The 288,358-nt window shown below is 41.6% G+C and overlaps 7 protein-coding genes across 16 annotated transcripts; 3 read left to right on the top strand and 4 right to left on the bottom strand.

Annotated features, from left to right (window-relative positions):
• Nucleotides 1-69,219: 69,219 nt before the first annotated feature.
• On the top strand, nucleotides 69,220-91,780 carry KRAS (KRAS proto-oncogene, GTPase). 3 transcript variants are annotated; one of them, XM_048934383.1, is made up of 7 exons: nucleotides 69,220-69,377; nucleotides 70,142-70,264; nucleotides 76,781-76,959; nucleotides 79,200-79,359; nucleotides 85,060-85,175; nucleotide 87,916; nucleotides 90,981-91,780. In XM_048934383.1, the coding sequence occupies exons 2-7, from the start codon at nucleotides 70,154-70,156 to the stop codon at nucleotides 91,095-91,097; spliced, it is 684 nt and encodes a 227-aa protein (XP_048790340.1). In that variant the 5' UTR covers nucleotides 69,220-69,377; nucleotides 70,142-70,153; the 3' UTR covers nucleotides 91,098-91,780. The 3 variants fall into 3 exon arrangements, with proteins under 3 accessions (XP_048790340.1, XP_048790338.1, XP_048790339.1); XM_048934381.1 differs by lacking the exon at nucleotide 87,916 and having other exon boundaries at nucleotides 69,222-69,377; nucleotides 85,060-85,183; nucleotides 90,981-91,094; XM_048934382.1 differs by lacking the exons at nucleotides 85,060-85,175; nucleotide 87,916 and having other exon boundaries at nucleotides 69,234-69,377.
• ETFRF1 (electron transfer flavoprotein regulatory factor 1) lies at nucleotides 91,192-97,622 on the bottom strand. Of its 3 annotated transcripts, none has more exons than XM_048934387.1 (4): nucleotides 97,344-97,555; nucleotides 97,033-97,128; nucleotides 96,559-96,935; nucleotides 91,192-91,303 (listed from the first exon to the last, which is right to left on the bottom strand). In XM_048934387.1, exons 2-3 carry the CDS (start codon nucleotides 97,075-97,077, stop codon nucleotides 96,720-96,722), a joined length of 261 nt encoding a protein of 86 aa, XP_048790344.1. In that variant the 5' UTR covers nucleotides 97,078-97,128; nucleotides 97,344-97,555; the 3' UTR covers nucleotides 91,192-91,303; nucleotides 96,559-96,719. The 3 variants fall into 3 exon arrangements, with proteins under 3 accessions (XP_048790344.1, XP_048790343.1, XP_048790342.1); XM_048934386.1 differs by lacking the exons at nucleotides 91,192-91,303; nucleotides 97,344-97,555 and adding exons at nucleotides 92,465-95,558; nucleotides 97,562-97,622; XM_048934385.1 differs by lacking the exon at nucleotides 91,192-91,303 and adding an exon at nucleotides 92,465-95,558.
• Nucleotides 97,623-97,646: 24 nt separating this feature from the next.
• DNAI7 (dynein axonemal intermediate chain 7) lies at nucleotides 97,647-115,914 on the top strand. 2 transcript variants are annotated; one of them, XM_048934379.1, is made up of 16 exons: nucleotides 97,647-97,686; nucleotides 97,831-97,851; nucleotides 100,710-100,791; nucleotides 101,759-101,850; nucleotides 102,830-102,931; nucleotides 103,409-103,546; nucleotides 106,230-106,376; nucleotides 107,142-107,245; nucleotides 108,188-108,464; nucleotides 110,107-110,212; nucleotides 111,377-111,543; nucleotides 112,583-112,727; nucleotides 113,405-113,619; nucleotides 114,280-114,447; nucleotides 114,653-114,766; nucleotides 115,639-115,914. In XM_048934379.1, the coding sequence occupies exons 1-16, from the start codon at nucleotides 97,684-97,686 to the stop codon at nucleotides 115,912-115,914; spliced, it is 2,157 nt and encodes a 718-aa protein (XP_048790336.1). In that variant the 5' UTR covers nucleotides 97,647-97,683. The 2 variants fall into 2 exon arrangements, with proteins under 2 accessions (XP_048790336.1, XP_048790337.1); XM_048934380.1 differs by having other exon boundaries at nucleotides 114,653-114,743; nucleotides 115,639-115,693.
• Nucleotides 115,915-115,925: 11 nt separating this feature from the next.
• Nucleotides 115,926-154,705, bottom strand: IRAG2 (inositol 1,4,5-triphosphate receptor associated 2). 3 transcript variants are annotated; one of them, XM_048934375.1, is made up of 40 exons: nucleotides 154,598-154,705; nucleotides 152,480-153,101; nucleotides 151,679-151,789; nucleotides 150,761-150,941; nucleotides 150,472-150,548; nucleotides 150,315-150,393; nucleotides 149,118-149,276; nucleotides 147,815-147,932; nucleotides 146,354-146,404; nucleotides 144,735-144,812; nucleotides 144,231-144,287; nucleotides 142,316-142,375; nucleotides 142,142-142,206; nucleotides 141,955-142,054; nucleotides 140,334-140,447; nucleotides 139,975-140,076; nucleotides 137,528-137,691; nucleotides 135,883-135,997; nucleotides 135,280-135,442; nucleotides 133,113-133,174; nucleotides 132,195-132,260; nucleotides 131,131-131,245; nucleotides 129,900-130,047; nucleotides 129,040-129,121; nucleotides 126,184-126,230; nucleotides 126,038-126,102; nucleotides 125,792-125,908; nucleotides 123,769-123,842; nucleotides 123,580-123,646; nucleotides 122,747-122,801; nucleotides 122,634-122,661; nucleotides 121,879-122,019; nucleotides 121,331-121,465; nucleotides 120,376-120,523; nucleotides 119,447-119,490; nucleotides 118,685-118,762; nucleotides 118,515-118,579; nucleotides 117,993-118,094; nucleotides 117,797-117,901; nucleotides 115,926-116,610 (listed from the first exon to the last, which is right to left on the bottom strand). In XM_048934375.1, the coding sequence occupies exons 2-40, from the start codon at nucleotides 153,072-153,074 to the stop codon at nucleotides 116,367-116,369; spliced, it is 4,377 nt and encodes a 1,458-aa protein (XP_048790332.1). In that variant the 5' UTR covers nucleotides 153,075-153,101; nucleotides 154,598-154,705; the 3' UTR covers nucleotides 115,926-116,366. The 3 variants fall into 3 exon arrangements, with proteins under 3 accessions (XP_048790332.1, XP_048790333.1, XP_048790334.1); XM_048934376.1 differs by having other exon boundaries at nucleotides 154,564-154,677; XM_048934377.1 differs by lacking the exon at nucleotides 154,598-154,705 and adding an exon at nucleotides 154,570-154,590.
• Nucleotides 154,706-161,639: 6,934 nt separating this feature from the next.
• SPX (spexin hormone) lies at nucleotides 161,640-165,816 on the top strand. Its single transcript, XM_048949051.1, has 6 exons — nucleotides 161,640-161,732; nucleotides 162,595-162,675; nucleotides 162,801-162,858; nucleotides 164,155-164,217; nucleotides 164,883-164,966; nucleotides 165,758-165,816. Exons 1-6 carry the CDS (start codon nucleotides 161,727-161,729, stop codon nucleotides 165,814-165,816), a joined length of 351 nt encoding a protein of 116 aa, XP_048805008.1. The 5' UTR covers nucleotides 161,640-161,726.
• Nucleotides 165,817-177,480: 11,664 nt separating this feature from the next.
• GYS2 (glycogen synthase 2) lies at nucleotides 177,481-219,107 on the bottom strand. Of its 3 annotated transcripts, XM_048927340.1 has the most exons (17): nucleotides 218,926-219,106; nucleotides 218,551-218,780; nucleotides 208,506-208,687; nucleotides 206,075-206,266; nucleotides 205,122-205,307; nucleotides 194,675-194,819; nucleotides 191,837-191,954; nucleotides 191,315-191,435; nucleotides 189,570-189,676; nucleotides 186,659-186,718; nucleotides 185,894-185,972; nucleotides 185,143-185,256; nucleotides 183,693-183,819; nucleotides 181,724-181,819; nucleotides 180,659-180,822; nucleotides 179,449-179,529; nucleotides 177,481-178,390 (listed from the first exon to the last, which is right to left on the bottom strand). In XM_048927340.1, exons 2-17 carry the CDS (start codon nucleotides 218,669-218,671, stop codon nucleotides 178,169-178,171), a joined length of 2,115 nt encoding a protein of 704 aa, XP_048783297.1. In that variant the 5' UTR covers nucleotides 218,672-218,780; nucleotides 218,926-219,106; the 3' UTR covers nucleotides 177,481-178,168. The 3 variants fall into 3 exon arrangements, 2 of the variants coding, with proteins under 2 accessions (XP_048783297.1, XP_048783288.1); XM_048927331.1 differs by having other exon boundaries at nucleotides 218,551-219,106; XR_007373335.1 differs by having other exon boundaries at nucleotides 178,279-178,390; nucleotides 180,637-180,822; nucleotides 218,551-219,107.
• An 8,967-nt stretch (nucleotides 219,108-228,074) lies between these two features.
• LDHB (lactate dehydrogenase B) lies at nucleotides 228,075-237,917 on the bottom strand. Its single transcript, XM_048966517.1, has 8 exons — nucleotides 237,783-237,917; nucleotides 237,392-237,523; nucleotides 234,409-234,526; nucleotides 233,755-233,928; nucleotides 231,249-231,422; nucleotides 229,804-229,921; nucleotides 229,209-229,332; nucleotides 228,075-228,421 (listed from the first exon to the last, which is right to left on the bottom strand). The coding sequence occupies exons 2-8, from the start codon at nucleotides 237,515-237,517 to the stop codon at nucleotides 228,254-228,256; spliced, it is 1,002 nt and encodes a 333-aa protein (XP_048822474.1). The 5' UTR covers nucleotides 237,518-237,523; nucleotides 237,783-237,917; the 3' UTR covers nucleotides 228,075-228,253.
• Nucleotides 237,918-288,358: the final 50,441 nt, after the last annotated feature.

Here is a 288,358-nt window from a genome sequence, read left to right as displayed (position 1 = left end):
GCCTTTTGCATCATGTGTTCATAATCCTGAGTTATTTGCTCTGAGTGAATTATCCAGTGAATTACAGCCTTGACTAATTCGAGAACGGGTCCTAATTTCCACAGATACGTCACGCACATAGATGAATTGCAGGGTACACTATCAAGAGGATATTATGTGTGTGGTAAAAATGCACTGGTGCATTGCCACCTACAATTTATAGATGGTCTGTGAGCTTTTGCCTTTTATTCTTATGCTCCAGGGAGTCTGTTCATGAGAGTTTCAAACTGTGATCAAACTTTTAATTGAAAGTGATGGGCCAGAATGTTACTTGCCATGCTTTGGGGAGTCCTGGCAATATTGCCATCCACAGGGCAGCCACTCAAACTCAAGGTGATTTCAGCAAGCTCCCTGATCCCATCTTGTCCTGTTCACTCATGGTGAGTCTTGCTCTATAACTGCAGTGTGGAGTTGCCAAAACAGGATAAAGAGAAACCCAAAGCGAAGTTAATACATCCCTCGCTGTAGCAGAAACAAGACACAGATCATCTCCCCTCTTCTTTCCTGAAGGAAGCAAAAACCCAAGGCTGTGATTCTTGGCTGAAAATGGACTGCCTTCAGTGTATGCTGTGTGCCAGCTGGGAGCCTGGCTCTGAATTTGACAGTTCCAGCTCTTTCTCTGAAAAAAGCTGCTGCTTCTGTCTTGTATGAATTCTGCATTATATTCAGTGTATGTAAAAACAACCATGAAGTAACCAGTGACCTTGACCATAGCATCAGCTAAAGGAGAAGCAAAGAACTCCCCATGGTATGCAGTATCATTTATCAAGGCATATTTCTATTGACCATACTCCCTCTAAGGAAAATATCTGTCCTTAAAGAAAAAGATCTCAGACTATATTACTGAAACTTTGGGAAAAGTTTGGGTATGTCTTAGCAGTGGAGGATCAGAAGTTTTAAATCAGCTAAAAAAGTCTTCTACTATCTATCTCCCCTCTAATCTCAAAGCAATTGTCCCGGTGGTGACATAGATACATGGCATACTCTCTTCCCTTCCCAAATGCTGCAGTCCCTCCCCACTTCATCCAGGAGTGTGCTAATGCTGTGCTCTGCAGCACCCCTGAATTCTGCAAAGTGGCAGTCGTGCATCTAACATCATGGGATCTTGTTCTCATGTAAGCCTGTGATGTTTGTCTGGTTTCGTTCGCTGTTTTGCCTCAGTGGATGAATAGGCAAATTGTGAAACTCTTCTTTATAATTCCTAATGGCATAAAAGTATGTATATTTTATGTTAGGTAGATAAAGTTTTACATATACTTACAGAGAAGTTGGCAGGGAGAGAGAGGTTAATTATCCATGAATATTGTTAGATTTCTTGTCTTTTATGGACACTGCCTTTTCAGGTATGGAGCACACTTCATTTCCCAGTTACCACTTTCCCATTTTTCTCTGTCTTCTTTTAAAAGAGAAAGTGGCAATTAATGATCTTCTGTCATTTCCTTGCTCTGTTTTTGCAGCTACCATTTCCCTTTGCTGCCCTTATCCTTTCATTTAAGCTCTGCACAGATGATTTGTCACTTCCTAAACTCAAGAAATATCTGCACAATATAGCAGATTAGGTCCTGAGCCAAGCTTAATTTAATCCAATGGGAAATTTTGGTGGAGTTTAGAACAGCTCCTAAACATCCCTTGTATAAAGGTTCTCCCCAGTCACAGAGCCTTCATGCTCTTCAAGTATTGGTTTTCGTTTCTTCAGAGCACCTTCATAAAACTGAAGTCTCTGGACAACGTGCCTGTGTCAACAGCAGACTGTATTTTCTTACAGCATATTACGAGGATGGCATTATGATGATGGCTTTATACTCCAGAAAAATGGAGGATGCTTAAGGATCTGCAATGTACTTGTTAACAGAATGGAAGTTCTGAAGCTCTGGATTTCTGCATTCAGCTCAGCATCTCAAGGAAATTGCTCAGATTCCTATTTACCTCAGTTTACCCATTTGAATCCAGGGCACAGTGTCTTTGTGAAGTTTAAATGATGCATGTTTTTGGAATGCTTGAAACAAAAGATTATGTAATGTGGGGAAAAAAAAAACAAAAAACACAAGCTGTTGAGGAAGAAAAGAAAAAATCTACAGCATTCTCATAGGCCTGGTGAACAAAAACAAAAAAGGATTTGCTAAATACAGGCTTAAAGCAAAACTTGAAAATGTGCTTTTACTCTTGGTTTGGGACTTCATAACAAACATACCAGGGTCATCATTTCAAAGAAAGTAGGTAATGAATGAGAATCTTATCCATACTCTAATCATGCCTCATGTACATAAATTAGACTTATGTCTCTCCCAAAGAGCAAATGCAATCTCACTTGAAATGTACTGCGAAGAAATGTCCTTAGGGGCCAAAGCACTGTGTCCTCAGCGAAGTCTGGGCCCATAAAAAATACTGCAGATGAAAACTACTGTGTAGCTGGGGTGCACCTAGTCCTGTTCATCCTGTAAGGATGTTGTGTTAGGAACCTGTGGGTGCAGAGTTCATTGATCCAACAAGCAGGGTGCTGGGCTGCAGAGAAACCTCAGCACACAGAAAACCATGATATTATTTCAACCATTGCTACTGCATGACAAATATATTCACCTTACAACTATGCCACATTCCACTAAATTACATGCTCTGTGGTTTGCTGTGATTGTATGATGGCATCACTCACTATAACCACAAACCACAGTGAACTGACGTTGTTTCCGTGATTTCACTGGTTTTGTCTTAACCATATCCTTTGGCCCTCCTGCCACTTTCACCATAGGAAATGCTAAGCTGGAACCCCGTAGAGCACTTCTACAAACTCATATTTTCCAGCTCCTTTAAATGCACAGGCCTATAGCACTTCTGTTTAGTGTAAACCTCCTTCTCGTGGTGAATGCAGCTTAAACATCTTCATCCTGTCCCATTGGATGCCAGGTCGTGATGGGGAGGATGTTGGGCAGATGGCCAAGTTGTGAGCAGGGAACCAGCCTGGGTTGTCTTAGAGCGATGCTGGGCATTGACACATGAACTCTGCTGATCTCAGGAGTGCTTTTCCCTGAGCCATCCCAGTACCTGCTGCCTGTCCTCTTCATTAGGCACATGGTGCACAGCCACTAATATTGGCACTGACTGAAACCAGCTTAGGTTTGTGGGGATTTAGCAGATCAGCTCTTGGCAGAGCTGATTTTCCTAGAGGAAGCAGAACAGCCTCAATCAGTGTGGTTCATTCTTGAGGGCTGTGCTCTGCAGTGAAGCTGAAATTGCCTGGATTCCCTTCATGGCACAGCCTGTCTGGAGGAAAGGGAAATTTGAATGTTGCTTCTGTTGGCAGGAATAACACAAAGTCTCATTGCAGGGTTGGAAATACATTGACACGTCTTAGTTAGATCTATTCCATGGAAGAACAGTGAACTTCAGTTTCAAGTGCCATTTCCTATTACATTTAGATAGCACTGAGGTGGTTTCTAAATGGTGGAGGAATGGGCTAAATGGAGATATGGTGAATCAGGGGGGTGATTTGTTCCAGGAAGCAGTGGGATCACTCGCTTCATTAGTTTTCATGCTACCCAACTGCTCTATTTCAATGTATTAGAGCACTCTCATGGCCGAGCTGAGCACGGTGGTGCATAGTGCACTCATGCTGTACAGATAGTTCCACATATATCTCCTGCCAGGGAGGCAGTAAACAAAGGCTGTGAATATCTGCACTCAGCTGCAGTAGCTCTGCGCCTCCATTATAATTTGTGACCAACATAACAAGATATGCTGTATACTAATGCTGGGTCATATATTTGGCTGTTCTGAATGGGCATCCTCCAAGATACTGCATACACACAGGTGCACATGCGCACACTCTTGATTTGCTCCTTCTCTGTGAGGCTGCACAAAGAGATGTGAGGCACATAAATCTTCTTATTCCAAGAATCTCCTAACATAAGGAAATTCTTACCTAGAAACAAACTTGTATAGAGTGGTTTTCAAGGCAACAGACTTTGTGTTCCAAGTAGATAAATAATGCACAGGCCAGATGCTTATTTGACCTTCCTCTGTTTGCAAGTTTAATTAAAAAGAAGCAGAAAAATCACGGTGTGGTCTTCTCCAGTTTTTCCCCAGAACTTAGCAGACTACTCAAGAAGAAATGTGGACTTTATTTCAGCTGGTCCAAATTTCAGAGTTTCTTTAATTTCAAAGAAAAATAATCTCTCTTCAGCCCTGTTGATTCTCATGAAAGACATTACTAAATACTGAATGGTTACCGTCAGCACTTACCTTCCAGGAATTTACCAATACCTGTTTTTGTGTAATTATTACCAAATAAACAAGATCTACCCATTTTTTGTTTTAAATTTAATGATTCCCCAGCTGTAGAAAATCCAATGAATGCCATCTCTGCACCATCAGTGGGACAGGACTCTGTTGGGAAAGGAAGAAGTTGAAGTTGACATCCCTTCTGCCTCTCTACCAGCAAAAGCAGGCTGCAGCTGCATGGCCTCTTAACCTCATAACTTTTGGAAGTTCAGCAGTCATTTGGTAAACAAAGGCAGGAGGAAACCTTGAGCTGCTATAAACCAGTGCACCTCTGCTGTCAGAAATGAACCTTGCCAGACTACTCCATCAAAGGGCCTGACCTAAAGTAATGGGAATTTGCTACTGGAATATAAGTCAAACATTTGAGGACTGTATTCCTTCTCCTGAAAACTCACATCCAGTTCGGTGTTCCTCCAGAGAGCATTTGCAAAGACTGTTTTTTCATTTAGTTTGAGATCAGGTAGACAGGAAAAAAATCAGCAGAGCTGGCAAGAAAAGACAGTACTGAGAGGAAAGGAAAACGCTTCAGCTCTGAGGTTGCCTTCAGCTGGCAGAAAGAATGGAAGGAGTCTGTCAAGTGAGTGACTGGAGCCAAGGTGTTTTGTTTCATTTCTGTGGGTTTTTTTAAATTGTTGGCACCACTATTGTTAGTGATACAGAGTCTCAGTAAGGCAGCTGAAGCAGCCCCTTTGCCATGGAGGTGGAGAGAGCCTGCAGAAGCCACAGGCAGAAACCCAGGGTCCAGCCCCAGAGCAGGCGGTGCAGAGCTGCTGCACATAGGCTCCTGTCACGAGGCATGCAGCAGCTTTGGGAGCTTCTAACACTTGGCTTTGCACAGTCCCTTTGCTAAGCCGTGATTTGCTGTTTCTTGTTTTTGCCCTTTTGTGTCCAAATACATATGTATTTGTCCTGGCCAACGTATCTGTGGAGCAGAGCCTCCTGCCCAGTGGCATGGGCTGTTACAAAAGCAGTGTGCATCAATCACACTGTGCACACCTATTTGGGATGCACACAAATTCAACATTGTTTCTGTTTTTTGCATAAGAAGGCAATTCAGAGGGGACTCTGTTTACAAGACTCTGATTGGCTTTACTTTACATACCAAAGAAGCACCAAGAAATTGTATAAATGTAGCATGTGAAGAGCTTTGAATCTTATATTTAAAGATAATTTGTGTTGACTACACTTGGCACTAAGGAGGAGGCATGGCAAAGAAATGTACAGAGTATACCGAGAGCTTTTGTCATATTTCCAAGGGGAAAGTGAAAGCACAGCATGACTTGCATTGCCAAGCTTAAGATTGCCACCTAGTTTTCATGAGATTGCTCTAGGCTTGATAAATCCCATTTTAAAATTGGCATTTCTAGAATAAATAGTGCTTCACATTTTATTCCTAGGATCATTGTCATTATCTCTGATTTCTTTTATTTGACAAAGTGTCAGTTTTATATCATGAAGATACAGCAACAAATTGTTTGGATTGAAACATAATGATAGTGCAATTTTGAGTAGGACTCCCTTGATGGTTGGACCAGATGATGGTAGAGATCTTTTCCAACCTTAACGATTCTACGATTCCTTAACTTAACCTCAGAAATCCAAAAATTGGATGTCTAGTCTTGGTCTGGGCTCTATTTGTAGGCAGCAAAGGGAAATGTGCTTCTAGAAAATGATTCATCCTGTCCAAAATTAGATGTCTGAGACTGACTGGATTGTTTTCCCACCAGAGGTATTTTTCTGTATCCACAGACTAGAGGGGAAACCTATATAAATAATTTGGACAGGTTACCTGTCTTTAGGTGGCTACATATCTGTGAGAAACGTGTTGAACATTTGGTTACTTCCTTGTAGCTTCTTCAGTGCTATGGACCAACCTAAACTTACAATAAGGTTGTAGTATAATTGACAACAATAGATGAAGTAATTTATTTCTCCAGGGGAAGAAGAAATACAAAAGAATGTGGTATCTGTATGCACTACAGCATAGTTTCTCTCTACTGACAAATGTGAGTGTGTTTGACGAAAATAAAACTGAACCATATTGAAAGGTGAGACGGGCCCCATAGGTGAAAGTAAAAAGGCAAGAAGCCTCAAAAAATCAAGTATTATAAGTTACAGAACTGAGACTATGTGGAGACAACTGCATTGTAAGCTGTCAAAATAAACAAGTTGTAAAGCTAAAGATAAAACCTAGTTGTGCAGCATTCACATCCCTGTTCCCCAGTCAGTACAAATATATGCAGTTTAACCAATGGATCTGTGCCCATTCACTATCTACAGTGTGGCATCCATCTGTGTGCCCTAACCCTCTCTTCCATGTTCAGGTAGTATGTGGGCCTCCACGTAATCCCTCTGATTATACCAGAACGGAGTACGTAACAGAGAAATGGATAGTAAGGAAATAAAGCATGCATGTCGGAATCCCTTAAAGTGTAATGTTCATCATCCTTCCTGAATGAACATGTGAAAGAAAAACAACATTGTATAAAGTACGTTTTCATCAGCTGTGTGAGGCAACAGTGGCTTTTGCTGGAGTGAAGCAGCACTCAGGAGATACTCAACCCCACAGTCATAGGTCACACTGGCAGAACTCAGCACACAGACTGTTTGCTTTGTTTTCCAGAGTTGGTGTTCAGGGTGGTGTCAGAACTTCCACATTTTTGTTTCCATCATTAACCATGTCAGACTTCCTCCCCAAGAAAATTCAGTTTTAGGAGAATGGTGACTTCATCACAGAAAAAATCCCTCTGGCTTTAGGCATGCAACCTTTATTCTGAAGTGAAAGCAGTCCGGAATACTGTGTCGGCACAGATTTATTTTGGTTAGCACCCCATACAGAAAAGCTTTGCACTATGTAGGCCTGTACTGATTACAGAAAAAACCTGAGCTGAAACTCCCTCAATCCTGTGGATGAAAATGAGCTATCCTTTTGCTGCCCTCTTTCTTCAACTTGCAAGCATATCACCTGCACGTAGTAGTTTAGTGACTTCCTCTTTGACCAGCGATGTTGATACTTGGAAATGAGGTGGCAAATTTATACTCAGATTATATGGGAATCAGAGTAGTCAAAACATCTTGAATCTCTACTCTTACTAGATGCCAATCTATTTAAATATTTTAAAATGTTTAAAATTTAAATTATATCAAAATTTTAAATCATTATTTAATTTAAAATTCCCTCTGCAGTTCCTTATAGTCATGGCGTTCCAAATTCCTTCTCCAAAGAGTTGAGCCCTTATACTTCTCTCAAATCATGGAGGTTCACAAGACTTTGGTCTCCTCTGGCCAGAGGGCATGACTTGCTTTGCCCTCAGATTTTTTACTAATTCCAGCATCTCAGCCCTGTTTGTCAATGACTGTACAAAGAATCAAGAACATTAAATATTAGGCAATGCTCACCACATTTCCTGAATCCCTAAAAAGAAGCAGTACACTGAAGTAATGGGAGGGGAGCAGAAAGAGGACAAAAATGGGTCTTCTTGCTTATGGAGAAGCATTGCTACTGGCATTGATGCTTGGACCAGCCACAGTGAAGAAAAAGCCTGCCTCTCATTGGTAACTGCTTCTCACTGCCAACTGTCCTCATGAGGTACTGCCAAGGGTTTCCTAAGTCCAGTTTCTGGGGATGGCCAAGAAGGGCCAGAATGTCACCACAACATGGTGGGGTAAGGAGGAACAAGGGCAAGAACAGCATCCCCCGGGGCAGGTGAGAAATATAAGGGAGGCAGAAATTCAAAACCTTTCACCTGGAGCCATGGACGTGCTGCAAAGCAGAGGCATGCTGGGCCAGATGTGGCCTTTGCACCAGTGGAGACTGTGAAAAACCCACACTGAGCTGGCAAGCAGGAGATGGCCTTAAGCATGGCCCTACCATCGCCATGTCCAAGAGAACCACAGTTCCATTACTGCGTAGTGCTTACCTGACTGGATACACCCAGGCTGAACTGGCACTGGGGTGCTTCCTCCTAAATGGAGGAGAAGGGGGGGACTCTGCACTGATCCCTGGTGAACTCAGCCCGTGGAGATGGTTCCTAGCACTCAGAAGGGATGGAGCACAACCTATGCAAATCTGGAACAGACCAGGTGCAGGGTGATAAGGTGCATGACGAGAGCCACAGTGCCATGGAATTACAGGGTTTTGACAGCTGGAGAGGCCGAGGAAACATCTCCAGCCCTGCATGACTTCTACAAACTGACCCACAAATGATCACCCTGTCCAGGGTCTGAGAATGCCCCAACCACAGCACAGTCCTGAAATACCACAGCAGCCACAAAAGGCCGTACGACACATGTCAGGGGGGGAGTGTCACATTATGATTTGAAAACACCTCCCACAATAATGAAGAGGCTGTGTGCAGCCTGTCATGCTGATGCTGGAGGGCATGTCACACGTGGGTGGAGGACGGGCTCTTCTCCAAGGCTGGGGACAACCCTGCTCCTCATACTGACCCTCCATCCCTCCAAATACATCATATCCCACCAAACCCATCAATCTCCAGCTGTGGCCTCCTCAGAGCAGAGCAGAGGGGCAGGATAACCGCCCTTCATCTACTGGCTGCACCTGGCCTCATGAAGCCCAGGACACCATTCACCAAGGCAGCCTGGGCTGCTTGCTGCTTCAGCCTGGTGTCCAGCAGGACTCCTAGGTCCGCTCCAGCTGGCTAACCCCAGCTGTCGTGCGCTCTGGGGATGTTCCCCCCAGGTGCAGAAATTTGCCCTTTCCCACTCTGAAGCCCGTGGGGTCCCTATCTGGGATACAACAAAGCCAGCAGTGTCATGGCAACAGGAAAAAAGGGAGAAAGCATCGAGGATGAGGAAGCAACAACGGCTGTGCCGTTAGCAACGCGAACACGTATTTTTGCAGGTTTTTTTTCTACTTTATTTGCATGGTGGAATTGGACAGTGATGACAAGGGTCCACTGGGGCCGGCGTGTGTCCCAGATGCTGCCCAGCCCCAGTCTCATCAGCTCGGCCGCTGTTCTATTGCTGCCGGCTGGGTGGCCTCTTCTTTGGCGATGCCGAGGCCTGGCAGTCGCTGGCCTTCCTCTTTGGGGCTCGCCGGGACTGCTGAGGAAGGCTGTGGCCAGAGGGCCCTGCCACAGGCTGCCCTGGCTCCTCATGGGGCACTGCCTGCTCCGTGGTGACCTCCTGTGCCCCAGCAGCAGGGGTGACGTTGAGGCCCAGCAAGCGCTGAGCCTCCCTGCCGTACTTCTGCACAGTGAAGGCGATGAACTGCCTTACCAAGTTGCCTGTGTGGCCGTGCAGGTGGAGGTCCAGCCTCTCCATCAGGATGTCCTGCTCCAAGCCGACGAGGAGCAGGGCCGAGATGACGCTGTTGGCCAGCGCTTCTGCCTGTGGCTCCTCGCTGCCCAGGATGCGGCGCAGCTTCCGTTGCAGCCAGGAGCGCAGGGGCCGCAGCAGGGCTGGGTTCTCCCGGAAGATGGAAGCCCAGGTGTCACAGGAGAGGCCGCCCGCAGAACGCCTGGGAACTGCAGGCCACGGCCAGGCTGCCTGGGGGCCTGCGGGGCGTCGGATGGCAACGGATGCCACTGGAGCCGGTCTGAGGACCAGCTCCTCGTAATTGCTGTCCGCTGGCGTGGTGTGGATGATGGACTGCACACCCTGTTTGCAAAGCGGACACTGGGGCCTGGTGCTCGTCCACCGCTGGATGCAGGGAAAGCAGAACTGGTGGCAGCACGGCATGGCGTACGCCGCGCTGTCCCAGTTGTCCAGGCACACGGGGCAGCGGGTGTCTAATGCTGCCTCCATGCTTCCGCCACTTGCGGTGGGCTCGGGGGAGCGGGAGATGGCAACGCGCTCCCCGGCACTGGCGCTGCAGCAGCAGGTGTCACGCTGGAAGAGGACAAGAGGACAAGAGACGTTAGTCACACACCTGGGAAGCGCTGGGAAGGCTCCCTCAAGGTGCCCCCCTGCCCTGCGCTGCCAGTCCCCGTGCCGCCTACCTGTGCCGCTGCACGCGCCTCTCTGCGATGTCCCGTCTACCTGCTCCCAGCAGGGTCGGGGTAAAGAACAAGTGGCTCTGAGACGGCCGCTGAGAGCTGCGCTAGCAGCACCCAGAGCACGTTCCAGCACCAAAGCTCGCCCTGTCCACACTCCGGTCCTCGCACGCACGCACGCTCGCTCGGTCGGAGGCCAGGCACGAACTGCTGGGCTGAGCCGCTGCACCCACGTTGAAGCATCCGTGGACTATGGAGTCACAATCCGTTGCCTGGAGACGTCTCCAAGCACGGCTTGGCCAAGCCGCTGGGCGTCGCCTTCACTCCACCTTCACTTGGGGACATAGCTGCCCATCCCACAGTGATGCCACAGTGCATCGCCGGCTCATCACAATGTGCCGTCCTCACCTGCAGCTCGTGCTCCAGCGCCAGCACAAGTTTCACAAGTTTCTGGGCTTTTCCCAGTGCCACTGCCCACTCCATTCCCCACGCACACCTCGTGTGCTTGGCGTCAGTGTTTCACACCAATCACCGGGGCCTTGGCCACATCTTCCCACGGGCCCCATCAGGTCTCTCTGGCCATGGCACACAGCCCCAGGCATGTACTGCAAGAAGAAGAACTTGTATTCAATAAAAGTTCATGTTTCTCTCTGACAAGTGGTCTTGATGTTCTCAGAGGTCTTTTCCAACCTTCCTGATTCTATGACTCTGTTGTTCTTAGGCTGCAGGAGGAAGTCCTACAGGCTCTCCCTACACTCCAGCTCTGCTGGCCAGCCCTCTGGGACCTCCAGGTTCCTCCCAAGGGATGTCAAAACCCAGGGCTGTCTCTCGGGGATTTTCTCCCCCCTTGCAGAGCAATGAAACCATCGGTCTGCCTCCAGCTGCAAGCCTTGGCCCTCCATTGATACAAGGCTCACAACAGTTGGCTCGTGGTTGGCATTTCCTTAGCAAGAGTTATTTGACATTATTTAGTCACTAGCAGAGGAATGAATGTGTCTGGAGGTAGGGAGTTACGTGAAATGTGTTTATATATATTGTTATTGAGATTATTTTGGAGAGATTCAGAGTTATCTAAACATCTTGAATCTATAGCCTCACTAAATCTCAGTCCATAGCTGATTTGTTTATTCTTCAGACAATTTTCAGTTATGTTTTCGTGCAGGTATTGAAATGATCTGTTGAGAATATTTATCCATGCACTGTCATTCCTAGATAGGTCTGCTGACTTATCAGGTAGATATGATGATGCTTTACCCCATTGTACATAATAGAAATTGTACAATACGTTGTACATAGAGTTTGCTGTCCATCAGACAACAATTTTTCTTCCTTGATAAGGATTTGCAACTGCTGATCTAACAAAGACAAAAGATCTGAACAATTTTACTAACTACATTACATTTTAGTATAGCAGTCCTAAATTATCAGTAGGCTGACTCTTCGTTCCCTCTTGATATTACTGTTTAAAGGAGTAGTGCAACTTGACATTTGGGAGCGTAAGTGGAATAGACAACATAAGAATCATCAAATAGAGACAACTTTTTGTGCACCAGTTCTTATTTAGAACAGCTTTTTACTTAATCGCCCACTGCCAATATCTGAGCATTAGTTATTAGGTTTGTTGTAAACACCGTAAGCACTGGATAAGTTAGTGCTCAGCGTTAGAAATTGGTTAGCTCAGAGAAGGTAAAACATATTACACATTTTCACATTAACAAAAGATTAACAGCAGGTGTTGTGATCCATACCGTTGGGTGGTTTTTCTGTTATTTTTGTTAATGATCAGGAAAATTGTGTGAGTGGTGAGAAATTCTGCACGTGACACAAAATGGTGGAAAGACACTGAGTGTGAGGGAAGAGTGTAAAAACCTTCAGAAGAGTCTAGGAATGCAGGGTGAAACAGAAATAGGAGAGGAAACAAAAGCTTCCGGTTTGGATAAATAGGAAATAATCAGATCTTGGAAAAAAAGAAAACAACAAACATCAATGTCAGCTACTCCGAAAAGTTAACTTTACTGAGATAAAAAAGGGAATCATCATTGGTACAGTGAAAAGCTGCACTTAAAATGCAGAGATATCATAAATACAAATTTGTGTGAGTACTGTACAGCCCAGGATGGAAAACAGACCCTGCAAAATGTAACTCTGCTGTATAAACCAGGCCAATTGGTGTGTCTGAAATACCGTATTCATTCTTGGCTATGTTTTTCTCAAAAGTATTTTTTAGAAATAGGAAGGTCCAGAACTGAGACACTGAAATGACTGAATAAAAGAGCTCACAGGAAGAAAAACTGTAAAGCTGGGAGCTATTGCTTAGAGATGAATAAAAGAAAAAACAGTAGAGTGAGGGTAATTGCTTTGCTTCAGCTTATTTTTCCTTTTTGAAAAGATTAAAAGAAATTTAACTTAATTGAGCATTTAAAGCAGATCAAAGAGAATTCTCCTCCATGGCATATGGTTAACGGCAAGGTCTTCTGGCTACAAGGGGGAACTGAGCCCCGGACTCATCCTGTGGGAAGGCTCCTTTCTAAATTCCCACTTCTGTCTTTGTTTCCTCTTCTTTGTAAACTTTTGGCAGGGCCCACTCTCAGAGGCTGCCATGGAAGTAAGCGAGTCACTGCTGTGGAATTACTACTGCAGTGTTCTTGCATTCAGCATGAACTCCTTATTCCTTACATCACGGAATACTTGCAATGCTTTTTTTTTTTATACTGCAGGTTCATTTACAGCTAGAAATACTGGCACTCTGCAGGGAATTGCAGCAGATTAACTGCAGGGGTGGCACCTGCCAACATATTATTCCTCAATCACTCCAGGTAGCTGATCCTGAACATAACCAGCTACAGGGCTCAAATTATTATGGTGCTGTTTTTCACCCTTAAGTGGATTTGAAGCTTGAAGATTGTGATTAATTAAGCCTCTGAACCATCCTTACATCTTACGTGCTATTAGAATGATACCTAGAATAACTTTTCCAAGGTCACCGTGTAGGTAGTTTTGCCAGTGACAAATCTCCAGGTTTCTCTTGAGAACTGTACTGCTTCTTTAGCCACTAGCCCCCATCCTTCCACAATAATCTTGCTTACTTCTCTCCGAACTTCCAATCATGGCACTGCAGTCATTACAATCATCCAAAATCATCGTGCAGGCTCTGCATAACACCAACACATGACCAGGGTTTGTTGACAAGTGTGTCAACTCACCTATGTCTTACACTTCAGCTTCTAAGTGAATGGAAAATTCCACTTGTCTAAACGTAGCATGTAAGAAAGATCTGGGAGTGGTACTGACTTTGCATCCTAGAACCTTACAGATCAAAGAATCTTTGTGTTTGGAAGGGACCTCTAGAGATCGAGGCCAACAACCCCACTGAAGCAGGTTCCCTACACAGGAAAGCATCCAGATTGGTCTTGAGTATCACCAGAGGAGGAGACTCCACCATCTCTTGGGCAGCCTGTTCCAGTGTTCTGTCACTCTGAAACCTCCCTGATTTAGGAAGAGAATACAGCTTGTTCAGTCACCAGAAGCACTCTATAGTTCAGCAAGCTGTTTCTGAGGTACCAAGGCCTATAGAAGACAGTGGAAGATTCCTACTGACCTTGATGAACACCATATTTTGGTTCTTCAATTTGTGGGTGCTTTAGGAGTAATAGCATCACTGAAATGACTTCACACCCATTTCAGTGGCTCAAGAATTATGTTTTTCATTTTCATGGTAATTCTTAATGCAACTAGAAAATGTCAGTTGTTCTCAGCAGTTTCTAGACTGACCAGAACTCAGGAACATAGTTAAAGCTATGAAATTATCGACTTGATGACATTAGTTTGGGGTGCATGGGCTTTGTTTTGGACACACTTTTTCCTGCTGCAGAGTGGAAGTGTAGACTAGTGAGGTTTGTGACATTGCCTAAATGTCATCATTTCCAACAGTTCAGGTCCTTTTTGTTTGGAAATGGATTAATGACCTGCAATACTTGAATAGTTAGGTGACCATCTTGCATAACCACTGATGTTTCCAAAAGTGAAAACTCATCATTCACTGCAAAATGGGCTTTGTTAAAATAATAACACCTGTATCTGTCAGTCGTTATTTTTGGAAATTTTTTATTTATCTTTTTGCTTGATATTCTTTGCTAAAATTCCAGTTTTCTTCTGGATTCTGCCTCTCCAAAAGAAAGGGATGAAAGAAAGAAAGAGCTGGGATTTTATACTATCAGGTTGTTAGCTTGACTTTTACTTTGACAATCAATTTTTAGTTGTGATAGTCAGTTTACAGCTGGGGGAGGGGAGGATTAAATATCAAAACATGTGCTGTCCAATTCATAGTGAAGGAATGAAAATGGTAGTAACACCATGATTTTCTCTAACACCAATTAGTCTTCTCATAGGAGACTCAGGAAGAGGACCCCAGCACAGGGAGGGTGTTTGTAGGTCCCCTGGTGTCAGGGCTGAGGCATCAGGGGTGTCACAGGAGATGTTTCTGTTGTCACTTGACCTGCTAAATACTGAATAAATAGTCGTAAGCACTTATGAATATTTGGATTACTAAGAGGAAGGAATCACAGAATCATAGAATCATAAAATCACAAAATGGCTTGGGTTGGAAGGAACCTCAAGGATCATGAATCTCCAACCTCCCTGTCACAGGCAGGGCTGTGAAACTCCACATTTAATACTAGGCCAGGCTGCCCAGGGTCCCATGCAACCTGGCCTTGAACACCTCCAAGGACGGGGCATCCATAACCTCCCTGGGCAGCCTGTTCCAGCACCTCACCACTCTCTTGGTAAAGAACTTCCCCCTGATCTAAACCTAAGCCTAGAAATCTAAATCAAGAAAACCTAAACTAAATTAGCAGCAATATCATTAAAAGCACTGATTGAATGCTACTTGCACTGTCAGTACTTGTGAGAACTCTTTTTTGTTTTGCAGCCTAATTTTGTTGGAGCACTGCATGTCTCTCCCCACGGCTGGCTCTACTCTCCAGAAGTACTTCATCATTCCATCCTACAGCTCCATGCTAAAAACACATCACTTGCTGTAGTTTCCAGCACCAATTCCATCAAAAGGAAGAGCTTGCTTTCTTTATTTTTTAATGAGTTGCAAAATAGTTGTTCAGGATTTTTTTTTAACTATAAGAAATGAGGAGATCTGGCTTTGTGGTGACACTAGAAAGCATTAATTTTATCAGTACAGACCGGTATGTCCCATCACATTCACTTCAATTGTTGTTAGCATTTTGCAGTAGTTCCATGTTTGTACTGATGCACAGTGGGGTGCGCACAGCTTACAAACTTTGTACATGTACATGCATGTACGCAGTGTTTAAGAGAAGACCTTGTGATATAAACAGTCAGTGTAGAAGCAGCATCTATTTTGCCTGTAGAAGAAAGGGATGTTTAAGAGTTTGTGCAGTTCTCATGCAGTCATTGTTTGTTTTCTGCGCTGTAAGCCTTACAAGAAGTTACTGACAATCCTTCATTTGGAGTGCAAACTGCTCATATGTTGGAATGAGTGGGCAGAGAGCTGGTCAGATGGAGTGTCCCGGAGGCCAGCAGGAGATGATGATCAGATTAGCTGTGTCATAACAGCGAAGCACAACTATCTATCACAGCTGCCCTGCAGAGGAACTCTCCTAATGAGGCTGGTCCCCAGGAATGTGTCTGTCCTGTCTGGAGCTGTTTTCCTTAGGTTCCAGCTTCCTGTCAACTTGGGATTGCTGATATCCCAAAGGTCCTTCTGATTTTTTTGATTATGAGAAGGTTATGAAATCTCAGTCCCAACTAAATGCCTAATTGTCATCCAGACATGGACAGCTGCAGTTCAGTCCAGCTATCAGCAAGAAAAAAGTGCCTTTCATTCCCTCCAGTTCTTTCTGCAGACTTTTACAGAAGCCTTTTTTTGTGGGCTTTAATAAAGTAACCTATGAGCTTTGAGCATCTTCTCTGGATTTTGAAACCATGCCCTCGCATGAATGACAGAGATCAGCAACAGATCTCACCACAGGAGATTTCAGAGGTGTGTTTTCTGCCCGCAGCAGAAATGCCTGTGCTTCTGAGGAGGGACGAGGACAGTTTTCGTGTGCTTGTAGTCTTGCAACAAAGCCCCAGAGGTGCTTTGTTGACCTTACTGATTTTTACATTCGAGTGAATGACCCATATAACAGCAGTAAAGCCAGAGAAGCTCAAAGCTTTCAACTGATGACCCAGAAAAGGTGAGGAAGAAGTCAACTGCAGTCATACAGGAGGAGGCAAAACAATTCCCATTTCCTGTCTCTGAAGTCAGGAGGCTTTTTTGGCCGCTTACATTTGAATCTTTCCCCAACATTAACCCTTGCAGTGCTGTTCAGGTGACCTGCTCTGATCTTTTAAGGCATAATGTGGAGAAAAAAATGGGAATAGACAACTTGGGAGCTTTTCTTCCAGAATCTGCTTGTGTGGATTGCACCAAGGCACCATTTAAGCTCTCTCCTCATTACCAGACAGCCTATTCATTCCTGCTCTGCGGAAGCAATATTTCCTACAGTTAACATTACAGTGCAGCAGTTCTGAGCCAATGAGCTCAATTTCTCTGTGCTGTCTATTTGCAAAAACAAAAGTAAAGGTTTTTATATGGACATCAAGAAGGGCCTTTAAATCATGGGCGTAGTATATATGTGCAGCTGGGAAAAGACCTGGCAGCAGTGAAGTTTTCCCCCAAATCTCCATAGACATATAAGGCACTGTTTTGGAAGCAGCTTTAAGCCAACAAAAAACTGCTGCACTTTAATAGTGCAGAGGGAGCTGCGCAACTCCATGTAAGCCAAGGAGACGAAGTACTCTCACTGCTAAAGCCATGCCCTACCCCTTTGCTCTGTGCTCTGCTTTACACTGCATTTGTAGCCTTACGTTTCTCAGTTTTTCTTCCCTTTTGTTTTTCCAGACTGTTACTGCTGCACAGAAGTCAATAAAAACAATTTTCAAGTTTGTTTGGTTTTGGTTTTTTTGTTTTTTTTCCTGAACATGACATTGCCATTATTTATTTTTTTCATAGTAGCAGTTCATCTAGAGGGATATTTTGCAGCAATGTGCTTACTAAGAGGAGCAAGAACCATAAGGCTCCAGTGGCCAGCAGGAAATAGCAGAAGTGGGAGATGATCCATTTGCATCCCTCAAAACAGCCCTTGATGCCATTTTACAGCCCTGTGCTCATTCCTTATCCAAAGGATCGTGGATATCATATTAGCCTGTCATCAGTGTTTGGTGAAGGGGAACAGGATGCAAGTGCACTCTTTGTAAGGTCCAGTCGTCTATCAGAGAGCTTTGTGAAGTTCCTGAGGTCCCCTGAACTGATTGAGTAGACATCACAGTGGGTTGGGCAGAGCCAACACAGCAGCAAATATCCCCCTCTTTCTCCTCACAGTTAGAGCAACATGGCAGGACCTCTAGTGCAATTTTTTTCTTTTTTCCCTGCAGACTTGACTAAAAACATGTTTACATGTTCTTTTTGTGTCACTCCCTCCCCTTTTCTGATATGCATAGGGTATGCATATCAGTGCAAGGAGGGAAAAGGAATTGTTTAGGGCGGGACAAAGTGTAGCTAGGGGCAATGGGAGGAAACAGAGCAGAGAAATGTCTAGGCTGACTATCAAGAAAAACATCCTAACGCTGAAGTCTGAAAGGCTGTTTAATGATCTCCCAAAGGAAGTAGTGGGAACCTTTATCAATGAGTCATTTCCAACTGTGTAGGACAAAGCTCTAAGTGTAGGGAATAGTCATGTGTTGGCAGGGCATGAAGGGTCTTTCCCATTCCTCCATGCTGATTCCTTGCCTTCACTCTTCTAAAAGAAACAGAGCCTGAAATACACAATGCTAGCAGTGGTTTCCTAATGCACACACAGAAAGAAAAACAACATCCCTAAGTGATCCTTCTAGACTGGGAGCCAGGGAAATACTTTTAAATTAGCATCAATAACATGACGAGTTTTAGAGAAATTTTCTTTTTTCTTCAGCCACAATACCGCAGTGTGTACCTATCCTGGCAGCAGCCTTCTTGCAAACTAATGAAACGTCAAGTCTGCACTACCAGTCAGATTGGAGGAGTGTATTTCCAGGACAGAGCTGGAACTGGCAGATCATCAGCTGCTACAAATCAATTAACATCCCTCAATTGCAGTGCAGAGAGACAGTGACTTACAGCTGCAGAGGATCTGTCCCATTTCATATGGAAACAGAAAATTGCTTTCATTTTACAGAAAGTTGAACTACTTAAAATTTAAATGATGTTAAAATTTTAAATAATCACTTAATTTAAAATTCTCTCTGCAGTTGCTTATAGTCATGGCGTTCCAAATTCCTTCTCCAAAGAGTTGAGCCCTCATACTTCTCTCAAATCATGGAGGTTCACAAGACGTTGGTCTCCTCTGGCCAGAAGGCATGACTTGCTTTGCCCTTAGTTTTTTTGCTTATCCCAGCATCTCAGCCCTGTTTGTCAATGACTGTAAAAGGAATAAAGAACATTATATGTTAGGCCCTATGCTCACCACATTTCCTGGATCCCTAAAAAGCAGCAGTACACTGTAATAATGGGAATGGAGCAGAAACAGGACAGAAATGGATCCTCTTGCTTATGGAGAAGCATTGCTGGTGGGATCAAGGCAAGGAAAAGCCACAGTGAAGAAAAAGCCTGCTTCTAATTGGTATGTCCTGCCAGCTGCCCCCATGAGGCTCTGCTAAGGAGTTACTCAGTACTGTTTCTAGGGATGACCAAGAAGGGACAGAATGTCACCACAGAATGTTGGGGTAAGGAGGAACAAGGGCAAGAACAGCATCCCCTGGGGCAGGTGAGAAATATAAGGGAGGCAGAAATTCAAAATCTGTCACCTGGAGCCATGGACGTGCTGCAAAGCAGAGGCATGCTGGGCCAGATGTGGCCTTTGCACCAGTGGAGACTGTGAAAAACCCACACTGAGCTGGCAAGCAGGAGATGGCCTTAAGCATGGCCCTACCATCACCATGTCCAACAGAACCACAGTTCCATTACTGCATAGCAGCTGGTGCTGGGGTTCCTCCTCCTAAATGGAGGAGAAGGGGGACTCTGCACTGATTCCTGGTGAACTCAGCCCTTGGAGATGGTTCCTAGCACTCAGCAGCGATAGAGCACAACCTATGCAAATCTGGAACAGGCCAGGTGCAGGGTGATAAGGTGCATGACGAGAGCCACAGTGCCATGGAACTGAGGGATTTTGGCAGCTGGAGGGACTGAGGAAACATCTCCAGCCCTGCATGACTTCTACAAACTGACCCACAAATGCTCACCCTGTCCAGGGTCTGAGAATGCCCCGACCGGAGCACAGTCCTGAAACACCACAGCAGCCACAAAAGGCCGTACGACGCATGTCACGGGGCAAATGCCCCATTTTGATTTGAAAACACCTCCCACAATAATGTAGAGGCTGTGTGCAACCCATAATGCAGAAGCTGGAGGGCACATCGCACATGGGTGAAGGACAGGCTCTTCTCCAAGGCTGGGGACAAGCCCTGCTCCTCATACTGAGCCCTCCAGCCCCCCAAATACACCACATCCCACCAAGCTCAGCAAGCCTTGGGCAGGTGGAACAGGGACAGTTTGTGCTGCCAGGGCTATGGACATACAAAATGAGCAACACCCGGTCTCCCTGGCGCTGGGGAGCTCGGATCCAGGCCCAGCTCTCCAGCTGTGGCCTCCTCAGAGCTGAGCAGAGGGGCAGGATAACCGCCCTTCATCTACTGGCTGCACCTGGCCTCATGAAGCACAGAACACCATTCACCAAGGCAGCCTGGGCTGCTTGCTGCTTCAGCCAGGTGTCCAGCAGGACTCCTAGGTCCGCTCCAGCTGGCTAACCCCAGCTGTCATACGATACAGGGATGTTCCCCCCAGGTGCAGAAATTTGCCCTTTCCCACTCTGAAGCCTGTGGGGTCCCTATCTGGGATACAACAAAGCCAGCAGTGTCATGGCAACAGGAAAAAAGGGAGAAAGCATCGAGGATGAGGAAGCAACAACGGCTGTGCCGTTAGCAACACCAACACGTATTTTTGCGGTCTTTCTTTCTAGTTTATTTGCATGGTGGAATTGGACAGTGATGACAAGGGTCCACTGGGGCCGGCGTGTGTCCCAGCTGCTGCCCGGCCCCAGTCTCATCAGCTTGGCCGCTGTTCTATTGCTGCCGGCTGGGTGGCCTCTTCTTTGGTGATGCCGAGGCCTGGCAGTCGCTGGCCTTCCTCTTCGGGGCTCGCCGGGACTGCTGAGGAAGGCCGTGGCCAGAGGGCCCTGCCACAGGCTGCCCTGGCTCCTCATGGGGCACTGCCTGCTCCGTGGTGACCTCCTGTGCCCCAGCAGCAGGGGTGACGTTGAGGCCCAGCAAGCGCTGAGCCTCCCTGCCGTACTTCTGCACGGTGAAGGCGATGAACTGCCTTACCAAGTTGCCTGTGTGGCCGTGCAGGTGGAGGTCCAGCCTCTCCATCAGGATGTCCTGCTCCAAGCCGACGAGGAGCAGGGCCGAGATGACGCTGTTGGCCAGCGCTTCTGCCTGTGGCTCCTCGGTGCCCAGGATGCGGCGCAGCTTCCGTTGCAGCCAGGAGCGCAGGGGCCGCAGCAGGGCCGGGTTCTCTCGGAAGATGGAAGCCCAGGTGTCACGGGAGAGGCCGCCCGCAGAACGCCTGGGCACTGCAGGCCACGGCCAGGCTGCCCGGGGGGCTGCGGGGCGTCGGGTGGCAACGGATGCCACTGGAGCCGGTCTGAGGACCAGCTCCTCGTACTTGCTGTCCGCTGGCGTGGTGTGGATGATGGACTGCACACCCTGTTTGCAAAGCGGACACTGGGGCCTGGTGCTCGTCCACCGCTGGATGCAGGGAAAGCAGAACTGGTGGCAGCACGGCATGGCGTACGCCGCGCTGTCCCAGTTGTCCAGGCACACGGGGCAGCGGGTGTCTAATGCTGCCTCCATGCTTCCGCCACTTGCGGTGGGCTCGGGGGAGCGGGAGATGGCAACGCGCTCCCCGGCACTGGCGCTGCAGCAGCAGGTGTCACGCTGGAAGAGGACAAGAGGACAAGAGACGTTAGTCACACACCTGGGAAGTGCTGGGAAGGCTCCCTCAAGGTGCCCCCCTGCCCTGCGCCGCCAGTCCCCGTGCCGCCTACCTGTGCCGCTGCACGCGCCTCTCTGCGATGTCCCGTCTGCCTGCTCCCAGCAGGGTCGGGGTAAAGAACAAGTGGCTCTGAGACGGCCGCTGAGAGCTGCGCTAGCAGCACCCAGAGCACGTTCCAGCACCAAAGCTCGCCCTGTCCACACTCCGGTCCTCGCACGCACGCACGCTCGCTCGGTCGGAGGCCAGGCACGAACTGCTGGGCTGAGCCGCTGCACCCACGTTAAAGCATCCGTGGACTATGGAGTCACAATCCGTTGCCTGGAGACGTCTCCAAGCACGGCTTGGCCAAGCCGCTGGGCGTCACCTTCACTCCACCTTCACTTGGGGACATCGCTGCCCATCCCACAGTGATGCCACAGTGCATCGCCGGCTCATCACAATGTGCCGTCCTCACCTGCAGCTCGTGCTCCAGTGCCGGCACAAGTTTCACAAGTTTCTGGGCTTTTCCCAGTGCCACTGCCCACTCCATTCCCCACGCACACCTCGTGTGCTTGGCGTCAGTGTTTCACACCAATCACCGGGGCCTTGGCCACATCTTCCCACGGGCCCCATCAGGTCTCTCTGGCCATGGCATGCATCCCCAGGCATGTACTGCAAGAAGAAGAACTTGTATTCAATAAAAGTTCATGTTTCTCTCTGACAAGTGGTCTTGATGATCTCAGAGGTCTTTTCCAACCTTCCTGATTCTATGACTCCATTGTTCTTAGGCTGCAGGAGGAAGTGCTGCAGACTCTCCCTATGCTCCAGCTCTGCTGGCCAGCCCTCTGGGACCTCCAGGTTCTCCCCAAGGGATGTGAAAACCCAGAGCACTGTCCAGTGGATTTTCTCCCCCTTGCAGAGCAATCAAGCCATCGAGCTGTCTCCAGCTGCAAGCCTTGGCCATCCATTCATACAAGGGCTTGCAATAGTTGGCACCCGGTTGGCTTGTCCTTATCAAGGTTTGTCCTTAAGAACTTCTTTACGGTGAGGGTGACAGAGCACTGAAACAGGTGCCCAACAACAGGGAGGTTGTGGAGTCTCCTTCTATGGAGATATTTGAGACCCGCCTGGCCACCTACTTCTACAACCTGATGTAGGAAACCTGCTTTGTCAAGGCGATTGGACTTGATCTCTCGAGGTCCCCTCCGATCCCAAAAAAAAAAAGTTCATGTTTTCACACATAGGGTGGTGACACAGTAGAACAGGTTGCCCAAGGAGGTTGTGGCTGCCCCATCCCTGGAAGCATTCAAGGCCAGGCTGGATGTGGCTCTGGGCAGCCTGGTCTGGTGGTTGGCGACCCTGCACATAGCAGGGGGGTTGAAAGTCGATGATCATTATGGTCCCTTTCAACCCAGGCCATTTCCATGATTCTGTGATTCTGTGATTCTGTGATTCTGTGATTCTGTGATTCTACGATTCTACGATTCTACTATTCTACGTTTCTGTGATTCTATGATTCTGTGATTCTACGACTCTATGATTCTTTGATAGTTGGACTTGATGACCTCAGAGATCTTTTCCAATCTTAATGATTCTACAATTCCATCTTTCTTAGGCTACAGGAGGAAGTCCTGCAGGCTCTCCCCATGCTCCCGCTCTGCTAGCTAGCCTTCTGGGACCTCCAGGTTCCTCCCGAGTTATGTCAGAACCCAGTGCAATGTCCGGTGGATTTTCTCCTCTTGCAGAAGAATCAAACCGTAGGGCTGCCTCCAGCTGCAAGCCTTGGCCCTCTGTTCATACAAGGGCTTGCAACAGTTGGCCCCCGGCTGGCTTGTCCTTATCAAGAGTTATTTGACAGTATTTAGTTGCTAGGTAGTTGGTGATAGTGAAGGACAAAAACCTGGTGTCCCTCAGTCAATGGATGGGAGGGCAGGGGCTGCCCAGTTGAGCTCCACTGACATGACAGAGAGCTGCAGGGCAGGGCAGCAGAGGAGCAAAGGTGTCAGGAAGCAGGGAGAGGGGAAAGGAGGCTGGAGGAAAGCAGCCAAGAGAAAGGAGGATTGAAGGAAGCAGGAAGGGTCTGGGGAGGAGTGCAAAGGGAGCAGGAAGGAAGGAGGCAGGGGGTAGCAGGGCTGCTGAAAAAATCAGGGGGGAGCTCATGCATAGGAGGGTTGTGATGTGTCTGTGGGCAGCCCTGCCCTGGGGAGGCCTCTGGCACTGTGCTGGCACCCTCGCCCGCACTGACAGGGAGAGCTGCACTTCATCAAGCAGCTCCAGATCAGGCAGCATCTACTCAGCTCATCACAAGCTTTCCCGTGCAGATGTGAGGTTGCTTGCTTCCAGCTTTCAACTGGGTTTATAATTTGGCATGGAAAGTACAGGGAGGAAAAAGCACCCAAAACCATGTAGTGACAAAGCATTACATCACGTGCCTTAATGCTTTAGCACAAGGCCCAGCTGAGAGCCCACTTTCCACTGTAATTTTCCTGCGCATCTGCCAAGCTGTGCATGGAAAGAGCCATCTGTGATGTCTTATGGGGGCATTTCCCAGACTCAGCTTCCAAAGGGTAACTAAAAATTGCGTTCTGTAAAATGTAAGCCATCGCCCAAATGACTGGAGTTTTAGAAAAGTTTAAGTTACAGGCAGGAGAAGAAGTGATGACTCCCACTGTTTGGTCTGCTCAATCTGATCTACTTGGAGTTCATCAGCCTCTTTGGCAAAATTAACATCTCATAATTACTTTATAATCCAATTCATGTTTTAAGCATTTTATCTAAAAAATTAACAGTCAGTATGTGAACCGCTGTTCATTAAACATCTCTGGATGTTAAAGATGTCATCATCATTTAATGATGCCTTATCTTTGGATCTTGCAGCATCCTAGATCCCCATGACTGTGCTTTCATTTTTATCTCCAGATGACCGACTGCTGCTGGAACTAGCAATCAAGGGAAGCAGCACACTGCCCACCCCTGGGAAGTACTAGCCCCAGGCTGAGCACCTTGATGGAGCGCTGGGTTTGTCCTGCTACATGGTGTAGAGCTCAGGAGGAAAGCATCCAAATGAAAGCCTAGACGAGGGAGCAGGCTAAATGATCTCACAGTCCCCTTTTGCCTTAAAATCTTGGAACAATGAATTGAAATCTAGGAAAATGAGTCCCCAGATGTAGGAATGAGTTGTTTTAGTTGCAAATAGGTCAATTAAACCTAGAATGACAAGCTCCTGGGTCTTCTTTAAAGTAGAAATTGGATTGAAAGGGATGGAAATATAATTAAAGTTCTCTTGTAATTTCAAGCTAATACAGATTTTCTCACTGCCTGTACTACACTCCTGTGGAATATTCCCATGTTCCCCCGCAATGCTGATCCATTGTTTTCCATCTGTTTTAACAAAGATAGCCTCTGGCTGGGCCACAGCATAGTGAGTGCAGGGCCAGACTCCCCAAGTGAGAGTCCCCCTCGTGCTCTAAGGCAGGCGTTGCAGGGAGACCCCTCTGTGTCATGACTCATGGAGTAGACCAGGGTCCTTCCTCTGTGCCCTGTTCCTGCTGCCTGCAAGAGACTGCTAAGGTCCCAAGGGCCTGCTTACCACTGCCACACTGATTAGGGTGGGTGAGGAGCAATTTGATAAATGCAACTTTAATATTTCCCACCCCAGCTTCTTAGCCCTCTCCTCTCCTCTCCTCTCCTCTCCTCTCCTCTCCTCTCCTCTCCTCTCCTCTCCTCTCCTCTCCTCTCCTCTCCTCTCCTCTCCTCTCCTCTCCTCTCCTCTCCTCTCCTCTCCTCTCCTCTCCTCTCCTCTCCTCTCCTCTCCTCTCCTCTCCTCTCCTCTCCTCTCCTCTCCTCTCCTCTCCTCTCCTCTCCTCTCCTCTCCCTGGCAGCTCAGAGCTGCAGTGTCACAGTGGGATGCAGCATGTCTGCAATGTTAATAGTGCCATCTTTTGGATAAGGCGGAAAACTGTGCTAGCTTCCCAGTGCCATCAAAGAATTCTCAGGGCAATTCTCAAAGGGAAAAAGGCATGTTTTTCTTGCTCTCTTGAAATCTGTCTCATTTCCCCTTGAAGTTCTAATCGGGAAAAGTTATTCTTCCCTTCAACCCCTGAATTGCTCTGTAGCATCTCTGTGTGGCATCCAGCAGTGCTGTCTCACTTCACTCAGCTGCTTTTCAGTGGTATATCACAGAGAAAAATACTCCTAATGATATTTTTCAAAGGACCTTGGGTGCCTGACAAAAGCCACTATGGCTTCTGTAAATCCTGAAGGCTGAAAGCCTGACTCGCAGGACAACAGCAGCAGTTCCAGGACTGGTGTGCTCTGCTCTGCTCTGCTCTCTAGGATTGAACAAAAGGAAAAGTCTAAACACCTCAAATGCCCTGTATGCAATATGATACTGCCACACGTAATACAAGTGATGCTATCTTAAAAATAAACCCTGCATCTCCACTGGAGCTGGGCCTTTAAAGTTCAGTAAAATGTCCCAATTTTTGGAGGGGCCAGCCCTAACTGAGAACACACTCATCCTCAGTAGTCATGCTGATGCTTTTTGTGTCTGAGCCAAGGTTTTGTAAATCTAAGTCAGCCCCGTCTCTTGTGCCTCATAACGTGAAACAAGAAATAGCCCAGGCTTATAAAAATTGTGAGGTTTGGCCTCAGCTCTTATTGATTATGCAGCTCATAAATGAAGACCAAACTTCTGGTTCCTGTCCAGACAACAGTTGTCATGGAGCTCAGAGGCAGACATGGGCTGCTCTCTGTAAGCTCGGGTTTGCACTTCACAGTTTAAGTTGAACTTCCTTTTGTTTGTATACATTTCTCCTAAATAAAGATTTTGGGTTTTTTTTTTCAGTGTTGTGCTCTTCCCAGAATCAAAATACTGAATTCTATAGACTGGATTCGGTTAAATACTGCTGCCATTAAAATAAAGGCAAAAACGTTGCCGATTTTATTGTAATCAAGATGTCCCTCCCTGGGATTCTGTAGTCCTCAGGACAGCTGCTAGAAAGCAATGCTATGGGCAGTTCATGCAAGCAGGCAGATGTTCTGCCACCCCTTCAGTAACCACATAAATGAGGGCTAAACAGACATGTGAGCTACTGCTGTTGGCTCAGCTGGGAAAAACATAAATCTCTGACTAGCATTGGTCACCTCTGAGTGCCAGCCTCTGTCATCTGATCTGCAGCAGGAATTCTTTCAGTCCACGACTCATCTCATAAAGAAGGCTGGCAAAAGTAAGCCCAGAGTGTCTCTCTTTCACCCTGGGTGACATGGGCCTGGCAGAGGTCTATAATAGCTTCTCCTGTGTTTGCATGTCTGCAAATTACAGCCACTGATTGTCTGAAATGACTGTGCTCTGCTGAGAGGTTCCCGCCTGCTCTCTTTGCACCTGGAATCCATTTATGCCACTAAAATACCATTTGTAGATTTAAAAAGTGCATATAAAGGCTGCACTGAAATGCTGCTCCAATTATGCCAAATTAAGCACATGCATTTGCAGAGGTGAACTGGGCCCATAATGAGCTTTAATTCTCAGGTTATTGATGTGAGGATTTCAGCTGCATAGGCAAGCATGCCCCCTACAAGCCAGTTTGGCTCTGGGGCCTCAGTCAGCATGCTTCTGGCAGAACAAGGCTTCATTTCAAGGGCTGGTTCAGTTGCTGTCCCTCCTTCCCTGCAGCACAGAGCTGCAGCTCTCCAGAGAAGAGGGGGAAAATTCCTCCACTTGGCACTGGGACACTGATGGAAAGCTCTTGAGCATGGATGACTTTCCATCCAGCTGGAGAGCCCTTGCACAGGCTGATGGCTACCACCCAGGTTGAATTCGTTTCCTCAGCACTGAACAGCAGGGAAGGGATAAAGCAACCACCAAACAGGAGGTTGCAACCAGTCAGTGAAGGGCACTGGTGCTGTGAAAAGGAGGAGTCCCTGCTGCCTGTTTGGCCAGCTGGGACGGATGACTATCCTAGGACGCTGTGGGTTTTTGCCTTGCCCAGGCAGCTGCAGCCTCAGGGAACACCTTGTGAGTGATGGCGGAGCTCCATCATAGACTTTGGGAAAAGCCCTCAACATGGCAGGGATATGCCTGTATAAAATGTGCACTACTATTCTCTCTGAACTGTTTTGTGTGCTGGCTGAAGAACTTCTTGATCCTTTACAAAAACACATGCATCTCTTCACTTGAGTTCCACACAGATCCTTGAAGAGGCAGGTTGTAATCTGGGTGCCCTCAGGAATTATGCTCCAAAGCCATATCGTGTGAGCAGGAGGGAAGGAACAGTATCCTGGGGTTCATGAGAGCTGTTTTGCTATGAAGCACCATGTCCTGCAGGCAAACACTGTTTGTGCACTACAAATGTGGCAGGGGAAGCTGGGAAGAGTAAGAGTTATTCTGGAGTCCCGCTCTGAGGAAGGGAAGCCTTAGAGAAATCCAGTCCAGCACAAAAGGACTTTACGATCCCTCCACAACAGATGGCTTGAATTATTCAGGCTTAAACTAATGCAAGCTTTCCATGTCAGACACTCTGCGTTTCACTTAATGAAGACTAAAATGTTTTGGGCAGTGTCTCTTTAACGTGCTGCTGAAGTTTACATAGAGAGATATGTATTTTGGGCTGCTAAAATAATTCTGTGTAAGAGGGAAACTATGAGCAACTGAGGGGGGAAATAACACTTCTGAAAACTAAAATCTGTTTCAGAAACTGATGTATGCTTTAAAGAAGAAAACACGTTATCACTGAGAATTCCTGGCTTTCCACTGTGTGCCAATCTGAATCCAGTTTTGCAATTTCCACTCAGCCCTATCAGTTCTTGCTCTCTGTGGAATTTCTGGCTGAGTGAAAACAGGAGCAGTGGGCCCTCTGACAGTAGGGCAGTTCCTCCCCCAGGGAGCACTGGGGCGGTGGGGTATGGTGGTGGTTTTCCTAGGAACGTGACGCCACAAATGTATGCATCTATTTAGCTGCTCGGCTCATCCTGGCAATATTTATTTCTGGCTCTGGTTCTTCCAGACAAGCTTAAAAGCAGCCTCCTTGAAACAAAGTTGAGTACATGCTTGCATATTTTGCAGGACAACATTTTCATAGCCTGAGGACCAAATAACAGGGTTCTGTGTTGGTTTTCTTTGTGTCTTTTTTTTTTTTTGCTTTGTGAGACACCAAGCTGTTCAAGGCGCACGCTCTCAAGCTAAACACTGTTAATTCAGCTGATGGAGTTAACAACAAAAATGAAGAAGGAAACAGAGCTGGTAAAATAGCTTGTGATTATTATCTGAGGGCTGGGTGGAGTACCTATTGGAGAGGCAGCAGTGCAAGCAAGCACATCCAGATTAGAGAAGCTGATGTTACAGAACTTCTTTCCCTGCTAAATGTTTTGCTTCTCTCTGAACTTCCCAGCTCACTGGAAGTGACAGCTCTGCGACCTGCATGCACCAGGGAGACTGGTCCCAGCTTCCCCTCAAGGAACATCGGGTCACGCTGAGGAAACAGAAAAGAACTGCCTTTCTTTTTAAGGAATATACTTTGAGTTATTCATGTGCTCCCGAAGTCTGTTTGGTTCCTTACTACATGAGCTATGAGGCTTTCTAATTACAAGTATTTAAGACACACACAAATTACCTTGCCAGCCAAGATGAATGCAGCTTTAAAGGCTACAGGTATTACTCTTGCAACTGCAGCCAAGAAACTTTGATACACGTGAGGTGAGACACACAATAACTGTCAGCATCTTACAAACTATCTAAAGTTCAGTAAAAAGAGATGATGCTCCCACAGTGTCCTGGAAACTCTTAGGTACCTCATGCCTGCTCCTCAGGTGTATGGCTGGGTTCACCTATCCCTGGACACCTTAAGAACCTTTTGAAGGTCCAGGAGGATTATGACCTGGTTCTAGGACTGACTTGCCCAAAGCACTGCTGTTCACGTGTCACAGGAGAACGGCAGCCGGTTTTCCCTGGCTCCCCATCCCTTTTTGCTTTCTTGCCAGCCTCAGGAAGGCATTTTGTGAAATCCTCACCAATACTGAGTAGTTGCGCTGGGGAAAAAATGACAACATAGAACATAAGCACTGACATGCAGAGGCTCCACGGGTGTTGGTGACATTGATAGAGGCAGAATTCTGAGAGTGCATGGCAGACTTCAGATGCCAGGTTACTTCTAGAGCCCTAAATAGCTGCTTAATCTGCTGCTTTTGTTTTCACGGCTGCAAATCTAGCTCCTTGCAAACACGCCCTGCGATCTTTCACTGTGTTCAGAGTCGTGAGTTTGTGTCTCAGACACTCTGCCCAAAAGCCTTAAAATGGTCCTAAGCAAAGCTGGCAAAATGCACAGTCGTGATGAGATGCAATGAAATCGCGCTCCTGCTGCAGTCAGATGCAGGGTGCTGCGCTCAGGCTGCAGCCGGATGCTCTCTGGCAGCGAGCAGCTGGGGGCAGCAAGCACCGCTCAGATGGAGCCGGAGCCACACGCCCCACCTCCAAAGGTGGCTGGCTGTGTGAGGAAGGTCCTCAGCCCTCAGAAACTCACATCTGGGCCTGTGTAAAGCTCTGGCCTTCAAAGCAGGACTTCCAGAGCACAAAAGCAGAGCCTGAACATGTGAGATACAGGGACTGGATATGCTTAGCCCACACACTGTGCCAAGCAATGTTGTCCCCTTCATCTGGGTGTGTCCCCTTCAGCTTAGCTGTGTTACTCGCCCTCAGAGGTGGCCTCATATGCCAACGTAGTGTGAGGAGGACTTCAGAAGGATGTACTGAAGCACCTGTACCAACTGTCTGCCAGTGCAGGGGTGGATTGAGGTTGCCTGTTTTCTCTGCAGAAAGCCTCCAAACTGAGTGACAGCCTTGAGATCACTTCAGTGTCCAAAACGATGGCAGACCCTTTGTACCCATACCCTCTGCAGCAGAATAGTCCAACCAGTTGTTAATGGTGCTTAATACCTGCACCAGCAAACGCATCACCAGGGGCCTTTTCCTCTGGGCCTGAGGACTGCACCTGCACAGCCCACCTCACATCCTTTGGACCAAACTTCTTCCTTCACAGGGTGGGGCTAATACATCCCCTTGTGCTGTTAGGACCAGGCACGGGCTAGGCTGCCCAGGGAGAACCAGGGTGCCACAAGCCAAAGCTTCCCTTTGCTGAAGGTCCTGTGGCTTCTTCTCCCTGTCCCCTCGCCACCTCTCCCTGCTCTCTCAACCAGATGGGACGTGGGCTTTGGGCACAACACGGCTCTGCTCTGGAAGCCCTGGCAACACAGCAGGTTTACAGCTTTCTGCTGTCTATGGATAACCTTGCTCCACAATGGGGCTTTTATTACATGGATCTGGCTGCAGCCTGGTGTCACTCTGCAGAGGCAACTGGAGCTGCTTGGAGCAGCTTCACTTGGATGGCAAAAAAGCGTGAGTCAGACCCAAGCTTGGTGTAACCTGCTTGTTTATAAGGACCTGTATACAAAGACAGTTCTTTCCCCTCCTTGACTCCCACAGATACTTAGAGCACAGAGAAGCCTCTGCTCTGAACTCACAGAGAGTTCCTCTAACGAGTTCTTCCTTAGAGGAACCTCACTTCTCCATTTCTCTGCAGGATGTTCTCAGACCATCTGTACTCCCTGGAGCTAGCAGCAAGGCACACAAGCCTGATATTTGCACTTTTGCACTTTCAACCTGCAGCGAGTATCCAGAGCAGAGCACTAGCTGTGGCAGTCAGATTGCAGGCAAGGCCTGCAAATGCATGTAGCTTCCTAAGGCTTGACCAAAGAGAACCAAAATGCTGAAGTGCGTAGTTGTAACACCCTCTCCACCCAAAAAACCCAAGACTCTTTCAGTTTTCACCTAACTTCAGAGGCAGCCCCATTCATGTTTGACCTTATTTTTCTTCTTAGCCACCGCACATGAGTCCAGCTATCCAAGTCTGCTTCCTGCCGTGAGCCAGGTATTGAAATGACATAGCAGGGCAGGGCTTCAGACTTCATTTGCCTACATGTAGTCATGTTGTGCTATTTTAAGTACGTTAGCTTCCCGTGCACAGCCTCCAACCAGCTGCTTTACCCATCCCAGAACATCCAAAGTACCCGTTTGAGACCGGTGTGTCTGACACACAGTCCAGCAGGGATGAGCAAAGCGGGATGCATACACATGCCTGAAATAGCACCAAGCAGCTCCAGCTGGGCATCCCCTCTGTCCATCAGGCTCAGACCATGCAGTGACTGCGAGTGCATGCAGCTTGCAACAACAGCAACCACTCGGCAGTTGCATGGCATTGCATGCAGGCAGGTGCTGAGACCACTGCCCCAAGGAAAAGCAGAGCAGGGAGGGATAGAGGCACAGCAGTGCTCCCTGCAAACAGTAAACTGTCCTGGGAATAACAAGGTAACTTAAATAAGGGTTTTTAAATAAAGGCAGGTTTAATTAGAACTGCTCAGAAATTAAGTGCAGGGACAGAGTGTATTTGTGTGCAATCAAAAATCCTCAGACAGATCTGGGTCAGCACAGCTCCAGTAGGATCAGTGAGAAGTGCAGCATGCAGGAGACACTGCATGCCCTGCATGCCAGCCCTCAAGGCTGCACTGCCTGCATTCACAGGCCTCAGTTACAGAGCAAATCATGGACCCTCTCCCCCTTCAGCTTTCATAGCCCATCTTCTGTACGTCATGAGATCCAGGAGTGTTTTAACTTTCTTCAGTAAGGCCGAGATTCTCTTGAAGTCACATGATTTGGTGCCATAGGTCTGAGGAAAACACAGAGCCTTGAAACAAACTCCCACATACGATGACCCCAAGCTGCATTGCTAAGCTGCTGTGCCCTAAAAAGACAAAAATAAAGGGTGCTTTTGTTCTCCCAATAGTATGTGGGGTTGGGGTGCTGCTCCTGAGCACGGAGCACTGAGCACAGAGCAGAGCGCTGCTGCAGGGGCAGCTGAGGGCGGGCCCGAAGAAATCAGGGCAGCGGTGGAAATTCCAGGAGTTGTCAGAATTCCAGATTTTTGTGCCAAGAAATCTCAGCGTTGTCTCATATCATTTCAGGCTGATTCAGCACAAAGCGAGCAGCCCTCGCTCTGCGTTTGGCTTCGGCTGGGACAGCAGCGGTAGAGCCAAGCGTGCTCCTCGGCCCATCACTGAGCCCTCAGCCACTGCCTGCAGCACGCCAACCCGATCCCGCGGCTCGCCGCTGTCACGGTGCAGCGCGGAGCAGCTCAGCGCTACTCAGAGCAGTGCAGAACAGAACGGGGCAGGGCGATGCAACGCACCACCGTGCACTGCAGCGCCGGGCAGTGCAATGCAAAGGAGGGCAGGATGCTGCGACGCACAGCAAGCCCCCCGTGGAGGCAGGAAGACAGCGGGAAGGCGGGCGGAGGTAGCGCGCAGAGGCACCGCCTGCCCGCTGCCGGGCGCTGCAGCCCCACGGGGCCGTGGTTGACCGCGCGCTTGCACAACCTTAGCCACACCCCCACGTGACCCGCCGGCCCCGCCCCGCCATGCAAATCAGCCAGGCGGCGGCGGCCAATGGGGAGGCGAGCTCCGCTGTTGTATTTATAGACGCTATTTAAAGAGCCCCTGGGAGTCTCCGCGCGGCGCTGGGCGGCGGCTGGGCGAGAGCGGGGAGGGTGCGCACGTGCGGCCGAGGCGGGGGAGGGGGGCGCGTGACCCGGCGGACCTGCGCGCTCCTCACCGCCGCCGCCACGGCCCGTGCAGACCGAGTGGGAGGGCGGGGCAGCCGCTGCAGTGGCCTGGGGAGTGCGGTGCCCAGGCTTCAGGCTCGCTGAAGCGCCTTCTGCTCCGGAGCTAAGTTCTCGAAGCGGTCGGGGGCTTAGTTTTGAAAGCGACGTCTCCCCCAGGAGCTCGAACGGATAGCGGTTCTGGATCGCCCTCTTTGGCCATGGGCTTGTGGCAAACTCGTTTGCTGCTCCCTTCTTCTCATGCTTAATGAAGAGGCGTTCCTTTTTTCTAATTTTTTTTTTTTTTTTTTTTTTAATCGGGACTTTTTTGACCGGCAAGACTGAAATGGAGATGCGGCGCATCTCACAGTGTTTGTGTCATTTCCAGGAGGCAGTGAAAGGCAGCGCTTTGTCATTGCTGTGCAGCCATACGAGCGATGAGGTGCTGCTCTCGTGCGCTCATCACTGAGGAACGGCCACCTGAGCGCTGCCCTGTCCGAATATGCAGACACAAACAGAACAGGAGCTGTGTGACTTCGTGTCTCTGTCAGTAACAATTACTTCTTGTGCAGTCTGAGTCACAGTGTAAAGTCCTGCTGAAACCCACAGCGTTCCCCCTCCACCTGGACACAAAGCTCTCTGTCTGTAGGTGTGTTTTTGTACAAATCCTCACGCCCAGCTGATGGCTGCCCCTCTCTCCTTCCCACAGCACCACGGAGCGCTGGTTCTGTAGTAAATTGCAAACGTCTTCTGCTGTGTTTTTCCTTTAAAACTCCAGAATGTGCCTGTAGCAAGGCAACGCGCCTGCTGCTAACTGGGCAGAGAGGGATGGGGATAGAAATGCTCCTAATGCTTGGCACGCTCCCACATAAAGGTAGGCTGAAAGTTTTCCCTCTGGCTTTTATTTGGGTTTCCTCAAGCAACCAGGAAAGGGGGAAGGAAAACAAAACCAAAACATTGGGGGGGGGGGAAAAAAAAAAAAAAAACTCACCAAAAAAACCCCAACAACACAACGCAACCACACAAAAACACACCCCAGAGCCCACCGCTGTGAAGAGAACTGACTGACCGCAGGCTTCCAGGAGCCTCAAATATGTGCTGCTAGTTCCTGGCCAACCATTTGCTTTGATGGTGCTGTGAGTGAGCAGATTGACTTGACCCCTGTTTTGTTTGTGCCTGACAGTTGTTTCCAGGATAAAGCGTAAGTGGAGCTGGGGAAGGGAGAGGCACTGTGAGTAAATCAGTAAAAAGCAACAGATTTCTCATGCTTGCACTCTTAACCTTACATCCGATGCCCATGCAATCAGTTCAAAGATTCTAGTCCTCCAACAACCTTTATGCTAAAATGGGTAAAGTAAATCTTATGAGAGCTTTTTGAGACACTTAGGCTGCCAATTTCCTTTCCTGTTAAGAATCTCATTGCTGCCACAGTGGGAGAGAGGATGAAACATATTTCACAGATGGAATGTTCTTCAAGTGAGCTGTTTCAGTTTGGTTTTGGGTTTTTTTTTTTTTCTCCCTCTGTTTACTCTAACTCTATTACTTGCACTTCTGTTGGCATCTACTGCAAAAAGGACTGTGATGTCTACATTTGGTTTAAAGTTCTGTGTTTTAAGACACCCTGCAGTTTAAGTGAATATATGGAAATTTGTGTGCTGAGCTCCTTTTAGTGCAAGGCACTGCTCAGGTCAGCACTTCTGCAGCTTCTTTGTGCTCTGAATTGTACATCATCATTGGTGAAAGCACAAACCAACCAGATCCAGAAGTATGGAGTTACACTTTTTGTGAAGTGTCATTGGTAAATGCCATCTGCCCAGCAGTTGTAATGCAAAGGATGCTCAGTCTCCATCTTTATCCTCAGTGTGCACAAAGACATGAACAGCTTTCAGTTTTAAAATGAGCAGATATCTGAGGGCTGAGTGGGAGAAAGGAAGGGAGGAGGCTTTTGCATGTCCAAATGTGTTGGAGCAGGAGAGCAGGGACAGATGCTCACACAAGACCCCTGTGGCTGATGAGCAGAAGGCTTGTCCTGCAGGGCAAGGTCAGATGGAGAGGAAAGTCCTGTGCTGACAGAAGGGAAGAAAACAAGCTCCATCTGTGACTGTGCAGTAGGCTTGCAGGAAGGCTTGTACTGAAATCCAGGAACCCCCTACGTGTGCTGGCAGGGACTGCTACTTGCTGGTGAGCAGCCTGAGTCAGGGAATGATGCTGAAGTCTCTCTGTTCCTCTTTCAGGCTCTTACCTGTGTTTATTAGTCTACTCAAGACTCATTCTATTTATCAATCCTGAAGCAATTTTTGTTTGTCTTGTTGGTTGGTTTATTTCTACCTGTGAGGATGGGATAGCGTAGGGTATACCTTGGGCTGTGTCCTATTACCAGACTTGCAGCCCCATTGGTATCAATATCAAATCCCCCATAGCTCTGGAAACAGCACACATCTGATTACCATAATTATGTCCACAACAAGACTTATGCCAATGACTCTCTTTAGTGGAGATGTTGAATATTAATCAAGTAGTTGTAGCAGTATATATATATATATATTAAGGGAGGAATGTAGTTTTACTTTCTTGAGAATGTTTCTCAAAGTGTAAGTTAGGAATTCTCTGAACACAGAAGTGATCTGGCTTAAACTGCATTGGCAGAATTAAAGCTGAATTATTTACCTTGTGTTCTGATCAGCAATAGGGGCAGTACATGGGGCCCGATAGGGCAGCTTAAAGAGGGAGAAGTGGAAGCACTACCTGTTTGGGTGGCAACAAGCCACCAGGTCGCTGCAGGATAAAGCCAGGTGATACAGCTAAGGCATTGTTATACCAGAATTGCCACACTTGCTTTCCTAGCGTAGTTATGTCAGTAGGGTTGTAGGAAGATGCTGTTTCTCACATACAGCTTTTTGGCTGTTTGTCAGTCTGAAGACTGCTGTTCCCATCAAGCTGCCAGTCTGTAGAAGCACATCTTGAAACCTTGTCAGGCAGAAATCAGGCAGGATGGTTTGAATGGTAGGTCTGAGTTTGAATACTTAGTTTGGTCTCTTCAAAAGTTAAAGGAGTGTTTGCTGGAACTGCTCCATAGGATCTTGGATGAGGCCAGTAGCCAGCAGAAGAGCTTGGGATGGAAACAGATTTTACCAGCACAGCCAGATTCAGGAGATGCAATGTGTTTATAGTCAAAAACAGAAAGAAAAAAAATAAAAAATAAAAAAAAATCAGCTCTAAATCCAAAATATATCATGCCCTGACAAAAAGAAGTATTCAAGCCTTCTTAGGAGTAGCGTTCAGAGTACTTTAGTGTATACTTTTCAGCACTAAAATTGCACTAGTCTTTCAGTCCTCATACCAGCTTGAGTGATGTCTATCAGCCTTGGGTCTGAGGGCATTTGAGCATATGAAAAGGAGTCAGAGTACAAAAACTGGACTTTGAGTTGTGAGTTTGGCTTGCCTTCTGCTTAACGGGCTCAAGGAACTGGAGGAGTACAAATATGCAGAGCAGTATCCCACAGGAAAGGTCAACTCAGAGGAGCTGTTGTGGAAGGTGATTATATTTTTCACTTCCAGTGGAAATCCAAACGGGGTTTTTAAGTTGGGTAAAATATACTCCAAAGGAACATTCCAATAATGTATTTGGGCCTTCTGGAGGTAGCCCTAAATTTGACTGTCAGTAGAGGCTTTTCTGTTCTTCCTTCTGTCCATCTTGTTAATTATTAATCCAGCACGTTGGGAGCTACATTCTTCTGAGTGACTCCTCCCATGTTTCCAACCTGGGCAACTTGTCTTGCGTTATTAGTTCTGCAGGCTAAAATTGCTCCTTCATGAAGTGCTGCACTCTGGAAAGAAGCGGGCAGCAGAGTGTACAGAAGGTGTGTCATCCAGGCCTTGTGGCACGTTATAATACAAGAAATGTCTTGCTTATTCATTATGCTATTCTTAAATGACCTTTACAGCATTCAGTAAAATGGCTTCAGGTTATCGTGGACTTTGTGGTCTTTTCAGCACATGCAATTAACGAGGAGGGAAAATAAATCTAGCATCAGAATTAGTATTTTACTGGAACTGAATCCTGTGCATAATTTAACACTTTGGGGAGTGAACATTCTCTGCTTTCTTGAAATAATTTAGAGGTAGTTTTGAAATAGAGCACATTTGTATAAACATGTCTTGGGATGAAAGATCTGGTATTTAGTTTTCTCCTACATTACTGTCTATAGGATGTGCCATGCAGTAATCTCTAGTCTGTGATTTGCAAAGTGTTTCTCTTGTAACTCAAAATAGTCTGGCATAATTTCACCCCCCTTCTCCTAAATAAAGGACTGCAGGATAAAAATCTAATGCAATGTATTTCTGTGCTTGTATTATTGATGGAAAAACAGAGGAGAAGCTTGATTTACTGTGTCCTCAATCTAGTGGTTCACATTTTTCAGTATTTAGCAAGGAAAGCAACTATTACAACACATGGATTTCTCCAAAACTGTAGCCTTCAGAGTTACAGATAGCTTTTAAAAACTGTCCCAGAGTTACCCAGTCAATCTGCAACAGAACCAAGTGTATCCTTCGAAGGCACTCCTTTGTCCTCTCCTACCTCAGTGGGACAGCTGGCTTTATAGATCCATGGAGAGACATCCCACATTGATAAAATCAATAGTACTGGTATGACATTTGCATGAAATTGGATATGAAATTTGCAAATATATTCATGCCCATTAAATATATGGTTCTGTTTATAAAAAGCTTTGTTTCTCCTAAATCCTTCTAAGACTAGCTTATTTAGGATCTGATATTGTTAACCTGACTCTTGGAAAAGCCTACAGATTCTGTTGAAGTGCTGAAGAAGCTCTCAGCGTGCACCAGAGCAGCAGAATCTGAATCTCAGGCAGCAGACCCTGGTGATGGCATTTAGAGAGAGCTTTTTGCTGTAACTATTGTGATGTTTACTCAGCTAAGAATATGTAGTTGTAATAAGTGTTTCGTATGTGCTTTCAGTACCCGTAAACAAAAGCTTTCTCAAGTAAATGAACACATTTGTTGTTGCTTAATATGTTTGTAAAGCTGGGGCTCATTTATTTTAAAGTTAAATGAAACCTGTAGGGTAAGTTAGGGTGTCAGATACCACACTTCAAACTACGCTAATTTGCACTCGTTTGCCAGTGACCTCAGCATTTACCTGCATATATGTTATCTGCCAGAAAGCAGAAGCTTTGAATTTCTCCTGGATGAGGTATCCTGTAGATTAGCACAGAAATGCATTTTCAAATGCTTGGGTCAGAGCTATTTTTCCAGTGTCAGTGACACCATGCTTGTACCCCCTGCATGGAAGAGATTGTACTGAGTTACCCTGCTGTGCTGTGGGGCTGTAGGCTTAGAGCTATGCACAGAGCTGAAAGCCAGAACCAGCAAATTTGATCATAGAATCACTCAGGTTGGAAAAGACCTTAAAGATCATCGAGTCCAACCATGACCTAACTAACCATACTACCCTAGCGAACAACCCTCTGCTAAATCATGTCCCTGAGCACCACATCCAGACGGATTTTAAACATATCTAGGGATGGTAACTCAATCACCTCGGTGGGGAGCCTATTCCAGTGGATTGAGGGTTATATCCCATGTAACCTTTAGAGGGCAAGTTAGGATTCAAATGGAGCAGGAAGTGCACCAAGCTAAGGTGTCACGAGAATATCGCTTGGATACTTGTCCTGGTCTGATCTGCTCAGGGAACAAGCCCCTGAAGATGAAGTATCAGAACTGTCATTCAATCCACCTCTGTGCATTTTCATTTGGCATGTTGGGGATGAATTGTTGTTGGTCAGAGGAAACCTGCAGCTCCAAAGCCTAAACCTCATGGCTTCCTTTGTACAGTTACAGTCAGTTTCCTGGTTCATCAGATACAGCTGACGTCATTTTCCTATTGATCCGGTAAGCAAGAATTTTCAGTCTGCTGTCTTCGGGGTACAGAATATTCAGGACTTCAGCAAGGAATGCTCCTTTCTTGAGCACAAAAGCAATGCAGCCTTCCTTCCTAGAACCAGTGGGGCAGCCTGCAGGGGCTCCCACTGATCTCCCCAAATTCGTGGGGATCTGCTGTGTTTTGTTCTTGTCAATGGTTTACAGGCTGGTTTGGCCTGGTTCCATGATTAGTGGGGTGGAGGAACCCACAGATCTACGCCCTGGAAAAGGGAAACAGGGAAAAGGGTTGAGAGATGGGTCCAAAAACAAAACAACAGCAATGATCTGAGGAGAAACAAACTATTTTACTAAAGAAGATATTGGGATGCAAAATAACATACCGTAATACAGTATAATTAGAATTGAAGCAAATAAATATAATGAGAGAGAGAGTCTGAAAGCTGAAGGCCTTACTCTAATGCTGAGGTGAGGTGATCTAGGGAGCACGCATACTGCCGAGGTCAAAAGGGAAGGGTGGAAAATGTTTTGTGGGTGGTATTTATCTTCTCCCACTGAGCAGAAATGGTAACAGAACAGTGAACGGTCCTCTGGAGGATGTAGTAGTTCTTCTCTTCTGGGACAAGTACCTGCAGCATTAACTCTTTAACTCCCAGTGCACTACATGGTGTTCTGATGTGGAATACCAATAACCAAACTTCATAAAACCATGACAGTTCTTTTCTCCATCTTGTGCTTCTGTTCACCCAGAGCTGGCTATCTTTCTGCCCCACTCTTGGTACAGCTCTGGATGTATTAGTAGCCCATGGTTCCTGGAGAAACCCAAAATGTCACCGTGTGCTTGGTTTTGGCTATTAAATTATCAAAAGTGGGATTTTTTTATACTAGTATCACAATTGCTACTAATGATAGGGTTGTTTTGTTTTGTTTTGTTGGTTTTTGTTTTGTTTTGTTTCTTTTAGGGTGTAATTGCTTGATTGTAAAGCAAGTTAGAACTTTGCCAGGAATTAATTTGTCCAAGTGTTCTCAGAACTGCAGAACACTACCAGTGAAAACCTATACTAGTCTAGAGAGATGTTGTTAATGGTCGGGGGAAAGATACTTCTGCAAAGGAGACAAAAGCTGCATCAAACTACCTGCATGGAATATCACACCGAGAAAGAAAAGCACCTTTTGCAGAGTAGAGAAATGGCTAATTTGTGAGACTGAATACGTTGGATTCTCTTCTCTTGCCTGGCTGAGTTGTGTGCATGCACTTTGAGCTTGAATTCTCTCACAATCAAATCTGAAATTCATTTGCTGCAGGTGTTTATGTGTACAACCAAGGAAGTGCCCAGGCATCTCATGTGTTTGCAGAAGCTCACAACAAAAATAAAGCAAACAAAAAAGCTGTAAAGACTGATAAAGAGATGAACTGAATAAACTGAATATATTAGAATATTTGTATTTCCCGCTCCCATACTATAGCAAACAATACCTTTACAAGGTATTGTTGGAAGAAAAATGCTGGCTTTTGGAAGAAAAATGCATAGACAAGAAATACAGAAGTGAAACCACAAGGTTGTAAGTGAAGTCCGCTAACCATTGCTTCAGTGAACAGATCACACATACAAAAAGTTAAGACTGAGAGTTTCACATGGACAGCTGCAGTTCTGTGATGTGTTATTCCTCATCAAACTGAAGTAATAAGAAAATGATATGCTGACAATTCCTATCATTATCTTATGACTTTCTTGGGTTTTATTGCTGGGCTGTTGCAGATTTACTGTGTCGTGTTGGGCAAGTGATTCAAACCTGTGATGTGATACCTCAGTTTCCACTTCTGCAAAATGAAGGCAATTCGTAAAGGTGCATAAGGATGATTTGGCCACTGAAAGAAGCTTGCAAAATCAAATTGAGAGCTGTTGAAACAGCCAACCTGTAAGATGGCAAGATGCTATTCTGTGGATTGTAATAAAAAAAATAGCTTCATTTCTTAATGTCAGGCCATGTCTTGGCCAGTATCCATTTTCTCTGTAAAACTCATGATGCCATATGCAAGTTGTTGCTGAAAATGTCTGCTTTCATACTGCCAGGCTAACTTACTAGCACAAAAGCTCTCACATCTGTAATATAAAACAATGTACTTTTAGTATCTTTAGTACTTTGTATCACAGGCTGAGTAGAGCTGATTTTTCCTCCCTCCTTCTTTCCCTCCTTCCTTCCCTCCCTCCCTCCCTCTCTCTCTCCCATCCATCCATCCATCCATCCATCGAATGTAGTTTTGGTGAGGGAAGGACCTGTTTCTGAATTCAGTGGATATGCTCATTCAAATGTAGGAAAAGTGCTGGAACAGTTAAATGTTTCAGTTAAATTCAAGGTTAACTGAATAATAAACAATAAAAAACAATGAATTGTTTTTTGTTTTGGGAATTACCAAAATAACACAATAGCAAAGTTTAGGAAGCAAAAAATTGCATGAGGTTTTTTTTTTTTTTTTGGGGGGGGGGGGGGGGGGTGTTTTTGGCTTTTGGTTTTGGGGTTTTTTTTTTACTTTTTCTTTTAATTAAAAGGAAAAAAAAATCTAAATTGAAAGGATTATTTTTTCTTTCTTTTTTTTTTTTTTCCATATCCATACAGACAGCACATAAAAGGCCAGGCTAATCACTGTGGGGCATTATAAAGTGAAAATGTACTTATGCCTATGATAAGGGAAAACAGAGTTTCAAGATAAGAGCTAATTCAAATCAGAAACTAGGATCCAAACACTGAGTGCTTATGAGGACTTCTGACATTGGCACTCCAGGATTAAAGAATAAAGCAGAACCTTGTCAAAAACTGAGATGATTACTTAACGTTTGTCTCTCTGTTCTTCAGCTTTTCATCTTCTGTTGTCTAACTCTTTTTCAGTAGCTATGGTGGCCATTTAGATGGTCTCTTCCTTTCAGAGCAATTCTAGAAATCAGAAACTGGTGGACCTATTCTTTCTGTCAACAGATTCCCACTGAAGATCCACTGGGATCTCTGTTGCTTGGTGTCAACACTATTTTCACTCACCAGGGCTGTCTTTTGCTGCATCGCTGGCGGTGAGAGTCTGCTTGGATTGAACATGCTGCAACGTGGTCTGCAGTGGGACGTGTTACCGCCTTGGCTTTGAGAAATATCAACAGAAGGTGATTTTGATTAATTGTTATTACTTATTTTGATTAATTGTTATTACTTATTCAGTCATTACTTCAGGGTATTCTGCTAGAATACTGAAAACATCACTGTTTTAACTTAGTTAGGCAAAGTGTACAATATTACTGAGGTTTTGAAGTATTGTAGGGATGGCTCTCTTTTACTAAATACTCTTATTCATCATGTTACCTTGTCATCATACAAATAGCCTAGTCTGTACTTTTATTTATTGCAGATCTGATCTTCAGTCTATCGTGTGTTTCAGTTTTAAATGGAAACAGTAGTACAGGAAGGTATGGCCTATCTTTCATTGTTGTCTTTTTACAAGAACAATTTGGAGACAATAAGGGAGAGAACATTGCAGAAAAACTCTCTCACGGGGATTTCAAAGTCTTTCTAGCACCTGGTGGCCTTCTTTACCGTGGTTTATCCGGGGGGTGGACACTGGGAAAATGCCTTTGGAGACTTTGTTACAGTTTTGACCGCTAAGAAGAGTGTGAACGTTTGAATCCGGAATGGAAATGAGAAACAAAGAGAGCAGTTCACCTCTTCCCAACTCTGTTCCCCCCCAGTGTCTTTGAAGCTGTTCACATAGTAGAAATGGTTTTCTTTGGAGTGCTGTGTTGAGAGAGAGAACTGAAACAGTTGTTGGCTGCTTACCGTTCTCCCGCCTTGCTCCCAACGTTGCTATGTGCCAAACACGGAGCAGATGAACAGGGCAGAGATTACATGGAGAGTGTTTGCCTACTCCTTGTGATATAATCCTCCAGCTCTTCTAACGTATGCTGAACTCTGGGCCAGCTCTGTGAAGAGACAAACATCAGAGGGCACTATGGTGGTCTAGAGTAAGGGAGGTGCTGTGATGTAGAGTCTGATATGAGCTTGAAACAAAGCATGTAAAATCCTTTCAGTACTTTGAGCTTAATATGAAGGTATTAAGGGTGAAACTGATGGCATTAAAATGCTTTCTGCTTTCCTAGTTACAAAGCAGGCTGTTTGCAGCAAAGATTATAGACCATGGAAAATTGATTTGGGAGCACTGATGTTGAATCACACTGCGTTACCTCCATTGAAATCATCATAGGATCATTAGAACTGAGTACTGTATGTGTTTCCAGTGCCACACAGGACACAAAGACACTCTGCTTACCCAAAGAGAATTGTCAGGATACGCTGTAGAGCTATGTAGAACCAATTTGTTGTCACAAAAATTTTTTTTGACAGCATATATTATGTCATCTGGAAGAACTGATGAACTCTCCTTTTCCTGATGGTGCAAAAAGTGTTTTTTTCAAGGAAAGCTGTTCTGGAAGGAAGTGGGGGATTTATTCCCACATATCTACACAGAAACTCTTGTTTTCCTGTAACTATACTGGGTTTATTTTTAATTGCAGAACTGAACAAAAACTTAGTACCTTCACCATTAGCAGTTGCAAATGGACATGATGTAAGGACTAACTTTTACTCAAAATTCTGGTTTTTGTCTAATTTAGATGGATGATTTCATGTATGAAATAACATGAATGAAAGTCTTAGCCTCTTCACTGAGGCTTCAACAGAATGTGCCTGAGTCCTTAGAGCTTAGCACCTGAAGCTTCTAATGTTTCCAGGATAGCCTGATGTAGCTGAAATTAGTGCACAGTTCTGCATTAACAATCCTGTTCTAGAAATGTGTTAATAAACGTGTGGAACTTTGACCATCACTGATGTTGAAGTAGGTAAGATCTGTAGCCTTGCCCTTAAGCAAACTCTTGCCAGCTCTTTGTACACTGGCAAGGTTGAATATGGCTGTTAAGCTCATTTTAGGTCTAAACTGTTGTTGTCTGTTTGGGACAAACTCAACTGCAGTTCTAGATTTAAGCTTCCCTTTTTTTTTTAAAAAACTACAGATTGATGTGCACTGCCCATCCCATCGCCATGATTGGTGGGAGAGCAGAGAACAAAATTGAACAATGTGTTTAAACCTGGGAGATAAAATGCTGGATTCTTTCTCCACGTGATTTTTTATGACGGGAGAAATTATTCTGTTATTTGGTACAACATTAATTAAGGTGAAGATGATGTTGTAGGACAGGAGACTGATGTGGTCTTCAGATAACCTTCAAATAGGAAGCATAAGTAGATGCAGCAGCCTACTGTATGAAAGCCAGCAATTAGGAATTTCAGTGAGACAGTTAGATGAATGCACAAAACATTGCAAAGTAAAGAAAAGGGAAAGAAAAATGAAAGAGTAATTCTCAAGGGAGACATTATAAGGAGAAGCAATAAAGTTGTCTTCTATGCTGTCAAGAGCTGGCCTGTTTCCAGACATGATTAGGTGAGGCTGCGTGGCTGCTGGAATACCTGTAAGTGGTGTGAATACTTCCATGTGAATTGTTTCCTTACAAGACTGCCCCTGGATAAGAGGTGCAGTCTTCAGCTCCAGAGTAATAGCTGAGAACAAACGGGAAAGAACTGTAGTCAGTACAAAATTTCACTGAAGTCACTGGTGGCTTGTAGGTGTAGAAGCTTGCTTGCTCACTTTTGATTGCAGGTTCCTGGGCCTTAGCTGCCAAAAAATCTTATGAATTGCTAGTCTCGGAATCTGTTATTTCTCAATCTTTCAAACATGCCAGAACTTGGCTGGCAATGAACTATTCTTGCTGGACAGGACCATATAAAACGTTAACATAAACCTCTTTGAGTGAACTGATCACTTGATTAGATTGTCTCCTAGGGAACTGATCTGGTGTAATAATGATAGTGAATGAAAGTGGCTCTTGCTTCACTGGAATGAGACTGTTCTGCTGCTCATTGGCGGGTTCTTTGATCAGTGTTCAAGGGTTAAGCTAATGGAAGCTAGCTGGTATGCTAGTGTTGAGTAGATATTACACTCCTAACTATGCCTTTGGTGAGGGCATGATGAAATGAGAATGGCGTGTGAGTATTTTTGCTCGTCTTTTGAGTAATCAGGGCTCTCTCCTGCAACTTTTACAAAACTGAAATTCTGAAATGTCTGAGATAATAGATCCAGAAGAGATGAGCAAGGAGTGCAGAGGCAGCAGGAGGTCAGAGCAGGTGACCTGTTTTGTTGTTGTTGTTTTGTTGTTTGCAGTTCAATTACTGATTTTTATGTCTGTCTAAAATATTTACGTACAGCTTCCTGTGCCTTACATTTCCATACAAAGGGAACAGTAGTATTTCCTTTATTTAATAACAGTGATCTGTAGTCCTTGGACAATGTGCTGCTGTGGTTAAAAGTACAGTGGGGGCTCCTTGTGATGGGAGGTATACTCTTCACAGTGTTTTGGGTAGGGCAAATCATCTGGTACACATTCACAGACTTGCAGTCAGACCTCCCCAGCCTAGGTTTTTTGAGGTCTCTGTGGGGTAGGAAGCGAGACCAGCAGGGGTTAATGTGGTGATGACCTTTGCAGCTGGACTCCAGCTGCTGGTCCCAGCTGCCACTTGCACAAAGAAGGGAAGGGGGTGGGGAGAAATGCTACTAGTCCAAAGGTAGGGAAAGCTTTGCACTGAAGAAATTAAAGAGCTCTATGCTCATTTGCCTCCTGAGAAGCCCATTGTACTTCATTTTCCCCCAGTTCCCTGGGGGGAAGGATCCTTTCTAAACATGAAGGTTTCCTGGGAAAGACAGAGACCATCCTCTGTAATGAGAGCAAACATAGCAGACTGTGTAGAAGAGCCTGAATGTGAGCTGGCCTTCCATACTGAAGAACTACGTATACCTGACATAGCCTTGGAGCAGCTGTTTTCAGTCTAAGTTGATATGGTTCGTCTTTGTTCCACTTTACCTTTCTATTGCTTAAATGGAAGGTCTTTTTTTTTCTGGGGATGACTGTGACACTGTCTCTAAAAGTATTTTTTTCAGCTGTATTTCTACAAGGAGTGCAGAGAGAAGCTTAATTGATTACTGTAAAGTCTAGGAGTAATAAACTCTAAAAAAATGTTCTGGAAATAATATCATTACCTATTTTTACTGTCAAGCCTTACATCCCTTCCTCTCTCTAATGTGACATTTGCTTTTTACACCTCTGCACAAAGGCCTGAAAACAGGCTATGTGTTCACTGTAATTATGAGTCAGCCTTTACCAACGGTGACTCAAATATGCGACTCTGGCACCTGTTTCATGTCTGTCTGGGTTTTGGATAGCACTGATGGTGGCACGTAAAGCAAAGGTAAATACGAGTGTGTTCCTTTCCTGGAAGCTATTTGTTCAATGCGTTGGATGATAAAGAACAAAAGCTGTTATAAAAAAAAGGTGTTTACAAAATTGCAGCTGCAATAATAGGACTTTGTGGAGGGTGTCTTGTATCACTTGCTTCCGAGAGGGAGCGGCGTTCAGACTGACTCTAACACTTCCTTTGGAGTGTCATTTTGTCTGCTTTATGCAATTTTGGCAAAAGGAGGAGTGAGAATAATGTTAGCTAATTGTATTAACGCTAGCAAGGCGTATTGTGAATGAAGAATGCTATTTAAGTGTCCACTATTACTATTATTCTCAAGGGGAAAAAAAAATCTCAAGTGAGTAAAGTGTTCTGCATCTTGCCCAGCAACTGCAGGTCTGTGAAGGAAGGCAGAATCAAGGCAACATTCTACCCTAGTTTTCCCATGTGTATCATTCCTTGAAGTAACAAATTGCTGTTGTGTGCAATCTCAATCATAGTCAGCACTGCACGAAGAAGACCCGGATAGGTATCTGTCTGAAGTGTGGTTGCTGATGTACAAATTCACATGAAAAGTAAGTTGAAGTGTAGGGAAATGCTCCTCGCTGAGTGTTGCATTTGATCCTGGCAGGTAAAAAGGCTTTTTACACCTTCTCAAGGACATTTGTGATACAACAAATGGCAAATTATTAGTATTTGCAAAAAAAGTTACGATTTCAGTAAATCAAGTTTGAAACCAGTTCTTGAATAGGAATCCATCTTTACTGAAAGCAGGGTCAAGGTGGGAGAAGTGCAAGACGTGAATCTGAGTCAGGCTCCAGTCAAGATCTAAACAAAGGTAAAGCTAAAAAGCCTGTGTGGTTATTCTGCCTGCAAATACTGTCCAAGGGCAGGAGTGTGCAGAGGGGGTTGAGTCCTGATCAAGTAGGTTAAGAGTGGATCTGCAGCTTATCAGCTTATGAATGCGGGGGAGGAGGACTTAAGGATTTGGTCTTGGGACAAATGGTTTTCTTTCTGTCTTTGTCACTTCTACCTTTATTAACCTTTACAAACCATAACATTTTGGATTTTGCACATAAATGCTCTTAATTGCTTTTACTTGATTGTGTTTAAGGCAACTGTAAGGTAAGGGTCTAACATCAACACATACACTACTGGCATGATTGGCAGACTTAAAATCAGGACACTGGAACACCGTCACTGTGTCAGCAACTAAAAAGCCATTCCACAGGATTCCAAGAGCTCTCCAACATATCTCCAGTGATCCCCATTGGCCTGTTTATGTCTCATTGTTCAGGAGTCTATGTACAAGTGTTTTCTAGTGGTTGGCATTAATCATAATAGTCAGAACAATGCCAGAAGCCCAGAGCTGTGGAAGAAATCTTTATGGTTGTGGTAGAATTAACTAGGACATGTTTTTTTGCCAGTTAGCATGAATCACAGTCTATTCCTCATAAATACAGTGATAGCTGAGCTGTAGTGCTTCACTAGCAGAGGGGGAACATTACAGGTGTTTGTTTTTCCTGTGTTTTTTAAGTGCACGTTTGCTAGCATAATACACAACTCCAACAAGCAGTATTCTTCCAAGGACCTAGGGCACAGACACAGAGGAAACATTTGGGAAATTCTCCCAAAGGAAAAAGTATGCTTCTGTTTACCCTAAGATGTATTTGGTTTGGCTTCTCAAGGAATAGAAGATACCATCTTGCACTTCACATGTGTCATGCAGAATACTTTAACTGAGAGGAATAGCACAATGCACCAATGTAGTCTAAGGGCTAATCAGCTGGAAGTAGCTTTGTCAAAAAGAGCCTGTGACTGGTGGCCAAGTTGTCTCTCAGCCAGCAAAGTGTCTTGTGTTAAGGAAGGCAAGAGCCTCCATTGTAGCATTAGGAAAAACATTCCAAGCAGATTAAAGAAGGTTATCCATCCTTTTTGTTCAGCGATGGATGAAAGACTTCTGGCATGCTGGATTCAGTTCTAGAATCTTCAACATGAGCAAGATATGGAAATATGGAAGTGAGCCCAGCAAAAGGTTACTAAGATGATTAAGGGATTGGAGCATCTGTCATGTAAGGAGAAGCTGAGAGCTGGGCTGAGGAAGCTCCACAGGTTTTTGTCAGTGTGTATAAATATCTGACAGAGGGATATAAAGCAAAGCATGTGCCACCCATGGGCTGCCCAGAACAACTACTGTGGCCTGATCCCTGCAGCCGTGCCATCTTGGAGGTTGCTGTTCCTCACCAAGCAGCTCAGCCCAGCCCATCATTCAGCAACAACCAAAACATCAGCCCCAGACAATTCCTATTCTCTCAATGCAGCCCAGACAAGCCAAAACATTGGTCTCTCAGGATATAAAGCAAATGGAGACAGGCCTTTTCAAGTAGCGTCCAGTGACAGAAGAGAAAATGGGCACAAACTGTCTACTTCAATCAGGAAAAAGCTTTTTCACTGTATGGGTGATGAAACAGGAGAACAGATTGCACTAGAGGTGCTATCTCTGTCCTCGGAGCTATTCAACACTCAGTTGTGCATGGTCCTGAGCAACCTGATCTGGGCGACCCTGCTTTGAGCAGAGGGCTGGACAAGTCATGAGTGTCCAACTGTTTGGCTTACCTGGGCTGTAATGAGTGAAGAGGAATTGTCTTGGGCTACATATGAAATACATAATATAGTTCATTATATAAGTAACAAAAATTTTACTTTTTAATATATTTTTTATTAAAGCAACCGAAAAGGGGGCAACAATAAAACATAAAAATAGCGGGTTGGACAGGTATGGACTAGATGATTTTCAGATTTGCTTTCCAGCCGTAATCATTCTGATTTTGTGCAGGAAATGCTAGTTCAGGACAGAGAAATGAGAAGTGATTTGCTTCCTCTAAGACCAGCTAGACAAATCCTGATGTAGCATGCTGGAACATGCATGGAGTCAATGAATGAGGCTCTGAAAATTTTAGAAAGTTATTCAGACGTGGAGGCATTGTTGGTGTGAGGAAAAGCCACAGTTAACTCTGTGTGTTGCTAATTGCACATGACCATATAGAAGCTGATGGGTCAGGTTTGTTCCTTGTTGGTAAGCCATGATTTGGGACAGACAAAAATATCTTTAGCTTTCTTGGCTGGTTGTGTGGTTGAAGAGACTGGATTCAAGCCAGGCATCATGGGAGGCTTAAGCTATTCTAAGCCAGAAGTGAGAAAAGCGGGTGCTCACCAGAAAGCCTCAGAAATGAGGTTTGGTGAGATGAATGGAACTGAGGGAACAGGGACAATGATCCAGCCAGAATAGGATATGTTGCAACAGAGGCAAATTGGCATCCAGCAGCTCAGCAGCACCAGCTCACCTGTTGCATCATCCGTCCGTGGGGGAATGCATTACAAGGGAGGCTCCTGTTGGCGTGATATCTTGCATCTTTCAAAAGGCTATGAGACTGTGCCTGCATTACTCTCCCAGGGAGAAAGAGCAGCTCTGGCCATTTTTAGCCCTCTAAGTCCATAACGAGTGTTACTTACAGAAGCTCCTTTAGCCAAAGTTTTGCACTGGTTGAAGGACACTTCCTCAGAATATCTGGAGTTTCAAGAAGCAAAAAGATGCAAGTATTGTGGAAGGTCATGTTAAAATTTGTGTTTATGTAAAGAAATTAGCTAATAACAATAGAACAGTAAGAAACAGTATTTATTTTTATTATTTTTTTTTTTTAATGTTCTTTTTTCCTTGAATAGGAGACAGAAAGGAAAGAAAAGTAAGGTTAAAAAAGTAAGGTAAAAAAGTAAGGTCCGGGCTCAGGCACCTTCTGGTCTTTATCCTTGATGAATTGATAACCTGGGAAGATTTAAAATGTTCTTTGCCTTTCTCGGTGACGTGATGACCTCAGTCTGAAGTGTGTCCTTCCTGAATGTATGGATGTGTGAACGGAGGGCCATACTTCATGCGCACACGCATCTGGGATCCAAGGACCTGGTTCTTGATAGAACTACATCCTGTGGCAGTCAGCTGCTCTGGTTGACAAAGGGTGTAGAGTGAAGCAGCCCATTTTCCCATTAGAGAGAGGCTTCTGCAAATAAACAGTTGATGTCTATGCCGCATGGGTGGGCTGTTCGAGTGTTTGAAAAGGCTTTCCAGAGGACTGAAGCATTTCAGCAGCAGTGGTGAGCTTTGCCCAGAAGCAGAAATGAGGGGACGGAAAGTTCTTCATGTTGTGGAGACCCCAACAGCTAATTAACAAGAACAAAGTGCTCTAGTTTGCCTTGACCACTCCTTAGCCCTCTAGGCAAATCCAAGGGGACACAAGGCAGTTCACTGAGTTGCAGTACGCATACGTGTAAAACTGCCACTGAAGTCATCATTTTCTTTGCTAAAATCATTTTAACTCACTGAGACAGGCTTATTTTTTCCCACAAACACATCAACAAATAACTTGCTCCCACCCACGAACATGCAAACAAATGTATAAGTTACACTAAGTGTTTCTCCTCCTGGCTGCCAAAAAAGAAAAGGAGATTGTTACTGTGACTTCTATTTTTAAATACTTGGGAGGTGCTCTAGTGCTACAGCTAGAGGGACTGTATAATACCTAGGCTCAGTCTGAAAAACCTCCAGTGGTACTGCAAAGGCTCACAGAAATAGCTGAGTGGTGAAATTCTCCGCCTAAATCATGTTAGCAGAATCATACCTTCTGCTTTAAGTTGAATGCATGTATCAACCTCCTTCAGGGTAGCTACCTTGCTAACTGCTAGCAGGCTGCAAATATCCTAAGTGCTTTCCACAGCTTTGTTGTATGTGAAACCCAGCCTATTAAAGCATAGCCCAAACCTGGCTCAGCCATCCCCCTCCTTTCTCTATTTTGGGCTGTGGCTAGGTGTATGGACTAAGATGTTTCACCGGACAGAAGCTGGAAGAAAGGGCCTGTTGTTCTGAACGGGAGGTGTGCTATGTGACATAGTGCGCAAAGGATGTGTGCTTGGAAGGGCTGATGTGCAGAAATCATTAGTAGGGTGTGTCAGCACAGAGGGGGGAACCCAGACCCAGGAGAAAGAGCCAGAGAAGTGAGAGCAAGGGAAGATGAGGGTGGAAGGAGCAAGGGGTGGAGAAGCAGAGACAAAGACTTTCCTCTTGTAGCTGTTGGTTTGGTACAGCCTTCATGTGCAATAGCACTCTTAATAGACCTTAGTAATCTGACCCAAGTATTCAATGGACTTATTGATACGAAGAAAGGAGACCTACTACAGAGCTAATTTGTAAGTGACATTTATTCAAGGAAAATAAATGATTCAGTGATGACAGTTGAAGTTAGTGGCAGCATTTGGGCCTACAGAAGTCACTGCTGGATGTAAAATACCTGAAGACACACAAAGAAGCAAACTCTGGAGTGCATAAAAAAGAGACTTGCACTGCTGATTTGCCCACCTTTGTTAGCTAGATCTTCTGCTCAGAGAAGCTGAGTTGAATGAGAACCTGTTGCAAGATGTAAATAGAGCCAACTTTTCCTTTCCCTTAGAACTTTGTGAGGTTGGGATTAATTTGTCTCATATGGGTGGTTCTGTTGCAAGAAGTACCTCAGTAATGATCCAAGCCGTACCCTAAAGATTTTCCTGGTCTGCACTTGGAGCGAATGGTATGAACCATCTTTACACTGATAATCCAACCACAGTTGAATTGCTCTTGGTGTCAAGATATTGCCAGCTTCTCCTTTAGGACAGCCCTTTGTCCTGCAGGTACAGCACAAAGAGGCTCGTGGTAGGAGGCAGTGCTGAATTTGGCCTGCTATGTTAAAGGGACTCTCAGTAACAGAAAGGTAATTGTGCAGGAGGAGCAAACAAGAGAGTGTAAGTTAAGGTCCAGAAATGGATAATTCCTGTTTGCTCTCCCTGCTCCACACCTTTTCTGACCACTCTCCTTAGTTCTACCTGTGGCTTAGCTTCTAGTCTCCCTGGAACCACTAATTCAAATCCTGGCAGGATTACTCAGCCCCTCTGTAATTTTGAGGTTAAATGAAACTGTAAACCAAAGATTTTGTGGCAAAGTGTTTGCCCTGGTATGCTTACCCAAAGTTGTCCCAGTGCTTTTTGTACGTGGCATGCTGAATTCACTGCTGTCCTGTCATTGGTTCTTCATTCCTCCTGATGTATTCATTTATTTAATTGCTCTACTACTTCAGTACTATTAGATTAGTCATGTGTTTTGAGGGAGATAGTGTAATATACATTTACTGTCCACAACTTCTGCATGTCCTAATTGATGTAGTTTTCTTTCCATTCCTGAATTTACAATGAATTAATTGTATATGAGTTGAATATCTGCTCATTTAACATAGCCATTAATTTTCACAAAGGTATTTTCAGTTCAATGTTTAAGAATTATCAGCTGAGATGGATTCTTTATTCTTGAATATGAAATAGGGCTGTGGGCAATTTGGAAAGGACAAATCTGAAATGTTTTTCATTATCTGTCAAGCTAGAAGCAGATTGGATGGAGATTTTGTTGTTTTCCTGTAAGAGAAAAAAAACAACAGCAAAACATGGGTGTCAAATTGTGACCCAACCCATGCTTTTTTAAACTCTCTAGCTTTCTAAACTTAAAAACAACCTTCTATGCTTTTCTTTTTTTTTATTTAAATAAAATATTGCCAAAAATATTCTCCTGACCTGAAATCTTTAGCTGCCAAGATTCAAGTCTTCAACCATGCTTTTATAGCCAAGTTACAAATCCATGAAAAATAGATTTATCGTCTAAGTAGAAATTAACTCGAACATCCTTAAGCCAAGATTCACATAATTCCTCTGTATTTCAGGATAAAATGTCTGTTATTCGCCCTCTTCCCACCCAACTCTTGAAATGCTGTATATAAAAGCCAGGTATAAAAACAAATGCTTTTTAAAAATAGGTAATAACTCATGTTGTTAAAAGATAAAGCTTTGCAACCTAAAAACAACTCAAGGCAACTTATCATTCATTTATTTTCTCAAAAGGTCTTCCATGCTTTAAGTGAAATAATGAAAACTAAGTCATGATGATGTCTCCAAAACCAGTGGTGACTGAGTGGACTCCTGAGCAATTGCAGCACCAGCAGCATTTAACTTGTTGTTCAGGAGTTCATATTATTACTTCTTTTTCCAAATGAAATCCTAGCCCCATGGGACAAAGATTTAACCCTCTAGGCTTCTGGGACTCTTGGAGGGCAAATCAATATGGTGGAGGTTTGCCAGCACATAAAGCTGTTCTTACCATACCTCATATGCTCCATGTGCTATTCTGGCTCATGTTCAGCTTTCAATTCAGAAGTCAATGAATCTATTAATGAGTTTCTTTGTGCGTGGGTACGTGGCTGTAGCAGCTCCTGGGGAGCCCCAGCACCCCTGCAGCCATTCTTGGGTCCTGCTGCAGCAAGTCCTTTGAATTCTGTTGTGAGCCCCACAAACATTTAGTACGGAGTTTTGAACTGATCTACCTTCTTTCTAACAGTACAAATGAAGATATGGAAGCTAAAGATAATTGATAGGATAGTAGCATTAATTAATTCTTGGTGACCTGTCTAATTGGAAATTTCTGTTTAACCCATGCAAATACAACTTTGGTCCCAATCATCCCCACTATTCATCCAAAGCCCATTTCCCACCAGCACGCTCTGCTCCTTCCAAAGCCCAAAGCCCTTCCTCGGGACGCACCCTAGAAGCACCTGTCTCTCCCTAATTGTGCACTTACTCTGCCTGCTTGACTCCTCCAGCTCTGCCTGCTGAAATGCTGCTGCCTCATGAGAACTGCAGAAAACTTGGCTTAGTTTGCACTTCCTACAAAGTGTGCCCAGATGGGACTCTGGGAGAATAAAAGGACACATCAGAGAAAAATCTCTATTTGCAGTAGCTCTCTTCAAGAGTTCTGCTGATTGGTCGGTTGGTTGATTTTCAGAGCTGCAAAGGATGTATTTGTCTTTTTTTCCCCCCCATCACATGGTTGCAGATTAAAGCTGTTTGTATTTTAATAATTTCCATAGCAACATCTCACCAGCATTAATTTGGCTAAAAAAAGCTGTGTTTTATTTGTGATATTACAGTAAAGTCTATAAAACGTCACTCATCAAAGGCATTTTGAAATACGAGTGAAAAAAGTAGGGAAATCATAGGGAGATATTTTATGGAGCCAGACAAAGTTGCTGGCATTTGGAAGCATGGAAGAGATAACAGAAAATAGGGTTTGTTTGTATGTTTTATAAAAATATACGGTATTTAATTCAGAAGTGTAGAGTTGGAATAATAATCTTCATATATGTAGCAAGGAATAGCTACGCTGTACTATTTTTTTCATGTAGATGAGTCCATGTGGTTTTAGCATAGGCTATTTGGGAACCACAAAAAGGCCCTTAGAGTACAGAGTATGAGCATTCACATAGGCACTTAGACCACAGTAACTAAATTCACACCCTGGCAAGTGTCACAATAGATTCCCCAAACAGTAACAAGTAATTGCTGTGAGCTGGCTGCTGTTGAGAGAGACTTGAAGGACTCCCATGGTGGAGAGGTGGTTAGTGTCACTTGTAGGCTAAAAGAGCTTGAAGCTACGGAAGAGGAAATGACTCAGGGTAAGAGAGGAAAATCAACTGATGGCACTGTTTATTAAAGGAGGTGGAGGAAAAATAAGCATAACATCATCAGGTCTGTGCAAAGTATTTCCAAGGTATGAAATTGCTAGTGTGAATTATGTATCAGTATGTCAGAGAATCCTGTATTTAGAACACAGATAGACAACAACTGAAATGTCCTTGTTTTTTTCTCCCCCTGGCCTCCCCTTCCTTTTCTTCTCCTTCCACCCACTCTTTTTCTCCTTTGTAAACTCTGGTGGTTTAGATAAACTGAAACACTGATCTAGCCTCATCTCCCATTAGAGTCTGCAAAAGGAAATATCTGCAAGCAAGATGTTATATAACCAGGACCAGTTAACCATGTGCATTTTTCCTTTATAGTGACTCCTCTGTTGTGGATTCAGCGTTCAAGTTATTCATTTTCAGTACAAGTAGAACATGCAATTTGAAAATTAAAGTATAAACAGTCTACCTTATTTATTCATACCCCAATTTGTAAATGAACAACAGCAGCATAACCACTTACATTAGTCTGATTGTAAACCAAAAGAAAAAATGCCTTGAAATGAGCAAAAAGCAGTTCTATATGTCATTTATAAAAATCCCTTCGCACAAAGAGACTTCAAAGCCATTGATTACACTATGCTCTGAGCAAATTTTTACTCCCTTTTGTGCCTGTGTCTGAAATAGAGCACATTTTGACAGGCTATACATTTACACTGTATGAGCTTTGTAAAAAAAACTGCAGTGTAAAAACTGCTGCACAGATTTGTTTGTGTTTTATTTATTAATTTAAATTAAGTAGGCTAAGCAGAGAGAATGCATTTGTTAGCTGAAGTTTCGACAGGATTTTGAGTTTAATATTACTCTTGTTAGTCTGGGAAAAGCTTGGAATAGTCTAGGAAGTAGGATTTAGGTAAAAGGTACCATTATTTTATGTAGGAGCCAGCCTCCTACATAATAGGCTGGAGGACAAATAAGGCGTCAGCGTTCACAAGAAAGAGCTAAATCTAAGCATGTAATTTGGTGTCTGGCAGTTCATATTGACATAAACACACCCATTTGGGTCAATTTTTGTGTTTGGGGATAGGGCACAGTACTTTGTTGAGCTTATGTTTGAAAACTGTCCTTCAAGCATTAGACTTTGTAACACCAGCTTCTTTCCTCAAGCATCGGAGCTAATTGGTTTGCCACGTTTTCATTGTAACAAGTTTAGCAGTGAAGAAGTATGCTTTGAAAAAGCGCATTTGATAAAGACAATAGCATCTGTTAAGGGCTGAAGAGAGACTTCTGATGTGACATCGTTCAATGGCACACAAAATATTTCAAAAATTTGTCAGAAACCATTCTTGAAATGTTGCTAAAGAAAAGATGCATTCTTACCCTGCCCCCACACAGCTAAAACTCTGCTTTTCTACGTTTATCCATTGTAGCTCATGCATTCAGTGTAGGATTTGTGTACCTTCTCCTTTTCATAGAACAGCTTGTTTAAATGAAAATGCATGCCTGTTTTGCTCTATAAAAATACCTTATTTCTAGTCTCCTTTGCTACTTTTCAAGACAGATCTTCCCTCATTACCTGCTTCTGTCATAGTACAACTGTTGGAAGCACACATATTTGAAGAGAATGGCAGCAATTAAACAATGTAGGTATTGATTTCATTGCCGGGTAAAGCCTGGATTCCTATTTCAGTGTGATCTTGTACTCTAATATGCACAGTTGCTGTCAGTCCAAGACCTGCTCTAAGTTAAATGTAAACGTAGGCGGAACGTTTTTTTTTGGTGTACGTGTGCACACACACGTGTATGGACAGATATGGTCTGAAATCAAGAGAAGCCAATGGAAAGACTCAGCACTGACATTACTGTGCTTTATGTTAAGATTTACCTCTGTAAAAATTGATTTTTCTTCCCTTTTGCCTTTAATGTGTCATCAGACAGGAATTCTGTTTGTCTCTATACAATGTCTTGCACAATACAGCTTTTGAATAGGATTTTACTAACTGATTCCTGCATGTGAATGTATGTGATACACGTTTGTACTCACCTAGCCAGCCTTTATCTTGTTTCTCCTTAAAGCAAAGAAACTGCAGAACAGAGTAGACTCAAATCAAGTCAGCTGAATTAGATTTCTGTAATGCACTCTAACTATATTTTTTGTTCACATATATATACAGAACCTCTATTTGTGATTGTACTGTGATACTAATTCTTTCTCTGCCTTCAGTCAATGAGTATTCTTGTAATTAAAGAGTGGACAGAAACTGCAAAGTTCATATGCAAATATGACTTTCTCTTTTTAAGGAGTAAAGTTAATTCTAAGCTTTTTTAAAACTGGAAAAAATATTTATTTGAGCTTCATAGACAAATGAAATTTCAGACTGATTTCACTCTCTAAGCTCAGGGAAACTTAGATATTAACTATTTCTAAGGAGTGTTTCTCTGTTAAAAAGAAAGTTTTGATGAAAATACAAGAGTGACGTAAGATAATACTGGTCTACAAGGAGCAGGGGCAGGACAAATATAGGACATGCAATCTGAAAAAGAAAATCCAAAGACTCGTGAAAGCAAGTCAGAAATTACTCTTTCATTTAGGAATCTATGTGGCAAAGGGGAATTTTTATCTCAAAGAGAGCTATTGAGGAAAAAGAGCAAGCTAAGCTCATTCTCTGCTGCCTTCTGTCAGACTGACTGACTGTAGGCTCTTGAAATCTGTTTGAAACGGTAAGAGATCTTCTAGCTTTAAGGTGATACAGCAAGAATGAAATGGAAGAGTAGAGAGCAAGAAGGAACATAAGAAAGTAATCTTGCATTACATGCTTTAGCTGTCAAGAAAGCATGAGTTAAGTGACCTAAGTGAGTAGAGATGGGGGTCGGTTTGTTTCTAGGATAAAAAATATAAGAGAAAAAACAAAAGAGAAGAGAGAAATGATTTTACTGCCTTGATTATTTCCCACCCCCCAAAAATCTCTTTGTTCTATTTTTTTTCAGAGCCACGTGTCCTAAATAAACATCAGCATCCTTGCTAATTATGTATGTCAAGGTGCTCTGAGAACTGCCTGGAAGCCAAATGTATTCCACGGTGTCCTAAACACCGTGCTCCAGTCATTCGCTCTCCATAACTGTAGGGTGAGGACAGGGGTAACAGTCTTCAGGATCTTATTTTTGGTGAACTATACTATTTGCACAATGACATTTTGCAGTCCTATATCATCTTCCATTCCTGGGTCTCAAACAGATTTGTAAGCTTTACTAGCAGAGATGCTTTATAGGCATTTCAGAAGAATTCTTTTAAGGCCACTAAGTGACATTCCTTGTTTGTGAAGAACTGCTCTTGACAAAAAACAGAGCTGTGCTTCTGTGTTTGTCTTCCTGATAGAAAATGATCTGTCAGCTCTTATGCTGATACATTGCTATATCCACCTTTCACATCATCAGGCTTTCACTCTTCCCCTTGCCCCATCCACGTGCCCTGGTTAAGTAGATCATTCTTCTCATGCTCCTTGCATTAGCAGCATTGGTGGCAGGTGAGCCCTCCCTGGCAAGCATGCTGTGGAAAGAGCAGAAGTACATCTCCTATAGAGATGTATTTGCCTCAGCATTTCTATCCTTTTGTACCACAGAGCTTAAGTCAATACATGACATGAAGAGAGATTTAGCATCGCTAGTAGGTGATGCTTTCACAGGTATGTGAAATCTCACAGAGAAGCTCTGAGCCTGCTGCAGAAGTGCCTGGGCAAGCTTTGCTCTATGCTATGTGAGAGGTCAGGCTGGCCTCCCTCCGCAAAAGCAGGAAGGTCAAACCATGGGGTTCAAGTTGCTTGTGCTCATCAGTGGCTTACAGGATTAATGGTTATAGAGGGCTGCTAACCTGCACACAGGACCTACTGGGAAGAGATAGTGTAAATGAATTTAGATTGTTACTTTGGGGCTGATCTGTGAATGTGAGTAACCACTCCCTGTACGCAAAAAATCACATGGAGAATGCCACCAAAATTATCTAGCCTCTTAAAACATAATTTGGAAACTTAAACAAGGCCATAGAGAATCTCAGAATCTTGTACTGACAGTGTGCTTAGGAGCACTCTTCACGTGTGACTTCTCAGCAGTTGTGAATAAGGCTTTCAAACACATCTATGGTGCCTGCAGTAGGTGGGAGAAAACCCATGCCAGTCATGAGTGGGGTAGTTCCAACAAGAAAAAGAAAACTTTTGAGGATTTCAATAACTCTTTAGCTACATTCTCCATAAAACTGTGCAGTCTCTGCTCCTTAAAAATCAACTAGCCATAGACTATATCTTCCAGACAGGCCAAATAAAACAGAAGCCTGCACAGTGTCATGTCAGAAACATGTATGCTACATCTACATACATAGGGCAACTACCTACACAGCATAGGGCAACTCTCCCTTCTCCAGTTTTGACACTGCTTGCAACATTTCTTAAGCATGCCCATAAGCCAGTCTGTCTCCTCACAAGTGGGGCCCGGGGGCAAGTGCCACATTGGTCCCCACTCCTGGTATGGTTCAGCCTTCCTGCAGAAGCAAGAAGACTGGGAGCATCTTTATCAGTAATCACATGCTTCCATCTCCACAACTGGCAATACTGGCTGCTGCAGAGCTCAGAGCTCAGCAGGAGATGCAAGTCAGAAGCCTGGCCTCTCACCGAAGTGAGATCTTGCCTCTGAGAGGAGGAGGGATGCCTGCCATCTGGACAGACTTAAGACAAGGCCAGAAGGGTGGTTTGGCCACAGCTCAGTCATGCTCAGTCCTCATGCCGCATGTGAGGGTGAATGCAGCAAAATCAGGAGCTGACAGGGTGACAAACCCAGTGATTCACATTTGCTTCTTAACAATGATACTTTTCATCCTTTGACCTATTCGGGGAAGGTCCACTGACAAGGAACTGCTCCAGAAGTGCGTATCTCTCTGACTTGGGGCTACATGAATAAAGTGGGATGTCTACTAAGTCCAAGGAGTCACTTAGATGCCTTTGAAAACTGAGAATGTGAATTAACAATTCAAAAGGCAAATTTGGGATAAAGATGGGCTTTATTGGAAGGAGGGAAATGTAAGGAATTCCCACTTTAACATTTGAGAGGCTGAAGTGTATGTTTGTAAAGCTGATTTCCCTGGACTTACTCTTACAAAAAAAACCTTTAAGTGTATTTGTTTCCTTGGGAAGCTGAATTGGCATATTTAGTGCATTTCCTTCAAAAAATACATTTTTATAAGTGGTGGATTTTTCAGGCAAGTCTGAATAATGTCTGGCAAATAATAAAGGAAGGGTGTTAGGGAAGAAAAAAACATTTCTCTCACTGGATCTGATGTTAATGAAGTTTTAAGAAATAATATGCTTTTATAGTTACTTCTGATCTCACTTATAATAGGACCATTCCTGAGTAGCTTCATTGACTTCAGTATATTTCTGTTGGTTTATACAACTAGATTCTGATGTAAAACACTGTACGAAATATCTAGTGTACTAAGCTGTCTGCTTCTTGTTCATAACTGCTAGGTTCCTGACTACACTGAGATAACAAAATTCAGTTTTAATGGATATGTCTATTGCTACAGTCCAAAATGCCTTTTCCGTGCCTTTTTTTTTCCCCCCCTTCTCTCTGCTTTATATATGTACTTAAATACTATTTTGGAAGTCACATTTTTCCAAGCGTCACCTGGTTACGAGGACCTCTTTAGAGAGAAGTATTTCAGTGAAGCTCCTTTTAGAATTACTGTCCCAAGCATCATGGCAGTTTAAAATCTCCAGTACAAAACTGACTTCTGTGGGCAGTGAGAAAGGGGAAAGACTGTCTTGTCTGTTTCCCTGATCAGCTGTAACTTTGTCTTCATTTTGCTCAACACTGGTGGTTTGTCTTGTCCAGTTTTAAATGATTCATGTGGTAAATGTTGCATATTAGACAAAAGAGCACTAACTGTGGGATAAATATTTGGAAATATATATTTTCAACAGAAATTAGTGAGAAGAAAAATGAGGCAGGTAGAATCCAATCAATTACTGGATCACAGCCTTCTTCCTTTTCTTAGGAAACAGGTGCTTGAAGCTGGGTTCTTCTCTCATTGCTACTCTTGTGATTATGGAGCAATTCCTCTAAGTAACTGCAATCACTCCACTGGAAAACTGACACTTGTGAGAACAGAGCTGAGTGTGATGGCCACATCTCTCCAAGAAAAGCAAGCAGCAGCTTTAAGTATTTTGACCCCTTCACCAAGCAGCAGCAAATTCTGATGCTTTGTAGGTCAGATTTCCTCTCTGAGAGCAGGATACAGAGGTGCTGACTTGGGTATTTCCTTAGGGTAATGTGTCTATTTAAAGTTCATACAGACACTTGCTGATTACCACAAGGGTGGCTAAAAACAGCATGCAGTCAATTCCCCTTTGCACAAACACTACTTGCCCCAAGAAACCGATGCTTTGGCATCCTTCTTTTCAGGGTGCTCCCAAAACCCAGAGCAGCTGCTCAGGCACATCCAACACCCCTTTCTTGCCTCCATCCCAGCTTTTGACTGGGAGGAATCCTTCTCCAGGGCTGACCCCACGGTGTGGAAAAGTGCCTGGATCATTATGCCCAGCTTTTATATTGCTGCTTCATTACACAAAGGGAATTAAGAAAGGTCTAAATTCCCAGACAAAGAGGAGAGCTTCAACCCACAGAGTGTCCTTAACAATTTTGCGTGCGTGGTTACTGCTTGGGATTCTCAACTTTTCTGTGAAGAAATTCATCGGGGTGTGATACATCATGTGCAAGTCATTAACTCCTTTCACCATAGCAATATATTTTCAAACAACAATAGTGCTCTTTATTAAAGCACTTAAAAATAGCATTCTAGTGCAAAAGGTTATCCAGTGCCTTTCTACTGTATAGTGAGTGTCCATGGCTCTGACAATTTGCACTGTATGTCAGTGATTTATTTGGGAAATTCCTAGAGAGAAGGGGCAACCTGCGTTAAAGCCTTAATGCACCAAATTCAATGACATATAATAAAAAAATTAACAGTTGATAATGTAAACATATTGAGGAGGTTGTGAAGAATATTCTTTCTCCCTTTAAAGATGTTGAGAGTTGGTATCTAAGGCCAAACAACCTGGCATCTCTTTTGCAAAGCTCAAGTTTTATTTTAATGCGATATGAGAGACTTACCAGGGTGGTGGGAGGAGAGAAAGAGGCTGAGACTCAGTGGCACACAGCAAGGGACTGGGGCTGCTCCCTGGCTCCACTGCCACAGATCTGATCTGGATCTGACCCTAGGGTGATACCCTGGCCTTGCCCTGGTGCAGGACACTGGCCTGTAGCAGTGCTCTGCAATGCTGGCCCTTCTTAGGGCCTCAAAGCACCAACCAGTGGAACTCATCACTGCAGGATTGCTTTCTGTCGATGCAGGACATGAACTGCTTCCAATAATTTTAACCTAGACTGCAGATTTACACCAGCTGAAAACCTGGCTCCAAGCGGACTGCGAGGGAATTTCCTTGACTTTTCTCCTCCTTCCCTTTAGAAATGAATTACTGCTGCATGTTTTCCATTTTCCTATAAGCTTTCTATCCAGTGACCCAAACACTCCAAAATAAACATGTACATTTCCTTCCTTGGTACTCTATGTCAGGATCTATTTAACTGCCTCTACAAAAGCAAGTGATCCTAAAAATCCCACAGTCGTGGTTAAACACAAGTTTCCTTTATATTTTTAGGGCCATCTCTGAGTATATGCACTACCCTTCAGCACGCATACACGTTCTTGCAGCAGTTATAGGTGCCTTTCCTAGGGCTGCATACTACTGCTGGACTCTACTAACTGGCGTTAGACAATTTTGCTGTGATTTATTCCAGCTCATGTCTGGAACAAATGCAGCTGTTCCTGATCGATTCTGAGTGTGTGAGCCGATAAATAAACGTACAGTGGAATCTTCTGAAATGAAATGGGATGAAAACTGAGTTACAGTGCAGCAAAGCAGGACCTATTATCTCCATGATGGTGACCTTTCCTGAAAATGCAATTCTAGCACTGGAGTGTGTCAAGGTGTGAGGAAACAGTTATCTGTGCTGCTGCTGCTGCTGCAAATACATGCTACTTCTTTCTTTGTTTATTCGTATATTATCACTTGTACTATAGTAGCAACTAAAGGCCTAAACTGAGATCAAAAAATTGTTTTGGGGGTTGCTGTAAAATACATGCTTTAAGATAAATGTAATTGGTCTGGCTGTAGGTGTTGTGCAAGGACAGCAGAGCAGGATGGTGAGGCAAGGGGCAGGAGCTGTATGTCGAAAGCCACGCTGTTGCTGCTGCTGCACTAAAGAAGAACTTGCTACAAGGAAACATGCTGGTATCACCCTGCTTGTACCATATCTCATCATGCTGCTGGAGGGTCTGGCCACAGGACTTGTTCCATGTAGTTTACCTTCTACCAAGTGAGAGCACAAAAAATTAGTATATTCAGACTTGGTTTTGGTTTACAGGATAATCTACTAAGAGTACAAACAGGCTCTGTTTTAAGGGTCCTGTGTCTGGAAACGTGGTTGATGCTTGCTTCTCTCCCCACATAAAATCCCATCACTGTGATTCAATGGTGTGGTAAATGCACTGTGACCACACAGATTTTGGCACTGGTGTGCATGAACACTGAAGTCACAGGGATTCGATGCTGCCATCATTTGGACAACCCAACTGTGGGCCACATTCTAGCCACAGAGCTGCATATGTGTGCCACTCACGCAGGACCTCTTGCTGTGTGCAGGTTTTCTGGCTTTTCCAGCAACTAGGTCTCCTAGGCTGGTTCATACCTTGACTCAGCCACCTCCCAAATGAAGCAGTTTGTGATGAAGGCTTGCCCTGGGATTCTGCTTTCATTTTCCCAAGGGAGATGGGGAAATACATCCTGTCCAAGACATATGTGAACAGCTACTTCTGCTGGAATGCTTTCAACTTCTTTTAAAAAGACACATTAGGTCCTCATGCACTGTCCTGAGCTGTAGCAACACGCCCAACCTGGTTAAACAGAAGTTTAAGAGGTCTAGGCAAAACAGGTAAAAGACCATTGGTGAGGAAAAGGAGATGTAATTTTCAAAGTCCTGACAACATTTTTTTTTCCTGAAGTAAAAAGTTTGCAGCAAGAGTAGCTGGAAAGAAAGAAATTCATTCTTTTTGTGCAACATTTTAATATTTTTCCATATGTTTCTGATTATCTCAAGGAGATGTATAGTTTTACCACACTCCAGAGAAACAAAACCCTTGGTGAGCTAGAAATCAGCTAGGTCTCACAGATTTTAATAATACTCAGGGATGTGTGTGAAGGCCAGTGAATGAAGGCCAGCGATGCTGAAGGGAAGGTGAAGCTAACGCGTAGAGCCAGACATGTGCAGGTGACAGAACTGCCATTTCCTGAGAGCTGGACTGCTATTAAAATGCAGGATTAATCCAGTGTTTGGCTCCAGTGTGGCTCCTACCCTGGCTCAGCCACACATGTAGAATCCCCTCACCGCTGGCACAGTGCTTTAAGCAGGAGGGATTTTGCTGACACTGTTTTGCTCTGGGCAAAGTACAGGATCTGCTCAGGCACTCATCCTTCTCCCAAGATCTCCCCAGCTGAAGAAGGAATCACAAAATTCATCAGCAGAGCATCACCGAGCAGCCAACCCTCACACAACACAGAAGACACAGCAACATGCAAGTGTGCTGGCAGCACGCACAGAGGTTTTGGAAAGTTGGCTTCAGCTTTCATGTAGCAATTCATGGCTCAGTTCAGGTGCCACTCATGTGAATTAGCACTCGTATTTTAATTTCAACGTGACATTTTCCCTTCTCCACTTGATTTCTCCAGTCAGTTTCTATTTGGCATGGGCACAAAGCAATGGTGAACTCATACTGTACCCAATGCTCTCTTTCCCATTCAGATGTAGTCTTCAGTCCCATGGGAGACACATCAGCTCTGCAGAGCTGCATATCAGGGTGTCTTGGGTGCTGTGCTGCACCAACAATAGGAGCTAAGTACCTAATTGCTTGATTTAGAGAGGCAGTTTGGACATACCGCTGATTTTTCCAAATGTTTTTTGGGCCAAATCTGAAGAAAGCCCATTAACTTCATTGGGTTTGGATGATATCCCATATACACACAAAACTTGAAGAATGATGCTTTAAAAGAAATACCAGAGTTAAATTGGGACATTTTAACAATTCTCTTTGTATTTGAATTTAGTGGCTGTATGCTGACAATGTAATTAGCAAGATGCTATGTTAATTAATGCCAGATGACATTGGTGGGATGGCAAAACATCCAGTTTTCTGAAGAATAGCTCACAGTTGAACTGTTCCTCTCTCCCCACCCCATTTTTAGCAGAGGAACATACTCAAAAAGTCAGAGACATCTGAATTAACCCAAAAGTCAAACCATTTACGAATATTTAAAATGTGGCATATCTCAGTGCCTCACTTTCAAGCCAAATCTAATGTTATTGCAGAAAAATACATCAACCGTCTCTCCTTAGATCCTACATACAGAAAAGGAGAATTTGAAAAGCATTGCACAGTGGACAAATTAGCTGTCACTGAAGCTGAAGGAGCAGAATTTAGACTTGTCCTTCACATAGCAGAGCATTTCAAAGGTAATTTTCAGTTTAAGGATTGTGGATTTATTGGGATGAATCAGATAATTTGAAAAGAATTTGCAATAAATGGAAAAATACATTCACATACAATCTGAATTCATACATGTTAAACTTCAGTCTACACATGTAAAATTACTGAGCAAATTTGATAGGGCACAGAAATTAATACCATGTGAGAACTATAGTGTGTATAATTTTAATTCATATATTTTAAATTGCATGCATAGAAATATTTACCTATGGATATGAAAACTTCTGTATTTAAGTTCATGGTCTTTTACTGTACACCTATTGTAGATCCTGTCTTGAGTAGAATTAGAGACTATGATTGTATTCTACTGTGTCAGATGAGAAAAATTTGTAAGGGCATTTGTGCTGCTCTAGATAGGACTTCAAATCTAGTGGTTTTACTAGCAGTAGGGCGGTAAAATGAAGTTGGCAGGATTTCCTTAAAAGTCTTTATTTTCCTGGGAGGGTAAGCCAAAATGATAAAAACTAAAGGCTGGTACACCCCACATAGCAGAGATGTCTCCAGTGCCACTCAGGGGTGACACATGGACACGTATCAGAGCCAAATAATGTGCCTGCATGAAACCAAATGCACAGCCAATACAAACTCGCACAGCCAGGTCAGCAACACTGTCATCCACACACCTTACCTGCCACTTGAGGCAGCGTCTGTCCTTGAACAAGGCACCATAATGATAGCCTAAAAGCACAAAACCACCAGAAACCCTAGCACTGTGGTCTCTGACAAAATTACATGCTTATGCCTGGCCAGGACAGAAGGTCTGATGGTGATGATCTGACAAGAGGTGCCACACTGCTGGTTGCAATGGCCACGAACCCTTGGCCTAACTGTATGTGACAAATTCTCTCTACTGGTATTTTTTTTAATTCACAGCAGGCAAACTTTTAAGTTGCACAAACCCACCCATCTTCCTGTAGTCATTCTCCATTGGCTTTGCATCTGCTTTGCATAGGGTTAGACACCAGGAAAAAACCACAGGAAAATTAACTCTTGTCTCAGCTTGTCCAATCTCTGTCAGAGAAAGCTTATTATTTATCCTGAGTCTGGAGCTGTATTTTTACATTTCCTCTCCCCACCCCACAAGCGCTGACAGTCAGGTGGTGAAAGCTCATGCATTCTCATTGTTAAAATGATATTAGCTTCCTTGTATAATGTTTGGGATTGGGTATATCTGAATAAGGTAAATGTGTGGTTGAAGGGGTTATACCTGCATTTGGGCCTGGTACATGATTTCACAAGGGAACTGGGATTGGTGGTTTGCCCTGCGTGTCCTCAAAGATCCATATCCTGGGAGGATCCAGAGGACTGAAATATTTCAATGCAAATATGAGGAAGCCTTTGAATTCATAAATATGCTTTAACTTTACAAAAGCATTTAGCTTCAGCACATGGAAGTGTCTGGTATTTTAGACATCTTCACCTGTGCAAAGATAATAACTGTCTGTGCTCTGAAATTGCTCTGAAGAAACAATCACTAGAATGTGGTATCTCACTGAACAACACCTCTGTAAAATCTAGGAAGCTTTGCATCACTTGTGCCGACTTTTCAACAACATGTAACTTAATATTTTTGACCAGTTCATTTATTTCAGCTTGTTGTCAAACCACTTTACCCATAAGCCTGAGAAGGCATTTCTAAAATCATTGTTAATGAGAGCAAACAGCAAGTTTGTAGTGGACATTTATGAACAAATCTGTACACAGCAAAGAAATAAAACCTTGCATCCTGCTTCTTCCAGAACCCCAGCAATTCCTTTCGTCTTCCAACTATTCGCACAATGATTGTTTGCACATTTCACTGAGATCATATGGAGACACGGGGATTCAAGCTGTCATCAGGACCTGAATCTTTCACAGAGGAGGTTCTCTTCTCTTCTGATCCTAGCAGTGACTGCGTGGGCTTAAAGATGAACAGCCTCTCCCCATATAAAGTTCCATAGATGAGAGCAAGCATCAAAGCTGTTTGTGGAACATCAGCATTATGTACAGGACTGGGAAAGTTCTCCTGTGACACAGGCATTTTCCCACTGTGTTAGGAAGAACCACAACACTCACACAGTTTTCCTAGGGGGAGCAAAATACCAAAGTTGAGATCCTGTTATCCTAAGAGAGCTGATCATGGCACTTAACTTCAGTTACCGAACATCTGCATTCAAATCCTTTCTTTGCTTCTTTCACACCACAGATGGGAATGTGGGCTTCCCACATCCCAAGCTTGTGGTTTTACCACCAGGCTACTTGTTCTTTGAAAGCAGGTTTTTCTTTAGGTTTTTACATCTGCTCATGTGAGATAGTCTACTTAATAAGCAATCTGAATCACTCCGTTTTAGCACTCGTTTGTGAGATGATTCTGTATGTTCCACTGTCATATGCATTTTCATGAGTATTAGAAACAGTCTAGTAAGAACACTGAACACAAAAATGACGTCTAAGGAGTGAGGAGAAACAGGGATCATAAGATGCTTACCAATTTCATTTCCTCTACAGGAATATGTTCATAATAACATATTCATAATAACATATACCCTCCCATTGCATATATGCATCCTTACACAGGCTTCCATAGGAGTGCATAGGACTTCTGTCACTGGGTTCAACGACAGAGAAAACTGATTTCCAGAACACAAGGAGAGCAGCTCTTCTGACCTTTCCTAGGCTCTGCCTGAAAAGACAGCATTTTTCACACAACAGCTCCAAGATGCGTTTGCTATCTCAACAAATCTTAACACCTTAGCATCAGGGAGCAGTGTTAAAAAGCGGCAAGGGGGCTCCAGTTTATTTCAGTGAATTAATCACAGGAATACACTTTCTAAATTAGATGGCACAGTCCCAAAGGGTTAATGGCTTTGCTGCTCAGATAGGTACAGCCCAGAATCACGCTGAGAACCAAAGAAGCTGGAAGTTGGGTCACACACAGTTGTGGAGAACAAAGCTCCGGCCTCTCAAATTAAATCTCTTGATCACCAGATGTGTAGGCATGCTGTGTTTGTTTTTGACCTTCCATTTTCAAGAGGGAAAGCAAAACGGCTCCAATTAATCCCTGGTGTAAGCCAGTCAGCATGGCTGCAGTCAGCCCCGGAGCAGGCTGTTATTAGGAGCAAGCTTCGCCATCTGAAAAAATCCCACAGCTTTGGGTGCAGTGCGTGTGTTCAGAGGGTCCCGTGTCACATCTCCTCAGTTACCAGGAATTACGCTTTTGGGCTTTAGTAAGAAAACAGGCTTAATTATGCAATTGTCAGCTCGTTTAACAACAAAACAAAGCAAAACGTTTATGTTCGTTAACTTTTGGACTGAACATCTCAGCGGCTAAATGCCGGAGCCTCGCACGTTATTTTGAAATCAGCCAATGGCCATCGGCTGCCTGAGCTTCGCGACGACTCCGCGAGGCCCGTCTGACATTTCTCTGACCGGCTACGGATAAAACCGCTTTATTTTATTCTTGCCGAGTCGGCTTCCCACGCCGCCACGGCCCGACAGCCGGCGCGGCCCGCTCGGGGCAGGGAGCATCGCCCGCAAGGCGAAGGCGGGCGCAGGCCCCGTTCGCCCAGCGCCCCGCTTCTCGGGAGAACGCGCGCCCCTGCCCCTGCCGCTGCCGCCGCCGCCGCCGCCGCCGCCGCCGCCCTCCAAGCGGGTGGCCCCACCAACGGGCTGCGGAGGGAAGCGCCACCCTCCCCCCTCCACACCGCCTCTCTCACCCCCGGCCGGCTGAGGCGGCGCGGCAAGGGGAGGGGCCGAGGAGCGCGGAGCGCATCGATCGCTCTCATCCATCGGACGGCTCGCTCGGCGCTCGGCTCCCTCGGCAGCTCCAGCCCCGGCCCTCCCCGTCCCCCGCCATTTCAGACCGGGACGGAAAGGGACGCGGAGCGGGCGCCGCGCGCGGCGGGCAGGGAGACGCCGGCGTGCTCCCGCGGCCCGCAGAGCGCCGGGCAGGTACCGGTACCCGACCCCCCGGGCCGCGCTTTCCCCTCCCCCCCCCTCTTTCCCTCTCTCCCCGCCGAGGCGGGGCAGGAGAAGCGACTCCCCGCAGCCGGTCGCCCCCTCGCCCCCCCTCGCCCTCGGTGCCGCTGATCGCGGGAAGCGGCCGGACGGCGGTCACCCAAGCGGCCCGCGCCCGCCCCTCGCCTTCCGTCCCCGCGGCGCGGCGGGACAGGTGGCCAACGCCCTCCGGGAGCCCGGCACCTGGTGCTGAGTCAATCCCGCGCCTCCCTCCGCTCCCCCTTTCCTCCTCTCATCACCCCGCATCCTGCCCGCGAGGTCGGCTCGCAAACTTAGGCGGCCCCGGCGGCTCCGCGCTGGGGGAGCCGGGGCGGGGAGGGCGGCGGCCGGGCCGCGGAGGTGCCGAGCCCGTGCTAGCGCCCTCGCAGCGCTGCGGTGCCGGGGCTGGGTGGGATGGGGGGGGAGAGGTGAGAGCCGCGGCCCCGTCCCGCCGAGCCTCTGCGGCTGGCGGCTGCGCTCCCTGCTCGATGGACGGAGGGGCGGGCTGCCGTGCCGCTGGAACTTGAGAAGAAAGCGGTGGGGAACGAGAGCCTGTCTGAGGAATCTCTTCCCTTCGTAGCTTTTTGTCCTTTTTTCCGGGAGGGAACCGCTTTCCGGTAGTAGTAAAGGAACGCGATAGTGAATGAAGCTACACCGACGGCATCCTCGCTGGTCTGATCCCACCTCTTTCTGCCTAACGTTGCTTTCTTTGCCTCCAGGTCTGCTAAAAAATGACAGAGTATAAGCTTGTTGTCGTTGGAGCTGGTGGTGTGGGCAAGAGCGCCTTGACAATACAGCTCATTCAGAACCACTTTGTGGATGAGTATGACCCTACCATAGAGGTAAACACCTCCGTCTTAGCTTCGTGTGCTGGGAAGCTAGCAGTGCTGGTGGGAGTTGTTTGCTGTTGGACATTACAGCAAAAAACGCTATGGAACAAGACTGTATTAAATAAAAAGTAAAGAATAGCATCACACTGGCATTAGCAAACTGCTGTACTTCTTGAGCTGGCTGTATAACAACAGCTACAGTGAAAAATGAGCAGTTCTGTGAAGTGGAAATGTGGCGCGTGTTAGTTGCTGTGTTGTGTTGGACACTTTGAACATGAGTTTGCAGGATCTTGGTAAGGAAGTACTTGCCAAACTCTAATGGAGAAAGGGTGCCAAAACTTACTGTAGCTCCGCATCGGTCTCTTAATATCAAAATGGAAAGTCACACACGTAAGGAGAGATTTTACTTCTGAAATGCATGTGTCAGGCTTTCTCAGCTCTTATCATCAGGATCTGTGTCACATGGGGAGGAATGTGTTCTGGGATGTTATGCTGAATGAGGCAAAAATTTGGAACTCGATTTTTTTTTTTTTTTTTTAACAAGCAGTTGTATGTTTCTGTGTGTCTAGAAGAAGATGTAGGATAGCTGCTATTGTGAATTCTTTTCTGTACGTGGCACAGTCCTTCAGGATCTGAAAATCTGTTTGAACTTACCCAGTTCTGTTATTTTAGAGGCTTTTAATGAGTAGGCAGGTCTGGCTTTGTAAATAGTGTTGTCTGAAATCTCCTGTGGGTAGTTTGATTTAATAACCTCAGACTGTATGAAAGAAGAAATAACATTATAACTTACCTGGGATTTTTATGTTCCCAGCACTGAAACATTCTGCAGCTTATGACTTCACTTATATGTTTACACAATGAGGTGCTTCCAACCTCACTTGAAGGGATCGCAAGGGTATAAATCTGGGCTTAATGTGGTGACTCAGAAATGGTTCTGGAGTCATTCTCAGGTAGGCAAGAGTGAAAGAAGCCAGTGTCCCAAGATGGCAGGAGGCTGTCTTACTTCAGTGAAGTACAGGCCTGAGTTGGTGTTCCACAAAGGGGGATGCACCAGGCTGTGTTTGGGATTACCTTTAATGTGCCTGTGTACTTTGTCTGATGCGTGGCCACATAGATTACCCTATGCTTGCTGAAGGTTTTGTGAATGGATAGGAAGAATGTTTACCTTGCACTAGCAAGGTAGCTCTTTCAGTTATTAAGATTTGAAATCTGAAAGCAAAATGTCAACCCAGAACAGTCTTAAAAAACAAGAAACACAACTCATTGAGAGGAACAGGCAAAATGGGATTTTACTTTTTGGTTGCAAAAGGAACTTACAGAGTTGTTGGTAACACTTGTACTACTTGCTCATCATCTAGGTTTCTTGGATTAGAGGTACATTTAAATTTTGCAGAAAGCACTGTTGAGGTTCTACGTTAGAAGTTGTCTGAAAAGGACAAACCTGTGTAAACCGTTCAGGAACGCAAGAACTTAAATGTCAGTTCTAAATCACTTGAGGGATTTTTGCTAATCAACAAGTTGAGTATTTTGAGGAATGCTGAAGGCATTTTAATGATAATAAAACATGCGGTTCTTGTAGGAAGGACATTGAATTCTAGAGCAGCGGCTTTTATTCAGTAATGGACAGGGTAAGTTGTCTGTAAGGCTGTGGTGGGGTCTGCAGTCAAACAATATGATTTTCTGGGAGAAACCTATAGCCTAATGGATTTTACCTGCATCAACAGCTTGTTGAATGTAACAGTATTAGTCTGCTTGTACTCAGCCAAGAACTTGTAGGGAGCTGGTTGCCGTTTTTGCCTTGTAAATCCTGAGACCTTATGGATGGATATTCTATCTACCCACCTGGTAGATCACTTTGTGTGCTCATGGTGTTATAATTCTGTAACTTGGTTAGGTTTGTAGGGAGTACATACTTCAGTTACTGTGGGGTGCTCTGTTATTTGGAGAAGCAGATGGGTTCCAGCTAGGGGGCTTGTAGTTGGGTTTAAATGCTTCTCTTCTGGCTAGGGCACAATCTCTTCAGAAGGGTTTGGTTTTACTTCCTGTGTATAGGTGTAGTTCTGGTATGGGGCTGCCCAAGGAACAGTAGCTGTAGAAAGGCTCACTTTTCATGCAATGAGGAAATAAGGCTACGGTTGTGACCAGTAAATAAGTGGTTCAGTAGTGTCACAACTATTGTTTTTCACTGACTACTGTTTCTTTTTCTACTGTTTTTTTTTTGTTTTGTTGTTGTTGCCAAAACATGCCTTTTCCTCAAAAATAATGAGGTATTTTGGAGTAGGCATAGAAAAGAGCTGAGTGTTTGTTGTATACTGTGGGTTTGTTGTATACTGTGGGTTCCATACCTACCTGGTTGTTCAGTTGTTTTAAATCTTTCATGGTAATCATTGTGAAATTCATCTCTTCTTAAATTCTTACATTGCTGAAACAGTGCAGGAGAGAAACAAACAAACAAAAAAACAACTGGTTGCTTAACTACAGATGCATTCTCTAACATTCACGTTTGTATTCTTTTCAGTGGAATTAGTGAATGAACAAATAACTTACCTGCTTGGGAAGCTTCATGTCTCATGATCCAGTCAAAAAAACATGTATTTATTTTGTACTTTGTATCTGAATTTATTACAGTTGATGACAGGGAAAAAAATAAAATTACTGTGTGCTTGAGTAACTCCTGTTATTCAGAAATAAATTTGTTGTGTTTATCACAATTTCGTATCTTTCTTGAAATGGATGTCAAATCACATTTACAGCCAAGCAATTTTAAGTGTTTTTTTTCTAAGTGTGTTCACTCACCCTTTGAGCTCTGGCTTAATGCACAGAGCAGTTGGACTGATGCCCTCTACTGGTCGAGATTCGTTAAATCTTTATTTGCAATATCTTCCGTGATTACTTTAAAATCAGTTCTTTTTATAGTGTCAGCATACATGTACTAGCATTTAGGTCATGTTTTCAGTGACTTGGAGAAGGAGTTGTCCTCCTTGCTGGCTGTCAAAGGATTTTTCAATTGGATTAGCAAAATCCCTTGAGTGATTTAGGAATACTGATATTTAAGTCTGTGTGTTTTTCAATGACCTGTGCACCTGTGGAACTTCCACCAACATGTAGTAGTAGCTTCATAATCATTATGATATTTTAATATTTAATCATTGGTAGAGTGGATTCCTAAAAAAAGTAGTTACTCTCCTAGATGGGGTTTCTTTAGTCAGTGGGTGTTTTTTTTCCAGATAAACTCAATTTGTGACAGGAAGCTGAGATGCCATCTTTAGTTATCGGTAATTGTTTGTGAACAAATGGAATTATTATTGCTCCTTTAGCATAATGTGTGTGTTTTATATTTTTTATGGCTTGAAAGGTCAATAACAGCAGGCTGTGTGATTAATTAAATTGAAACTCTTTGATGTAGATAGTGTCTGCATACTCAGAGAAGTGACAAGTTCATATTTGGAGTCATGTACAGTGTTGCATTTAATTTCTAGTTTGCATTTTGTTTTATATACAGTAGTTCTACGTTAGATGCTTTTCCATTGCCATATCTTCCAGTGTGCAGTGAAGCTGCTGGATTTCAAAAACATCATGAGAAGGGTTTTTTTGTTGTTAAAAGGGAGTCTGCCCATGTTGGGTTCTGATACTCCATTCTGAAGTAGAGGGCCAGTAAGATGATCAGAGAGCTGGAGCACCTCTCCGATGAGGAAAGGCTGAGGGAACTGGGCTTGGTTAGCTTGGGGAAGAGAAGGCTCTGGGGAAACCTCATTGTGGCCTTCCAGTACATGAAGAGAGCATATAAACAGGAGGGGGAATGGCTGTTTACGAGGGTGGACAGTGATAGGACAAGGGGGAATGATTTTAAATTGAGACATGGGAGGTTTGGTTAGATATTAGGAGGAAGTTTTTCACAAAGTGAGGGTGGTGACACACTGGAACAGGTTGCCCAAGGAGGCTGTGGATGCCCCATCCCTGGAGGCATTCAAGACCAGGCTTTATGTGGATGTGGCAGCCTGGTCTGGTGGTTGACAACCCTGCACGTAGCAAGGGGGTTGAAACTAGATGACCATTGTGGTCCTTTTCCACCATGGTCATTCCGTGATTCCATGATGATTCTATGACAGGTATTGTAGCAGTGTAACTAGCTTTGAGTTCTTCAGTTCATCCTGCACTATTTTTTTTTTCTTGGACTTGGTAATTTCTTACAGTATGGTAACATTTGAATGTTATCTGTGTTTGGGCTGTGTGGGCAGGTATTCACTGTGGTGCTGCTGTGGAGGTCTCAGCAACCTGAGCTGTTGATGTGGTGGTTCGGTTTTCTTACAGTGCCAAATAGGATTTTTTAGGCTTGATTTTTTTGCAGGGGATAGGGGAGGGAAAAAACAGCAACTGAAAAACCCATATATTTATTTTTTCAGCAACTTGGTAGGAAATCATGAACTTGAGTTTTCCCTCCCACATCCTTGTCTTTTCCATCTCAGATCCTCTCTTCTAGTTTTCTTTCAGAACAAACTATCTGAAGGCATTCCTTGCTTGTCTACCTGTGCTGTGCTTTGTGCTCATGCAGCTTTGCTGCTGCTGGTGTGGCATATTAAAACTAGCATTTCTTGCAGGAAGAATTTTAAAGCTGTTTTCTTTGATGAAAATTACTTAAAGCTTTTGTTTAGAGCTCAGCTTTGGAGAGTTGCTTTCCCTCTAGAGTGATGAATTGCACAGAAATTCATATTTTTAAAGTAGCAGTCAAATTGTAAGAAGAAAATGAAATGGGCTTTTTTTATGACTGATGCAATGCCAGAAGTTCTGTTAATACATTGCTGAACTGTGATAAAGTTGATAGGATATGGGAGATCTGCTGTTGATTGAAGTGAGTTGGGATAAAGATGGGCAGGCTTTTTTCCTTCTCATTTAAGCGCTGAGATGGAATGTTAGCCTTATTTTAAAATACATTGGAGACTGTGTATTTCTCTCAGCTTTTATATTTCAAAGACTGCCAACTGCTTACTTGAGCACTGAATTTGCACTTCTGTGACATTAATACTTCCAGAATCACGTTGGAGCTGTACTTGTATGTTAAGGGTAAGAAGTCAATATCGTTTTACCTGGTATTGTTGAATTGTATCAAGGCACGAGATAAATAAGAGCCCAGCATTTGTTTACTTGAACATACTGATTCTATACAGCTGTCTTCTGATTGTTTTTAGGATTAGCAACAAGAAAGAACGAACTTCTGTGTTAAAAGAACAAACCACCAAATTGATAAAGTGCACAGCATATAGTGCTTAAAATCGATGCAAAGGAAGGAAGGCCGTGCAGAATTCATCTTGAAGTTGGCTAGAATTGCAACTTCAGTTCCCCTCACAGTAGCTTCAGTTTGTGGTTGGTTTTTTTTTTTTTTTGTAGAGTATTAAAAAGATCCTGCTTATATAACAAGAGCACAAGCAATATTATGTTAATCTCTAGCTAAAGGATCTGAAAGGTTATGCCATGATTTCCTCTTGACGCCTTTTATTTGCTATGAGTATTATGAACTGAGAGTAATTTGTGGTACTCAGTGACATTTTTAAAGTTTACTGACGTGGTCTTATTATAATAGTGCTTGTAGGAAATAGAGGTTGGGATGAAAAAATAGGACTCATGCTCTCGTTATTGCTAAAACTATGTGCTTACAGAAGTCTAGCACTGTAAATAAGCATTACTTTTAGCTGCTTGGGACTCTGTACAGATTTCGGCTACTTGAGTCAGTGACCTGAAAACTTTGAGTTGATAGTGTTGAAATAATTTGTTCCAGCATCTCTCGGAACCTATCAGGGCTTGTGTCTGATTTTGTGCTTTGTGTTGCTCTGTCTTGTCTGAAAAACTTGAACTTCAAATGTATTTACTAAATTTTGGTAATTTGATAACAAATGTTATAAGCAGCTGCTTAGGGATATAAAACAGCTTTGTCCGTCTCAAACTCTGAAGGCTTCTTATGCTTTACTTCCTTTTCAGAGGCATAGATTTTTGGAGTAGTTGTTCTGCTTGTGAACTTTTTCTATTTTATTATTTTGTACATGTTGTGGCATGATGTTTTTATTGACATCCATAGAATGAAGGCCACATTTCACTTTTCTTTTTTTCCAATTGAGTTAACTCATAGTTAAATCTTTTAAAATCAGGATTACAGCTTTCTTCAATTCTCATATGAACAAAGGGAGAGGTTTTTGATCTGGATTCAATTTGAACTTTTTGTCTCTGTGCACAAAATGAGAAATAAGAATGCTGTGTGTATGTGCATACGTGCATACGCATGCAGTGTTACTTGCTGAAGCCACGGAATGCAGATCAGAACATGTCCTTCCAGTAGCATTTTCATTTCTGGATTAATGTCTGAGCAGAAAGATGGGCTACCAGTTATGCTTTCATTTGCCTATCTGTAAAATTGGATTATAAGTGTTTTCAGGTATGATCAACTACTGGAAAACAACTTGAACATCTTTTGAACTATCTGTGCTTAAAAACTTTGTTTGTATTTAACCATGTTTTGTTTTTTTTCCTCTTCTTTAGGATTCCTACAGAAAGCAAGTAGTAATTGATGGGGAAACCTGTCTCTTGGATATTCTTGATACAGCAGGTCAAGAAGAATATAGTGCAATGAGGGACCAATATATGAGAACAGGAGAAGGCTTCCTGTGTGTATTTGCTATAAACAATACAAAATCTTTTGAAGATATTCACCATTATAGGTGTGTATGCTGAAAGATAAATGACTAACTCTTGTATTAGCTGTGTGGGTTGCTTGCTTTTTACACTGGATAATGAATTGACCTCTCATGAAATAGCACTTAAAGGAAAATTTGCAAATTAGCAGTGTTGCAATTTACTTGTCCATTTGTAAGTCTGTAATTTTCGGTAATTGAAAATCTGTTGTTTCATTCTGGAGTTAAGCAGGCAACGTATCTGAAAGCTCTTTGTTATGAATGACTGTTACTGCCTTTATAGATATTATTTTTGTAGTAAGAAATTATCTGAAAGTAAACTCTGCCTATTCCATAAATAAAACTGTGGGTTAAAGATGAAAAACACAGTTTAAAATTTACAGATAATATATTGTTAGCCTTTCTTCTCTGGGGGAAGAGGAGGAAAATACCCATGCAAGAGTATCTTAGTAGGTACCTAAATGGTAACGTGGGCTCTGACACCTTAAAGAAAAAAAAATAAAAAGGATACCCATATGAAATTTCACATCCAGGATGATGGCTGATTGAGTTAGTTAAAAATTGAAACTCGTGCTTGCTTGATGGCAGCTACGCTAAAATGGAAGTAGAAGCAGTCTCTACTTCTGTTATCAATACCAGCAAGTTGTAGCTTTTTAGCTTCATATTACATTGAATTCTGCTTGGGAGTTGTGTTAGAAGGCAAATCCCACCAAAGATCACTGATTTTAGCAGTATCAGTTTAAGGTTGTTCCCAAATGCATAAGTTAAGCTATTCCAAGTTAAATATTTAAATGCTCTTGAGTTTGTGTTGCTGTGTAGCATAGGAATGACTTGCTGTAAGTAATAACCACAAACTCAACATCTACTTTTAAACTAAGTTGCCCATTTTGTAACAAAATAAAGTCACTGATTCCTCACTTAAGGTGGGATACCTTATGATAGTTCAAGGTAATCAGAGTGAGGAGCTGTAGCTGTCTGGATTGTGTAGCTTTATCTCTCCTGTATGCTAGCAGTTCAGCTCATTTGGTAGTGTAGTGTTGATTTCAGTTGCTAAACTGGTAGATTTCTAGCTACAAAATTAGTTTACTGCTGGCTTACCTTCCTGTAGCAACTGTGCGATCAGGAGAGTTCTGTATGCCCTTTGTTTCAGGACTGTTACTTTTCCAAACTGAAATTGAGCTAGCCAGTCTTTGTATACCTTTCACTATATCTAAAATGTAGTAAGTGAAGAATGTGATGTACCAGCAGCTTCTTAATAAAAATGGAATAGATTAGAGTTCTCAAATAGAGATTAAAAATATAAAATATCTCACTCTCAGAAAAACACCCTACATCTCTCTTCATTGTCTAACCAGATTATTAGAAAGGAGTTTCCTCTGTCTGTAGAGGAGGAAGGAAATGGTAAGGTGTTGACATAAGGCAAAAAGGAGTGTGAAGTTTGCTTTTAAGCTTCATAAAGAAATTGTTGTAGACTTGCACAGGGAGGCCTTCTGGGTTTTAACTCAGCGCTGTGAGCTGAATGCAGGAGCTCCTCCTGTGCGTTCCCACACCTGTGGATGACTTTCCTGACTGAAGCTGAATGTTTCTAAACAAATAACTGAAAGCAACGACTGCATTAAGGAGAAGACTTATAAACTGTTTAAGAAAGCAAGGAAAGAAAAGAAGAAATAAATGATTGTTATTAGAGATTCTTTACAAGTACATCTAAATGGTATGGTAAAAACATTTTCTAGCTAGTCTTTTAAAAGACTCTGTACCAGATTTCTCTTTTCAGAGAATCAGACCAGTGGTCTTCGGAGTTTAAAATCCCTTTATCTAAGTGCATAGTTTATGATGCTGACCTAGCCTGAAAAACACAGTACAGGCAGAGGGCTTTTGACTGTTTTATCTCAGCAAATGAACTGGGTATTGTGAGTGCAAAGTATGGGAGATGGGTAGTAAGATTTATACCAGAGCTGACATTAACTGTTGTTTTTTGGGAAGATTCTTGTGTAGTGACATGAGAAGCTATGGCAGTTCGGCTTACTGAGCACTGCTGATAGAAACACTTGCTGCAACATGCCAGCCTTTTAAGAATAAAGTAATAAGCTTGATAGTGATAGGACTTGATCAATTTATTTATTTTTTAGTAGCTTCTAATAGTGAATGTGCAGTGAATTAATATAAGGAATGATGTTTAAATGCCATAATTTCATTTGTTTTAGTGTTTTATAATCTACTGTATGAACTATTAATATCTGTTAAATAAACTCTTTTTTTTTCTTTAGGGAACAAATAAAAAGAGTTAAAGACTCTGAAGATGTCCCAATGGTGCTAGTAGGAAACAAATGTGATTTGCCTTCCAGAACAGTAGATACAAAACAAGCTCAGGATTTAGCAAGAAGTTATGGAATTCCTTTTATTGAAACATCAGCAAAGACAAGACAGGTAAAGCTCACGACTTACAAATCAAAATGTAGCACTCAGCTCAGTTTTCATCAAGTTAATCATTCTGAGCATTACCAATCATTACAGCAATGGATTTATTTCTTCAGAGTAGAAATTCTTGTGGTGTCTTTTCTTTCTGTCAGCTCTCTGACTGCTGATAATTGTTTATTAATTTGTGATTTGCTTCTGTTGCGCAAACTGAAAGAATGAGACCTGGGCTGCTGGTACTCTCCACTGTCAGTTGCAGAATTCTTATTATGCTAGGCTTTATATGTAAAAAGTACACCTGTTCAGAGGTGAAATGTTTGTTTTCTCTCCTCTGCAAGGGGACTAAGCAGATAGTACATTAGTTTATTCTAAGCCTCAATGACAAAAGAAAGAATCTTTTAAGGTGTTAATTTAACATGAGTGGAACGTGCTTCAAATACCTTTTTATAAGTAAACGACTGACCGTAAGTCTTTTTTTTTGAAGCTACAGGTGGTTTGGATGTTAGATACTAGGAGGAAATTCTTTACTATTCTTTACTCAGAGGGTGGTGAGATGCTGGAGCACAGGCTGCCCAGGGAAGCTGTGGATGCCCCATCCCTGGAGGTGTTCAGGATCAGGTTGGATGCGGCTCTGGGCAACCTGAGCTGTTGGGTGCAGTCCTGCCCATGGCAGGGAGTGGAATTAGGTAGGCATTAAGGTCCGTAAGTCATTCTATGATTTCTGCAGGGTGTATTGATTGTGTCAAGTGATAACTTTCCAAATCTTTAGAGCACACATTTGTTTGTTGTACTCAGCTGCTGTAGATGGAAGAGACAGCATTAGAGCTCTTTCAGTATTTCTGTAACTCTGGGAGAAAGGTGAAGGAGGTGGTATATCTGCACTCAAAAGAAGATAAGTATACAGTGTAAATGAAACTGGTTATGTACTGAAGAAACCATTCCTTTAAAAAACAAACAAACAAAAAAACCAGTTGGTTTGCATTGGGGTTTGATATTTTTCACAGGAGAACAGGGACTTACACTCAGTACGGAATTACAGCAGATCTGAGTGGTCAAATAACTTTTATTCTCTGCCTCTTCAGAAGTATTGCATGTAAATCGGTACATACGTGTAGCAGAAAAATGCAAATAAGGGCAGAGTGCTGCAGTTTGAGTAATGTCATGCATCTGCTGAATAGATGGAGCTGCATCACTTGACAGAACTTCTTTGTAAACAGTACATAAATTATTTCTATATTAAAAGGAATGACAATTTTATTAGTGCAAATATGCTGCACCCACCCAAGTTTCTGACAAGTTGAGGCCTGGACCAATTACTGAAACTTTGCTGAGGATTCAATGGAATTCTAACTTCAGGCAATAAGGAAGAGCCAGTAAACCCTTGTCAGGTAGGGAAAGTAAAATAGAGCTACAGAACTTCAATGGCAGGTGATCAATGAGGCACAAGAAAGAGTGTGGCATATAAATGGTCTGGATAATTATGGTGGTTAGAAGCTCCTGTGTTAGTGGCTGTCATTGAGATGTTAAGATAAAAAGGAAGAACTCTGAAATTGCATTTGAGGTTTGAAATACAAAGTCTGTATTAACATCTAGATGTAACTTTGTTCAGCCTGCTATATAGTGTCACGTCTTGTTTAAGGAATGCTCTTCTCAAATCCTCTAATGAAAGTGGATTGAAAATGATGTAATGTTCAAGTCCCAGTCTTCACATTATCCTATAAGCCTACCTAGTGAAAAATTTCACACTCACAGATTGCCATTCCTGTTCAGTTTTCTGGTCTTCAGTTATGCAAAGTAGTATCAGCTTTGTTTCTCTTTAACCCAGGTGTGCCTCTAAGGGGTCTGCTGGAGCTTTGTACTTTTCACTGCACAATCATGACTCATGTATGAACTGCTGCAACTTATTTCTTGGTGTTTTTTTTACTTCATATTTCTAGAGGTGTCAACTGAAATATTATAGAAAGGGGATGGCCTTTAGTTTTTCAGTGCTGATCTTTACACCCTCTGCAGATGAGTAATCACTCAAAAGTCTCAGATTTTATGGTGGGGATACCTACTGGTCTATTCTGGAAGGTAACATTCTCAAAAGGTGAACCATTAGATATGCTTATTTCACAGTGTGGCATTAAATCTCCTAATGATGCAGTGTATTAAAATGGTAAGATTGAATGGAATTGAAAGAAGGAGCTGATCTTTAACTACAGCAAGCTCATCTAAATATTTGTGTTTGTGTGTATATATATATATATGTGTGTGTGTGTGTATTGTGACTTGAAAGTCACATTAACTGATATAAAATACATATATGCACATTTACCTTCTTCCAAAGTAATTCTCTGAAGTGGGGGTGTGGAGGAGTCAAACCATTTTATGAGCTGGATGTGGCCCATAGAATGTACTTCTAGTAGGCAGAATTCAGTCCTTGGTGTAAAAAGAAATGAGAGAGAGAGAGAAGGAGATATCTATACATCTGATCCTTTCTGTGGCTATATGAAGAACTTGTGCCATTGGGCAAGTGTAGCTGATGGCCTAATAACTTTGAGAGTCTATATAAGGCCCAAGAAGATTATTCAGCAGCAGGAACATTCTTACTCTTCCGTTTATGCAGCTGCTGGCACTAATGCCCTGCTGGAGAGCTCCCCGCTGCCCACTTGCTTTTGCCATTGCTTTTGCCCTGGCTTTGCTGGAGACCAACAAGAAGCAAAAGGGCTTCAGGGTGAGGAAGTGAGGGAGGTGAAACTGCAGTGGAGTTACCTGTCTATTCTGTTTTGATTGCCGAGATGTGTCTTTTAAAAGACAGTGCAGCGTGCTCAGGCATTACCTTGTATCTCTTTCAACTAATCCTGATTTTAAGATTTTATATAATTGATAGGTGGGGCCAGAAGTAGGAAAGGAAATAACACTGAAATGGAAGTGTTTTAAAAGCTAATGTAATTGGTTTTCATTCCATTCTGACTAGCATAAAAGTCATGTTGTTACACAAATCCTTGTATGATTTTTTTTTTTCGTACAAATTGTTGAGTTGAGCAGTAAAGTATTAACTTGGTGGATCTTACAGGTTGGGTATAGGGCTGTAGATTATTGGTTGTGGTTAATGGGGTGTTCTTTCTTCTCTTGTTAGCTAAACCACTGACTAAAGTGAGTATTATGTAACTTTTATAAATAGCACTATCGCTATTTTGTATATGTAAGCCACTGTCTGTACTGGTGGTTTTATAGTGCATGTTGCATCAGTTATCCTTTCATAGTCCTTATGCAGAAGAGTATGAATTGTCAGGGTTTATTTTTATAGCTGTTCTTACTGCTCCCTGTCTGACACAACCTTTAACTTTAAATTCTTCCCTGTGCATGTAGTGCATAGTCATGGGAGTGAGACAGGAGGGGCAGGATTATCCTGACAAAGGGCTGCTAGATCTGGTGTTTGTTACTGTGCCATTTACCTCAGTTACACGACTTTCAGTTGAATGTTTGACAGCCTTCTAAGTCAGAAGCACGTTGAAAACATTGCCATTGAGATCATGGGTTCTTCACGTTGCTCAAATTCTAAACTCTGCCAGAGGGTATTTTTTGCTTCCATTTCTGTTGGCTGGTTAATTATATTTTAGATGTGTAAACCAGGCTTGTTTAAGAAAGTAATATTGAAAACTCTTAAAGGAAATTGGTATTAAAATGACTCGTGTTTATAAGAGCTTGGCACCTGGCTCTCTAAAAATGTCACCTTGTGCTATTGAAATTAGCACAAATGTTTCTTTGTATGCATTTGTTTTCAGAATAATTTTCCTCAACAGCATTCATAAGACTGTTCTTGATGGTGGCAGTAGTAGCAATTTCTTTTTTCACTCTGTCTGTCTCTCTGCCTCTCTCTGCATTGCTAAAGCAAATCATGGCTCCTGTTGGTGATGGGAAAGATGGCAATAAACATAGAGTGACGAACTGTTGCCTGATTATTTATGTGAAATCTCCATAATCAAATTATGTATTTCTACTGCAAAACAGTAGATTTGCAAAGCGTTGATTCTCGTACAGCCTGTGCTTTGGCACGTAGCAGCTGATCAATATTGAATCTTTCCTCCTCAGGAATAAGTTTCCATGCCTTCTAGGAAAACATGAAAGCATGAGCTTTACTTGAGTTTGGATGTTTGTAATAGCTCCTTTAAATTTTTCAAGACCTGGAACCTAAGAAGGCTCAACTTGTCAGTAGTTCACTACATGCTTACTGGACACATCTTGCGTAACAGATATCACCCAAGAAATAAATTAATTTAGTCTTTAAATTCGAATGACTGTAGTTTGGAAGTAGCCACAAATAAGCAGCAGTCTTAAATAAGATAGCCCATGGTGTGGTTCATGCAAAGTGACCCACTAACTGTAGCAGTGAATGTTAGCTATTGTCATTATTGGGTGCACAATAAAAAGATGAGCAGGAAAGTAACTTAAAGAAAATCTGTCATACAGAAGCTCAGATCTTGAGTAATAATAAAGTTCTGGGGTTTAAATTAATCTGTATTCTTGATGTTCAGTCTCTTTCATTTTTATTTCCAAATAATGAGCTTGTGTTAAGTTAACAACAGTGTTGATCTGACTGAAGAGACAAGTCATGAGATCGACTGAGGAGAGCTTTGCTTCTCCTTTAAAAGCTGTAGCTAAACATTGCCACCAACTTAACGATAGCGCTGTACTTCCCCATTTGTTGAAACGAACCAATCCTCATTATTTTTTCTTTAAATGCTTATGGTATCCTTATCTCTAAGTGGTGTAAAGGCATAGCTGTGGAGAGGTAGTATGTGAGACTAGAGGGTGAAATGCTGCTCTCTTGGCCCTGGTGTGCTTGAGCAGCTGTCTGTAGCCGAACAAAGACGAGAGCAGCAGCAGATCAGAGTCTGTATGGATGTAGTGCTGCCATAGGGCCTGACTCTGGCCCAGAGAGAACTCACGTGTGCCTTACATGTGGATCTGAACCAAGCTTTTACACATCATCAGTAATGAACTTGTTGCCTTGTCAGCGTGGAAGAATAACTTCTCTTATTACAGTATTTACATTGGAAAGTTATTCTGAAATACCATTGAGGTACTTCTTAGAAAGCACTTTGCCATGACTCAGAAACCCATTCTTCTAAACCTGCTAGCATAATCCTTGCTCTCTAAAAAAGCTTTAAAAACAGTTTTCTCTGGAACTTTATATTCTTAAGGGAATTTATTTCTTTATCAACTCCTATGAACTTTTTCTACACTTTAGTAGCTTGCTGCACAAATTTTGCAAAGCAAGTAGTTATTTAAAGTACAGAAGATAAACAAGATTACTTTTCTTTGCCAGCCCAAACAGTGACAGGTTCTGGCTTTGGCTAAGAAGTGAAAATAGTTGGCTAGCTGTATGTAAGTGCCCCCTAGTTACCAGTCTCACAGGGCTTTTTGTCTGCAAAATACATTCACACCCACAAAATTATGCAAAAATATTCAGAAATTGAAGCTCTGTTTTCAACACTGGAAGAAATGGGAGAAAATTCTCCATCTATTCTGATGGATGGGATCTTTGATTATCATCTCTGGACCCAGTATGAGTGCAGACTTTCTGTGGGCCATCTGGATATCCATAGACTTCTCTCAAGTAAAGCTCATAATTTTGGTATTTTTTTTTTTTCCCCTGCCATGGTGTTCCAATATGTCAAGATTGTCAATAAAGCAGTTTTTAAGGAGTTGTGTTTTACAATGCAGAGAGTGGAGGATGCTTTTTATACATTGGTGCGAGAGATTCGACAGTACAGAGTGAAAAAAATCAGCAAAGAAGAAAAGACTCCAGGGTGCATGAAAATTAAAAAATGCCTTGTAATGTAACAGGGTAAGTTTTGTAATGTCATAGGGTAAGTTTTAAAGTCATTTGCTGAATAACACTGATCAACAGTATTTTGCAAATCAGATATTGTATGATTAACTGATTACATTATATAATATCATTCAGATTTCAGTATGGCAGTCCTGAATAATATACCTAGCAAACACCTATAGATTTACTTTGTTTTTCCTGTCTCTTTTTTTGATAAATAGGTTAAAAGAAGATCTTTACTGCATATCAAGTTCTCCAATCTGTAAAAATAGAGATTTTGTTTTGTGCCTCAGGAATTTGGGAGGAAAATGTTTTAACACGGATTAATTGCAGATACTACAGAAGCTGTATGTTGAGTGCATCTTCAGGCTGATGAACTGAGGGGAGAGGATCATAAGACTTACAGTCCTTCTGAGATGTAGAAGGAGGTTTCTTGATTATTTTATTTATCTTTTTTTTGGATCCTTTATGCAGGGGAGGAAAAGGCAATGGTGAAGTACAACTGGAAAGAACAGTTGCAGGTTTCTCACAAATAATCATTTTTTTAAATCAATACCCTGCACTGCAAGCAAAAGAAAGGGGAGAGGGAAGAATTGGCAGTGTGTGAGAAGTGCCAGTCTAAATCATTTCCAGTGATGTTTGGGTAAACCATCGCAATAGCCCCTTGAGTTGATTCTTTGCCTCTTACTGTGAGAGTGTGGTCTGTTACTCCTCTAATGGAGGATGATGTGGAGTTTCCTATTGCTTAAAAACCCATTGAAAAAGTTTTTTTCACACTGTAAAACAGCTTGCAGAAAGTAAGAGGAATTTGACTTCTGTCTTTAAGAAAACTGTTGTAACTGAAGGAAGATTTCCTTTAATGAGGAGTGGGTGTGGAAGGGGAGAATCTTCTTTTATAAGCATGAGCACATCTAGTAAAAACTTATTATATTCTTAGCTTTTTAGTGATGAATGACTGCTTTGAGCTGCATCATTAGATGTTTTCTAAAAAAAAAAAGAAAAAAAAGAAAAAAGATGCTTTGTGATACTGTTTGTATCAAAGGCTTCCTTTTCATGAAACTGGAAACTCTAGTAATGACGCTACCCAAGTTTTGCATCCAAGTACCAATAAAATTAGTGCCAATAAAAAACTTTTTTTTTTTTTTTTGGTAGTTATTTAAAAAATAACTAAAAGCAGCTTGGCAAGGCTGCTTTTGATGAGAGTAATATGAATTAAAATTGCTTAAGCATCCTTAAAGTAGCATTCTTAAGGCAAGCTTTTCCATTTCTTGCTCTTTGTATAGTCTCAATGTGAAATGTCTTTTATTTCCTTGGAAGGGCTTTTAAGTGTTACTACTAAGCCCCTGCCCTACACCTTGTTAATGGATTGACCTTGTTCTCTGAGCCCTTCTTCCTATGGGAAAGTTTATTTCTTTTTACTTATTTACAGTAACTTATTGGACTAATTCTGATAATGGGGAGTGATGGAAGCATTTATTTGTAAAACCCAAACTAAAATTTCTTTTGTATATTCATACTTTAATGCTGTTTGATTTTCCTTTTTGTGGACTTTCCTGTGAGGAGCATAGGAGGAGTATAGGTTTGTTTTTGTTTTTAAGTGGAGGAATCTTTTCATATTTTAAGATGCTTCTTTTTTTTTTTTTTTTCTTTTTTTCCTTTAACAGCTCAGAGAACATATAGGTAGGTCACTTTGAAAGCCATGCCTCCTATTTATTTCCATGGAAACTGCAACAGATACAAAGAGCACAATAACACTATTTGATAGAGCACGTTCTCAGCTACAAAATGCTCTTTTTCAACATAGTCACCACTATTAGCAATGCTTTTTCACCAGAAATGAACAAGAGCTGCACGACTCATTCCTGAAAATGTGCACTAGTAAAGGTGCCACTGCTGTCATCGCTGCTGAAGAGCACCACCTCACTGTTTGGTCTATGTAAACATTCAGAAAGTGTTGAGGAATGTCAGTGGGTGCCATTTTTCAACATGGACAAATTCAGTGACACAACCTTCATATGCACTTTTGTGTCAGACACCATTCTGTCAGACTGCCTGCTCTGCTGCCATCTGTCCCACAACAACAAAATGTAATGGAATATTGGTAGGGAAGTTCAACCTCTGCTGCCATATCAACAACATCCATCTTAAGTCATGGGCCAGCATCATAAAGTCGGAGGCATTACTTTCAGAGCAGCCCTTGTACTTCTTTTCCATCTGCTTCCAACTTTTTCTGTCTACTTGAAAGAGAAATGAGTTTTTATTTTTTTCCCCTCTGAAGAAGATCTTTTGTCAGCAATCAATAACTTTTTTTTCCTTTTTTTCTGTTACATACCTTACTTGAAAAACAGAAGGCTGTAGTGCTTTCAGTATCTGCTCAGCAGAGGAAACACTTGTCTTCATTTTCAAATGAATTCTACATAAATACCTTCAAGTTACTGATAGTCTTTGCAGCAACTTCATATTTGGAGATTAAGCTAGGGATGATATATGCCAAAATTCTTGCACTACAGCTGTAGCACAGTAGTGATGATAGTGACATGAGAAATCCAGCATTTAAAACACTCCGGCTTGTATTACTGCCCACTTAATAAGACTAAATGCATTCTATTTCAGCCTGCTGTATGTTAGATGAGCTAAGGTGAGCAGCACCTTATGGTGTATTTGAGGCTTGCTCGTTGTAACAAGTGTTGAAGTGATGCACAGTGTATATCTTCCTTTCTTGCCTATGGGTTATCAAATTTGTTCAGGGTGTTTTTGTACCTCTTAGAATATCCAGTTTATGAAAGCTCATTAACTTACCAGTTCTTAATTAAAACTAATTTCATGATTTTTCAGTAGCACTGTGGAAATGTATGCGTAATTTCTTTTTCTCATGACTCTGTGTGTGTATGAGATATACTTTCAAGGACTCTATTTGAGGCTGTAGTCCTTAGGAATCCAAATTCCTTGAGAATTTAGGGTGTGTAGGGTGACAGATTCAGGCTACTTTCCAAGTCTCTTGCATGTCTGTAAGCACATAACCAGACATCCAGACTTCTGTACAGCCACTAGATAATGCAATTGTAGTGCTCCAAAGAGAAGCTGTAGGCAGGATTGGACTGCTTTCTGAACATTCTGACTTTTCTGTTCCCTTCACTTAGTTGCCCTTTGGAAAAACAAATGCCATGAGCAAGCTGTCCTGTATGCAGCAAGTTGCTCTAAACCACTGTTTTCCAGAGCAGTGTGCTACAGCTCTGAGCATGCTCTCTGAATTCTGAGTTTCTAATCCGGAGCCTGGATTGAAAGCGCTCATTCGGTACATCTCCTGCTTTCTGAAAAGTTTGTACACAGTGACTCCAGTGTTAGAGGGAGAAAGGTCTGCTGCATGTGGTCCCTTGCTACTGAAAGAGGTAACTGGGAAATTGACCACTCCTGATCTTGTTTGTAGTATTAATGCCTTCAGAGATCTTCTGTAATTGTGGAGTGTCCACTGCTTGTATTCTAATTGCATTTTTAAGATTTAATTCACAGACTGAAAAGTGAAGGACCTCCGTTTTTCTAGAATCTCCAGTTCTAACACACAAATACTCTAAATATCTTCTATGTTGTATTTACAGTTTATGCTTAAAATGAATTGTGACAGAACCAAAACTACCTAGTTAACAACTGTAAAGGCTTGCTCTGCAAAGGTATAAATGCAAGGACAAAAGCAAGTTATTCCCAAGTATTTTGCAACGTGTGCTGTCTTTGAGATTACTACCTTAGGAGATGCAATGGAAGATTTCAGCCTTAACTGTGAAGTCACATGCTTAAAGGGCCACAGTATTACTTAAAACACAGATAAAATACCTTGTATAAAAACTAGTTTGAGGAGAGAAGGTTGCTCATTTGAAGACTTGAGTTACAATTTCTGTTAAGCGCATCTTGCTTGAAGACGCTGCTGAAAGCCATCAACTATCCTTGTAATGAATGTTGTAATGTGTAACACGTTAGTGATGAGCCTGAAGTGCTGAAGGGTAGTTTTGTAACAAAATGTGAACAGTCTCATAGAAGAATATTGTGCAAAGATCGTTCTTACACCATTCTTATGTTGTAAGAATGAAACTGTTGTTGACCGTTGTGACAAACTCTGTTGGTGAGGTGCTGGAACAGGCTGCCTAGGGAGGTGTTCAAGGCCAGGTTGGATGGGGCCCTGGGCAGCCTGGTCTAGTATTAAATGTGGAGGTTGGTGGCCCTGCATGTGGCAGGAGATTTGGAGCTTGATGATCCTTGAGGTCCCTTCCAACCTAAGCCCTTGTATGACTGGTTCTTAATATTTCCCTCTTGGTTGGCTGGGATAAGAACTGCAAAAGATACACTGTGATCTGTTGCTATTTGTAGATCATTTCCCTGCATGAACTTTACTAAATGTTCACCTTGTGCATTAAAGCTGAAATTACAAGTAAAATATTCTCCCTCTATAAAGTAACACCAACCTTTTCTGATTCTCAAAAAAACTTCACCTTTTACAGAGCCATGCATACTTCTAACAAGGTACACTACATCAATTTTATTTTAGCAAATAATATGTTCAAATATAGAGCAACTTAATTGCACATGTATTTCATATGTTATAAGACCTTGCAAAACTCTATTACCAGTTTCAGAGGATAGGCAATGAAGGGCTTTGATCTAATATTGCTTATTTGTAAGTGTTAATATACACAGGAGCAAAGCAAGAGTGCTCATTTCTGTTGGCAGCTTGAGGGCACGGTAGCTGACAGGAGGTCTGCTGGCTGCAGGGCTGGATTTCTCAGCCCATTTCTGTGCTGGTGCTGCTGTGATATGATAACGTTATGCAGCTACTGCACATAAATAGGTCATTACAAAGTAAAGCCTGTAAAATTGCACTTGATTAGGAGTCACATCAGGTTTATGGGTGTCTGGTCAAAAGTAATAAATTTTGTCAATCACAGTTATCCCCCAAAAGTAGACAAACTATTCAATGTGAAGAAACATTAGCTTTTGTGTCTGTAGTGTAACTGTTGGAGCTCTGAAGGTTTTAAGTGGCTGTACATGATAGATGATAGATTACAGACAGTTTGTTCCATGTGTCTTTGCATAAGTTGAATGGAAAGATTTATCAAATGTTGACTGATCATTGCAACATGATTGATTTGAATGATTTGTTTATGTAGAGTTTTTAAGAAACCTGTGGTGTGAGAAAAGGAGCTGAGTACGTGGATGAGTCATATCTGTCTCTTTGGTACTGAATTCCTGCTCTCGTGTTTGTATTTTAAAGCTATGTATAGATTTTTAAGCATAAGCAAAGCTAACAAATGCTTCAGAGCTTTATTCTGAAATCCAGCAGTAGTACTATACATCCTTATAATCTAAATGTGGCTCATTCAGGTGGCTGATCCTCAGCCTGCAGCCAGGAGGATTTGCTCACACAGTGGCCACCTGCTCCCTAGAGCTGCTCTCCTGCAGAGCTGCACACAGGGATGCCATCAGATGTATGCATTCTCATGTAACTTCTCATGCAAACAGGAGACAGCTGCAGTCTCCCACCATCTCAGTTTTTCCCAACATGCCCATTCCCAAAGACAAGGGAATGCTCAAAAAGGTGTTGGTGTCCCGACAACTCCTACAACCCACAGCCTGCTCTTGGGGTGTTGTAAGGGCCTCAGCAAGGAGGGGATGCTGTCAGCTCTCCTGACACAGCTTCCTGCAGGGCAGGCTGCCGATTGAAAACACTTCACCTGGTCAGCTCAGGTGAAATGAGGGCTGTACATGAGCAGGCAGCCGAGTCTGTTCAGGTGATCATAATGTGTGTATCTGTGTATCTTTTTAGGGTGTTGACGATGCCTTCTATACATTAGTTCGAGAAATCAGAAAACACAAAGAGAAGATGAGCAAAGACGGTAAAAAGAAGAAAAAGAAGACAAAGACAAAGTGTATAATTATGTAAATACAGTGTATCCTTATTCTTAAGACGTACTGAAGTAATTTTTGTACATTACACTAAATTATTAGCATTTGTTTTTAGCATTACTTTACTTTCTGCTTCATGATCCTGTTAGCTTTACCTGAATGCTTGTTTTAAATGACAGTGGAAACTTCATTCCTCTTAAAGTGCCAGTATTCTTTGAGTGTTGGTTCTTGAACTAGCAATGCCTGTGAAGAAAAATAAAAACAGAAAAAAAACACACAAAAACCTGAGAACTGTCTTAGGACTCTTTGGTGCATGCACAGTTGCTAACTTACTACTTTTCTTACTGATTGTGAACTTCTGTTCTGTGTGTAAACAAAACAATGAAATGATGCTCTACATGTTCTAACATCCCCCTTAATTTTTACTATTTTTTATTTTTTAAATCTGGTTGGGAAAACAGACTAGTTAGCAAAAAAAGAATTTATTTTCAGATTTTCTTTTAGTTTAGACTGACTGCAATATTGAGAGACCAGAAGCCTTTATAGTCTTCCTGTAGATTTTGCTTCTAGGCATCTAGTCTTGTAGCATTTCAGATCAACTTTATTGAATGTAAAGATAAAACTTTCACAAAAAAATTTTTTCACTGCAATTTGTCTCAGTCACTCCTTAAATACTATATTTTTTCTATTAAAAAAAAAAAAAAGAAAAATTAAAAAAAAGACACTAATGCACATCTGGCAATGGAAAAAGTAAAAGTTCTGATTAGATTGATTTCCTGTTGTTGATGTATTGCTTTAAAACTTTCACTTAACTTTTTCTGTCTGAAGACACCAAGGTGCAATCTTAGCTCTCCTGAGCTCCCAGTGGTGAATCTTCAGGTAGTTCAGTAGGACGAGATTTCACCCTTGGTGTCTCCAGGAAATACTAGAAAGCCTTAATAGATAAGTTGATTCAATTTCTTAGGTTACTTCATACATGGATCCAGAATTTATCATAAGAATTAAATCAGGATGAATCCTAAATTATATAGTAAATCAAAACCATTTGATTTTTTTTTTCCCCAAGGGTGGCATGAAATGTTTCCACATGCCCATTTTATGTAAAAATAGGAGCAGAATTTTAAATTCTAGTAACCTCAAATCAGTGAATGAATGAGCTTGAACTTAGCTGCTTCATGCAAATAATTTGGAAATCCACTATGCCATAAAAATGGTGTGGAATTTGCACTAATCTTCAGCATAGAACATGGTTTCCAGATTCAGTGTTGTTTATGTGATGTCTGTGAAGTGCTAGTTTTGTTGCACAGATTAAATGGTTGGTGAGTGGCATTCCAATGTCTAGACTGTCATGAAACTAGACCAAGGTTTTAATGTTGTCTTTCTCCGTGATTAAGTCTCTTGTGATTCTTTTTTTTTTTTTTTTTTTCCTTTCTGATCAGAATTAATGCAGAATTCAGGTTTCCTTTTTGGTACTGTAGTCTAACTATTCTGCACCGAAGTAAGAGCTAGTGTTTGCAGTGCTGCCAGTTCCTGTTTTCTTCCTGCAAAAGATACAGCGCTCGGCTGTGTTAGTTGCCTCAGTGCCATAAGGCACACTGGTACCCAGTCAGCTGCAGAACACAATTGGAAGCATGACTTCGTGTACCAAAAGTAAAACAGAAGTCACTGAAGGAGGATAGTGTAGGACAGTGCACTGGTAAGTTCTGAAAGTTTGGAAAAGGGAATAGCAGCATTGCCCAAACTTAACCTATAACTAAACCATTGCGTGGAAAATTTACACAGTATCACTTGAATCTACCAGTGTAACTTAGACCATTTATATGATGTCAAAGGTGCGACTGCAGGCACACATTTTGCTTCCTGCAGCAAAAATCAGCAGTGACTGTTAGGTGGAGAGCTGCAAAGCTGGCAGGGGAAGTGTGCTGTCTGGGATGCTGCACATTCTTTCATGCGCCTCAGAAGTTAACAAATGAGTGCCTTTCCCTGCCTGCACTGACTGCTCTCCCAGCCCACCATCAGCCCCCATCTTTTCAGCATCAATGTGAGATGTATTTTAGCTTATGAAAAAGAAAATTGAAAAATTATAACAGGAGAACATTATACATGTTAAGGGCCAACGAGGAATACTGATAAATTTTTAATGTCCTACAACATTTTACAGCTTCCAAGGCTAAAAACATTTTGGAGGCGGTTATTTGCACATTGCAGTTAATATATGATTAGATGTGAAGAAGATAGCAAAGCTGGATAGTATACCCTGAGCTAACAACAGCGATCTTAAGGTGACTTTAAAGATTTTTGGTAACCGAGTCACACTGTATGTAGAACTCTGAAATTCTCATATTAATTAACTAAAAACTGTTAGGGGAAATAAATGTAGCAGAAATATCTTAATAATCAAGTGTGGATTATACAGCTCTGCTATCAAGATATATATAGATAAAATAAGTTTTTCAGTAGGTCTGATCTGTAGCTACCAATCTAATCAAATTATTATAAAATTGCCCTATAATAGCCCTTATTGACTTAAAGGAAAAAAAAAAAAAAAAGAAAAATACTCATCCTTGCCACTGTTGTGCAGTTTTGTCTTAATATTTGTAGAGATTTGGTGAAGCATGTTGGATTGCAGCTTGCACAAGTTGATCTCAATTATTCTGTCTTTCCCTATTTGAAATGTTTTCAAAGGACATACCTGGATGCTTTCTTTTCTGGCAGTAACTGCTAACTGAACATGTGAATCACTTGCTGCATTAATACATTACATTGCCATATGTCAGGGAGTAACACCTTCTTACAGTAGCTTTATGTAACCCTGGTAAACATTACTGGTTTTCTCAGAACTGAACATTATTTTAACCAGTCTCATTGCCCTAACTTAGGAAAAAAAGAAGTTACGTCACATAGGATCTCTGCAATAGCTAAATACAGACACACAATCTTCTACACTTCATTCTGTGAAGCAATACAATTATTACCTTCAAAGACCATCAAATTGTATACCAATCATTTTGTCTGAAGTTTACATAAAGCTACATAGATGGTAAACCTTTCCTAACATTTCTTTATTCCACTGTCTTGTGTTTTCATGTTGAAAATACTTCTGCTTTTTCCTCTTGAGTGCCAACTTCTTACTAGAATGACTTCTTAATGTAATATGTTTACCTGGAATGTATTTTAACTATTTTTGTATAGTGTAAACTGAAACATGCACATTTTGTACATCGTGCTTTATTTGATGTGGAACATATGCAGTGTGATCCAGTTTTTCCATCATTGGTTGCGTGACCTAGGAATGTTGGTAATACCAGATACTACATTTAAAAAAAAAAGAAAAAAAAAAACACAAAAAACCTCTGTTTGTTTTAAAATTTTTAATGTTTTTAGGAGTATGTGCTGTGAGGTGATCTGGAATTTGTCTTTTTTTTTTTTTTTTTTTTTTTTTTTTTTGTCAAACTGTACTGCTCCTATTTATTGTAATGTAATAAAAAAATAGTTATTGTGAACTTCTGTCCCTCTTTGCTTTTCTCTCCAAGAATTTCAGTGTTTCATCTCTGCAGCGGAGTAGTCTGTGCCACCATACTCGGCTCCAGTGACGCATCACCTTGAGTACTGTGTTCAGTTTTGGGCACCTCAGTACAGAAAGGACATTGAGGTGCTGGAGCATGTCCAAAGAAGGGCAACAAGGTTTGTGAGAATATGCCCCACGAGGAGAGACTGGAGGAACTGGGGCTGTTCAGTCTGGGGAAGAGGAGACTGAGGGAGACCTTACTGCTCTCTTCCAATACCTGTCAGGTGCTTACAGCGAGAGCGGGGTTGGTCTCTTCTCACTGGTGACAGGTGACAGGATGAGGGGAAATGGCCACAAGTTGCACCAGGGTAAGTTTTGGTTGGATATCAGGAAACACTTCTTTACAGAAAGGGTTGTTAAGCAGTGGAATAGGCTCCCCAGGGAGGTGGTTGAGTCACCATCCCTGGGTGTGTTTAAAAACCTTTTGGATGTGGTGCTCAGGGACATGATTTAGTGGAGGGTTGTTAGAGTTAGGGTCGTATGGCTAGGCTGTGGTTGGACTCAATGATCTTTAAGGTCTTTTCCAACCTGAGCGATTCTATGATTCTATGAAGTACACACGTGTTTGGCGCTTATTTCTCGTCATTGCCTGCCATAAGCAGCACTGACACAGCACAGCGCATGACAACGCTGAGCCCTCTGGTGGGCCATGCTGGCTCTGCACTCTGAGCAGGGCCCGGCCTCAGGTGCATCTCGGTTGCAGGTGCGTGTAGACATCTCTTCCCTGAATCGAAGGGCCGTCGCTCCCAGCCAGGCACAGAGACCAGGTTTTCCTTACTCTAATAGCAGAAGGAATTTGTATCTGTCTGCAAGTCTGAAATGGTCAGAAGAGTCATTCTGTACTCATTCCCAGCTGTGCACAACACCTCTATCAAATGCCTTTTGTGAACTTAGGGAAAATAAAAGCATTTCCTTAGTACTGATTGTGTCCTAGGGAAAAAAAGAAACAAAACAACCTGTAGAATTGTTACTGTTCCCGCAAGTTGGCCCTTTGTATCTATAATGACATCTAGACAATCTTTTACCAGTTATTGGGCAGGGTTAGTTACGTTTTTTATGTAAAGGTATTTCTGCAGAGTAGGTTTCACTGCAACATATTGTAGGGGAGTTAATCCAACTGATACGGAAGGGCTTTGTCAGATCAGTGCAGTATGAAGCGAAGCACACATCTCAAGTCTCCTATTGGCCTTTTGCTTAAAAAAAACTTTTCTGCTTTTCTGGAACCTAGGCATCTTAACACTGTGGCTGTTGCCAACAGTTCTGCTGCAGTGATTATTTACCTACATTTCAAAGATCTTTTCTGTTCTATCATCTCCAGCGTCATTTAATTCTATGTGAGAAAAACCTAAAGCAGCAAATCAGCAGAGCACGTAGAGAGGAATAGTTAAGGTGAAAGTCTGCCTGTTGTGCCAAAGTTCACAAAGTTATCCATGGAGCAAACAGCCAGGGTCAATGTTCTCCTACAGGGGAGAGGATCGAGTTCTAAACTCTTGCTAAGACAGTTACGCAGCATCAGAAATCAGTAGCTGCAGGAATTGTCTTTGGGGTCTGAGTACTCAAACCATTTATATTCCTGTCCATTCCCTTCCTGACCCACTGGTGTTCTTTGTATCACAGTAAGACGTCAGTCTGTTGATGTATTGCACGCTATGCAGATATAGCCAAAATCTTAATATCCTTTTGAGAAGGTGCTCAATTGTGGTGAAAAATATTCATTAAATGTGGAAGACTTTCAAATTCAGATTCCTCTTCTAACTGACAAAAGATGTGCAGCACCTCAAATCAGCATTGCAACGCACAGCTGAACCAATATAGAAGCAGTGATCTGCTCAGCATGTATAGGGAAACACAACCTTATCACCACTTCTGCCTGCAGAATTATTCTCAGTTAGAGTTCAAGAAGGCCAAAAGAAGTTGAGAAAAAAATTACCTGAGTAATACAGACCCCAAATCTTTCCAACACCTCCTTAAGGGTAAATGAAGTCCCAATTTGTATTCTAAATGAGGTGGAAGGATTTACTGTTCATTTCTTGTGAAGTTTCACTTCTTTTATTGGCTGTTTATGGCTTTGTATCGTTAGGGTCGCAGCAGTTATTCTTTGTCATCACTGTAGTAGCGCTTTTTCATAGCTCTGTATTTCCTGAGGAAGTACAGAGCCTCCAATTCTTTTATAACAAACTCTCCTCGTGCAATTAGCTGCTTAATTTTTTCAGGATCTTTCACATCTTTGTTTTTTAGAAAAGCTGCTTTCAACCGGCTTCTAAAGTAGTCTGCTCCTTTGGGATACTCCCTTCCAAGGTACAGCAGCTTGAAGGGGAAAAGAATGATAGGCTTTTAGATAGGCTTCAAAATACAAGGATTTTGTTTAGCCAAAGGAAGTTCTTGTGGCACTTCAGACACTTACATTTTTATAAAGGTTCAGTACTTCACCTCTTAAAGAGCCGGCCATTGCACATGTCACTCAACTCTTAGTTCTTACGCGTGGCAACGCTTAATTTACCTGCAGGATAACCAACGCGACGTTAGCCTGTTACGGAAGCCAGCACACCCCAGCCTCACTTCCCATACCGACTGCAGCTTCTCTCCAGCCTCGCCTCAGCGCAGCCCCCTTGCCCTAACCGCCCCTACCCCTCTCAGCGCCCATTTCCTCCCGCCCGCAGCTCTGCCCCGCGCCTCCCCGCCTGCCACACCGGCACGGCCGCCCTGCCCGCTTACGTTTCCGTGGCCTGCTACAGAAACGCCTGCTGCCAAAGCGCTGTTAGTAACGACATATCAATAAAGAAGCGTTAGTCATTAAGCGCGATGCTTTTTTATTTCTATAAATCGGAGCCAGCCCCAGCTCGCTGCCCGTCGGTTCGGCCGGTCCCTCCCTCTCAGGCCGCCCCCCGCCCCGCCAAAAGGAGAGAAGGGCGAAAGGAAGGTCGTCGCCTCACCCGCTCCGCGCCCCGCCGTAAAGCGCGCTGCTTTACGACGCGGCCGTCACGCGACGCACCGTGTTCCGCGCCATAGGCGACCAGAAGCTCGCGGGCCGTCGCCATGGCAACACGGCGGCGCCATGGTAAGGGCGGGGGGGGGTGGTGGATTAGCTCCGGAGTAATAGCGTTATTTAGCGACGGGGTGGGCGGCTTTTGTGATGATTTTTGTGCTCTGTGCCCCGTTCTCTGACTCTTCCTTTCTTTTGTTTTTGTCCCCAAACTTCTAGGGTCCAAAAAAGCAAAAAAAGGTAGGTGGAAGCGTGCTGCGGTGATCGCCCCGCGCCCCGCGGTGCTCATTGCGATGCACCAGGGCAGTTCTGTCAGTACAGACACAGTCCTCATGCTGAAGCTGAAGAAAGCGTCTGTCACTTCTTGATTCAACGCATCCAAAAACAGTATTACAGTATTGTAAGGACTTTTTTTTTTTTTTTTTTTTTTTTTGGTCACAGTAAAGCTGTTGTGACGACGTTATTGTATGCAAATATGTTTAAAAACAAAAAGATTCAGGCTAACCCTGCTGGGCGCATGTTGTGGGCACTGAACTCCCACCAGCGGTGTGAGCTTTCTGATAGCCTTGGTATCCCGAGTCACATTCATGCATTTGTTTATCACTGTGCAAAGTGATGTGAATAGCTTTCCAAATAGTTATGCGTGTTACCTTCCCAGACTGAATCCTTGTAAGCACTTGTCTCTCACCTGTGGGGATGCGCAGTCCTAATTTCAGTTCTCCAAAATGAAACACCCAGGGTAGCTGCCTGAAATGGTGATGCATCTTCCCCTCACATTGTCGTGTCTGCTGAACTCATGTACACTCCCCATGCACACTCCCTATTTTCTCTGTTTTTAAAAATCAAACACACGTTCTTTGAATTTCTTTTCCTTGCTTGTCAGCAGCAGAATGCTGTTGTTCAGCCAGTGCACACATACCCCACCTGATGTAAGTCATTCCTTTTCCTTCATGTCTTCTCTTTTGTCATCTGCAGCTTTGCTTTCAGCTATAGCTCAGTCTTCTGTCATTCCTTGTTATCTCCAGACCCTGGAGCCTGTACAGAATATAATTTTTTGTTCCTCACCTATACAAAAAAAAAAAATAATAGCAATTCCAACCACACTCAGCCAACACTGTAGGCTGTGAATTCATTTTGCAGTACAAAACCAGCTGCCTTGTTTTCACAAGTTCCATAAACTTGATTTACTTCTCGGCCCATCCTTCCTTTTCATAGAATTTCTTGGGTTGGAGAGGATCCTAAGGATCATCTTGTTCTGACATCTCTCACTGTAGTAGTCTCTTACTGATTTGTGTGTGCTTTTCTTTGTGGTCACTGATTGCTGTTGTATTGGGGCCTTGTCTTTGCAGCACCTGCCTTCAGGATTGGCACTCCTCCCCAGTGGCATGTCACCCACTCATGTAGAATCAGGCTGCACATTGCCCATCCAGTGCTACTGCATCACTAAATGCTAAAAAATAATACTTGAAGTTGTAACACCTACTTTCTTACCAGATCTACTTACTTATTATTCAATTTCCAGATTAAAAATTATTGTTCTGTATTCAGGAAACCTAGCACAAAATTATATGAGGGCTGCTCTGAAAGTAATGCCTCCTATTTTATTATGTTGGCCTGTGATGTCAGGCAGATATTGGTTGTATGGCAGGAGAAGTTAAACCTTCCTGCCAATATTCCATTACATTTTGTTGCCATGTGACAGATGGCAGCAGAGGGACAGTCTGACAAAATGATGCCTGACATGGAAGTGTATATGAAGCAAAGGGATTTTTCCAAACAAAGAAAAAAATGGCATCCATTGACACTCATCAGCACTTGGTGAATGTTTGTGGAGACCAGCAGTGGATATGAGCACAGAGAGGCACTGTGTGGTGCGTTTCAGCAGTGGCAACTATGATGTGAAAGCCAAGCTACATTTGGGATGGCCGTACACAGGTGGCACACCACAAAACAATGAGCTTACATGCTCATCTGCACAAATTGACAGAGTATACGACCAAGGAACTGTGTGCAGAGCTAAGTATCTGCTTCAGTGTGTTGAAAATAATGGTGGCAGTGTTGGATCACAAAGTTCCTGCCGGGTGGGTCCCACAAATCCTCACACAGTAACAGAAGAAACATTGAATGCAAGTTTGTCAGGACCTACTGAACTAATACAAGGCCAAAGATTACAGTTTCCTGGATCACATCATTATTGGTGATGATATGTGGTGTCACCGCTACAAGCCAGAATCAAAATTACAGTTAATGAAGTGGTGACGTGTGAATTGCCTGTTGAAGAAAAAGTTCAAGATGCAGCCCTCAGCAGGTAAAGTGATACATTGTCTTTTGGGATAGGAACAAGGTGATCCTTCTGAATTTCATGGAATGTGGACGAACCATTGACTCTGACCGCTACATCAATCACAACATTGACTAAGCTGAAGGCTTGAACTTCCAGAGCCAGGCCAGAGAAGAAGACAGCCTTTCTTTTGGAGTGTGATAATGCCAGGCAGTTGGAAGGCTGTGGAGCACGTTGCCTATTTTGGCTGGAATGTCCTAACATACCCACCATATAGTCTGGATTTGGTTCCTTCTGACTTCATCTATTCAGGCCAATGAAAGATGGATTGTATGGGTGATATTTTCCTAACAGCAACTCCATCACAGCAGCTGTGAAACAGTGGGTCACCTCTGCTGGTGCAGATTTTTTTACGAGCATAGCATGCAGGCTCTTGTTCATCGCTGGTGAAAATGCATAGCTAAAGGTGGTGACTGTGTTGAAGAGGTGTTTTGTAGCTGAAAATTCGCTCTATCAAACAGTGTTACTGTGGTCTGTGTATCTGTTGTAGTTCCCATGGAATTAAATGGGAGGCAATGCTTTCAGAGCAACCTATGTATAATAGCTGTAAGAGCATGCATCACATCATGGAAACAAGAACTAAAATGGATTTGGGTGTATATTGCAATTCTGGAGGCTTCAGTGACTGTGTAGGAAGTCAAAAATCTCTATTCAGGGTTCACATTAGATGGGCAGAGTTATAGAGGGTCAGTACCTCCCCAAATGCATTTAAATAATTCTGACATTTGGTTTCTTTTAATTTATGGCAAACATTAAGTCCAGTGGAAAAAAAAAAGTTGGCAAAGCTGAAAAACTGAGATTACAGAAAGAAGAGGAGGAAAGGAAGCTGAAAGAGGAAGGTACCGTGCACTTCATTTACAAGGAATGTGATGACACAGTCATTTAGTTTAATTAAACAGAAAGAAGTTACCTGCCGAGCTGCAGTACACTGATGTTAACACTGTATTTCAAAAAATGCATTTCTCTTCTTTTGTGTGGGTCAAATTCTGTGTTACCTCTTACTGCCTCCCCATCTCACTTTCCTGCAAGAGCCATGCTTTTTCCTCTAATTACTTCTGCCATGATTAGGAGCTTGGGGATGAGAGTGTCAGGAAGAATTAGATTTTTTTCCTCTCTCTTACCATTCCATTTTGAAATATTCTCAGTGGGATGGAAATGCAGTGTTCTGTGTTTTTCTTCTCTCAATCCTCATTAGCAGAAGGTAAGAGAAATTCTCTGAAAAGGCCTTTTTCAGAGAAGGTTGACAGGGTACACCCATTGTCAAGAGCTAGCTGGATGTCTGCTATCCCTTTGCTGTCCTTGTGGCAGTTAAAGCTGTGATCAAAGTTGCTGATCCTAAGGAGAACTGACAGCCATTGAGACAGGCCTAAAAACTCATCTATTTCATTGAATAAACATCTGTAAGATGGAGTTTCCATCAAAGGATGTAGGAAAGCAGAAGAGTAGCTGGGAACTGAACCACTCAGGTGATTTCACAGCAGACATCGGATTAAAATTCTGGGCCTACTCAAACTGTAGGGATGGGAAGAGGGAACATCTGTTGTTGTTTCTGAGGGGAAAAAGGCAGCCTGCTGATCCCTTTCTGCACTTTCTTTGTCATGGGCTGATGAGGGCAGTGCTGTAGTAGTGGGTTTTAGTACTGTGATTCAGATGAGTTTATCTAATCCCATTTGGAAGATTCTGGGTAATATCAGATATGTTGCTTCATATTATACTTGTTTTGTCATTACAGCTAATAAGAAAATAATGTGTCTGGTTCTAATAAGAAAATGTAATTGTGCTCTTGATGTATTTCCCAAACTTCAGAGGAAGCCCGACTGCAAGCTGAACAAGAAGAAGCAGCTAGACTTGAAAAGGAGAGGATTGAACGGGAGCATATGGAAAAGCTTCAGGCAAAAGTTAGTTCATAGGCAATAGTGACTGCAAAATGCTAATTCCATTTCCAAACTTATGACAAGGTCCGTAAAACATTAGCAATTTAATGTGAGAATGAAAAGGAATTTCCTTTTCATTAGTGTTGGAAAGGAAGGACATTTTCTAGCATCACAAGATCAAAATCACAAAAGCAAAAAGAAAAATTGGGAAGGTGCAAACGAAGCAGTAGTGCTTAAATAAAGCACAGTACAAGTGCAATCAAGATAAATGGTGCTGTAGTGGTAGTGTGTTGTATTCCTTCTCTAAGGCAATGTTTGGCTTAGTGTTTCTTGGTTCAGAAAAATTCCCTAAGGCAAGGTAGTTTTGTTACATAAAGGTACTGTGGTTAAAGATGTTAACTTTGGGGACATGTCATACTCCAGTTTGAATAAATAATTATTTTTATCAAAATTCCCCTCTAGCTTAAATTGGATAATTTTTTCATGTTCCCCAAAATTTTGTGTTGCATCTGTTTTGAGGTTTTTATTGTTTTTTCTCTTCAGTAAAAGCCACTTTGCCTGTGCACCTTTGTCCTTCACACAGAGTTTTTTCCCTTACACCCCAAAAAAAGAAAATTTAAATCATAGAAATTGTAAGGAAAAAAAACCAAACACAAAACATCTTGCATTCTTTTTTCAACATATGCTTACATTTTATATCAGCTCTTGTTAGAGGTAGTTGTAGGATGATGATGATGATGTGAAAACTGTTGATGTGTAAGGATAACAGTCATATGAGACGTATTTGTCATATGGCTCAGTAACTAGTGTGATGACAATAACATATTGCTAACTACTGCAGCTTACAAATTGAATGCTTCTTTAAAAAGCAACGTTTGGATTTGTTTAAATAGTAGCTCACTCAAATATTCCTGATTATTTTCTTTGATAGAAAATGCTTGTAAGTAGGGGAAAGAAAAAAAAAAGTTTAATTCCTCTGCTTGATATACAAATATTTTATCAGGATCAAGAACGGAGGGAAGTTGAACTAGCCGAACTTAATTCACTGGAAGAGAAGTTTGTGTGTGCACAAAGGTGGAAAACAGAATTTAGAGCTTATACAAAGGTAAGCTTTCGAGGTCTGCCCACTGTCATAGAGTTTAGACAACACAGAGGCTTTAGGCTATGTCTGTTTATAGGACCTAGGAATACTTCAATTTCTTGAATTCATCCATCTCAAGGTAGGAATTTGCCCTGCTCACTCTCCTTTTTATACCTATTGTACATGGAAAAGAAACGTGACAGTGAGGAGGCTGTGTGGGTGAGTAGGGCCCCACAGTTTATGCCAGCAGTAAGAACGATGTTAGTGGAGCAGAAGTATCTTAACACATTATTGTGAAAATAAGCCATTTCTTTCTGGCATAATGATGATGATGGGAGTACAGGTAGCATTACAGTCCTGTTTAGACACAGGTGTGAATGTATCACTAAATATCACTAAATAAATCACTACATTTGTCTTTCAGAATCCTTCTTGTCATAACTATGGAAGTCATTTGCACCATGTGCCCATATCTACTTTTCTTTTATGCTTTTTCTGTAGTGGGAACATTATATTGCTTGTGATGGAAGTCCTGACCCAACTGTACTGCAGGAAATAAATACTTTCATGAACTTATGGCGCGAAGATCAAAATAAGGACATTCCATTTGTGATGGAGAGGGGAGAGCAGGTGCTAAATGTAAGTGTTACGTATAAGTGGTATTCTTCAGTTTAAAATCACTAACCGTATCCTTAATAATGCTCATCAGTACCCTCTTCCCCTTTTCTTTTTTTCCAAAGACTGAAATCAGTTATAATCTTCAGCTTCCTTTTCTTTCTTCACCTATTTTTTTTTATTAATTACAAATTTATTGTAAAGTATAAAGAAGGAGACTATAGACTTTAAACATGCTGTGTATTTAAGGGACTTCTGTGTAACATTTCTACACTGAGCTCTTCCATGCTATCTACATCTTAAAAAGTCTTGAGCAAGCTAGAAACAGGGTGAAAGTTGGTTGTGTATTACAACTTCTGCTGGGCTGCTTTTGTTCTGCTTGTTAAACTTCCCTTCCTGCAATGCTTGCTGGATGCTAAGATTTTCATCTGTCACATATTCTCCTCTTCTGAGCCAGCAAGGAATATGGTAGGCCTTTCCAAGAACACCAACAGCTAACAGGATCCCTGCAGATATTCAAGGCCAGGCTGGATGGGACCTGGGGCAGCCTGATCTTGCGGACAGCAATCTTGACCACAGTTGGGAGCTTGGAACTGGGTGGGCTTTAATGCCCCTGCCAACCCAAGCCATTCTGTGATTCTATGATTCTATGGTTCTGTGAACACCATGAATTTCTCTCTGACACTGCAACCCAAACAGAATGTATAGCAGTTGCTCACTTCCATTCCTTCTCTCCTGCTGCTATGTCTTTCCCCTGATGTACTTCTTCCTTACTCCTCTGTGTTTCCCATTCAACACTGAAGAGTTACAGGTCTTTCGCGTTCTATGAAAGTATCCTTACCCTACATGATAAGATCAGTAGAGTTTTATGTGATACTGAAAGGCATTTTCACTTTGCCCCCACTGGAAGTCAAGGTGATGTCAGAGAGTGTTAAAAGAGTGGCTATTTTCTCATGGTGCAAAACGTTTCATAGAATCATAGGATGGTTTGGGTTGGAAGGGACCTCTAAAATCATCAAGTTCCAACCCCCTGCTTAGGCTGGGACACCTCCCTCTAGACCAGGTTGCTCAAAGCCCCATCCGGCCTGGCCTTGAATGATTCCAGGGAGGGAGCATTCAGAACCTCACTGGGCAATCTGTTCCACTGTCTCACCACCCTCACAGTAAAGAATTTCTTCCTGATCTCTAGACTAAATCTACCCTTACAGTTTAAAGCCATTTCCCCTCATCCTGTCACTACATGCCCTTATAAAAAGTCCTTCCCCAGCTCTCCTGTACTGGAAGGCCATTATAAGGTCTCCTGGCAGCATTCTCTTCTCCAGGCTGAAGAGCCCCATCCTTGTTGCCCTCCTCTGGATGTGCTCCAGTGGCTCCATGTCCTTTTTGTGTTGGGGGCTTCCCAACACCATTTGAGCATTTCTTTCCTGCTCTGTACTTGTTTCTGGAGAAAAATTCTGAACACTCAGGGCTGTGAGAAGCTGTAGATCAGCAGCTCCTAACTGGTAGGGACCTCCTGATAAGGACCGAGTGAAAGGTAAAATCTAAAGACAGTGGCAGTGCTAGTTATTATCCTGCTGTTCAGTGAGTGGTAGCACTGCAGTGCCTCAGGTTAAGAGGGAAAACAGTCTGGCAAATCTGGAAGGGATGCATGAAATATAATCTGGCTGTCTTTCTCAGTGCTGCAGATCTGGGTGAAGAAAAGTGGTATGTAAGATGCCTTTGTAGTGATAGCTTTCCTTTGCTTTGCTATGTTAGTTACCATACAGCATTTTGGGTGTGTGTTTTGAAGGGTTTCATAGCATCAATTAACACAATAACAGTAGCACGTGTGATCTGCTTCCCATGTCATTCTTAGCTGACAGCAGCTCCTGATGATTGTCATTAAGCAGAACAGATCAGTTAATATTTCCAGTTAGAGTTAGTATTTCACTGTGACAGCTGTTGAGCAAGAAACAGGTCACATAGATAAAGTGAAGCAAGTTATTCTTCTCTCTGTGCAGCATCTGTTAACATGAATGGGTGCAATTTGTGGATGGGGAGTGAATAGTAATAAAAATTCCATCAAGAGTTTTGAAATTTAGTTTTACTGGAGAGTGTGTTAATAAGTGCATCCTGTGATAGATCAGTGTCTTTAAAACTTCAGCCAAATAGGAATTTTTTAGTCTTCCACGCTCATTTAGAAGTTCAGATATTGGCATGTATTGGAAGACAACAGTGTTACCGTGGAGTCCCAAACTTCACACTAAGGATTATTCTCAGAATTAAAGCATAATTGCTGTATGTCTCAGTACTATATATTCATTTGATTTCAGAGCTGAGATAATTGATGCAGAAAATATGTTTCAAAAACAGGTCTGTAAGATTTTCATTAAAAAATTTTTGGCCAACAAGTGTCTTCGAAGACATGACAAACTGGTTCAACATGTGGTCTGTTTTATAAGCTAAAATTTCACATCTCCATGTTGAGGAATGGAGGAATTGGGCTGCAGGAATGAAGGAAGGCAGACTTGACCTGGATTTTCCAGCATTTTGCATGGTTGCCTGTCTATGCTGGTTTAGTACAATCTCAATGCATATGATGAATTATCTCTGTAACAAAGATACGCCTAGATGCAAAAGAAGCAAATCTGCCTCTGTTTTTATGATGGAACAGCCTGTATGGCAGGATTGGTGGCAAAACAGAGATATTTTTCTCAATGTCTTCTAGCTAATTGAGAAGTTGCAGTTTCTTTTGTTGGACACACCACCAAGTGAGATAACAGAAAAAGAAACAGCTCAGTACCAGGAAACGATTCTGGAATTGGAGAATCTTCTTCATCAGAAGTACAATGAAGCGACAGAACAGCTGCTTAAAGTAAGTTTTACTGCTTCCAAGTTGCAACACGTGCAGTGCATGGAAATTTTGCTTCAAGTTTTTTGCTGTGATGGTTGTTCTTAGTGTGTTGTTCTGTTTTGTTTCTTATATTGTGACAAAAACCACGTGTGGAACAGCTACCAGACCTCAAATCTTCTGAGAATCTTAGCTTTCCTTTGGAAATTGCTGTTTAAATTAAGGCATTTAATATTCCATTACTGTGATCTTAGGAGATGTTGGAAGCAAGTGGCTCCCTCTGAAATTTGTTTCCTTTTGTCTCCATGAGTTGAATTAGAAGTTGGCTGACCGCACAGAAATTTGCAAGTGTGAAAAGTGGGTCATAAGTTTTGACAAAAAATATCATCTGTGCAGTAAGGACTGTAAAAAGATATCTGTGCAGTAAAGCATAGGACTGTTGTATTACTCAGTAAACACTGTTTTTATAAAAAACTTCCACTGAGAAATACAAAACAAACTACTAATGAAGACAGGCAGTCCCATGGAAGGGGATGATGTAAGACTCATATTTGGTGGTATGTTGATTGACAGACTTGATGATGTCTGAGGAAGAAAAGATTTTAGCAAAGAGATCTGAATTTATAACCTGGCATGTTCTAGTACATAAATAAAACTTAGCTGAGATTGGTCTGCTGTCATTTTTTGCTCCTATGTGTTCTCTTTTTTTAATTTACTCCAGTGTAGATTTAAGTAAAGTCCAAGTAATATAAGAAGAGAACGTGATTCCATCTGCTTTCTTCTTTGTAGTCAGCTATTATGTGTGAAGATTCTGACACTGGAAATATGCAGACAGTCATAAAGGATAAAAATGTTACTTTCTGTATTTGGGCCAATCTGAAGAAGAAAGCAAGGTACAGCATGTTGAAATTCTTCATTTACTTTGAGACTTGGCTTTGTCCAAGTACTCCAAGAACGAGTTTCTTGTAATTGTTTTCGTGTTGAATAGGATTTATTCTACAGCCTTCCAGCTTCCTAAGCTGTCTCAGTTTCTTACGAAGTGGTGCATGATGCTTTACACTCAGTTCTCAGTAATATGGAATATTCTCCACAGTCGGTTCTGAATTTAAGATTTTTTATTAGATTGCCATTTACCTGATACATTTTTCAAAAGAAGTTCCAAAACAACATTTTTTTCTTTGAGACTTCTCACTCCCAGCCTGAAAATAGGAGATTTGGTAAATGGTCTTTGCCTTGACTGAGGACCCGCTGCTATAAGCATTGCTAAGATAGCTGCAAGGCTGGGTCTTGAGCAAAGTCAGAGTGACTGGCAGCAAGTGCCCACTGGAGTTTGTGTCTGCCATGGCTGGCCTCCTGTGCTGCTCTCAGCCTGACTCCTGGGCTGTCCCAAGGATTGGTGGGTGTGTAGTGCTGCTGCTGATCAGAATTGTCTTTGGATTTCATATGGAAGATGCTGAGGCTGATGTAATTCAGACAGCGGTGATTTCACCTGTATGGGACTTTGCCCATTAAATTAGTCTGTTTTAGCAGAAACGTCCTGTGTAGAACAGCTGTCGTCTGATTCTGCTGCATTGTCTTCCTATTGGGACCATTACTTTTTGGCAACTCCTGATCCCCTTAATGCCTCTACAGGTTTTCTGGAGAAGCATACTGACAGTTGTCAGTACAGGACAGGAGGTGCAGTGTGACACCCATTTCTAATGCTGTCCCATGTGGCAATAGAGAATTTAGGTGACTTTTAGTGCAGAACATCAACAAGAATAGTCATGAGAAAATGTAAAACTGAGTGCTGACGATCTTACTAGGGAACTTCTTTTTCTTTAACTTATGTACAGATTCAAGAATCATGTCTTTTGTGACACACATCATGGATTTGATCTTCCAAAGTCACTGGCTGTGAGCAGCATTGCTGTTCGCATATTGCACACCCACTACGACCACATATCTCCACTTTGGCTGCAGTGCCAGAGAGTGCCAAGACTGGAAGTCTTAGACAGTGAAGAGTTGACTCAGCATTCACAAGACAATGCAGGAGAACCACAAGAGGAAAAGGAAGCCAGAGAGGAGCCCAAAGTGACTACTGGACAAGAAATGCTTCCTGCTGAGAGAAATGTAGGTAAATCAGCTCATGAAAGGATGTTCTACAGCACTGCTCCCACTGGAGACCAGCTGCTGTTTGATTGCTTCTTAATGTGCCCTGTACAACTTTCTGAAACTTCTAAGGGTAAAGACAACTTGTGTTAACACTGTGCCATGAATCTTCTGAGGGGATGGAAAAGTGCATGACCACAGACCGCCTAAAAATGGTGGAGGGGGAAGTTTTGACAGGACATAGCAGTTGTTGTCTGTTGGCACGCATGAGATGGCATTTGGTCAGCATTTTGTGAGCAGGATCAAGCAGTGATGATTGTTAGGCACTGTTGTAGGGCATTTGCTGCAGTCTGTGATGTAGATCAAGATGATTATATTCTGCACCCCATACATTGGCAGCCCCATAAAATAATTGCAAAAATGTAATCTTAGGAAAATCAAAAGAATGCAAAATAGGATTCAGAGCTCACTGAGGCTTGGTTGAGCAGTTTACCCGCTCAGTTCCTGTATGTTGATGTTTTTGCCACTAGAGGGCTTTCAAAATCTGTTTCTGACTGCTGGATTCTCTTTCTTTGCAGTCTTCAATGAAGTGTAATGGCATTTAGGCATTTGATTGTGGGGTTTCTTGGGTGATTTTTTTTTGTTGTTGTTGTTTTTGTTATTGGGTTTTCCACTTTTGGTATCATCAGTGACCTCCAGATAAGTGACTTGACCACTGCCTGAAATACCATTTTTCTTGTTTTTTTGTATGACAAGACTTGTCCATTGACAGTTTTCACCTATGTTTTTCAGCCCTATGTACACTTTCATTGCTTCTATTTTTTTTCCAGGTTTTACTCTCTTTCTCTCTTTTTTGTGCATTACCACGTTCTCTCTGAAGCCTCCGCTTCTCTCAGCCACTGCAGTCACTCCTCCTGTGTGCCTCAGCCTTCAGCTCCCCCATGTTTCTGTGGGTAACACCTTCTCCCCTCCCAACCCAGGTCAGGAGGTGCGTGCTCCTCCTGCTCCCAGGCAGGCACACAGGGAGTGCCTGTGCCTCCACATGCATGGTGTGTGTGCTGAACTATTGTTTGCTTATTGCTGTGCTTCCAGGAGAGTCAGCTATGCCAGGGATGAAATCATATCTGGACTGGAAATTTGGCTGGAAATCTAAGGTGATGTTTTAGAAATAGAGAACAGTATGAGAGGGAGTAAGTATCAAAGGCAAGGCATAGACTGAGACTGTAAGCTGAGGTTCTGGCAGAGTTATCAGTGTGGCTTTGGATTGAACAGTTCAGTTTTCTTTGTGGCACTCTTTAGCTCTAAAGTCAGCATGAATGTTAGTTTTGAGTACACACACTGCTAGTGAAAAGATTGGATGCTTGACTAAATGCTGACGGTGGATTAAATGCTGGAGGTGGAATTTGCAATTGAAACAATTATGTTTATCTCTATTTACACGTTAAATTCTAAAATTGAGGGATATCTTTAATAAAATTTATTTTTCTCAGGTAGGTAAAAAGGATTTCCCCTAAAACCTTAACCCTGTGGCAAGATCAGTGCAAATACTGCTGCAGGAGTGGAGCTGTACTCTTTCTCTTTGAGCCACTGTTTTTAACAAAGCGATACTCTCTTTTTTTATTGAGTCTCTCTACCTAATTAAAAATCTTTTCCTTTTTTATAGAGTGCCATTTCATTTAAAGGAAATACAAATGGTATAACTGATATAAATGAGGTGACAGAAGAGGAAACTGAGAAGAAATCAGAAAGCTTTGATATAGCACCAGAAGGTACTGTGTTCTTATTTGCAACACTATGACACTGCTTATTCTAAATGTCTTGTTGACAATATGGAAGGATGGTGATACAGATCTCCACTGGAATAGAACAAAGTTGGTAACTATACTGCTGTCTAGCTAATGGCAGTCTTGTTGACATTTGTGTTAATGATTGCTAAAGACAGGAGAAAACTGGACAAAGAGGCAAATGGCAAATGGGCCAACTCACACAGCCACTTTTGGGAGGAGTCTGAAAGGACACTACTAAGTTACCACAAATCCACTGACAACAGGCAGCCAAGGGACGAGAGAGGAAAATAGGAGAGGGCAGCAGTGAGAACAGCAAGAACTTTCGCAGGTTATTATCTGGATTTAATTTAGTTGTACCAGTGTTAAGAAGTTAATTTAGCTTGGAAAAATTAATAGCTTTGTTTAGAAGACATTTAAACATTATTGTATGGTAACATTCTTTCTTCTTCTGCAAGATCTGGTACAATGGTTTGTGTTTGTTGTTTTTTAAATACATTTTTCTGGGCATTTTTATCCATGGTATCAATGCCATCTAATTTATTTTTATTTTTATTTTTATTTTTTTAGTTAATTGAGGAAAAACTTGAATTTATACATCTGTTACGCATAGAAAAATACTACAAATTACTTTTTCTAAAAATTTTGTTTCACTTAAGTGCCTTTTGTCCTCAAATACCATCTACCTTTCACCTTCAGCACGTGGCCTGTAGTTGCACTATATCTTTTTTATTTCCCTTATTTGTCATCTCACCAATACAATCTTACTGAACTTGGCCAGAATTTACTGTCTTGTTCACCTGTGAAATTCTTCTGTGATTAGTGATGCAACCAGCTTCTGTCACTGGAACTGTGTTTCTGTACGAAGAAGTACTTTGAGTTGACCACAGAGTGTGAATAGGGATTAATCTTCAGAGCGCTCAGTACTAAAACACAAGAAATGCTTTTCATGGTCCAGCATCCTCTTTCTGTGCCAATCAGCTGCTAACGGATACGTGGCACACCAGTAGGTGGAGCTGAAATGCCACAGAAGGGGAAGCACTTCAAGCACACGATTTCTGGTGCAAATGTAAAAAATAATAGAAGCATGAAATGTCAGTGGCTTAGTTTAAGCACCACGATAACTCACCTTGCTTGGTTATTATGTAGTTCAAATTCTACAGATGCAGGAAAAGACCAGTGAAGAAGAGGAGATGATAACTGATGAAAACACTGTTGATTTGCAACGATTTGTCCCCGTGGGTGGTGTGTACCACATCGATGGGCTACAACTTCCACCTCAGGTCCAGCAAATCAACAGCTGGAGTGTGGTGGAGGTAAGTGAGGAAATACTGCATCTCGTGCAGCCTTTTTCCCTGCCATCCTCAGAGAGCCATTCCTAGAGCTGGCACCAGGGCATACACACAGTTTATACACGTGTTGATCTCTTGAACAGTTAATTAATTGAAGCTCCAAAGTTGACAAATCATGTTTTCAATTAGACTTGGTCAATTTTTGCAGCAGCTGAGGTCAACAAATGTGCATACAGTAAGGTGTGCACTTGGACCCTGCTCACTAGCACAGCTAACACAGATAACTTAAATTGTTGTGCTGGAAAATGCTCTTGGGAAGTAAAAGAAAAACTTACTTTTTCATATGTGAAAAGGAAATATATAAGGAAAGATGGTAAGAGCATTTAGCAAATCCACTTTCAGACTCCACAAGATGTTTGTGATCAAAGGGGCACAAACGGTGAACGTATCTTTTTTCTCCCACATGTAGTCTCAGTTTTTATTGTGAAGATGAAAACAATAAGTGGAATGAATGTACAGGCTAAAGAAAGCAGGACTGGGGGCAGACTGGCAAAGCTCTCATGTCTCTCACTCACATTTGACCTCTTTCATTCCTTTTGACACTGTGCAGGCATACGGAAGTTGTCTTGGCTTTTACCAGCTAGGAGCCCTTGTTTGTCTTGTAGACTCCAGCTGTATTAAATACCTTCACTTACCACATAGCACTGCCTGAAAGGGCCAATGGAGCACATGAAGGGTGACTACCAGTGGGACCTTTGAACCCTCCTACTGCTTCCACCACTGTAGTTCCAATGAAGGGAAACATGCACTGCGGCAGAACTTGTACCAAGTGCTACTGTTTCACATTAGTGCTTGGTAAGAGTCTAGCAAAATACTTTAGCAGGAGGATGTAATAAGGAAAAATATTTGTTGGAGATATGCAATATTAGCACACCATTTATACTAGTAAATTTTAAGTTGTACATCATAAAGATCTACAGGTGGTTAGATGGACTTCAGTCAGTTCAGGCTATTTCTTTTTCTGATAAAACATTTTGTCTGTTCTCTTCCTACTTTGTCAAAGTTACTCGGCAGTGGCTTGGAGGCATTCCCGTATCCCCCAGAAGAGTCTGAAGACACCACACATCCACCAATTCAGATAACACTCAGACTTCCTGACAGTGTCATCTTCTGGAAGGAGCCTGTGATAGCCCGCTGGGATCCTGCAGGTACCAAGTTAAAATAAATTCATTTTGTTTGGCTAAGAGAATTTCTAGCTGAGTTTGAATCTTCTAGAAAACTACCTAAATGTAAAAGCCAGCTCAGAGCTAAGAAATACTTTAAAGATTTCAGTTCGTGGAGTCATTTTTTTTCCTCTTGGTTCTGTTTTGCTCCTGCACTGTGTGTAGTCAAGGGCTGCTTTGAGGCTTTTGATATTAATAGAAAAACCCTGCACTATTTAATGGGGCTGCAGAACACCGCTGTAGCACAAATCAAGTTTTGCTAGGATGAAGCCTGCTCTGAGCCAAATGAGTCCCTACCATACAGTCACATTACTTCAAAATTCTGAAGTTAAAAACAAATGTGATATTTAGTTATTAAAATCTGACTTCACAAAAATAGGCAGTTTAAGATAGTTTGATGGCTGAAGTTACTGTTGAAGATAAGATTGCAGACTCCTGTTACTACATAAAAAGCAACAGTTACATTAGTCCATGTTGTTCTTTTGAGTTTAAGGAGAACCTTTAATGTCAGGATTAGTCCAATTTTGTGTTTATTAAACTAGGGGAAGCTTTTGCCCCAAAATACTAGGCACAAAGTAAAGAGAATTAATTTATCTCAACTCATTCTGACTGTAAGGAGTTTCACATGTACAGCTTTTTCTTTTTGCCTCTCTTTCATAAAGGCCAGCAGTGGAGAACAGATGGCATCAGCAACATAACATATGAAACAGAGGAGGAAAACATCACTTTTGAGATAGATGCCTTTTATACAATAGCATTTCTCCAGGACATTCATCTCAACATGCCCTATCAAGCATGGGAATTGCGACCCACCAGTACAGATGAAGCAGTATTTGTAATTACCACAGTCTTTGCAGAGGTTCAGATACAAATTAAGGTACTGTAATTTAGTTATTTAATATAAAAGACTTGTAGGCTTTTTTTGAACATAAATATAGAACTACCATGCTGTCCCTTGTTAAGAACTACATGTGCTTCTACAAGAACTTGAATTTCAGTCCTTCTCTGTTGAAAATAAGGAAGGATTCTCCTCATTTCCAAGCATTAATTCAACCAAAATTACAGGTAACTTAAATTATTTTCGGTGGACTGGTCAGAACAAAGCATCTGTTGTGCAACATTCCAATAAAGTTCTTTGATATTGATACTACTTTAGCAAAGTCAAAACTGCTCCACCAGCACTGAAAAACTGCTTCTTTCCCCTCCAAACTGTGCCAAAAGAAATAAAAACATTTCAAACAACCTATATATTATGCTACTCATTCCTTCCAAAGGTTCAAACTATGCACAACTATTCGTATTCCTGTTGACATATAAATTGGTTAAAATCATGTCTGTAACTGAAAAGTCAGCATGACTGTAAGTATGGGGCAGTAAAGTGGCTTTCTGCAAGAGCTGTGAATTAAGATCTGAAGATCAGGGTGATACCTGATGTAGGCAGTATCCAGAATAGCCATGAGGCAATAAATAGTTGATGCCTGAAGCAGAAAAGTACCTTTTTTCACCAGTAAGATGCTTTCATTGGTTTATGCAACAGGGTAATCAATGCATGCTGGCTGCAGTAGTGGTGGGAGAGAAGAATGCGCTTTCCCAGTTGATAGGAAAATGGATGTGCCCTGTCACCTTCAGAAGAGTTTTGAAGAAGTGTGGTCTGAATATTTTCCCAGAAGAGTACTCATACAAATATGTCCGTGTGAACAAAAAGGTGCGTGCAAGCAAGTGGCTTTGCCTTTTTTTTTTCCTTCCACCTCTTCGTCAGGTAGGCATTTTCATATAGCAAGCTGTATAGAGGCAGCAGGCAGAGTTGTGAGTGGCAGCTTAGACAAGTGTCTGCTTAAAGGAAGTTGGTTTTTTTTTTTAAAGCTTTATTAGGCAGAAAATGATGCATATTTTCTAACTTTGTATTACAGGCTCCTCTAACAGAATTTAGGGCATATCAACAAATGGCCCTGGTTGCATCTGCTTTTGCTTTTGGCTGGAGCAAGTGGAATCTGGAATCAGGTGAAGATCAAGTAGTGTTCAAGGTTCGTAGCTTTAGACCAAATTTCCAGGGACAAACCTGTCCTGATCTATATACATAGGACATCAGTTCTAAGATTTCAGGTTAGCTATTTAGGGTTAAAACAAAACAAACACACAAACAAGAGCACATCTGTGTTCAGCAGAGCCTGCTTCTCTCCTGCTTCGCAACTCCTGCATTTGTGAGGAACAAGCCTGAGAGCTGTAATGGTACAATTCTCAATAACAAAGGCACTTATTAATGTGCTAAGATGTACAGTTGATATAGGTCAACTACTGGGGCTAGGAGACACAGGTAGATGCTGATTTCTCATAAAGTAACCTATAAGAAGGTCCTCTGAATTACCATCCAGTTACCACCTGGAAGCTACTTCTTAGTTTCATAGGTGTTTTCATTTGTTCTGTACTGTAAAGAAAGGAACACACAACTTGATTTGTTTCCTCACTGAGTGGCACATGGTCAAAACTTCTCCCAGACAGAGAAATACCTCCATTTGTGGCTGTAGGTACAGAACATACTGTTGAAATACTGAGAAGTTCTCCCCCCCGGGTTAATATTTGTCTGAATGTCACATGCCTTTAAGCCCACTACTTAATCTAAGCAGAACAGAAATAAATGATGCCCATTGCAGCTAGCTCTTCTTTATGTATAAGTCAGAACAGCAAGAAAGGCAGTGACTGATACTTGCAGTTTACAGAGGCAAACCATGGAATAAGCTGGTGTTGATGTTATTCTACACAGTCATTTAGGTGAAGACCTAATGTTACATTAAGAGTTAAAAAAAAAAACCATACTGATTTTCTGTAGTAAACTCAAGCACATACTAGAATTAGTTCTGTCAGCTTTATCTTACAGCCCATTTTCTTTCTGCATCAGGTAAGTGAGCATCTTAAAGCAGATTTTGTCAAAGATGAAGACTGGTCTCTTTACATGTTTAATGGTCAGAGAGCACAGAAGCTGAAGATCACTGAAGTCAGTGAAGCTTTTTCAATGGAACTAGAAGAAGATTCTGAATTTCACTCCTCTCTCTACCACATGCTGAAAGATTTTGCCAGCAAAGCAGCAATTGATAAAGTGAATACAGCTAACTTTCTGTTTGTTGATGTTGTCTATCAGCTGCTCCTTGCTACGAGAGTTTTAACATACTCTTAAATACTTCATGCTTTCATTTAAAACTTTATTATCAAAAACTTCCAATAAAGTCACATTTCAAGTCTTCAGTCTTTTTCTATTCAAACTATTGGAACAGCTTTAATGACTAAAATGTAACCATTGCATCTTTGTTAAAATAAGTTACTTATTCTCTTGTGGCTGGACCATTTAGTCATATTTATTGTGAGCCACATTCAAAATCACTACCTGTTTTATTCTAAACCTGAATAGAACTAAGACTCCCCCCTCCCCCCATTAACTTGAAAAGTTAACTTTTGCCAGAATGAGAAGAAAAAGGTATTTTTCAAGTCATGAAAAAACAAAAGCACAAAAAACCCTCAAAAGGCCCACAACCCAAACCATGACCTTAAATATATTACCTATCTCAGTGTAGCTTCTCATACTGTCAACTAGAACTCAGACGTGTCACTTCACACAGGTCCAAACCTTGGTTATACTGGGGGCGGCCCATTGTGTTGAAGTCCTGTATATGGCCACAACAGTTGCTGTAGTGAAGTCCAGGAGTCCCCTGTTCCTACAGGTGCTGCATCTGCTGGTCGCTGAAGGGACAGCCCAGTGAGGAAGCTTGTAAAAGCAGCAAGCAGTACCAGGATGGACACGGAAACCCAGAGAGTTTTGTTAGCGTTGGAAAAGGAAGTCTTGAAATGGGATGCCCACGATGACACTAAATTGCACCTGCAGAATACAGTAAGTCATGTAATGCTCCTTCCATTCTTCTTCAGAACTTGGAACTCCCAACCCTCAAACAAACAAAAAAAAAATCCCACCAACCGAAAACTCCCACAAACCAAAAATTAACACAATAACTCAGACAGTAAGCCAAGATTTGAAAAAGCACATACATCATTAACTATCACAGGTAACAGACAAGGATTCTGTTGCACTAGGAGCTTTGCACAGTGCTAGCTGACATTTTGCAGATCAGTAAGTTTTCGATACAGGATTTAGGTGACACACCTAAAGCCCAGTTCAGGCAGCCACCTGCTCCATTCTACACTATTGCTGAAGAGGATTCACAAGTGCTGCCTTGCAGATTGTGAAAAATTCTGTGTTTCACTGTTTCTAGGACTTTGGTGCCTCCCATGAAATTAGGGAATAGTCTTTTCTCACCTACATTTCGGTGACTTTTCTTTCCTACTTTTCCTCTCTTAAAGCTGTCATGAAATTGGGAACATGTATTCTTTGTCCAACAATAGAAAGAAAGTAAATGTATTGTATTGTTCTTTCTGCTGTCTTTTCAGTTTTACATGCTAGCGTGCAATTGTCTCCTTGCCCAGGAATGCTTGAACTATAGGTTTAGCTTAGGATATTCATGCAGTTTTTCCTGTACAGAACACATGATTCCTTTCCTGTAGGGCAGGAGTTTAAATTTAGGGGCTTTGAAAGGATTCTTCTTGAGGACAGCCTTCTTTGACCCAGAGAAGACCCAGAGAAATTAGCTGCAATAATCTAGACTTGGTGGTGATAACTGCTTGTCTCTCAGTTTGTGCCTGCTACTTAGTGCTGCACAGGCCTCAATTAAAAAAAAATCCATAGTGTTTTTTTGTGTGTTTTTAAAATGAGAGTAGATGTCACATGCCCCAGTAGCTCAGAGCTCAGCTATAAATACAGGCACAGAGTAGTAAAAGTAGGATTGCAGCATGAAGCTCCCATTTATCTCCCCATTACCTTCCCCCTTAAGGTTCCTAATGGATCCCTCGTGAGGTGAGTCTGGCATCAGACGTTATTCATTCTTGGTTTGTTTTTTTCAGCAGTCAGTGTTGAGAACAAAACCCAAAGCGACAGCTTTGGTTCCACTTCCCACAGCCATCCACTGCTTTACCTCACAACCACGTGAGGGGAAAAAACAAAAGAAACTTACGCTGACTTCAGGTTCCATTTTGATGGACACTTTCCTTTTTCAGAGGTACTTTCCTTTCTTGATAGTTGTTCTTGCATTTCAGCAGGCAATTCCAGCTGCTCATTTCTAAAAGCAAGCAAGCAAGAGTTCCAAAGCTTTTCCATCAAGCATGTGATTTGACAGCTCATAACACGGAGGGCATTGCCATGAAACTTACTTAGCTTCTGAGTGTTCATCCTCATACTCTGTCCAGGAATAGGTGCTAATGAATCGCTGTAGGGAAGGACGCTTCTCATTTTGCCTTGCTCCTAGTCGTCCCCTGTCATATTTTAAACGTACTTGCCTGAGTTTCCCCACCAGAAACATATCATGAAATTACAAGTTTAGCAGCAGCCTACTCATTTGGTTGGGACTTAGACAAATAAGTTTCAAGATTAGTCACCTAAAATTAGGGATTTTTAAAAATTAAATCCAAATCCATTAACATTAGCTACCTGGTTTTTGTATTTTAGTTCTAATGCAAGAGAACATAATTTTTCAATTAAGGGTTGAGAGATTTAGAAAAGCTGCAGCATTTAGTCACAAAAGCTCATTTACCTAATGAAGCACATAGAGCTAACGTGAAAGATGCAGCCTAATGTTATTATACCTCAGGATGCTCCATAGATTGCTTTATATAGGCACAGCTTGAGCTGAAAATTATTTAACCCTAGACAAACAAGAAGCCGAGCAACTTTACCAACTGCTTGATCTCCTGTTGAATTTATCACTCCATTCATCTCCAACAGGTTCTTGCAGTTGGGCCTAGAGAAGAAGCACAAGCCACTCAGTGCAGCTGCCTTTTCCCAGTGAAACTCAGCCACTTCTGAGAAGGGACACGTGCCTCACCACACGAGAGCCCTTACTCACCAGTGGCACCCCAACACCTGCGTTTCCAGAGCTCCTAGGCAATGTTGCAATGCTAACTCTTCGTAAGGATGGTGATGGCTGCAGGAATAAAAGGCATTACTGGCTCAAAGAATGACTGGATTACTCACTGAGTGCACAAGACACCATCTGTTTTGGCACAAACTGTAAGAACTCAACTCAACACTGATACTTAGCTTGAAGTGACACACAACAAGCAATTAAATGATGCACACAGCCCCAAATGCATGTATTTATTTATTTATTTATTTTAAGTAGCATCTTCCCAGATTAACTGCTCCTCCCCACCTAAGTAGAGGCTGGGCACGCAGCTTCCAGCAAAACACCAAAAGTGAATGCATTCCCTCACAGGAATTCCTCCAGTCAACAGGAATTGAATTTATTTTTTCATCTGTGCTAAACCCTTCTCTTGTAACGCCAATGGGAGAACCACATGTGAACAATATTTCTTAGCTGCTACATGAGAACACAGTCATTTCAGCTTTTGGGAACCCCTCATTTGCCCTAAGAGGGGCCACACACAACTCCCTCGGGTCTGGAGGAAAAGGGGGAATCAAGGCAAATGAGAAAATATGTCTGTGTTTGATGACACCAGCCCATATTTGAGAGAAAACCATCATGTCAAGCATGCACCACAGTGCCAGTGCATGACTTGGCAAAGGAAACCACACACACACACACACACACACACACACACACACACACACACACCCCCCACTACACATTAAACTAAAAGGGCCATACCTTGAAGTTAAAGGAATTGGGGAGCTTCTTGTTTGTAGATTCATCTGTGAACAGATTAGACATCAGGAAGGTTTACACAAATGCAGTGTGTTTTAGTTGCAACTAGAGGTCTGACTTTCTGCAGTACCTGCCTAAGCAAGAGAGTACATCAAAATGCTCCCAGAAAGCAGAAATGAGATTTCAGGGGGAAAAAAAGCTCTCTATTTCTGGATAAGTTCTGAATATATGCATATATTACACATCCTCTGCAAGGATCATTTCCTGTTGCTACCAGCGTTTCTACCATTATCAAGTCAAACACCCTGTTTTAGGCCAATCTCTACAGTAATTTATGGTACGTAGACAAAATTTAAGATTAACCTGTGGTTTAGGCTCCTGATTTTTAGCAGTGCACAACTAAGACCACCTTATCTGCTCTTAAAATGCACGCTTCATTTCAGAAGAAATTCACACTCCTCCTGGAAAAGCCATGTTCATGACACCGTCTGAGAACCCAACCACTCTACCATTTGCTGAATGGGGGAAACTCAGAGCACCTGCAGTTCAACAGCTGAAATTCAAATTTAGAAAAGAGCTGCAAGCACCTACAAAGTCAAAACTAAACTACATAGAAATAACAGCTGGGAACACTGCAGAGCAAGCACCTAAATGTACTGCTCAGAAGCAGTAAGATTACCATCACCATACCCAATGCACTTGTGGAAAAGCCAGAACACTGCCACATCCTTGCAGTGTTTCTTCCCACTATCCCACAATTCCTCACACTTTGTATACAACTTTGCTTGTAACATAGTATTTTTCCTCTAGTTTTAGAAAAGGAGGTACATCAGTCATACAAATCTCTCTACCTCAGATGTTGAGCATTAACTAGGCAGGCCTGCCTGGCAAACCGCAACAAGAGGAGGGCCTGACCAGCTGGTCTGAGTTACCTCGATCTCCAAGAGAACTGAATGACCTCTCATTCTGGAGCAGGACCTGCTTCAGCTCCTCAAGTTCTGCATGCTCTTTTGCGTACATGCGCTTCAGGTTTTCCACGTGCTGAATCATTACTTCCACAGCCTTGCTGATACGGCTCTCCTGACAGAGCGAAACGGCCGTAAGTCAATGAAGTGGCCCTCTGAGGAGCTACACTGTGCTTAGATTTTAAGATTCTATTTTCTCCGTCATCATCTATCCACTCCCATCTTGTACCATAGTGGACAGAAGTGAGAGGATGTTGCATCACATCTACAAAGTTTCACTGCAACCCATCTCTCATTTCACACCAAAGTTACGCAAATCTCATTTCTTCACTGACTTTTCTTATTCTAACGTGGTTCATACTTTAATGTTCTGAGTCCTTATAACTCACCTCCTTTGAGCAAGTCTGAACACCCACTACACATTCACTAGCATTGTCAAGACTTATCTTCATGCTGTTCTTCCACATGCTTACACACAACATTTGACTAGATTTTTAGAAAGTTTCCATATATTTCACTTACGCTTCCTCCAAAGCCCTGTTAGGACCCTTCCCAGAAGGCAGGCAATTACCATTAGAGCAACAAGACTGCTGTTGCCACATTATATCTTTGTGCTCTCTATTGTAAGCAGCCCTAGGCTACCAGTTTCCTTTTGTTTTGTTTTACTTTTTATTTTAAATCAGGACCACATTGGTGCTGTGTTCCTCCATAATGCAGTCACTCTCACAATGCCTGTGATTCCCAATAGCAACACATGCAGCAGTCTGAGAAGGCAGAGCCAGGACTAGATCCTACTGGTCAGTTTCCTCTGCTTACATGAGTTCCCACATCTAGTCCTGAAACCAGAAGCCCAGCCAACAGGTACTGCTAACCCTCAACAACTAGAAGCTTTTATACAAAACATGTATGTGGGAAGCATTACCTGGTTAATAGCTCCCAGCATCTCTGCTCTGCTGGCAACTCTGGCTGCATACTGGCTGAGGAACTGCAAGCTTTTCTGCAGCTTCTTAATAATTTCCTGTGCTTGGTTATCTTCTTCACACAAAGGAACTAAAGCCTAACAAACACACGGAAAAGAAAAATAAATGTGAGCTGTTTTTAGAGAACAATGGGCAAACTCAACTGATGACACTGAAGGGCAGTGTTCAGGCTCAGAGTCACCACACTGGCACTCAACAGCCTCACTCAGTGCACCCTGATAGCAAGCTCCAGTGGGCAGAGACTTCAGCTTAACTAGCATAAAATCAATCAAGTACAGGGTTCTTTCTGGACACCTGTGCAATAGAGAAATTCCCTACTGCCTGAGCACTCAGATGCAGGTTAACCCTCCAATACTAAGTTCCTCCTATTTTAAATTCATCACCTAATTTTGTTCAGATTAGTTCATGATGTACTACAAATTCTGGAGAAAGAGCGCCATACTGGAAGACACTGACAGCCATTGTTCCTGTGCACCTCACTCACACTCACCTCCAGCATCTTCAAAGCATTTGTAATCTCCTTTTTCAAGTTCTCTTCAGCCAACTCTCGGGATCTTTCTTCAAGCCTCACCCTCTTGTCCAAAGTGAACAAGTCACACTTAAAACCTAAAGACAGCCTTAGAAATTCTGCCTATTGTGGAAACAAAATGATTTCAGAACAATCCAAGCAGTGCAGAGTTGTGTTGTTTTTTTTTTTTTTTTTTTTTTTAAGTAGATATGAATGCTGAAATGACATTTTGGAATATACTCCATAATGAAGTTACAGAAGAAATACAGAGGATAAAACAAACATGGCTTGCTTCCCCAAAGCCAGTCCTTCCATCTATAGTGATGGAGAAAATAATCCGTAGCCAGGACAGATGAGATCCTGACAGCATGCAGCGTGCCATCTGTCCTTTGAAAAATGGGCTAAAACCAATACACTCTGCCAGGAGGAGGTCACAGCTCTGCTCTCCTTCACCCTTGCAAATGAGTGTTTCAGTTGCAACAGTGTTTTAGTCAGTCTTACAGATTTCCACCTTTTCACATCACAGCCCTTCCATATTTGTGACATACAGAAACATTGTTTATGTCAACATACTTGGGAACAACACTTCAAAAGCCAATTCACAAAAGTAGACTGGGTTTAAGTTACTCAGCACCATTCTTTTATATGGGAAAAGATAGCAAGCCACAATGAATGGCTTATGTACAAGGCCCTTCTGTTGTCCACGATATTTAAGGATACAGGCAGTAGAGACTTACCTCCACTTCCTTCTCACTCGGAGAGTCACTGTGAGATAAGAAGAAGCAATCATGTAACAAACTGCCACTCTGAATTGCAACATGCAGGTATCACTGAAAATCAGAACACTTACGGCTCATTTTGCTTTGCTTTATCTCCTTTAAGGCCACCTGTAGTGGGTGAACTCCCTGAGAAGAAAAAAATAAAAACTTTCTCAACCAAAATGAAAAAAAAAAAAACAAAAAAAACCAACAGCCAACCAAAATGGTTTGTGTCAGTCTTTGGAGCTCCAGCAGAAGCCACGGCTGTAATTCCTCTGTGTTAAACTTTTTTTTCTTGTGTACCTCAGTAGAACAGCAACAACAAAGCACTGACACTTGCATGGAACCACAGGAGTTAGTTCAAGTGATTTCAACTCACATCTTGCATGCATGGGAAAGCTTAATATAAACTTTGGATTAAGCTTTCAACCCTTAGGTTCAGAATGTTACACCATCACTCGCTGCTGTTCTCCTCCAAAGGCAAAAGGTGAGGTGACAGAGTGGGGATCACTAAGCACAGTTCAGCAGAAGCATTTTCCAGTTAATCTGGAACACAGTACCCTAAATTTTAGTTAGCATAAAGGATGCTGCTTTACAAATCTCAGGAGGAGGCATGTCAGTTTCAGACACCCCAGCTCCTCTGCAGCTCTTAAGTTCTTCCTCCTGCCTAGAGGAAGCTGGAGCTGGTTAGATCAGTATCTGCAGAAATCAGAGAAGCAAGTTTTTGTATGCTAACATCTTTCCTTTCTCTACTGCTAACCCAATTCTGGTGTTCAACTGCAACATCCATCCCTAAAAACAGAAGCCTCATACAACTACTGGCACAGCCCAGGCAGTTTTCTACACCCACTCGCACAGCTCTTGGCACAGGTGACCAAGGGACACACCTGGTAAGTTAAGCAAATGAACTCAACAAATCTCTTACCTTTCCTGCTGGGAACCACAGCTGGTGTTACCTCAATCTGTTCTTTAGTAGCTTCATTTTCCATCTCCTAAAAAAAACACAGACCAAGGCAAAAGCTGTAGAAGCCCTGAAGGGGCCCATCCTCTGCTGCTTTGCATCGCCACCACTCAGCCAAACAATTCAACATTTCCACATCACCAGGACTCTCACCAGGTCTTTCTTTATGGGATCTGCTTTGTGTTCTTCCATCATGGAGGTGGACTCCTTCTTGATGAGGTCAGGTTCTGGAAAAAAAAAAAAAAACGTTCCAGAAAAGAAATGTAATACAATCAAAACAAGCCTCCAACACACCAACACCCAGAGTACCAGCCACTGACCAACAGACCTCAAAAAAAATGTGTAGTAACATGCACTACATGTTTATGAGCAAGACTTACTTCTGACCGGAGTTGCTCCAGGTGAAGTCACAGAACACAGAAGTTCAAGTAATAGTCTCTTGGATTTTCTGTCCTTCCCCCCCTGCCCAGATGTTTTCTTTGTTATTTAGAGAGAGAGTTTATAATGAGTTTTTATTTCAACTTCAATTAGCACAGGAATACAGGAGATAAATTCCCATGCACAAGCTAGAGAAGAAGCAGCGAGTGTTTGCAATTCTTCAACTTCATGCTATGAAACATCAGACAACACAGCAGATACAGAACTTAGTTCAGCTACCATTACAGAGCATCTCGAGCATAACCAGGTCAAAAAAATGCACAGAGTCGTGGTATATCAGGAGCCTATAAGCTTCCAACGCCTGACACCTGGGCTGCCCTTCCTACTCAGAAAAACCACCAACCAGTAGGGTGCTGGCAGAGCCAACAGAAGAGCTCTCCTTGCCAAAAGGCTGGTGGCAACAAATTGCTCAGTTCAGGAACTGATGATGCCAATTAGGATTCTTTCAAGTGCCATAGTGTAGAAAGCATTTGAAGCAGTCAAAAATAACCTCCAAAAAGACAGCTATTAAAGGGAAAATATTTAAGAAACTGAAGGAAGTCTTGGAGAGTTAAACTGATTTCTTGTGTGCAAGTAACTCTGGCAGCTATTTATAGCTCTTAGAACATCTAGAATTCTTTTTTTTTTTTTTTGCTGTTTATATAGTCACACACACCCACATACACAGATGCACAGAAAGAAATAGCACAAGAAAAGAAAAGTTTCAGGTCTGAAGTGCTCTCTCTCTTCATCCTTCACATAACCAACATCCCCTGCTCAGTGCTCCCTTTGCCCCTGCTATTTTTTCCACAGCCCTAAGTATCCAACCTGGCTCCCAAGCACCTTTAGAAGACGTTGTGTAGTAGTATTAAAGATCACAAATGCAGATTCAACAACACTCCCATCCTAATGCTAGAAATGCTTTCTGCTGGGAGATGTAAAGCTAGCAGCAGGATCTCAGACTTGAAAGCTATTTGGACTCTTCCTGATCTGCTTTGCATGTCTGTTTCCTCCTTGCTAAAGGTACTTTCATCAACTATGAAAATTAACTGCAAAGGCAAATTAGTAGAAAGAAAATATATTAAGAAAGGAGACTGAATTAGATTTCAGGAAGATAGCACCCAAGAAACAAAACAAAACAAGAAACAAGATGACAAGAAAAGAGCCCTATATTTGGGTAAAGGTTAAAGATAGTTACAAACTACCATGAGTTCTGTGGTGCTTATTCAGATCAGCCACGTACCCACTCTAGTTTTGTTTTGCTTTTAGTTTTTAAGTGAGAGAAGCCCCAGCAAATCTGGTAAAAGTGATAATTATGGATACATGTTACTATAGGGAAAGACAGGACCATACACAAAGGTCTCCGTCTCATCTCTCCTCCAGGCCCACCCCATCCTTTTACACTCTGAGCATCAACTTCAAAGGAAAATGCCATTTAGTACAGTTACCAAACCTCATGAAACAATGAAAAGATTTTTTTCCTCCCCGAATGCCCTGGGGTTTAGCACCCACACAGTGTTACACCAGCTGATTTCACCAAGTTATTTCATGCTCACGTTCAACACTATAAGGCACCCTCCTGGGCACAGCCTTACTCCTACTTAGCTTTGAGAGCACTTGCAGGTGTGAGTGTTTGCAACAGCAAAAATTCAGAAGTTGAAGTTAATTTCTTACTCAGCTTCTTCATTTTAAAGGCATTCTGAAAGCAAACTGTTTCCTCACTGCATGAACACCAGTGTGGCTGCAGCAGTTACTGTACCTGACACAGAACCAGCTGCATCCTGATTGTTGTTTCTCTCCATTGTCACAGAAGCTGGCACAACTTCCTCCTCTGCGCATGAGTTCTTGGGTGGCTTTTCCTCCATCACAAGGCTGCCTAGGTATCAGGCCACAGAAGACAGAGCAGTTATCAGTCAGTGAACACAGAGAGAGACTTCACCATATCTATTTTGAGAGTTTCAGCACAAGACATTTACACACCTGCACTCTGGTTTAAGGGCCCTACCTGTTACTGGTGCAGTGCTTTTTGAAGAGGATGTAAGAACTTCTTGGGGAGAAGTTAAGCCATCACTGTCAAAACAAAGTTACTTTTTAGATGCTCATCCATATTATACAATCTTAATACTTTTAAAGCCTCACACAAAACCTGACCTGGATGGGATCAGACCAAGTGGCACTGACGGCTCTGCACAGTCCATCTTAACAGGAAGAGAGAAGAGTTAGTATCAGGTTGCCTTGCAAGTAGAAAATATTTTATGCCATCAAATGTCTTGTGTGGAAGGGACCTTAAAGCCCACCCAGCTGAACCCCTGCCATGAACAGGGCTGCCCCCTCACCAGCCCAGCTGCCCAGGGTCACATCCAACCTGGCCTTGAGCACCTCCAGAGATGGGGCACCTGCACCTTCTCTGGGCAGCTGTGCCAGTGCCTCACTGCCCTCTGAGTAAAGAATTTCCTCCTGACATCTAACTTAAAATCCCCCTCTTTTAGTTCAAAGCCATTCCCCCTTGTCCTATCACTACCAAACCAGAGTCAGTTTCCTGTTCATAAGCTTCCTTTAAATACCTCAAGGCCACAATGAGGTCTTTTTGGACCATTCTTTTCTCCAGGCTGAACAAGCCCAACTTCCTCAGCCTTTCTTCATAACAGATATGCTCCAGCCCTCTGATTGTGTCATCTCAAAATCTTAATTACTCCAGCTGTACCTGAATTACCTCAGCAGCAGAAAACCAGATGGTACATGAGCACAAAGTCTATAGCCACCTCTACTCATATCATACAGCTTACTGTGATACTACTGTTAGGAGTGATAACTTTCAGCAGAAATTTAGTGAGGTAGTTTTGTTCCTGACAACACATTTAGCTTCTAACACATTTTCACATGACCAAAGCATGTATTACTATACCACTTTGCTATCCCAATGCTATGCTTAAGGGTGCACCCATTTTTCAAGGTCATAAGTGCACAGAACTCCATTCAGCTATAAATATTCAACTCATTTACATAGATAAGTGCATTACTTTTAACAACTTGACTGCACAGACAAAAAAAACAACTAGTTTTGCTCATGTGCCTTTAGCCACTGCAGTGTGGTTCTGGTCCCAAGTCTTATTGCGTCACAGCTGAGAAGAAGAACATCTTTAGCCTTTCAATATGCAAAGAGAGACACTGAATGGGAAATATCCTTCTTTCCCCTCCACTAGAGCCTGACTGCCCTCGCAGAGTCTGTGCCTCAGCCAGCTGATGTTTCCTCTAATGCAAACGCAGGCTATTTTTATTCCTATTTGAATTCTCTATTAAGCTTAAGGAAGTTCAGCATTGTGTTAGTCTTGTTCAGGCCAGTAGGACTAAAGGAGTAGTTGAGGAGAAGAAAAGAGATGAATGGTGCACTGGAATGAAGCAAGAGAATTCTGAAGGATTCCTGAAGCACAAACATGCACTGCCAACACAAAGCAGATGGCACCTGGAGCTGACTAGCACAACACAGCATCCTGCATGACCTCTCTGGGTAACCTCAGTAGTTTCCTGTTTTGCAATTAAGGAAAATCCTCAACTCCATTTTTGAAGACCTCATACTGGCTGCTTGTATTGGGATTGCAAAGTCTACACTTAAAACAACCACAACTAAAACACTTTATACATTTTACTTTCATACCATTAAAACAAGTATGAAATGCCCAATTCTGATCTAGCTTCACAAGCACTCCTTTATTTAGTATCCCCTGATCTATCTCCTACAATGACAGCACTGACAAAGCCCTGGAGTTACATGCAGAAGGTCTCAGCCTGGTCAAGCACATCTGCAACCACAGTGCAAAATAAAAAGCACTAGAGATACCTTATTGATCTGGGGTATTCAAATGTCTCCACACATCACAGGTTTCAGAACAGGTACTGGACACAGTCTGCTTACCTCCTCTCTAGGAGAAGCTTTAATACTTACATTTTTCCTTTTTTTCCTTGTTTTCCTTTAGGAAAAGGAAAATGCCACTTGCAAGTCCAGTTGGAATTACAGAAAACTCCAGAACAATGAAGGACAGACATTTTGAACAACTTTGCAAAGCTGCCGCTTCCCAGAAGGATTAAAATCCCTGCAATTACCCCTCTAAGACAACATAAGCAGCAGCAGCACCAGGGAAGAATTCCCCACCTTCTCTTTCCCAGCTGAGCAGTGTGCTGAGACCACAGGCAGTATCTATCTCCCACTTTCTACCTTCATTGCACTTTCTGCCTCACTCTGCACTGCACTGAGACCAGGGCAGCTCTGAGGCTGCATGCTCACTGGTGCTGCACAACTTGTTTCCAGGTTCACAGAAACCACCGACCAATTTTTACCGCTGCCCATGCTATAGCTTGTAAAGCTAATTGGAAAGCCATGCTGTGTAGCAGGGCTGAGGTCTGGATTTCAGCAGTGAGTGCTGCAGCACTGAGCACAGTGCTGAGACATGGTTCATGTGGCTATCACCATGAGAAAGCTGACTGACAGTTCAAACAGTAGGAGGAAGCAGTTTGATAGATGCAGGATTCACTACAGCAGGGAAAGCATATCCAAGCACATGACTGAAGGAAGGTCTTACAGCAAATACATCATTTTTCAGCTGTTACAGACATAGGAGAAAGTGCAGAGAAAGGCAGCATTCACAACTAAAGAATCCTGTCATCACTTACAGGTGTATAAATGTGGTGAGGTCACTGACACTTCCCCGGCAAAACAGAGCATTTCTGTTCAAAGAGCACTGGCTGAAGCCTATAAACCATTTAAAAGTCATCTCCCAGCTAAAACCATAACCCAGTGGCACATGAACATCAATACTTTTAGGTCAGTAACAGTATTCCAGGATAGAGCCCAAACAGAAGGAAATATCCCAGAAAAAAAACATCTCTGCACCCTGCTGGCTAGTGCCAGCTCCATTGCAGTGCTGATAAATCTTCATCTGCCTGTTTGTAAGGCACAAAGTGCATGAACCCATTCAGAACTACATTTGGGGTATCAGAGACAGCACTCACCTCAGTAAGTGAAGAGTCCATCATTGTAATGGAAACAGGAAGGTCTGAATCAGTATAGCCACCAGCAGAGTATATTTTCCACCTGGCAATACACATTTTATTTGCATATTGCCTGAACAACAGTGAGATACATTGCCTTAAGCACATAACAACCAAAGTCACTGCTATCTGTACAGTCAGACAGCTGGTCTCCAAGAGAAATTCATGACAAACATCAATCCCTCCTCCCCCAAACAGCAAGAACCACCACCTGTCCTTCCCAACCTCCTCCACACTGCACTGCTCTAGAGAAAACCTATGGCAAAAGCTTCAAAAGCTGCTGAGTTTCCTCAGAAGCTGCAGACTGCCTGCTTCTACATCTCCAGGAACATCCTTAGCTTGCTTTTTAAATATTCACTGACATTAGTTAGCTTGCTTACAGAGTCTTAAATAGTTCAATCTGTTTAAGAGATCTAAGGAGACAGTTTGATAGGCAAGATTTTAGAATTCTTGCACTAAATTCTGCCAAAAGAAGTTCTCCTTAAAATGGATAAGAATTTGGCTCCAAAATGCAAGTGTCATCATGAGTTAAATACTGAAATAGACACAAGAACACCTACCTTCTGCCTCAGCATGAAATGCTGTTCACTGCCACCATATCTGCCTGATGGCCGTACCAGTGGTTCAGTAAAGTTTTAATAATGCTCTTGAAAAGAGGAGCAAAGTGTTCCCCCCAAAACACCATTAGCTGGCCATTGAGTGCCCAATATATTAAGAGATGCTCATCTTTTGAACCTAGCGTGCTGAGCTTCTTCCAGGACCTGCTGTATCCCAAGCAGTCTTCCACCCTTTACCCTGAAGAGGTTATCCTGCCATCTTACTTGTACCCTACTGATGTCACATCTGAAATGGATGCATGCCACAGACCACAGCTTTCAAAGAGGCTGGTGACAGATCTCCATCTGCAAGGGGGATTCCAGCTGTGCACAGGAAAGTTAATTGGGCAGGAGGTTTCCAGGTTTAGAGCATCTGTAGAAAGTGAAAGCAGCATGAAGAGGCACAGCCACAAGCAAAGTTGTCACAGTCACATCAATTTTCATTTCTTAGGTCTGAGATAATAAAGAAACAGACCAATCTAATAAAGATTAAGAAAGTTTTTGTCTTGTATGAAGGGTTGGATTACCCGGGCTTCGCCTATTTTTGTATATGGAAGTATGTACAGGGTGTTACTTCCCTGTAGCACCCAAGGAAAGGGATTTGTCCATCAGTCAGGTCACAGAAACTTCTGTATGGCAGAGTATTGGTCTAGTGAAGTGTTGTTTTGTGGTAGAGGGCAGTGGAAAAATAGATCTTTGACTGAGGACTTCTTAAAACAATATTTGACTGATGCAAGACACAAAAACCTGCCTTCTTTATGGCAGGATCACAATAATACAGCAAGTTGCAGCTACACTGCATTAGTGCATTTTAGAAAGCACATACAATCAAACAAGTCTATCCTCTATTTCCCCCCAGTATGGGGCTAGATTACAATTGGGTATTTCACAGCTTGTACTAGAACAGTCACTGTGTTCTACCAGCTTTACTCATGGAGGAAATACTGTCCCAAGTGCACTCTGCTGTGCAGTGGAGTAAGGCTTGAGAGTTGCAGGAAAGCACAAACCACATATAAAGAAAGAAGTCAGAAATACTACTATTTGATTCTCAAAAACTATGCTACCCATCTGAGTTTTTAAATCAGGACTGTCCCCATCTCAGTAGCAGGATGCCACTCACTGCCTTAAGCGTGTTCAACAGGGTGAATAGGAAGAACATAAGTCCCATCAATTCAAGTACCTTGCCAGGAGTATACTTGAGTGTGTGTTCAATAGGCTCCCTATGCTTTTGAGGACCATTGGTAGACTAACAGACAGCCACCTTTTGAGACCTTTATTTGAAAGCATTAAAAGCATGGTTCAACCTCAGATCATATGCAAAATAGGCTAAAGCCAACAGCAGGCTTTCCACAATCTAGAAGCACATTTGGCTGCAGCAAGACTGCTCTATACAACTTATTAACTCCTCTGTACTTCAGGAAGAGGCAGAAAATTGGCAGACATCACTAGGTCTTACCTAGCAGAGGAGTAAGACTCCAGTATGAAATATCAGAGGGCAAGGTCCCGGGAAAGTCAGTGCACAGGGTAGGTCTCTCACTCCACAGTGTTCTTCTATTAGCAGCTCTGCTGCCCTAAAAAAAAAAAAAAAAAGTACTTAAGTTCAACCATGATAAATGTACTGGGGCCATCAGCACCACACACATGCAGAATTGTTTTTGCATTATATAATACTAAGTTATGCCATTTCCCTCCACCCACACTTTTTCTAGAAAAAACTTAAATCCTTCATGGGCAGAACTGATAAAAGAGGTAGAATAATTCAAGTTCCAACTTCACAATTGTAGCAGGTAATATTGGTTTCAGCTACATTTGGGAGTAGATAACACGAAAAAAAGATGGAAGGTATAAATGCAGGGTGTGAAGGACAGGAGAGGAAAGAAACCAAACCAAAACCACCCCATTCTTTCCCCCTTCTCTGTTTCCAGTAAAGCCAGAGTAAGACCAACAAGGCAGACCAAGACAGGGAGCACTTGCCCAATGCCTGGCACCTACTAAGCAGAACGAGTTTCCTTCAGCTGGGGTAGCTGGACAGCTCCAGCTTAAGCCCTGTTGCATGGACAGAAGGCACTGCCCACATACCCTACAGACACACACCATTTATTTGCCATATAGTGCTGAAGAGGGGTTATCTCCAGATGGCTAAAAGAAACATCTGAAGTATTAACACAGCTGCGTTTTATCAAATGTTGTATAAAGTGATTAATAGAAGACAAATTGAGAAATGCAGCTCCATCTTCAGTCTCTGATCCTTCTCAAAAGGCACCTAACCAAGTGCCTGTACTTTGTAACAGCACTGTTCAGAAGCAATAGTAAACTTTGAAATACATATTTGAATATACTTTAGTGTATGTGCACATATACATAAACATACAAATATGTATATAAAACATACAACCAAGTAACTTAATTGACTTGGCAGTTTCTCATGAGGAGAGACTTTGTCCCCTAAATAATGAAGGAAAATACTACTAAAACAAGCATCATGTTTTAGCAGCCTTGGCAATGGTCAGAACCACTTACCTTCCCTCTCACTGGTTCCACTGATGTAGGTAGCAGACTGTAAATAGATTCTTCATCTACACAGAGCTGTTGCAGTGGAGAAACAGTAGAAAGAAAAAAAAAAAAAGGAGTTTTATCTAATTTGATGATTTTCAACTATTAGGAAAAACACACAATTGTTTCCCCTTGCTGTCTTCAGTCTTTAATTCTGCAGACTTCTATGCACAAATAGAATTTTTATTTCACATGCAGCTGGTCTAGAGTTTTCAATTCTGCTCCTCTGATGCTCTCGCTACAGTCTAAGATACATTTTAGGATCTTATGTTTGTCTTTCTAAATACCTTCCTATTCTCTTTTAAATTCAGACTGCTTAGACCATAAGCTATAACATTTTTTTACTAGAGCCAGTTGAGAAAGTCTTCCCACTACGTCTCCCCCTCCACCTCCTCCTAAAGATGAAGAAAGTATTTTTATTCAAAGCAAATTATTCTAGAGTTATATAATTTCCAACATATCTCCACAGAGGAGCATGAGGTAAAAATCGTTTTATATCTTTTATCCTAATCCCTTTATGCTGGAAGCATTTTTTAAGGAGCCTCTCTGCAGAAGAAGGATATGACTGGGAAAGGGGACAGTTGGGGAAAAAAAAGTAATAAATCACATCATGCCTCAGGGAAAGCTCCCTGAATCTACATTCAATATCATCATGTAGAACTGCTTACATTGAGACCAACAGCACACCAGTGAGTTCTAGTCCATCTTTACTGGGAGAGAAGAACGTCATGCAGCTTGGCAAATAGATCTCATTTGGATTCCACAGCCAAAAAAGTAATGGAACCACAAGTGATTTGGCAGCATAGCTCAGCTATAGATGCCCTTTCACCAAAGCACCTCTTGTGCAAGCCTACCTTTTCTTCCCCAACCAGACAAGCTTCATACCTGATACAGCCTTTCACAGAGTCGCTCTGTAAGCAGCTCCCCTCTCAGCGCAATAACAGTGGCTATGAAGAGACATTTGTCAGTTTTAGAGTGCCCCTCACAATTTGATAAGGAGCAGTCCAGTATTAAAGTGCCTGTAAACTCAATGCTGCCTGTCACAAACTTATCACGTTTTGCTTTGGTGTTGTTATACTTACAATAGTTTTCACAGGAAATAGTTTTAAAAGCATACTTTGTTTCAAAAGTTCCATCAGGCAGACAAAATTGGGAACCTTTTAACTTGCGATTATGCCTCCTTTGTTCTTCTATGAAGGGGGGATTCTTCCCCACACTGTCAGTGTTACAGTTCCCTATGGAAATGAATGATTATTACAGATTTTTGGAAGAGAAGGCTTTGTACAAAGAGTTTACACAGAACGGCTTGGGTTGGAAAGGACCTTAAAGCCCATAGAGTTCTGCACTTCCACCATTGCTGGGATAAGGTTGCATGAAATAAGGTTGCCCACAGCCCTGTCCAAACCAGCTTTGAACACTTCCAGGGATAGGCTTCACTTCATACTTAAAAACATTCTTTGTTCAAGTTTGGTAACGCTGGGGCCTGCCCCGGTGGTTTTTACTTTGATACAAGACACTTGGGATACAGAAACTAAATCTAATACTGTGCAAGTAAGGAGAAGGAAGAAAGATTTTTATAAGCAGTGTCATCTCAGTGCCCAAGTAAAAACTGAAGGCAGGTCATTCAGCTTTTTCACTGAATGATGGCATTAGCAGTTAGCTTCAAGTCATCACTCCACATTTGAAACACACAAGGAGTTGTGCCAGGCTGACACAGGTTTAGTAGCAATCTTCCTCATCTATCAGGTTTTCGGATCTGTTACCTCATCACGTAGGATGAGGAAGTGGGGAAATGGAGTGAGAGTCAGGGAGAAAAACAAACAAACAAGTAATCCAGGCCTTTTGTCAGCAGAGGCAGTAGCCCATCAACCTTTTTGCAGGAGCCAATATAAAGCACTGTCCTTGTCCTGACCCCAACCCTGTTTGCCCTGTTCTTTATAACAAATTCCAACTTTCCGACAGAACTACCAATTTATTTCTGTTTATCTTAGAAAGACCCCTACAAACTACCTGGAGTCATTTATAGCCTAAGTCTTGGCCATTTTCAAGGCAGGAAACTTCAGGTCTTGTTTATTTATTTTAGATCAGTGGCATCAGCCTCCTTTGTAGTATCTGGAGTTCTCACTCTTGATTCATGCTAGCTTGACTTGCAGAAACACTTCATCTATTTAGTGCTATCTTTCAGTTCTATTTCCACTGTTATGCCCTTTGGTTACAAAACACCATATAGCTTGAAGAAAGCAGCAAACATGAAAGGATGCACATGTGACTGATGTTTTGGTATTGTCCATAAGTCAGCACAGCTAGGGGTGTGTAAGAGCTGTACCTTAAGGCTAAGGCATAGAGCACAGCGTAATTTTTCTACAAGAAAAACTGCAATTTCACACTCATGTGCCTTGAGCTTATTGCCAACACAAATCACACTGTACACTGCACTTCGAAATGCATGCCTGAGGCCAGATATTTAGTGGGCATAAGTTAGCTTTACACAAGTAGCTTTTGCTGCCAGGTATTTGGACAGGAAAAGCCATGTACACTGGAATTAAACCAACAACTTATTCAACCAACTCTGTAAAGTGGGGACATTAGCAAGCAAGATGTTGAAATAAGTTTTCATAGTTCCATAGCAGAAGTTACACATGTACAATGAAGTGACATGATCGCTTTCTAACAAAGATACCACGCAGTTATTTGTGTACACAGAGCAAATCTAAACATCAAGCAGAACACAGAGCAAAAACCCAAGTCTCCTTGACACAGGAAGCTTAAGACACAGAGATGACTGTTAGGGCTATGCAGGTATATGAACAGCACCTTCAGTAAAGGTGAAGCTCCCATGGAATTACTAAACCTTCCTCATAGGTAGTGTTAGGAGTCCACAGCTCCAGTCCAGCCCAGCCACCACTCATGGGAATCCCACCCAACTCACTTCCACAGAGCATTTTACCACAGGTGACCTGCAGGTCAGTATTATTCCCTTTTGCCATAACTTATCCATAAAGTATTTGCCCACGGAAAGATGAATGCTGTCACATTGCCAATAGTTACTCACTTTTCTGCTCTTCCATCTTTTCCTGAAGCAACTGGCAAGTGCTTGTTAGAGCTGCATTCACATCCTTGAGCTTTTGCTGCTCAGAAATGGCTTCCTTTAACTTGCACTTCAGGGATGCAGCTTCCTCACAGGCAGAGCGAAAGGCTTCAGCTTGGTCCTCTCTCTAAGCACAAAACAATATTTAACAAAAAAAAAAAAAAAAAAAAAAAAAAAAAAGGAAAATAAGAAAAACAGCCTGCCTAATACAAGGAGCCTCTACAGTTCATGTAGATAAAACCGAACTGCATCTGTTTTCTCTCAGGAAGTGATAAAGCTCTCTCTGAACTTCTGCATTTTTACAGTTGGGGTGGACTGTGTATGGAAGCTATTTTTGGCTTTTTTTTTTTTTTAAAGCCACCACAAATATGCGATGCTGCCTCTTTCATCAGCAAACTGTTGTCACCACCCCCTCACATTTTACTTCCTTCGCTGGTTCCACTTTCGCAATAAGGCTCTCCATTCTGAACGCAGGACTTCCTTTCCCAAGAGCAGCAATGCACTGTATGCAGTGTTTTGCATCTGCCTGCATCTTTTCGGCAAAGAGGAAACTAGTCTGTCCCTTACCTGTTTGTTGGCATCCTCAAGCTGCTTTGTAGCTTTTTGGAGCTCCAAACCAAGAGCTTCTGCCCGGCCAGCAGCTTCTTCTTGCAACTGTTTGACAGTTTCCATCTCACGTTGCCTGCAGGGTGCGAGAGCACAAACCACAATCCGTTACTGACATTTTAGAGCAGGCATGCCTGGGAGATGACACATGCTAGTCATTGAGACACGCATTAAGAACCATATTCAGCCATTACATCTCTAGGACTGAGCAACAGAGGCTTTCAGCTTAGGGAGAACAATTTAACCTAGTAGGCAAACAGTTTTGTTTGTTTGTTTGTTTTCTCTCTCCTCCCCTATAGTAGCTCTGGAAGTAGGAAGAGAATTAAGACTTTTCCCTGGTTTCTAACTAAGCAGAAAAAGAGCTGTGCCAGCCTCTGCCAACTGGGTGTCATAGTGAAAGCTTATAGACTATTCAGAGACATCTCAAAATTAAAAACCTTATTTGATCAAATTGTGAAAGCTTGGTCTAAGTTCATAAAATTATCAATATTGAGTCAATCATTCCAGCAAAAACACCCTGGAGCTGTGCCTGCAGGTAATAGCTTCCTCTGGTTGATCTCCCAGTACTCCAGAAGATATTTCACTTGGCAGTGAGCAGATTCCGTACCACAGAACAGGTGCTAAAGTTGACCACTTTCAAAAAGCCTCTTTTACTCTGCACAAACATTCTACTTGCTTATTTTTTGTCTCATTTATACGATTATTTCTTTTTCTTGTTGCAGCCACCACAAAGAATGGTGATGTAGAGGCAGCTCTATGAAAGCAGTATTTTTTAAGAAATTGGTATTTTTTGCCAGCTCCTTCTTCAGTGAAGGAAGAGCAGGTGGGAGGTCTACATTAACAATGTGAGTTGTATCTGAGTGAAGTGAGAGTGCAGTGTGACTGCTCTGCATTAGCTCACAGGAATGCAAAGCCTTGCTAGTAAGCTGCTTGCATCCTGAACCCTAGGGAATGGCAAGCACATAAAAATTTACAGTTTAGCATAGGATGGTGGAAGACTGACACTAAAAATAAGTTTAGGACAAAGAACTGAGATCAATTTTTCTGGAAAGAAAATTAGAAAGAAAAATCCCAACTTGGCTAGCTCACTTCTTAAGTGTCTGAGAAGAGGTGAGAGGGAAGAAAGAAAGATTTCAGGTTTATTATCACTTGCTGTCATATTTGTTATATTAAATCTCCCAGCAGGAACTACAGGCTAAAAAACCTCAGATTTAAAGCTATATTTTCATATTTAGTGAGGTACCTCACTGTCTTGTTTTCTCAGGAGTACAGCTTCAGTTACACCAAAAACAGTAACAGCCATAGATATGTATTTCACATGTCTTGCTTCACATGCAATCAGCAGTTTATTTAATGGTTGCACCTGTGAGGTAGGCAGTGCTCTCCCCCACTTATCCCCTTCTAACTTCTCAGCTTGTGGTCTTCCCTCATATATTCAAGTAAGAATTCAAGATTGTAAGTTATTTCATACACAAACCTAAACTCTCACATGCTGTAATGTTACACTAAAACCAGATCCATTCTCCAAAAATCCATGGGGAAAATGAAAATGCTTTCAGAATTCAGTAAACTTTAATACAAATGAAATACATTCTTTAAGGGGTACCTGGCAGAGAGCTCTTTCCTTAGGTGAAGTTGCTCTGTTTTGGTTCTCCTCAGGTTGCTTGCCATTCGAATAAAATCCTTATCTAGAGATTCTTTGTGTTTTTCCAAGAGATTGAGTTTTTGGATCCAAAGGTGTTTTTTCTCTCCTAACTCCTGCTTGAGAACCTGTGGAATTTTGAGACTGAGTTGCCACATGTTTAGAGGAAGAGCAGATACACAGGGTAAACTAGAACCCTGAATTAGGTGATACAGGATAAAATATCAAGAAAGAAGAACTCAGTCCTCTTTCTCTGACACTGTTCATCCGTGACCGCAAAAAAATGCAGGCCTCTGACTTTAAAGAATGCTTAACATGGAAGCCATATTTGCTTACATTGGTTCAAAGGGAACAAACACTGATCCTACAGATGTGGGCCACATTAGAGTTTAACATTTTTCACAAGCTTCAAACAAAAGCAAAGCAGCGCATAACGTACCACACTACAGAACTAAAAAAGCCTGAGCATCTTCATTAGATCGGTTTACTGGAGTGACATGGGACATGGCCACAAGCAAATACCCACATCCTGAAGATAAGTTCCTCAGCCAAAGCAGGCAGCACTTGCTGTTAGAAATACCATAGCTTGACACATAAGTGGCAGAGACTTATATCAAGACTGTTATGCTGTACACATGCCCTATCTTCCAGCAAGAATGAGGCAAAAAATATTTACTGTCATCATGTATATATGCTTGAACACACATACACACGTAGATATATTTGAAATTTACCTGTTTATAACAACTTAAAGCATTCCAGCAAAGCATGCACATAATGTATTTTACAGAAGATAGGGGGTAAAAAAAAGTGTTTAATCTTAAAGTGACAGTGGCTGGTCCCAGTTTGCAAAGACCTCACCAACTTTCCACAAAAGCTGCCTGTGCTGAGTGCTTTTTTCCTTGCATCTTCTATTGTTCAGCTCCCTGTACCATATTTCACACACGTCCACTGCATTCTAAGTGAAGACAATATGCTTGACATGAAGTCATTCCATGCTTCCAGAACCCTGAGGATGGGAGACCTATTTTTAAAGCATCCTGCTATTTCTTGAACCTCTGCTACTCTAGTTTCTAATTGTATAAAACTCAGTGAGCCAGAACAGATCAACACTTAAAACAAAAGTTCTCAGCTCTACATGCTTAATGGGAATACAATCATGTCATGAAAGGTAAATCAACATGCATCTTTCAGCTGAGAAATATTGCAGGAGGAAGTTTTTCAAGACCAAAATCCTATAGCAGTGCAGGAAGGCTGGGTGACTCTAACAATTGTTTCCTCCTGCCCAAGAAAGGATGGAGGGGACAGCTATAATATTTTGCAACACTGGAGGAAAGAAAAAGGAGTATCTTTTTGCTTAGAAGCTAACAGCTTAAAGCAGTATGTTTTGTGGTGTTACCTGTTATTACCAAAGTAGGCTGAATAGAGGTTTTGCATCTACTTAAGAAATAAAAAGATTATATATAGCATTAATACGCAGTACAATGGATTAGCATGTAAAAGAGTTCTTAACAGATTAGAGGAAAAAAAACCTACATCCAGTATGATGGCCACCTGAGAAACCACTGTTATGTGGAAAACCGGGGGAGAAGTCAGGGAGAGGACAAGAGCAAGAGGGTTGAGCAGTACCTGCAGACTGTTGCTAACAAAGGGAGAAGTTCTTGCCACAGTTACTTTGATTCTATACCCTCAAGTCTTCAGAGAAAATGAGAGTAATAGTAAGTATACATTATGCCCCGTCCCTGGAGACACTCAAGGCCAGGCTGGTTGGGGCCTTGGGCAGCCTGAGCCAATGGGTGGCAGCCCTGTCCATGGCAGGAACTGACTGTGCTTTAAGGTTCCTTCCAACCCAAACTATTCCATGATTCTATGATTTCATGATTAAGTCTTATATTTCTGTAGAAACCTTTTCTGATGCACATCCAGTAATAGCCGAACATTTTGCTTTTTAAAAGAGAATCTGGTTAAAAAGCCTGCCTTCTTCCTCCTCCTGGTGAAGGAACCATCTGCCTTGTAGTCAAATAGAGCAAAAGGAGAAAACTGGTGTTTTAGAAACATAGAAGTTCCAAACAATGGACAGAAAAGCTTCATAGCTCACACTACACTGTGTTGTCATCTGACTTCAAACCTGCTCGCTTCATCTACCCTTTCCTTCAAGCATAGAGTTACTACAGAGATGTGTCATACAAGACAAGTCAGGAAAAGCCCAACAGTTCAGTAAAAAGTTGTTCCTTCCCCTTGCTCCCTAAGAGTTAGAACAAAATATACTTTTCCCTATATACCATATCTGACCCATAAATGGATTGCCATACCTCTAATAACACATATAGGATGCAACAGTAAGATATACTGGGGCTGTACAGAAAACTTTAGGCAAGTCTGACAGAAAATAGCATTAAAAAAAACGTTACCACAAGTTTTCTCTCCCAGGCCTGCTGCACATTCACATCAGGGTCTTCTACCCGTTCTAAAGAAGTCCTGACAAGCTCTTCTGCTGCAGAAACTTCTTCTTGCTGAAAATAAAGATTTAAAAAAAAAAAAAACCAACTACTAGTCTAATGCTACTCATCATTACCCAATTAATAAGCAGTGGAATAGTATATACCAAATAATATTGTTAGAAGTGCCCCAACTCTACATCCAAGTAAGTTGCTTGCATTTACTTTTTGTAAAGAGAGTGAATATGAGCTGATTAATAATGTTTGAACGGGTTGTAATTAAAAGACTGACAACAGACCACAACCTTACTCACATAAGATAGATCACTGACCAGGTTTTGCATGACAGCCTTAAACTTTTCTCCTGCATATTCAGGTCCCTGAAGTAAGAACAATACTTCACGGTCCAGTGTTTCATCCAGGGACATCCATTCAGTCTTGGTAATCTTTGAAGACACAGAAGATCCAGCTAGCTTATTTTGACATCCTTATTACAAACCAGCATCAGTGACATTTAGATTTCTCTGAAATATCCTAGCATTGTATTTACCAGAAGGTCAGAGCTACTGAAACTTGAAGCCTGCAAAAGCTTTTCAAACACATTATGTCCTGGAGATTTAGTAAAAGAAAAAAAGCAAGCAAGCCAAGCTCTTGAATGATCCAATATAAGTTTCAAGTCAGAAGTAGGCAAGAAGTCAATACTTGTTTTCCGCTTATTCAGAGTAGGTTTTACCAAGTGAAGTAAAAGCAAGAACTCCTACCTCCTTTACAGGTCATTAGGTGGAGTTGTATCTCATTCAGTACTTGAGAGGTAAACACAGCAACTTGCTGCTGGCAATAGGTAGCAGGACATTACTTTTGAATCCAAGGTATACCAAATATGCCTCTCACTCCTGGACCTGCATTTTCAGTCCTTCACAGGATCTTCTCCCTCAAATGCTACCTACCTCTTGAAAAATGCAGCAACCACAAAAACAAGTAGCAAGGTTATAGTGAAGACTTGCAGGGAAATAATTAAAAAATAAAAGCACTGCAATAAGGCATTCGTTATCAGCACTACTGAATAACTTGCATCTGAAGAGAAAACAACACTGCAAGGAAGGATAGGACTCCATGAAGTGCTTTTAGGGAAGTGCGCACAGAATAGCTGAAACCAAAACCACAACATAAAAGTAGACTGCTGGTGCAGCAGTTCTCCACCAGAGTACTGAAAAGCTACAAGAATCAGAGATTAAACTTCCAGTGTGCATGACCAAAGTGCTGCTCATAGAAATTAACTGCAGAGGATATAGGCAACACTACACCTCCAACCCAACAGGCACAGCTGCACCACTAAGATCCACCAGCTTGTGCCTCACTTATCAGAAGAATTCTTCTCACACTCTCTTCCAAGTTACTATCAAAAGACTTCAGAAAAAACAGCTGGACAGGACTTCCAGATGTGAGGAACATCTTTCCTATTGAGAGGCAAAGGAACGCTACCTGCAAATAGATGCTCATCAGTTTCTAAAGAATAAATTAAATGAAGACTACAACCTTCTCAGCTGTTTACTTTGGTGCTTAGTCTTCTTCTTCTCTACACTAAATTTCAAGAAACATCTGTCCTCCCGCAATGCAAAGCTCATTGTTTGTGTCCAGTGTAGGCAGTATTTACTTTCTTCATTAGCCTGTTAAATGTTTGATGACTCATCTCCTGTCAGTCTCTTCTTCTGCCAGATAAATAAGTGACCAAAGCTCTTTCAGATACACATCAGCAAGTGTTTGCTCTGCTTTTATCTGGGCTTTCTCTGACATACTTAAAACAACACTCTAACACTCACATTCTATGCTTATGTGCAAGGACTAATGAATCCTAACTCTGGGATTATCTAACAATCTGCAGAGAATGAGCTTTGTTTTTAATTTACTGATGCAAGACAACTGGGATAAGATTCAATAGGATCTGATTCACACCTCAGAAGACTGAGCAAGCTCCAGTTCACAGTCCAGTGAATTCATCTCTTCAGGAATACTGCCATTAACTTTACTCATCAACGGGAAGCTCAAACCATTTCTAAAAGAAAAATGGAGAACATAAAAGTAAGAATCAGTCCTTTTTGATTTTTCATGAACTATTTTTCCTGGGACTCTCAGTACTCACGCGATCAACTCTTGCTGCACATGCCGCATGTCCTCCAGTAGTTTACTCTTCTCTGCCCGCAAAGTCTAAAATATATTTATCAGAGCTAGTTAGAGAGTTAGTCTGGCATGCAGAGGCAGCACAGGATATGCACATTTTCCCCCAGTTAGACAGTAACTAAGCTTATTCCCATACCTCTATAATCGAGGTACACTCCACAATGGTTAATTTCAGTTCTTTGATGTCATGCTCCTTCTGCAAAGAATGTGGAGAAAAGCTTTAAAGCATACAACCTGATAATTAGCACACTGAGCTATAGTTGTAGCTATCTATTTTGTAGTATTATTTTAGTTACAAAGCATACTCAATATTACACCACAGATGCAAGCTGCAGAAGAATGCCTGGCTTACTGGCCAGTAGGAAGCACTTGGTAGATCTCTTCCAGAAGTCCTAGAATTAAGGGCATAGGAAAATGCTTTCTAGGTGCTATGTTTTAACTTATCAGTTATCTGGTTGCTGTATCAGCATTCTACTTCTAGTTGAAAATCTGGACCATATTATGCATAGCATAAGTTTTTTGTTTGTTTGTTTGTTTTTTAACAGCAACTGATCCTTAAATTTACTTGTGTTCTCCAAGATGTTTATTCTCGTTAGCTTTCATGATTACAGGGAATAGAGCATGGGGGGCTTTGTAAATTAAACAATGTCTAGTGAAAGGTCTGACAGAGAACACATCAACCCTCACAACACTACTGACTTGGTAGAATTAGAAGCTTTCTTAGGGTTATGCACTGGGCTTCAGTTGCATTATGTGCTACACATACAACTGAAACATTTCCTGGAGAAAATAAGAACTTGAAGTAAAGAGCTGTCTCCTCTCATCCCTTTAATGACCTCTATCTTCTCTTCTCAGTTGTTTTCAGTGAGCTGAAACTATTTAATCAAACTGATGAAACTATTTCTCTTTGGACACAGAGCTATGTTTTTGTTGTTGCTGTTTTGCTTTTTAATAAAAATACCTTTGAGGTAAACCCTCGTCCCACTGATCCTAAAGCCAGCTATTTGCTGGTTTCAAATTTTCTACACTAATTTCCTCAAGTTGATGCAAACCAATCACCCTGCCCTACAGAAATACACACTCTAGTATTCAGCATTTAATATTCCCTTCTTGACAACAGACTAAATAAACATTGAAAAGAAGAATACATAGCCCATGGAAGTTTAAAATTGTTCAAGTAGAGGAAAGTACAAGCTATTAAGCTGCTTCTGGGAGCAGAAGTGAGGGTGAGAAGAACACCTTGTCAGCTATAAAGTTATCAGCTAGATCACAGTCTGATTCTGTCTTGTCACTATTTGAATTCAAACCACACATTTTTTGTAGTGAACTGATAGTCAAGCATTTCATCAGCTGATTTAGAGCATCTTCAGCTAAATGGAAACTTCATTAGCCCAGAAAGCACTTTGCACAATTCACTATGCCAAAACCTGCATGTGGTCTTACGTTTTTGTATTTAAGTACAAAATACATCACAAGTGCGCAAGTACAAAAATCATCACAGAAGTAGTTAACTAGGCTTTCCTGCAGCATACAGATCTCAATATGGAGAAAACAGATTTTCTTTTCCACTGAGTTCTGGATCGCTATTTTGACACAAAATTAAGTCATTTAAAGCTAATCAGATGATGGAGAAAGATCATTTGCAGGTACATTCTTTTACTTTCTAGTGAAGGAAGTAGCTTTCAGAAGTCTTTGCACTTTTTCTGAAGTTTGGAAGTTTGTTTTAAAAGATTCTGGTATATATATATATATATATATATATATATATATATATATATATATATATATATATATATATATATATATATATATATATATATATATATATATATATATTTTAATAAGGAACAGCAAATTCCAGCAACCTTTAGTTATGCTGACTCATTATCAGGTTCTAAAGCAGATCTCGCCTACTTTGAAGACATTTATAGGATCAGGTTCTGTCATGTGAGAACACTAGAAATCAAAGCACTACAGCAAAGACCACAGCCTTGCCTTTTCATAAAGCATCCCATCTCAGTATTTTCAAGGCATCAGCAAAAGCAACTAACCTGGATTAAGCTTGCCTCTTTATTCACCACAGTGCTCTCATAGATATGTACCTGCATCTGAAGAGTAGAGGGAACAAAGTCACCAGCATGAACTATAACACAATTCTATTCTTACCTGGTATGATATATCTCAAAATTCAAATCTCGCACCCAATTAGAAGTGTTCTCAGGTCTCAATCAACCCTTCTCTTTTCTTGCCTGTGTGGGCCAGCAGTGTCAGCAACATTAACCAAAGTGCAACTTCCTAATGCATCTCCTCAAACAGTGAAGAAAAGGTTTTCTGAAAGTCTAACTTTGAGGGATGAAATAAAAATGTGGTTTGCCTATATTGCCCAGTTTTTAGCCTCCAGACAGCAATTTCCTTTGTCAAAGCTGTCAAACTGGCCAAATAAGGATCACGCTGCATTTCTTTAATATACACAAGTTCAGGGTTGTCTACCTTTCAGAGAACAAAGCTAGACCTGACTAAACCATCTAACTTCTCATGTCTCCTGAAACTCTTACTTGAAGCTCTGCCGCGTTTTTGGAGAGATCCAAAATCTTCTTTTGAAGTCCATCAGTGTCCATGCTATTCCTAATGTTCTGAACAAAATAGAGAATGTTTAGGCACAGCTGAACAGATTGACAGCTTCTCTTTGAAGAAACTAGGAATAATAACACATCCACCCCCAAGATACTGCCTACTCTAAAGCAGTAACAGCATTTATGCACATACAAACTTTATTCTCCTACTTTCTCTCATGCTTCTACACCTATCAAAATAAGGGTCTGAGGCTGCAAACATGTTGGACAATAGGAATTGCACTGTAGTTTTTTGCTTACTTGTGCTTTTTTTTTTCCCCCCCTTCAGCAAGTCCTATAAGTTAAAGGCAAAAAAATATGAATGTTTAGGGTAACAACCTCTATCTTAAGGCATATATTCACTGTAGACAAGCTTTTAGTCAGAAAGCAAAATTTTAAGGGTGAAGTTAACTTGATGACACCAGCATCTCCAATTCAGTTCAAAGCAGTTTATTTCTCATCTACATGAGCTAAGCTCACCCTACTGGAATAGTTTCTATTTTCCAGTTCCCCCAAACCCCTGTTTGAACTGAAGGACAAAATGCCAGAAAACATCAGCTTTTCAGGCCCACCATGAGTGTAAGAACAGAAACATGCTGTTAATCAATGGCTATTGAGACATACTAGTATTTGAGAAAGACTAATCTCAACACAGCAAGCATGCAGTGAACAACAACTACTATATAGTATATAAGTATATAGTAAATAAGTACAGTAGATAGTACACTACACACACTATATACTTAGTGAGAACTATCGGTAATCAGTGGATGGTTGGACTGGGTGATCCTGTGGGTCTTCTCCAACCTTGGTGATTCTATGATTCTATATTTTGGCATAATGATAGATTCCCAAAAACCACATTTTTAGATTATTTTTTATGATCTGTTTCCATAATCTCACTTTAAATACCATACAAGTACAGTCTGTAAGCGAGTATTAAGATTTTATCATCTATACAGAAGTCTTCATCAGAATATTTACTTAAGAATTAATAACTCCCCTCTGAAAAGGAGCACACACAAAAAAAGCTCAACAAATAAACAGCCTATAGAGAGCTCCATTAGCCTCCTGCAGATCCATTATGGGCCAAGGACAGATCTGGGAGTGGAATTCCCAGCCACCATATTTCTTTAAAACTACAGCTCCATAAAGAACTCCTCCTTTGGATCTTACAGAAGGGTTACAGAAGTGAATATCAATCAAGAAGTGTTAATTGGAGGTTATTTTGATATAGAGTTAGTGTATTCACAGCTGTACAAACTAAGCTTAGTTGAAGTTTGTTTCTAAAGCTTTGAATTTGAAAAATAAATTCAAAAGCTGCTTTGATCCCATCCCTTCATGCTTCCCACCTCATACTCTTGCTCGTCCAGCCAGTGGAAAGTCTGAAGCATAGTACAATTTCAAGATAAGGAGCATTACAGCAAGTCATTGTCGTTAAACATGAGATATCTTGACAATCCAATTAGCATGTCAGGCTTCTAAGTCCCACAAACAATTTATTACTAACAAGCATTTAACTAGACAAGAACATGTACTTGCAAGGTCATTATTTATTTTACCTCTTCTTGAAGAGAAGCTATTTTGATGAGAAGAGACTGATTTTCTTTTTCCTGATTAATAGAAAAAAAAAAACAAAAACACAGAAACAGAACAGTCATTTTTAGTACATAAAGTTCAAAATGCAAAGCCAAACTAAGCAAAAGCGTTGGAGCACAAACACATGAGGCCCAGTACAAAGCTGTTACTTTGCATTCCTTTGTCTCAGAGAGAAGAACAGAGAGTGCTGAAACCTATGCAGCTTCTATACTAGCTAAACTCAGAGTGTGACTCCAACAGTTCGAATCAGAATAAAACTTAGACCATTAGATGACAGGAGGAAGGGATTCAAGGTCAGAGAGAGCAAGGGTAGTTATGCTCACGTTTCAGACAAGTCTGAAAACCTTGTGCGTCACATTATATTTCTCCATCACTGCCCTCCATTTCAGAGGAAGAAGAATAGTAGTGTCCTACTCAGTGCCTCCACAGCTCAGGAGACAATAACTAAGCATCTTGTAAGCAGAACTACAGAACTTCTCATATTTCTCCCTCCCATTTTATCTCCTTTTCACAAGGAAAAGACTGTATAAACCAAACCAGAAAACAGAAAAAGAACACATGCACAGTGGAGCAGAATAGCTGCTCTGTATGGAAGAGCTTTTTTTGCTTTCATGTAAATGCCCATCTGAATACTGTGCCCCATCAGCAGCACACAGCTGTGGAATTTTACAGCTACCCCCATGCAGCAAGACAGATGTCACTGAACATTGAGCATGGCAGCAACACAGAAATATGGTCTTCAGCTAGACTGCTCTAGCATCTAGCAACACCTGCTAAAACTGCTGCAGCATCAACATCTCTACTGTGCTGCTTTACATATCTTACAATCACATGGGCTTTGCCACTCAGACATCTAGTGTGCAATTCAGATGCCTTCATGTGGGCTTCTTGTGCTGTATGAGGGATGCTGTCTGGCTCCTGGCTGTCAGAATCAGAATAGACAGATGTCCACTGGGCCCTTGCTATTGCTACCAGCTCACATTGATAATTCCAAGAGCCCACTGATGACTTTGGAAAAACAGCTCCTTTGCACGTGCATCTGAACAGAGCCTCCTGCCCTGATGGTTCTTTAAAAAAGTAGTAATGCACAACACCTAAACTTCTGGCAGAACACTGCCAACATTAAATTAGATGGAGCTTAATGATGGCGGTGTGGTTATCATTAAAAACAGCTCTTAATGTCAACTTCCATGGTAGGCTGACCCTTCTAAATCTTTACTGCAGTTTATGTTAGTTCCATACAATAACTTCACAGTGTTTTCCCTAATACTGTGAAACTACATTTTGAACATATTTGAATGCCTCAGTACCTACTGACATAGGGAAAGCCATATTACTAAGTTTTTATGCTCCGAATGGTCATGGCAGTGCTACAGATGGCATGAGAAATTGTGCAACACAACCTGAGAAGTAAAAGCACCTACCAGCTGTTTATTCTGACAAAGCATTTTCTGCCCCTTCGCTTCCAAAAGGTTCAGGTTGTTCTTTGCTTCTTCTAGTTCTTCTTCCAGTGATTTGGCTTTCAGCACAGAATGTTGGATGCTGTTTGAAGGGAAATAAATCCAAGAAAACTTCAGCAAGTTACACGTGGTCATTAGATAGGGCTGACATACTAAGAACAGTGTATTTTTAGAAGCTGCTTGGGACTTATTCTTTGGCACAGATACTTAACAAAAGTTACGGGCTTTGCTTTAAGCAAAGGCTCACAGATTCATTACCCACTTTATCGTATCTCTTCCACACTTGCAATAAGGGATGAGAACCCAAGCAGGCATAGCACTAAAGACAGTATGCTTTTGTTTGCATCCACCTACCAATCTAGCTTACTGTAGTCAACTACCAGATTAACCTGAGCAAGAAAATTAATCTTCAACACTTCATCAATAGCAGTTAAGAAAGCCATTTCAATTCAGTTTTCAAGGATAAGCTTTGTATCACGTTATTTTCTCAGCCTGATACCCTAACCTATATACATTTAGTCAGTGTGGCAAGGCCCTTTTTCTGCCTCGCTCTGGGCCCGTGCAGCATCACAAAGCACACAGTCTGACATGAGGGCACACATCCCACACCAGCACTGCTGCAGGCCTGTTGCCTTAATATCCCCAGAAGATGCTGGGAATGTTTTGCCAGTTGACATAACTACATCACATTTGAATTAATTGGCTAAGATGAACATTATGAACTCACTGTAAAAAAAGCCCTATACTCATGGCATTGATGGCTCCCCTGGCTGCAGCAATACTTGCTAGTGGGACAACATACTTCAGTTCCTCAGGAAACTAGCAGAATAGCTCTTACGCAGTTATTTCCTCCCTGCTTGGCAGTAAGCAAAATGAATAGTTCCCCCCAAAATGGAGCACAGAACTGGAAACTTTACAGGGCATAACTCTTCTCTTGGTAATATTAAGACTTTCACCCCATCACCTCAGTTTTTATTTTCCCTTCAAGTTTACTTATATTTACTCTAAAATTTTGCCTAGATGCAAGTCAGCTTGCAAGAACCAGGCTAAAATATGAGTAACTGCTGTAATAAGAACCAGGAGGTACAGAGCAGAACAATCAGGCAAGAGGATTAAGCCTCACAAACACAATATGAAGCCAAGAAAGTTGCTGGCAAGAAGCACTAGTGAGGCTGCAAGCACAAAGCAAGGCTGGACTACTTGGTAGAAACATAGATCCACCCACATTACACTACACAGTAGAACAGATGGTGCCAGGGTCTCCCACCTTTTTATTTGTTGGCATAAATTCTCGTTATCTGCCAGTAATTTGTTGTTGGTCTCATCCACAGCTTCCAGGGTAAGCTTCAGCTTGTTGTTCTCTTCCTGGAGCTTCAGGTTGTTGTACTGCAGGTCTGCGACACAGGTTATCAAGTCAGATGTCTCCCTGTTTCAGTACCAAAACCAGAGAAAAAACAAAAAACAACTAAAGTCAAGGAAAGTGACTGACTAACTTAGACATTTTTTTTCTTAATCCTGAAGCTGAGTGGTAGCAATTAGAGGGGCAAGATGACGGCTTGTAAAGGACTATCAATGCTTGCAGCGAACAGCCATTTGCAGTCAAAATCCAAAATATCAAATATAGGTAAGTTCTAAAACTCCACATACACTAGCACTAGGCAAATATCTTGTCTTCAAGAAGTGTTTTTTACTCCCTACGATGAAAGTATGCCACCAGGTGAGTGTCACATCCCTATGCCTGCAAGACAGCACCTTTAGCCTTTATTTTTATCTTCTACTTTACTTCAGCCTTTACTTTTACCCACTCTTAGGCTCTAGCTAATACTTCCAACTCCTTTAGTAATGAGTCCTTTCACTTCCCCCAAACCACCCTGCAACTACACTTTCAACTGAAACTTGAACAAGGACCACTTTTCTGAGGTCCTAAAAATGAGAGAAGTGTCAGAAAGTAGATCTGAAGATTTGTGACTACACAAAGTGCAAAAAGTGATCTTTAAAAATTCCAGTGTTAAGTACTTCAGTATCAACTTAATCCAAATCTGAGTCATGATTATTAATAAAGAAATAACCTAAGCAAAATTAATGATCAGATTTTTCAGGAGATAACACTATTCTATTATCATGTACCTAAGAACTTGGAAAAAAAAAAATTAGGAAAGAGGAAGGGAGAGTTTAAGAAGAAAAACAAAAACCATAATTTTCCCCTCTCAGAAAAACTTTGACCACAGGAAATTAACAAGGTAGACAGATACAAAAGGACTAAGATACCAGTGGGGAAAATTACTACTGTTTTTCACTTTGAGTAGAAGCTGTGAGGAAGAATGCGGCACTATCAAGAGCATCAGGATTTCCACCAAAATAGTTTTCCGAAACCATCAGCTTCAGTGGTTCTAGGAATTGCTCTTAAGTAATCCAAAAGATAAGAGTACCAAATTCTGCAAAAGAATTGCTTTAACAGACTTACATGTCTCCTTTGGACACATCACCCCCAAATGCCTCCAAGCTTCCTGACGTAACATTCATCCAAAGCGGTGTCTTTTTTACTGAAAAAGATTTGGTTTTGGTTATGGAATAGAGACACAGTACTTTCCTGAGTAATATCAGAATAAAGTGGTCTGCACCTTCAAAGGTGTTTCTATGTACTTTAAACTCCTGGTCTTCTATGCTTGCTGTTGGTTCCTCAATAGCACTACCATCCCTGAAATACAGAAGCATCAAGAGTCACATCCAAGAGTACAAAAGAGGCGCTTGTTGATCTTGCTTACCAAATTGTAATACTTAAAGTTTTCAGCCAAACACCACTTCATGGTCATGACTGGACATCATGAGCATGTTCCAAAGTACAGGAAGTACAAACCACAGGAAAACTTTTCACAAAATATTTGAGATAAATTGATAAGAAGCCCTTACCACTTCCTCTTACAGTCTTCAATCCACTCTTTCATGATGGCATGATAGGTTTCAAGGTCCACAGAGACATCTTTCTGATCTGGGTCAAGCATGTTGCACAGCTCTTCAAGACCACTGTCTTCTAGTCCTCGACTTGTTGTGTGTCTCAAATAATCAACTATCTTGGAAACTGCTACTTTTCCTGAAATAGATACATGGGACCATGTACCAGATTGTGAAGACCAGTAGGCTAATGAAAAAAAGCTGCAATTACTGATCTGCCATAGTGAACACAAAATTGTCCTCTAGAGCTGTAGACAAACAATCAATCACTACAGCTCAAATGAAACGGTTTTTCTGTTGTTGTTGTTGGTGGTGGTGGCTTTTCTTTCTTTCTTCCCCTAATGCAGAAGCATGAAAGTTACTAAATTTGTGGAAATCAGTTTAAGAACAACAAACATGCCTTATTTACTGTGTTACTGCATTCAGGCCACTCATCAAATTGAGAAAAACATGTGACATCTTACTCTGCTGGACTTTTCTGCCTAACAATGTTAGTCATGTTTGAGATGGAACTTGGAAGAATAACCTCCTGCTCTGAAGCTTCACAGAGTTTGTTCCTAACGGGAAAAACTCTAAGAAATAAGAGAGCATCTCCAATATGGCTGATCATCAGAAATGCTTGCTCCTCTACTTGCTCTGCACTTCTGTACAGCAAAAGTTATCTGGGGTGGAGGAGAAATGAGGGAAGAAGGAAAGGGATGCATCATAAAAAAAAGAGACATGATCATATGATGTGCCACATATACAGCCACCTAGCTAAGGCAGCTATTCTTTCTAAACATACCACAGATCACCATGCCCCAAGCTGTAACATGATCTTAGTTTTGAAAACGTATTGACTGAAAGCTGGAAAAACAGCAACAAAAAGCACCAAACCTGTACGTTGTATGTCACACGCGTGAAATATGGTGGTCAGTAAGTCTTCTTCACAGATCAAGCTCACATCATACATGTCATCAGTTTTGCAGCCCCGTGACTGCTTCTGTCCTGTGAAGAATAAATTTGTCATTACCCATCTTCATTTGCTCATAGTAATTTCCATGCACGATACCTTCTAACTGCAGTATTGTTTCTGCAATAGCATAAGGCTGCACAGCATACCACAGCTTGGACAATGCATTTTTTCAGGTGACAAAAAAAAAACAAAAAAAAAAAACCAAGAAATAACAGCAGGAAAACTGATAATAGCTGAGGACTTGAATTTGGAAACCAGCCTACATGCCTACTTCTATACATGCATGTTTGGGAACTCTAGCTTTTCCTTTGCTTGAGGCAAATATTACGTAAATAGAACACGTTATGAAGCCAGGTATCTATTTCTTCCCTTCCAATCTTCCCATATCTTGGTCAGGTTGAGAAAACAAGCCCAAAGCTTCAATAATAAGAATTAAAAAGTCCATGTGTATACTTTGATCTTTCCATATTAAAGGTGGACTACACAGATAGCTAAAGCCCCCTTTCCTCAACAAGGAATCAACAAGTCTGAAGAAATATTTTTTATTCATGTTTTACATTGAGATTCACATTTCTCAGGGAAAAAATGAGATTTTGTTCAGCTTTTTAACAGACTTATCAAGTCAGACTTACCCTAAAACGTATTGTTACCCATTTAAAGAGTAAAGAAGTTAATCTGTTTAAGTTTATATACTCAGAAGCTTTTGTTTCCAGAACTTTTACCTCTTTCACTCAGAGATAATCTCTTTGGCACAGGGGGCTGGATCGCAGGACTTTCCAACTTTTTATCAGATGCAAACAACAGTAAATGTGGACTGGATGTCATGTACTTCTGTTCGCGGTGCACATCTTCAGATTCAATGCTTGCTAAAGCATATCGCTGGTTTTGGGCATTCTCCTCTCTGGATGTGAAGTAAGGTGGAGAACAGCTGTCCATGGAACATACTGGCAACCATGTGTTGCTGGCACTCTCTTCCCTTTCAATGACAGAGTACGTAGCATCTGCAGAGCTGCAGTCTGAGATACGTCTGGAACAAGGTGACAGCAACTGCAAGTCTGCAGAGAAAACGCTGTCACTGCTGGGACTGAAGAAGGGGGGACTGGCACTATTACGACTTCTGAAAGTTCTTTTCTTCAGTATTTCTTCTAGATTTTTTTTGATATTGCACTGTGGACTGTCAAAGTTGCGAGACTGAAATTTCGGTATTTGCAAAGCAGGGTTAGAGACTTGATCCATCATTTGGATTGATTTGATCTTCCTGCATATACTGTCCACTGGGTTGTGATGCCGTTTGCTAGCACCACGTTCTGAAGACATTATCAATTCCCCACTCTTGCAAAGTGTCTGAAAAGAACAAGGACAAGATGTAATAGTCAAAACAATGGGCACACATCCTTCGTGCCATCTTGTTCACTGAGCAGAGAGCTCAAAGCTTGGCTATCAAGGGATGTGAAAATCCTTGGTCCTCACACTAGCCACGACAGCAGCCTTCAATTACAACATTTGGTTCTCCAGGGAACTAGAAGTGCTGCAGATTTGGAAGGGGTGAGAAATACATTTTGAAATCTTCCTCCTCATTCTTAAATGCAACATCCAAGATAAGATGGATAGGGTTGTGAGCAACCTGGTCTAGACCGAGGTGTCCCTCCCTATAACAAGGGGGTTGGAACTAGATGATCTTAAACATCTCTTCCAACCCAAACCATTCTATGATCTGTAACCATGCCAAGGGGTAGTGGGAAGGTAAGGAATAAAGGAGTTAAACTGAAATCCCCCCTCCAGCCTAGTAGTTACCTATCTTCTTAAAGGAAGCAGTAAGCATCTTTACCCCTCATCCTAGTTTATTTGAAATTATATGTTTAACATAGAACATTATATATATAAAAAAAACAACAGAATTCCACATAACTTCCCTAGTTATTACTTCTGACCATATTTGTAGCATATACTTCCTCTTGATCCCATAGGATCAAAACTTCTGTTTAACAGCAACCAGCAACAGCTATTTACTCAAGGTATCTCCTACAGCTTCAGGTACTTGTAGATTTCATTCTATTGCATCTTTTTACTCAGACTGAGGATCACAAAACAAAACAATATCAGTTTCCCTAGGAACTTAACTCCCCATTTTCCCTTTAGATACATAAAAAATGGTTTAAACAATTCCTTGCTATTTCTTTTATCAAATATTTATTTTCCTCTAATACAGCAACATGCTTCATTAGCATTTAATATAAGATATACTGCTTGTACAATCCTGTAGTATAAAGAGGAAAATCACAAGCAAGTATTTATGAATCCAGACTACCAGAAAATACTCAGTTATTTTATCTATTGTAAGCTATGTGCATACTAACTGCTTGGTTTTACAGATGGAGAACTTCACTGCTTCAGTCATATATATATATTTTTTCCTACTATTAATTCTTTAAGCAGCAACATTTACATATGGACCACATCCTTGGTCTGAGCAATACTTTATGATTAATAACAATAGTAAGATACTCAGCATGCTTTTTAAAGAAAAAAAAAAAGTTCATTTTTAATTATCATTGTGGTTTGTTTGCAGAATTTAGTCCTAAAAACAAATGCTAGGAAGTAACACAGTTTTCTATATCAATAATAGACAACATACCTTAAGTGAAAAAACACAAACACATTGCAGTTAGGCTTAATTACATTCTTTAAGCATACAAATACCTCCAGATACAAGCAACAGATCATAAAAGAACACTGATCACTTAACAATAACGGTTTTTTAAGTATTACCTACATTTCCCTGATTAAAAATTAGCATAAGACTTACACTCACAACAGCAGAATAAAACACAGAAAAATACCTTCACTTTCTCTCAGACAAGAACAGCACACACCAACTAAACCTACTTTAGCTGTTCCTCTGACTAGGACTTAAATAAAGGAACCTTGGTAGTGATACAGGCAGAGAGGGTTCACCTTCTGGAAAATCACCTTAACAAGGTACACCTGCTGCTGCCTGCCACTCAGCTGTAGGGCCAATGGGGCAACAAGTTGCAATGAGGTGCAAATAAAATGTCAGCTTGCAACTTTTTTGCCACCTTATTTGTTTTCTTTTGTGCCTGCTAGGCGTGCTACCCTGATTTACAATGCACTTAGTTTCACTGCCCCAGTACTCCAATTTCTAAAGGGAAAATAACAATACAGTTTATTGCTTTGCTCAGATCTGAGGTACCCAAGATGTTCCTCACTTCAATTAACAGTTTTCTTATTTTTCTCCAGTGCTGTAAGCTTTTAGGCAGCAGATCTCACCTAGTTTTTCCTGTACAGAAACTGAACAGGGAATGTAAAAATCATATGAAAAGTCGTAGCTCTTATCAGTTTTTAAAGGAATTCAGAGAGTGAAATTTGCAGGTTATAGAGTCTCTGTGTTGCCATCTGATCTGAAACATGGTTCTATGAGAAAACAAGTTTTGCTATAAAGACTGCTAGCGTGCTTCTCTTTTCAACACTATATTCTCAATCAAGATTTGTTTTTCAACACTGTGGATCATTAGGTATATGTTTTACAAATAGCAAGAAATAGAATCAGTTAATACAATGCTTTTGAGAGAACATTACTGCTTGTCACATAAATTCTAACCATGCACCCCACCAGGCTCCAAGTTCTTGGAGAAATGGCACCTCCCTGTCTACCACAGGCTGCTTCGGCACACCTGCAGAAAACTAGAATTGATGTCACTTTGTGATTAAACTCCAAATGTGGAAATGCACTGACATTTCTGTTTTGTGGAAAAATGTTAACTAAAACAAGAAGTAGACACTGCCATTCAGTAGTGTTGCCAGATACCAGGTGTTGGTGCAATAGGTTCTGGCTTAAATAGCAGGTGAGTGAGCACTGTGAGTAGACACTTTTTTCCAGGAGTAAAGCTGATTCTAATACAGAGGTATTATCTCCAAGAGCAAGCCAGTCCAGCTGAGGGCCTCATCTCTTACTTCTTTTATCTTTGAGCAATTCATTACGTGTACAGGAAGCTATTTAACTTCCCAATTTGAAGAGGAGGCCTCCCACATTAAAACAGTACTCACACCTTCCTACCTTGACAGGAACAAGTGGCCTGTTCTCAAGAGGTTCCTCCAGGTGATGATGATACCCATGCAGTGTGTAGCTAGCAGAGCAGGCACTGAGCAGGGCAAACAGTCCTTGCCTACTGACCACGTAATCTATACTGAGAAAGATGGAGTCAAAAACAGGGCGACAGATAAAAGTGCTTCACTAATAGGGTCTGAGGTTTAATTAGACCCTAATACGTACTCTCCTAATAGTCACATCAACATACTATACAAAAGTTATTGTGCCATGTATTCTAGAGGTGTGAGAAAGTATTGAGGACCAACATTTTAGAAGTTTTACAAGTGCTAATATAGCAGAGATCCTAAGATACTTGGCTTCTCTTGAAAGCACTCCCTGATTCAGCGTTCAACATTTTCCTCTACACAAGTTATATACTTTGTATATAAATACATGTATACAAATATATAAAACCCTTCTCCACCCCTCCTGGTATCCATGGGTAAGGAAAGAGCACATTTTACAGATGGTGCTTGTACAGTTTGGGCACTATGTCAAGAATGCGGAGCAGACTACTTCCATCTCTGACTCCTGACTGCCCATTTATCACTCAGGTTCTCTGTGTAACCTCCACAGTTCCACCCAGCAAAATGCTGGCATCCAGCTTCTCAGTGATAGTGTTTATGTTTCTTGCCCAGCTCCATGGGTGAGACTGTGTGACAAACATACTGCTCTGCCAAGAGCACATGACTACATGCATAACGCTTACTATAGTTGGTAGCCCTCTAGGTAACTTCTTGACAAAGACAAGAATCCTTTTTGCCAAGTTCATGGGGATGGAAGTAAAGGTCAGAGGACTCCTTGGCCTCTGGTGCTTCTGTCACTACAGAAAGGCATGCTCTGTGTGATGTGTTTGATAGTATATGCTTCTGCTAACTTACATGGTAAATGCATTTACTTAGGTGGTCAGATCTCTTTTCCAGCTTGCAAACTGAAGAAAACTTTTTCAGCTGGACTCTTCTTCCTGGTGTTTGCCCCAGACATTTCCAACCATGAAAAAAATGTTGTACTATTCTATGAGTCACCGAACTTCACAACTAATACTTCTTTTTGTGATGTTTGCACCTTTCAAATATTTGTTTATTTCTCTTCTTTCCTGATACTTACAAATATCCCTTGCCTCATCTAATATCTTCAATATAACTTATCGATTAATTCATTCATTCATTTACTTTACCTTTTGAAATTTCTTCCTTCTTTTCAAACTCTTCTGAAAACAGTAGTACCTGGACACAGCATTGGTCACATTGTAGATCTCAACAAAGGCTCTGTGTGAGGCAATTTACACAGTCCCTAGCAGACAAACTTTTCTACTTCTTGCACTGTAACTCAAGCAGTTTTTAGTACAGTTCTTCTTGTAAAGTCTAGAGAAAAGAAGAAAAGCAGCTTCAGAAATGATGCAGTAGCACAGGAATCATGCAGACATTATTGTGTTGAACGGGCAACAGAGTAGTTAAGTTTTACTCCAGCTACTCATGATCTCTGTAATTGTATGCCTTGCTTCTCTTCCCTTCAGAACTGCACCATGAAAATACAAGTGCTCAGAGAATTTGGGTCCATTCTGAAAAACAGTGCTGAAAAGCATGTTCACATGATATTTTAGGCTTCTTCTATGTCAACTGATGACAGATAATTTTACTCAGAGAACAGATTTTACAAGGTGAATATAGAACTTGGACATAAAGTTTACCCCATTCTGGACGTATGGTGCTAAAATCCAGAGTGAGCTTTGAAACACCACAGAATTATAAAAGCAGAGCCAGATAAAGATGTTCAGAAACGATACAGTTCATCACTCTGTCCCAGGGCAAGATCAGTTTACCAACTAATTCTAAAACTGGCTTGGCTAATCTATTCTCTAAGCTTCTCAGGGATTATAGATCCATAGCCTTTTAAGGCAATCTATATTTCACTGTGCTACCACTGGAAACGCCTTATCAACAAGCTTAAATTCCCTTGCTGTGTGTTAAACGAAAATCTTAGTTGTTTGCCATTTCCTACTTTGCAGACTCTGCCTCAAGTAGTTCAATCTTTTAAGATGTAATGGGTAGTACGTATCAGCTATAGCAATGCTGTGGTAGATGCTGTTCACATACCAGACTGCAGTGAGATGAAATTGCCAAAGAGTTAACATACTAGGAGGAATGCACAGAAGAAATGAGGGTAAGAGAAAAGAGTCATGGTAACGGTACATTTGTACCTTGATACTATAAGAATACCATACTTGCTGATGTATCTACTGGCCACCTACATACAACAGCTACACCTTTCACTCAAGAGCAAAAAACAGATAATCATCAGGGAAAACACATGGTCGTGACAAAAGTCACCGATATATGTTTGGCTCCAAAAGGTAAATCTCCACCACGCAATAACTTTCACACACGTCAGCACTGACTGCCAATCCCAGAAATTGGCTTTTTATCATTTACAGGGCCAGGATAAGCAGCCTCTGCCCTTTAGATCATCTTTAAGAATAAGCATAGGTTATGTTCTTTCTAATAAGGGATCATGCTGCTACAGTGAGCTTCACTCTACTTCCCTCACTTAGAGTATTGATTACATGCCAGAGCCACTTCCTCATTTATGTGAATCAGCTGAGAAATGGCAGGATTGACAATGAGTGTTTCATGCACAGCTCATCACCCTGAAGTCCTGTAGAATTTAGTGTGTTATGATCCGTAACCCAATTATAGACTACTTCATTTTTCAACAGTATAAGTTTATACATGCCTATGCACATCCAATGGGTGGGGTTTGGGGGGGGGTGTTTCTGGTGAATGCAAGTACTCTGCATTTCCTTCTGAAAGTACTGTCTTCTGTTGCAGTTTGCAAATAAATCATGTCTCACCTGCCATCCCAGAAGTAGCTAGATTTCTGAGAAGAGTGAGATGCCCATCTTCTCACAGACTCACAGCAAGAAAGCTCTAAAGGGAGAAGTGTCTTTAAATTTTTAATCACTAAGGTAGAATTGACAAATCTGGAGTTCCTTGTTCTGCACACAGATTTCTTATTTCTTTCCAGGGAAATGGTTTTGAGATACATTTGTTATAATACCTAGGCAACTTAGAATACTTGCTCATACTAAAACTAAATAGATTCAAGGCTCAAAAGTCACAAAGGCACTAAGAATGTAAGGAAACAGGAAATCTTTTTTCTTTAGCCTCTGCTGATTTCCACACTTGTTGGGTTTAAGATTATGAAGGTCCTAATATTATACCAATAAGGAAATTTAACTGTGAATTGGGTTCATTTCAATTGATCAGGTCTGTGTAAAAAGCCATCTGTCTAGGCTCTGTCTGAAGCCAACAAAGAGAAATGGACATCTTCAGATGGGTATTCTCTCCTAATGTTGTAAGCTCTGTGGCCAGGAGGTGTGTTTCAAGGTCCTGTTTCTCTCCACTGAAAGGCAGACTGCAGAAGTGCTTCAGCTCCTAGTCACAAGGAAATAGTGACATTTTAGGTACGTTAGGAATCCTACCTACCCTCCAGCTTCTTCCTCACAAGGTCTTGGGTCTCCTGCAGGTCCTACGTGGTGTCCTAGGTGTCCTGGATTGTGTTTAGGCAAGGAAGCCTGTCTCTTGCTAATGACAGAAAAGAAACTTTACAGTTTTAGACACCTTACTGCCATTAAGAAACCAAACACGACAGCATTAAAACAGTTCTGGCTAATTTAAGAGGTTGCTGGCAAGGTCCTGCATTTGCTCTTGAGATGATGGTCACTTAATCTTACAGTAAGTCAGTTTAGGGTCTGACCTGTCTCCTCCCTGCTGTCTTCTGGATAGTCACAAACAAGCTGCAGTTGCTATGAGAAGATGACAACATGGCAACACAGCCATGCTTGCAAGAGCGTGGGATTTCAACACCACCAAATTCAAGCAGCTCAGGACTTCAGAAAGTGGTCAGAAGATAAGAAAGGCTGAAGTTTTCTTTCTACAATACAGTAGTTATCTAAATCATTTTCCATATTTCCCATTCTCTTCCTCTTCCCCCTCAGTTCCCATAGGAGAAGCAGAGCTGACTGTCTCCGTAGATTGTGTTAACTTGTCCCATTTCTCTGGCAGGAGAACAGATGTTTATTTTCAGTGCCTAGTACATTCTGGTTGTTTTCCACAAGGACAATAATCATGAAGACAATGTATTTTATACTGAGAAGAAGTGAACTTTGGGTGTTAATTTTCACAGACTCTGTTGTGCGTTGTCATTCTGTACCTTTGGTCTGTGCGTAAAGAGCAGCACCGAGGCAGCTACAAAGGGAGTATTTGTATCTTTTTCGAGTTCCTGCTTGTCAAATGTTTCATGAATGCACTGCACAACCCTCTCCTAAGGCTGAGGGTTAAATGTCATCAAGAAAAGTCTCTGATCTGTCAGAGCATGAAGAAAATAGCACGGAAAATGTAAATTTCACATTGAAGAAGATGCAAGTAGAATACATTCTGCTGCATAAAGCTCCATCTTGGCATGGCCTTTTTAAAGGACAGAGGTACAGTGGCAGTTCCCAATCACCATGAGAACTGCATGAGATCAAAACCTAAACTTTCATTTAATTTATTGCATCTATACCAGAGCAAGCTACAGCTAATGTGAGTTATGTGGGATGACCAATTATGACTGGAATTAGCACAGAACAGAGCAAAATTCCCCCAAAAGCAGGAAAGTAATTTTACCTTCAGTAGTGGTGTCCTTCAGAGCAGTCTAATACATATACCTCATGTCAGGGAAAAGTTCCTAACAAATCTTAACATTGCCTGTATACTCTTCATTCAGACTGCACATACATGAGTGTGCATTTGTCCCACATACAGGCTGACTCTTATTTTTGCTACTAAACAAGCTGCTTCTGTTTGTGAAGGTCCCACAGTAAATTTTTTATTGCTCAGTCTTCTAAGCAACAAATTTCTCACTTCCCATTTGCACCTTTTCCCCTTCTGATACCCTCTCTCATTTTACAAAGGAAAACAGTGAAGATAAAAATGTCAAATACAGAACCAGCAAGGCTAAGTACCAGGCATGATGAGCTCTTTGTCTGAGGATCAAAACAACTACACATGACTGTGGCAAGTCCAATAGAAGTAGCTTATGGAAATGATTTCTCTCGTTCCTACTTCCTGCCTTTCTTCTGTTAACAGCTACACCACTTGACCTCTTCAAGCCCATGATCTGGCTTTTACTCCAACAAATCCATGAGACAGCAAAGGGTTGGTGGTTTTTCAAAATTATCATTTTTTGGTTACTCAGCTTTGTATTTTCATTTGTGTGTAAGAAAACCATATGCAAGAGATTGTTAGAGAAGTGAACAAGAAGCTGCATTCTCTGAGTGTAAAGTAGGAATAACCTCAAGCTAGTAGCATGGGATATGCCACCTTTTTCTCAGTGTTGGCATATTATCACTGGGGAGTAATTTACTACCTTTTCCAGCTACCAAAATGGATAACAACCTGTTATATAGTATGTTATATTATCCTGGGTAAATACTCATTATTCATATTAATACCTGCCTCTGTCCATAGTTATTGATCATCTGGCAAGAAGGTGACGTTGTATTGCAAATGCACGCAGCTGATGCTGATGCATTCAGAAAGTATTCACCTGGCTAATGGGGTGCATCTCCAAGTGCATCTGTCTTTCCATCATTTCCCTCACTTCCTGCAAGACTACAGGTTTCCCTCAGGAGTCATTAGACCTTCTACTTCTCCATCTACAGAGCTGACAAAGAGATCCCTTTGGACTTCTCCAGCCCACCAGAGAAGGGGAGGGGACATTCACTCTGAAGATTTAAAAAGGTGCCCCCAAACCTTTAGGAGGTCTTGTGACACATTATTCCAAGAAACGAAGACTGCAGATTTGCTACTTCAATAGGTATGAAGGTGAGTGAAACTCTTTTGGTATGTGGGTAACATTTAGTTTGCAATTTAAGATTTTTCATGTGAGTATAATATTTCAGGGACTGCAGTTAGTAATTTTAACTTTGAAATAACGAAGGCATATACACATAGTTGTGTTTAGTGTGTTTGAAACCACTGCATTAAAAACATGCTCTAAAAGACAGGATGGAATAAAACACTGTGAATCACAGAGCTAGATGCTCTCTGATGCCCATCCCTGTTATCGATGCTCCGCAAAACAAGCGGACATGCAGTTTGTTCATGCTTGGTGCTTTCATTTGCATGTGCTGCATCAGCAAACAAATTAAAAGGATCCAGCAAGCAATCCTCTTGAAGTGTATGTAATTTTGATTGAAGGAAATAGGCTGCTGAGTTTAAAAACTTTTGTTTCCTGAGGAAGTAGTGATGTGCTTTCCCTGCTTTTGTTTGTAGTGGCCAGCCCCTACATTTGCTTATTGTCTGATTTCTATCTTCAGACTTGGTAAAATCAAGATGTACTTTATAACATATTTCCCTGCTAGTCTGTACATTATTCCTATTTCTGCAGGATCTAGAGTCCTTGCAAACAGAAGCACAAAAGGTGCTTAACTTAATGGCAGTTCTCACCTATATGCACCTTTAAGAAGAATAGAGCAAAAAGAATAAGTGTGTTTGATTTAACATTCATCCTCCCATTAGATCGCTGAGTATAGAAGATGAGATAGCTAGAGATCATGGTGAGGTTGGGCTGCAAGACAGGGAGAAAGAAGGAAGAGGAAATACCCTCACATTTAGATTTGAAGTTGAGAAGATTTACAGATCTGAAAAGCTTTTCCTATATCTTGTGGTTCTTTGCCATGCACAGGGACTGCGTAAACTGACAGCATCTGCACTGGCACTGTTCTTTACAGTGTCCTTCCTATCTTTTTCCTGGAGTGCTCCTCAGGTAAACAGCTGACTTGGGCTGAATGCACAGCTTCTATCTCACAGGTCGGTGCTATTTAATACCTGTAATTGCTAGTAATGTCATACAGTGCTGACATGTCTCTTTACTCGTTTTTTGTCATAAAGGCTCATTTCCAAAGGAGAAACTGGACTCCTCAGGCTATGCTCTATTTGAAGGGTGCACGTAAGTCCTAAGTTCTTTAAATTTTGAGGAGATAACTTTCTATACCATTGGATTATTCCTGATCTGTTTGGCTGTACACAAGCAGTAAATGACTGACGATGCTGTGGAGGTAGAAGTTCTGAAGCCTGCCAAGATGCATTTATCGTTATCTCTTCTTGTCTTTGAAACAGTGGCATTGCCAGTACTATTATTAATTTTTAAAGGGATCCAACTGAAGAAGGCAACTACTGAAAGAATAAAAGCAAACCAGAAACTACCGAAGATATACACAGTTGGAAGCTTGATTGTGAAACCTATTGGAAAGGCAACTTCCTTAACTGAAATAATCTCAAAGGAGATTTAATACACACTTGATACATATCATTCCTCATCATTATTCAGGCTTTAATTAAAACATCTTCCCAAGCAATAGGATAACACATTCCTACTACAAGCATCTTACATTATAGTCAGTATTCAGACCACAAGTGACCTTTTCTAAGGAGAAACTGGATGTCAGGCTTATCAATATTGTGGTATTAAGGTTGTGCAAATTAACTTCCGAGTTTCTGTTATTAGGACAGAGTTAAAGCAGCATTCAAAATAATGTTCTGAGTCTGAGAGATCTTGGTCTCTGATTCAGACCCAGAGCATTTAACAAAAACATTTCTAGTTTTAAAAATTCAGTTCCAAACGGAATTGAAAGTTCATAATGTACCAGGCAAAGTCTATGTTAAGGGAGCAAGGTTCCTTCCAATTACAACCACAATATATATAGATATATGAACTACAAAGAACAGTGAGGTAACACCATGTGAAATAAATTCCGCTGACAATTTCTGTTCATGAAAGCAAATAATTCAGCCCCTTAATTTTATTTTTTTTTTTCCAAACTGAGTAATGGATTGTATTGCTTGCATACCAGTCTTCTTCTAATTCTTTTTGAGTTCATGTAGAAAAATTCTTTTAAAAGCAATACCTCATAGGCCAGCAAAGAGACTGAAGGTTCTTGGCTAGCAGTTGAGGAATGACTGAAGAAAACTCTTCCAGACTGTATCTCCTTAAGCAGGATAATACAAGCATGGAAACTTTTGGAACAACACTTTCATGGAATAAAAGATGTTTTGGAGTGTTCTGGTTCAGGATGGGCTATTGCTTGTTTCAAAAGACCTCAGGAGGAATAAACACATCCAATTTTATGCTTGTAGAATTACTGCTGCAATTTTGTGTTTTGAAAAGACTACTTTAGTGGTTATAAGGTACCAATTACATCAGATTTGGGAAGTTGTTTTCACTCTTTCCACACTGTTCTTGTAGAGGGACGTAGATTCATCTCAGATGAGAGCCAGCGAAAGGACCTGTATGGCAGAATGCAGCTTGGTAAGTACATGTGCACAGGTGTATATGACACCGATCTTTGCTCAGTTTAGGGGAGAAATCTTTGAGAACAGGAGAAATAATTTTGCTTTTCTGGAATCTTGGCCAAGGAAGCACTTATATAAATTCCTCTCATCATATATACCTTTCACTCCAAAAACCATGTGAAACACAAGACTGTTCTCCTGTGCCTGGTTCTCCTCTCTTGTATACCTATGTGACTTCACTTCCATAAGTGGTGATGTTCCACACAGATTGGGTGTAGAGAGGGATAAGAATCAGTCCCTTTGATTTTCTTTTTTCAGTGGAAAGAAAAATAAATCCAATTATTAATTATGCTGAACAGAAAAAATGACAAAAGTAGAGAACATTGTTCCACGTCAGACAAAGGAAATGACTGTAGCAAAATGAAGAATGCATGAAAAAAGAGAACATTTTTTTAACTTTCTGAAGAATGTTAAAATAACCTCCTTTAGCAAGAAATTGATGAGCTCTTATGTGTTACTCATTTATCAGCCTGACTTTGAGCACATAATGTTGTAAAGGAGAACACAATATATATCCTTGGGTCTCAAGTTGTAAATACAAAAAAGAAAAGAGCAATATAAAGAAGTCCCAACAAACACAACAAACTGTCTCTGATTTTTTTTTTTTTTTTTTAATTCTAGAAACACGCAGCCAAAACACAAATCCTTTATCTCTTTCTGAAGCTGCAGCATTGTTCCTTAGTTCATTATGGAAAGCTCAAGAAGGTAAACATACGTTTTGTATTAAACTGAGCTTTTAAAGGGGAGTTATAAGTACTTTAAATGTGCTTTTTAGTAAATGTACTTATAAATATGCTTTAGTATGTACATAACATTTTAATCTAAAAACTTGTCTTTAAATGAAATATGATTCCAACAGAGTGAATTATATCAAGTTGTACATTTACAGAGTCAAGAACAAGAATAGGAGAAACAACAGTATCCAAACTTTTATATATTCAGCTTTTCATCTGCTTTTCAGATTTTTATTGGTCTAAACTCAAAGGAATGCCTATTGTGAATTAAGAGGTAGAATTAACAGAGAACATGGGGGTTTGGACGAAGTATATGAGCATTTCCGAAGATAAAACAGTGGAAGTGTCCTTTGTGTGTGCACCAAGAAAAAGAGAAAATTCTCTGAAGTTCACAATTCATAAATTTTAGTGATATTTTCCAACCTGCTGTTTCCGTTCCAAGAGAAAGGGGATGGAAACAGCCCCTTAAAAAAAAAGACATATGAGAGATCTAAGCAAAACTAGCAGCTTGTTTGGACAGAACTCCATGGAATAACACTGAAATTGCAGTAGTAGCCTAACAAAATAATCAAAGATATAATAATCTAAAATTGCTGCCTTTAAAATGACAGAAGGCATTATTATTTCTATTTTCATGTCTTAGCTAATCAGCCACATTACACTAGGGCTGTCCCTGAGGTATATCTATATCCTGGAAACTTGAAGTGATTGAACTTTTCCTTATCTACAATTTATTTTTCCCCATTGTGTCTTGTCTTGCAGTGGAAGAAGAAAACAGTGATCATCCTGGCTACCTGATGGACAATCTATCAAACTGGTGAAATATTTGAAATTTCTTTAACATTTGTATTCCATCTACCCTGAAACCATGATCTGTGTAAACAGTGTTTAATCTCCACTTAAATGCCAAAAAGTTGATGTATATATTCATTGCAACATTTTGAATTTCAAACTGATTAAAACTTCAGCCAAAGAAATCATTTGTGAAGTTCCTGTCTTGTTTAGGTAATATTGTATGTCTCATCCAAAATTTAAGATCCACTGTACCATCTTAGCTGAAAGGATGAATGAATTGTCCTTTGGACAATTACTTCATTAATATCCATTTTTCAATAGTTATAGGAAAACCTTTTACCACCTTCCACCCAACTGTATATTAAAGTATTTTTATTGTTGATAAAGGTAGATTCCTTTACCACTTCACTGCTGGCCCTGTATGTCAACACAGGATCAGGGCATCAAGTAATGACCATGGCATGCAGGCACTTCTGTTGTCAGGAGGCATGGTTCTGCTAGAGCTAGTGGGGACGCACTAGTTACAAATCTAATGTCAAACATGATAACCGGCACATAGATTATTAATTGCATCATCATTGTACCATTTTGCCAGCCTGTTTTTTAAGCTTTGAAACTGAAATAAACTGAAATCATACATAAACTGGTTCCATGCTGGTAAGGATGTATGGAACGTTATTTACATAGCATTGAGGTCTTACTGGGAAGCCCTCTGTAGTTCTCATGTAATTGAAAAGTCACTACATGATCCCCGCGTCCAAGCAGTTATGTTTTATTTTGTTAGCACACATTAACTATGAGGTTGTTTCTCCTCAACGTAAAGACATGCATCTGAAGATATGGAGAAATTAATTTCTACGACAGGCCACAGGCATTTTCAGTAGTTGCTTATAGTTAATATCATCTCAAATTCCCTTTCATCACAATTCCTTTAACATGGTCATTTACAAGATGTATCTAGTGATCACATCTTCTAGCATTGCAGTGAAGCTGGGCCTGGAATGATGATAAATAGATGTCTACTAGCTTGATACTACTAGAACATTTTTAGGTAATGAAATGCTGGATCATCCTCAGATCATATTAAAGCAATTGTGATGAAAGGAAATTTGAGGTGAGATGAGACTTCAGTAAAACAATGCATTGAAATGCAAGTAAAAATGCCAAGTTTCTTGAAATCAATTTTTTTTTTTTTTTGGAAGAGAAGATCAACTTTCAATCATTATGACCTCTAAATGTTCTTTTGTTCAACTCTCAACCTTTGACTCTGCAAGGTAACTTTAATTAAAACCACTCCAAGGAAAAACATACACCTTTGAGCTCACAAAGTGCAGCTGCTCTCCATTTAGTAAACTGTATGAACATTCGGCAGTACTTTTGCTTTCACTGCATTAATATGAAAAATACTCATTAATTGTAATTATTTGTTACTTTAAAATCATCTGGGACAGTAGAAACTCCTTTAAAATTCATTTCAGATACTGCAGTAAAGCTAGAACAAGGCTTCTAACATGGTATCTTTTTTCAGTGATCCAGATCAGCTTAAGAATGAAAATGCGATTTTAAAAATGATTTTATGTGGCCGAAGATACAGAGTGTGGCACTTCATCACTTTTACTCTTAATAATCTGTGTAGGAGGAACAGTGCCATTCGGTGACAGCCAAGTGTTTGAAGGGTCAGTGTGTATTCAAAGCAGGCCATCTGACCCTACCTCACCCCCAAACAGCAGTGGAGGTAAACACCTCCAGAGGTCAGATCGTCCTACCTGATAAGGAAAAGGCTGAATCAAATCCTGGAAGTGGCTTTTCTTGAACAGCGTGAGGAATTCTTGATTCACAAAAAAAGAACAATCTCCTTACTAATGTCTTTGTGTTGAAACCTACTTCTAAACATATTGATCCAGCCACTCTATATCTATGTAAGTTAAAGACAGTTGAAACTTGCAAGGCAAATCAGGTGTCAGTTTCTCATTCACAGATTCACTTCTTCCACAACGGTTTTAAAAAGAAGCTTCATAATCTTTACCAAATGCCGTATGAGGAAAACATATGGATTTGGAATTATTGTAGGATTTTATTTAATGATTAGGTCTTGTCATGTTTTTGTGAGCCTTGTTATCAGTATTCCGCATAATAATATCACATAGTACACTGGGAGTTAAGTAGCTAGTGGTGCTGTTCTGTGGATTGTTGCTATTTCAGCCCTTCATCTACTGGCAGCACCGGGCCTCACGCAGCCCAGGACGCCATTCACCAAGGCAGCCTGGGCTCTTTGCTGCTTCAGCCTGGTGTCCAGCAGGACTCCTAGGTCCGCTCCAGCTGGCTAACCCCAGCTGTCATGCGCTCCTGGGAAGTTCCCCTAGGTGCAGAAATTTGCCCTTCCCCTGTCATGGGGTCCCTGTCCGGGATGCAACAGTGCCAGCAGTGGCTTGGCAGCAGGAGAAAGGGGAGGAAGCAACAACGGCTGTGCCGTTAGCAACACCAACACGTATTTTTGCGGTTTGTCTTTCTAGTTTATTTGCATGGTGGAATTGGACACTGATGGCAAGGGTCCACTGGGGCCGGCGTGTGTCCCAGATGCTGCCTGGCCCCAGTCTCATCAGCTCGGCCGCTGTTCTATTGCTGCCGGCTGGGTGGCCTCTTCTTTGGTGATGCCGAGGCCTGGCAGTCGCCGGCCTTCCTCTTCGGGGCTCGCCGGGACTGCTGAGGAAGGCTGTGGCCAGAGGGCCCTGACACAGGCTGCCCTGGCTCTTCATGGGGCACTGCCTGCTCCTCGGTGACCTCCGCAGGGTTGTTATGCGGGCAGCTGGGATGCCCAGCGACATCTCCTCCTGTCCTGCCTGGGATTTTGTCCCTGGTGGAGCTGGCAGGGCTGCTGGAGAGTGCTGGGCCAGGGACAGGAGCCTCCTGTTGTGGGGCAGCTGTGGGCTCTCATGTTGGGTTGGCCTCCTGTGCCCCAGCAGCAGGGGTGACGTTGAGGCCCAGCAAGCGCTGAGCCTCCCTGCCGTACTTCTGCACGGTGAAGGCGATGAACTGCCTTACAAAGTTGCCTGTGTGGCCGTGCAGGTGGAGGTCCAGCCTCTCCGTCAGGATGTCCTGCTCCAAGCCGACGAGGAGCAGGGCCGAGATGACGCTGTTGGCCAGCGCTTCTGCCTGTGGCTCCTCGGTGCCCAGGATGCGGCGCAGCTTCCGTTGCAGCCAGGAGCGCAGGGGCCGCAGCAGGGCTGGGTTCTCCCGGAAGATGGAAGCCCAGGTGTCACGGGAGAGGCCGCCCGCAGAACGCCTGGGCACTGCAGGCCACGGCCAGGCTGCCCGGGGGGCTGCGGGGCGTCGGGTGGCAACGGATGCCACTGGAGCCGGTTTGAGGACCAGCTCCTCGTACTTGCTGTCCGCTGGCGTGGTGTGGATGATGGACTGCACACCCTGTTTGCAAAGCGGACACTGGGGCCTGGTGCTCGTCCACCGCTGGATGCAGGGAAAGCAGAACTGGTGGCAGCACGGCATGGCGTACGCCGCGCTGTCCCAGTTGTCCAGGCACACGGGGCAGCGGGTGTCTAATGCTGCCTCCATGCTTCCGCCACTTGCGGTGGGCTCGGGGGAGCGGGAGATGGCAATGCGCTCCCCGGCACTGGCGCTGCAGCAGCAGGTGTCACGCTGGAAGAGGACAAGAGGACAAGAGACGTTAGTCACACACCTGGGAAGCGCTGGGAAGGCTCCCTCAAGGTGCCCCCCTGCCCTGCGCTGCCAGTCCCCGTGCCGCCTACCTGTGCCGCTGCACGCGCCTCTCTGCGATGTCCCGTCTACCTGCTCCCAGCAGGGTCGGGGTAAAGAACAAGTGGCTCTGAGACGGCCGCTGAGAGCTGCGCTAGCAGCACCCAGAGCACGTTCCAGCACCAAAGCTCGCCCTGTCCACACTCCGGTCCTCGCACGCACGCACGCTCGCTCGGTCGGAGGCCAGGCACGAACTGCTGGGCTGAGCTGCTGCACCCACGTTAAAGCATCCGTGGACTATGGAGTCACAATCCGTTGCCTGGAGACGTCTCCAAGCACGGCTTGGCCAAGCCGCTGGGCGTCGCCTTCACTCCACCTTCACTTGGGGACATCGCTGCCCATCCCACAGTGATGCCACAGTGCATCGCCGGCTCATCACAATGTGCCGTCCTCACCTGCAGCTCGTGCTCCAGCGCCGGCACAAGTTTCACAAGTTTCTGGGCTTTTCCCAGTGCCACTGCCCACTCCATTCCCCACGCACACCTCGTGTGCTTGGCGTCCGTGTTTCACACCAATCACCGGGGCCTTGGCCACATCTTCCCACGGGCCCCATCAGGTCTCTCTGGCCATGGCATGCATCCCCAGGCATGTACTGCAAGAAGAAGAACTTGTATTCAATAAAAGTTCATGTTTCTCTCTGACAAGTGGTCTTGATGATCTCAGAGGTCTTTTCCAACCTTCCTGATTCTATGACTCCATTGTTCTTAGGCTGCAGGAGGAAGTGCTGCAGACTCTCCCTATGCTCCAGCTCTGATGGCCAGCCCTCTGGGACCTCCAGGTTCCTCCCGAGGGATGTCAAAACTCAGAGCACTGTCCAGAGGATTTTCTCCTTCTTACAGGGCGATCAAACCATAGCGCTGCCTCCAGCTGCAAGCCTTGGCCCTCTGTTCATACAAGGGCTTGCAATAGTTGGCACCCGGTTGGCTTGTCCTTATCAAGGTTTGTCCTTAAGAACTTCTTTACGGTGAGGGTGACAGATCACTGAAACAGGTGCCCAACAACAGGGAGGTTGTGGAGTCTCCTTCTATGGAGATATTCGAGACCCGCCTGGCCACCTACTTCTACAGCCTGATGTAGGAAACCTGCTTTGGCAAGGCGATTGGACTTGATCTCTCAAGGTCCCCTCCGATCCCAAAAAAAAAAAGTTCATGTTTTCACACATAGGGTGGTGACACAGTAGAACAGGTTGCCCAAGGAGGTTGTGGCTGCCCCATCCCTGGAGGCATTCAAGGCCAGGCTGGATGTGGCTCTGGGCAGCCTGGTCTGGTGGTTGGCAACCCTGCACATAGCAGGGGGGTTGAAAGTCGATGATCATTATGGTCCCTTTCAACCCAGGCCATTTCCATGATTCTGTGATTCTGTGATTCTGTGATTCTGTGATTCTACGATTCTACGATTCTACTATTCTACGTTTCTGTGATTCTATGATTCTGTGATTCTACGACTCTATGATTCTTTGATAGTTGGACTTGATGACCTCAGAGATCTTTTCCAATCTTAATGATTCTACAATTCCATCTTTCTTAGGCTACAGGAGGAAGTCCTGCAGGCTCTCCCCATGCTCCCGCTCTGCTAGCTAGCCTTCTGGGACCTCCAGGTTCCTCCCGAGTTATGTCAGAACCCAGCGCAATGTCCGGTGGATTTTCTCCTCTTGCAGAAGAATCAAACCGTAGGGCTGCCTCCAGCTGCAAGCCTTGGCCCTCTGTTCATACAAGGGCTTGCAACAGTTGGCCCCCGGCTGGCTTGTCCTTATCAAGAGTTATTTGACAGTATTTAGTTGCTAGGTAGTTGGTGATAGTGAAGGACAAAAACCTGGTGTCCCTCAGTCAATGGATGGGAGGGCAGGGGCTGCCCAGTTGACCTCCACTGACATGACAGAGAGCTGCAGGGCAGGGCAGCAGAGGAGCAAAGGTGTCTGGAAGCAGGGAGAGGGGAAAGGAGGCTGGAGGAAAGCAGCCAAGAGCAAGGAGGATTGAAGGAAGCAGGAAGGGTCTGGGGAGGAGTGCAAAGGGAGCAGGAAGGAAGGAGGCAGGGGGTAGCAGGGCTGCTGAAAAAATCAGGGGGGAGCTCATGCATAGGAGGGTTGTGATGTGTCTGTGGGCAGCCCTGCCCTGGGGAGGCCTCTGGCACTGTGCTGGCATCCTCACCCACACTGACAGGGAGAGCTGCACTTCATCAAGCAGCTCCAGATCAGGCAGCATCTACTCAGCTCATCGCAAGCTTTCCCGTGCAGATGTGAGGTTGCTTGCTTCCAGCTTTCAACTGGGTTTATAATTTGGCATGGAAAGTACAGGGAGGAAAAAGCACCCAAAACCACGTAGTGACAAAGCATTACATCACGTGCCTTAACGCTTCAGCACAAGGCGCAGCCGAGAGCCATCTGCACATCTGCCAAGCAGTGCATGGAAGGTGCCATCTGTGATGTCTTACGGGGGCATTTCCCGGACTCAGCTTCCAAAGAGTAACTAAAAACCGAGCTCTGTAAAACGTAAGCCACTGCCCAAACGACTGGAGTTTTAGAAACATGTAAGATACAGCTGAGAGAGAAGTCATGATGACTCCCGCTGTTTGGTCTGCTCAATCTGTGTCTACTTGGAGTTCATCAGCCCCGCTGGCAAAATTAATATCTCTGCCATGGTATTATGAGCCCTGTTATCCGTATTCCGCATCATAACATCACACAGTGTACTGGGAGTTAAGGAGCTAGTGGTGCTGTTCCGTGGATTGTTGCTGCTTCCGGGTACCTGGATCTCAGGAGAGAAGAAGAACTACATCTCCCAGAAGACTTTCACTGCTCCCTTTCCATTTCCCGTTCAGAGGGAAAGATAAATCTGTTTCGCAATTCACGAGGCGGCCCCTTTTCTTTTACTGCTTGTCTCTTCAGCAAAGTGCCCTGAGGATAACTGATCCGACTGCTAAAGGCAGATGTAAAGCAGGCGTTAAGAGCCTCAGCCTTTTCCTTATCCACAGAGGTCAGTAATACTGTGCTATTTTGCATTCCAATGTCATATTTAGAAATCAGTTTTTTATACTCAGAGCGCACTGGGCCTTTGTTAAGTTTGCCACTCTGCTCTCTGGAGCTATATGTACATACGACAAATTCAAAACACGGATGGAAATACCTATCTGGTATCTGTACACAGCGTGGCGTGCATTGGACATTGAAAGGTACAGCCCAGAGGGAGCTGCTAATGTGACGGAACGTGTGATATTTAAACAGGCTTCCAGCTTCTCCCTAGAATTCCTTGTGCGTTCATCCGATGGCCATGTTGTTAACCTCCCTAATGGCAGCCAGGAAGGCATGGACGACGCATGTCGCAGGGGAAGAGTCACATTTTAATTTAAAAACACCCCCCACAATAATGTAGAGGCCATGTGCAGCCTGTCATGCAGATGCTGGAGGGCACATCACACGTGAGTTGAGGATGGGCTCCTCTGCAAGGCTGGGGACAAGCCCTGCTCCTCATACCGAGCCTCCCAGCCCTCCAAATACACCACATCCCACCAAGCTCAGCAAGCCTTGGGCAGGTGGCACAGAGACATTTTGCACTGCCGGGGCTATGGACATGCAAAATGAGCAACACGCGGTCTCCCTGGCGCTGGGGAGCTTGGATCTGGGCCCAGCTCTCCAGCTGTGGCCTCCTCAGAGCTGAGCAGAGGGGCAGGATAACCGCCCTTCATCTGCTGGCAGCACCGGGCCTCACGCAGCCCAGGACGCCATTCACCAAGGCAGCCTGGGCTCTTTGCTGCTTCAGCCTGGTGTCCAGCAGGACTCCTAGGTCCGCTCCAGCTGGCTAACCCCAGCTGTCATGCGCTCCTGGGAAGTTCCCCCCAGGTGCAGAAATTTGCCCTTCCCCTGTCATGGGGTCCCTGTCCGGGATGCAACAGTGCCAGCAGTGGCTTGGCAGCAGGAGAAAGGGGAGGAAGCAACAACGGCTGTGCCGTTAGCAACACCAACACGTATTTTTGTGGTCTTTCTTTCTAGTTTATTTGCATGGTGGAATTGGACACTGATGTCAAGGGTCCACTGGGGCCGGCGTGTGTCCCAGATGCTGCCTGGCCCCAGTCTCATCAGCTCGGCCGCTGTTCTATTGCTGCCGGCTGGGTGGCCTCTTCTTTGGTGATGCCGAGGCCTGGCAGTCGCTGGCCTTCCTCTTCGGGGCTCGCCGGGACTGCTGAGGAAGGCTGTGGCCAGAGGGCCCTGCCACAGGCTGCCCTGGCTCCTCATGGGGCACTGCCTGCTCCTCGCTGACCTCCGCAGGGTTGTTATGCGGGCAGCTGGGATGCCCAGCGACGTCTCCTCCTGTCCTGCCTGGGATTTCGTCCCTGGTGGAGCTGGCAGGGCTGCTGGAGAGTGCTGGGCCAGGGACAGGAGCCTCCTGTTGTGGGGCAGCTGTGGGCTCTCATGTTGGGTTGGCCTCCTGTGCCCCAGCAGCAGGGGTGACGTTGAGGCCCAGCAAGCGCTGAGCCTCCCTGCCGTACTTCTGCACGGTGAAGGCGATGAACTGCCTTACAAAGTTGCCTGTGTGGCCGTGCAGGTGGAGGTCCAGCCTCTCCATCAGGATGTCCTGCTCCAAGCCGACGAGGAGCAGGGCCGAGATGACGCTGTTGGCCAGCGCTTCTGCCTGTGGCTCCTCGGTGCCCAGGATGCGGCGCAGCTTCCGTTGCAGCCAGGAGCGCAGGGGCCGCAGCAGGGCTGGGTTCTCCCGGAAGATGGAAGCCCAGGTGTCACGGGAGAGGCCGCCCGCAGAACGCCTGGGCACTGCAGGCCATGGCCAGGCTGCCCGGGGGGCTGCGGGGCGTCGGGTGGCAACGGATGCCACTGGAGCCGGTCTGAGGACCAGCTCCTCGTACTTGCTGTCCGCTGGTGTGGTGTGGATGATGGACTGCACACCCTGTTTGCAAAGCGGACACTGGGGCCTGGTGCTCATCCACTGCTGGATGTGGCTCTGGGCAGCCTGGTCTGGTGGTTGGCGATCCTACACGTAGCAGGGGGGTTGATATTCGATGATCATTATGGTCCCTTTCAACCCAGGCCATTTCCATGATTCTGTGAATCTGTGATTCTGTGATTCTACTATTCTATGATTCTATGATTCTATGATTCCAGGATTCTATGATTCTATGATTCTGTGTTTCTACTATTCTATGATTCTTTGATAGTTGGACTTGATGACCTCAGTGGTCTTTTCCAACCTTAATGATTTCACGATTCCATCATTCTTAGGCTGCAGGAGGAAGTTCTGCAGGCTCTCCCCGTGCAATTCTGTGATTGTATGATATTCTATAGTTTTCAGGAAAGACCTTTTCCAACCTTTTGGATTCTGGAGCTGACTGTAAAAGGGATTTGAATAGTGCTAGTCTCCAACTGAGAAGGAGATTTTTGCTACCTATGATGGGGTTTGTGCTGCTTCTAAAATAATCTGTAGTGAAATGCTGCTCCTTCCATTACCTTATCTGACAGTGCTAATCTGGATGTTTAAAGGAACAGGTCCCTCTACCCATTAGGCTACTGATTCCATTAGGATTAATTGGTTTGTGTTGATTATACAATGGCCTTGGATGGAGAACCTCAGTTTTTCAGGAATCTTAGTAGTGATCATGGATGGGCCTGAAAGTAAAAATTTTGGAACATCACCAGGAGAAGTATTGCGTGCTAAAGAGGCCCCATTATACAATAATCTACTAGAAAATGAAAAGAAATTTGCACTGTTCACAGATGGAACATGTTGTATTGTGGGGAAGCATCACAGATGGAAATCTTCTATGTGGAGCTCTATGCAGCAGGTTGCAGAGGCCACCAATTTGCAGAAGTAAAGGCCATCCAGCTGGCCTTAGATGTTGCTGAACGCGAGAGGTGGCCAGTGCTTTATCATTGTACTGACTCATGGATGGTGGCAAGTGCTTTATGGGAGTAGTTATGGTAGCGGGAACAAAAAAACTGGCAACGGAGTAAACCTATTTGGGCAGCTGAATTGTGGAAAGACATTGCTGCCTGAATAAAGATTACTGTTGTAAAGGTGTGTCACGCAGATGCTCATGCGCCAAAGCATTGGGGTACTGAAGAACACCAAAATAACCATCAGATAGACTGAGCTGCCAAAACTGAGGTGGCTTAAATAGACTGACAAAACAAGCATGAATTATTTCTAGTTATGTTGACCCATGAAACCATCAAGGAAGAAATGCAACATGTAAGTGGGCTAGAGACCAAGGAGTGGACTTAACTATGAACACTATTGCACGAGTTATTCATGACTGTGAAACATGCACTGCAATTGAAGAAAACCAGGAGGATGAAACCTCCCTGGGGGTGAGGGCGATTCCAAAAGTATAAATATGGGGAGGCATGGCAGGTTGATTGTATCACCTTGCCACGATCTTGCAGTGGTGTTATGTGCTTACCATGATGGAGGCAACCACTGGGTTGCTTGAAACATATGCAGTACCCCATGCTACTGCCTGAAACACCATATTGGGTCTTGAGAAACAAGTACTGTCGCAACATGGCACTCCAGAAAGAATTGAATCTGATAATGGGACTCATTTCAAAAATTCTCTTTAAATTCTTGGCCAAACATCATGGTATTGAGTGAATTTATCATGCACCTTTGTCATGCACCATCTTCTGGTAAAATCAAACTATACAATGTTATTAAAAAGTATGTTGAACATAATGGGTGATGAAACATTTAAGCATAGGGAGAATCATTTGACAGAAGCCACCTGGCTGATGGCTTGAGGATCTATGAATTGAGATGCTCCTGCCCAATCCAGCTCCCTACAAACTGTAGAGTGAGATAAGGACTCTGTAGTACATGTAAAGAGCACGCTGGGAAAAGTGGTTTTGGTCTTTCCAGCTTCTGTTTTTGCTCAGGGACCTGGGTCGACTTGGTGGGTGACACAGGAAAATCAGGATGTTCATTGCGTACCACAAGGGAATTTGATGTTGAGGGAGTGTAGTCAGTGATTCCACATACATATATATGTGTATATATATATGTTTGTATGTGTGTAATGCATGTTAATCATTGTTTGTATATATATATATATGTTTGTATGTGTGTAATGCATGTTAATCATTGTTTGTATATATACAGTAAGCATGATGTACTAATGTGGAATAAGGGGTGGAATGTCATGGGTTTATGATTTTTGTTATTGGCATTCCATATCCTAACATCATATAGAGCACTGGGAGTTAAAGAGCTAATGCTCCAGTTTCAAGGATTGTCGATAGTTCAGAGTATACCTGTCTCAGAAGTGAAGAAGAACTACATCTCCCAGAGGACTTTTTATTGTTCTGTTTCCATTTTCCATTTAGAGGGAACGATAAAACTGTTCACAAGTCGTGAGATGGTCCCCTTTCCCTTCTGCTCATCTCTGTGGTGTGTGCTCTCTAGCAGTCTTGCCTTCAGCATTAGAGTAAGGCCTTCAGTTTTTGGACACTCTCATTTCATTTGATTTATTAGCTTCAATTCCAATTATATTGTATTATATTGTGTCACCTTGCATTCCGGTATCTTATCTAGTAAATTAACTTGCGTCCTCAAATCGTTGCTGCTGTTCTGTTTTTGGTCCATCTCCCTACTTTTTCCCCTTTCTCACTCTCAGGTTGTGGTCCATGGGTTCCCCCGGCCCCATTAGTCACATAACTGGACCAAACTGGCCCATAAACTGTTGGCAGATCTCTTCCAAAAAATAGAAATAGAGCCCAAACCAGCGGGCAATTGGAAGAACTAAAATTACACCGCTTTGAATTGTTCTGTGGCATATCTTTGTCTGCATGTGCAGCTGCTAATTAAGTTAATTTTCTCATTCTCTTTAGCCAAGTCACATTAATTTCCTCTCTGAACTAGTTTGTTAACAAACTCAATGTAAAACATGATGAAAACAATTAAAGAGACATACCAGAGGAGTCAGAAAATAAACAGTCTGCTGTTTATTGTGGGTCTAAAGGACTTCAAGAAGATGACTTCATTTGTATCTATAATTCAAATGACCACCTCATAAGACTTTATATTGTTCCACAGTGTGTTTTAATCCAAGACACTTCCATGTGCTGTAAAAAATGTTTCAAATGATGCAAGTTTACAATAAGGTAAACAGCATAAGGAAAGATAAAGACCATTTTCTTCTCAGTTTTTTTACCTCTGACAAGATTTCTCCAGTGTAACACTTTTTTTCTCTAAATTTTCTGAGCTCTGGCTTAAAGATTATGTTAGTTTGGGAGGAGGGAGTGAGGGACATAAATGAAGGAAGAATTCATTTGGAACAACCATTGCAGAACTACCAGCATGAACTAATATTAGTGTAGATGATTATGCAGACAAAGGTGTGATCTACACTTTAGATAAGCTTAAGGAGACTGTTACATTCTCTAAGTTTACTAAGCTTGATAAAATTCTTCTACTTCTGAGGAGCACAGAAGAATTGTCATTTAAACTACTTTCAAGATGAAGAAAAATTAGGCTTCCCAACAGTGTAGATCAAGTGTCATTTAAGATTCTCCTAAAATATAACATACTGTCCTTAATAGAAAGCTTGCAATGCCTACTTTACTCTTAAATACATGGAGAGACTCTGCGTGGATGGAGAGTAACACATTCAGTTCCTGAACTCTCCATGCTGTTTCTTCTTTCCTTGTGGCAATACTCCAAGTGAAAATGGAGACTTGATATTTTGCCTATCCCTTTCAGCTTCCTCATCCTCATCGTATCTTTCATCCTCATCTTCATCTTCGGCTTCACTATGGTGAGGGCTGGAATGCTGAGAGACAGAAGGCGATGGTGGCACTGATGAAGGTCTTGGGAACCTGAAACCTTCCGTCTGGCAGAGAGAGAATCAAATTGCATACAAATTACCACACTGTTCCTTAATTGATTGTGTATAGCAATTTAAGACTGTCATTGCTACAAAGCAAATCATGGGTAATGGATGTAAACTAGACTGCTTTGCACTCCAAAAATAAATTCCCTTGAACACAGATCCCTTAAATCCTGCTCTGCTAGAAAGTGCTTGTATGCCAGTGATCTTCAGCTGGTGTCATAAAAGATAGGCTTTCTTTCCAGCATGGTTTCTTGTAAAATATGATAATCTTTACTGAGCTTTAAAATCCTCACTATTACATTAAATCCTTCTAAGTTCTGTAGTCAGAATGTGCTGAATTCAGAATCTGTCTGAAGTTTGAACAGTTTTCTAGTTATAATGCCAACATCTGCAGAACTAGAGCCAAACAAGGAGTTTTGGCCTAAGCCTCCTTTCTCATTCTCATTTCAAAATACAAGTTGCTCTGGTGGTTTCTGTAGATTTAGTTCAAATAGCATGGAATTTAGACTGGGTCCCTTTTCAAACTGATGCTATTATGCATTATACATGAAGTGACTGGAAGTGTGCCTATAAACTGACCCCTTGAAATTACAGCCAGTCTCCTCCTCACATCCTCTGTTTAGATTAATGCAATATTTTGTGTCTTTTTTTTCCCCTAGTTACACTTTCCCAACTGCTCTTCAATAGTTGAGTTTGTACCGAACTTCTCTATGGGGTTAATTGGAGGAAAAATTAGGGACTCTCTTCTAACAGAAATTGCAAAGGCCAATTCCTCAGCTAGTCTATAGTGGTATAGACCCATCCATGTCACTCTAGATCATCTGAAGAACTGCTTCTGTATTGCACACGGTACCCTTACTGTTTGCATATGACACCACTATAAGTTCTGGTTGGAGCTTGGGTCTATAACTAGAGGTTTTAACTGTGAGTTAACTTCCCTATAGTTAAGTAAAACCTTATTGGCTCTCTCTCACACACACACACACATATTCTTTTTCCTTCTCTCTGTAAAGTAACTGAAAATGCAGATGAATTCATCTCTAAAAAGCAGATTTTACCTTTGGTGGAGCACATGGTTCCATCTCAAATTTATCAGGGAATGTTCTGCTGAGGGCCAAGTGTCTAGCATGCATGTAATACTGCAACATAAAAGAGAAATCTTTACATGCAACATAAAAGAGAAATCTTTACAAGTCAAGGAAGTCTTGGCTAGATTAAAAAAAAAAAAAAAAGGAACAAAGAATGAGTATCTTCTCAAAGATGGTGATGAACAATGGCCGGACAAAAGATAAGCCAAATGGTACTGATATTTGTAAAAAATGTATTACTGGGAAATAGCAATACTGAAGCAGAAGGTGTACCAAGATGGAAACCAGCACTCATGACGGTTGGTGTAGTTCAGTGTAGAGTGACTAGTATTTATCTCTCAACATATAACAGGGTCTTTTTTATCCAGAGAATTTTACATCTTTAAATATACATGTGTATACACTCAAACTTCGGGTTCATCCTTGCATAGGAAGACTGTGTAACCGTTAAAAAGAAGAAATATTTATGAGTTTGATGAGATGTGACATTAAAGGATTTGCCAAAAATAGTTGATGAGTCTACTATAATCACCAGTCACCATCACCTGTACTGAAAATAATAGCTTGTGTCAGAGTCTTACACAGTGTTAGCAGTCGTACAAACAGAAAGATTCTCACACAGATACCAACACAGAACAAGATCTAAAATAGTTACAAAACTGATAAACGTGCATCCATCCAGTTCTTTTTTCCTGTAGATTTAAGAACGTTGCTTTGCTAATTTCTTCTTAGTAGGTGGTACAGTAGTGTTTTCTACATCAAATTAAAAACTCTATTTTGTTTTAATGCACAGATTTAGTGCACAGGAGTGCTGATGAGCCACAAGGTCTAGCAGTGTTTTAGGAAGAACAGATAGAATTCTTGAAAGACTACAGAGCACAAATCCTACTCACTGTACAGTTGCCAGGGTTCTCAGAGACATAAGCTTTTTGTACTGGAGTTGGCATAAGGAGTAGAAAGAGATCACTGTGTCTGGCTTCTGCTCTAACACATTCAGTTAAGTTATGCCTATCCTTACCACAGGACAATGGAAGAATTACACCAAACTATAAAGGCAGCCATCATCTTTAGCACCTCTGACAGGTGCTTTTCAGAACAGGAATGCTTCCTTGCATTGTAGCATGATGCTGAAGACAGAGTGTCTGGAATTTTTAATACCTCTATTAATAGTTTCACACACCCTGCCTAGGTATCTCCAGTCCAACAGATCTGAGAGCCTCTCAGTTCGGTTTCTTTGGATGATCCTCTGGCGACGGGACTGCTGACAAAATCCATACAGGAACTGAGTCAGCTGGTTGCATGACTCATCAGGCGAGCGGAACCTCCTGTCAACTATGTAGATGCCTAAAGGATACAAAGAAAATGTGAAGATAAGCTGAACTGAAAGTGGAATCTGACCTCTTACATTTCCATTCTACTGTCCGTCACATAGTCTTACAAATATTACCTAAGTTGTGTCAATGCCCACATCTATGTTTTTGCAGAGTAGAGCAAATGACCCATCTCTCTACCTGTAACCTTTCTAAAGGTTTTCAAGGACATGTCTAGCCAAGCAGGTGTAGATATATTCTGCAGCTGGCCCTATCCCTTCCAGTAGGTCAGGATATAATTGGGGCTAGCGTGGAGATGTTTCCATTTGATTGTACAGACAATCCAATGTGCTTAGTAAGATGCTTTAGTTTGGTCACATTCTCAATATTGTCTTTATGTACTGGGATTTGGCTGTACTCCTCACCACAATTTAATGAGGGATCATTTTTCTAGTTTAATGAGCTGATTCTTATCTGTAAGTAGGCTCCTTTTATTGTCAAAGGCTTATTTTTAGTGTACAAGATAATTTACTGTTTGTTTGATGAGGGCATGCCTCACTGTTCCCAAAGTCCCAGCATATCCTTCTTGGACTACTCAAAGAGAAGGGGATTTTCACTGCTTCTTTTGAAGGTCTCCAAGTGTTCCAGTGTAACTAGAGGTACTGAAGGGATGTGTGGGATAAAGAGGGCTGAGTTTGAAACAACAGAGCAAACAAAAGATTAAAGATAACAGACAGAGAACCTGGAAAAAAAAATGGATAAATATCAAAGCTTGAATAGCTTGCTCAACATCACCAGAGTTTTGGAGCTCTGAATGTATTTTCCTAATGCACTGTACTAGTAAAAACATGAAATTCAGAAGCTGAAGCATTGTTGCTGTGGTTTTGCTTCCTAATTCAGAGGCACAATTTTGATATGGTGTTAAAAAACTTTACCATAAGCAGCTGGGTCAGCAACATGTTCCTGCATGAAACAGCCGAATCCAGAAAGGTTTGTGGTCACACTGGGAATACCCATCACAGTGCATTCAGCTGCCAAAAGAAATAGATAAAAAAAAATATGTTTATAATATAAGCAATATAAGGCAATATGTTTATAATATAAGGCAATATGTTTTGAATGGTTTCACCCCATGAGAAAAATAGAAAATGAAATAGATGAACAGAAGGTCCCATAAAACTAGAGCTGCTCTGAAAAAATCAAGGGAAAACTATAATGCTTTGTAGTGGATTAAGGGGAAAAGAAAAGAGAAAGAAAAAGAAAGGATTTTTAAATAGAAAATTTCATACTGTTTTTGCAAATATATTTTTGTGTTTTCCAGTAGCTAAACTGAAAAAATCGCAGGATTCTAGTGTTGAAACAGAGAATCGTGATACATGGCCTGGACTGTCTGCATTTTAAACTGAAGCCTGTTGTACACAAATGTTAATTAGGTGATTCATTACTATTTGTAAAATTGATTCTCCTAATTGCAAGAGCGTGCATTACATTGTATGTTGTTATTAGGTGCTTTTAAACTAGTCTCCATAGTAACAACAGAGAAAACATTAAGTTCGAATTGCTTTCAAAGTACATGTGGAATCAGCTTTACAAACTTATAAAATGCATGCCTCTTTTGTAGTTATTTCTATCATTGTTGTAAGAATAACTTTTTACTCCTGCTTAAAGAGTTTCTGCTGATGAATATTAAGCCTAACCTAAAGCAACAAACATATGAAGTAAAATACTCCAACTGAAATGCTGAAAGCCATCTACATGGCCTTCCTTCATACGACAATGAAGCTGATACAGCAGAGCTACAAGTCCACCAAAAAAGAACACTTTCTGTTTCAGGGAGAATTAAATGGATATATCAACCAAGAGAATCTGTTCTGCATTAGCAAAAGAAATAACTCTTTTAACAAGTGTAAATTGCAGCTTTCCTCAAACCGCTAAGTAGTAGTCTAACTTTTCTGGTCAGGTTACTTTAAAATTTAATTTCAAAATCGTCCCTGGCTGTCACATTTTCCTTATACTTCAGCTGAGACTAAAACAGGAAGAGAAAGTGCCAGAATCCAAAACTTGCATTGGAATTAGATAGCTCTCTTAAGTAGTGAGAAATAGCTCTGGAGAATGATCAACTTCACAAAACTTTTATTCTGATTCACTGGCTTACCGTGAATTCACTTCAGAGGAGCATCCAAATGTTCAGATGTGTATCAAGATTACAGAAGATATTTTGCAGGACATACAAAATAAAACAGGCACCTAGGCTTTGATCTTGATAGACATTCAAGTTTATGGTTTGTACTGATTTCATTAGGTGTTAAGTACCCATTGTAAGTCTGGGTAAATTTTTTTGAACCTAAAACTAAATGTTCTCTGTATCTTTAAAAAATTTCCCTTTAAGTCTGTGAGAATATCTATTACCTCATGTAGGTATTTGTGGTAAATATCTTAGATGTGGTGTTACATACACATACCAAACTTAATTGCTATCTGGAATTAAACCCACTGAAGTATGTCTGCTGGCAGCATCAGAATTCTTGCTCTATTCTCTGTTTTTCAATACGCACATTCTTCTAAATCTTTTAAAATCCCCTATGCAAATTAAAAATTATATTTAAAAATGACTTTTTCATTTTATTTTATTTTGTTCTAAAGCCACAGAAAATTGAAAGATTACATGTTAGTATGGAAAAGGGTCCAGCGCAGGGACAAATTTGAGTAGCTGTCAGTCAGTAGATGCCATTTAATACCACCTGGCCCCCAAATTTTTTCAGCAGTAAGACCTTTGCACTGCAGAGGAAACAGAGTCGAAAGAGTTTTTTCAGCACTCTAGAAGAAACTGGCTTTAAATCTATTCTGCATCAGCAGAACGGGTATTCATCTTTTGACACCTATTAAAATGTACAGATTGCCTACCTGGAGTGTAACCCCAGGGCTCATAGTATGATGGAAATACACCCAAGTGACAACCTCTAACAAATTCTTCATAGTCCAAGGGCAGCAACGGGCTTGTCGAAGAAAGAAACTCTGGATGTACTATTACCTGGATATTCAAAAATTACATTAGAGGTGAAAGAGAAGCATCATCAATGCATTGCATTTATCAGTAAGCTTCAGTAATTTTTTTCACTTTGGTCTTCTTCTGAACACTTGGACAATACCTTCCTTGTCCATCCTGTTATCTAATTCAATTTCCACACTAAAATGCATTATCTTGTAACCTGTCTGTATGTAGTCTTGTCCTGGAAATAATACTGATAATGAACACTATTTTCTGAATGGGTCTTTGGCATTGTTCTTCTTGCTCAAGAAGGGCCATGCACATTGTTGATTATGCCTAAGGCTGTAACATTTAGCAGTACTACATTGGTTCTCTTGGTCTGTTGTACCACAGTATTGAATATTGGGATGTTTTCTTCCAGAGGAGGCCTCATAAGAATACAGCGCTCCAGAGCACCCAGCTGAAAAATAGGAATACTTGCAGTTCTCAGAGGATAGCTGAAACCAGATGTATTATAATGCCATCATCATAATTCTGGACTTGGGCTAACTGATCTTGCTGAAAGACTAAGCTTATTAGCTTAGGCTAATATCCCTCTTCCAGGACCCAAGCTAATTTGTTTGCACGACACTGCTGGGTTTGAGGTCACTGCCCCATATTCCACTGTCAAGCAGAGAAGCACCTTGTATAGCCTGCCCAATCAGCTCAGGGAGAAAGGATTATGAGGGAAGGGTTAAACCTTCTCTGGGCCTTTCTTCCTTGCATTTACATACTCTGAACATTATTCCATGTCAGGGATATGCCTTTCTCTTTTCTTAATAATATAATCATGTTATTCTCTTGGGTAAATTGTATTCAACCAATAAATGGCTTGTAAACTCATTATGCAAGCTTATTTGATCCCAAGGAATCAAGTAAGATTTTTCATTGGCATCACTGTAGCTTTTTCATATGTTAACTGTGTCTTCATGGACGTGTAATATAAGTCTCAAGATGACTTTCTCTTTCAACTTTACAGAATTTTTATCCATGACATTCAGCTTATTAGGTGCTAAGCCTGTTGGTATAGTAGGTAATTTTCCTGTTGTAATACCAGTTTTGTACAACCTATCCAGTCAAACCTGTTGAGAAGCAGGAGGAGGTGTCTACAGTATTACATGCAATTTACTGACTAATTATTCAAACAGTTTGTATTCTATTCTCAGAGCTCACTGGATCATTATTCCTGGAAAGGGGGCAAGAGGGAAGAAATAGTACATTACTGACTCTCTATCAGGAATTCGACTGTTCTTTCTATGCTAATGATCCAGATTCAGACTCTTTAATTCCATTTTATATCTAGAATGAGAAAACAACAGAAGGTACCTTTACTCTGTCTGTTCGGTTGTTGAAAAGGCCAATACGTCGGATGGTATTGAGTATGGGATCATTGCCATCGTCAATCATGTTGTGGGTGGTCACCGGAGGCAGACAGTGTCGCTTAAAAGAGAAAAGACAATCCTTGAGCCAGGCAAAGCTCCCAGAAAAGTGTCCTGTTACCATCTTCTGAGGTTAGTGGAAGACACTGGGAAATTTTGCTTTTAATGTGGATAGCTTTTTACCATTTCATTTGAAGACATGAAAGGAACATTGTTTTTTTACAGAGCCCAGGATACAAAATAGACCATAGAAGCTGTCACAGGCTAATTTACCTCAAAAGAAATGTATTTGCATTAACTTTAGAATGCCTACCATTTATTTCTACTTGTTTTTTGTGGCAGAGGATTGACCTTAACTCTCCTAAGGGATTGAATTTACATCTTTCATTAAAATGGAATAATTCAAGCTTCAGAAACAATGCAAAGACTTTGAACTTTGTATAAAAGAAAAGAGTGACAGCATTTCATGTCCTGCATGTGACTGGGGGAAGATCTGCAGATCTGCCAAAATAATTATTTTGCATCAGACTTTCCTCAAAAACAATCACAGACGATCTTTAAATGCTACCAGTGAAAAACTTTTTTTTGTTGTTAAAAACTTTTTTTTTTTTCAAAGCACGCATGTCATACACAATCCTTGTACACAGCTGTGCTTAACTTACACAGTAGATTTTCATATAAATAATTTGCTTTCTGACCTGAGTTGAAAAGATGGCTCTTTTCATAATGGTTATATCATCCCGGTCAAGAATCTTGCTCAAGTCTGGAATTTCTCCTCTGCGGAGGCAACACAGAGCCTAGTTTACCAAATGATTTACTATCAGTCCTTCTGAGAACTAGCATTATGAGTTTACATTAAAGATGCTTAAAAAAAAAAAAAAAAAAAAAACTAGAAATAAACAAGGTCTGATCCGAAGTCTGCTGATGTCAACCTGAATCTTTCCTTAGTTTTCCTGTCCCTTCTACGCTCCCTACAATTTATTCTCCCACAAAATTGCTATCCTTCCAATTAGCTTACAGAAAACTCCAAAAGGAATTTTTGTTTTGTTTTGTTTTTCAATCGCACTTTATTTTTGCTGAAGTTTCAGTCCTCTTAGCTCTGGATGATTCACTTCCAGCTCACATCAGCTGTCTTTTGAAAGGATACAACCAATTCAGTAACCCATATTTGTCTCGGGTGCTCATTTTTGTCCATGAGTAATTCTCAGCATTACATAAACATCCCCCATGTCTCTTAAGATCCTTTACAATATGGGATGTTAGTACCTTTAGTTTTTTCATCTGTGGTTTGCCTATCATACAACCATCCTGTATGCAGCACAGAGGGTCCCATATCCTTCTCCTATATCCTTTCTGTAGACCCTAATATTTCTGAGACAAAGAGTAGAACCACCAAATCACTATAGGTAAGCCACGTGAATATGTGGCCCTGCAAGACAGGACAAAGTAACCTATACACTCACTTTAGTAAGGCATTGTAGAGTTTCTTTCCAAACTTTTCTTTCACAGATTGTGCAGTGTCCCTAGGAAAATAAATACATTTATGTATAAACATGAGAATCCTTTTCAAAGACAGAATAAAACATATCCCTGCTGCTGTAAATAATATTGTGCTTTTTTGTGCTGGTGGAACCAAGAATGCAGAAGCAGAGGTTTAATTCTCAAATGTCTTTTACCCAACCAGCAGCCATGACTCATTTCAGTGCAACAGAGGATACGATCTGTACCCAATGATGAACTAACTGCTAAAGCCAGAAACAGATGATTATTTCCAGCACTTTGATCAGTAGGCCACACTTTCATCTCAGCTATGAAAAAGAAGACATATATGTGACTTTAAGTAGAGAAATAGACATTGAAGGCCCAGATGTTTTCAGTTTAACTTGACCTTATGAGCAATACAAGAGGTAAAAAAAAAAAAGGTGATTTTAAAGCAAGATTCTTCCTTCCATTTCAGCCCTGTTCTTTCACTTAATTAATTAATTTTATTTTTTATTTTTTATTTTTTATTTTTTTTAAATAAGGGTTAGATTAACAAGTAATTTGGCATAAGCCATTTTGGAAATCAAACATCTTTCTGGAAAGCCCAGCCCATGTTTTAAACTAATGATAAAACCTGTGACAGAAGTGTTATATATTTGTTCAGAAAGAACTTGAGTGAACAACCATTCTTAAAGCAAAGAGCCATATCATCGTGATCCTAGAAGAAAGAGCTTGGAAGTACAGATGAAAGCAGTGCTCTCAAGACAGCAAATACACTCTCAGTCTGACTAAAATGCCCATTTTCATAGGACTTTTCCTGCTTTTCTGATTTCTAAGAATTAGACTTTGGACTTGGACAAAATTTGTTGAGTGAAATTCTAAACTTTACCAAGCTCAAAAACCACATACTTATTTTTAGTTGCTCTTTCTCGGCTCACATTGATACAATAGTAGATGACTTAATTCTCTGTGAGCTGTGAAGCAGCTAAATGTCAAAACAAATTGATTCAAATACCAGCAAGCTAGCCCACTCATGGCTATGTTTTATTGACTCATGCCTTGAACAATCTCCAAAACTTAACCCAGATAGGATAGGCTGCTGTTTCATAAGCAGAAGAAATATTTTATATCCCGTATCAGCCATCATCTATTTCTTGATAACTGCCATCCCTGTATTTAACTTCTGTGGCATCCTTACAATCGAATCAATCAATATTATTATTTAACAGTGATATCAAGTGTTTTTTTTTACAGCAGCTCACATGATGATCGTGGCATTGTTGCACTGAAGGACACAGAGGATCTTTTACTTTTCACAGAGGACAGTGGGAAGAACATCTGGAAACAGAACTTTTTGCATGATTTCACACCTTTTGGTTTACTTTTACAGTTGCCATTGTGCCTGTATTTCTGAGTATCAGAGAAACAGCCATGTAATTGAGATACAACTGGGAAAAATCTCTGCAAATTGCATTTCATTTAAACTTTCCTAATACATAGTATTTATTTAATATATACCTGTTGTATTGCATTCAAACATTACATGCGTTAAATTAAAAATATGGCAGAGGCAAAAAGGGCCCATTGAAAGCATGGCTGTCTCTCACTGCACTCACATTAGTTTACTGAAGTTGATGCAGAGCCAGAATCTTGCCCTATGACAGCAACAACACACCATCCATTTAATTCCGTTCAGGCTTCAATGGTATTTCTCCCTGGATGGCCAGTTCCTGCATACACTTTCTCATTAAAAGCTCTGGATATATTACAGCACTTTAGCTATCTACAGTTGAAGATAACTGTGTAAATCCTCTGCACATCCACAGAAGGTGTTAGCCAATTTCAAAAGATGATTTTGCTTGCCCATTTTAGACTCTTCCTGAGGTTGTAGAGGATGAGTCGTGATCTGGAATGAACCATCACTCTCTACTGCCAATGAAGGCTGCTCAGAGGCACTGCTTTTTAGGAAGCCACATCTGAACAACCAGTTCCAGCCTCTACCTTTGTGGCATCCATTTTCAGAGTGGCAAAACATTTTCTGGAAAACTGCTTGATGACTCCAGAGATAATCTAGAAAGCAAACAGATTTCTCATATCTGACTTCTTTCTCAAGTACAGTCAGAGCTAGATATTCCAATAACCCTTAAACGATTTCTGTTGCTGCATCTGTGCAATTTCATTATTCTTTAATCAAAAGTTTCAACTTGTGTCCTGATACCCAGAAATTCAGCCACAGGTTATCTGCTGGAGGCAGTTAAGAAGATATATATATATTTTAAACAGTATTCTTTTCGTAATGTGTACCTTTTATATACAGATCTCTGAGTCATTTCTATTTCTATAATTTTATAACTAAGGAATTGGCATCTGAAAGAGGTTAAACACAGTGAGAAACAGGTATCAAGGCAGAAGCTAGGAGCTTTTGTCCATTAGCTTAAAAATCAGCTTCCTTACTTCTGCAGTAGAAGTATTTAACTGTTTTGCTCATCTGATAGGGTGTACATTTTAATTTCCCTGATTAGATAATTAATCTGTAAATACGCTGAATGAAATAACATTTTCCACTTTTTCTTTAAACAAAATTAATCCTTCACTTTCTTGATTTTCTTTGAAGAATATCGTCATTCAGTTCTATGATGTGTTTCAGTCTGAAAGTACCTCACGTATCTCCTCCTGTGTAGAATCACAGAGTAGTTAAAGGGAGATGAGGTTCAATGGTTGAATTCTGCTTTGCTTTTTTGTTTGGAAAGTAGTAAAATAAATTAAAAAAAAAAAAAGAAAAACAACTTTCTAAACTCATAACAAACTGTGACAAAAAGAAAGAACATTAATCTTCATCAGAAACATCAATATGTCTCCCTAATCAAGGTTCTCAGTGAAAATGGCAATTACCAGAGCTGCTTCCGGACTGCTTGTCCTTTCAGGGTTTCCACATTGAAATTGTTTGTCTTTGCTGGCATAATGAAGAACACAACAACTGTAACATCACTCTTATGTACCTGAACAGACATGAGATGGAGAGAAAACATTAAAACTCACCACTGGGTATCAAAGACCACGTTAACACTACAAAATAGTCACAGCAAAACCCAGCAGACTTTCACTGGTCATTCAGGAAGGCTCTGATCTTACTCCTCTCCCTTTAGCTGTCAAGTTTTTATCAAGTCAGGAATATAACTGAGAGTAGATACAGATAAACAGGTATCAGTTGCTCAATTCCAGTTTGATCAACGTGGATCTTCCTGGCTTCTCATGGTTTAGTAAAGCATGGCTTAGGATATTAACATCAACAGCAAAAAAATAAAAATAAAAATAAAAATAAAAATAAAAATAAAAATAAAAATAAAAATAAAAATAAAAATAAAAATAGCAAACAGATTTTCTCATGTGACATAAACTTGGTTGGCTTAAAGGAGTGAGAAACTAGTTTACTAGATGAAGAGTGCACAGATGTGGGGCAGGGGACTCCATACAGCAAGCAGAACAATCTTCTGCAGCAGTGCCCCAGGTGTATATTCTAAAAGAGTTATTATCAGAAACCACTGTATATCTGAATCCCTAACACAGAACCTGCCAGACACACAAAAAAAAACCACAAGTAACCTCTTGCTCATTTCTTACATCTTAGCTACTCCAAAGGCAAAAAGCACGAGATGTAAAATCCAACCCTTTGGTTACAGATGGTTTCATTTACTTCTCTTGTGCATAAACAAGTTTCAGAAGATCAAGTTCCTGAGAGACTCCTCATATGGAGCAGAACAAGACTGGACTCTTGTCAGCAACTCTTTAAAGGAAAGCTAAGAGTAAACTGCTCAGAGCTGTAAAAATTATCATGAATTGCTTCCACTCTATAAACATTGGACAAACAAAAATACTGTTAGTGTGCTTCTATCAGATGGAGGTACAAAAAAATGTGTAGTGTAAAATAATAGGATTCACTTATGATTTTAAGATTCTTCCCTTTCTTTAGGGCAGCTCAAAAGTCTATATGCTATTATATTAGTGTATACTAACAAACTGTCATAACGTATACAGTTTGTCTTCAAAGTATCAAAGTATCCAATGCTGAGCATTTCTGAGGTTCAGGCACACTACTGGAGCCTAGTTTAAGTTTCACCATCATTTTCAGGCTCACAAATAGTAAGAGTATCCTTCTGATCCCAGCCAAAATCCCCTTACAGAGGGGGGATTTTGCAAGTGTTCTTTGAATAGTTTTGGATGAAATCTGGAGCTGGCAAGCGCGTTGTACCAGTAAAACAATAAAGCCATCTTTAATTTATGGGAAAATAATTTAAGCTATTAGCATAAAAATATTTTTTAAATTGTATTATTATGTGATTATTTTTTTTATCTTCTTTCTGATAGGTGCACTTTCAGAGTAAACTCTTAAATCGTATTTTTAGTATTTTTCTTTAAAAACAAGGGTGGCAACCACAAATTAACTTCTTGAGCTACGTAATCAATTATTTTTAAGCAATCTGGCATTGTTGTATGCTTTGATGATTCAGGGAGTTAGCTGTACGAAAAGCCTGAATGTGCTATAATTATTTTCCTGTAAACCAGAGTATGAAATAGAAACTATCGCACATGACTTCTATAATACAGTAAGTTTTCTACATTTCCAGAAGCTTCCTTACCCTCAGCAAAAAGTTTAGTCTTGATAAGGCTTCTAGAAACATATCAGCTCCTTTGTTGGAAAATTCATATCTCCCAGCAATGAAGAAAAATAAGGTATTTTCAAGACTGAAGTCAAGGTGGCTGAAACCAAGTGAACAAACATACAAGCATGAAAGTATTTTTCAAGATGTAATCATACAAAACACATGTTTTTCTATTCTGGAGAAATTTATTACCCCAGGAAAATAATGAAAGAGAGGCTTTTCTTCACGTTAAGGTGACTATCAATCTGATAAAGTCCATCTTGGGTAAATAATGAAAATAATCAAGATCTTCTGCCCGATCCCACAAAGTCTTAAGCAGAGTTAGAGCTGGAATCTGAAATTCCTTCAGTTTCTGTATGAGAAATCCCAGACAGATATTTGACTAAGTTGGTAACAATTCACTTCCTTTATGAAGTATTTGTTAGACATATTGGCTTGTTTTTTTGCTTTAAATAGTGTTGGAAAATCATTGCTAAATCTGGAAAAGTAAAATCATACCCATAGAAATGACCTCGAATGAACTCTTGAATCCTAGCCTTGTACATGGAATGCAAATTCTGAAATTCATGCATTGCTGAAAACTTCTTAATGTTCAAGCCATTTGGAGTGACAACATCTGGAAAAGCAGAGAAAAGGCAGTGGCAAACATCTTCAGAGTCAGAGAAATTCTTAAGGAAAGAACAAGTGTGCCTTCCAATGGCAGTATGTGAACAGTTAATACATACTCTTATCACTCATGGCTCGAGAACAGCACTGCCTAATACAATGGTTTTTGTTAGTTTTCTCCACAAAGCTATTACATGTTATATTCCACACTCTACAACATTGAAGTGGCTTTCTTTTGACCTGTACTCAATGTTAATATAAACCCTGCTGGATATAAAGGTCCTTTTTGTCCTCTCAAGACTGAATTTATGCCTCCACTTAGCCATTTTTTGTGTAATATGTCCCTTACATCTTTAATCCTGATATCACCGTTGCCTGCTTTATTACTTGATAGAAAGCTCTTGAAAGCAGAAATTGTGTTCTACTACACACTTATTCACTGCATGGCATAACAGAGGCCTGTTCTATCCAGACTTCTGAGGATTTAACAGAAAAGAGAGCTTTTGCACTGGGGCAAAGGGCAGTTTGCATTCTTGCTAGATAAAGTGTACAGTCTAAATTTGGCAGAGTGACTGCTTACATCAAACTAACTTCACATGCTGCTGTTGTGCTTAATTTTTAGGAGTACTAAATTTGAATAATAATATAGGAAATTATCTGACAAAAGCTTGAGTGTCTAACGTTAAACCTGCTCTCTGATGAATCATGTAAGGTTCTGTCTCTGATCATAAGTTTTATCCATGATTTGAAAGATGATATTGTGGAATTTCTATTATTTTCATTCAGTTACAAAACATACATTTCTTAAGTAGTAGAGAATACTCTGAATCAAAGTTCTAGGAGACTTAGTTAAGATCTAGACCTAGATTTTGTAGCTGTATATATTTGACCAAAATCATAAGAGAAAACTCTGAAAAAGCCCTGAATCTTTGCAGTTTGTCAACAGAAAATATCATCCTGTGCTATTGTTACCTAAATCAATTCCAGTTTTTTTCCTTTCCTTCCTGAAATCAAATGATTCTGACTTGACCCACTTGGGGCAATGTTAGAACAGAATTTTCACCAATTCATTAAACAAAACAAAATGACCCTGCATTTAGAATGGGAGTAAAGCCCTCTTTCATCATATTTTCAGTAGGGCACAGAATTGAAATATTGTTTGTTGAGCAGAAACAGCGAACTGGACAGTTTGGGAAACCACGTTTGCTTTATACCTCTGAGACTTATGAAAATGACAGATTGAACACCACTACTGATGAAAGGGTAAATGGAGCTGCATTTTAATCAAAGGATATGAGACTGGTCAATATACAGCCTGCTGTGGATGAGTGAAAATATTCAAAAATCCCTCATTAATACCAGAGAATGGATGGAAACTGTCCAGAAAGAAAAACAGTCAAAGATTCCTATGTTGTTAGGAAGAGCTTGAAAGTGGTTGCAGTATTAAAGCTAAGTCCTATATGAACCAGTTCTCCCATAGTGAACTAGGAGGTTGGAGAAGATTGCTTGTTTGTAAACAGAAAAGAGGATGTTTCTGTTCTGTTGACCCCACATTCTTTTCAGTCAGACAGCAATGAAGTTAAGGGTCCAGTGGATAACTTTCTGTTTATCCTAATGCAGAAATTGTGGTGTGGCCTGTGGCACTGAAGGTAGCAGGGATAACAGTTCCAGATCTATAATTAGCACTGCAATTCACCTAAAATAAATCTAAAAAGAATAAATAAACCAAATTCAAAACAAAACCGCAAAAACCCGAAGTCCTTAAAGAATTGCTATATTTGAAACAACCAAGACGTGAGCACATCTGCTAAACAATCTCAAAATTATGTATACCTGTGGATGGAATGCTATGGCTTATCTTTCTAAAGCATTGTGCTGATTTAAAAAGAGCTTTAATGATTCATCAAACTGGGCTCATTACCTTATATGTTATATGACAAATTTTCTGATAAATTCCATATCCAATGAGAGTGATGCATAGGGCTAAACAAACTTTTGGGCACATACATTAACTATGTTTTTAAACTGTTCTGATTGTCTAGCAAAAAATAATATATCCATCTCTGAAACTTATCATGCCTGAGTCCTAAGATGCTTATGACCTCAACCACATTGCTGTTCCTAGCTATGACATTTATACAGAAATTAGTTGTAGTGATCTATGGCTTGTTTTAGCCTTCTCATCTCTTTCAATATTAAGTAAAGAGGAACAGCATAATCACTGGAAAGTATAATACATCTAACATCATTTCACATATGAAACCTTTTGCCACATTTCTACAAGAGCATATCACTCTCTACTAGCAAAGCAAGTTGTGAAAGCTTGTGAAATGTATTACAAAGATTCCACCTTCTGTTTTCTTCAGTTGACTAGAATATATTAGCATCACCAGAGGATGATGAAATATATGTCTCCTACTGTAGATAAACTCCCTGTAAAAAAATCCTGACATCCACAGAGGTAAACTAATACTCTCCTAAAATGGTACGGAATATAATTATTGCATGATGCTGAACTTGACTTTTTCCAGATTACATATGCTACTAGAATGTGTTTCAAGTGATATTGTCTGTACATGTCTTTTGAAAAACAGTTGTTCTCTGCAGTGTAGCCACACATACCTACACAGTGTGCCTTGCCCTTATGTTTTTATGCCTGTTGCTTTCATTCAATCTGAGAAAATGTAGGTAATGAGAGGAAATGCAAGAAGGAAAAAATTCAAGTCTTACCAGGATTTCTTTTAAGCATGTGTTCTGCTTCAATTGCTGTTATCTGTGAGACTGTGGTGAACACATGGGCACAGTGTACGGATGCCCGTTCCATACAGTATCGATGGTAAATCTGTCTCTCTCCTGCTTCCTTGTCAATGTCAAACTGTTAAATAACAAAATATACAAAAAAAGATATCTATACAATGTGCCCACCAGATTTATTACCATAAAGAAAGTCTCTGGAGTTAAGCTAGATTTCTCAAGGGAATCGTTTGTGATTATAGTCTCTCTGCCTGTTTATCAAACCATTCTATGGAGAGTCAACAGATTGATGGAGAAAGTCAGATCACAGCTCATGCCTATTTGGGAAAAAGATGACAGCTGAACAGTGGGAAGGAAACCCAGATTAATGATTCCTACATAGGTAAGGATCGATGCTGTTCGGCCTGCAGACTGGCCACGTCATGCGGCCTCTTGATTGGACTTGCTGGAAAACTTGAAAGAACAGGGAACTTGCTGATAAGGTACAGAGGGAGAGAAGAGAAACACAATGAGGATCAGAGGAGATCTGGAGGCTGGGTAACATAGTGAGAATCATGGCTAGTCAGGAGAGAAACTGAGTTGTTTTAGAGGAGTGGGATGTAAACATTCAGTCACAAAGCCTGAGGGAACAAGGAAAATGGAAACTGAGGCATTTTCTGATACTCAGAGCTGTTCTTCCTTCAAGCTCACCACAATTATTTGCTGCTTCTTTTACTTCAGTTTGAAGGCCATTAATTTCCAATGGCAGATTAAGTTAAACTCCAGATAAAATCACCTTGAATTATTTCTGAATCACCCTTAAATCTTGCAGGTGTCTTTTTAAGTAGATTTAAGTAGAAACAAAACAAAAAAGAAAAGTCAGGTCTGGATCACTCTAAGTTTCAATATGAAAAGGATCAATCTTCTCCCAATATCTATTAACTACAGCTCCATACTTGAACTCTCCACTATGGTTATGAAGGACATGCCTTACAGTATGTCGTAATGTTCCTGTGCATTGGTAAGTATCTGATAGTTTCCTAGATAGATGCGATTGCATTTCATGCATGCATGTGAATAATGCATGTTAGATATTTAGATTTACAAAAGTTTTCCAGAACTAGGAATAAAGGCATTTAAAAGGAATATTTCCTGTCCCTCTTATATGAATTTGCTGGTTCACAAAGAGGTTTGTGAAACAAAAACTGGTAAAATCTGTGCAGCGGGAATGTAATCACGAGGTTCAAAGCAAGGAAAATCTAAAATACCTACTGAGCTCATGTTTAAAGGTTCACAGAATCAAATTTTCATTACTGATGAGCACTGCAAAGTCAATACAATGAAGTCTAAAAAAGAACAGTGCTAATGAAGTGTCAATGATTACAATTAAACGTCAATCCTCTTAGTCTTACATGATGTTTCACTTCTGGGAACATCAAGGTTATTCTCCCAAGGTCAACGGCAAGGGCACCAAACAGACTGTTAGTTACACGGAGTGTGACAATGTCTCTCAATGTGCTATGTCATTAACAGTGCCTAATTTTAGGTGCACAGTCGGATTTTGATTGCATTTGACTCTGGAACTTCAATGACTGTAATGGATTTAACCACTATTATAGGCTGAGCAGATAGCACTATCTATAGTTACAACTGTCTGATCTTTGTCATGGCTAGTTGCTTCCAGTACTTTGGAATTTAGCCTGGAATAAAGCTATTTAGAATGTGAATTTCCACACTGAGTACATGCTAACAGTTGGTACAGAGCATATCTTGAAAGCAGAGAAAAGAAGAAAAAAGTAATTAAACTCCTGAAAGTGATACGGGGCTCTAGCATGATGCTTGGCTTATCCTAACCCAAATCTTTTACAATAAGTTCCCAACTGCGTTTCTACTTTTCTTGGAGACTATCTTGATACCTTTGAATCTGATCTGTGGAAACACTTGAACATTTACATCTGCATTGGAAATTCATGGGACTTGTAGTCTAATATTTTTTGGTTTTAATTAATTTTATTTATTTATTTATTTATTTTGGGCTACCCTCCACGCCCCTGAAGTGTGTGGTAAACTAATGAATGAATGTTACTGGAACATTCATATATCACTTATAAATGCCACCAATAGCTTTCAGAAAACCACAGCCTTGATCTTCGAAGCAGAAATGTTAATTGCATGTACTAAATAAGGTAGCAGACTGACAGAACAAACATACAGTAAGATCACTGTCATTGTTCAACCAATGTGTTCAACCTATGTGTACCAAAAATGCAAAATGGAACAGTTCTATACCATGCTGCGCAAAGACAAAAATGAGATGAGATGCCACTGCACACTCAAAGCTATGCAAAAGTTTATTTAAATATGTTTGACTTTAATTTTTTTTTAACTGCTAATGAAAAACATAGCTAGCCAAACTTTAAAACGTTTCTGCTCTCTTTTCTTTTTCTCACCAATAACTGTTATTTTACTAAATGTTACTAAAAACTACATTTGGGACATGTTCACTAACTAAGCACTCCCTTGAATTCTACTGGGAGAAAGATTCATAAAGGGATTGTTACAAACACTATGGCCCACTCCTTTCTAGCTTTTATTTCTTTGATTGCAATGAACACTTAACACATGTAGCACATCCACAGAATAACACATCCACAGAGTGATATCTCCTCACTGATATTCATTTCTGCATCTTCTGAAAATGGGAAAGATGTTACTTTGCACATGCTTGGCATGTTTGGCATGCTTTTTCAAAGGTATGCAATTCAGTTAGCAATAATTTGCTAGTCCATTAGCTTATATAAACTGGGCGCACAGAGTTCTCACATTCTACCTGTAATTATTCTACAGCAGTTTCCTTCACTGATCAATACAGCAAGATCCTAACCTTTAAATTCATTTATAGTGTCAAATGAGAAATCTCATCGTGTACCTCTGAGCAGGCTAGACAAGTGACTTCAGAAAATAAGTCCTAGACAAGTTGAAGGACAGGTTGAATGGAACTTAACCGATGAGACAGTGCAAGAGACACATTTAGTCACACAGTGGAGTACTGGGAAAAGACAGCTGAGCTTGCTGTGATAGTATTAACTCCAGAACTAGGGGTAATATGGGGCACAGCTCTCATCTGACCTACTGTGTCAAACTGAAGCAGACTGTCAGCACAGTTCTTCACCTCCAAACCTGTGTTTCTACACAGCAATTTGTTCTGTGATCTGGATGCACTGCTTGTCAGAAACAGCTCAAGCATCTATGAAATATGTTCCAAAATGTTCATGTTCAGTGAGGCCAAAACAAAATATTTGTGAAGTGAATCATGCTTACATTTGTTTGTTTGCCATTATCAGCAAATTAGAACACTGACAAAGCCACAAATGAAAGCTACAGCAAAAGGAAAACAGACTCATTGTCTCTTCCCTCAACGGCATTTAAGAACTAAGCTCTTCACTGTAAATACTCCATTTCTCTCAGTGGGATTCTACTCCCACTCTGATCTTTGGAAACCAAGTAGATTGTTACAGTTTGCATGATGGCAAGGATTAGATGGGAAAATGTTTCTCATATAAGGTCACTGATTTCAAAACAAAACAAGACGATGCTCCACAGGTTTTTGACTGAAATTTGCGTTTGTTGTAATGCACCTCTGAGGAAAAATTACAACTCATTTTTGTCCTTTCTATGGATCCAGGTGATGAACACATTTCACTTGTATCTTAAAACGTTAGGGAGAACAGTAGTTAAACACTGAAACTCCCAGCATGACACTGTGGTTCAGAGAGCTAAGAGGATCTTTGAAGGTAAAAGCAAGAGAATATCAAGTGAGATACTACGAGATACTGGCATGATGCTTCTCCTGGAAAGACTGAGAAGTTACTGAAGTAATAAATTCAAATTGGACATTCATTGTTCAAACTGAAAAAGACAATTTGTAAAGGATTTAGAAATGTGCAAGAAGACAATAGAAAAGGAGAAAGTACTGCATTACCTGCATTAATGGTTCTCAGAAAGACAGGTAAGTTGTTTATCACAGTCTGCATACATGCTCCTGATTCTCATATTAGATTGCTTCTTCACATAGTCCCAATAGTTTTGATAATGACCAATGTTGTGAAATGTTGCATAAATAAGGTGGATTCTCCTCCTTGAGCTTTACATCAAGACTGGATAATGTTGTATAAGTAGTTTGTATCTCAAACAAAAGGTACGATACAGAGATTGGTAGCTGAGGATTTTAGGTAGAGAATGAGTAGATATTTTCTGGTGTCTAAACTCAGAGACACGCTCAAGTTCACAAGGTGATTCTGCAGTGCAATTGGAGAGGAGGTGTGCAGTTCAAATTCCTTGTTTACTGGCAGGAGGAATGAGAAGATCTTCAGTTCTAACAGCATCACATTGACTGCCATTGTCTGAAGTGTATAAAAATTACTTTTTTTAAAAGCTACTTTACATCAGTTTTAACTTAATTGTTTAAATTGTTTTAACTTTAATTGTTATTTTGTGCAAATGGAACTTGCATTGTGGTACAGCCAAATAAGACAAAAATTTATACTTCCTGGCTTAAGTCAGATTTCATTAGCTACTACTAAAGCAGATCAGCTTTGTTTAACAGCAAGCTCAGTGACAGGTATGACAATACAGTACTAAGAGGAACATAAGCTTGTGCTCTTATACTGTCAGCATAAAAGCTCTCAAAGATTCATTTCCATTGGGATTTTCAATACTTTTCCTTTTAGACTCGATGAGGCAGAACTCTCCACTCCTTTCTGAACTATTTTCAGTCACACTTGAATGAACTGAATGTAAAATTTTCTAGGTCTGAATAGAAGTGCTACTCACTGGCAGGATACCCTTACATAAGGAAAAACGCTATGAAGAGTGAGACTAATCTTTTATTTTTCTTTTTCATAGAGAATCCTATCACAGAATTGCAGAACCATAGAAAGACAGGTTAGAAGGAACCTTTAAGCTCATTTAATTTCAACCCCCTACTGTGGGCAGGGTTGCCACTCACTGATTAGGCTGCCTCAGGCCCCATCCAACTTGGCTTTGAGCACCTCCAGGGATGAGGCATCCAAAACTTCCCTGGGCAGCCTGTTCCAATGCCTCATCATCTTCTTAGTAAATAATTTCTTCTTAATACCTAACTTAAATTTCCTGTCTTTTAGTTTAAAGCCATTCCCTCTAGTCCTTTCTCTATCAGACTGTGTAAAATGTCGGTCCTCCTCTTGCTTATAAGCTCCCTTTAAGTACTGGAAGGCTGAAATGAGGCTCCAAGCTAAACAATCTTAGCTCCCTCAACCTTTCTTCGTAGGAGCGGTGCTCCAGTCCTTTGATCATGTCTGTGGCCTGAGTGCATTTTCTATTATAATACCATTTATTTTTTTTTAGTAAGAATTAGCAGAGGTCAAAGCCCACAGACTTCTTGGCTATGCCAGCCAGTGATGAGGTCACCTTCCAGGTGAAATTCCAGGTTAGACCATTTGCCCAAAAGATTGTTCCTAGTTCATCTAGGAACCAACATGGACCATCACTGCCTCTCAGTCAATTATAAAAGGTATTGGTCTATTTAAAACCCAAGAGGAGGAAAAGGAGAAAGAAAAGGAGAAAGGAGAGGAGGAAAGAAAAGCAGATTCCTTAATGCAGAAAGATATAAAAGATTAAAATCCTCCATCTTCAGCCAATAAACCAGCTGCTCCTGGGGAGGAAAAAGGTTTAACAGGCTCAGACCTTTTTCACAGAACTTTTATTGTAGCAACATACAAAACCTTATTTGCATCAGTGTAAAAGCTACACTGGACATAGGCAAAAGAGGAAAAAAACAACAAAAAAAGCACTGCTGGTTGGACTTTTAGATCTGAAAAAATTTTTAAGCACAGCTAAACTTATGATAATATATGTATTGGGAATGAAGCTCATAACATATTCTGCTTGTTGAAATAAGAAAGTGTTGACTATAGAAGATTTAAGCCAGCAAACTGCAGGTAGGTTCAGCAGTCCATGACCCCTATCTGTTTACACAGGGTTCCTCAGATGCTTGAACAATAATATAAATATCAGACACTACTAGTTACTGTGCAAATCAGCTTCTGTTTTGTTCTGCTTTCCCTCCCTTCTTCACTCCAGAATCAGAGTGATTTAAATGTGAATCAAGGAACTGAAGCTGAAGTGTTGCCTCAGGGTTACTGCCTCAGGGGTCCTCAGCTCATACTATCTGTTTGTTACATGCTGCTGAACACAACAGTTTTATTTCTAGTATTTACTATGATCCTGTGCATGCTGTTAAGGATTTAACGCTTGACTTCTCACTGGAGCAGGACCAGCTGAATTTTTCCCAGTCCAACTGAACTAGTTACATCTGTAAGAATGTAAGAATTGCACACTCTCAACCAGTGATGCTGTATCACTGATGCAGCAGTGATGCTGACAAGGATCCTGTCTCCGACCAAGGTAAATAACACATGGCTTGGGGAGAGGTTGAAAAGGTCCTTGTTTTTTCCAGCTATTTTGGCTTGATACATGATGACCATAAGGTCACATGTATTCTCTCTCCTTACTTCCATTCAGATTCAGTTGCTCTCCTTAACAATCAATTCATAACATTGGCGCAACCAATATTCAAACTGATTTTTGAATTCTCTCATTGTTCCCAAATCCTGCAAATGGTTTGCTATAGCTCACAGACTGACAACATAGTAATGCAGCCATAGAGTCCTGGTGACATATAGTTCAGGCACCTAAGTGATTTCAGGAGTCTAAAGAACCATCACAGTGTGGCAACCTTGCACTAATTGTTTCTTCCACCAAAAGGAAGTAAAGCTGAAGGCCAAGTTTTCACAGATCCAGTGTTTCTAAAGACTATCAGAAGATCACATGGAGCCTTCTCTGCTACTTCTCCATCAGGTAGAAGCTGGTGACTTTTTTGTTAATAGGAGTGATAGAGAAAAATATCAGCCAAGCCACGCTGCACAGCCCTTTGCATGATCACTGATACTCCAAACAGGATGGGACTTGGGCCAAAATATTCTCACTGTCTTATTTTAGAGAATACATTTCTACTTTCTGTACTTGTGCCAGTGGTACATATTAAGCTTTCTTAGGATCAAAGTGGCATTTTTCAGTATAGACTCAAGAAAATCTCAGTAATACTTTCACATCTTTAAAAGAGATCTTTCAACTCAGCTTGTATCTTCTGGTACTGCCTGTCTGTAAGAGCATAATAATACTGGGGTAAAAGAGTGCTGCACTGAGTGCATATACGTGTGCATACGTGTGTTTGTATGCGTGTGTGCAGAGAGAGGAGGGCTGATGGACGATGGAGGACAAACTGCATGAATTTCAGGGCTAATGGGAAATACAACGGTGAGAAAGAACATAGCTAAGGAACTGTGAAAGAAGAAAGAGAGAGAAAGGACTTTGAAGATACTGGGCAAGCATCTTTTCTCAGGCATCCAAATACCATATTAAGGTTGTATTTGTGGATCCCACTGTTAAGTTCCTCTTCAGCACTGAAGAAAGCACTTGGCTTCAGTGACCAGAGTAGACCCCTCTAGTATGCATTCAAACATGGCTTTTCTTGGACTGTGTTGAGGACTACAAAAGGAAACGTGAATTTTCCTGTTTTTCTTTGCAGGAATTGTTTATGTCAGATCATCTCCAAGTACAACTAGGCCATACCTTTTCCTGTGGTATTGCAACTGTTTTTCTGTTATGTCTGGCACAGAATATACCACAGTGGCTTCTTTCCCACCCATCTTGACTGCTGTACTTAAAGCTGGTTGAAAATATATTCTAGCCAGGAAAAGCTGATCAAAAGTAAGTAAAGTTTATTGCTATTATGCTTTAAAGAACATCATGCAATGGCACTAACAGATAAAGCAGCTATCATAATTGTGAAGGGGAGCTCACATGTACTAAAAATATTTTGTCTCATCCAAAGGTTTAATATTACAAAGCCCTGGAGAATTTCCATCACTGCACAAATCACCTGTTTGACCTTAATAGTTTACTACTGGAGGACAGCAACAATACCCTCTGAAGACACATCTGTATCATTTAATTACCAAACTCTAGATCAACTTCTCATGTTTCTCAACAAGCTTTTGGGCCCAGCTGACCTTTTTACAGTGAAAGGAGCCCTCATTTAGATATCTAATCTCTCACTAAATGTTACATTTGTCAGGGAGAGCTTTAGCACCTTATAAGCATGAAAAACAGCAGTGTAAGAGTTTGGCATCGTTTCGTGTATTAACACTGCATGTAAATGTCAATCTTTACACAGAGGGCATAAAGGAGTATGGTCTAGACATCCACAACTTTCCTCACCAAAATATTTTCTACAGCAGTTTATAATATTTTAAATACATACATATGTTTTATTCAATATATTTTTAGAATAAAACTGGTTGTATTTATATTTATCACATAGTTAATTGTTACCAATTAGGCTTGTGAAGATTCAGAATAGGATGCACTGTAGCTAATCACATAAAGGCTGGCCATGTAATGTGTGAACATTAAAAATGATATAAATACTGTGACTAGTATAAAAATATACCAAAATCTGTATGTCTGCTTAGATGCAAGTTCATGACTTTCTTTTGAGTACACAGGTAAGGATGAGAACCCAAAATTATCATTGAGAAAAAAAAAGTGCTTTTCAGAAAAGGAGTCTATTTCACAAGACTTCCTGTAGCTCACCAAATTAATCAGAATATGAAACTCTTTTTTTTTTTATTTTCTTTACAAAAGGAAGGAAATTCTCTGACAGTATTTTTAGAATCGATTTATAAAGCTATTAGCTCCTCCCACCTCTTTTTTAAACTCCAGTTTCTCATTTTAAATACCTTTTCATTTTTTAAATTGCAGCTTCCTCACTAACAAATTATGTCTAATAATGCAAGGTTGAACAAATGAATTTTTTGCTGAAAAGTCCCTGTTAAATCTGAAATGAGATGGTCTTAGTTATTTCAATTTAGCTCTGTCCAGAGAAAGATACAGTACTGAGACTGTAATTAAAATTTGCGTATATACATATAAGGAGAATATAAGGGAGTAGGAATGTCTAAACTCCTAAAGCTTGGTCTGATGGCATGCTGCCTCTTTAATGTCTGATCATATCTAATATCGAATATCTAATGATATCTAATTCAGGAGAGCAGTTCTCCTAGGTGATAGAGTAAGACAGATTTTACAGAAGATAATATGAGGGAGGATATTTGGCTTGTGTTTACTGTGCTTTTGAATAAGGACAGTATCATACTACTGCTTCAGCCTTGTCTTTGGGAGACACTTAAGTTTGACACAGAGTGGAATAAACATCAATTATGTTACAAACTGATTCATTTTATTCAGTGCTTTTAGCTAAGGAAATGCTTGAACAGTGAATAAAGCAGTTGTTTTAACCTTCTGACTAAAGCTGCCCTCAATACACACTGGAATGAAAAGAATCTCTTGTACTTGATTTGTCTGTAAACACACTAGAAATCCCAAATCATGTAATGTGACTCCATAGAAGGCAGTACTAAAGATATCTGGGTCCTTGAAATGTTAGTTTATGTTATGCTTTGACTGAAAAGGAACAACAAAAACCAAAACCACTAAAGAGTTTACAAGAATTCCCAGAAGTGGATGTGGGTCTTTTAAACTCAGAAAATACTTCCTTCTCTGTTACAAACAAAGCCTAACCTAAAAAGCTTGAAAGTAGAACTTACGATTTGCAAGAATTAATAGTCTGGGGAAAGGAAACAGCAAAATCAAACAAAAACATTTAATGGCACTACAGGGTATCTCCTGCAAGCAGAGATCTACTAGCTATTTTTTTCTACAAACTTTCATTAAAGAAAGAATGTTGTGAGGCTGTACCTGACTACAGCTGTATGGGTTCTACATTTACTAGTTACTCAGACTGCTAACTAACTTAGAAAATGCAGCATATATTACTTAAGTTGATCACTGCTCCTGAACATGAAGGGGAAGATTCTCAAAGCTACTTGCAGTGATGTCTGGCCCTATAACTCTCCCATGCTTTTGAAAATGTTTCAAATCATTAAAAAGAAGGTTATGAATCTCTGTGGGCAAGCCTGTACACAGCTGCAATATTATTCCATATAGCTGTGGATTGGACCAAGGCACTGACTTGACTAAAGGCTGAATGACTTTCAGTACTCTGCAGTGAAAATCTGGTAACCTAAAGTTAACTGAAGGAAGTACAAGTATTTTAGACTCTACTGAAGGATGGCATGGAGACAAAAGCACAAGGTCCTACACACCTCAAGATCTTACCATTTCTTATGTGTTGGAACCAATGACCTATCACTCTGCTGTGGCGCTACTTAAGTGATCTCTCAGCATGGAAAATGTAATACATAGTGTAGCACAATAAACAGAAAAGGAACCAGGAGCTGATTAGGTGGAAAAATAGAGAAGGAATAAGAAAACTGTCTCTTACCTGGTCAAGATTGTTGTAAAAGTCTATATTGGCTGCACACAAGTATCTCCCAAGCAGAGTGGCATGAGTAGTAAAAATTGTGGCAACTGGAAGTTTCTGAGATCGAGACAGTATTAAACCCACTCCTGCCTGCCATTCATGGAAATGAGCAACTATGTTGGGCTTGTCATCAAACTGACAGGAAAGCTGAAAAAAATTAGAAAGAACATATATTAAACGTGTATCATCCAGCTCATCATCCCAGCCTCAGAAACTTTCCTTCATATTGTCTTGTGTGTGTGTTCTTTCATATGATAAAACAGTATAGTGTTTTAAGTGGTCATGTGTCTTGATTCCTTTCAGCCTTAATCCTTAGCACACAAAGCACATGTCCTTCACTTGTACCTCAGAACAGCATCCTTCCTAGAGCGCTGGGAAGCTCTGGCAAGGACAGTCACTGTTCATTCTTTCAACTTGCTCATCTGCTATTGAAACTCTAATTTGAATAAAGAAGTCATGAGCACCTCTAATGGAGATGATTCTGTAGATTGAAAAAGTTTTGTTTTTTCAGGGATGCTGTGGTAAGAGTAATGGAAGTCATGGTGTTGTCATTCATTCTGTCTGTAACATCTCTGCAAAGTACAATCTAGCAGCTGAGAGAACTTTCTTACTGGCTTCATGACACGTTTGTGAGAGTGACAACATGACTATGGTAGGAGAGGAAAAGGGAACTTGGGATCTTATCTGTAAGAACACCCAGTGACAAATAAAGGAGTTGGGGAAAAAAAAAAAACAGGAAGAAATGACAGTGAAGACATGGCACATTTCACATAAGACTTGGAAAAACATAATTAAAGTGATAAGACTTAAGTTATAAATACAAATTTCATCCAGGTCAGGAACCACATCCCAAAACTTTTCTTCTCTGCTGACAAGGCTGAGGTTTTACAAACTCCAGATTTTAAAAACTGTACCTCTTTTAAAAACCAGGCTGTTACTGATCCAAAAATTACAGCATCATTGGCTTCTCGGTCATGAAAAGGAATCCCTATGTTGGTAGCATCCCAAAATTCGCCTTTCCATCTGTCCAGATTCCAGGCTGCTGATCCTATATCAAACAGTAAGACATATGGGCTGCCCTCTATCAGCCATCTTCCAAAAAAGACCTAAAGAAAATAGGCAAAGATATAAGAAGAAAATGTTAAAGTGAATGTGAAAACAAATTTCCACAAGTATTTTCATCCATCAAATCATACGTATTTTACATAAGGAATGCTAAGGATCATAGTCCTCTACACCCAGGATTTGTGGCTTTCCTTGCAAAACACATGGAGTAATACTTGATCAAAGGTCGGGGTAAGTGGAAATTGCATGACATTTCCTCATTCTGCCCACACAGTACAGTTGGTGCCCTTTGCAGAGAGGAAGAAACAATCAGAAGGTGTTACAATATCTAAAAATATCAGCCCCCAAATATGCAGCTTTCCATCTTTATCTGCATCAGTACACTTAAACATCTGTAACAGAATTATAACTCCAGTGATAATAACCTACCTGCACAACAAGGAGAATAAGCTGAACTGTCCTAAGGCAACACAATGCAATTTGGATCACATTCCACATTGCAGCAGTCTACACAGTCAAATTATTTCACCTTATTTCAAATTATCTCACTCATTTGGGTCTTCAACCCAAAATGGCTATAGCAGCAGAGGCATATTAACTGTGGATAATGAGGTACTATATGTAGATTAATGCAGTTTATACTCTGCACCTGGCTCATAGGAATCTTTTACGTCGTTGTTCAATTGCATTTAATTCACCAACCCCTGGGCTCTCCAGAGTGGAATCCTGTCCTAATCTTAGAGCTGGTGAGACAGAGGGCGGGTCTTGAAAACAGAGACTAAAGTTCTCAGACCTATTTGCACAAAAAAGAAAAGCTGTATCAAAGATAGCTATTTGAAGAAAGCTCAGGCCCTTACATATGTATTTCAAGCTATTCTGGTTTCTTCCTTAGGAAAATGAGGTTGATGAGCAGGGATCCTGTGTGAACCCTGATTTTAAATACGGTGTCAAGTTGTGGCAAGGAACACACCTGACCTGACAAGTTCGGAAGCTTTCCTAGGTCCCCTGGTTTAAAGGGTTCCATTGTGATACATAAGCAAAATCCAGATACACTGATAATAGGATAAGTGCAGCTCCTGGAATCTAAAGCGCCATTATTAGAGATCAAAGCTATACTTGACGTACCTGGGATAGATCTCCTGCTATATATGAATACTCCAGCAGAACGATGCACATGTCAGACTGCCAGAGCTGACTGCTTAAACTGAATGTATGCTGGAACAGCATAAAGTATATATATATGTATGTATAGCTTTGCAAATAATCTGCCCCACAAGCCTTTTGCTATTATCTAAACAAAGGAGTGTTACCTTGCAGAGACATCTCTCTGTAAGGAACAGGTGCAGCACATAAAACTTGATAATTCACTTAGGAAAGTCTGATAAAAATACAGATTTATATTCCTGTTAGATTAGACCTTTCAGTTTGGATTTCATTTTTAACAATGCCAAGCATCGTACAACAACAGCATCCCCAACAGACACTATCCCAAGCTGTGGCTCACGTATTTCCAGCAGTGTATTTAACACATAGCAGGGCATGAGAACCTAAGAACTGCCATAGCAAAAGGAAATAACACATTGCCAGTGCCACAGCTGGTGTGCCATTTTTAGCTCACTGCTGAATAAGAAGAACTTTATTACTAATTTAAGGTTGGAGTCAAGCTATGAGATTGATCTGAGGTCCCACAGAAAACACCAATAAAAACTGAGCAAGAAACATAGATTAACTCCCTATGTGTGCTACAGCTTAAACCCTCTTTCTAGGGAATGGATAGTCAGTTGTATTGATCTGAGGAAGCAGATTCTTTATCAGTTGGGTGCTTTTTCTTAAGCACACTTGTGGTTTTTCCCTTTGTGTCTTTCAACTCAGCACAGTGCTTCATAAGAAGAATTTTGTGATGATGAGATGCTTTTCTTAAAGTTTCTTCAACAGCACAAGAATGCTGAAGGTAACATAAGGGTTCAGTCAAAGTAAGGTCGTATTATATCCACTAAAATCTCACTGTATTTAGATACTGGAGAAATAAGTCATTAATCCAATTAAGTAGTCTTGCAGATAAATGAGTGTTAAAACCTTTAATTGGATAAACTGTTTCTTCCTCAAAAATAACCTGTAATGAATCGACTTTGCTGTTCTAACCGTAGAATCTGAGCTTTTCCCATTGTGACATTGACCAGGACTGCTGTGTCAAGTGGAACAGTGGGAGCATTAACCAAAACTGTAATCTCCTCAAAGTCAGCTTAGTTGTCCTGAGAAGCAGAAGCACATCTGATTTACCTGACACCCTTGGCTTTTCATGGTATCCATTGCCTTCTTAATTGCAGGGTTTGGAGGCTCACATACTTCCACCTGAGTCTTCACATTGTGCTCAAAATAAGGACCAATCAGAAAATAGTTTTCACCCCATTCATCTGCTGTAATTTTGGCTTTCGTCTGGATCACGGTATAAATTCCTCCCACTGAAAAACAAGATCACAAAGAACAAAAAGTAGAAATGGGAACAGGCCTTAAACCTCTGGAATAAGTTCCATCCTACCTGGGAGTCAGACAGACTAAATCACTTTGCATGTTCAGACTTAAAATGAAACCTGGAATCTAACAAATAAATAGAAATTCAGCCTCCTAAATTGTAACCAGAGCTTCACCATTTAGTTTAGGAGTATGCTGTGGTAGCAGACCATGTGTTATCCTTAAATAGCAACTTAATTCTTTGCTTAATTCTGGTTAACAGTATATGGCTTCCTTCTATTTCTCCTCCTATTTCTCCTCTTCTTCAATTTCTCCTCTAATCTCAAATGGATGCTTTCTAGCCTTAATTACCAATTCTATCTATTATTATTACTATTTTAATTTTGTTCAAGTGTATGAAGTCACATCATAAATATTCATTCAATTTATTATTTTTTTTTAGGTTGTCCACTCCTTTTCAAATATCTGCACTCAGACTATGGGATTCAAATCCTGAGGCTCACGCTTCCATTTTCCCTTGCCTAATTTTGATTCTACTGCATTTCAAATTCAGACTGCTATTTTATTTATTTATTTATTTATTTATTAATGAAGAAGTCATCATTTTCAAACATGTACTTTGTGATGTGGAAATACACGTGGTAATAACTAGGCTGGCACCTCCAGCTTGTTTCACACAAATCACAGAGAGAAGTAGAAGCAGTGATGAATTTTGTGGACTACTGTCCATGAAATGGATTTAAACCTAAATCTTTGTAGCAAAAGGTGTCATGTTCATCACTTATCTAAAGAGTTGTTAAATTGGTATGAACGTAGCCTACGTTGCCAATACAAATATCTGCAGCACTTTCCACCTCAATATCGTCAATCTTAAAAGTAAATGTAGTACTAAATTTCTAAGAGAATAGAGCAGTACTATCTTCTGATGAGTAAATACAGAATCTATTTAGTCTTGCATATGGGATGCTAGATTCAATTAGTTACTTTTCCCTGACAGTTTTCCACATTTGTCCCTGTGATCTATGCACTGGCAAAGCAGCCTTGCAGCCCCCTTGGTCACAGGACCTGCGATGCAAGGCAGTGGCCATTCCACCACCACAAAAACAGAACACTAATAAGTGCTTAGATCAATCAAGTAGAAGGGAGGGCAAAAGAAGAGACTGCTGCTATATATCACAGATGTTTTTTGTCATAGCTCTGATGATTTTAAGCAAGGTAAGACAAATGAAGGCAAACAACATTTGCAGACCAGGAAATAATAGGAAAATAATGAAAGTTCCTACTTAGAAATGTCACCTTCCACTGAATCTGGAAGCATTTGGTAATACTTCAGATAAAAAGACCATGTTACACCTTTCAGCAACAACATCAAAATACATAAGGAGTCAGCAATGCAAGCGATCATTGTCTAGCATTCAGCAATCCACACTTCATTTTGAAAGGTACTTGAGTATCTAGAAGTGCAGGTGGAGCGCATAACCACTGCAGATGGCAAAAAATCTTCAAGGTTTACCTGATTCTTCTTAAAAATCTGCCCCAAATGACCATGCCTTGCAGAATAGCTGCTGAAGTTGCTCAGAGCTTCAAGAGATTAGTTCCCAAACTAATTAAACTGTATCACCTGAGAAGTATAGAAAGCCTTCTCCCAAGCCTGGTATCTTACAGTCCTGAGAAACTGAGCAGCCAGAGCTATGCTTTCTAATGGTGTTCCTAAAAGAGAATTTGCATACTTAAAATCTTTTTCTTTACAAGCATGCCATTTGTTCTGAATGCCTGAAGGGTTCCCAACCTTAATTTTTTTTATGTTGAAGTGTCTCAGATTTCTAGGCATTTGACAAACAAAAACAAATGCAGTTCCAATCTAGCAGCTTGCTAAATAAAACTATTTCATTAAGTTACTAACCTATGTACTAACTCAGGATCTAAGAAGATTCTCATGTCTTCCTAAATCAATGCTACAGTTAAGGTGTTCCACATCACAGAGATATGGAACTGCAGAAATAAATCTATGCATTGGAAAATTCTTCTGTACTTTGGTCAGATCAGAAAGCCAAGGAAATTAAATCACAGCCACCATGAGCACCTCTTCTATGAAGAAAGGTTGAGGGCTTGGTTAGCTTAGAGGAGAGAAAGCTTCGGGGACACCTTATTGAGGCCTTTCAATATTTGAGGGGAGCATATAAACAGGAGGGGGTATGACTGTTTATGAAGTCGGATAGTGGTCAGACAAGGGGGAATGGTTTTAAACTGAGACAGAGGAGGTTTAGGTTAGATATTATAGAGGAAGTTTCTCACCCAGAGGGTGGTGACACACTGGAACAGGTTGCCAAAGGAGGTTGTGGATGCCCCATCCCTGGAGGCATTCAAGGCCAGGCTGGATGTGGCTCTGGGCAGCCTGGTCTGGTGGCTGGCGACCCTGCACATAGCAGGGGGGTTGGAACTAGGTGATCATTGTGGTCCTTTTCAACCCAGGCCATTCTATGATTCTGTGATTCTATGATTCTATGATTGTCTATCATAGCTGCTCTGGACAGGGATTTCAAAAACTCCAAAGAAAGTGGCTCCAAATTCCTCTGTTCATAAGCTGATAGAAACTACTTGAATACCTTGTATTTGTGCAAATACACCATTTTAATAATGTGACAAGTCAGAAGATTCGATCTACAATGTCATGCGGTTACAATGACACAAATGTTGTCTGCTCTCATGGAAAGGTCATCATATGAACAGAAATCACTTTAATCTGAAACAGATAAACAAGTAGAAATCCTAGTTGTGAAACTAGTTGGTTTTTATCAGCAAAAACGTTGGTCTTATAATAGGGGGAGATTTTTGTGCAAAGTTACCTAGTGACCAAATGGAAATGAGTAAAAAACCTATGTGCAAGAATTAGAATACTAGGTAACATGATAAAGCCACATATGACATCAATGGTATGGAGCTCTTTCCCCTCCATCAAAAGAGTGGAGATCAGTGCCTTTCACACTGCAAGGTGTTTAATGTTGGCAGCTTAGTTTGCAGATACTGCCTTTAAAAGAGATAAATGGCCTGGGACATCACTTTACAAAGCCAACAGCTGAGTGATCCTGTTCGCAAGATTTCGTGTAGCATTACTCTCTGTTCTAAAACATGTCCTGTCAAAAAGGAAGGCCTGTTCTGAATGAAAAATTGGAGAGTGTGCTGTGGTCTACCACCATAATCTGTCGCACTGCAATGTAAAATACATTTGAGGGTACTATTTTGCCTGAAATGTAATGAGAATTACTAAGGATAAAAATGAAAGAGTACATTTTATGGACAGTAAAAACTCTGCAGAAGATAGTTGCGATAAAAGGTCAGGGTTACTTGGTCTTCAAATCTACTTTTGTTTTCTCTGCCACTGTGGAAATATGACTCACAAGGCACATCTTTGTGTAAACTTACATTGACTGGGCGAGTGAAACTGTGCGTATGTGAAAAGGGTCAGGCTTAACTTAAAAAAGACAACCTAAGAAGGAAAGAGCAATGTCTAGAACAACACATAGACTTTGGAAAATTCACTTTCCCAAAACAATTCAAGGAACATGTTATATATTACGAAGAGACAGATTATATCTGCACAGTGACTTAGAATCCACTGGAAATACTTATGTTAGTAGTCAATGTATTACACATTCTACCAACTAACTGAGCTAGGCTGAAGTTGAATACACAGATCCTAACAGGATTCTCAAATTATTCTCACCTATATGATACATCACCTTGTTCGTCCCTAATCACATACTTTTATGTCATATTGTAGCTATAAAAAGTTCCCAAACAATAAGGATGTATGAAAATCCCCTGATGTTTTAGGTTTCTGTATGCAGCCTCTGAAGTTCTGTTATATGAAGAATTAGTAGTGAAATGTGAATAAATTATAGAATCATAGAACGGTTTGGGTTGGAAGGGACCTTTAAGATCATCTGATTCCAACCCCCTGCTGTAGGCAGGGACACCTCCCTCTAGACCAGGTTGCTCAAAGCCCCATCCAGCCTGGCCTTGAGTGCTTCCAGGACCAATTTAGTGTTCTAATTCCACCTGAAACATTTCATGCAAATATTTTAAGTTCTGATAATTTTAAAACCTCCTTGAGAGAAAAAAAAATGTTTCTATTATTTGTTTTTAAAATTTATTTTTAACTTTTCCACCAGAAAGAGGAAATTAAGTTAAAAAAGAAATCAAGAAAAAATAATTCCCCTCATTTGTTTCCATTCATCCTCTCCCTCTTTTTTGGGAAAAATAAACTGGTAGGGGCAGGGGAAAAAAAAGTTTTGGGGAAAGAAAATCCACATGAGAAAGTTTGACTTCTTTTTAGTGACCTCTATAAAGGGAAAATGATGAAAACAAAATATTTGCTCAGAAAATATTTCATAAAATTATTTTCCTAAGTTTGAATTTTTTCATACCCTTTACTATAACTGCGCATTTATCTAAGAAGTTATCATCTTCATTACTTCAGCCTCTTAACTTCTTTCCCCATTTCAAGTGTATTATTATTGCTGCATATTTAAAGTCCAAGCAGTAATTAGTGCCTTCTGAGACACTGAGACAGATGTCAGAGCTATTTAAATAAATAAACGGTCTGTGAGTCAGAATGGACTCCCTGTATCACATCGCTACTGAGGACAGCATTATGCAGAAGCAGAGACCTGATTTCGCAACTGGAGATCTTTGTGCAAGATCTATCACTGCAGAAAGCATGCTATTTCTGCTGAAAATATCACATGGAAAGACCCATTGCAAATGCTCTTTGTCACCTCATGAGGAAGGGGCTACAACTTGCAAGATTATGCAGGAAATTCATTTCTAGAAAATGGCCTGTGCAGGTGGGGATGTTTGAGCAGGGAATGGCCCAAACTTCTCAAAGCTGCCAGAGATACCTACTGTTCACTTCACTTGCTCTCCTACCTACCCCACATTGTGGAAAGACAGAGGGAAGCAGCAGCAGACACCAAAAAGGAAGTAAAGAGACGGCACGAGAGGCTACAAAACTGAGACAGGAAGACTGTCACCTGCAGGATAGAGGCAGGAGCCCTTCCCTGCACACCTTTGCTACAGAGGCAGAGGGTGCTCCCAGGGCACTTCATCTTTTTTGCCACAGCCTGACACAGAAGGCACTAGAGCTTTTCTGGGGGCTGTGCTTGCCATGGAATCCAAGAGGGAAGTAGTACCAACTTCAGGATTCAAAATTATAGAATCATAGAATCCTAGAATGGCCTGGGTTGAAAAGGACCAGAGCGATTATTGAGTTTCAACCCCTCTGCTATGTGCAGGGTCACCAACCACCAGACCAGGCTGCCCAGAGCCACATCCAGCCTGGCCTTGAATGCCTCCAGGGATGGGGCATCCACAGCCTCCTTGGAAACCTGTTCCTGTGTGTCACCACCCTCTGTGTGAGAAACTTCCTCCCTAATATCCAACCTAAACCTCCTCTGTCTCAGTTTAAAACCATTCCCCCTTGTCCTAAAATGACTTCACTGCCACAATTACTAGTTACGTCAACTATTATTTCACCCCTTCCCCTCAAAATTTGTCTCTGATCTATAGACATAATAAAATTGGGCCCGGTCTCATTTCTTCTAATGTTTGGTTCTATTCTGAATTTTTCATTATGTGTATCTGGTGACTATCCTTGGAGTAAAACAATGTCAATCAAAAAATACACAGCCTCTTCACATACTTTCAGGTACTTTTAATGTATTTTTTGGCTACTTTTGTGTCCAGGACTCATCAGAAGATAGAAGTTATCTGTATCCTTTGAAGTTCTGGCACTAGAAGTATATTTTGAAATAATACCAAAACACTGCAATTTACAGCAGATTTTCACAATACAGTCCTGCATCAGTACACACAATACAGTGTGCATCATCTCAAATACAAAAGATTTAATTTCATATTACTTTGATGCCAAGATATGAAATGTTGGTCCTGCTGACTTCAGTGATTTCATGATTTAATAACCAAGGGTCCAGGTTTTCAACAGAGAACCCGTGCACAGAACTCTGCTTCAGGGGAAAATGAACTAAGGTTTGTTTTTAACAGAATGTTCCTTCCAGTAGGGCTGGAAAAAAATATTTAAGATTCACCTATGAGTGATTTTTGAGCCAATCTGTTCACAGCTGAATGATGATAGAAACTGGCAGTCAGACCAGCATTTTTAAGCACTCTTCTTTCTAGCTAAAAGCTGCTAAGTATAGCAAAAGATACGAATCTAAGCATCAATTGAATGACTTTAAAGGAATCTTCAAAGAGCACAGATCAGATTTTCAGAGTTTGCAGCCCTTCTCACTATGCATATCCAAAAACTCACTAACTTACAGCTAAGAATTACACTTCTCTATCTCAGTTAAATACTACAATTATCAGTGGGAAAATATTTAAAAGACGTTGAGGAGGAGGAATTGAGGACAAAAGATTACTGTGGAAGATTTGCTGCAGTTGCCTCCACGCTCCTGTAGTAGCTTTTGGTTCCCTGCTGACAATTTCCATCTATGGAGCTTCAGACACAAGATATACAAAGCTTGTCGCCAACTTGCTCTGTGCTCCCGTTCTTACATTTCTATTGGTCTTTGTGTTATGAGAGAGAGGAAAAAAAAAAGCAAAACACAGCAAACAGTCCTCTTTTGCAACATGCATAGAGATAGGCCCAGATCTAGATATACTGAAGCATACTGGCCCCGAAAGATGGGGAAGGAAGTGTGAAAAAAGCTGAGTTTCTCCAAGATTACCACCAGATCATGCAGCTCTGCAGTGTACTGGGCTCTTGCCTGTTTGCTTTCGTCCCTTTCTGCCACATAAACACAGTAGATTCACTTCACAGTATGGGACTTGCCCATCAGTGGAGAGTCAAAGTGGGAGAATCTTGTATCACAAACTAAATTTTTCTTACATTTGTGACAGAAGACTTCCAGTGCAAGATGGTGTCAATGTTGTGCTCACATTTTAAGCGGCAAGTTCCTTTTTGCTTTACTTGGGGGTAAGGTGGAGGGAGAGTCACACTTCCAGATGAGTTCCTTTTTTCTTTTAATCTCTCATTCTCTCCTTCAGCTATCTTATCTCTTCATGCTCCAAATTGGCTATGTAAGCCAGGGGAAAAAAGAATAACTGAGATGCTGGTGCTTTGCAGTTCTTATGTCAGAAGCTGCCACTCAGCACAGGCAGCACTGGATCAGAGAGTATAAAAAGGAAGCATAGGCAAGTAGAAAACTCTGCTAGTTAGAGCATGTGTTAAATGAACTAGACTTAAAAAAGGGAGGCACCTTCACTGTGGCAGCTGTTGAGAAAGAACTTAAGAGGCTCTGGGAATAATGAATACTTGCATATCTCTGAATATTGAGTTCATGCAACTGACAAATCCTTTCCTTCCACTGCATCATAGACCTCAGTACCAACCAGCACCACCTCCTGCTCAAGGAAATGCCAGTCAGCCCTCTTTTCCAACAGGCAGTCTAGCAAATGAAAACCCTCTCATACCACACAATCACATGTACTCACATATACTCACATATACTCCTGTAGTTGCAGGACCTTTCATTGTCCTCCAACTCTGAAGGCAAATGTATTTGTGAAGTTCAGAAAACTGAAGCTACTTGCAAAGGGCACTGCTTACAAGCAACTAGTGATACACACAAGGCACATATAAAGACTTGAACTCTCCTGTAGGCAGCAGCAACATTACACCACTTCAGCTGCATGAGCTAACTTCATGCTGAAACAGCTTTGCATTGCCAGAAAAGAAATATTAAGCCATCATATTAAATCATCAAATGAGCTTGTCAGGGCAATAAGCCCAGCTTATGCTTATCTTTCCCTCTATATTAGAAATATAGATAGCAACATTAAAACTAAAACACTGAAACATGCAGCAGCATTAAATCTATGTGGGGGCAGGCTACTTAGTAAAATGAACAATTCCTTACGCTAAAGGAGGATGGGGAAAACGGTGTAAGTGATTGTATTTCCTAAGCCTGTGTATCTTCTGTGAAGACTCTCCCTTTTGTTGGCTATTCTCTTTCCTTATAAGCCCAATGCCTTAATGTTTTCCAAGAACTGTTTATAAAAAGGTCACTGGGGAATCTCATCATGTGACTTTGACATTCAATTGCATGGAACACACAGGAAAAAAAGCCTTCAGCAGCAAGAATATAAAGGCTCACAGAAAAGTAAGCTGAAATAGGCTTGTTAAAGATTTTTTCCACAAACATTTCCAGTCAGGGTTGGCTGATGGGAATTTTGTACAGAAATCCAGTTTTAATGAAGACACTGCTATGTCTAGCTGTGTCAGCTCCATTTGGACATATGAGTTTGACACCTGGGACAATTAATAGCACCTTTATTTTTAACTAATTTGAAAAAATGTTCACTCTATTATAAATATTAGTTCTCCCATAAAACACGAAACTAATCAGTGCAGCCAAATCAACTGACACAGCTAGAAATAAGGTCATTAAAAGCTGTATGGATGATCAAAACATTCTCAGCATTCTTCACATAAAGACAGATACATCTAATTCTTCTTTACTTTTTCTTAAATATCTGTGTGATCCCTGTAGCCAGGGGGTCCAGATAACAGAGTATGTAAATAGCACAGGGCTCAGAAATGTGAAGGAGGACATCTGAACTTTCCAGATTTCTGCTGCCATCTGCTTGCCAGTGGCTTACTTACCATGCATGCTGCAAAAGTAAATGCTGCATGCTCCAAATTCTGACAGTAGACAACTACCTCAAAAAACTTGACTAAAACTACTGAAAAATAAGCCCACAGGGATTCAAAGTGTAACAGCTACTCTGTACTACCTCTGTGTATTGATCCTCCTGGGCAAGTAAAATTGCAGTTCAGTGCAGACTAAATACTGGAAGCGATCACAGAATATTAATTCTAGTTCCACCAGAGTGATAGACCCTAGCACTCTGCTCCTCTCACACATATTTCCTCGTTAGGGTTAAAATCTTAGCAGATTACAGATCCTCTCTTCAGTCTAATCTCTTTATTTATCTGCCAGGACAATAAGACACATAGGTCAATCATTTACTCATACTAATTTGCTTTTATGGCAAAAATGGAGCCTGTCCCCCCTTAGTGAACTGCACCTAGCCAAAATGATTCCATTCTATGAAAGGGGTATATTTTGATGAAGGAATTGGTAATGGAGGCAGAAAGATCTTTGCGTAACAAGTAGCATAGACTTTACGTGTAACACTGCGTGGTGAGCAGATTTTGAATCTGTACACGTGTGCAAAACATGAAGTCCCTGTCTGGCACTACCTGTGTTTGCAAAAGCCAGTCCAAAAGGGTTTCAGCTGGCGTAAAGACTGTTGGTCATTGACGTCTGTTTTTGTTCAGTGGTTTTAATGCAACTATGTTTATTTGTGACTATTTCAAATTGGGCCTCTTTTCCACACTGCTATAGAAGGAGAAACTACTAACTTCTCTGAATTTAGTGTTTGCTTTGCAGCCTATTTTCATGTGTTATATTCCCAAGTGAATTTGCATAGAAGATAAAATCTAAATACGTACAAAGGAATGTCTGTATATTCATAAACATGCACACCTGGGCATAACACTTAGATGTTTGTTTAAACAACACAGCCCTGGTGGTGACTGGTGTGCAGACAAATACATGTCCTGACACTACTGTGCTCCTTCCACGGAAGTACATGCAGATGCAGCCCACACACAAACATGGATGCCACATTTGTTCCTGCCGATACAAAACACACGCAGCCAGCTTTTGCCCTGTCTCCCTTTAATGCCCCTCATGACCACATCCTACACTTCTCCTCCCACTTCCACAAAAACAGCAGTGCTGACTCTTAGGAGTGTTGTACAAACCTTTGTTGGTAACTTCCCAAGAAACTTCAAAGAGCAACAAGTCCTCCACTGGTAGGTCTTCATCTTCCCATTGAGGAAGCCCATTAAGAGAGGTCATGGACAGTGATCTAGCCAGTGGCATTTTCTTCAGCCCCTAAATGCTCACCACGCAGGCCACAACAGTTGTACTCAAATGTCCGCTTAATGTAGCCGTTTCTCTGCAGTTCTGCTTGGAGTGGTCTGCCGGTGCGCTGGGTTTGGAGAAGAAAATTTACTCAGGTAGCTGGCAGCTAATGGGTTTAAACTGTCTGACCACCAGCATTAAATTGGCTCAGTGAAATCCTCAGGGCTTGAGAAGCAGCTGCTGGCAGAGGTAAGAATTTAAAAAAGACTGACCTGAGGAAGGTCTTCGCTTTGGGGGCAGGCCTTTCTTCTGCCCCTAAAGGGAGGTAAAAATTGGTTTTGAGCTCCCCAGTCACAGCATTCAGTATCTTCTCCTTCAGGAACAATTGAAACTCACCAGCTGTAAATTCAGCACTGCCCTGAGCAAACTCCAGGAAAGAGGACACTCTGAGTTCACCACCTGATCTGAGTCCGGCCCCCGAGTCCTCCCCTGCCTGTTACCACTCATAGACTTTCTCTACCCACTGGCCAGCAGGGTAAACAGGCTCTTTCTACATGATGCCTGTAAGATTACTTGTCAGGTTAAGCACTGTTACCTATTCTTGTTCAGTCCATCAGTCCAAAAGCACTAATTTGCCTCACACAACTTGCCTTCCACAGTGAATTCCAGCTGTGTTCCCTCTCTGGGCAAGCTGTTGGTTTCATTCTGCTTTAGGACAGGTCTGCATATCTGAGAGTTTCTACAGACAGAGCTACAGTTGCTCTATTTACATGTTTTTGGTGGCACTCCCTGCAGATCTTGTCCCCTATTTTCCATATGGTTTCTCTTTTTCTCTGGCCTCTGGGCCCAGGGAAAAAATGCACCCATCTTGCTGCAGCACAAAGGACAAAGCTAGGATGCTGCAAGGAGTGCACACATCTGCAGAGCTTGCAGCTTAAGACCTCCCAAGACCCACAGAGCAGCTGCCTACTGTGATGATACTTATGTGCTTATGCTGAGAGCCTAGCTCCTCTGGGACAGCTGTGTCCACTCAGTCAGAGTCTGAGATTAGAAAACAACTTGCCCAAAATCCAGAGTTCAGCGCTGACCAGATCTCCAGATCTCCAGGTGATATCCAGGGCATCACTAGCTCTATGGAAGGCAATGGCAGGCGTGGACTTCATAGCAGCACAGATGGACGGAGCAAGTCCAAGGCGATAGGTTTAGAAGACAGGCCGCCCATCTGTATAAAAGTAATACAAATATGACTTTCTTTTCTTTCCTATATAGAAACCAGTAATAAATACTGCAATTTACATAATTGCATGGAATGGACAGCATCCTGTAAAATAGAAATGTAAGGAATGCTGTAAACCAGTAAATATTTGAACTGTGGGAGAGCTTAAGGCCCACATATGCCAACATTGCTTTGTCACAGCATCACCATATTCATCTCTTGTTTACCATTATGCTGCCAGTCTGCAAGAATGGACGTGTATACAACAGCACACAGGCAATGTAGTACCTCAGAGCAGCTGGCTCACGTTATTTAGATGAAAAACCTGTAATACTGCGGGGGCCTCCTCATTTCTGAACCCCATTTCTGAGGATGGCACTAGATAATCTTTGAGGTCCCTTCCAACCTAAGCCATTCTATGATTCCGCCATCCTATGATTCTAATATCAAATCTGCCCAAGTCACCCTTTTCTCTGAAAACCAAGGCGGGGCTGACAGCCTCACAAATATCATTCCATGTGACGACTAGAGAGGGCAAATCCAAGCCAGCCCACAAACTCATCTTAACCGCAGAGCCCCATGCCACCCCAGAACCAGGCGGCTCCGTTTCGCACACCGCGTGTGCTGCTCGTTGTTGACCACTAGGGGGCGCCCGCCTCCCAACGGCGCGATAGCCCGGCCGCCATGTCAGGGTACAGCGTCAGCCAGCAATAGGATAGCGGGGGTACTGACCGATGCCAGATGAACGATGGCAGTCCGCTGCCCCCAGGCATTCAGCAGCTGTAACAAACCTAAAAGACATGTGAACAGTGAACTGAGGTCGAAATAATAAACATTTTAAGGTATTCATATAATCTGAGGTTTTCAGACTTTCAGATGGTACAACTCCTTTAGCCTTGGCAAGTGGGTTTGCAAGGATCATCAGCTCAAAGAGCATCACAGAATTGCAGGGGTAGGAAGGGTTCTCTAGAGATCATCAAGTCCAACCCCCTGCTAATGCAGGTTGCACAGGTAGACATCCAGGCAGGTTTTAAATATCTCTAGAGACTCCACCACCTCTTTAGGCAGCCTGTGCCTGTGCTCCATAACCCTCACAATAGAGAAGTTCTTTAGAAGTTCTTTAATGCTGGTACCTGTGATCCTACAGAAAGAAAACAGCTCTCCAGGAGCAAGGTTATATTCTGTTAGTAAGAATGGGCAAATCTACAGCATATGCAGTGGGGGTGCAGTTCCAAGAGCAGAAAGGAAAAAAGTCACTGTCTATCCTCCATGCAAAGTGCATTGAGAGGCAAGTAGTGAAAAGGGGACAGTGCTAACACTAGAAGAATGTGCCATTTTTTGTTGTAGAGATAGGAAGTCACTAAGCTTAGAATAGCTTGGACTGCAAGGGACCTTAAAGCCCACCTGGTTCCTATCCCCAGCTGTGGGCAGGGTTGCCACCCACTAGATCAGGCCACCCAGGACCTTATCCTACCTGATCCTGAACACCTCCAGGGATGGGGCACCCACAACTTCTCTGGACAGCCTGTGTCACTGCCTCACCACCCTGTGTAAACCTTTCCCCTGCCATCTAGTCTAAATCTCCTCTCCTTTAATTTAAAAACATTTCCCCTTGTCCTATTGATATTCACCTGTGTAAAAAGTTGATTTCCCTCCTGTTTATAATCTTCCTTTAAAGACTGCAAGGCTGTAATGAGGTCTCTTCAGAGCCCTCTCTTCTCCAGACTGAACAAGCCCATCTCCCTCAGCCTGTCTTCATAGGAGAGATGCTCCAGCCTTCTGATCATCTTCCTGGTCCTCCTCTGGAGTTTCTCCAAAAGCTCCACATCTTTCCTGTACTGGGGATCCCAAGCCTGGACACAATACTCCAGATAGGTGTCAAGAAGGCAGACAGGGACAGTTCCCTGCTGGCACTTCCTCTTCTAATGTAACCCAGGATATCGTTGTACTTCTGGGCTGCAAGCGCACCCTGCTGGCTCATGTTAACGTTTTCATCTATCAGGACTCCTAAATCCTTCTCAGCAGGGTTACTCTCAAGAAGTTCTTCTCCCAGTCTGCACATATATCTAGGGTTGCCCTTACCCAAGTACAATACTTGTAGATTTTTTTTCTTCTTCTGTAATATAACAGAAAGGACAACTGCTGAATTGGAAAAATGGAAACCTACACAAAACAGTAGTTTATAAAAATACTTTCCACAAAACTGAAACTGGTTTTGAGTCCAGTCTTTATGTTCCCACATTACTGTTATCACCAAAGTACACAAACACCCTCAGGTAATGCATTATACAACATGGCTCAGTCTGACCTGGCATCATAGGTGGTTGCACCAAGTTCTCAGCTTGTGGACTTGAACTATTCTCACTTGCAAGATCTCGGACAATGAGAAGGCTGTGTCTGAAAAGTCTCTGAAGAGAAATGGCACAGTGTGTGTTTTGTTTTGTTTTTAAATTTCCTACAGTTCTCTGGATATTGACAGGCAGGGATAATAGGCAGATAGGAGCACACTGCCCCATATAAAGCTCTTTTCGAAACTGTTACATTCCAGGATGTGGTCATCTCTACTGGCTTTAATCTAACTCCTTCTGTTTGGGACCCCTCAGTCCCTCCTGTAGAACCACCTCAAGAAAGTTGGAGAATCAACTTCAGCCTCTCTGGCTGTAAGAAAGAGCATGTTGGGGAAGAAATAGTCAATACTGTTTATTGACTGAATTTATAATGAGAAAAGTGCACCTGGGTCAGCTGTAGAAATAAATTATATGTAGATATTAAAAATGTTCATAAACATGGGGCCAAATTTTACAGGTTTGTAGCATTAGTTATTTGCACAAGCTGTACTCTGGAAATCGAGCAGTAGGTGGCACTGATGGTATTAACAGGAGTTCTCCAGTGTCTACTGTGTTGTTTTGCTTTTGACAAAAGGCCGTTTAATTCTTCTGACTAAATCTTTGTTCATGACAAACCTTAGTTTTATAAACACCGTGGAAACAGAATCACAACACAACTTCACAACACAACACAACCAGCAAAATGGGGGACCTTTGCCTGGAAGAAAAGCCCTTCCCTCAGGCTGAGTTGCACAGGGAAGAAGGGAAAAGAAGAGCAATGAGAGGATATTTAATAAAGTGAGCTCTCTACTGTACAGGGTGTTGTGCTCCCATCTAGGATGCAAACTCATGGACAAAGACACAAATACTTTCACAGATGTACAAACACAGCTCCGGGTAGTTCTGAATTCTTACTCTTTTATCTTGTGTGACATTGAAAGAATTGTTATCACAGCTAGCAGCTCGGTTTCACAGAGCTTATCTGTATCTTCTCAAGTAGGCAGTAGTGCATTATTTTACTTCTCTGTCTGCAAACAGTGGCTTGTCCAGCTTTCTGTGCTTTGAAAGACTGTTCTGCAAACTCAGAGATGTGGTGCTGAATGAGGCCTTTCCATTCATTCAGCTATGGCATAGTAAGGACTTCATTAGAGAAAAGAAGAAAAAAAAAAAAGGCTGTGCCATGATCAGAATTAAGATACTTGTTGAAATTTAACCACATTCAATGATCCTCATGAACATAAATTCTTCTTAATGGAATATAGGCACTATCCATGAGTATGGTCTTCTTTTTTGTCTCTTTAAGATCCACACTATTGACTTTGAATGCTTTGAAATGTCCAAAGATTTGTTTCTGTTTATTCTTCTGACTCTTATCTTAAAATATATATATATATATATACACATATATACACACCAGAGCATTCAGAATCAGCACAATACAGAAGTCATTTTAAAAAATGCTTATTTCCTTCTAATGCAAGACCATTCACCACTGGAAAAAAACAAATGTATAATGAACAGAAGCTCAACAACAAATAGTCTCCCAGACTGATCTTCAGTCTGAGTGTATCAGGGACTACTCTACTGTCATATGTGGGTAGGAAAATGAGTTTGATATAATTCTAAGGTGTACTGCTCGTGTCTACACATTCCCAGTGACGCCACTGGAGATGGCTGAATGAACAGAGGCTTTGGAAATCATAGCACTCCTGTATCATTGCCTGAAATGTGGAACTGGCAGCGCAGATAGAAAATGTACTTCAGAAAAAAATGTCTTTTTTATTCCCTTTGCATTTGCATTTAGTACATCCCACTATGCAAGAATTACAGGTATTACCTTCCAGAAATTGCTGCTGATAGGTGCCACCTTCACTTTGTTTTGAAGATTTTCTGGATTTTATTTTTTTTTTTTTTTTTACCTCAGATGTTGAGTGTGTAAACACAACTAAGTAGGGTTTGAAGAGCTCTTACAGAGGAGAGCATAATGGAGAAAATATTTGCATAGAAATCATAGTTTGCACATCCAGTACCTGGGCCATATTGTGCATTGTTGCTCATGTTTGCAGGTAAATTACTCATTTCAGACACTGAACAAATCCAAGCCTTGTGAGTCTGACCTCTCCAGTAGACCATTGAAGTTAATGATTTGCATGACTCTTTTGCTTGCATAGAATGACTCACAAAGCAATGGCATCACAGGAAATCATTTATACAAATGGAGTACATCACTATGGTTGGTGTGGGTTTTAGAAAGACCCTAACTATTGTAATCTCTGGAAAGCTTTGAAAGTTTTGACTTACTTAAGGTTGTGCTCAGAGACATGAATTAAAGGAGAACTACTCATAGATAAAGAAATACCAAAAATCAGATGTTGTCCTGAGAGGCCTTGTTACGCTATGGCAGTGTGTCATTCTAGACCACAGTATATGGATGGGGCTCTTAAATATTTTGGGGCTCTTAATCACACTGACACTAGTGAAAGTTCTGTGGTTATATACCACTGAGAATGTGCAACATAATTGTAATGATTTATATCTGTAAATTGAAGTAAGTACCATTTAGTTGCTGCATAAGGCTGATGTGAGTTGTATCAACACAGTGATAACAGCAATTTGATGAGGAATTGAGGACACAAGTCACCTACTTACCACAAAATACAGTTCTAAGTTAGATTCTATGAAAGTCACGTAAACACTACCAGTCTAGGAAAAAACTCTGTACCTACCTATATGTTCTGTTGAACACCATTCTACTGTTTAATCCTGCCACCAACTCTCTGACCTCTTTTTGTCCTCTGACTACTAAAGGAGAAGCTAATGGAGCACTGCAGGTAAACTCAGAACAAGCCCACCTCTTGCTTAAGTGATGGCTGATTACCACAAACATCAGCTTTACTAAGCTTGCACAGTTTCTTGCTATACAGACTTACAAATAAACCAAGGATGCAAAGGATATTCGAGTAACAGAAGGTGATAGTTTGCTTGCTGTTCTGTAAGCATACATGAAGAAGCTATTCTACAGCAACTGTAGTGAAGATACAAGACTATGTGACAAGCCTCCTAACAAAAAACTAATTGCAGTATAGTTGATGTATGCATACCCACTTACCTCAAAGGTTTGAATGCGCAGATAGAAAAATTCAAGCTCTTTCTCCTTAGCATTTATTTTATTTATAAATCTATGTTACAAATACAGTGGTAATAAGCATATATTCGAGGTTAAGTGTAACGTGGAGGATGACATTCTGGCCTTTTGTTATCACCATGCCAGTAATATCCCTCCTCTCTCTATTTTCCAATGGTATTTCCTCATCTCTTGTCTGACGCTTGCAGAGCAGTCAGACTGACTTTCTGTTCCGTACTCTAGCTATAAACCTACAAATACAGGAGGGTTAGGTCCTTACAGCAGTCAAAACTACCTTAGTGCTCTTACCTCGTGAGAGTCAAGCAAGCTGTCCTTAGTGCTTTCTGAAGTGTTCTGCTTCTGTGTGCTGGCTTTTCTTGCTTATTTCAACATAAAGTCCAACAGCACCATGATGTTTTCTCTTAGGCCAAGGTACCTCTTGATACATAGGAATGTGTTTAAAGACCTGCATTGCCTTTGACAGGAGCAAAGTTCATGTATCTATAGGGCTGTAAAAGCAAAACACAGACAAGATAAGGAGTCTGCTATGTACAAAAGCCACAAGTATCTGTTAGGTGAAAACTAAGGCAGTATAGTCATTAAGGAATTTTTATGTTTGCTGTGCAAGTTTATATTACAGACGAACTCCAGACGAACAGAAAGCAATAGGCTGCTATTGTGGAAGCATGCATGGGAAAGCTATTCTATAGCCATCCAACTGCTATGAGGATCTTATGTGATAAGAATCCTAACAAAAAACAATTATAGTTATTAATGTACTTGCATACTACTTACAAATATCAGTAATGCCAAAAATAATCTGAAGAGTTTATTAATAAAATCTGAAAATTTCCTAGACTGAGATAGTTGTTGATGTTTAACAATTTTGAACCAATCCCCACCCATTATGCACACAAGGCCACTTTATTGTTATTTCTTAGAATATTCCTTTGTGACATCATTTCCCTGGAAGTAGAAATAAGTAGTCAGGGTGTTCTGACAGTTCAAGAACTGCTCATCTTGCAGACTGATGAGATTTCCTCATTCTTTCAATTACCTTTCTTGTTTATATACAGCCACTCTATCTTGTCACAGGCTGCACCTTCTTGTGATAGGGACAGTCTTTAGCTCTCCGACAAGGCACAAAAGATGCTGTGTTAATGTTGAATTTATGGTCACTTAAAAAAAAAAGAACGCAACATGTGGATACAGAGAGTTTTGAACAGACAGTCACTAGGGTGACAACAGCTTCCCAGCACAGGCAATGATTCCTGTGTTAATTTCAAGGCATCACAACCTGAGGTATCAGTTTGCTGATCTCAGAACACAAAGTAAGACCCTGCTCTTTGATGAGTGAGGATTGCATGCTGATTTAGTCAGGGACAAAAATCTGTTTTATGGCTGAGAACTTCAAGAATAATCAAGATTCACAGACAGAAAGGAAAACTGCCCACTCTTTGTCCTCTAAGACAGCTGATGCCTCTTCACACATACCAGCCTTAATAATCCTAAAAAAGTTAAATTCCACAACATATTTTTGAATTTTATATCATTGACCAAAAACAGTACAAGTATGAACAAAGTGGAGAAGGATCTATGCACTTAACCTACTGAACATGCTGTGGATTTTAATACTCAAATGCATTCAGTTTTTATGGATTTTCCTTTTAGGCATCAAAGGAGATCACTAAGCAGCCAAAAATGTAACCTTGATTCTCACTTCAAAAATTAAAGAGGAAAAACGAGTAAGGGAAAGACCTTCCCCACCACACATTTACAAAACTCTCAATGCCAAAGGACAGAGTCTAACATCACATAATAAAACACAACTGCCTCCTAAGCCTCAGACAAGCAATTTAGTATTAAGCCTGAGTTTTACCTTTCTGAACACAACTGTCCTGGCAGTCAAAAGGGCCAAATGAACAGCACAACACGGCTAACCAACCAAGAGAAGAAATTGCCTGGCTCTCCACGGAGTGCAGCCTCACCTCAAGTCTCATGTGTGTTGTCAGTGCCACAACTTAAGGACGTAACATTAGAGTGTCCGAAGGAGAAATATAAAGGTTGTGAAGCACCTGGAGGAAAGATATGAGAGCACCTGAGTTCCCCTAGTTTGTTAGCACAGAGGAGAGAGGCCTCTTGACCTACAGCTTCATCACAAGGGGTGCAGTGAAGCAGACACTGATCTCCTCTCTGGCAACAGCAACAACAGAACAGTGAGGAATTGCATCAATGAGCCTCCTCCATTTTTTTAAAAATTTTTATTTATTTATTTTTAAGTCCCTACACCATTCATTTTTGAGATATATTGGTCAAAGCGAGAGCAAATGAAGTAGTGTCATTCTCAGCAACTTACTCTTTTCATTATTTTATAGTTAGTATCTACTCTATAGAGTAGAAAACATCAATTTAGGTAATAAAACTTCAGGATATCTACAGAAATATTTTTCATAGCAGGTTTCCAGACCTACAGATCAATTTATTTTACCCAACAGTTAAAATACCAGAAAAGTTTCAATTCCCAGGAGCTTAAGTCAGCATCTGGATTTCAAGTTTTCTACTGTACAGAAATTATTTCCAATAAGATTGTATTATTGCAGTCCCTCCACAGGTAATTACTACATTTTTACTAACTTTATGTTACAAAATACATGTGTCTTCACTGTCATATATCAGGTGGCAGATACTAATGGTGAACACTATGGTCAGGATAAGCTATAAACACCAGAAATAAGTCACTAGGACACCAAAACATGCCTTAAAGTTGCTTTATTTGTTCTTAAGGTCTGTGCGTTACAGCAAGCTTATGCTTAGCTACTGTGGACAAAAGCTCAGTCTGGAAGAGCATTAATGTTAACCATAGAGATGGATAGCGAGTAGAGAGCCCACATTTGTACACACTGTTTTTCTACTGCTGCGATCTAACACGGGAGTTACAGATCTTTAAGATCTTTCTGGATGCTCCACAATGTGTCTGCACTCTTCTTCAGCTGAGCCACTTCATCATCCTTCAGCTTTTGGTTGATGACACTTGTCAATCCAGAGGCACTCAGAACACAAGGCAGGCTCAGGAAGACATCGTTCTCAATGCCATACATGCCCTGTCACAAACAAAAGAGTTATTACATCACTGATGCGAATCCATAACTCTAGAGCTGTTTTTAATTTATACAGCAGGAAGCCTTCTGACATCAGATCTTAAGACTACTACTCTGCAGCTTGCAGAAAATTTTCAGTCTGCATATTTGAAAATAGACTTGGTTTAAAACAAACAGCAATAATGAAATTGATTATTTCATAAATCCTAACTCCAAAAATCCCATTTATATCTAACAAGTAGGCTGACAAAACTCAAAAGCTGTAGGATTAGAGCAAGCAGAAATGGCAGATCTTTTTTCTGACTATAGAGGATGCTGTAAAATCAGCCAGCTCAGAGCCCATTGGTCCACTAGAGGTTATTCAGCTGGCACAGACTAGATACAGATAAATAGACAAAAAACATGCGTTCTACCCCAGCACCCTTAGCAAGGGAGTGTTTCATGGAAACACATTTAACACATTTGGGCTTCCACTAAGTTATCTTTTTTTTTTTTTTTTTTCTTCACTGACAGCCTCTTTTAATGAAGCTGTATGGCAAATTTCACACAAAGGTAATCCAATGCTGGGCAGTACAGTATTTGCTTACCCTTCTTACAATAATGGAGCAGAGAACTAAGAAGTCAGGAGATAAAATTACAATAGGATGCTCCCTTTGTAACACTTAAATTCAGAGTAGATTCTTAAAAAAATAACAAAGCTTCCTTTGTTCACCACCTTGCTAACTGACACTGTTCAATTTTTCCATAACAAAAACTGTGCTAGAGCATCCTATACACCAACATTTCTTACCTTTACCAGTGTTGACACAGAATGAACTCGGCACAAGTTCTTCAGCATTGTCTCACAGAGCTCAGCAACGCTAAGGCCAATGGCCCAGTTTGTATACCCCTTGAGTCTGATTACCTCATAGGCACTACAGAAACATTGAAATATACTAGGATTAGTTAAAGAGCGTTCAAAGTATACTGAAGACAAAGTCTTAGATAAGCAAACATTCGCTATCTAAAAAAGAAAAAACAAAGCCACAACACACTCCTATGACACACTGCAACTTTTAGAACTATAAATGCCAAAGAAGAAGTCAAACATTCCAGCATTAGAGCATAAAATATAGAGCTTACGTTAACCCAAATGTATAACAATAAACCCTATTGTTCTCTCAGCATTAGCTGAAAAAAGAAAAATAGCTTCCCCATATGAACAATTCTGATAGTGAAAAACAGAAAGCCATGTACAACTAACAAATTCTCTATTCAAATCAGTGGAACAGTGATTTAAATTGTCATTCTGAATACACAAAAACTGAGGTGGAAAGGAGATGCAGCATGCAGAAAAGCCATCTCCATTATTACATGCATCCACATTATTCCTTAACTCACTGTACCTTTCAACAACCTGCTTGTGGACTTCCTTCCAGTTCTCACTGTCTTTGTCAGTACCCATGGCAGGATTCAGCTCCTGGAGAGAAACACCTGCCACATTAACTCCGCTCCAAACAGCCACTGCAACAGAAAGAGAATGTAAGCTCCACAGCACTTAGCAACTCCACCTGCTCTTGGTCTAGCTAGGATATATTAATGAAACAAAACAATAGCAGCCGGAGCCACAATAAAGTTTGAGGCAGATCCTGTCTTCATTCAACAAGAATTAATTCTGAGAACACTGGGTGTCAGAATATTCTGAAAATACTTCAGTACTGACACTGAAATTCATCCCTACACATGAATAACAGAACTTTCAGTCCTTCAAAGGTTTAGAGAGCTATTTTTTCCAAGTCAGAAACCTCAAATTCCTACAGACAGACTGAACTATCTGAACTATTTATTCAGCTTTTTAGAACAAATTTTACAGAAGAATCGCTGTCTGTACATTTGCTGCCCCACTGATCAGTATGAGTATTAGCCTCCAAGATCTGTACTCTATTTCCCTGAACAAGTTAGCAATATGCAAGCTTAGAATACCAAGAAAGGAATTTGTCAATCTCCTTTCATATCAAAAGCTTGCAAGGAGATTCATTCTGCAAACTCACTAGGAATTTTTCTAGATACTTCAAAGCAAAAATAGATGAAACAGTGAAGCAGAATAGGCTCTCTTACTGTAGAGCTGGCTTCAGTTGGTACTGTAGTTGATGAGACACTACTTTGATCAGATGCAGTGTGACACTGTGAAATGTGGATCTCTTAAAAAACACACAGCACTAAAATTCAAAGCAGTACCATCATCCATATGGTTGTTCTGCTGCATCCTGTCAGACTTTAAATAAACAAAAACGCTGAACTAAGACAAATTTAAAACCATGAAATCAAAGAAGCTTCTCTTGAAGCTTCTGTTGAAATAGCATGGAGGAAATTCACAAAATAAAGGGATTTTTGTTTACTTCAATCTGGATTACTAGGCTTTTAGACTATTTGCAACAATCCCATTTACTGACGTAGTAATAACACTAATACAGCTTTCAGTGGAGAGCCTTGCTGCAGACAATATAGATGATGGAAATCCAAAAACTACAAGTAAAGGAAGAGAACTGGAATTCTTAGGATTCACTTAAGAAAAAAAAAAAATGGCCTTTTCAAGTCAGGATTTAATTATACAGCCACAATAATGTTAGCTGAAAAAAAAAAAAAAAAAAAAAAGGAAAAAAAACAGTAGCAGGATTTCCTGGAATTAATTGCCTCGACTCACTATAAAGACAACAAAGTGCTGCTAGCCACTCAAGCCCAGCTATATCTGTTCATTCAGGACTTTTAACACATGCAGCTTCAACCTCTAGTACTGTATTGTTTAATCAAAAAATAAAAATAAAATAAAATCTTCCACAGTGCTCCTTACCGCTGGAATCACCATGTTCTCCTAAAATCCAGCCGTGGCAGCTGGTCGGGTGGATATCAAGTCTCTCAGCCATCAGGTAGCGGAATCTAGCTGTGTCTAGATTGCAGCCACTTCCAATCACACGGTGCTTTGGCAGGCCACTCAGCTTCCATGTGACATAGGTTAATATATCCACTAAAAAAGAAGAACATGCATAGTGAGTTAAACCGTTCACGTACACCAGAAATAACACACCAAGTATTTGCTGCAAGTGGTAGGGTTCTCAGGAAGACTCGAAACATAAGTGAACTCACTGGTTACTGTATTTTAGGTCTGTTTATTCACAGGACTAAGGTGAATAAATTACCAGAAGTTTAGGACCCGTCTAGCTACCTTTCAGAAAAACCAAAGGTCTTTGGAAATTAGTATCCTGCCAGCTAGAACTAAATCTCTCAAAGCACCCAGAACTGGGACTGAAATTTTTCTCTGTCTAAAATAGTCAAGCAATTTCCTGAAGTAACATTACGTTCCACTTTTTCACAAGCAGCAGCAAAGCAACTTACAGTGGGGAAAAAAAGATCTTTACAAGTACATACACTACTCCTACTCCAGGTTCGCTTCTTGAATGCATCTGTTCATTAAACAGTTTCTACAGTGGTTACTTCTGTAGCAAGAAAAGCTAAAGGAGCTCTGTGTTTTGGCTGCATGTGGCTCTAAAAATAGATTTAGAGAAAAACAAGCCAATTAAGGCTGGGGCAGGCTGAAGGAAAACTCAAATCCACAGCTCCAAAGCAAGAATAATCATCAGGCCACAACACTGAATACTGACTCCAAAAGTCTCAAAAGAAAACTGGCTCTCCAGAGGGATTGTATTTATATATAGATCACTTGCTTGGGCAACAAAAAGCATGCAGTCTCAGTGCAGTTTGCACCTTCATGTTACAAGGGGCGTTCCCATTAGCACTGCTTTGCTATAGCCACAACTGGTACTGCTCCTACCAGGGCCACAGTGATCTATGTGCAGACTACAGAGTACTGGCTTCTCAAACAGCTACATTTCCCCTGGACACATCCAAGCTTTGAGGCACAATTTAGTCTCACTGCTTGCCAACAATACAGTTTTTTATACAGGAGAGAACGGGGGCAGTGCTATCTGTGTTGAAGTCCAGACAGCTCTGGGCAAGTCACCAGGAAGGACACAAAGTTACACCAACGCACAGCTAGTGGACACGCCTGATAGCCTGACACCTCTGAAGTCCTTTCTAAGAGGCTTACAATAGCTACATTATGTAAAACTAGTGAACACAAGGATTCCACAGAAAGTAATTCTGGAAAAAGTAACACGCTCAGTTGTCTCACACAGCTGCTCTACTGGAAAGGAGTCTGTAGTTCTAGCAAGGCTGAATTCAAACTCAAACAAAAACAATTTTATCTGTGATCTCATTTTCAGATAAGTTTAAAATTGCCATGTTATTGTACTTGCACAGAAGTCACTTGCTCAGTATACCAGTACTCAATAGTACAATTTGTACACTACCTAATTACTCAGACAGCAGCTGACTTGCTAGTTTTACACACACGTGCTGTGTTTTAACTGTTAAGGTGCTTTAAAAGCAGTCTCACCTCATTGCCAGGGCTCCGTAGCAGCTGCTTTTCTCTGGTGCTGAATCAAAGAAAAACCACCCCAAAGAGACTTCCTACGAAGCATCCTGGAGTTTATACCCCTTCCTCTTACCATGAGCCTCAGCATGCAAATATTATTTCCTGAATATATGGCTGTATTAATACAGCCATATAACAGTTGTACTAATACTTATTTCAATGTTACTACAGCTGTTTAACAAGCATGGTTGATATCTTAAAGGGCAGATCCTCCATTCTGAAGAATGGCCATATCCAGTCTTATCCTATCCCTTGATAGGACAAGGGGGAATGGTTTTAAACTGAGACAGAGCAGGTTTAGGTTAGATATCAGAGAGGAAGTTTCTCACACAGAGAGTGGTGACACACTGGAACAGGTTGCCCAATAAAGTTGTGGCTGCCCCATCCCTGGAGGCATTCAAGGCCAGGCTGGATGTGGCTCTGGGCAGCCTGTTCCAGTGGTTGGTGACCCTGCACACAGCAGGGGGACTGGAACTAGATGATCATTGTGGTCCTTTTCAAGCCAGGCCATTTTATGACAAGCCCCAGTCAAGGAGTTTGATTTACACACTACTTACAAGCAAGTATCTCCCAATCATTCAAACCTTTTGAGCTAAAAATGTAAAGCTACCTCCTGATAAAGCTAAAGTAGGTAAGAACTCAAGTACTTATCATTAGAAATGCTTTAAAATACAAATCATGAAGAGTCCTGAATAAATAATATCAAATTCCTAGAGCTCTAATATTTTCACTGTTAGCAACTAAACAGCAGATGTCCAAATAAAGATAAGCAATTTCATACTGGAAATCATATTTGAGAAGATTAATGAGGCATCACTAATATTCTAATAACAGAAAACGTAGGTGTTCTGGAGATCTTCTTTACCTGGGTTGGAAACCACCAGGATGGTGCAATTGGGGCTGTATTTCACAATCTGAGGAACGATGAATTTGAAGACGTTCACGTTCCTCTGAACCAGGTTGAGACGACTCTCCCCCTCTTGCTGACGAACACCTGCAGTTACTACCACAATCTTGGAGTTGGCTGTGACAGCATAATCTACAACCATGTGTAGAGATAAAGACCATTAAATATGTTTATAAGGAACTTCAACAGCATCATTTTCATACAGGTATTCCAAGTAGCCTCTGTACTGTACCAACATTCAAGCCCAAATGTAAGATGTCATCCTGATGTATCAGCACACGGACCTCTATTACATTCAGCTCCCCCCCCCCCCTCCCCAATCTCATTTCTACCATCTGTACAGTAAGAAAGGTATTTGTTCTTCGTTACAGAGGTACTAGCATTCCATTAAAATCAATTTTAACTGTTGCCCAAAATAGTAAAGCGACCATTAAGAGATATAGGAAAGCTTAGATTACCACTCCCCATTGGAGTGACTCCCCATTATGAGAGACTAAAATCTCACCCAAATTCATTAATTTAAATCTTTTGATGCCAAACCCTGAGAGTTCTGATCACATGAGCAATACAATTAAGCTTACAGAATATTGTTACAAAGAATCTGAAGTTCACCTTTGTCTGCCACAATCTTATGAGTCTGAAGGAACAAGCTCCCATGCTGTAGATCCATCATTTCTCCTTTTAGTTTGTCTTCCAAAACATCAACCAAAGCAAGCTCATCACAAAGACCCTGAAGAAATAATTACATTTAAGGAAGTTAACACATTATTAGCTGTTAACTCACATTTAAAAATTGCGTCTTTACATCTGAAAGCAACTGTTCTGCAAAGGCTAACCAGGACAAAACTATCTCGGTGCTACTGTGAAATGCATCAGAACAGAGCCACAGGCTGCTTCAGCCCAAGCTTGCCAGCCTTATTCAGACCTTCTGAAAAAGTTATCTGTGGAATGTGAGTGCACAGCTACCCCTCTACTATTAATGCATTTGAAAAGACATGCTGTATCTTTCAGAATTGTAACGAGTCCTCTAAGCTCATTCAATCAGAACAAAAGTTAGAGCTGTTAAAATGTACTGCTTTGCAAAGCATTTAAACATATATGCTTGTTGTCAAGCCACACTGAGTTAAGAGTTAATATTATATGGTCTCAAAATAGGAAGATGGTGAAATATAGATGGAAGATGCTCTTGCTTTAACACAGAGCACTACCATCTTCTGATGGAAGCATTAATCACCCTCGTAAATTCTACTATAATTTGAAGTTTCATCATTCATTAGGTTACATTGAAAACCAAATTAGTAGTTGTCTTCCCTAGGTATCTTCACCTGACAGCATCCATTAGGCCATTTCTATGCTATTGAAAGCATTATCTTAAAGCTTCTCTTAAGCTTTATATAGAAGGGTAACACTCATTGGAAATATTGGCATCAACTAAGCACACCACAATATGCACCGTTTTCATTTGGAAAAATCAATTAATAGCAAATATATTTAAATTTTTCACTTTAGATGTAAAAAAACTGCACTGGTCTGTTGCTTTTGTGCAAACTGTTTACGTTCAGAACAGTTAATCAGTCACTGGAAGAAAAATTTAGGAGTTCATATTCAGCACTAATTGTACTCTGCAGATGAAAAGCAAACTAAAAATCTCACTTGTTTCAACATTAAAAAATCCTAATAGAAAACACTAGTGTTAAGCTAAGAAATTACTGAAATTGGAATCTGAAAACAGCCTGTGTACAGAGATGTGATTACTTATGGATTTATATATACAGCATAATAATGTGGGCCTCAGTCCAGACCTTGCACCAAGCATTCAACTGACTTTGCAGGTGAAGGAGCCAGTTCCCACTGAACCGTGGGAATACCTGGAATCACTCCAAGAACTGACTTCATGAATTTGCATCATTGTTGCCTGGAGAGAAATTCAGCTTGCCATTAGCACACACAGGAATGAAGTCTGCACAATCACTGCATCGAAAGCAGCTTAAAATATTCCCCTTAAAAATAAGCTGCCTTGAGACTGAAGAACTTTCCATTCCCAGAACAGTACAGTAACATCAGTGATTTGTTTCTGAGAGCTAAAAATAACTGATGTGTAAATGTAGTGTCACTGAAACGATGTATGAAATAGCACAAGTATGAAGTAAACTTAGTATTAGCATTAGGATCCAAAGGTATCTGAATACTAACACATAGAAAATCACACACAAAGCTTTATGCCACAGTTCAACAAAAAGCAGAAGGCATTTCAGGCAGCCAATCATCTTGCAGAAGTCAAAGCCACATCTGATTCAGTGACAAGAATCAAGTGGTTTTGCTGTTAAGCAAAGCAAAGCTGTTAAGGTGGTTCGTACTGCAATTTACACATATGAGAGAATGAGGAGAGCAGAACGCTGAGGAAATTCACTCCATTACGTCATATTTCAAGACTGAAAGATTAAGTTCAATTTCCACTCTAGGTTTGGGGCAAATATTTTAGTAATGTAGTAAAAACTACATTTCTGTACACAAGATGATCCTGCTTAGAGCAGCATATTAAACACAAATGCAGGATTGTAATGAAGCTTGCAGTCATTTCACCTGGCTTCTATTCTGCCACCTTTGAAGGCAGTAATTTGTGAATGGTCTTCCCCTTCGTCAGTTACATTTCAGTTTCATATACTTACTAAAAAAAAAAAGCTACCTCCACATCAGTACCTGCCTCCCAGTAGCCTTTCCTTACCATTATCCTTTCTTGGTGGCAAGGTTTAAGTATCAGCAAGTGAAAAACCTTCAACATTTTTTCCCCACAAATAAAATTGGTGCTTTAACACGTATATCCTCGAGGTACTACAGGATGGACTGTCTCCAATGAAATACAGCTGTTTTAGCTGTATATGCCAGATTCTTGATGCCAACCCTGTGAGCTATTTGACATAAGATCTGCCATTTCAAGGGGGTTGGGCACATCTGCTTGTCCTCTTGGGAAGAAAATGAAGACCTGTGGCTCCCACTTGTCTTTTCAAAAAGGCAACAATAAATCAGATTTAATTCATTCACCACACTCTCTAAAAGCAAAAGGCAAAGATCCTCTTACACATTTGCCAAAAAGAAAAAAAAAATATGCAGGGCAACCTCCAGTTAGAGCCCTGATTTTTAGTTTCTTACGCTGCTCTGGACACAGCATTATGCAATCAGACAAGAGCAGCTTAAAGCAAAACAAGCAGCCCTTGGAAGGTACCCATAATCGTTGCCGGTACCTTCAGAGACGAGACAGTAGGACATAGATGCACGAGAACAAAAATCACGAAGTTACGGTTCTGTTTCCCACCCTGCCCTTCGCACTGATGTCTGGTTTGCCCGCATTCTTTGCGGGCAAAAGAGCTCCGCTGGGCAGAGTCCAGCTGTGTTACGGAAAACTCTTAATTCAAAAGAAAAGAAAGAAGAGCTTGGGAATGGCCTCAGCGCATTTTCACAACGAAATATCCCTCCAGGACCAGCTGATAGGACAGAAAATGAAGGTGACCCCCGCATCCATCCCGACCTTCCCCCCGCCCCGCCGCTCACCACGTGCTCAAGCACGAGGAGCCGCCGCGCCGCCCCGCGGCCGTACCTTGCCGAGGATGCTGATGGCACACGCCATCCCCACCTGCCCGACCCCCACTACGGTGATCTTGTTGTTGGGGACCGCGCTGCCCGCGGCCACGGGGGTGATCAGCTTCTCCTTCAGGGTCGCCATAACGTCCTACAAGAAAGGGTTGAAGGAGGCACAGTTTAATGCGGCCACATTCCAACACCCGCCCGCGCTCCCCGCACCTTACCGCTCGCTCCCGCGGGGCTGGGGGCCGCTGCGGCAGCGCGAAACGCAGAGCCTTCCCACCAGCACAGCCCACAGCCTCCCCCGGACCACGAGGACCCCACCACCCACCCTCGGGGGGAGGGGAAGCGAACCGCCACCAACACCTCCCTCACCGCAGAGAAAACCTCGCTCTCCCGCTACCCACCGGTTCGGTGCGGAAAAAGGAGAAACGGGAACAGCGCTGCGACTCCGGCGGAGCTCGGGCAATCTGCGCTCTGCAGCGGAAGGGGCGGGCTGGGTTGGGTGGAGGAGCCCCTCACCGAGCCCTTAGGGCGGGCGCAGCGTCAATGGGAGGCGGCGGCTGCCGCGTTCAATCCGCGTTGAGGATGGAGGCTCGGCAGTGACGCCTGTCCGCCCTCGTCCTCCTCCCCCCGGTCCCCCGCCACGTCCTCTGCGAGAACGTGTCGCGGTCGGGATGGAGGCCCTTCTGGTGTGGCTGTCGGGGATCCCTGAAGTGAGGGCTATCCTCAGAAAAGGGTTATTGCAACGAAAAGTTTGCGCAGTGAGGGTTATTGCAACGTGGGCCCACAGCAGCCAGGCATTGTTTGCAGGATAAGGAGAGCAGGAAACCGGTCAGCACGGCCTGTAGCATCGCTATGCCGTGCAGCTGCTAGCAGCCTCACAAAAAAAGAGAACACTACCTCCCCTCCTCTCTCCCTCCACCCCCCACCTCCCCTCTTTCTTCCTCCTTCCGCATTCAGGTGGTTGGAATGATTTTGTTGGCTATCAGCCCAAGGGTGCCTGCAGTAAAGCCGGGAGCAGTGCAGTGCAGTACTGGATTCCAGGGAGCACTGTGTTGACAGTGCTGTAGGCACCCGGGTTGCAAGATGGCTGTTGTCCTGCTTCTGGCTTTTCACATGTAAATGGTAGAATCAGAATCACAGAATGGTTTGGGCTGGAAAAGACCTTAAAGATCATCCAGTCCCAACCCTGTGCTGCAGGCAGGGCTGCCACCCACCAGATCAGGCTGCCCAGAGCCCCATCCAACCTGATGCTGAGCACCTCCAGGGATGAGGCATCCACAGCTTCCCTAGATAGTCTGTTCAGTGCCTCACTGCCCTTTGAGTACAGAATTTCTTCCTAACATCTAACCTAAATCACCTCTCTTTTATTTTAAAGCCATTTCCCTTTATCTGATCACAATTAGACTGTAAAATGTCACTCTACCTCCTGCTTGTAGCTCATCTCATGTAATGGAAGGCTGTAATGAGGTCTTGTCAGAGCCTTCTGTTCTAAGCTAAACAAGTTTAACTCCCTCAACCTTTCTTTACAGCAGAGGTGCTCCAGCTCTCTGAGCATCCTCAGGTCCTCCTCTGGACCCACTTCAACAGCTCTAGCTCTTTCTTGCACTGGAGGTCACAGATCTTGACACAGCATTCCAAATGGAGATCATGAGAGCAGAGGAGAAGGCGATAATCACCTTCCATGCCCTGCTCGTCACCTCTCTTTTAATGTAGCCCAGGGTATTGCTTGCTCTGTTCATGAACACAGTGACCTTCACATGAGTTTTCCTTCACAATTAGCTGATAAGGTGGAGAAGCTTTCTCTATTTCACAGAGCCATAGACTTAGCTAGGAGAAATTTTAAGAGGATTCACTGCAAGCAGGGAGTTGTGCATAACTAAAGCGTTTTATGTGATTTTATGTGGGGGCAAATTTACTCAAACTGTGGTATGTGATTTTTGTGCAGTATGGCTTTTGCCCTGCAGCTGTATTCAGCTAAAATTTTGCAGTTGAATAAATCCTGGTGAGACAACGGCACGTCTGAAGTTACACACAAATGCTTTGGGAAGAACAGGGAATGTAACCTGATGCAGTGACACGATGACAACTCCTCCTGCTCCTGCAACAGGAGCCACAACCCACATCACAGTATCTCTGACTATTATACCATATCCCAATACAGCACTTTAAAGCTTTTTTTCTCCTTTTTTTCTTCTTTTTCTTCTTTTTTTTTTTTAATTGTGCACAATTTAGTGTTCTGACTCTGCTTTTTCCTTTGACAGCTACAAAGAAATAGTGTTACAAAATTAGGAGAAAATGTTTGCTATTTCTTATCCTTTCTTTCTTCCATGCTCAGCAACACTGGCAAATTGCGTACCCAAATTTCAATACAGCTGTCCCAACGTGAAGCAAGAGAAAGGTCGGAGGAAAGTCATCTCACGTCACATTTACCGTTCCTTAGATTGGTTGCTGTGGTTACTGCTTTAGAGAGGAACAAAACTCCATTCACAATCTAGGGGATCATATCACAGGCCCTACATTTTAAATACCTTATCACACATCATTAACTGTTAAGAGTAAAACAGAATATTAGATTCCAGAATCCTCCTAAATAAGTGACCAGGCATAGAGCCCAGCTCTTCCTGTCTGATGCTGTGGGCTGCTTTTGTTGTTTTTGTCACTGCCAATTGAAGGTTTTGTTGATTTTTTGATAGGTGTTTTTCCAGGTTAGTGCTTACTGGATTAATTCCCTCTGGCTCACCAAGAAGCCAAACATATGCTGGTGCCAACTGGGGAGAGATGGTGAGGATGCGTGGGGAGTGTGAAGCCTTCTTTTCTGGGCAGCAGTACAGCTCCCTGCTGCCTTTACAGGGCTATCTGGCTGTGACCTACTTTACTTTGTTACGCTGTTTGGCATTGCAAAAAGTGCCCTGATGGAATGAGTTAAGTTGTCCACACGGTACTTCAGGTTGAGTCTGAAGAAAATGAATTAGAGATCTCCCTAACTCCAGTTGAAATGTGAGGGAGCCGGATGAAAATAAAAATCGCACAGTGAAAAGTGAGGGCAAGAAAGTTTATCTTGTGTAATCAAAACTGGAACATGTGTAACTGGGCACTGAGAAAATAAGGAAGAAGGGAGAAGAAGAGGTGTGTGAGAGAGGTCAAGGGCAGATGAGAGCAGGGCTCTCTCAGGCCCCAAATGGAGCACGGGTGCGTGTCCTTCCTGCCAGCCTCCCTGGTGAGGAAAGCTCACCGCTGCCTAATGTGCTCTTTGGACAGGATCTTTCTTGCTCATTACCAGCATTCCACAATCATTTGTAATCAAGTTGAGAGGAAAAGGCCACTTTCCTGCTTGAAAGATCTTAAAGGTCTTGATTTAGATCAGGTCTTGTCTTGATGGCAGTATTAAAAACAGAGGGTGTTTAATCCTTTCTCTCAAGCTCTTGCCCAGGACAGCAGAAGAAAGAAGATTATTCCCTCTTCCTGCTTTCAGTTATTTACTCACTTATTTCATAGACAGAGGCACTGGGAGGTGAAGAGCTCTCCCTCGGGTCAAGCAGGAGGCCTCTGGTGGCAGGTCACAGTTTCAAAGTTCATCTCAACTTTGGCAATGTTGGCATTTTTGACGAAGAATGGTTTTACAGAAAAACAAACCCTACTGTTACAGGACACAGTCTAAATAAATTTGCCTACTAACCTTCATACAGTTACAACATTTTTGTGTGTACATTTTAATCACATTTAACTTTTGGTTTGCATACAAGGTCTGTAGTTACATAAGTCTGAGATACACCACTTACTTTGTCTTCCCAAAACACATGAAAGTAGATATGATCACCTCGCTGTTCCATTTTTTTGCAAAAGTACAGATTAATCTGACTGCAAACAGAGACCTCATTGAAAAACTCTATTAATGAAACTCTTTCCTGCAGCAAAATGTCGATGGTCTGATGATGGCCATAGGAGAAAGGAGAAACAAGAATTATTGGTCCACTTTTGCAAAATAGAAAGAGAATTTTCTCTTTCAGTCTTTAAAACAGATCCCAGCTATTCCACAAACCAGGCTTCCACTTTGGTTTATAATGGTGTAGGTAAAATCGTGTGCCAGAAATCATGGAGTGCTAGTGTATACACCGTGCTGACAGATACTGAACTAACATTCTGGTCCATCTGAGTTTTAATTCTGTAGTCATCTATCTGGCTTCTCCACTGAAAGGGAAAAATACATCACATAGTAAAGCCACAGGATCTTGGAGTGGCAATTCTGCAAAATTCTTTTATCCTAGCTTTATCTGAAGAAAAGATTTCTTAGTTATTTTCGGCATTGGGCCAACTTTCTGTTTAATTTTTGTTTAAAGATTATACAGTATGCCAGATAACACATTCATAATAGCTAAGTTCTTTACAACGCACTCAATAAAAAAACAAATAAACATCACATGCGCAAGTTTGTACAGTGATCATCAGCAATTGAAGGCCCCAGTGCTAGCAGAAGCCCTCTTTAAATGACTTTTTTGTTGTTGTCAATTCATCCTAATAGGACATATTTTCAAAATAATCTTGATTTACCTTCCATTTTTGGACACTAAAAACTAAATTACATTATCCTCTAATGGCACACTGCTCACACTGATTATTGTGAAATGAGTTTGGGGATTCTTTGTAACAGTGCCCCAATAATCAGATGTTCAGCATCATAAAAAATGCCATGATTTGGATTACTTTGGTCCACTGACGATGATTCAAACAGTGTCAAGTAGTGTTATATGATAGGCACATCTGCCTCTGGCAAAGAACCTCGCTTGAGAAATATCTTCCCTCAATTCAGTAACCTCATTGACTTTTTGGATTGACTTTTATGATTCCCCCTTCTCATTATGAGTGCACCGTTTGGAAGGCCTCATGGGATCTCTAGAATGATCTTGGTGAAATTCAGATGCATTTATACTGCAGGGACACTTTGAATCAGGAGAAAGTTGTGACATTGTGAAGCCTCTTTTATTACCTGTGTAGGAGTCTGTTCAGGATTTCCCTGTATTCATGTAGTGCTTTGAGAAGCACTATACTATACTGCTTGAATTCCACAAATCTGGACATTGTTTACACTGTATTTTACTAGAGAGCAGGTTCACCTCTCACATTTCTCTCTAACTTGATATCCACTTAAATGATCCTACATTTACCCTGCTAAAAATCGTAATTTTTAAGACAGAGTGTATTTTTGCTTGTTTTACAGATACACACTTCTGCTTGTACTCACTAGTACAGTTACAGCTTCCAGTCACTGCCTTTGAAGCAGATAACTGATGTAAAGGGTCGAGGTCAATCAGCTGTCCTCCTTTTTGGGAAGTGCCCACTGATATCTTAACTAACCTTTGCCACACTGAACATTGGACCCATACTGCCCTGCAGTTCACAGAGCAAGTTTTTGTGGAGATACAGTGAACAGGGCTTCCAGAAAGCATTATTTAACAAGTTTCCCAGTACTGGGGGTTGCCTGGCTTCATCACAGCAGCCAAGTCTGTGAAAGGTCAGCAGGACACACGTTGCTCTGAACACACTGGAGTCTCATGGTGGTAGAGGTTTGTTGATGGAAGCTAGATAAAAGCAATTGAGCATTCTTAGTGGTGCTGGATTCATGAGCCAGGGGAAGACAACTAACTGTTGATAGATAGCACATAGTGTATGGCGGAGTGCTGGGGAGCCTTCTGGAGCATTCTCAGTCACAGTGTATTGCACCTAACCAGTGAAATAAGGAACGGCAAGTAGCAGCAGTACAGGGCCTGCTCCCCAGAGAAAGTGCAATACACTGAGGGAAGAGGCAATGAAATACTTTGTGGCTTGATTTGGTAATGTCACCTCGAGGATTTCAGTGCAAGCTCGTTGATCCAAAGCTGGGTCAAACCAAGATCTGAAACAGCTGCTTTCTGACCATCTTCATCTCTGTACCATTGTTTTGGATATTGATACCATCTTTTCTAAGCAAAGGAAACAGCTAAGACATAGAAATTGTTCTTCAGATACGCAAGTCAGCCCAAAAGCAAGTTGAGGATGTAGGAAGAAAGGCTTCTGTCCTCTCATTGCTCATGCCACCTTATCCAGGCACTCAGCATCCACTGTAAGCAGCCACTGCTTCAACTTTCTGACTTGTATGTAAGCCAGATGCCCACAGAAGATGCACCACTGGGCATTGGAAGTGAGTAAATGGAGCCTTCTGGGGCAGGATTCACAAATACTAACTCTTGCCTGGGAAAACTATTTCCACCCCCACACATAGTCAGCAGAAACTCTTCAGAAACCAAGCCAGCTTCAGAGCTTTTTCTCCATGTTGACGGTTTCCATTTCTGCATTGCTGTTTGTTGCTGCTGCCTCATCTGGATTGCTGCAGTTCCGCTGGGGACAGGCTCTACAGTAAATCCCTGTTTTCAGGGAGATCATTTGTTGACCAACCCCATAAAAGTGACAGCAGCATGAGAATGGGAGTGGGAAATTACACTGTGGGTGTGGGGACTCCTGTAAGCCGCTTCCACCGGGCAGTTTTAGCAGAGGCTAAAGTTACTCAGCAAATCTGAGTTAAACAATCAGTGCAGTGCTGTGGGGTGGGCCAGTGTCAAAGTGCTGCTCTTCACCCCTGCTTATCCATCCACTAACACATGGCTTTGATGCTCCTCTAAGCTCCTCCTGAGCCACTTCAGCTCATTAAAGCAGCTGAAATTCTCTTTCCTTGAAGTAGTTTTCTGTTCATTAGCCAACTGAATTGATTCAGGGAAGTATCCAGGGGCAGCTGGAGAAAGCTCAAGAAGAGCATGTATGAGGAGAGTTCTGTGCCTTTATTGTGGCTGAGAAACAGTAAATCAGCTCACTGCCTTTTCTGTGGCCTCAGCCTAAATTAAGCCTGTGCTCTGAACTGCCTTCTAGAGAAGCTTACACTTTCACAGACTACAGAAGGAGCTGGGGATGGGGATTAGCTCTGCTAAGCTAAATTTAGTCTGTGTGAATACCTCTTCCTGTATCTAGTGTTGTAATTCCAACACTTCTTCCACTTCAATTCAATTAATGTCCATAAGCAATGGATAATTGCTTAATGTCCATTGTACAGCACAATCAACACCAGCAAAGATAATAGCTAAGACTAGCTACATAAACATGACATTTTTTCCCTCAGCACATTCCAAGGATTTACTGCATGCATTTTGTCTGTGCTCTTGACATCTCTGTGTCATTGTCACCTTACTAGCTAACGCTGAAATGTGTGCATGTGGGCAGCTGCAGATTTGATACGTTTGGAAAGCCTCGAGTTCCCTATAGTATTTTGTTGATTTCCCTTTTAGACCCATAGGAAAAGTAGGCAAAAATGTACCCTGTCTGGATTTTGTTTGCACTGATTGGGACTTGGAATAGTAGTGAAAATTAATAAACTTTAAAATAAAAGCATGAGCAGTAGATTAAAAACCCCTAAAACTGTGTCATGTCCTAAACTTATTGCTTACTTTTCCTTAGTACAACTGATGTACCTTTTGCAAACCTATTTCATTTAATGTTATTGGATATATGATACTGCTTGTGCATTTCAGTTTTTATTGTATCTTCCCATATTATTTCACAAATGATATTCAGTGTCATTGTAACTGTTTGTGCATGGAGATGTGGTTTAGTCTGACTTTCAGACTAAAAACATATATTACATTGTATGTTCTATTCAGTTGTTTCTTCATTCTACAAAACATAATTAAATTATCTTGCCATTCAATGGGAAGTATCATGAGAGGATATATATACTAAGGGTATACTGTATTTGTAGCCCTGTGTTCATGATCATTGCTTCCTGTAATAAAGGAACTTGACATTTGTTGCTATTTGTACAAGGCAATTGTTTGCTGTCATGAATAAACAGCACCATGGTGAGCTGAATGAGCATGGGTAATTATCCTCATCTATTACTTATTGCTGTTAATTTTTGCACCGCGTTCTCCTAATTCTGCCAATGCGAAGACTTTGTCTACACTAGAAAGGGTTTGGTAATGCAGTTAGACCATGAAAATGCAGCTGACGGTTCTCTTGTAGAGCAAGATCCTTCTCTGGGAACAGTTTGTGATGTCTCTCTGTATGGAACGTGCTGCATGATACTAATGTGTGCATGGGTATATGTAGTTAGAAAATATTTGTACTATAGCATAGGTACATAAATCCATCTGAGTTCTACTGGTACAGTGCAGTGTTCTGAAAATCTTCAAATTGGTGTTACTGTAGTAACAACACTTCTTAGAGTACACCACCTCTCTGCTTTATTTCTAGTGTAGTCAGTGGCAAAAAGGTATAGTTGTGGCTTCTGAGCTACTTTTCAGTTGCCCTGTAACATATTGTTTGTGAACTGCAATATTATCTACATGCCAGTTAGTTATCAAAGGAATGAGGACAAATTTTCAGAATGACCCCTCTTCCAACTGGACTTTGCTATGAAAAATATCCATGGGCAGTGGGCTTGGGCAACCTTTACTTGCATAGATGGCTGTGAGGCAAAGGAAGGCATTTCATTTAAGGATCTGACCAGCATAAAGATGATGCTGTGATTCTGAAATCAGAGATGACAGAGGCAGTTCTGGGCTTAGTAGTGAAATGCTAATACTCAAAAAATTTAACTGGAAAAAAAACCACAGATCCTTATGAATCCATTAATGACATAATATCAGCACCTGACACTTGATCCTAAGAGCAATTTGCCTAATTCCAAAATACAAGCTGAGAGGATGAATAGCCTACAGGGATACCCACATTTCACTGTGATGGTGAAGGGTTAGATTCAGAAAACTTCTCAATGGGGAACAGTAGGTGGGATGAACACATACTTTAATGATGGGATTTGTCTCACCTGCCTTTAAATAAGTAGAGCATAGACTACTAGTTGACTACTCACTTTACAGTGAAAGGAAAAAAGTAATTTTCATTCATCTTTTCTAATTTAGATGTCTGTAATGGGCACAGCTGTACTGAACCCTAGAAATGCATTTTTCTTACCCTTCACGCTCAAAGTAAGATGATCATTGTTGGAGAAGAGATGAATTGTTAGTCTGATCAGTGACACAAGAAAAGAAGCCCTGTGGAGAAGGACCTGGGGGTCCTGATAGATGAAAAACTTAATATGAGCCAGCAATGTGCTCTTGCGGCTCGGAGGGCAAATGGTATCCTGGGGTCCATCAAAAGAGGGGTGGCCAGCAGGGACAGGGAGGTGATTGGCCCCCTCTACTCTGCTCTTGTGAGGCCCCATCTGGAGAACTGCATCCAAGTGTGGAGCCCGCAGTACAAAAAAGACAGGGAGCTGTTGGAGAGGGTCCAGAGGAGAGCCACTAAGATGGTCAGGGGAATGGAGCACCTCCCCTATGAGGACAGGCTGAGGGAGCTGGGCTTGTTCAGCCTGGAGAAGAGAAGGCTGCGGGGTGACCTCATTGCAGCCTTTCAGTACCTAAAGGGAGCCTACAGAGGGGAGGGGAATCAACTCTTTGCAAGGGCTGATATATGTAGGATGAGGGGAAATGGTTTTAAGTTGAGGAAGGGGAGATTTAGGTCGGACATCAGGGGGAAATTCTTTACCCAGGGAGTGGTGAGGTACTGGCAGGCTGCCCAGAGAGGTTGTGGATGCCCCATCCTTGGAGGTGTTCAAGGCCAGGTTGGCTGGGGCCCTGGGCAGCCTGGTTTAGCATTAAACATGGAGGTTGGTGGCCCTGCCTGTGGCAGGGGGGTTGGAGATTCATGATCCTTGAGATCCCTTCCAACCCTGGTCATTCTGTGATTCTGTGAAGGCAGGAGCATGCAGCAGGGGAGAAGAGATGAAGTGAACAGCAGAAGGAAGGCTCGACAGCAGTGAGCCATGGAGCAGCACCTTCAGCAGAATGCCAAGGTCACTTCTTTCAACCAGCACCCTGCTGCAGCTGGCATGTGCTCCCATTGTGCCTCTGCCAGTTTCAAAGGGAATTATTTTAGTTAGCCAAAGAGCTGCCAAGGTCAAGTGACAGCCTGCGTATTTATAGCAGCTGCCAGTAAGACACATTAAGAGCCTGCACTGTAACAAGGGAAAATGAACCCAGCTGTGGGACTGTCATCTCCTCCCTGTGTACTGCAGCAGCAGCTCAGCCTCCCTCTGCTGCTCATGTGTTGGGGGTCTGCTTTCAGCTGGGTTGACTTCTGTCATGATTTTGTTAGCTGAAGAAGGAAAAAAAAAATCCAGTGATGTTACTGTATGAATGAGACACAGCTCTGGCAGAGCACTCTGTAAAGCTGGGGTTGGTCAGTCTTTAAGGAGCTGATGGCTGTCCAGGATTCAAGAAGATGAGTGCTATCATCACAGAAATGGAAAAAGAAAATAATCTAAGTGCTTCTAGCTGGTAAGGGTCTCAGAGTCGTGGTTCTGAGAGTTCTGGTGCCATTTAGACCCGTATGCTTCTTCACTGATAAAATGTACCAGAAGATAGCATTTGGAAATAACCATAACCTTTCACAATGCTATCCGTAGCAGCAAGGTAGCAGCACGGTGGCTGAAACAAATAATTGCATAGTGCCTGTGTCAGAAGCTGCTGAGGTTTCATGATTTTGTAACTAATTATCTCCACTGATATTTGCATGCTTACGATCATGCTGCCCTCAGTGATGCTAGTGTAATGTTTGCCTATTTCAGGCAGCTGGCTCAGGAGATTAAGGGCACTTTCTTACTAACCTTAAGCCCTTTATCACATGCTTTACTGTATGCATCCCTACTCTGAGAGTGCAGAGGCTCTAGATTTCTCTGATCCCTTCCAAACTGATCTGAAGACTGAGAATCACTGTCGAGATGGCCTGGCTTGCCATAACCTATGGTTTTCTTCAGTTGGAAAATGAAGATTAAAGCCACAATACTGAATGGTTTTCTTGGCATCTATGATGATAACTTTCTAGCTTGTGCTCTGAAGGGATATGTTTGTCAGGCTGCCAGCTCTGGAGGTACTGGGGTATGTTTTATTCCCGTGATTGGTGTCTTCTGCTCTACTTGGAGCTGCAATCTCAAAGTTGGTGGAAACTAGAGCAAAAAATGGAGGTTTAAAAGTTGGCAGGGGAAACATCTGAAGGTCTCGTTGATGTGGCATTTTATGCTGTGAGATCACACAATCTGATCAGATTTTCAGGCTCAATCATAACTCGAGCAGTATTATGTCACGGTGCCACAGGATGTTGCATCCCTAACCTCTCCTTCTTAACTGCCCATTTGCTTCAGCACTTTTGCTTCTTTCAGAGTTGTGTTTCAGCCCTGTCCTCAGTAAAATCTGTTCCATCCTGAACTCTGCATCAGGGTAATATTGGTGTGCTACGTACACCCAGCCTCAAAGTATTTATAATGACCACATCTCAGCTGATAACTCCTTCTCATGGTCTTTTCAATTATCCAGTCACTCCTTTGGCCATGGGACAGATTTAAGATCTCTCACAGAGGGAATGGAGCATTTTACAGTAAACCTGTAAGCCAACAGCAAACAGATTGCCTTGGATAGAATTAGCTATCTGGGAGATGGTAGAATCAGTAGACAGTGTAAAAGGGATTTGGTTTGGTCAAGGCCCAGGGCTTTAGAATTTATATATAATTGGATTTGTTGATAAATGTGGAAGAAAGAAAGACAGCTGTCATGTAGCAAAAAAATCAGAACCTCCAAAGAACCTAATATGTACTTAACACAGTGAGTGACAGCCTCGGTTATTATTTCTGCTCAATTTCATTTTATAGCAAGACAGAAGAATCAATGAGTGAAGTTTGGCAATCACAGGGCACAGGTAAAGTTGAGATAATATGCTGGAGATTGCCTAATTTACCAGAGTGTTTGAGACAGCAGCTCATGGTTATGTCTGCTTTGTGGTAAGTTTACATTACAGGGAAACAGGTTTGTATAAAAGATAATGGTTGTCTTAACTTTTCTTAAGAAGGCATCTCCAGCAATGCCCGCTTGGAACTAATTCCCAGGCAAAGCCAAAAGCTGTGCTATGGTAATGTGAATGAAAAGAGGTGATGTCTCAGGCATTTTACTCTGCTCATTAATGCAAGCGAGCAGTAGGACAGCCTGTTTAGCCTAGCCTGCCCTTCTGGGGGTGAAATCCATCTTACACTGCTCACATGAACCCTTCAGGGATGAAGGGCCCCTCTGTGCAACCTTTACCCTGGGTAGCACCTTGCCCCATATTTAGATCCACTGACCTCAGTGGAATTACTTGCAAAGCGATCAGTGCTGATGCAGGCATTGTGATCCAGCTTGAACAAGAGAGTGTTCAGACTCCTGCAGAGTCTGACAGTGTGGAGAGCAAATATTAATGTTTGCAGTGCTTACTGTGGTCTTTCCTTAAAATGAGTGCAAACATATTTCTTTAACAGATTTAAAAAAAAAACATTCCATATCTATTCACATACATTTCATTCTTTAAAGCAGTCACAGTACTGTTTAGACAGGTATTTGCTTGTTTTCATTAATCTGTTAAAATAACATGTCAGCCAAGCAGAAAGTCAGATGCTTACATTTTGCCAGGAGGCATTCATTTGGATCTTCAGCCAGTCACACAGAACACTGCTAGGTGTTCAACAGAGGAAATTCAAAAGAAAGCTCAACATCTGAAAGCAGTGCTTTTCCTCTCCTAAATCCAGATGCACTGAAGGCAGCAAAAGAGTTTCAAAGCAGAATCCCAGGAAAGCACAGAAGAAAGCAACAGCTGTTTGGAAGACAGCATTGTCTGGTTGGTAAAGAAAGTATCCCCAAATATTAGTAATATGCAACCTCAATTAACAAGTGTTTGCAGTTTAGGTTTGTCTGCAATTCAGGATTGTTTGCAATAGGCTGTTCTATATTTTGGAACATTCCATAGACTCAGCCTGTTGTAACTGCATCTTTTTCAAACCAAAATGAGATCATAAAATTCACAGGAAGGAAAGCAATAGAGGGAAAGAGATTAAAAAAACATGGAACTTGATCAGCTTTTTGTTTCCCCGTACACATAAACCATCTTCCAGTTAAACCTGTTGGACTTGTTTTTTCCTCTTTAGCAAATGGGAGTTGAATAGAAAAATTACATATTTTACAAAGTTTCTTTTTAAAATTTGCTTCCTTGTTCACATAGATGCACATTTAAAAAATTCATTTATTTTGTTATGGAAGCAAACAGTTGGAGAAAGGTTAGGTTAAAATTTTACGGTAAATCACCCCATAAAATCTGAGGTGCCGCTGTACTTCCCAAGGACGGTTTCAGTCAGCTGTTTCTCTGCTTTGTGATGCCTACCAGCACCAATACTGCTTGTGCTCGCTGGCTGCAGTTGAACTGGAGATAAGGTTTATCAAAGACAAAGCAGTGCTAAGGCTGCTTGCCCAAAGCCTCCCTCCTCTTGAGAGAGGTGGGGCCACCTCTACCACCACCCCTCAGGGCTAGAGCGGGGAGGGGGGGACGGGACGCGGAGCTTGGGACTTATGTTCCTCCACTCCTAAGAAGCACACAAGGGAACACAGCCACCTGACTGTTTTTACAGATTTGTGCTGTAAACTCCTGTGGCTGCTGCTGTGCTCTCTCTGGAGAGCTACCAACATCCTCTGAGCCCCTCATTAAACCAAGGGAGAGGAGCTGGCTTCTCAAAATACCTAACTTTTTGCAAGCTTAAGGAAAGAAGGCCAGGAGAGAATTTTTTTCTGCTTTCCCACTAAGCAGAAAGTTAATAAGCTTAATTTTTTTTTTTCATGGACATTAAAGAATCCATAAAATAGAGACATTTTGGAAACCAGACTTAAGTACTTCTGCTTGCAGCATTGTTTAACATGTACAGTCACCACTATGGACCAGAATGAAAGAATCAGCAGCCTTTGTCCCTGCAGGGCAGCAGTAGTGCCTCACAGGAACAGGACAGGGACAAGTAATGTTGGTCAGCACGCACACACAGATAATGGAGGCAGAAACCGGGAGGTTGGGAAATACACAGGAAGCTGTGAAGAATAATTAGTGTTTGTTAATTAGTCAAAAAAGCTTGTTCCCTTTGTCCATCAGCTGAGTCAGGCCTATGATGGAACAGCAGAGACAATTGTGGGATGCTGCGCAGAACTGCGACTGGGGCAAGGGTAACACAAAGCCTTGAGGACAAGAACAAGGGGTAAAGCCAACTGGTGATGATGTATTGAATAATTAGTGCACTAGCAGTGGTAGCTGAAAACCAAGTGAGTTTGAAAGAAAAATACAAGGGCTGAAGCAGGCACTGAAAGAGACTCAACAGCAGTTGCAGTATGACTTGCACATGTGCAGGTAGGGACTGCTGTCAGTCCTGCTGAATGCACTATTTCCCCTGAGACACCTTCTGGCAGTTCCCTCTGCCAGTTAAAACTGTGCTGGCTAAACTAGCACATCCCTCCATGACTGACTACTCCAAGTAATCTTTTGCTCCTGCCTGTCAAACCCATTCCTTTTTTTATTTCTCCTCTGCTAGATGAATCCACTCGAACACATTCTAACAAAGACAGGAAAACTTCTACGGAGAACAAAATGGTTGATTGTGAGACTGCCACCCACGTGCATAGTGGCACTCTGCGTTTATCACTTTTGCATGCAGTTGAGCCCCAAGAAGCAGCACAGCACTGACAGCTGGATGGACAAATGATTACGGAAAGCATGGAGCTCATGCAGGTGGCAGTGAACTGGGTATGCTTGGATAGAATCTCATTTGCTTTATTTCTACTCTCATTCAATTTTGATCTTCCCCCATGTATTCAAAACCAACAGTGAGGAATGTCATGACAAAGCCAGAAAGTATCATGCCTTTGCAAGAATACACCAGAGCTTGTTTAACTCTCGCTGCTTCTCAGGACCAAACTAGCATAGGTTTTGCTACTAACTGCTCTTTTTTAGATAATCATCTCTCTGAGGAGGCTCTTGCTCTCATTGTGAAAGAAAATTTTCCCTTTGCATTTCAATGAGAGGCATTCAGCTTTCCATCCCTGCCCCCACAGACTGCTTTCTGTTGCAAGCCCTCCGGCTTTCACTTTCCTTTAGAGGCAGTCCCGTTGCACTGCAGTGAGCCCTCCCAGGCACCTTCTTTCTCAGAGGGCAAGGCAGGGGCTTCTAGAAGTACCTGGACTTGGTACTTGGAAAAAAATAGTAGTGTGTGGGAGTTGTGCCCATGGTTGCTCGTGGCTCTTAGAAATGGTGAAGTCTCACAGGGAGGAAGGAGCAAGTGACAAAGCACCGTATCTCGTAATTGGGATGTGCTCAGGCATGCTGCACAGTAAGTTAAAGATTTTTAAAGATATGAGGCATAACAGCAGCTGAACGGTAGTGGATTCAAACAGCTGTTTTGCACATGCTGTGCCTTGTGCCTGCTGAGCACAGGCAGCTGGGAGCCATACCAGTGCAGTGGAAGAACTCGTTCCCATCTTGTTCTCCTGTAGGCAGGACACAGGGAACTTGGGCCAGCAGGCCAGCATGGGGTCAGTGACACTAGTATAGAAGCCACCAAGGCTACACAACTTTGCTGTTGCCAGTGCTAAGTAGCACACTCCTTGTCCCACCACATGTCCTGCCTGCTGCAGTGTTTTCAGTGAGTGAGGCTCATGGAGACCATCTCCAAGTCCCACCCGCCAAGGATGGGGATAAGGGCTTTGTAACTGTTGGCCTATGGCGATGAGGTTTGGAGAAAATGGGTCATGCTCACTTGTGCTCCAGCAATTGCAAAGCATGAGATATGAAACCTGCAGAAAGCATCCAGGAAAATACACACCTCCAAAACAAAACATCTAGTGCCAAGTTTTTCACAGAAGACATTCGAAAAATAAAGGATTCAGTCTGATATCTAAGGAACCAGTGTAAGGGGCAAGATTTCTGCTGCTCATGGAGGGATCCATAAAGTGCTGACAACAGAAGGTAGCCAGCAATCAATGATATTACTTTAGTAGCAGCTCTACTATTAATTTTAGTTCTACTTTAGTTGCAAATGGCTAAGTACAGTTATTTACTGTCCCAAAACTACGGCTGTCCTTCTCAATAAGAGTAGGTGGTCCCTGCCCATGTCACACCCTGGGGTTCAGTATTCAACTGTCAAGGGCTTCTCCTGCTTTGTACAGTGTGCAGATACGAGAAACCAGTGTGTGAAAGTAGAATGAAATTGAGAGAGCAAGATACAGAATTAATTCCACCACTCAGTAACATCACATCACATGTTTCGCTTGTGTAGTAGTGAAGACCTAGAAATATATCTTTAAAGTGATTTCTCCAATCAGCCGTAGGGGTGGATTGCTGCGCAGTGAGATGGCATTAGTGTACAAGGAAGCATGGCACATCTGTTGCCGTGAGAGCCCTAGTTAAATATCTTAATTAAGATGTTTAGCAAGATGCAAGTGACAGGCAGTGTGTGTCAAGAAAAAGCAAGTTGTTCCAGGAACAGGGGAAGTCAAGAGTTTCACTTCTAATGCCTCTGTCATCTATAGATTCTCTGAGGTCTAGCACAGGGTGAGCTAACCAGACTTTCTGACAATGGGAGTGTTCTGTAGTCTCTCTCCTCTACCTGTCTCATGGAACTTCTGGGAACCTCATCAGTCCTGTTGTTTCAAAACTGAATTAATCTGAGTTTTTTATAATGTGTCTGGCTGTCATGTGCAGGCATTGCTGGGTAAACCCAGTAATTTATTTTTGCCTCTTAATGGTTTTATCTTTACTCCCTGTGATTTTAATGTTACTGAGACAATTCCATGTGGATGGTTGAACTTGAGAAGTGTAAAAAAATAATTGGGAAGATCAAAATCATAGGAACCCAACCCACCTAATATCCATGGAAATGCTGGACTCACCTTCCATTAGGGGGACTGGTGTTAAATGCCAACCCAGAACAACACTGGTTGCACTGCGACTGGAGGGATGTGTGAGAACCTATTCCTATTTTCTTGGGCAGTGGCACAGGCTGCCCAGAAAAATGTGGATGCCCCATCCCTGGAGGTTTTCAAGGCCGGATAGGATGCAGACCTAGGCAGCTTGATTGGGTGAGTGGCAACCCTGCCGTGGGCAGGGGGTTTGAACTGAACAATTTTTAAGGTCCCTTCGAACCCAAACCATTCTGCAATTCCATGATTTTCAGGCAGGCATGGGATGCAGTGAGTGGCAGTTGTGTGAGTTCAGGTAGAGGCACTGCTGAGGAAGGATCTAGGCATGAGGAGGATTGGCTGTGGTCTGCAGGATGAGGCCACATTTGAAGTCCGGATGGTGCTGACACCCTCCCCAAAATTCCTTCTCCACAGCATCTGAGCAAGGGTGGACAGGGCCTGGAGTTGCCAAATGTGAGCTCAGCAGGGCCCTGTGCCTGGGCTCCACAAACCATCAGGGCTGCCATGGGGGACTGTCCTTACCCACAACTACACAGAAAGGTTTGTGGGCCAGAACCAGGAAACTTCACAGCGTGAAGAGGTCACATTGTCAACCATGGCCCACCCTCTTTTCACACGAGGGAAAAGGTGTAGGCAGGAATTAAAAAAGAGAGAGCGAATGGAAAGAATGACTGGTTCTGTCAGTAGGTAAAATATTTTCCTTGCCTGTAGGTATGGCAGGCTTTGCACCACTCAGCTCAGCCCAGCTGGATTTCAGGATGCTGTGCTGGAGGGCTGCAGGGCATATAGCACAGAATGCATAGCTCTGCCTTGCAGTCAAGTCTTATTTCCCTGGCCACCCTGCTAGATTACAAATGCTAATAGCAGCTTCTCCTCTTACAGGGGTCCCCTCCCAGGAGGGAATTGGTTTCCACAGCCTGTGAAACAAAGCCAAACGGTTCAATGCTTTCATTGTCTGGCTTAGACTGGGTATAAGAGCATCCCAGGGCTGAGGAGAGATGTGGTAGAAATCCCATATCAAAGATTTACCTCCGCAGTTTCCTCTCTGGCTTTGTGCATGTGTGAGTTCTGGTTGTTGCAAATCATGAGGTGGATGAACCTTGGTGTGCTCATTCCCCTACAGGCTTTTGTGCTCTGTTGCTCGGCTGAATTGAAGTCCAGCAGAGGCTTCCATGAGATGCCTGGGAAGTTCTTCTCTCACTTTCCAACATTGAGGATCTGAGCTAAAAAAAGGCAGCACTGTTATCTGGTAGCAAAAGTAGGCTGTTCTGAGAGGCAGAATCAGGGCTTGCATTTTGCAGACTTAGACAAGAAATGGAACATTTCCATGCTGAGATGCTCACAGTCGACAGGCAAAATGGAAAAACACAAGCATGTGTTTGTAATGGACACATGTAACTTTCCTAACAGAGGTGTATGCAGTTTAGAAACCTTTTAGGTTTCTAGGGAGAAGGTTAGGGAAAAAGCCCACTTGATTTCACTACAAATTTATTATATCCCTTTCATGTCAATAACTTGAACTGTAATTGTGCATGTAATTAACTGAGTGAAAGTCTAATTCCAGAGGTAATTGGGATGTACATGTTAAATAGGAAAAGAGCCTTGTTCAGGCCAACATACTTCTTTTTTTTTTAATCAGTGAAGAATTAATTTAGCACTTCAATGTGTTTCACATTCATGCATTATAAAGGCTGTAAACACAGCTAGCACAAAAAAAAAGAAAAAAGGAATTGGAGGAGATCATGAATGGTTCTTATTCTTTACTAAAAACACCCAATTTACTTTGTTATTTCAGGAAAAACCTGCATGTTAAAGCATGGTATAAAGTGCTAGCATCTCTTCCATCTGTTTTTAATCTTTTGGGAGTCTTTTTAAACTTGCAAGTTTCAAAAGAGAAGATCTGTCATTTTTTCTTCTTTAGCTTTAAGGATAACTTGTATTTCTATGGTCTTCATTTAAGACTTTACTCTGTCGTCCTTGCTTACATCACATAGGCCCTTACCACAAAACCTTGCTAAATGACCATGGAAATCCTGTGTTTTGATTTCACTGAGATTTGGGTTACACTTCTGAAATATCTGCATAATGGGCAGACAGTTCAGAATTAGACTTATATCAAAAGAACAGATTAGCATGCAATTCCCATTTTCCAAATGGGAAGAGTATTTATAAAAAAACGATGTGAGCAATGTGCTGTGATGTAATTGTTTAAGAACCTAAGTGGGAAGTAAACAGTAAAGACAGTACTTCCGTATAGCACAAATATTTGTGCTCCTCCTACTCATTTCATAGAAAGCACTGTAATTGTAGGCTTTTATTCCTACATATTATACATTTTTATTCCTATTGCCCTAACTTTCTAATTGTGCCTTCATAAATTAATATTTTATTTCTATAATGTCTGCCAATTTGTTCTTAAAAATATTTTCTTAGCAAATTTTCCTGAAAATTCTGCTTGTGACCCTAAGTATTTGATAGAAGACTAAGCTTACTTTTGTTATAGGGTACACAGAACTTTCAAAGTGCAGGCAATGAAATGAAGATTGTTATTGTTCTGGTAGCTTTAATAGCCCATGTTTTTTGGGGATCTAAGAGAAACTCTTTGTCAGCCTGTGGCCATCTCACTGCAGGTTCAGTTGATGGGAGGGTGGGATAGCCCTGCTCAGAGATGCCTTCAGCCCCCAGCCCTGTGCTGGAATCTCACTGTGCTCCTGGAGGTCAGTGTCTCCAGGCAGGAGACTGCCTGATCTCCTGCCTTAGCAACCCATCTCCTATCTATCATCAATTAGCAGGAGTGTGATGATCTCTGGGCCAGCATCCTTAACTTTTTCCTTTGCTGTGAGCTGCACACCCCAGTAGGTGCAGGGGAGAAAATGGCAAAGAATAAAATAAATGAAATCACATGGCTACCTGTTTCTCAGCCACCACATATGAACGTGTTTACTTAAACTGGAAGGAGAAGCAGCAACAAATAAAGAGATGGATAAGAACTGTGTAGGAGGAGAACTCCAGGTGTCCTTCACTCTGTTGGACAACATCTCCCATTAAAACATGGAAGAAGTTTTATATTTTGCTTGTAATTTAGGATGGGTTTTGTGTGTTATTCATAAACAGGAATTTAAATAATTCTTTGGGCACATGTGGCATGATGTGGATTTTAAAGAAAATAAAGAGAATTCTATCTCACATAAGCTGTCTGACACTATACAAAGGCAATTCAACAGTTGGTTGTGACCTTTGTTAATACCAGTTAACCCCAGCTCTTTTGTACAGCCCTGCTGGTGAAGCTTCCTTTCCTGCTTTTTCAAGCAAAAAAAGGTATTAGCAGAGTGATAGGGAGCACAACAGAGAATGAAACCTTTAGAAAAACAGACTGTGTTTTTCTATCAGTGCACCAAACAGGAATCTGGCATCTGTTTGTATGTCCTCCTGCAAGGGTTAGAAGGGAGACAAGCTGTTTATCAAATTCTCATGCATCTGTCGGCAGTAGATTGTTTTGTCCTTCGGAAGCAGATAATTAAGTACTGCTAACCCAGGGGCTACTTAGTATATTTGACCACCCATGAGCTATGAGAGATATTTGCTTCACCAGAATACACAAACACACCCTTCACATAACTTCAAAGTGGCTTTGTAGATAGGAGAGGCCTTGGAAAGACATAAACTTGCTAATGATTTCCTCCTCAAATAAAAATCTATGCCAGTCACATGTCTTTGCTTATTCAGTGGTTGAATATTAGTTCAACTACAGATAGGAAACAGTGACTGTCTGGACCAGTAATCCTGCATCCAAACTCTTGTCCCCCTTAAATCTTCCATGTTTCCTCAAGCAGCCAAGGAAAATCATGACAACCTTTCTATCATGTCTCTTTAGTTAGCATCAAGAAAAGAAACATGGGAAGGTTACTGCTTCTAAGTGAAGAAGGTGCTGAGTGCATGCTCAGGGAGGAAGAGAACTGATTCACTGAGAGTATTCTTCCAATAGAAAAAAAAAAAGTACATTATATTTGATAGTATATACTGTGAGATTTCAAATGCTAAGGTTCATAACATGGCGTGGGATGAAGAGCAGATATATAAAGTCTAACTGGGTTTATTTTACACTGATTTAAAGAGCTATGCCTTTTCCTTCCTCTTCCCTTGCACCTAATTTCCTAGTAAAGAAAAGAGGAGCCAAACAGCTTAGCTTAAATTGCATAAAGAATAGATGAGAGAGCTGAACAATCCAGAACAGATTTTTTCCTCTTATTACTTACTTGTTGCTAATTTAAACTTAAGGGCTTCCCAGTCACATGGACACTTTGCATTCATTAAAATGGTACTTTCTGCTGCCATTAGCATTTTCGTTCTCCTTGGGTGGCTGCCTTTATACTTTCTTCTGCATGAATTTCAGCAGCCTATGAAAAATTATAAAACAATATTAGCCAAAAAAAAAAAAAAAAAAAAGATAAAAAAAGAACCACCTGAAAGGTCCTCCTTTGGTTTCCTTAAGTGCTTTCTGTTCTTTCTTAAATTGCAAAGGTAGTATTTTATTAAGATCTGAGTCAGAAACAAAGGAGTTGGAGCTCACTAACAGCACTCAGCTGTCTGTTTACTTCAAAGTGACTTGGGAAGGCCTTTGGCCTTCTCCTGAGGGAAGGGGAGGAGAGGGGCACTCTGTCTTCCTGTCTCTTGAGCCTGTTGCTTTCATTTACTGCAGATTTACAGCTGCTGCCTGCTTTATTTCAGTTGTCCATGGCTGTGCATACTAATGGCTTTTCTCTTTGCCTTTTGTTTTGCACTACTCAGAGGCTGCCAGAAGGCCTGGGCCCTCCTCCTGAACTGAAGTTGTGTTCTTGTTTCAGGCTGCTGCGAAGGTGAAGTGACTGTGCAGTGCTCCCTGAAGACTGTAATTTCCCTGCCTGAAATATGTACCAAATGAGTCATTCATTTAACATTTCCCCTCTTGCAGATTTTGCTTTCGTATTGACGCCAATCTCAGAAGTGTGATCAGATCCTGTCCTGGCTTCTGTTCTGTTAAATCACGTTGTAACTTCTGTGTCATTCTCTGTGACCTTTGTTCTGTAATTTCTCCACTTTGTATTCTTTTAGTTGCTATCTTTTAATTTTTATCATTTTTACCAAATACTGTCTTAATGATACTTGTAATTTAAAGTTTTTCAAAACAGTTGTGGTGTTAGGAGGGGAGGAAGCGTTGCTTCCATTTTTGCAAGTACTGTAACCTTGCCTTGGGAGAGACTCGTCTTTGTATTTCCTCCTCCACAATGATTTGGTTTTGATGGTATAAATCACAAGGAAATCATTCTGTGGTGCTTGTCAAAGTGAACTCAGACTTGGCTTTCTGCCAAGCTGCTGTGAGTTTTCCTATCTCTGCTTTGCAAGCAGGTTCTGCTTGCTGCTGCTGGCTGCTGGGATGCCTTTCTTCATCTCCTCCCATGAGCTGGGAAGCAGAGAAGGTGCAAGCTTGGGCTTTCTGACTCAGTAAAATCCATTTAGGATGTGAGCAGCTTCCCTTCTGCAGGAGTTTTAGAAGTACTCAGCAAAGCATTTTTCCTTCTATAAACTGCTTTAGCTCTTGCCATGAGCTATGGAATCAGCTCCAGGAAAGATCTGCTCCAAGGCTGTTGTCAAGACATCAGTTCAGCATTACTCATGCTAGTAAAATACAGTGAAGCACACTGCAAGAATTCAAAAGATTGAAAAGAGGAATGCTTTTATTTTAACCAGCTTAGAGTAGTTTTGTCTTGTTGCATCAACATCTGTTACATGCCCTACTTGCTATGGCACGATGTCCATACAGAGGCCCATAATTCCATCAGTACTACTCAGAATAGGTGAACATATGTTGTAATATAAATCTGTCTTATTTTAGCCAATTTTGGCAGACATAAAGAAGACTGAAGCATACCCTGGCGAGCATGTTTTTACAGGTGTGACTACAATGACTAATTGAGCAGTATTTCTAACAAAAACAAATTAACCAGACATGTGAGTGAAGTCCACACACTGAGCTGGAGGACACAGGCTTATGAGGATGTTGGTTCCAGCTTGCCCATCTAGACTATGACTTGTTCCTTGGAGGAGCTTTTTTCTCTCTACTGCCTGTGTTCCTAATTGGACATCTCAAGTGTGAGGGCACTGATCTGGGTCTTTCAGTGCTAAATAATTTCATCTCTTCTGATCCTTGATGTACGTTGAGCTTTTTGTAATGATGTGTTTCTCCTTAAGGAGCAGTAACCACTTATAGTTTTTCTTAAGAAAGTGCTTTTCCTGATAACTCTGGTAGTCTTTTCGGCTGGTTTGTGACTCTTGTGAGCTACTGCCACCAAGTTTGTTATGAAAGGCTTGATTCTGATGCTCTTAATGGTATTTGTGATGGAAAATACTTTCTTAGCCGTCCTCTTATGTTGGTATTCCAAGACTAATTGAACTCTGACAGCAGATGTCCAGGGATCACCAAAGCAGAAGTCTCCAATACTTTCTAGTATTTTCCTCACAGCACAGACTGCGTTTATAGGCACAAGCTTTTGGTGAACTCAGGAGTAAAGATCTCATTTGTAAACTGACTCGGCTCCATTCAATGAAAATAAAGAAGATGCTGAACTTTATCGAGCAATGATTATTTACTTCCATAATCAACAGAGGAGGAATTGTGTTGGAAGTGAAATCAAAGGCAACGTGTATGCTGTTTTTTCCTTACATGAAAAATAGTCCAAGTACTCCAAGAGATAATTATTGTAATTTTACCATGAATTTCAGGATATAAATAAAAACATGTATTTTTTAAAGTTCATGGTCCCTAGGATCGTCTGCCTGTATGAGAAAATCCTCTTTCCCATTTACTTCGTGTGCCAGGCATATTGTACTGTGCACCTTGTAGTGGTTTTTTTCTTGATTACCAAAGTGGAAACCAGGTCTTTCTCAAGATGCAGGCATAACATAACAAAAGAGAAATGCTATGAAAGTATATTCTTAGTCCTCACTGAGCTCTTGTGTATATGGGAGGAGATTTCACAGGCTGGTGAGTCTTACCTCAGTGCCTGGGAAAATCATTAAATAGATCCTCCTGAAAGACATGTTAAGGCACATGAAGGATGAGAAGGTGATCCAGGACAGCTAGCACAGCTTCACCAAGGGAAAGTTGTGCCTGACTAATCTGGTGGCCTCTTATGACAGAGTGATGGCATCAGTGGGCAAAAGGAAGGAAACTGATACCATCTACCTGGACCTCTTCAAGGCCTTTGACACCAGATCCTTATCTCTAAATTGCAGATACATGGATTTGAAAGGTGGACTATTCAGTGGATAAGGAACCGGTTGGAAGCTTGCAACCAGAGAGTTGTTGTCAATGGCTCTATGTCCAAGTATTAGACCACTGAGGAATGGTGTCCTCCAGGGATCTGTCTTGGGACTGGTTCTCTTTAACATTTTTAACAATGACATCGATGATGGGACTGAGTGTACCCTGAGCAAGTTTGCAGATGACAGCAAGCTGAGTGGTGCAATAAATACAGAGGAAGGAAGGGATGCCATCCAGCGGGACCTTGATAAACTCTAAAGGTAGGCCCTTGTGAACCTAATGATGTTCAACAAAGCAAAATGCAAGGTTTTGCACTTGGGTTGGGTTAATTCCAGATACGTATACAATCTTGGAGAAGAACTCCTTGAGAGTAGCCCTGCTGAGAAGAACATAGGTGTCCCAGCTGATGAAAACTTAACATGAGCCAGCAGTGTGTGCTTGCAGCCTGGAAGGCCAATGAAATCTTGGGCTGCATCAGAAGAAGGGGGGCCAGCAGGATAAGGGAAATGATTGTCCCTCTCTCCTCTGCCCTCATGAGACCTCATCTGGAGTATTGCATTGAAGTCTGGGACCCCCAACTCAGAAAAGATGTGAAGCTTTTGGAGAGGCTCCAGAGGAGGACCACAAAGATGGTCAGAGGGCTGGAGCACCTCTCCTATGAAGACAGGCTGAGGTAGCTGGGCTTGTTCAGTCTGTAGAAGGGAAGGTTCCATGGAGACTTCATTCTGGCCTTGCAGTCTTTAAAGGGAGATTATAAACAGGAGGGAAAACAACTTTTACACAGACAAGCAGTGATAGGACAAGGGGGAATGTTTTTAAATTAAAGGAGAAGAAATATTTAGATTAGATATCAGGGGAAAGTTTTTCACTGAGATTGGGGTGAAGTGCTGGAACAGGCTGCCTTGAGAGGTTGTGGATGTTCTGTCCCTAAAGGTGTCCAAGGCTATGGTGGATGGGGCCGTGGGCAGCCTGATCTAGTATTTGATCTGGCAGTTGGCAATCCTATCTGTGACTGGGAGGTTGGAACTTGATGGTCTTTGAGGTCCCTTCCAACTCAAGCCATTCTATGATTCTATGATAGCTGGCATTTGCAACAAGTTCACAGCATAGGTGTGGTTAAATGTGTCCAACCCAAAGTTTTATGTTTTTGTTGCCCTCTATATATGTTGTAGCAAAAAAAAAAAAAAAAAAAAAAAAGAAGTTTTGTTACTTACATGCATGAACTATATTATATATTTTATATGTGGCTCTAGACAATTCCTCTTCAGTCAGTGCAGTACAGGCAAGCCAGAAGTTTGGACACCCGTGATAATAGACACTTCCCTGTTGGGGGTGTATGAGGCTTCAATTTAAATCAAAATGCTGCTTTTCTTAGTCACTCCCCATTGCAGAAGAGCTCAGGCTTTCCAAATTGCAAAGTTCCCATGGTAATTAGCCAATTTATCAAGCAGAATTATGGTTTTTTGTCTTCTTATTTGGCATGCTTTCACCCACTACAGCAGAAATGGCCTGTTACGAAACCAACCTACTAAATAGTGAACGGCTTTGCATAATTACCCAAAAAAGTGTTTTGTGAAATATGAAGTTTACTTCCCCCACCCACCACTATGTTGATACATGTATAAATATTTCCTTTTAAATTACTAAGCATTCATACATGTACAACAACTAAAGAGCACAGAGAACAGTATATGCACAAGGAATGTGGCACATCAATTCATTGTTGCGCATTGGTCCGACACAGAATCTCAGTCCATGTGAATTTTATAATCATTTTATCACACAAAGAAAGACTAATTGTGACCTACAGCATTGAATTGTGCCCACAATCAGTCCCACACTGAGCAGGGCTGAACTAATCAGCCAGCATTTATGGAAAGGCCAACGGCATCAAGCTTGCTTACTTAAAGAGACTGGATGTAGATTCGGGTGGGCTTTGAGCCTGCTCTAAAATCTCATTTGTGAGGGTGAAATAAAGGAGATACTCAGTGCTGGTATAGCCTGAAGTGCTCTTTTTGGTGAGTTGTTCTGACACAATGTGTAGTAATTATTAAAAGCACGCTGCTGTTCTTAGCAGACTCCTCAACATGGCCCAAAGATGTATTTTCATTCAATAATTAAGCAAGCTTAATTTTGTATCTGCTTCCAAAAAATCCCAAACTCAGAACAAGAGTTAGAAAGCAGATTTTTTTTTTTTTTTTAATTTTTTTTCCCAATACTCTGAGAAAGTGTTAAACACTTAGAAAAGTGCTAATACCAGAACTACTCACCTTGGCCAGAGTTGCAGAGCTTGCTCTGTGCTCCCTGCCTCTGCCTGAGCGTGCCTCAAGGAGCAGTCAGTAGTCAGTAACTGCAGGCCATCTTCTTTTAAAGAAAAAATAGAGAACAAGTATTTCTCTGGTATAGTTCTATTCATTTTTAGAGACTGTATGGCACAGTACTGTTTGCCTTTGTGTAGGATGGACTGAGCAGAAAGCAGAAGTTTTTTTCCCCTGTGTTTTGAACCTCAGCTTAAAAGTCTTTCATGGACCTTTTGCTGTTTTCTGTGGCATTTCTGTTGTTTCCCCTATTCTGGCAAATATCATCCAGCTGCCTGTAGGTGAGCAGCTGCTTTTGGTGGCTCAGCATGTAAGGTTAGTGGCTCATTTGGGCACCTGCTGCTACATGTGGCCCATTTTTACTGATTAGGCCTGAGTGCTCAAATGTGTCAGATGCCACTCCAGGGTGAAATGTCCCTTATAAAGCTGGCTGCTCTAATTTTCCAGGCAGAAATTGCTGCTTCCAGAGCCCAGCTGTTGAGTGGATCCATGCTCATGGCCCTGAGTTACACTTTCAGTTGAGTACCTTAGAGTGCTTTGCAAACAGAGATTACTTATGCCTCACAAACCTCTGTATTACCTATTGCCAGAGAAGCAGTGACACAAATAGGGGAAAAAAAACAATTTGCTGGTGCTCTTAACTGTAGCTGCACAACTCCAAGTAAGGAAAGTCTGGTTTTACCTGCTGAGCTGAATTTTTTGGATTGAAGATGCTCAACATACCTGTGGCATCCTGATCCCGATCCCAGAGCTGCTGATTCTCTGATTCTCAGGCCTTCACCCAGCTTCCAGCCTCCCCTGAGCTTGTGGACTGTGCCTGTATGTGCCTGGATGTCATGTAGCTGCAGTGGATTCTGAAACATCTGTTACAACTTACTTCTGTAGCAACAGAGCTAGGGCAATTTCCAGCAAAAAACAAATGGAGGGAATAAATCTCTCATTTAAGCATTTGGAGTAGCTGTCTAAAGAGAAGAAATGTATGTTACAGTTGCAGGAAAATATGTGGTAAGAATTCAGGTTACAGCCAGGTAACAATCCTTCAGATGAGAAACATAATGGGCTGTAAATTTGTCTGGAAACTGATATGAACAATGAAGTGAGTGAACAGAAGATTATTTCCATAATTATATGGAAAATTATACATGAACTACAGCTGGTCAGCCTCCATCTGATCTTATTTACAGCAAGACCTGATATTTCTATCTACCTGGTTTCCAGCAGGGTCACTTTCCCTTAATACCATTTGGTATCAAGGTTAGTATCTGGAGGAGTTGTGTTTCTAGTAGACTTTGTAGAGCTGGATGGAGCTTGTCTCTGTCCCACAGGGAGGGCAAACTCACCCATCATCCTCTTCCTCGAGCATCTTCCTCTCCATGCTCCAGCAAGTAGTTGCTTTCCTCCTGCAGTTGTACACACTGCAAGAAGAGTTGAGGAAACCTCTTCAGCAGTGCTCTCTCCCCAGAATGATTTTCCTTACCCAGTCTGTGGATTTCACACTGTACAACAGAGGCTGGAGACATCCTGCTGGTCCTTGTAGTCTGGAGGGGTGTCTCAGGTTGGACTTTGCAACTCTTGCCTCTGTAGTGAACACTAGAAGGAACTAGAATTGCTCCCAGAGGAGCAATTAGTTGAGACTGTTCCACACCAGCCTAAAAGGCGGGGTTTCTTTTTGGAAGGAGTAAGGTTTTACAATACAATATCCAGATGGGAGTTTGATGAAACACTGTTCTCACTGTCAAAATCTATCCATCTCCCACATGGCGAGAGCTTCACCTACCAAAAATGGAGATAAGTTGCAGATTTTTTTCTCTGCTTACTCATCTTGAATTTGGAAAAAACAAAAACAAAACAGTAACCAACTAGAAAATAACATCGTATTTCTAAACCCATTTTGTGTTGGCTTCTGTCCAACCCTCATTTCTTCAGTCCTTCACATGATTAGATTTCACTGATGCACAAACAGGTAATTTCGAAGAAAAAAGTCACAAACCCAAGGCAGCCTGTATCACATTAAGTTGAGGAAAAAGAATTCCAAGGCTGGAGGCAAGAATGCAAAGGAAAAGAGTGGATGGAGACAAGTCTGCACCCAAAGCTGCATATGAAAACCTCCTTGCCTGCTCTCCTCCTAAGTACCTCTGTACAACAGGTATGAGGCCCTGGATGTGCAAGGCTGTCTGAGGGCAGCAACAGCTCACTCAGTCCTGACATGCTAACAAAACCAAACCAGGAAAAGCCTTCCCCTAACACTAAGACTGCTTCATTGAAGAACAGATAGGTATTGGTTGTAGGTGATTCCTCCCTGCAGGGAACTGAATGTCCAATATGCAGAGCAGACCCTCTTCTTAGAGAAGTCTGCTATCTTCCTGGTGTGGGTGAGAGACGTAGCCAGGAAACCACTAGCCTGGTATGGCTGACAGACCACAACCCTTACTGCTTCTTCATACAGGGAGACATGAGTTGGCTACATGTGGGTTAAGGGCTCTCAAGAGATTTCAGGGCCTGGGGACAATGGCTAAAAGAATTGAATGCCCAGATCATCTTTTGTTCTTTGCCTCCTGTATTGGGTAAGGACACAGAAACAAACCAAAGGATTGTATCTTTAAATACCTGGCATTCTGGCTGGTGCTGTCACTAGAACTTTGGATTTTTTGACATCCAATTAGTCTACATGGTACCCGGTTTGCGGGCATTGGATGATGTTTGCCTTTCTCAAAGGGGAAGAAGGGTCCTTGGGGAAAAGCTAGCTGGACTTATTGGGGTGGCTTTACGCTAGGTGTGAAGGGGGATGGGGAGGATAGTGAGCTTTTCCATGGTAAGGTGTGGGAAGGAATAACTGCACTAGAGATCCACAGAATGGAACACCTCTCCTATGTGGACAGGCTGAGAGAGGCTGGCACTCTTCAACCTGGAGAAGAGAAGGTTGCTAGGTGACCTGATAACAGCCTTTCATTATCTAAAGGAGAGCTACAGGAAAGAATGTGACAGACTCCTTAGCAGGGTCTGTGGTGATAGAACAAGGGGAAATGGCTTCACATTCAGGGAGGATAGATTTAGCTTGTATAAAAGGAAAAAATCTTGTACAGTGAAGGTGGAGAGGCACTGGAACAGGTTGCCTAGTGATGTGGTTGATGGCCCGACCCTGGAAACATTCAAGGCAAGACTTGGCAGAGGGTTAGGATAAGGCCTGGGCAACTTGATCCAGCTGTGGTGTCCCTGTTCATTGCAGGGGAGTTGGACTAGATGACTCTCAGAGGTCCCTTCCAACTCTAAGGATTCTATGATTCTAACAATCCCTGTAAGCAGGAGGAACGTCTCTGCTTGGTCTGAATGCTGCCGTCACAAACAGGGCGTTAGCAGCAAATTCAGCTGTTCAGGCCTGAGGAATGCATGTTTTGTAACAATTCATGTGGAAAAAGAGAACAGAATTCATCAGTGATACAGCTGATTGCACAGCATAAATTAAAAAAGGCAAACACCGTAAAAAATGTTCAAGGATTTGGATATATCCCTGGATATACCAGGGATATGGTATAACCAGCATGGAGATGCTTACATTAGTTGGCTTACAGTGTTAAGGACAAAAAGGTTGGATTAATTGCTGCTACAGTTAGCTGCATCAGGCAAAACCAACGTTAATTATAAATGTAAAGTACTGCTGTAGTCAAATACTTTTTGGAGGAAAAAACATGCTTTTCAGCTGGATGGTTATGTCTAGTAGCAAAGATCTTGAACTTGGTCTTATGCTCAGCAGTATATAATCAATATGCAGTATTGAAATACTAAAGAGGCAGAAAGTATATAGCAATAGAATTAGCAGTTTCCAGAAGAGGTTTCTGGTTCTACTTTTTGTTTGTTTTCCTGTTTTGTATTCTTTCTTGTATCCTCAGTTGCACAGGAGTTACTCAGAAACAAAGCAAGAAAATGCCCTCTGAGCACTTCAGGTGATCAGGAAACAATGAAGGGGAAGAACAGCAGTAATTCAACCTTGTATTTTAAAGAGCAAGCATTAAGCAATCATTTTGCCTAAGAACTCAAAAAGCAACACCTGCTAAGGTAAAATATGTTACTGACATGAAAGTCAGCCTACTGTCTTGAAGTTATAAAATGACAAAGGAAAAGGGGTTAGTATGTAGCCATTGCCAGTCCACACAAGGGAGTAAAGACTGTTGTAGAACCTTTTTTCCCCCTTTCGAGTTATTTAAATACACAGCAGCTCTCATGTTGAAGAGGCAATTTCTAGCCTCTGACCCCTCCCTCTCACTTCAGAGGAAACAAACCTAACAAACACCCAGATAAATGTTGTCACAGTCAAACCAAGGAAAACAGTAAACCAACAACCTTAACAAACACACTTTTTCAGAGTGCTTAGTGACTTCAAATGCCAGGAGTTGATAACACAAGCATGAAGATTAAAAATAAAATGCTGTATGGGGTTGTTATACCTCAGCTTTGAGCATTTTCTCAGCTCATATGTCAAATTTTCCATAACTTTACTAAAAATACTTCCTAACCACATGTTCCTTAAAAACAAAAGCTGGGTTCTACTGCTCCTCCTTCCTACCTTCCTCTTTTATAGCCTTCAGTCTGACTCCAACGTCTGTAGCCCTGCAAGACTGCTGCTTGGATTTGGGTGCCATCTCTTTAACAAGAAAACTCTTCCACAAAGCATGTTATTACAAAAATGGCATGGGTATAGAAGTCTAACTCATGTGCTACACCTTATTGGTTTGTGCTATAGTTAGAAAGCAAGACAGGGAGTTCTGAAGTGGTTGGCTGTTAAAATAGCATGAGGAGTAGGCTTGAACACTGTTTAATAGCACAGCTCTGCTGTGAGCTTGCAGCGTGCGTGTGGCAAGGGTAGCCTAAACACAATTACTGAAATTTTCTTTGATCACAACTATCCTCCATCTGTGTATATTCCCGTCACTGTTTATAAGGTTTTTTTCTTTCTTCTATAAGAAGCATTTCCAGATAAAGAATACACAGATGAAGATGCAGGACAAGAGAAGCTTGGAGGGAGGAATACCCCCCTGTGCTGTGAGTCGTTGGACTTTGGGATGCTGCTTGGGACTGGGCACTTAAATAAGGTCGGGGTGCCAGAGAGAGCTGAAAAGCACTTAGTATAGTTGACTGATAATATCTAACTTACCCTACATGGGATAAAGTGTTGTGAGAAATACACATATTACTCATAAGAATTAGTCATTTTCTGACTGTCTCACGTTAGTATGAAACTTGACTGACATTTCTCTTCAAATTAGGTTTTTTTTTTTTTTTTTTTTTTTTTTTTTTTTTAACTTTGCAATGGTAGCTATCACAGCAAACCTTCATGAAAATTAGCTTTCAAACTGCATTCTGTGCATCAGAATCAGGATGTGCACTTATGTACATGGGAGTGTCAACAACAAAGCAAGCAAGGAAGACTGTTTTGTTGGCTTATTCATATAAGAAAAGGGAATACTTCCAATGACTTTTTACTGGTCTGCATACTGAAAAAGTCTGGAAGTTGCAAGTCCCCTAAGCCAATCTAATCTTCCTTTAATGTTCCTAGGTAAACCAGTATTAAATAAGAATAAACAGGAAGACAATTAATTTGTAGGGAAGGCCCCCTAGGAATTGGGTTGGTGACCCTACCTATGGCAGGGGGTTGAAACTAGATGATCTTTGAGGTCCTTTTCAACCCTGGCCATTCTATGATTCTGTGATTCTATGATGAATAAAGCCAGGGCAGAAAAAAGCTGATGGAGAAGTACACAGCCTGCTGCAGAGCAACTTCATATTCTGCCTCTAAAGAAATTGTCAAATGCTCAGTACTGAGCTCAAGGGTTTTAAAGTACCTTTTATTCCTAGCTAAGCATCTGAGGATGGCACGGTGCCAATTCATAATGAAGTTTTTCCCTCTGATGCCAGCTTCTCCCATGGGGTCATACTCACGCATACTTCCCATGAGGGCTATGCAGACTGTTGAGAAGCTCCTGGAAGAAAGTGGAGCATTTATGAATGGGCAAACAAACAAAAATAGTATTGCACTGATAGAATAAGTTTGCATTAGTTTTTGCTTTCTTTTTGATTACTGTGTTCAGAGTTTGGAAGTAATCAAGACACAAGCTGTATGTCTGAATTGCTAACAATCCTCTGAGTACCATTGGAGGCCTCTTGTATGTTTTAATGTTGACATCAAGAATATTCTGTGGAGCACTAATTTACATGCCAAGCCTGCAGTGAGTATTACTTTCTAATGTTCAATAATCTGGGGAAAAAAATGCTATAGTTTTCAGGCACAAGATCTTAAGGAATTTCAGGGCTAAATGCATTTTAAAAATTATCTCTTCGCACTTTGCATGCTTTATATTGTTAGCAGTGTGGTTACTTGGAACACAGGTGGCCAACCTTGTCATTTGAACGTAGAGAGAAAAGATGGGAAACAATTCCTAAAAGTAAATATCAATTTACAGTGATTGATAATAAAATATTTACCTCCTCTGCTTACTATTCATGGCAGATGAGTGATAGTTGGTGTTAAGAGGAACATTTCCCCTCTTTGGTTTATTCCCTTTGCCCAAGGACACTGTGAATAATAATAGTAATTTTCCCTGCTTTATCCAGATCGAGTTGAGTGTGAATGCCAGTGTTTTAAGAAAGAACAGCCATTCCCCAAAGGTTTCTGTGAGATACAAACTAAAAGTGTAACTTGTGTTGAAAGGAACTCTGGAGTTCCTCTTGTCCAACCTCCCACAGAGCACAGAGTGACTGGAATTTAGAGTGGGTTTCTTGTGGTTGTGTCCTATCACATTTGCTTACCTGGTGGCTTGGCCAACCTCATGGTGGAGAACTTCTTTCTAAATCTAATCAACATTTCTATTTCTACATGTTTTGGCTGCTGTCTCCTGTGCTTTTACTGTGTATCACACCCATGGAGTGAGGAGGAAGAAAACACTTGTCCCTGGAAGCTGAACAAACCCAGCTTCCAGCGTTTGTTGAACTAACTCAGCTTCTTCTCATGAGTTTTAAGACAAAAATGGTTTAGATGGTGATTGTCTCAGAAACTTCCAATGCACTGACTTAATTAAAAAACCTTCTCACAATTCCCTCTTTGTTCTATGGTCTTATTCATGCTGCATAATTCTTCCCTTATCTTCATTTACTGGGAACCCTCACCCAAGAGTTTCCAGTCTTGGGCCTGTGTGTCTCCCAGCTCAAAATGCTTCTACTGGCATTTCTTGAAAGCTCCAAAGAGTGTTGGTGTGCAGGGAGACCTTTAGAGCTGACGGACTTACAGCCATTGTCAGAAAGGAGGTAGATAAGTGTTCTCAGCAATTTGTGAAGACGTTTCATTTTAGCATCTGTCACATTTGGTGGTATCTGGGGCTTTGCTTTGCACAAAAAGGAATGTGCAGTGATTAATTGAGGACTTTCTGGACACTTGCCTGCTGATTTTTGGCAAGTTTTGCAGTGCTGTTTAGCAATTCAGCAAACTTTGAAGCCATGAAGATTCTGGAGGATTAAACAGTTATAGTGTATTAATTCCTGAATAGATGTTCAGTTTTGCCTGCCTGGTTTTATGGGCTAACAAAAAATCCCATCCTGTTAATAAACTCTACTATAAACTGGTCCGAAATATACTGAATCTATGCTTTTAAATAGTTTTCATTAGATAGAATTTTAGAATTAGTTTAACAGTTTAAACACTTAGCTGCTATAGCAGCATGTGAAACACTAGTCTAAAAGCAGGCACTGATAATGTGTGTTTTTATAAAAAATGAATGAATGATTTCCAGAATTTGGACTGGAACAATGTATCAGAATTGACACTGCCCAGATGTATTGTTTCATCGTATTTGCAACTGTAATATGGAAATATCAATTGTTTCTTGTGAACATTTTTCCTCTGAAATACATTTACTTCTCCCCTTTCTCAGCCACCACAAATTGACACCAGTGAGGAAAAACGATGCTGTCATTACATTTTCTTGGGACCTTATTTCAGCCTTTTTCCGTACATGAGTAGGTGTCTGTCAGTGACATCTACTGACCAAGTTAAAAAACACAGCCTTGGCAAACACCAACTGCATTCAGTTGTGTGTTTGAATGCTGAATGCATTGGATGATAGAAAAATTAGAAACACCGTCTATATCAGTAACTTCAAATCCAAATCCATAGTGTGGTATTACTACATTTCACACAGATTTGGTGACACACTGGAACAGGTTGCCCAAGGAAGTTGTGGATGCCCCATCCCTGGAGGCATTCAAAGCCAGGCTGGATGTGGCTCTGGGCAGCCTGGTCTGGTGGTTGGCGACCCTGCACATAGCAGGGGGTTGAAAGTCGATGATCACTGTGGTCCTTTTCTACCTAGGCCATTTTATGAATCTACAATTCTATGATTTCTGCCAAGAAAGTGAAGCAGAAATCCCACTGCAAACATCATCAGGGCATCACTGTCTGTTTGACCACCTTCATCCTAGTACATCACTACTTTATTTTTCCAACATTTTAGGCTAGAGGTCCCTGGGAGAAATAATGGGCTTCATTGCAGGTGCCTACCCACAGGACCAAGGACTGTGTGAAAGCCTGCCATGTGCTTGTGGAGATGTACCTCACGAGGCAGGACCTGCAAGGAAACTCAATCCTAAGGCCATGCTGGCAAATCTTAGAATCATATCATCGTAGAATATCCTGAGTTACAAGGGACTCACGGGGATCATCAAGTCCGACTCCTGGCTGCATGCAGCATCACCCAAAATTCAAACCGTATGTCTGAGAGTTCTGTCTAAACAATTCTCATACTGTGGCACTTGGGGCCATGCCTGCTGCCCTAGGCAGCCTGTTCTATGCCCACTGCCCTGTGGTGCAGATCGTCTCCCTAACCCCCAGCTGCCCTCCCCTGACACAGCTCCATGCCGTTCCCTCAGGCCCTATCGCTGTCACAACGCTCCCTGTGAGGAGCTGCATCTGCCATGAGACATCCCCTCAGCTCCTCTGCTCTGGGCCCAACACACTAAGGGGCCTCAGACACTACTTATATATCTTGCTCTTGCTTTGCATGAGCAAACCTTGCATGAGCAGCTACCAACAGTTTAGGCAGCTGATGCAGTTTTAGCCAGATATGCATCTCTCATTCTTGTGTGTTTGTAAATATGTAGGTTGCGAAGGAGATGGGATCTACAGCTAAAAAATTTCTCTCTAAGGTTACCTGTTTAATGACTTCTTAATATCAATACTTAATCCATTGTTCATCAAAGCCCATTAACCCTTCTCTGACTTTAGAGTTTAACAAACGTTCCAGCAGAAAAGTTAGGAAATCCTGCAGCAAACTGGTGCACCTATAACTTCTCTCTGTGTACCTCAGTTAAGGATTCTCTCCTGCTTCAAAGCACAGATGCTTATATTTGTGCTTTTAAATCCCACCTTCTGCCCCTCTGTGATTGTTCCCATGGTTGTCTAATATCTTGTTTAATTATCTGGTGATTGAGCAACCTCTTCTATTTTTGAAGTCTACTGTCCCTCATCTAACTGAACAGTGAAAAAAGAAAGGCACCAACCACCTCTGTTGTGTCATTGTTTATTCTGAATAGCTGAATTCTGATACACCGCTTTGCCAAGTCGGCTAGGCCTTTCTCAATTCACAACGTCCCCTTTTTATTTATTGCTTCTGTTTCCTTCAAAATAAGTGGGTTCTGGAGTCTAAAATATCAACAAATGAACAAACAATAACTACTACAACAACAGCAAAAACTCAAACCCAAACCCAACCAACAAACCCCCAAAATTTTGGTTCGTTTTAAAATCACTCAGTAGGGATGTTTATGCCAAACACATTCAAAGCACCTTCCACACCACAAAGGCTGCAAGCAGTAAAGTCCTGTCCCAAGGTGCACAGCACAGAAGTGATTGCTGTGGGATTTCTGAGTTTGCCTTGCAGCTTGTGCTGGCACTTGAGGCAGAAGTCCTGGGAAAGCATGACAAAAGTCAGGCATATACATAAGAAAAGCTCTTAGGACTTGAACTTGGAATTGTTTAAGAGAAGCATTCCCCAGTGTAGAATAAAGAGACTTTCATATACTTATTTTGAAATCATAAATTCATGTTAAAAAATAAATACTTAGAACCACTCTGTTATTCTACCCCAGCAGAAGACTAACTCCTGTCACACTCTTTGTCTCCCTTTAATATTAAATACAATATGATTAGGCCTCAGATATCTGGAAAAATGTTTGTGCCATTATGAGGCAACATTTTCAAAACTATTTCCATATACAATCTTTATGTGATACCATTTAGTCTGCATGTTACAAATGCTATTGCACAGTGGCTAGAAGCTGGTTTTGGGATCTTCTTATGAAAGAGAGGGAAAGGATTGCAGCACAGATGCTCACATTTTGAAGATGGTTTTCAGAATGGTGAGACAAAGGCACCACTTTTATGAATGTCTCCAGTCAGGGATGAGAAATCCTCTTCTTCCAGTGAAGCCCTAATCAATGGTCTTGTGCTTCCTTAGATGACAGAGAGTGATCTGAAAGGATTTCTCATTTAATTTGCACACTAAATTTAAAATTTGCATTCTCCGTGTCATTAAAATTTTAGGGAAAATTAATTCTTCTTACCCTGTGATGAGTAACCCAACCTCATCATTCTCACGTTGCACAAAAAATCTTGCCCTCACATTTAAGAGATTTCAGCTCAGTCTGGGCTCAGCATGACTGATTTGCCTGCTTCTTTGAAGGGCAGCTATTTGGAGGTCTGTGAATGCTCAAGGTTTGATTTAGATTTTAATCGCTAGGAATAGCTACTATTTAGTGAGGTGCATGCTGACCTCTGGTGGCAAAGAAACAACAATCCCCTCAAAACCACGGTAATTGCTACAAAATGGCCAATTCAACTCCGGAATGATTTTGAATAACATTTAATGATGCGAATCACATCCTTATGTCTGGTATGGTTCAGTATATCTTAGCCATAGTCTATCCATTCCACAGATCTATCAACTCATACAGATTTCTTGCTAACGTCACAATACTTCTTGTCAGATGTTCTCATGGCCACATGGTTTTCCAGCTTCTAGATAATAGAGTGCCCTCATTGTTTCTTAGATGCAAAATGTTAGGAAAATATTTTCAGTCCGCTGGCACTTCCTAAATCCAATCTCCATTGACACTGTTATTCCTCTAATGGTTCCTCCAAGGAGATTGCGCCTATTGGCTTCAGTGATTCTGATGAAATATGCCAGTGATGTTCCTCCAGGTGCTAAGGCTGACAGATGATTGTCATATATTATGACCACTGATGATTTTTTTTTTTTTTTTAATGAGATTTATTGTTTGTTATATCTTTTTCTCAAAATTCCCATGAATTCTCAGTGGTGCTTTGCAGGCTTTACCTGCTGTATTCATTGTCCTGTGTTAGAAGCCATGCAAATCTCTCCACTAAATAAAGCACTGACTTACCATCTGTCTGGAGGGGACCTTAAGAGTCTGCTGGAAACCAAAAGATCATGTAAATCATGTGCGCATAGTCTTGTTTTGAAGCAACATAAAAGTTGAAGAAGTGAAAAATCATGGCTGTCTGGTGAAGTTCCTGGTGACTGGAAAAAGGGAAACATTGCTCACATTTTTAAGAAAGGGAGAAAGGAAGACTTGGGGAACTATAGGCTGGTGAGCCTCATCTCTGTGCTTGGAAAGATCATGGAGCAGATCCTCCTAGAAGCTATGTTAAGGCACATACTAGATAAAGAGGCGATTCAAGACAGCCAGCATGGCTTAACCAAGGGCAGATTGTGCCTGACCAATCTGGTGGCCTACTATGATGGAGTAACGGCTTTGGTGGATGGGGGAAGGGAATGGATGTAATCTATCTGGACTTCTGCAAAGCCTTTGACATGGTCTCTCACCACATCCTTCTCTCTACACTGGAGAGGTATGAATTTGAAGGATGGACTGTTCGGTGGATTAAAAATTGTTTGGCTGGTCACAGCCAAAGAGTTGTGATCAATGGTTCTATGTCTGAGTTGAGATGGGTCACAAGTGGTGTCCCTCAGGGATCCGTCTTGGGACTGATGCTCTTCAACATCTTCAACAGTGACATAGACAGTGGCATTGATTGCACCCTCAGCAAGTTTGTAGATGACACCAAGCTGAGTGGTGCAGTCAATACACTGGAGGGAAGAGAAGCCATCCATTCCGGACAGGCTGGCCCACGTGAACCTAATGAGGTTCAACAAGGCCAAGTGCAAGGTGCTGCACTTGGGCTAAGGCAATCCCAGGTGTTTATGCAAACTGGGCAAAGAAGCCCTTGAGAGCAGCCCTGCAGAGAAAGACTTGAGGGTCCTGGTAGACCAGAAGCTGGATATGAGCCAGCAGTGTGCGCGTGCAGCCTGGAAGGCCAACTGTGTTCTGGGCTGCAGTAAAAAAGGGATGGCCAGCAAGAAGAGGAAGGTGATTGTCCCCCTCTACGCAGCTCTTGTGAGGCTTCATCTGAAGTACTGCATCCAGGCCTGGGGCCCCCACAAGAAAGATGTGGCTCTTGGAGTGGGTCCAGAGGAGGAATACTAAGATAATCAGAGGGCTGGAACACCTCTCCTGTGAGGAAAGGTTGAGGGAACTGGGCTTGGTTAGCTTGGAGAAGAAAAAGCTCTGGGAAAACCTCATTGTGACCTTCCAGTACATGAAGACAGCATATAAACAGGAGAGGGTATGACTGTTTATGAGGGTGGATAGTGATAGGACAAAGGGGAATGGTCTTAAACTGAGACAGGGGAGGTTTAGGTCAGATATTAGGAGTAAGTTTTCAAAAAAAAAGGGTGGTGACACAGTGGAACAGGTTACCCAAGGAGGCTGTGGATGCCCCATCCCTGGAGGCATTCAAGGCCAGGCTGGATGTGGCTCTGGGCAGCCTGGTCTGGTGGTTGGCGACCCTGCACATAGCAGGGGGCTTGAAACTAGATGATCGTTGTGGTCTTTTTCAACCCAGGCCATTTTAAGATTCTGATACATTTTTTTTAAGCGCTTGCTGCAACTCCCTCATAACCACCACTAGGTGGTAGTAACAACGCAATTTCTTGAAGAGGTTTTTCTTTTTTTTCTTTAAGTTTGACAATGTGTTTTGTGTTCACGACTCGACGTGAAAAGGTTGTATGATGATGACGAAAAATCTGGCAGACATCAGATGTCAAGTAGAAACCACAGGCTCGCAATCCAACCATGGGAAAGATCGGGTGCTCCCCCAGAGCCACAGATAGCATGACTACAAATACTGGAGATAAAGTGGATAGTGCTCAGTGTGTAGCAGCTGAGTGCAAGGGGAAGGGGTTGTTCTCCTTACTCTCTATAAAATGTCTTGGGTATTTAAATGCTGAAATATTTGGATTCATGGCTGAGCTTCCACTTCTGCACCAGTACTCACTGGTCTGTTTTGTTGTAAGATCTGTAGTGCAGTGACTTTGCCTGGTGTATAATTTAATGAGAAAACAAGCAATATTATTCTTAATGAAAGGATATTTATAAATATTATGAGGGGTAAGGTAAGACTGTCTCTTATTATTTGCTTGTGTATTTCTTTGTAGCTTGTGGCTATAAGACTGCTGCTAGTCACTGTTTTGATTCCAGTGGAAAGAGATATGAGGTAATCCTAGAATCACAGAATAGATTGGGTTGGAAAGGACCTTCCCAGGGCCCTATCCAACCCAGCCTTGAATGTCTCCAGACATGGAGCATTCACAGCTTTTCTGGGCAGCCTGTACCACTGCTTTATCAACCTCCAAGTAAAGATTTCCTCCTAACATCCAATCTAAGTCTCCCCTCTTATAGTATAAAACCATTCCTCCTAGTCATATCACTATCAAACCGTGTGAAAACTTGTTTCTTCTTCTGCTTCAAGAACTAGAAGGCTGGCATGAGGTCACCCTACAACTTTTTCTTCTCCAGACTGTACAAGGCTAGCTCTTTCAGCCTTTTCTCATAAGAGAGGTCCTCCAGCCCTCTGAGCATCTTCGTGGACTTCCTCTGGACCCTTGCCAGAAGCTCTACATCTTTCTTGCGTTGACACCCCAGTCCTGAACATAGAAGATGATACTGTGTTCATCAGACTTATGTCCAAATATTGCACTACACATATATTTTCTTCACCTTTGCAGCCGAGTCTTTGCACAGACAGCATGCCTGCAACCCAAGCGCAACTGAGGTTATCACACAAAAAAGTAATACTGCAATGTAAAATTCCTTTCCTTCTGTGTCTGGTATTACATAAAATATCTGACAGAAGAAATAACCTCATTCAACAAATTTAATTTTGAGAAGAAGGTATGATTTAAAAAAAAGTGCTTGAGACATTTCAAAAACTTTGAGACTCAATATTTCGTGCCCCAGGCGTTTCATATTTTTTACAATCATAGGACAGGTTGCATTAACATTCGGCTGTCTCAGTTACATGAATCTTCTGTTACTGTGTGTGCAATGATTACATAGCACTGTGATTTATTTGGCCCAGGTGTCTTACAACCTCAGCTTATCACCACCTTTTGGGAATACGAGAAAGACTATTCAGAGCAGCAGCTGTGGAGCAAGAAAAACAGCACCACCTGGACAAAAGATAATGGTAGGGAAATAGCAGTCTTCCTAAGTGTTCCCTTACTCCATAATTTTCTTTTAGCCTGTCTGCTTCCACTGAAACCAAACTTCAAAAACACAGGCGTCAGACTCAAGGCTGAATCTGTGACCTGACAAATTGAAGCAGCGATGAGCCAAAGCAGCAATGAGTCAAGACCCGACTTCATGCACAGCCCAAGTAGATGCACTGTTGGAGACATGACTGAGAACAGCTGTGCGAGCTGGTTACTGCATTGCGCTGAAACACCAGGATATTGCATCTAATCCTTCCCATTAGTAAAAAATCCACTCATAAGAGGTCAAGAAGCTGTAAAAGATGCAAAGTCTTTCAGATGCATACTTCATGGTCTATTTTTACAGAAATGTCTGAAGCAGCCCTCATAGTTCAAGCTGTCCTGAGATTAATGGTTCAGGGAGAGTTAGCCAGCCTTCATAGCCATGGAAAAGTCATCAGGCTTCTCAGTTAGCACAACAAATTGATAAGGTGCTGTGCAAAGTGCTCTTTCATCTTCTGGCAGCCTGTGCCCCAGCCCTGTGTCAAATGCATTCGGAGGATGCCACAGGAATTCAGCCAAGTAAATATCTGCCACAAAAGTTCTCCCAATAACGTCAAAGCACAGTTACTCAAAGGAAATGAGCCCTTCTCATAAATGTTGCTGAAAAAAACATTTTATTAGCTGATGGCAGCACTGAACATTGCTTTCCTAGAACATCTACACCACAGCTAGTAGAAAATAAGCCAGAGGACACTGAAGCTTTATCACTTGTCACTGTGTTTGCCAGGTTAATTAGGGTTTTGTTCCTCTCTCTGACAGAGATTTTGCAGGTTCAGTAACTGTGGAGGGACAACCCTGCATCATAAGATTATAGGAGACAGGAGTTTATGGGAACTCAGTACATGGGTATGTCTGGGCATCTATTAGGGGCCCAGTGCCTCCCAAGAGCCCAATGAAGCTGGGCTGTGCAGCAGGGCTGGTCTGGGTTTGCTTGTGTCTATCCTGCTCTACTGCACTGGATCTGCTCAGGCTTTGCTGCTCAATAAATCAGCCAGAAAAGTACCCCCTTCCAGTGCTATATTAGTTGGTCAACTCCAGCTCATTATGTTGCTGAACAAACTCATGCAGAAGGAGGTTCCTTCAGCTGAAACCACTGAGAGTAACTGCCTCCAGCTAGCAAAAAATCGTGGTTTTAATCACCTCATCTCTATATATCTTACTCAAAATCCTCAGATCCAGGCTTTAACTCCTGGAGCATGTGTGATGTCAAGTAGGCAAGTAGCAAGGGTTTGAGAAAGCCAAACTTGCAAGGGAATCTGAATGTGATCTCAAGTTTCCAAAGAAAAAAGTTCCACTCACTAGATCAGGCACCAGCTCAAGCTGCCCAAGGCCCCATACAGCCTGGCTTTGAATGCCTCCAGTGATGGGGCATACACAGCTTCTGTGAGCATCCTATTCAGTGCCTCACCACCCTCTGAGTGAAAAATTTCCACTAAATATTTGATCTAAATGTCCTCTCTTTTAGTTTAAAGCTCTTCGCCCTTGTTGTATCACTATCTACCCATGTGAAATGTCAGACTCTTACAGTTTACAAGCTCCCTTCAAGTATTGGAAGGACAGAATGAGGTCTCTCTGGAACATTCTCTTCTCCAGACTGAACAAGTCCAGCTCCTTCAGCCTTTCTTCATAGGAGAGGGGCTCCAGCGCTTTGATCACTTTCATGGCCCTCCTCTGGACCCACTCCAACGGTTTTACATCTTGTGTTGGGAACCCAGAGCTGGACACAGTACTCAAGATGAGATCTCACAAGGTTAGAATAGAGAGGGACAATCACCACCTTTGCCCTGCTAGCCATCCCTGTTTCAACGCAGTCCAGGATGCAGTTGGCTTTCTAGATTGCATGCACATACTGCTGGCTCATGTACAATTTCTCGACTGCTAGGGCCCCCAAGTCCTTCTCCACAGGGTTACTCTCAAGATAGTATTCTCCTAGGTTGTACATATATTTGGGATTACCCCAACCCAACAGCAACGCCTTGCACTTGGCCTTACTGAACCTCATTAGGTTCTCGTGGGCCTGCTTTTTAAGATTAATCCCTTTGGATTACATCTCTTCCTTCTGTTGTTCCAACTACACCATTCAGCTTGGTGTCTTCTGCAAACTCGCTGGCGGTGTACTCAATCCCACTGTCATTGATAAAGATTTAAAGAGCATTTGGTCCATGGTGTCCTTGAGGGCAGTGCACAGTTCTGATTCTCTCCCTTCAGAAAAGATGGCAGAAAAGAAAGTGTCGGGAACACAACAGGGATTATGAATAAAGTGGAATATTAAACTAAGTAGGAGTCCATAAGAAGGGACTTGTGACACATATTTAGAAGACATGTGCTGCCCGGGGAAGAAATGTAAGAAAACGCTTCCTGCTGTCTCTGTAATGGGAGCTAATGGACATCATTCAACTGTCAGAGAAGGTTCACAACATAGAAAAAAACCGATCCATCACCCCAAATATATTTAAGCTGTCATTCCTTGATTCAGCAGCTGCTGGATGCTAACAATGATCGCATTTTCAAAAAATGATTTGACAGCTTTGGGGAACAAAAATTCACAATGACCACAGCTCTGCCTCAGATTGCCTTTGAACAGCAAAATGTAAGTGTGGTGGGATAGTACTGCTACTGCTCTTGTCACACTCCCTACACACTCTTTTTAATAAGGGTTAATAAATATGTGGAGATTCATGTGTGAGCTCAAAGAAGCCATTTATGGGAAGTCCTCATAGGAAACACCTGTCACGGTAGGCCATTGATAGCAGCTACCACATTCAGTCATAATTAAACCTCAAGAGTCAATACCAAGTTGGAGGAACATTTGGTCTTTCCAGCTATGCCTGCCCTCATGTTCTTGCATGATGTCTTTGTGTTTTGTTATTCACAGCTCATGGCTGATCAAGCTACATCAAAACTTGAAAGGATAAACAGAAAGGTGGACTAAGGCGATACTGCAAACCCTTACCAAATGCTGAGGACAGTGGAGACAAAGGGACAAAGGCTGAACTCCATCTGGCACCATATTAAAGGAGAAACATGACCCATAGGTATGTAAGTAAGTGTGCAGTAAGTAGCAGCAAGGAGAAACTTGTTTTGGTCATGTGGCAGCTGCGAGCCTAATGTGGGAATAAGTCAGAGATTTGTAGTGTTTGCCTTTTAAAAAGAAAGCTATAAAGCTCAGGTAATTGAACAAGTGTCACAAAAGCTGAGGCAGTGCTCAGGAAAATGGGAAGCGTAAGTAATAAAACTTATTCTGTTCTGTTTGTTGAGGTGTGACTTTACAACACATACAAGTTATTTTCTTGAGTGAAATAGCTAAGAATTACATTAAAATGTTTCTTAATCTGACAGAGGAAGTTAGAAAAGCACCTAATGTTAAAGAAACATACACATTCAAGTGAAAAATAAAACCAAGGTGCCTGAATGTGATTACCTACATGAGCAAACTACCCAACAGCCACAATATTCACATTTTCAGTTTGGAGGTTCAGGCAGAGGAATTAGGCTCAAATGTTCCTCCATATCGTCACTGCAAGAGGCTCTGTACTCCTTCTTGCTAGGCCTGGGTAAGCAGGTTATAGAATATGGTCTGTTATATTCAGCTCTTCCCAAGTATGTTGGTTCTATTACTTGTAGCTTACATTTTTTTCTTGTGCTACTTCAGTCCAAGATCGCCAAGTCTCCCCAGAGATGAAGCTCATTGTTATCCTTTCCACTATCCTTCCATCCTTTCCAAAAATAGTCCAAATTTTATTGTTCTTCATGCCCTGAAATTATGTTAAAGAGTTTCTACACGTGTAAATGAAGTATATGCAACCACTATGTGCCTTCCTCCCCTCTCCTTAGTAACATTTGAATCCTTTGGCTATTATCAACCACAAGCAACAAGCTGAGATTTCACAGATAATTAAGATGCTACAAGTTTTGTGAAAATAGCTATGCAAGTAGAAGGGAGAGGAAAGAAGCACCATAGTGCAAACCTACATCTTATTAGTCATTAGAGAACTTGTATGATAGGGTGCCTTTATAAATAAATGCCCACTTATGCCCACCTGGGAATTTTACATGCTAGGACGTCAAATTTAGTCAACTGGAAAAGAAAATCTCAATGAAAAGGGGTGTCATTAGTTCAGCTGCTCAGAAGGCACAGATAGCAGACTCTAACATTATATATGGCTTGCCTGTTGAACTAGCTCAGCACATGCTGTTTATGACAAGGCCAGCTACTGTATCCTTGCATAGCTTAGGCTTTTCTTCTTCAAAAGGACGTCTGCATTTACAAGGCCAAAGAACAGACAAGGCTATACCATCTTAATCCTTTTAATAGGATCTGAATGGGAACAGTTGAAACATGCCACAAAAAACTCAATCAGGCCGAATGATAATTTCTTCAAACTAGTCTCTCTCCTCCCTTGGGCTGCTGCCCAGCAGACTGCTCACTAATTTCTGCCCAAGAAATGCCACTGATTTTGATCAAGTGTTTTTTCCCCTACAGCTCCTGTTTTCCAATGATTATAAGACAAACAAGGGCTGATCCCTCAGGACTGGGCAGGACTCATCCATCATGTACTTGGCAGATTCCATTTTCAAATAGACTCCTCTAACCTGGTGTCTCCTAGAGTGCAATATTTGTATGTATATATGAATTAATGCTGGCACATGAATTGTTTTTGGAATATTAGCTTGTGACTATTACTTTTTTCTAAATTATTGAACTTTCCTTCCTCCCTTCCTCCCTTCCTCCCTTCCTCCCTTCCTCCCTTCCTCCCTTCCTCCCTTCCTTTCTTCCTCCCTTCCTTCCTCCCTTCCTTCCTCCCTTCCTTCCTCCCTTCCTTCCTTCCTTCCTTCCTTCCTTCCTTCCTTCCTTCCTGCCTGCCTTCCTGCCTTCCTGCCTTCCTGCCTTCCTGCCTTCCTGCCTTCCTCCCTTCCTCCCTTCCTCCCTTCCTCCCTTCCTCCCTTCCTCCCTTCCTCCCTTCCTCCCTTCCTTCCTTCCTTCCTTCCTTCCTTCCTTCCTTCCTTCCTTCCTTCCTTCCTTCCTTCCTTCCTTCCTTCTGTCTGCCTGTCTATTTTTTAATCTGGACATATTTAACAAGCAAATCCACTTTTGAAACTGCACTTAGAAACGTTATCTTTTTTTGCTGTTTGGAAAAAACCGTCCTTCCATCCTGAATAGATGTAAAGCTGTGTTTTCTTTTATGTTCTCCCTGTCTTCATTGCTCTTTAAACAAACTGTGGCCAAATGATTGTGCTAGTGCAGTGTTTCATAACAAAGCAGAGCCTTTCACATGGTGTTGGCTATTTCTAGGGCAGTGCATGTGCAAAATCAGTCCTCTTGCTTTATTTCTGTTGGAATCAGTTTAAGCTCCTATTACTAAGGGACTTTGTACCTCCAGTACCAGGAATGTGGGTAGTCATAAAAAATAGCCTGGATTTGGGCTGATAAGGCTCAGGGCAGATACTAAAGAGTTTATTAATTCTCAGCCTGATCCTTCCCTCTTTTCACCCATTTTTTAAAGTTCTCCAGTTTCTATCTAAGAAAAAAGTAACTGGAGGGTCTGATATAGAAAGACAAGTGATGCAAACAACAGATGACACGTTGCATTTAAACTGTCCTTGTTAGGGCAAAGTTCTGCATTATTTCCATGAGGATCATAAAAAGAAACAGAAAGTTTATTTAATTTCATGTTTTGATGACATATTGAACTAAGCCAAATTTATAGCTTGATCACTTCAGCCAGTGACTTTGCAGTGCAAAGAACCAATTTTCTTCTTGAACGTTGTACACAGCAAAGCCCATAAAAAACTTGAAACTTTACTGGGAAACCAGAAAGAGAAAGGGAGACGTGGCAAGAAGATGAGTTTGTAGAGTTCAAGTCTAAATGCCTTCAAATACAGGGAGGCTGTAATACTGTTTTATTTCTGCACCCTGATTAGGAGCCTCAGTCTGACTATAAGCCACCTGTAGGATATGAACTCCAGGGTGCAGACCCAGTATTATAACTGGTTTGTTTATGGTGAATGCATTTCCTGAAACAAAGACATGGGCTGGAGCCTCTGTTTTTCTTTTTCTTTTCTTCTTTGTTCTTTTTTGTCTTTTTTTCTATTTCTTCTCTTTTTCTCTTTCTCTTTCTCTTTCCCTTTCCCTTTCCCTTTCCCTTTCCCTTTCCCTTTCCCTTTCCCTTTCCCTTTCCCTTTCCCTTTCCCTTTCCCTTTCCCTTTCCCTTCCTCTTCCTCTTCCTCTTTTTCTTTTTTCTTCTTTTTCTTTTTCTTTTTTTCTATTGCCTTTTTTTTTCTTTTTCTTTCAGCCTAGTTGTTAGAAATTTTTAACCAGATCACACACACACTGTGCATGTGCTTTGAAAAATCTTCCCACATACATTTACCTCACTGTTTCCTTGGCTGTATGAAGCCATGAGGAAAAAAAAACAAGCTTAGCATCTGCCAGATTACAATTTTTGTTTCTCCCCCAGTTATTTATTTATTTACTTTATTATACATATTGTTAATGGGTTATACTACTCCTTGATATGTTTTAAAACTCCCAAGGATTCAGCTGTTGCAATGCATGTTAGCTTAATAAAAAACAAACAAAGAAACAGCAAACATGTGTGAGAAAGGAACCAACCGTACTCACTGTGAACACAGCAGTGTGCAGAATGGATATATTTTTCCTCTAGTTCCTCTTGTGATTCAATCTTTTTTTACACATGAACCAGAGAGTAACATTTGATCTCAGTTTGACTTCTGAGATAGGTCACTGTCTGATTGGGGAGCAGAGTTACATAGAGATGATGTGTCTGTTTGGAGATCAGAATCTTGTGGCTAATGGGGAGCACATAGGAAGCCATAAATCAAAATAAATGCCTTTGTTCCTACTGTGGCTGAAATGGACTCTCATGGTATCCAGGGACAGCAGAGGATTTGGAAAGAAAGGTTGTATTGTGATGGTGTTTTTCCTGTGGTGGGTAACTCGGAGTGTTGCATGGGAAGATGAGAAATGGCTCTAACATAGACTAATCAGAATGAATCAGCCTCTCATTCTGCAAAATAGCCTCTGTGAGAACCAGAGGAGTTCAAGTCAAAACAAGGATTGTTTCTGGTAGAAATAGAGTTGGTTGTTTCAAGGAGAGCAAGAGTAAATAACACAGATATAGATAGGCTTGGGTCTCTTTTGATAAAAGCTGAAAGATCTTTTTAGTCTCTTTTTCTTCTTGCTTTAGAAACTAGAGTACGTTGAGAGATGAAACAGTGAGTGAAGGCTGCAATGAGGAAGAAACAAAGTCTTGAACTTCTGTCTGTATTGAACTTCTGTCTGAGCTTCTGTATTAGAGGGATGATAACTAGACTAAAAAAATTGAGAACTGACAAGTTCAGCACCAGTGTTTATAGAAATAAACCAGGGATACAAAAAAGTAAAACAAACAAAAAAACCCAACAAAAAACAACTAACAACAATGAAAGCACGTGAGTAATTGTCATATTTTCCTTCCCTGAGGAGAAACACTTGTATTTAAACAAACGGAATATACACAAGTCTGTGGGACTGATGGGCTTATCCCATGAGAGCTGAGGGAGCTAGCCAACGTCATTGTGAGGCCTCTTTTGATTATCTTTGAAATGTCATGGCCATCATGAGGAATTCTTGAGAACTGGAAGAAAGCAAACATTTCCATTATCTTCAGGAAGGGCAAGAGGAGGAACTACAGGACGATCAGCCTTACCTTAATCCCTGGAGAGATGATGAAGCAACTAATCTTGGCAAACAATTCCAAACATAATAGGAACAAGGAGGTGATTAGGAAAAATTAACATAAATTTATGAAGGGGAAGTAATGACTGACCAACCTGATAACTTTTTGTGATGAAATGACCGTCCTGACAGTGGAATGAAGATCAGTAGATACTGTTTACCTTGCCACTAGCAAAGAATATGATACTGTCTCCCGTAACATCCTTGTAAATAAGCTGATGAGGTATAGCTTTGGTAAGTGAGAAGTAAGGTGCACTGAAAACTGGCTTACCTGCCAGGCTCAAACAAATGTGATCAGTGACATGAAGTCCAGTGGAAGTCAATCAATTGTAGTATATCCTAGGAGTTAATAGTAGGGCCAAGTAACAGCTGAAGCATCTTTTGTATGAAGAGAGTTTGAGAAAGCTGGGACTGTTCAGTCTGGAACAGTCAGGGATTAGGCTCAGGGGTTATTTCTCAGTGTGTATAAATACCTGATGGAGAGAGTAAGGAAGATGAAACCAGGCTTTCCTCAGTGACACCCACTCGCAGGATAAGACACAATGGGCACAAACTGAAATACAATAAAGTCCACTTAAATATAAGGATAATTTTTTTTACCATGATGTTAACTAAACACTGAAAAAGAGTGGGGCCTGCATTCTTACAGATATAACAGTAACCTGATGTAGTTGGCCTTGCTTTAAATGAGGGGTTTGGTTTGGACCAGAGGTGTGTCTTCTGTGATTCTGTAATCATATATTGTAGGTGCTTGAGAAGGCCAAGATGTACTTCAAGTGTTCTGTTTCTAGTTAGATAGATAGTGAAAAACTACCAAATATGTTTGAGGGGAAGAAGAAAGGCAAAGAAGAATCAAAGGACTCATTGTTCTGCAGAAATGTTCCATTCCTGTTTGTGATACACTTGTTAGTGTAGTGCTTTAAAAGTGCTGATCATTTGATTTGCTTTTTAAATTGTTATTGCAAGTAATACATGATCATGGATCCTTTCACTTTCATTTGCAAAAGCTCCATGAATATTCAAAGGATTGGAGATTGGATCAAGCGTGTTATCCAGCAAAGACCATATTGAGAATACTAATATATTCCAGATGAAGTTTTTCCCCATAGAGTTAAAAAGCAGTGGGAACTGCTTGATTCTTATAAGCTAGAGAGTTTTACATACTTAAAATATTGTGTTTCTCCTTAACGACTCTAAAATTAAAAAAAAAACATATATATATAAATTGAAGAGTCTAAAGAGCACAAATATAAGGAAAACGACTCTGCAAAATAGCACTGTGAGATTTCTTTTTCTCTCAGAGATATATATCAGTCTCAAAGGAAAAGTAAATTACTCTTTAATAATTAACCTTGCTGAACACCAAGCTTGAGCTGAATTAATCACATTAATATTGTATATCTTTCCCATCATAGGAAACAATACTAAAAAAAAAAAATATTGAACTTCAGTGTAATTTTTAGTGTGATGATTGTATGTGTTTGTTAAGTGTCCACCCGCTCTGCTTCTGGGATTCTCACAGTACTCTCCTCCCCAGCTCCCCAGCAACTCACTGGCTGCTACCCCCCTCTTCGTCCATTGGGAAAAGAAACGTAGTCCTAATCAGCTAGCATCTGTGCTGTGGGGATCTGTGCCTGTGGGTGCCAAGAGAAGGGGAGATTGTTAGGTTGTGCCCATAGCTCTCTGGGCAGCTGGCTGAGGGGGCACTAACTTTTCTGGTCCTGGCAGAAAGCTGCAGATTGTGATGAATAGGGTGGGTATATCTGTGAGACCAGGAACTTATGGAAATACACAAAGTGAGACAAACTGATGGCAAAGATGTAGCCATACTTCTGTAGTTGTAGGAATGCTTATCTGGCCTTCTACAGTCAAGAAAAACTGGGTACCTCCTGCAGCATTAAGATGGTTTAGAAAATGTTAGACTTCAGCTACCTGATGGAAATCACTCAGTCCCACATCTCTGGTGCTCTCAGCCATATGATAACCATAGCATTTTTGTTTCCAAATTGTGATAGGGAGGATGTCTCATCACTCCAAGCATAATGTGGCCTCATTTCTCCCTTTAATGGGTCTTCTTTCAGGCCTGGGTAGAAAAAAAAATGATGTTTTTTCTAGTTTTTGCCACATCAGGCTTG

The sequence above is a fragment of the Lagopus muta genome, chromosome 1 (assembly GCF_023343835.1).
Source record: "Lagopus muta isolate bLagMut1 chromosome 1, bLagMut1 primary, whole genome shotgun sequence".
Taxonomy (NCBI): domain Eukaryota; kingdom Metazoa; phylum Chordata; class Aves; order Galliformes; family Phasianidae; genus Lagopus; species Lagopus muta.
The sequence above is the reverse complement of the archived record's forward strand: the minus strand, read 5'-3'. Positions and strand labels throughout refer to the sequence as shown.

Excerpts from the sequence above, each read along its gene's own strand:
- ETFRF1 (XM_048934386.1), bottom strand. The coding sequence starts at position 97,077 with ATGGCCGGCTCTTTAAGAGGTGAAGTACTGAACCTTTATAAAAAT. Across the intron at positions 96,936-97,032 it reads TACTGAACCTTTATAAAAAT|CTGCTGTACCTTGGAAGGGA; the intron begins GTAAGTGTCTGA and ends TTCCCCTTCAAG.
- LDHB (XM_048966517.1), bottom strand. The coding sequence starts at position 237,517 with ATGGCGACCCTGAAGGAGAAGCTGATCACCCCCGTGGCCGCGGGCAGC. Across the intron at positions 229,333-229,803 it reads CACAAGCAGGTTGTTGAAAG|TGCCTATGAGGTAATCAGAC; the intron begins GTACAGTGAGTT and ends ATGTTTCTGTAG. Across the intron at positions 228,422-229,208 it reads CTGTGTCAACACTGGTAAAG|GGCATGTATGGCATTGAGAA; the intron begins GTAAGAAATGTT and ends TGTTTGTGACAG.
- GYS2 (XM_048927331.1), bottom strand. The coding sequence starts at position 218,671 with ATGCCACTGGCTAGATCACTGTCCATGACCTCTCTTAATGGGCTTCCT. Across the intron at positions 181,820-183,692 it reads GCCCTGGGGTTACACTCCAG|CTGAATGCACTGTGATGGGT; the intron begins GTAGGCAATCTG and ends TTCTTTTGGCAG. Across the intron at positions 178,391-179,448 it reads AACCATGTGCTCCACCAAAG|ACGGAAGGTTTCAGGTTCCC; the intron begins GTAAAATCTGCT and ends TCTCTCTGCCAG.
- IRAG2 (XM_048934375.1), bottom strand. The coding sequence starts at position 153,074 with ATGTCTTCAGAACGTGGTGCTAGCAAACGGCATCACAACCCAGTGGAC. Across the intron at positions 144,813-146,353 it reads TAGCTTCTCTTCAAGAAGAG|AACATTAGGAATAGCATGGA; the intron begins GTAAAATAAATA and ends TATTTTGTTCAG. Across the intron at positions 135,443-135,882 it reads TTGAGGATGCCAACAAACAG|AGAGAGGACCAAGCTGAAGC; the intron begins GTAAGGGACAGA and ends TTTTGTGCTTAG.
- SPX (XM_048949051.1), top strand. Across the intron at positions 162,859-164,154 it reads GCTCTATTTGAAGGGTGCAC|AGGGACGTAGATTCATCTCA; the intron begins GTAAGTCCTAAG and ends CTGTTCTTGTAG. Across the intron at positions 164,218-164,882 it reads GTATGGCAGAATGCAGCTTG|AAACACGCAGCCAAAACACA; the intron begins GTAAGTACATGT and ends TTTTAATTCTAG.
- DNAI7 (XM_048934379.1), top strand. Across the intron at positions 97,852-100,709 it reads GTCCAAAAAAGCAAAAAAAG|TCCAGTGGAAAAAAAAAAGT; the intron begins GTAGGTGGAAGC and ends GCAAACATTAAG. Across the intron at positions 114,767-115,638 it reads AAGATCAAGTAGTGTTCAAG|GTAAGTGAGCATCTTAAAGC; the intron begins GTTCGTAGCTTT and ends TTTCTGCATCAG.
- KRAS (XM_048934383.1), top strand. The coding sequence starts at position 70,154 with ATGACAGAGTATAAGCTTGTTGTCGTTGGAGCTGGTGGTGTGGGCAAG. Across the intron at positions 76,960-79,199 it reads GAAGATATTCACCATTATAG|GGAACAAATAAAAAGAGTTA; the intron begins GTGTGTATGCTG and ends TTTTTTCTTTAG. Across the intron at positions 79,360-85,059 it reads CATCAGCAAAGACAAGACAG|AGAGTGGAGGATGCTTTTTA; the intron begins GTAAAGCTCACG and ends TTTACAATGCAG.